At 47.3% G+C, this 235,637-nt stretch overlaps 3 protein-coding genes across 3 annotated transcripts in view; all 3 read left to right on the top strand.

The window, feature by feature from the left end:
• The window catches only part of LOC144148551 (synaptotagmin-15-like), a 414,790-nt gene extending 373,250 nt beyond the window's left edge, over positions 1-41,540 (top strand). The window contains exons 8-10 of the mRNA XM_077680073.1: positions 4,766-4,948; positions 29,033-29,225; positions 35,471-41,540. Of these exons, the coding sequence (XP_077536199.1) occupies positions 4,766-4,948; positions 29,033-29,157 (308 nt within the window). The 3' untranslated portion in view covers positions 29,158-29,225; positions 35,471-41,540. The remainder of the gene's footprint in view (positions 1-4,765; positions 4,949-29,032; positions 29,226-35,470) is intronic.
• Positions 41,541-67,226: 25,686 nt separating this feature from the next.
• On the top strand, positions 67,227-191,401 carry LOC144148487 (uncharacterized). Its single transcript, XM_077680023.1, has 11 exons — positions 67,227-67,480; positions 119,072-119,220; positions 122,789-123,056; positions 131,827-131,961; positions 161,135-161,356; positions 178,683-178,824; positions 182,025-182,207; positions 183,034-183,137; positions 184,900-185,235; positions 185,473-185,734; positions 188,866-191,401. Exons 1-11 carry the CDS (start codon positions 67,379-67,381, stop codon positions 189,135-189,137), a joined length of 2,175 nt encoding a protein of 724 aa, XP_077536149.1. The 5' UTR covers positions 67,227-67,378; the 3' UTR covers positions 189,138-191,401.
• LOC144148499 (uncharacterized) lies at positions 155,341-157,172 on the top strand. The gene is made up of 2 exons (XM_077680029.1): positions 155,341-156,054; positions 156,981-157,172. The coding sequence occupies exons 1-2, from the start codon at positions 155,713-155,715 to the stop codon at positions 157,041-157,043; spliced, it is 405 nt and encodes a 134-aa protein (XP_077536155.1). The 5' UTR covers positions 155,341-155,712; the 3' UTR covers positions 157,044-157,172.
• Positions 191,402-235,637: the final 44,236 nt, after the last annotated feature.

The raw sequence follows: 235,637 nt of genomic DNA on the forward strand, positions 1-235,637 counted from the left end.
TTTGCCACAACTGGAGGAAAGGGTCACACTCGGATCGAAGCAAAGCCCAGCATTGCACTGCTTAGAGCTGTCAAGCGCAAGCACTCTGACTGCTCTACTCGCATCGAAAAGATCTCGAGCCTAAACTTGAAGAAACGTCTTTTTATGCGCCATTAGCAGCTTTTTTTTCTGCATAGTCTCCCCTGTGATAGTATTAGTGGATAGAACTTGAGACCTCGTCGACACACGAGACAGGCGCCTGGGAAAATCTATGACTACGGACACGAACACGGGACGAGCTAACGATATGAAGGTACAGTTACTACCAGAATGATATAGTCGCCTCTATTCTGAGTACACAAAGTTTGCCAAAAATCAGAAAACTAACGCGTCCAAGTGCAGTTCACAACGGCTAAAAAAAAAAAAAAAAAACGTCTTACGTGCGGTGGCGCACTTGAAGCGGAGCCAAAATGTCTTCGATGCGGCGGCTGTTGGTGGCTCGTCACGGCAACACCACGTCGCACAGTCGATGCCGGCGATTATAATGCACGGCCGACGAGAAGGCCGTAGACTTGCCGGCGCCGCAGCCTTGCTCGGGAACACCACGTCGCTCCGTCGACGCCTGCGATTCACTGCGCGACAGTCGACCAGCAGGTAGATGTTGCTAGCTCCGTAATCTGGATGGGATTCCAGGTGCACTCCACGACGGCCTCGGCGGACCACGGCTACCACGTCTTGTGGGTAGCCCTCATAACCGTGTTCTTCCGACTCATCCACTACGTATCCCAGACACCCTCTCCTCTTATTCTTCCTCCCCCTTTTTTTTCCTCGGCCTATTCTGCCGGTTCCCTTGAGGCGACACCTATCCGGCACTTACCTACAAAAGACGACTGTACATGGTCTGCCGTGTCATCATCATCACTTCATCATCGTTGAAGCCTTTTTCAACGCACACACCACCTTTTTCACAATGTCATCTCATCACACCCCTTTTACAGGGTGTCCCAGCTATCATACACCAAGATTTTTAAAAAGAGCAATGGCGTTACTTGAACAAAACCTAGAGCATAATTTTACCGGCACAGTGGAGTAGCGGCCTGTATGTTTTTCGTTAATGAGAATTAGTTTAAATTAGTTATCTAACTCGATAAGTACTGTAATAATCATTAAATATCAATGAGGCACTTGTAGGTACCCGCGGGAGGAATCTAACTGCGGTATTTTCAGCGGCGAATCAATTGCGTACTCATTTATTCTGACTGATAAAAAAACACCGCGAAATATGAAAGATACCATGTGACGGTGCTACCACCCGCATCATCAACCAGCGCCCCCTAAAAAAAGCTGATGGAAACCAACTGCTTTGCCTGTCACACTTCCGAAAAGACAGCGCATCACCTTGATAAGGGCATGCATGGAAGAAGCACCAACAGCAAGTTTCGGGGGGCGCGTGTTGCAGATAACATAGAGTTTCTTACTGTATACACTAGAGAGGAATCTGGCGCTAGCGTCTATGTGGCTCACATCTAGCCCGTCTGTGTCGTCATGGGCCGCCATTATACCGTGCGCTCGCCTTAGTGTCATCATTGGCTTGGATCGAAACGTTCTGGCGGCCGTAAATTCAAATACAGTGCCACTAAAAGGCAACGAAGATTGTGTAATAATATAATTATAAAATAAAGCGCCCTCTTTTAAAGCTCAAGAAATAAAAGTAAAGCGTGTTCTTTTTCCTGAAAGTCTGCCAGAATGGTTACGGCTACTATTCTGCAAACCAAGCTGGTAGTTAACAATAATGTAAACGTTTGGGGGAAACTCATTAAAAACTCTTATTTTGCAAACATTTAAAATAATGAAATTGCTTGAAAAGCTCAGCAACGCATTATGGGGCATACCTATGGAAACATCGCCTTCGCGGTGTTTTCGTTCGTGTTTTCATAACAGACCATCAGCTACAACTTTCGCGGCGGCAGATTACCCGCTCAATCAAGATGTCCGGGTGCTGTTAAAATATGTACTGCTACCGCAAAAAAGAACCGGGAAGCGCACTCTCCTTACCACAAACTAACGTGTTTACGTTATGTACTAAATATACACTGATGTACTAAATATGCAATGATGGTCGCTCGCCGGTACTAGGCCTCCCGCTTGCTTACAGTAAAGCCCAGCTGTCTTAGCATGAACTGATGGAGCGAATTTCGAGTTTCGAAGCGAAGTGACTTTCGGCCATTTAGGCCGGAGCGGCTACCTCGTAGGCATAGCACTGCATAGTGAAGAAAGCAAACCGACGAACACGCTTAAGAATCCGATAGACATGCCAAGCCTGCAGCTCTGGTCTTCCCATAAGGCCATAACCGCCCCACGCCGACATGGATTCCCAGGCGCAGTTTCCTCTCTATTATACTTACTAAGAAACTCTATGGCAGATAAGGCGCAAACTCGGTCGCATTTTCTTCTTTTTTGTCGTCTTTATTTCATTCTGGCTTACTCAGACACAGCCGGTTCGAGGGCACTCCTTTATGATGCGGGCGGGAGCGCCGTCACGTGGTATTTTTCATATTTTGCGAGGTTTCTTTATCCGTCAGAATAAATGAGTATGTAGTTAGTTCGTCGCTGAAAATACCGGAGTTAGATCCCTCTCGTGGGTACCTACAAGTGCCTCATTCACACTTCAATTATTGGGACAGTACTTCTCGAGTTAAATAATTAATTATAATGAATTAATTAACTCTCATTAACGAAAAAATTACTGGGAGCTACTCCACTGTACTTTTTGAAAACATTATGCGCCAGGTTTCCTTCGAGTAACGTCATTGCTCTTTTTAAAAATCGGTGCATGATAGCTGGGACACCCTGTATAGTGTACTATTCTTATTCAAGCTGTTTCTTACCATAGCAGAGTACGCATTTCGAAAGCTCAGCAACACAAACGCCGAGGCTCCTGCTCTACTTTTTAGCACAGACGTAAGGCACTAACGTTTTTTTTTTTCCTAGCTTTGTTTGATATTCCTCAGTCTCATCGACGATCGAGAGGGGGAAGCGGCAAAGAGCATCGCCGCTGCTTCCGTTCGATTGTTATATGACACTGCTGGGCCCCGAAGCGACTGTTACAGCGGAAGATGCGGAACGCAGACAGACCGACGACCATCGGCGAGGCGCCGAATGCCCAGGGACGCAGACCGGGCCGGCTTGCATGCGGCGCCGATCGTATTCCACGAACAAGCTAAGAGCTAAACTACAAGGCCGCTCATTGCGCGCCACGTCTGAAATTGGGCCCGAACGCCGCGGAGAAGCGTGGTCGATTCTGACGCAACGTTTTGGGTATCGAAACATTTGGTACAAAAACTGTTTCAGATATGGCCAGTGATTTTGTGCTTTCGATCACCCAAATGGAGAAATTAAAAAGAGGCTGTTGCACACTACGCGCCTGCCAAATACAAGGGCAGATGCAAATTCAATGCATCTGACCTACGTGGGTTCGCTTCAGCGTCATGCAACCCATTTTTAAGATATACGGATGAAAACTGTTATCGTATTTTACTAAAAATTTAAGCGTAGACCGAACAAAACAAAACATTTTCGATGTTCCCTTGTAATGGCTTCAAAGATGGCATTTTGAATTGATTGATTTGATTGTAGGGTTTAACGCGCCGACGTAACGCCGGCGATGAGGCGCGCCGAAGTGAAGGGTTCCGGATTCATTTTGACCACCTGGGGATCTCTAACGTGCGCCGATATGTCGTGCACACGGGCGTTTTTGCTTTTCGCCTCCATCAGAAAAGCGGCCGCCGCGGCCAGGAATCGAACCCGTGACCCATGTTGAATGTCTTCTAAGATGAAATGTATTCTAAGATGGCATGGCGACTGAAATAAAATCATTCCATGGTTGCGTTAATTAACATTGTGGAATAAAGTGTTTTTACTGAAATTTAAACATTTCACCATGTCCAGGTTACTTCTCAGATTTATCTTCAAATTCTTTGCTTTATTTCGGCGCACTGCATTTCGTTTTATCAGCGCTCATATGTCCTGCTGATTAAGATGAGATACGAGAGACCTACGCCTAGGTGGCGTTGTGTAACCCCTCCCCAGCGGGTGATAGTGAGCGCGCTGCAGATCCTTGAGCTCAGCCGCGTGACTGGAGGGCGGCGGTCGTCGTGCGCAGCAGCCGCTTCAGCGCTGCTTGAGGTACCGGGAGCATCTTACCGGCCCGAAGCCTTCCATGTCAGGTCGCATAGTTGCGCATCAGTTTCATCCACCACAGCACATGGACCCGTAAAACCTATGTGGCACAAATTAGCCATGGTTACTATTATTAGACATTAAACATTGGGCAGAGATTAGAGATGGTTGTTATTAGCTATGGTTAAAATGGTACTACGCGCTGCCAGTACGTCGGTTTCAGCTGAAGTTCAACGCAGCTCGTTAAAAAATCAAGTGCACCCCATTGCCAATTTATTTCCCCCAAAAGGCATCTGATTCCATTCCGATACCATTCCGTGGTCGGAACAGGCCGCAGTGAAATTTGCACTTATTCCAACTCCGGAATGATAACTCCACAATAATGGTTTATGAAAAAATGCTACGCCGACTACATACGACCCACCATGAATGACTAACTGCATGATCCACTCGCAGTGACTAAGGAAATATTCTACAGCAAAACAGTACAATGAACAATATGAAGTTCCCACCTAAGTTTTCACGCGCTTTCTCAGAGGCTGAATGGAAAAAGGGGCGGTGGTGGGCAGGGTGCGACATTCACCACTGTGCTTCCCCTTCGTTACAGATACGCAGGTTAAGGTGACTTTCCTGCTGGAGAACAAGCCTGTCAAGAGCAAGAAGACGTCCGTGTGCAAGCGCAGCGCGGAACCCAAGTTCATGGAGTCGTTTGCATTCCGCCTCACACCGGCGGGGTTAAGTGCGGCCAGCGTCATCCTGAAGCTCACCTGCCTCGCACCTCCTTACAAAGGTCAGCTTTCTCTCTCTCTCTCTCTCTCTCTCTCTCTCTCTCTCTCTCTCTATATATATATATATATATATATATATATATATATATATATATATATATATATATATATATATATATATATATATATATATATATATATATATATATTACGTCCCCACTCTGGGCGCGTGTTTTTCTTTCTTTCTTTCTCACGTAATTAATAAAAAAATAATATTGTAACGTCACTAACGGTAAAAAGAGTCTAACCATTCCCCTATGCCTTCATTGGCGTTGTAGACTGCCGGCGTTTCTTTCTGTATTTCCTAACGAGCCCCTCATTTCCAAACCATATATATATATATATATATATATATATATATATATATATATATATATATATATATATATATATATATATATATATATATATATATATATATATATATATATATACATATATATATATATATATATATATACAGGGTGTCCCAGCTATCATGCACCAAGATTTAAAAAAATAGAAATTGCGTAACTGGAAGAAAACCTAGTGCATAATGTTTGCAGTACTGTGAAGAAGCGGAGAGTAATTTTTTCGTTAATGAGACTTAATTACTTAATTGTAATTAATTATCTAACTCAATAAATACTGTCCTAATCACTAAAGTGTCAATGAGGAACTTGTAGGTAACCACGAGGGGCATCTAACTGCGCTATTTTCAGCGACGAACTAATTGCGTACTCATTTATTTTGACAGATAAAGGAAACCCGCGAAATATGAAAAATACCACGTGACGATGCTTACGCGCGCATTGTAAAGCAGCGTCCCCAAACAAAGCTGATTGAAAGCAACTGCTTCGCGTGTTACCCGCCCGAAGAGACAGCGCATCACCTTGATAATAGCATGCATGGAACGAGCAGCAGTAGCAAGATTCGCGGGACGCGTGTGCAGATAAGGAACAAACTCGGTCGCGATTTCTTCTTTTTTTCTTTTGTGTATTTCATTCTGGCTAACTCAGAGGCAGCCTGTTTGAGGGCGTTGCTTTACGGTGCGCGCGGAGGCGCCGTCACGTGGTATTTTTCATATTTCGCGGGTTTCCTTTATCAGTCAGTATAAATGTGTACGCAATTAGTTCATCGCTGAAAATACCGCAGTTAGGTGCCCCTGGTGGTTACCTTCAAGTGCCTCATTGACACTTTAGTGATTAGGAGAGTATTTCTCGAGTTAGATAATTAATTACAATTAGTTAATTAAGTCTCGTTAAAGAAAAAATACTGTCCGCTTCTTCACAGTACTGCAAACATTATGCACCTGGTTTCTTTCGAGTTACGCCTTTACTCTTTTTTTAAATCTTGGTGCATGATAGCTGGGACACCCTGTATATATATATATACAGTAAAAGCGCGTTAATTCGACTCTCGGTAATTCGGAAAATTGGTTAATTCGGACACGTCATCTGGTCCCTGTAAATATACGCATCACTCTATGAGACAGGGCGCTCGTTATTTCGGACAGATTTGACCGCAAATCGGATAATTCGGCGACTTTCAGGCCGCTGGCGAGGCTCAAAAACGAAAAAATAACAATTCAAAACAAAAGTGAAGCTCAAACGCAGCATCGCCATGGACATCAATTATCGACTTGGCTTGACTTGAGACTGGTTGAACGTCTTTTCTTCGCGTGTAGGTTTGGCGGTGACATCGGTGCCATTTTGTGGCTTTGTTCCCGTTGCTGAGCACCTTGAAGGGCTCAGAAAAATTGTGTCCGCGCGAATTTCTGCTCGACAGCAGACATGCATACGCGATTACTTCGTAAAATAAAGGTACGTAGAAAAAAAACTTGCATTTATTGTGTTTATTTCGACCATTCGATAATACGGACATTCGGTTAATTCGGACATTTTTTCCGGTCCTTAGAAATCCGAATTAACGAGCTTTTACTGTATAAGCAAATGGTTGACTCTTGATTAAACATAAAAACTGTTTGACTGTTTTACTGACGTTTTGACTGGAGACCGGACCAGTCTTCATCGGACCAGTCTTACTCCGATGAAGACTGGTCCTCCAGTCGAAACGTCAGTAAAACAGTTTCTTTTTAATCGCGAGTTTCTTTTTAATCGCGAGTGTAGTCTGAGTGGCGCTGGCTACCACCCTCAAGCGTCAGATACAGTTGTAGTAAATATAAATACCCCAGAATGTGAAGGAGAACACAGTCGCCCAGATAGCCGAATTGGTAAGGCATTCGAGATCTAATCGAAAGGCGTGGGTTCGGTCCCCACTCTGGGCGCGTGTTTTTCTTTCTTTCTTTCTCACGTAATTTATTTAAAAAAATGTAACGTCAATAACGGTAAAAAATAGTCTAATCATTCCCCTATGCCTTCTTTGGCGTTGTAGACTGCCGGCATTTCTCTCTGTATTTCCTGACGAGCCCCTCATTTCCAAACCCGTTTATCATGCGAAAAGCTTAGCGAGGGCCTCGGTTCTGGCAGCCTTGATGCCAAGGTAGCATAAGAGGGTTTCCCGCCAGTTACCCGCTTATGACAGGCTGTAGACGTTCGTGTCACGCCCCGGGGGATGAAAAGAAGGTCCCCTTCTCCCCGTGTAGTCTGAGTGGCGCTGGCTACCACCCTCAAGCGTCAGATACAGTTGTAGTAAATATAAATACCCCAGAATGTGAAGGAGAACACAGTCGCCCAGATAGCCGAATTGGTAAGGCATTCGAGATCTAATCAAAAGGCGTGGGTTCGGTCCCCACTCTGGGCGCGTGTTTTTCTTTCTTTCTTTCTCACGTAATTTAATAAAAAAAATGTAACGTCAATAACGGTAAAAAATAGTCTAATCATTCCCCTATGCCTTCTTTGGCGTTGTAGACTGCCGGAATTTCTCTCTGTATATATATATATTAGCTTTCTCTCTCTCTCTCTCTCTCTCCGTCTTCAAATTTTGGCGCCTTTGTTCAACACTTACCGGAACTTTTGCTGTGTGCGTTCTGCCAAAGTAAATTGGAACGAAGAATACATTTCCAGCATCTCAATATGCGTCGTTGACAGGCAGGAAATTACCAATTAATGAGGAACAGGAGCTTTCAAACTGAGTCCTGAAAGCGCCACACTTCCACTAATTAAAAATCGTCTAATGCATATTCATGAACTGTCGTTTCAGCTTAGCCAGAAAAAAAAAAAGACATTTTAAGAATTAGGATGTCAGTGCTCAAGCCCTGCCAGATTTACAAACAAAATCTTTTTCAACTTACCGACAGGGCAGAAAGAAGATCTCAACTATTTAAAACCCATCTGGGAGGCAGGTTGTGTTCCTTCCTCCTGGAATATCCCGTCGATGGTTCCAGTGCTTTGGCTTCGAAAGGGCCAAACAGAGGCACCTGACTTTCCATACCTTTCTAGGCAGTTCGCGTCTTTTTTTTTTCATTTTTATTACCCTAAAGGCCCTTGCGGGCATTGCATAGGGAGATTTGCACAATGCACACTAAGCAGCAGAAAGTACATTCACTAAAAAGTGTTAAAAAAGTGCACAGAAGATTACAATAAACAGGTAAAACCACATACAAAAACAAGCGGAAGTATTACAACTCTCATTAACAGAACCAATGCCAAACAAAATACACGGGGTAGGTCCGATCAAAAGTAGAACCTAGGCAACAAACGGGAATAGTCTATTTTTTATTGCACACACTGAAACAGTTCAACAATTTCCTCGGTGAATTTTTCGTGGTTAGTAATTGTGGCAATATGCTCTGGGAGGGCATTCTACTCACTAATGTCCAAGGGAATAAAATTGATCACATCTTTCCGCGGGGGGAAACCATGGGGCGATTCGACGCATCTGGGCGGTGCTTGTTACGGTTGATTGATTGATTCTAGGGTTTAACGCGCCGACGCAACGCAGGCGATGAGGCGCGCCGTAGTGGAGGGCTCCGGATTAATTTTGACCACCTGGGGATCTTTAACGTGCGCCGAAATCTCGTACACACGGGCGTTTTTGCTTTTCGCCTCCATCAGAAAAGCGGCCGCCGCGGCCGGGAATCGAACCCGCGACCTCGTGCTCAGCAGCGCAACGCCTTAGCCACTGAGCTACCACGGCGGGTGCTTGTTACGGTTGCGCCGACCATCGCGGTAGCAGACCTGTTAGTCTCCATTCAAACCATCGGTGGTCATCGGATGTCATCGGAGCGGCGGCGGTGGAGCGACTGAGCGGAGCGGCGCAGTTATCGCGTTTATATGTACCGCGCGTTAACGGTGAGGGGAATGAGAGAGAGTAGCGCATGCGCATGTGTTATCCGAGCGCTAACGCGCGCTGACGCACAGCTGGCATGGCGAGGGGAGCGAGCGCTAACGCAAGATGGCGCTGCGGTGAGAGCAGCGTTACCGCGCAGCTGGCGTGGCGAGGAGAATGGGGGAGAGCCGTGCGGACTACGGATGGATGGAGGGACAAAGCGAGTCAAAGAGATGCGTCGCATCTAAAAAGAAAGGCGGTGCAGGTCGGTACGCGGAAATTCAGACTGCACTTTGTTAGGGTGGTCTACACGTGCGGAAATATGTCGGGCTGGTTTTATTCTTGAGGCGGTGGAGTTGTTAGGGTGATGGTAGAGCTGATGAAAAAATGTAACCCTGGAAATTTTGCGTCTGGTTTCCAGCGATTGAAGACCGAGATTCCTTTTTATCAATGTAATGCTTGAATGGGGCGTGTATTGTCCTGATATGAAGCGGGCGCTCTTGTTTTGCAACGGTTCTATTTTTGTGGCCAAGTACAATTGATATGGATTCCAGATTATTCCAGCCTATTGAACCTTTGATCTTATAAAGGAAGTAAATGCGAGCAGTTTGGTGTCTTTATTGGCTTGACGTAAGGAACGACGAATAAAACCAAGTTTCTTGTGTCACCTAAAATTGAATCTACATGAACTTTCCAAGACGTGTTGCTTGTGAGGTGGACTCCCAACTATTTAAACGAATTGACAGGTTCAACAGTCACGCTATTCAGTGTATAAGCAAATGAAACAACTTCTTTGCGTGTGGTGAAGCGCAGAAGTTTAGTTTTTTTTTAACATCAATGTTCATTTTCCAGTCGGAACACCACTTTTCAAATCTACACAAGTCGGTTTGAAGTTTAGGACAACTAGAATGGTTCGATACACGTCGATAAATTACACAATCATCTGCGAATAACTTAAGAGAAGAATTAATGCCAGCGCAGATGTCATTTATGTAAATTAAGAAGAGAGTGGGACCAAGCACAGACCCCTGAGGAACCCCTGATTTGACTAGCTGAAATGAGGAGTGTACATCATCTATAGTAACTGCCTGTTGCCTATTACGAAGATATTCCTTAACCCACCTAATAATATGCGTTCTAGTTTAATATTTTCTATTTTATGAATGAGGAGATTATGGGGGACACGATAGAATGCTTTTCGAAATCGATGAATATGGCATCCGTCTGCTCAAGTTGATGAAGGGAGTCATGAATATCAGTTGTAAGTTCGAAAAGCTGGGTTTCACAAGAGCGCCCGCGCTGAAATCCGTGCTGATTCGGGTATAGAATGTTGTAATTTGTCACGTATTATCCCGTATTAATTTGTCACGTATTATTTGTCACGTATTATCCCCCGCTTTGAAGATTGGTACCACATGCGCTAGTTTCCAATCCTCAGGTATTACACCAGTATCCAGAGACTGCTAGAAGATAAGTGCTAGGATTAGTGCGGAGTACTCTTTTGTCACTTTGAGTAGTTAGTGCTTATGCCATCAGGACCGTGACTTGAATACTACGTTGGCAATCGCTCGATCGCTTTTATAAGTCCTTCGGAGGTAACTAGAATACAAAGCATGCTGTGCGGAAGACTAGTGAATAGGCTTTCAGGAGGTATCGGACTCTCGTCAACAAAAACACTGCAAAAATAAGAGTTGAATGTCTTTGACACCTCTAGACAATGCGAGTGAGATTCGGAGACAAGCCGAGGCATTTCTTTTGAAGGTGGCGGAGAAAGAACTTTCCAAAATTTTTTAGGGTTGGTTTTCATGAAATCTGGTAAGTCGACATTGAAAAATCTGTCTTTGGCCTCTTCGATAGGTTTCTTGCACACTTTTGCATAATCAAGGTAATCGCTCCAGTCCTTGTCTTTTTTGCTGCGCCTGGCCTTGACGTACAAGCGCTTCTTTTTATTCAAACATCGCTTTATATGTCTAGAAAACCAAGGCCTATCAGTAGTTTCAAGAATACATTTTTGGGGGACATATTTTTCCTGTACCGATCTCAGCTTATCTCGGAGCAGCAACCAGGTTTCATGTACCAAACGCGCTTTATATGTTTGCGAGAAAGATGTTAGGAACCGTTCCAAGTCTCCATTAATGTCCGCGAAATTGCTTTTAGCAAAGTCGTACACGAATTTCTTCCGGGGTACCTTCTTTTTTGTACTTGACCTAAACAAACAATGAACAATGCGATGGTCACTGATGCATTCTAGTACATGCACATCAGCTTGATCAGGGTGTGTAGTTAGAAGAAGATCAAGAATGGCATCTGCACGTGTAGGGGAAGTCACCAGCTGGATTAATTGGAAAAACGATAAGAAATCCAAGAAAGCCGTACGTTCGTGCGCTGGCCTTATGCCATCAGTTGATTCATTGATTGTATGGTTTAACGCGCCGACGCAACGCAGGCGATGAGGCGCGCCGTAGTGCAGGGCTGCGGATTAATTTTGACCACCTGGGGATCTTTAACGTGCGCCGAAATCTCGTACACACGGGCATTTTTGCTTTTCGCCTCCATCAGAAAAGCGACCGCCCCGGCCGGGAAGCGAACTTATGCCATCAGTTGATACGTTGGACCAGTTCAAAAATGGAAAATTCAAGTCACCGGCTAAGATGATTGGAGAGTTCCTATGCGTATTCTGAATTCCGACGAGAATTTCGTGTAGTTCGTCGATAAAATCTGCAAATGAGTCAGGCGGCCTGTAACATGCTCAAATAACTATTGTTGCGCTCGGTAGGTAAAGAGCAACCCATAATGTTTCAAGAACGCTGTCCACAGGAATCAGCCGCACAGGAATATGTTTTTTCGTGGCTATCAAAACCCCTCCTCCCCGCCTACCATCACGATCCCTACGAAAAACAGAAAAAGATTTGAAAATTTCCATTTCGCCACTGTCGATCTGTGATGTGAGCCATGTTTCCGTCCCAACAATGACGTCTGCATTGATGAATAAAAGAAAGGGCCCATCTCCCCGCGAGGGGGATTCGAGTAAATGCGTCGCATAGGGGGTGGGTGTATTGCGTTAACGTTTAGTGTTTGGGGAGTTGGTGGTAGTGAATGCGTTGTATCAGCAGCTTCTTGACGTAGTTTGAATGAGTCAAGGATATAAGGCGCGTTCGTAGCCTTTCATTCTGTGTCGGTTTTGTGGCGCAGTGGGAAGAGCACCATGTACCTCGCGTTCCGCCCACAGGTAGTGAATGCGTTGTATCAGCAGCTTCTTGACGTAGTTTGAATGAGTCAAGGATATAAGGCGCGTTCGTAGCCTTCCATTCTGTGTCGGCTTTGTGGCGCAGTGGGTAGAACACCATGTACCTTGCGTTCCGCCCGCAGGGTCGTGGGATCGAAACCAGGCGCCGGTAAGTATTATTTTTTTATATAGTGTAGGGGGAGGGGTGCGGACCTGTTGTTGAGAGCGAGGAGGGTAGCGTGATGCGGGAGAGGAGGAGTGGGGGAGAGGGCGCACCTGGAACGGCTGTTGCGGACGCCGAGGCACGCCGACAACGCCGGGTGACATCGTGAGTTAAAGAAATGCTCTGCATTTAAAAGCAGCTAGTTCATCCTGCTTGTTCATAATGCTGCGAACGTTTGCCAATAACAGTGGAAGATTCGGGTCAGTGTCTTGAGGTTGTTCATTACACCCTCGTCACGAACGTCGGTCTTGCTGTGTGCACTCAACCACCTGCGCAGTAGTTGGTCATAGCGGTATCTACGGTTCTTGAGCAGAAGCTTGACAAAAGATATCTTCATTTTTTCATTTGGTTGACGGTTTGATCGCGCAAGGTCCCGAAGTTGGTATCTCACAAATTGAATCCTCGGTGAAAAGTCTTCTTCAATCCATATTTTCTGGTCCTTTAATTGTTTCAGCTTAAACGCGTTTCCAAGAACTTCACATTTTGTTTTGTAGTTGAGAAACTTCACGATTAGAGGACGGTCGTAACCTTCATTTGGAGCGCCAACACGGTGCACGCGTTCAATATCAGTGATATCTAAGCCGAGATGCTCCTTGCAAAAGTTAGTAATCTTAGATTCCGAGACGCCAGAATTTTCCTTTTCTTCCACAAGATTAAGGTTTTACGTCGCACGCGATTGTTCATGCCGTCTACCACATCGAGTAGGCCGGCTTGGCTGTCCTGCCAACGCGAAAGGGCCGAAATGTCAGTTTTGATTTCATTAACTGGGCCTCCGACGGTTGTTATGGTGTCGCCATTTTTACTCAGTGTAACCAAACTTTCGTCAACCTTTGAAAGACGCTTTTTTAGATCAATGATTCCTGTAGATAAGTCTCTTACTTTAGAGGTAATTTCGTTATGGAAGGCATCACGTGACGTTGCCGCATCCTTCAGGGCACTAATAATCATGTCCAGTTTGTCAGGGCCGGGGTTGGTTTCAACATCACCGCAACATACCAATAGTTGTGCAAGACAAAACAACACGACTACCAAACTGCCACGAGGTCACAACCTAGACAGAAGACAAGCGACATCAGCCTGCGACCTCCCTTCAGGACTACACAATGACTTACGGCCGAAGGAGCCGATCCGCGCCCGATAGGTTTCAAGATCAACCCCCATGTTAACAAAAACAGTACATCAAACAGTGCACAGGTGGGATTTGCGGCGGAAGACCAATAGAACCTTAACAATACGAATGGCACACACTCGCCTACGGAAGGCAAAGGTAGTGTTTAGTGCAGTGTTCTGCGGCCGCAAATCGCAGCGATGTAGAGTGTAGAAGCCAGTAGAGAAGCTCGATTGCGCAATTAGCATTTAGCGCAGTTCACGCGCTTCCAACTCGCTTCACTCGCTTCCAACACTTGGGAATTTATTCCCCGTAACGAAATCTCGCCTCGTGGGCGCCCATGACGCAGAAAGACGCCGTAAACAACGCGTCCAGGCCAGTGATCGCAAGCAGCAGCGACAGCTGCCCACGTCATGTATACTTCAGGGAAACGTTTCTCGATGGCTTCTTGGGAAGCTCGAGTAATGTCTGCGACAGATTGTACTTTCTGTCCGATGTTACAAAGACGCAGTCAGATCACTTCGATACGCTACGGGAAGCATTTATGGACAATCCAGGATAAATAGGACGAAATACAAGAACCGCAAAAGAAAAGACGATGTATGTAATATAAATAAACGTTCTGTTTGGTTATTTATGGATGTCCCTCTCCATTTTATACACAATTAATTTGTCTGTAAATTTTGATGACGCGTTAACATTGCCACCGATCTTAATTTCTTCGTGCCCTCGTGCTGGTACTAAAATTAACACTTCGGCGTTTTAACCGCGTTTCTCAGTGGCCTCAATACTTCGGCGGTGAATCTCACCGTTACATTGAGCAGCGCAACACATGACGATTAACACCATACCGTTAGTAGCAAATCCTTTACATTATCTGGAAAACTTCCCGAGGAATTTTTGCGTAATTTTTTTTTTTGGTGTTATGCCGTTCACTTTCGCTTGATTTGGCCACATGACAACGATGTCCTACGCGAGTATTAAGAAAATGCGGTTGACCGGGGGTTGTGCTGGCTGGTCATTATTATGTAGATGGAAAACAATTGGAATCGTTTTTACGCAACGCCTCAAGCGTTATACAACGACCGCTGCGAAAAAGCGACGGAATTTTTTAGATGGCCTTGGAAGTATCATGCCAGCAGGCCTGCAAGCACCTCAATTTATTTTTACAATCTGTAATATCACCCTCAGAAAGTTTCTCAGAGCTAGCTAAATTTCAAGCGGTCGTTTAAAGGATGTGCAAGAGAAAATGTGAGAATATTGCTATGTGGTTGCGTTGCGAGCTCAGAAAATCCAGCCTTTTCCTTGGAAAGATACACGTGCGGAGGTTTGCGGTAGAAAACTGCCAGCATTTCTTGAGAGCAAAACAGGGTATGGCGACAGACACGCGCCTTGGAGATTTTCATACGTTTAAGCCGAAGCTGCTGCCTCGGGTAAACAACCGGCACCGCGCGAGCAATCTCAGTTAAACTTTACGTTGAAGGCGTCTCATGAAATTGATTTGTTTGTGCCTCGCACCCCCCCCCCCCCCTTATTTTTTTCTTTCGCAGTGGTTTTGAGCTCCAGAATATACCCCGGCAGACGCGCTCAATATGTTCTAATCCACGGCGAGATTGTGACAGATTGGAACGGATATTACACATTCTTTTCGTCTTACGTAACAGTAAGAAAAATATATGAGGTGCTTTGGAAAGCGCCCAGGAAACTTTCAGGGCGTTTACATTCGCCGAGGCAACTTCGCAGAAACAAACATAGCGATATAGAAGAGTTGAATTTATTTTCTTTCCAGTATCCCACCTTGCAGTTATGCATTGGTTGCCGTTTTGTGATAGGTTCATTCCACCACGCACGAATCGGTCGTTAGGATTACGGTTGGGGCTTGCGATTACAGAAAAACTTTCTCGATTCTGTTTTGTTACAAAACCTCTGCCCCGTCAACTTCAGTAGCGGATATTAAAATTGCCAAAGACATTTTGCTGCATTGTGAGATTTAGAGTTTGCATTTCAGGAGGTATGGGCCCGAGAAAAGGCAGGAAAAAATACAGGCCACATTTTACCTCGGCGAAATTGTTATGTAAGCATACAGCGCAGACTGTAGAGTGTTGACAATTTTTCTCGTTTCATTTTTTATGCGTGTTAATGCAAAGACAAAACATGTATATGAACGAGTGCGCAAGAAAACAGCGCTAATGCTGTCAGTATGGCTCCAAGGTTTTTGAGAAAAGCCAATGAACAAAAATATTTTGGTGGCAGTCGAGGATAAAGGGACTCTGTAACACTTCCGATAAACGATTTCACTCTTTCCTTTGGATCTGGAAGCACTGCACAAGCTACAGTAATCGCCAGCGCGGAGCAGCACTGCTTGATTTGCTCGCCGCAGCAGATACGCCTTCCATTTCTGCTTTGCTTTTGTAGCTTTCTTTTAAAGTGAAGCTTTTTACCTCTACCCCAAAGGGTTCTGTTGCGACCGTTGGTGTCAACAGAAAATTCCCGCGAACAAATAAAAGAAGTTACTGCCACCGCCAGGAATCCAACCTGGAACGAATAGAAAACGGAGCGAGAGCCCGTTGTCTTACCCATTGAGCTACGAGCCCATGCAGAGACGGGGAGACAGAAGGTGGTGCCCTCACCGAGCATATCTGCGGGTTTACCTCGTGCGTAATCGCTGAATTCCACGTGATAGCGTCACGCGACCTCTCGCGCCACTGTGCGTAGGCTAGCACGGTACGTATAGCGGCCGTGTGTGGGCCTTGCGCATCCGCTAGGAGTTAGTAAAAATTAAAGGAAGCTCACACCAACGCATGCCATCTCACTTCGCTTCCGTCTCTGCCGACAATCCCGTCGCCTCCGTCGGCGGAGGCAGAAACGCACGAGAAGTGAGATCGTCTAACACCGGGTTCGAGCTTCCTTTGATTTTATAAAAAAAACGTTTTTACTCATGTGCTTCACCAATACAACTCAACCAACCACCATTCATTTATCATGCATTGATTTCACCTTAGAAAATATCTCTCTTTGAAGTAATAAAGGGTGTGGTGAAGTGCTTTAAATTGTCTCTCGTTTCACTCTTTATAGAGCCACGTGTGTGAATTCAAGTGACGTCGCATGGGTAATCGTTGGGGGTGTCATTTACAGCTTCCCTTTTCAACCACCTTCACAGGGTAGATTGGCGCGCATTTTTTTAAAGTGGCTATAGAGTGCGTTTCTTTGCAACTGAAGGAAAGCCGGCCAATAGTTGCTACACCGCTGTAATGACGTAATTCGTTAAGCCTGAAAAGAAAGAAAAATATTTTTTAAAGTTTTTTAGTTGTCTGGTGGGCATTGCGCGCAGTAATTTCCGGCTGAGGTACTTTGCGACCCCTAATCTAAGTACCGAATATGCTGGTTGACTACGTCCTGCAAGCATATAAGATTTCGAAAAGAGTTGAAAAAAAAGGGTTGCAGGGTCCCTTTAAGTCAGTCAGCTCACTTTGAGCAGGCAAAGGGCCTCTTTGCTTATTGCGGCAAAACAATGAAGCATTCCACTTGTGCAACGAAGCTCACTGCTTAAATGGGCCATGAATACAAAACACATCCTTGTTTAGTCTAAACTAGTTACAAGCTGTTGAAAAATCGGTTACCTTTCCTTTTTTGCTTGTCGTACGGCAAAAATCCCGCCCCTTTACTTTTTTTCCAAGCGTTAAATACAATTCCCGCAATTTTAATGCCTACACATTCTAGGGCTACTTCTCACAGGAAATGGTGCGTCCGTCCGTAACGTAACGCGTCGCGCTGATGTCAATAAAGACCCCAGGGCCTTCATATTCGGAGATGTATGCTATGATGATGATTATTGATGATTGCTCATGGTATCTCTTATTAGCGGGGTGATGACACGTCATCACCCCGCTTCATCACCTATAAAAATGAATATAGGTATGTTTTATACTCTTCATTTAATACTAGCGCTGCGCTTATGGCAGGCACAAAAAACTTATTAGGCACAAAATACTTATTTTTTCTGTTACAGGTGGCAGCTGTGCTATACAATATTACCCTCTCTACTTTTCGTCCACCAGCATTCTAATCTTCTTTTCGTGACCTCGATACCCTTGAGTTTGGCTGTCGCAGCCGAATATTTTCCTCGTGTAGATCTGGATGGATACCCTCGCATTCTAACACTATGTGCCGCATAGTTTGTGTTTCTTTTCCGCAGACCACGCCTATCCCATCATTTTGTGTATACTTCCCCACAAAGCTCTTAGTTCGCAAGCAACCTGCTCTAGCTTCAAAAAGCGAAGCACTGCCTTGGAATTACCATAGAAATTTTCCTTTCTGATGTTCAATTTCTCAGCCCTGTACATCTCTAACGACATTTTAGCGTGAATTTTGTCTCTCCATTTATTCGTTTCAATCTGCCTTGCCTCTTTTTTGGTTACCTTGGCTGTTTTCTCCACTCCACTGTTCTTTCCGTATTTCATCGTTAGCCTTCTAGTCTTCCTTAACCACTGCTCGCCCATGCTTTCCAAGTATTGGTACCTAAAAACCTTAGCTGTCCACCTACGTTGATCCATTGCTCTCAACCTCCTCTCAAAACATATTTTACTGTGCACTTCTCGAACTTCAAACGACGCCTAGCCCATATCTCCCTGCAGTGCTTCGTGAGTTGTTTTTCCATGCGCTCCTAAGGCCAAACGGCCAACCGTTCTCTGGTTCACTTTAAAGACTTCTAGAGCGTCTGATTTTAAGCAGAGTACTGCTTTCGCAAATGTGAGACCCGGAACCATTGCTCGGTTCCACATTCCTCTCACTACTTCATATTTGTTATACCCCTACAGACCTCTATGCTCCATTAGCTGGGTTTCGCTTTCCCTTACCCTCAAGTTCCTCCCCGTTAGTTCTTAAGTATTTATCCCGTCCGTTTATTCACACTCCCAAATATTTATATTCCTCCAGTCTGGGTAATTCGCCATGCTGGATTGACACTGCGTCAGTGCTAGTGTCATTGAAAACCATTATTCCCGATTTTTCTTCACTAAAATTTAACCCGAGGTCGGTGGCTTCCTGACCGCTAATATTTATGAGCCGTTGCATATCGGTCCGGTTATCAGCTAAAAGAACAATGCCGTCTGCGTGTAACATTGACGGAATACGATGTTGCACCACTTCGCCTTGCAACATATGCGTTAGGTTGACCCTACTTGATTTCCTTCCAGTTTCTTTTCTAACCCTGCCATGTAAATCATAAACAGCATTGCTCTCAAAGGGCATCCCTGCTTCAGTCCCCGATGGGTGTTGACCTGCTGGGCGCATTTCCGTCCTTCCCATGTAAGGTGCACTCTATTGTCTTTATAGATTGCTATAAGGAACTGTATTAACTCGTCATCTAATCCCTGTAGTTCCAGAATTCTCCACAGCAGTTCTCTGTTTACGTTGTCATATGCCCCTTTAATGTCCAAGAACGTAATCCATAATGGTCTATTCTGCGCTTTCGCAATTTCAATGCACTGTGTTATCACGAAAAAATTATCATCCAATCGCCTGTCTTGTCAAAATCCATTCGGCAGTTCCCCTAGGATTTCATTTTCTTCCATCCATGCTTGAATTTCTGATTTTATCGCCTACAATACGAATCTATACACCACAGACGTTACTGTGAGTAGTCTGTATGAATCAATACTGGCTTTGTTGCGCCTTTATATATTAAATTCATCCTACTTTCTAACCAGTCCTCTGGTATTTGTTTGGTTTGTATCACCTTATCCATTTCCCTCATAAACGATTCCTTAATTTTAGGTCCAAGCAGGTTTATCATCTGCATTGGTGTTCCGCCCGGGCCCACTTCTGTTTGGAGGGAAACCTTTTGCTCTGCTTTTTTTCCAACCAAGGTTTGCTCAAACTTATTTACCTTTCCGCAGTCTTCTGTGGCGCTGATGTTATCGGTGCAGGCTTCCCTACCTCTATTTTCCTAAACCTCTCACTAATCACTTGATGAATATTCGCCAACGCGTGCTCTCCTTCTAAATGTTTCCCCTCCTCCCATTTCCCACTGAAAATATGCTTCACATGCTTCCCACTGAAAATATACCTTCTCTGCAATGCAATGTGTACAACAGGAAGGCCTACTTTATACAGGTTTGGTGTATAGCAATTAAACCCGCTTGGTCTTTGTAAAGCCATGTTTTTCGCGGTACTTTGGTTTATTGGAAAACAGCCTACACTACAAACCTGTCTCCCACCCTAAAATGCGTGCTTCCTGCATTGCATTGGAGTGGTGTATTGACGGCTACAGATAGCAGTGAACGTTTGGGCGCCCTTGCGCGATTAATAAATAAGCTTAGGAAGCGTCTGAAGGTCAGAATGATTACGCCACACTGAGGAAGTGCTCATAGGAGTTTTTAAAGATAATAGTCTTTCTTTGGTTACTTAAACGCAGTAATTTTGGTCTGTCTGTATGTCTGTCTTTCTTGGAAGGATAAATTTATCATAAAAAAAATTCTTATCAATGATACAACGTAACAACCCGAAACCGACAAGTGCAGTGACTGTTGCTTCAAAACTAACAGAGCCCGAAGGCTGCCAGTTACAGAAACCTACAGAAACACACAAACAGTTTCAGGTTGATTGTACACAAAAGATTGACATATAAACAACTTAGACTTGCTTACAACCAAAACATTAACATGCGAGGGAAACAAGGATACAAAAATATTCGCTTCAAGAATGCAACAATATACGGAACAAGGTTGGTGTTAATGTCACAAAGAGTACTGTAGCGCAATAACACCTAATTCTAACACCAAAATTAATAGTAACAACGAAAATACCTAAGGACACAGGTCTGGAAAGCTGGCATGAATAATGACCCTTTTCTCCAAAATCTCAATAAACCGGGTATACCAATGTCGCAGAAACTCTTTCTCACCCAACAGGGCCAACTCGCCTTCGAGAAAGGTCACGAGGTGTTGTGTAAAAAAGGAAAGAAACGGCCACTGCACACTTAGTCTGCGACTCTGCGCAACTGCCCTGCAGCAATTACGCCATAGTACATAATCGTCAACTACTACCGATAGTTTGCCTGGGGGAGTGCAAGGGCACTCTTCTCTCAGATGATACCGTGCAAGCCCCAAACTTGGAGCGGCACGGTGTATGATGCGCCAAAAGCAACGCGCAACAGTGCAGCTTGCAAAATTGTGTGTCGTGGATTCTGGTTGACCGCAGTTGGAACAAGAAGAGTTCTGTGTTACTCTCTAGCGAAATAATCGGTCTTTTGTGGTTAGAATTCGCCCAGCTTTTTGCCACTGGATATTTTTGGCGTCCTCGGGCAGCCTATCTGAAGTCAGACGTAACCAGGGAAAATCTGGTGAATCCATACGCCTTCCCAACCTCGCAGTAACTATTTTTTCACACAGCCTGGCAGACTTTTCATTCACAAAATCGAGATCAGCATCCAGTGCACGAATTTCCTTAGCAAAAGTAATGACGGCCTTGAAGAGTCTCGACGGGATAGCTGCACTGGGGTGTAAATTGCTGGCCATAGTTGGGCAAAGAACCCGTCTAGAAGGGCCGAGAAAGTAGAGGATCAAAGGTCTGCCCGGAGCTTCTACGTCACTGAGAAATGAAGAGACGACTTAAGGGTCAACAACTGGCTCATGACGTCGATGCAAGGAAGACCATAAGCCCCCGAGCGGCGTGGGAGGCGCAGGGCATCTCTCGCTAAATGTTCCGTGCTTCCATCCTAAAAGAAAGAAAAAAATGTCGCGGGACACTTTGTGCGTAACTGGATTTGGAGCCAGCATAATCCTGGAGACTAAAAAGAATTTATAAAAAAATGCATTTAATCAGATACGATTTCTCCGAAAAAGAGAAGTTCAGCCACCCGTCCAAAGTGAATCAGAAACTGCGCAATAGCCTTATATATCCACTGCCAAATCTAAACGTATAAGTCCGGTGTTAATGTTCATACTTGGCAACATTGTTGAACAAGAACAAGACATAACGCAAATATTAGGCAGAAAATCAATACGTGAGTGATATTTGCAGTGTTGCTTTATTAACAAATTTACAGATGCTTGGTTTTTGCGATAGCAAACGAAATACTACGTCAACTGCAGAAAACCGTCGCCTGCTGTTGCTAGAGCTACCTGGCGGCATTTAAAAAAAAATCACGCCATATCCACGGAATGAATGATGATAAGTGGGGCGAAGCTCGAGAGGGGGAGATCATCGGTAACCATAACTCTCCCGTGAAGGTTCGCCCATTACATCATTAAGAAAGACGTAAGACTGTGTGCGTACATTGTACAAATCAACTTTTATTTTCGGAGTCAATGCTCCAAGGCCCAGACCTGGTGAAAGACCCCGCGCCATCGAGGACTACCCCGCACCTCCACCACAATTTGTCACGTAGGATGGGATACAACGGTAAAGAAAGAACTTTTATTTAGGGCGAACTTGTGCCCGAACAAGACGAGAGGAAACGAGCAAAGGTCCTTGCGTCTCGTTCGGTCTCCGAGAACGACTGCCTGCGTTCGTGGCGTGATCTCTTGCGTGATCTCCCCCTCGCAGTGCACGTGCGCTCGCGCCTCCGTTGGCGAACACAGACAAGCTCGCGCTCCCGGTGCCGAGTTTGCGCTGCCGGTTGCAGCCGGTTCTTGCGCGTGCAACGCGGCCCACTTTGCGACATCTCCGAAAGCATGCGTCGGTCACGTACCACGAGACACAAGGGATGGACAGACCCATGGCTTTAGGAGCTTCGCCCCTAAAATCAAACGGCAACACTAATGAAAGGTTCCACTAGATAGGTTCCAAGTTCCGCTTGAAACGCTCGTGGAGTATGGCAACGTAGTTTTATAAACGTTGTAGTAGGGTGCCTCGATTCACGCGCGTCTCCGCCGCACGCAGCGCTGGCATCGAGGCACCCGACTTGGAGCAGTGGAACGCGGTAAATTTAAATTGACTTGAGCAAACCTCTAGCGTGTTATCTTGGGAGGAACGAGGCGGGACAGGAACAGCATGAGAGGTGAGCGGAAAAGAGAAGGTAGGCATTAACTTGCCAGGGGCGCCAGTCGACTATCGTCTTTCGTGGACATTTCCAACGAAAGGAGCATATACGCGGCCATTGTAGATGCAACGCATCTCTTTAACTCGCCTTGTCCCGCGTTGTCGCGGCATAGTCAGCATCCCTCCCCCATTCTCCTCGCCGCGGCAGCTGCCCGCTCCGCCGCTCTCACCGCAGCGCCATCTGTGCGTCAGCGCGGTCAGCGCGCAGCTTGCGCTCGGCTGCGCTCGCTCCCGTCGCCGTGCCAGCTGTGCGTTAGCGCGCAGCTTGCGCTCGGTTAAAAAATTTCCACCATCTTCCCGCGAGGGGAACCATGGGGTAGATGCGACGCATCGGGGGTGAACATGCTGCGTAAATAGGATACACAACAACAGCAATGCACACGCTGACATCGCTAACATAACGGAAACGCAACGGCAACCCCCGATGCGCCGCATCTACCCCATGGTTCCCCTCGCGGGAAGATGGTGTAAATTTTTTTAGATTTCTCTGAAAACGATGGCAAGTGAAACTGCCTCGACCTCGATGGGGGGGCAAGAATCGAGCTCTGAAACAAAAGTGAGGGAATACAGGGCAAATGATTTCTAGCATATCGGCTTCGAGAGGTCGAGATTTTAATGTGATCCATTTAATCCGCTCTGTTCATTTTTATATCAACACCACTAGATGCTGCTCCGCTTCGCCAGCGCTCTCGAATGTGTCCTTAGTACGTCGGCTTCGGATTTATTTTTATATCATGCCCAACACCTCCAGTATATGGGCAACACCATCCGTGAGAAATTCATCGAATGTCGTAAAAAACATGAGTGAAAAAATATCATCCCACGTGAGGTTCTAGAGACGGCGGCTTCCAATCATTACGGCTGTTTTGATGTTGAGTTGTGACGTCGAGTTTATTTTGTCCAACCTAGCTACTTATCTAGTTCGTGTTTTAATGAAACCTATCGCCAGAGGGTACAATATTTACCCCCGCAGTTATTATCCAAATTATTTAGATCTCATCAAAAAGAAAGTTTGTTTTAATCACTCTGAGTTTTTCTTCTATAGACATCCTTGTGATCTTCAGTTTGCTGCTCACTGATGTGCAGAGAAACATCTTAAAAGGGCCCTGGAAGACTTTTTCACCTTTTTCTGAAATCTTAAATGCTTGCAGAACGTAGTCATTCAGCACATCCAGTACTTAGATTACGGGGTCGCAAAGAACCTCAGCCAAGCATTACTGCTCTATGCCCATCAGATAATTTGGAATCTTGCTCAAAAGATTTTTCTCTCTTTCCCGGTCTTTGCGTGCTTCGACCGTTGGAATAACGTCATTACAGCGGTGTAGCGGCTGTTGGTCGGCTTTCCCTCAGTTGCAGCAATCGGAACGCATTCGATATATGTCCCTTGAAATGAAAGCCACATAAGCAAAGCCGAAACGGAAGCATATCTGCTGCGACCAGCAAATCACGCAGTACCGCTCCGTGCTGGCGATAACTATAGCTTTGACAATGCTTCCAGACCCGAAGGAAACAGTGAAAGCCTTTCGAGGAAGTGCTGCATAGTCGCTTTAAGGGTCATTTACCTACGTCATCGCTCGTTTCTGTAGATATTCCACAGGGCCCAAAACAGGCGCGGAATTGCTGCAGAAGACACAAGTTGCTGTTTTGAGGTGGTGTGATGCGATATTGGTGGCTACAGAACGTCACAAAGCACAAACGCCGACGAAGCAGTCTAATATAGTAACCTACACAGCCTAGCGTCTACGGATCGCATTGCATGGCGTAGGACCTAGATTAATTTATCTTAATCCCAATCAGAAGCATGCAGTCGGTCGAGAACATCGTCGACCAACCTGAAACAGTCTAGGTTAATGAATAATGGTTTACATACGGGATACCAAACAAGCATGCCACGTCTGGCATAACGACAGAAAGAATAAATGGGATCCCTCCTTGAAGCACGGGCTAAAGTAGCCAGGCGCGGATATGCGCTGGGAGCGAAACATAAACAAACGGATCCCAAGGCATGGACTGCGGCAAAGTTCGGACTGACCTACTTTTGTCAAAGTAGTCGACTGGACGAGTGGGTGAATAGTGCTCATCACACAGTACGCGCTGTTACGCTCAGAAGTTCTCACTAACTGGCCCAGTCGACTACTCTAATGCAGTTAATTGCCGGTAAACTGCAGGCCCTTTTCCGTGTACTGCCTTTTTTTACAAATTGCAGTCATGCGGCACTTTTAGTGCATCAGTCCCACTCAAGATCCTCAGTGTAGTGACAGGTTTAACGAAGAGTGCGCAGCACACACCACCACTGTTATCCAAGTCAACGTAACGTGGAAACTTCAAGTGGATTTTCTTAGCGTGAATATTGTATCACAATGCACGCACTGCTATGGCGCAGTAACTAAAGCGCTTTGCTACTGTGATCCAATGTCGGAAGTTTTATTCCCTGCTGCTATGACCCTACTTTCAGTGAATGCGAAATAGGAACTTGCAGTGTGCACGAGCCTTCACATTTTGGGGGCATAACGCGCCAAAGCTACACTCGTGTTATATAGGCACGATGTAGTGGTGGGCTCCTGATTAATTTCGCCCACCAGGAGATATTTAACATGCACAGAAACATCGATACACGGGCGTTTTCGTTTTTCGCCACCGGGGCCGGGATCAAACCCGCGTCCTTGGTTTAGTGTGCACGAGACTTAGTTACGCGTTAAAACTCCACGTTGTCTGTACCCTTTCGGAACCTTTCGGAGCCGAAACCTACCAGATGCTTCGACGTCTAAAAACCGAGTGTTTGAAGGGACGCGAACGCGGGGAAAATTGGACAATGGGAAAAAAATTGCGTGAAACTTCGCTGAAGTAACACGCATCAATTGCCTTAGCAACACTCACATCTTACTGTTAGGGTGTAATAACTGAGGTATAGGCGTTTCTTTTTTTCCTGAAATAAGTGTTCAAACATCCCAGTTTTTTTTACTAGCTGAGAAGAGGCTTCATACCGACAAAATCGAAATCTATGTCGGTAGGCTAATGGTGCTGTCGCGCTTGATCATCGCTTCTTTTCTACTTAAAACCATGCGGCAGCCAAAACTCTAAAGTAGTCTTGGTCATCTCAAAGAGGTTGTCATATTCACGGTCTCATGAGGTGCGATGACTCACAGATTATTCTTCATGACAACTGTAGCCAGCAGAGAAAATTAGCATTGCAGTTGATATATAGTCAGTCGTTGAGCGCACACAAACTGTTCTGATAGCAATTTCTTCGGTTTAGAACGACAAGTTCTATTCGTACCGCAAAACTGAATAGTATTATCGTTGGCCAGCTTCATAACAAAGCATTGGAATTACTAACACTAGAATAAATAGGGCGATTTCAGGGCACGAGTTCCATTCTTGGTCCTATCGTACACGAAAAGTCGGCATTTTGCCTAACTTTGCTGCGTTGGCCGCATAAATTGGGCATTTGGCTGCATTGTAGTGAAGAAGCTTCAGTAGGTTTGGTAAGGTGTGCTGCTGGATTTGCGCGAATGTGTGTTGCTACTCTCAGCATTCTGTTTTAGAGTTCCAAATACGATATAATTCTCGATTAAGGCTGTTTTCTCTTTTATCCGCTTTGTCTTTTCTTCAGTATTTTGCGATTATTGAATGTCCTCACAGTCACCCGATTTGACCATTTCACGCCTTTTTACGTATTTGGTAATATACCTGGAAAATGTTCTTACTAATAGTAAAAACCACTTGTATTCAATTCACCATCCGGCTTCTGTTCTTTAAAGTTACCTGTGACGAACGCTTACTCTATAGGATGTTCTGTCCGCCCGTCTGTCTGTCTGTCTGTCTGTCTGTCTGTCTGTCTGTCTGTCTGTCTGTCTGTCTGTCTGTCTGTCTGTCTGTCTGTCTGTCTGTCTGTCTGTCTGTCTGTCTGTCTGTCTGTCTGTCTGTCTGTCTGTCTGTCTGTCTGTCTGTCTGTCTGTCCGCCTGTCGGCCTGTCCGTCCGTTTATCTAACTATCTGAAACGTTGAAAAAAGAACTACGGTGCACCTCAGCTTTCTGTTAAGATGTGAGAATGCAGGAGTAACTTCTTGTTGAGATATGTTGTCGAGCTATGCCGCTGCGTTTACTGTCGCTGTGTTTTGTGCCGCCGAGTTTAGTGTTGCTGAGTGTGTGGCGTCGCAAAATACGCAAGACACCAGTCATGGTGGCTCATTGGCTAAGGAGTTGTGCTACTGAGTCCAAGGCTCGATCTCGGCCACGGTGGCCGCTTTTCAAATGGAAGCGAAATGCGAAAACGCCCATGTGTCGAGATTTCGACGTACGTTAAAGATCTCCAGGTGGTCTAAATTGATATGGAGCCCTCCGCTACGGCGCTCCTCATAGCCCATGTTTCATTACAACCCTACAATTTGAATATACGCAAGGCGACAAACCGGTCATATTTAAAGCTGTTCATCGCCAACCTTTTCCTTCGCTCTCTTTTCTTTGCAGCGTTTCTTCTTCCCTCCGTCACTGTAACCAAGAGCTTCGGCGAGTTGCTATTGTTAGGCCTCACTTAAGTCAGGTTTAACGTTAAGTAACGTCAGCGTTGATCCTCACGGCGGGCCAAACAACGTCAAACTCAGTTTCGGTACCGGTTGACGACCTCATACCTGAAAACGTGACGTTAAGGGCTATCACATATTCGCGTCGTGCTGTCGCATATTAGCGTTCCCATTCTCTCTGGAGCGACAGCAGTTCAGCTGGTTAAATTGAGGCGAAAGACTTGAGTACCTCATTGTGTGAAAAAACGTCATCCTAGTGTGTTTCTGCTACAGAAAATGGTCCCCGCTGTAAGGAGTAAGTAGAAATTTTGTTTGAGTTCCTGTGGATTTGATCCCGCGTCTAAACAGTAGGCTTTCAGTGCATTTTCTCTGCGCAACCTGTGCACATTGCCAGCGGCAGAAAAAACGTTCCGCCAGAGCGTGCCGCGCGAATAATGAATGTGAGGGCACGTGAGTAGAACAGGTGCCACCCAGCCATGCCGAACTCGGATTCTGGCGAAGCTTTGGCGAGAAGTGTGGCCGGCCTGCTGGTTGGTCGGTTGGTTGGTTGGTGCCACTATATCACTGGTGTTTACCCGCTCTTTGGGCTTGCCATGGCCAACACATCTACCGTGTAATATTGAAAGATGGTTATTTCGCGACGAAAGAGGAAGAAACGAAAGCGAAGAAAGATTCCCAAAAACTGCACAAGGTATATACAGTTTTTGCGAATCTTTCTTTGCTTTCGTTTCTTCCTCTTCAACAGGCTTCTTAGTTCGACAGGCTTCTTGCTTCGATTACTAGTCGACAGGCTTCTTTACGGCTATAGCCGTAAAGAAGCCTGTCAAAGTAATATGCGCTGAAAAACAAAGAAACGAAAGCCAAGAAAGAGATGTAAATTAGATGGAGCAGTAAAAATTTCGTTTATATAAGTAGCGCCAGGCTTTCGCATTTAAAGCATGCAAGCAGTCTAATACCCCTGTCACACGGGCACTTTCAATCGCGATTGAGTCGATCCCGATCGAGCTCAATCCGGATCGGGCGCTTCTATACGGCAGTTTCAATCGCGATCGAACGGAAGCGGCTATACACTTGTCCCTGCTCAGTAATGGCACATAAGGTGACAATTTCAACTAACGCTACAAATTGTGTCAAATTGCTTGATCCAAATCAGCGTTCGGTAACATTTACATAGTTACGTGTACCTCCGACTGCGTAAAGTTACCAGACGCTGGTCGTAAGTACATTGTTAGCGCCATCTGGCGTACATGAATGCAACCGGTGCAACTTCTCGATCGCGATTGAAACGTGCCGTGTAGCAGCAGCAGTGCGCCGAGCGCGCTCGAAAACTCTATCGCGATTTACTTCAATCGCGATTGAAAGTGCCCGTGTGACAGGGGTATTAAGTGCCCTTGGAAATTTTCTCTACCTTTTCGTCATCATGCACCTTTTTTTCCTTCAGCCGTGTGACGCATTGCTGCCGATAGGGAAGAGGCTCCAGGCCGGCGCATTCACACGTTTGTATCCAATGCATACCTGCGTTCACTAGTTGCGACATGACGCGTCCCAGCTACTAGGAATGTTAGAGCGGGGGATACGGGCGTTCACAGCCCAAAGGAATTGTTTCGACAGGTACCAGGCTTCTCTTTATTGTAACACTGATAGGCGGAGGCGGGTTTCCCGCTAACTTAATTAACACGAGAGTGATGCTCACGCATTAAAATTGTTCGCTCAGCCGTCCCAGAACACAAACGTGCACCATTCCTACTCGTGCAGACCGCTGCTTGGGCCGCGTGGTCCTGGGCTCCTTCATGTTCGCCCGTGGCCTGGCGCAGCAGCACTGGACCGACGCTCTGGCAGCGGCGCCAAAGCAGATCAACCGCTGGCACCGACTGTCTTGAACCGCACCGAGCCGCACTTCCCGCAGCGGCACCGCCTGGACAGCCCTGGCGCCTGACAACGCTCGCGGGTCGGTACTCCAGCCCGCATCCACCACATATTTCAGTTCAGTTCACCCTGTCCCGCTTGCGCACCACCCAATGTCGAAAAAATCAGTTAATCTCTCTTTCAGAGAAATCAATAATACGGCAGAATGAAAGAAAACGTGCGGGCAGGGGCGGAGCGTGCTACGAGTGGGATAGTTGTTGCATGAGGACAGCTACACGAACACTGTCCACTTTAAGAAAAATGGGCAAGGAAAGCAGAATGGGTAGAGGGCTTTTTTGTATGCTGCAAGCGTTGGTAAGTTTCAGGGAACTACAGATGCCCGCGTGGGCGTGTTTGAAACCGTTACTCACGATGTGCACGATCGTAATACTATTCCTCATTCGGCGTCTGGTGTTCAGTATTGGAACTAATGTTGCGGCGAGGTTGATCGGCCCCACTAACCCTACAATGCACATCAACCCCCTCCTGGCCATGGTACAAGCCACCTCCCCATTCGCCCAGCCGGTCTGGAACCGCCCCTTGGACTCGCGTTCCCGAAGTGTGAATCAGCCGCCACTGCGTCTCATGAATAGCGAGACTGTACAAGCCCTTAGAGACAACGAATGCAGCCGATGGCGCAGCCGCACACGAACCACACTTACCTATAACACTCGAACGGGGTGCTCCCGGCTGCAAGGGCACCACTTATCGATAACGGCCGCGGGTTCGAGATGGCGGCCATATGAGCCCGCGCTGCCATTTCTTAGCCTTTTATATTGTACAGCGGATCCACATTTGTCTGTCGACCCACAGATCTTCTGGCTTAATCCCACTACGGCGGGCAGTCGTGTTAAGGCTGAACATGTGTACCGCGGAAAGTAGTGATACGACTGAGAGTGTCGATACTGTGAAAAGTGTTACGACGGAGCGTCGCAACAAGATGGTGAGCACTACGACTGAGCGCGCATTACGGCCCAATGTATCGAAACGACGGAAGCGAGATTGATTCACTACGGCTGAAGGCTCACTGCAGGGGAGAATCTCAATTTGGTTTAATAGTTCGGCTGGCCAAAATGTGAACAATTCCGGGTCACTTGCGATGCTAAGCTGCAACATGTAATGGCATGACATTTGTTACCCCTAAGCGACGCTGGCAAGGTTTTCCGGCCCTTTCTTCAGCCCACGACATAGCACAAGCGTGGCTTGTCGATTCTTGAGGTGTCGAGAATACACGACCAAATATTATGTCGGATGTCAAGAATGTTGTTTCAGGGAGCGAAACGGAAACTGGTGTCTACAACTCTAAAAAATACTTCGAGAACTGCATTCCGGACCATATGCTTCTGACGAGCATAAGTAAAGTTTTTCCTTAGAGAAAAAAAGCAACATTGACACAACCGCAAGTAACTATGCATAAACATAAAAAATTGGATACCGTCCAATCCAATTGCAAAAGCGACGGGTGTTATTTTGCCGCAATGCTGTAGTGGCAGCCACCGCAGTCGTTGCATGGTCCGGATACGCGATGAAAAGTATATTTATTTGAGACGGTCTGTGCAACAGACATGAAAAGAACTTTGACAAATTCCCTTCAGTGTTATCCGAGAAAAGTTTATGGAACCAGTTCACGTTACTTACTATCTCTTTAAGTTTCATCTTCGTTATTAATACATTACGTTGTGATAGATTTGTAACTCTTGAATTCCACTGCTGGTTTTCGTTTTACAAGGGCAGGGTGGCGGTGACGCCAAGTCCCGGCGTGTCCTTCCGCCGTAATGCGACTCTCATTCGTGATGCGACTTTTCGCTTCCGACTAAGCGCGCGCGACTTTCTGTGGTGCACCTTTAGCCGTACCGCCACATTCAGCTGTAATGCCACCGCCCATAAATTGACACATTTTGTCGCAATTTGACTCTCCGTCGCAATGCACATTAAACCACACTGAAACCTTCAGCCGTAAATCCATGCTCCGCTGTACCACACGATTAGTCCGCATGTGACTGTCCGCCGTATTAATTTAGGACCAGATTTTTCATGTCCATTCCTTAAAACTCACAGCGCCCTCCCTGAGGAGGGAAAGCAAACTAGTAATGTCCAAAGCTTCACGATAGGCCGCTCGGCGGCAAAGGTACATCATAAAGTATTTAGGGTTGAATAAGATGTAGGGAAAAGAATTGCGAATTATTAAGGATATAGTGAGATCGTTAAGCTTAATTAATGTGTAATAAGTAAAATCAAAAGGGCGAAGGTAGGTTAAGGTTCGTTGATATAGAATAACGTGGATCAGCGTGTCTTAAGATAGATTAAGGTGGATCCACACAAATCACGATGAATTAGGAAGAATTACGGCATATTAAAGTATATTTGCTGAATTACGATGGAGTAATGTGGGTTAAGGAGCACTGAGATGAATTTAGGTCCTACTTAGGGAGAATAAAGATTAAACAGTATTAAGAGGGTGTGTGGGGGTTTGATGTGAATAAAGTTGGATTGGGGGGATTGATATTGATAAGGGGTTTAGTATAAATTAGGTTAAATTAAATTTATTTAGTTGAAAATACGATGGATTAAGATATATTTTGGTGGAATGAGGTAGGTGAGGATGGATTAAGGTAGACTGAAACGTATTAGGATAGTTTATATTGAATTACGGTAGGTTAAGGTAGATGAATATGAATTAAGATGTATGAAGATTGTTTGAGATGGAAGATGATGGTTTAAGTGGAGTTAACGTAGGTTATGGTGGATGAATATGGATTACAATCTATGAAGATGTTTTGAGATGGAAGATTATGGTTTAGGTTGAATCAAGGAAGACTGATGTAGATTTTAATAGATTAAGAAGAATTAATGTAGAATAAGGTATATTAAGACGGATTAAGGAAGATGCAAGTGGGCTAAGGTGGATTAAAAATAAATCTAACGTGACTAAAACTTCGTCAGCCAAAACCTAACCTTAACCTTAATTTACCTGAAGCACACCCTTTTCTTAAAAATAACTTAACACCTCACTTAATTTACCCTTACCATATCCCTAAGCCTAACCTTAAGCTGCAGCTAAGCCACCCTTACTCTATCCGTAAACCTCACCTTAAACTGCGACTAACCTACTCGTAACCCCATCCCTAAAAGCTGACGCGGCAACTTTCAAATTTTGCGTAAGGAGTCTCAGCAACGGGTGATGTGCCGCGGCTCTGTACGACAAACCAATACGCGTAATCCACAATCCACCCCCCCCCCCCCCCCACTCTGGGTGCTATCAGGCTTGTTTGCAACAATACATTTGCAACAATACATGCATTCAATTGGGTTAGTGGCACTGAAAAGAGGAAGCGCGCAGTTGTCGTACGCAGAAACTACCTAACGCGCTGCAGTGAGTGAAGTGCGCTTTCCCTTAACGCGGTCGCGGCGCGCTGGGGAGCTACAGGCATGCCGGAAGTTAGGCGGGCTTCACAGCAAAGCAAGCGCGGTGTACTCCCGCAGAGTTGGGAGGTTTGGCGATTTCTCACCAAATTGGCGACTTTTAGAGTCTTGTGGTGGCTGAAAGTTTGTGGCAACTTGGCTACTTTCTGGCTCCTTCGAGCACTGATGATTATTTATTTATTTCCAGGATCTTCTGATGACTTACATTCCTGAAAAAGGGCCTTATTTGGTCGTTCAGTGCTTTTCAGTGGCCAAGATGAAACTAGACGCCACTCAGAACAAGACAATGGGAACGATATGAAAAAGTGGAGAATAGGGTCCAAAGAGTTACTGTCACCTAAAAGACACCAACGTACACTGCTACTGACAGGCACAACGCGAAGTACGTTCAGTCGCTTGTTTGGAATATCCATTAGCTGCCTTAAGAATCGCGTCGAAGACTTCAAGCAACGCCGTCAGTTTGAAGTATGATGTTTAGGCAGTTCACGGGTGCTTGGGATTCTAGGTTTGTGTGTGTGTGTGAGGAGGGGGGGGGGGGGGCGTGTTTGTCAACTTATAATAATCCCGAGAACGTAAGGAGGCAGTGAAAGAGGTGAAAAACAGTGTGCAGCGAACGCAAGCTCTATGATCACTCATACTCTTTGAATACTTTGCGTAAAGTAACATATTTTAGCTTTCTTAGGTTCTTATGAGACAGCAGAAAACAACTTATTTTTCTGATCCGTAGCAAATGAATAATATTGGTTATCCAGTTTCGCTACTCTTTGAACTTGTTATCTTTTTTGTCTACACAGGCCATCAAAACAGGGTTGCTACCTTTCCCTGCAAAAAACACCGGCCCTTCGGGGAAGGGGGGGGGGGGGGATATAGAAGGTTGAATTTGTGTCGAAAAAAGACGCCATGTTTTCTTGACACGCAATGCAATTTATTGCAGCGTTTTTCTAGAGTGAAATCAACATGACGTTTGTACTGAAAGTGACTACTACGTTTTTGGTTGTTGCTCTGCATGTGCTGCACTGAAAAGTAACTACAAAACTTCGTCCATTAAAAGCTTCTCTTTGCATCTGAATCCACCGAATGAAGGTTAAAAATGTATGCGATGCATACAACATAATGTATTTGCTATTCATCTGAGCGTACATGCGCAATACTAGGCAATACTCGCAAGGCCTTGGCACCTGGCCGTGGCGGTGGATATGTAACAGCGAAGGTGTTTAGCAAATCGTAATTTTTTGCGTCCGGAGTTGAAAAAGAAATTGCCGAGCGCGCGCATGTGAGCGCGGGCCTCGCGGCGACCGCCCAACGTCCCCTGCGCACGTTTGTGAAGCCAAGCACAACCACTAAGGGAGATCGGCCAAGATTGCGGCGATCGCCTGGCAGTTTAAAAAACAAAACAAAAAGAAATGCCGAGCGCTCGTGTGTGCGTGCCTTGCGGCGACCTCCCAGCGCCTCCGGCGCACGTTTGTCAAGCCAAGCATACTAATTTAGAGAAATTGGCCAGAATTGGCGAAACAAAACAAACAAAAAAAATCTCCAGCGTTCGCCGTAATCGTGGCAACACTTGCTCGGAACGAGAAAGACAGGTCATAGCGTACGCCCCTCCAAGGTGATGTCCAGTGGTTATCACTTCCAAAAAATGGAAGAAGCTCACACTTATAGCAACAATGATGCAGTAAGAGTCGTTGAGGCAGCGGAAAATGAGCAAATCGGCTGCAATCGTGGGCTTAAACCGTCGTGGTGGTCGTGAAGGTTGCGAACAGCTTCGCTACCTTCAAGTGTTATGCTTTAGTGTGAGCTTCCTTCATTTTTCACTATGTTGTTCCTCCCCTTGGTCCCCCTCCATCTCAGGGAGCGTGCTCGCCAGCGTATTTTCTCTGCTCGCGTGTCTTTGCCGGGAACTTTTCGGCACATATTTATCGTCGTAGTTGCTTAATTGACGCTTATAAACGCAAAAAACAAATGATCGCCGTACGATGGCCAAAAAACCGGCCGATGATGGCCAGTTTTAGGTCCTGACCAGAAATCGGCCCTCTGTCAAAAAAAAAAAAAAAAGCGATCGGGCCGATCAAAAACAGGGCAGGTGGCAACCCTACATCGAAAGGAAATCGCTAGCACCTATTTTATCCAAGTGGCAGTTTTTCTGGCTAATTTTCTATCGTTGAGTTTAAGGAACTGGCAACCCTGCGCTCCCGCGCTTTAACAGACGACACAAAGCCCCTGTGCGCCTGCACCGCTTAGCTTCGATGCGCGGCCGCGCTGCCCCGTGTTTGCACCAAGAGTGAACGACCCTGCACATTACCTGTAAGCGCACAGGCTTCAAACCGGCAGGAGCTGCCAGAAAGATACGCCACGGTCGGTCTCTTTACCTGAGTTTGGCTTGGTTCATGGTAGGGCGGCTTAGGCACCCTACATAAAGGACCCATATTGGAGCTCCAAAATCACGCAGACGCTGCGCGAAAGACTCTCTTAACTTTTCTGTCTGACTCGGGATTAATCGAGGTTCTTTATTTTTGGGATCCGCAGATGTTTTCTCCAAGTGCTGTACATTTTTTGTACCTTCCGAACTGATGTTATTTTCTTCTCCCTCTTATTCATTGTTACTGCGTACTACTTTCCCTTTTCTTTTCTTTTTTCGCCTCACTATGTTCACCCCCATCTGAAGTGGCAAGCCCCGCCGTTTGTGGGGCTAACCTAAAGCTTTCTCTCTCTCTCTCTCTCTCTCTCTCTCTCTAGGCACTTTTTTTCCCTCTTTAACCCTTCACCTTGCCCGAGCAAACCAGTCGTTCTGTGTACACTCTTTGCAAAAAAAAAAGCAAGCCTTGTTGCCAAACGTGAACCACACGACTTTCTTTTCACCCTTTGCAGGCGCTGCCATGTACCGGAAGAGGATCTGCAGAATTGATGCTGCAACAGCGTTGTCATGCAGTGTCACCCAAATCTGCGTGTGACCTGCTTTTGTGTGACGAGATTGTGCTCGTGCAGTCCTTTTCTTTTGTGCTTATGTGCTTTTCTGGTACCGCATCGTTGTGCAGGTGCATTTTAAACTACGCCGAGCAAGTACGTCAGGCAAATCTGTTCAGTGAGACCCTGAATTCCTCGCAAATCTTGGCGACGAAGCGTTCGCAAGTCAGACAACCACATACAATCAGCACAAAAAGCCCTCTAGCCCGCGGCTAATACAAATGTTAGGAGTTATTAAGGTAGCGCAAAAAAAAAAAAAACTTGATGGAGTGTAGCGTAGCTGCTAAGGCTGTAGGTCTGCCTCCCCTATTTATATGCATGGCTGCGAAAAATGTCCGCCATCGCGCATCCCTCTACGCGCTTCAATCTTGTGTAAACAGGGCAGGTTGAGCGAGAACAGATTGCTATTTCATTTCGTCAGGCGGGCGTATATCGCAAGCACGAGGAAACGTTTTATACGCCCTTGACAAGGGGTCCTTAATGCTATTTTCGGTTTAGTACTTTAAGGTAGTTCAACCCATTCGGGTAAAAAAAAATGTTCTTTCCGTGCGTACTGGATGGCAACAGCCCGATAAGAAGCGCTTATGCAGTTGCCTTGTATAGGTTGAATATACCCGAAGGCACAATTCTTGGGGTCTCTTTAATCAACCGAGCTTATTTCGCTTCCTAAGCTCTGCAGACTGGCCGGAGTGTATAAGTTCAGGCTGCGCATTTCGTGAGCAGGCCGTCTGGGTTTTTTGCATTATCGATCGATGCTTTTACGCGTAACATCTATACTACAGATAAACATACTTATTGCATCATCTTCAGACATAAACATTACTGCCATACGCCATCCTTCTTTTCTTGTTTTTGTTAGCGCTTTTTCGAATACTCACAAACGGATACGAGAGTCCCAAATACGCTGGTTTATGCGAGGCTCGAAGTTATTCTCAAACATTCATTTCTACTTACGTATCGGAAAAATCACAAATGACGCCTGTTTGATCGCAGCGCAGAATTGTTCAATCTTTCTTTGGACATTTAAGTACGGCTGGAATCAATACCCTCGGTAGCAAATAGCCACCGGGCCATTAATGCGGGCAACTCCGAAGCGGCGTTCTCTAGCTATGGCTGCACACTTAATAAAGCTTCAGAGTCCATCCATTTTCATGTTGAAATGTGCCGCCAAGTGCGCGGAGCAGGACGACAATGCATTTGGAAGGAAAATACCCCATCCGACGGAAAGCAATTCAGGTGGTGCAAACGGCCACACCACGTGGTAGGCGTCGGAGGCGCAGGAACACCATTGCCGAAAGCGTACACGCAACGAACGCGTAAGTGGAGCCTCCAGTGCTGAGTCTGCATTCGCACAGTATCGCCATAGTGCAAGGCAACGCAAACGATGTGTTAAAGAAAGGCATTGTCAAAACTACGTTATGAAGTCTGCTTAGGCGCCACAAAATCCAGGTCCCCAATCAAGGGTAGTTCAGTGTAATTAATTCATAAAATATTTTGGGCATTTCGACTGGGGCAAAATATGAACAATTTCCCACTTGATGATCTATTGCATGAAACAACTTCGCGTTGGCAATCCCGGTATCTTGGCAATCCCAACTACCTGCGTGAACCCGTTCAACTGAACATCTTTTGGCGCACCCTTCGTAATGTTTTAGTTTATTCCCGGCTTTCTCGCGGCCTTGCGTTGTTAACCTAGCCTGCCAAGCTGTGTGACCCCTAGATATACAGAGTCCTAAGGGGTAGTCTCCTTTTTGTTAAGTGGGGACAAGAAACTCCAAAGCATGATTTGAGTATAGCGGCACATGCTGTTTATATCGTTTATAATGGAACTGGATCAGCCGGTGGCTAAAGTGGTCGGTACCTGTCCCCTCTCCCCTCCTCCTCAACGAATGCGGTTGGTTCGGCCTAGCCCTTTCTCAAAGGTACTTCTTTAACTTTTTTTTTCTGACGCAAGGAGACCCGTCTCAACGCTGCTTTATGGAGGCTTAATTGTCTAATGCATCAGTTGCTTGAAACTCGCCGTCTTTTCAAAATAGGACCGTTGGACAGGTCAATGCTTCTCCTCTCCACAGCTCTCCCGCTATACATTATTTACGGTAAAAGGAAGCCGTACATTAGGAGGGAAGAAGCAAGTCGGGCTGCTGAAATTGAGGCCCCCTCTTATTTCACATTAACGGCTCATTCTTCATGCCAGAATTAACTGTGTTCTGCTTGCTGTGTGCAATTTTGCCCGGGTGCTCTCCGATGACGGCTGGCATTAAACCCTCAGACGCTCGCATGAGCATGTCGCTCAAAGACAACCCTGTGGTTCAGCTTCACCGCAATGCAATTCATTGACCAATTCATGCTGCCAACTATAAAATTTCGGCGAATGACGATGTCGAGCATACGATTTGACTCAAAAGTTCGGTCTACGCTGTGGCATCACGCAATGCAAGCGCGACATTCTTTGTGGCCCAGCTACACAACGCCGATCACACAGGCCGATCACAGCCGATGATCGATCACTGCAAACATCGGAACAATTATGGTGTACGGTCACGCCAAGCATACGACGTAACACAGAAATGTAATCTACCAAGTGATATTTTGCACTGTTGTATTGGTTGCTGAACAGTTTTTCGGTCGAGTACGTTGTGGCGAAACCCAGCCACGGAAGCGTTTAAGGATGTGGTGGGTCGCCAGAATTGTGCCCCGAGGTACGTACACATTTCTCAGCCCGCAAGACTCACCTGCAATGAAATTCTCAAATATTTTGCTCGTATTTCAAAGTGAAAGCTTGGCCAAACGAGGTGTTCGAAGAACCCGCTTACCAAATTCAGTTAAAATTATTGCGAATGCAAGAGTTCCTAATAGCATGAAGAAAGCCGCAAATTTTGCAGAACTTTACCAGTGAGTTTTTTTTGTTAGCTGTTTTGGTTTCATTTCCGACGAAGACGAACGTTTGTCGTAATTCATAGCAGAATTTTTTTTTTTTTCGCAGAAGACAGCTTGAATCAAACGTAGTGGCCATGATTGGTGACTACGAAGCTTGGAACAGTTACGTTGTACGCATGAGCTCAGACACGAGGCTTCGAACAAAACGAAACTTTAAAACTGCGCCAAAATAAGCAGTGCGTGCTATGTAAAGAGTGCGAGAGGACACTGACCAGGTTGAGTCTGTATTTCACAAATAGAAAATTTTTATTGCTTTTTTTAAACAAAATTATACTAAAAGAATACGCAGCAGATCCTAAAAGGCGCACCGCGCCATGCATTTGAATGCAGTAGCACGATCCAGACATACCAAATTCAGAGCAACCTGAGAATTCTGACGCCGAATCGGGACCAAATGTGCCGAAAACATTGTATTATAAGTAATTCAACAGGGTGCACTAACTTTTATGAGCAAGCACAATGGCCCAAAGGCCGACAATATGCTGTAGACTCCATGTGTTTAGTAATACCACTAGTGAGCAGAAGGGACAGCCACTCTGTATTTATAACAGATTGTGGCACGTGGAAACAGCAAGAAGCAGGAGAGAGGAGCGCTGAAATATGGCCCTGCATGATGCCCAGTCTATGGAGGAGAAAGGGCACACTCGCACCGTTGGCTCCATTTATTTACCGGGCATGCTGTTCATAAGTGTGACTTCTTGACTCCGTGGAAAGGCGCTGGTGCTCCGGTCGGTCGACGCCGCTACGATGTCAGTGTGTCTCGAGCACACGGCCGCTTAGTTTCGTGAGCGTGACCGCAATTGAACCTAGGCGAGGACGCCGAGTGAGGCTGGAGAGGTTTGCACCCGCCTGGACAGGACTAGCGTCGGTGCCACGCAACTGCGATTCCCCCTAGTTAGAACACCCTCGAGTACATTCCAAAAACTTTTTAGTAGTAAACGTGGTTCCGGCTCGACAAGCGGCTTAGCGTCGTCTCGCTTCCAATGCACGACTGGCCATTGACACCTGTGGCGGCCAACAGTCAACCGGTATCAAATAAAAATTGGATTTTTTTTATATTCCTCTGCACTATCACATTATTTTTAGTCGTTGAGACCGCTATCATTGAGAGTATACCCACTGTATTAGCAACAACATTTTCGTCAAAGTAGCTACACCCTGGTCCATAAACGAAGTACCGAGTGAGAACAATACAGGCGGTTTCGCTCCTTTTGTTTTCGTGTTTCACTCCTTTGCACCGTATTGTTAAAACAAGTTTGAGTCAGTATGCTATTCCTTTCCACATTGTGTTAGCTTAGGCGAAGGAACGGTGGAAAGGTGGTTTACTGTAAGAAGGTAATCAAGGATAGTAGACAGTTTTGGCCAGCCTTTGTCGTGATAAGTTGGTCATGCCGGGGGGTGGGCGTTCCCGCGCCGACCGACAGGAATAAGCCGTGCCCAAGAAAAGCCATGCAGGAACGCGGGCTCGAAAGCCATGCAGGAAAGCCATACAGGAAAGCCACGCATAAACTCTGTAACGATCGTCAGGCTAGGCCTTTCAATATTTTTTGAAAAAGGTCTTACACATGTCACAGAAATATAGCCTCCCATCGCTCCCGGCTTTTCAAGGAGACGCTGGTTTTTTTATATCGAGGTTATCACTGTGAAGAGCTTGAATTGCGCGGTGCACAAGCACTCTGCTGCCAGAAATACCACATTTCAGTGCAGCTGACCTTGTTGAAACTGGTTATCCAATCACCTACGTTTGATCTCTAATAAGAAAAATGTCGAAGCATCCATTACAACGCGGTGCCTTTCTGGGGCAATGCAGCAGTATGCTGTAAAACATTACATTTCCTCCTTACGCTACCTTTCATGTCACAGCTTTTCGTGGAGGTCACGACTAGCAGCAACGCGGAAAAAAAGATAAATGTAGCCTAAAATAAATCAGCCGGTTAAATCGACAGCGCTTCTGTACGGCTTGACTTCTGCGAGCACAACGCCTTTAAAGGATTCTCTCGATATAACTGCTTCGGTTAGCACTAATAGTTCACGAGCAAATGACTTTGCCTTGTCTATTTTCGCGCATACCTAGTAGCTCTAAGCAATAGCTATTTTATCTGCGTAGTCACTTTGCAACTCTTGTATTGTGCGTATTTGTACCTGTGATTTCCCAGCACAAACGTTGTTACTCACTATTACCAAGAACTGTCGTTCAGTCTGCTTCGGCGTGCTTGTTTTTAGACAACAGGAATGGTGCAAAGAAAATTCAGAAAGTCCAGCTAAAACACTAAGCGCAAGAGCTACCAACCTATCATCGTATCAGATGCCTGCTGTTTGTACAGATGTAACTATAAAATGACATATTTTTCTGAACCTCCCGATCTAAGCGCTGAAGCCACTTCTTGACAGCCAGGAGGCCCAAATAAAGTCATGCTAACTCTTTAAATCAAATAGAAAGTACCCTCTGCTGTAACAGGTATTGGCACATTAGCTTCTGCGTGCGGAGGCTACCGCTGCCGCTATACGTTGCCCTTGAGCTGGTACTATAGTTGCAACGGAATGGTGCTCGGAGCGTGGCAGTGAGTGGCAGTCTTAAGACAACATTCTGAGCATATCAGCTTAGTGAGTTAGCAGTGTTCTCTTGGGCCCCACAAGTTTCCCGAAAGAAGTTGGTTCCCCCCTTTTGCACTAGCTTGCACAATATGGTACACAAGCGTCACGTGCGAAATGTAAATACCAAAACTGTTTAATGTCGGTGCTGTGGCGTTATGCTGTGGAGACTGTTATCACTTGTAATCCAAAACTGGTCGTCAGGTCTGTGAAGCGGAGTTGTCCTAATATATATCTCCTCGCTCTTCGTGGCCGCGACCCTCCCCAAAAAGAAATGAATAAAACGAAAAAAAAATGTCTACCGTGTTTGTGAGCGTTTGTCGCAGATCGACGAGTTTGTGTCTTGTTTCTCCGTCTACCTCGTAAAAGGGCTTGCACCATGTGTCCCAAGAAGTTCCGTTGTGTGCTACCGGAGAAATGTAAATAAATATATGCCTGTGAGGAAAGCGGATGAAGCCCACGGTCTCGTTTACAGCACCAACCGCTTGTGCATGCTTTCACCCAAGCTCAGAGATTCAGCCTGGAAGCAGAAAGCTTGCACGCGCGACACGTCTACGAGGCACGGTTACATGAAGACAAAATGCAAGTTGGGTTTGCGACACGTCCATTTAGGTGCCATGAAGACAAAATGCAGGTTTGGTTCATTAAAAAGACTGTTTTGTCCGGACAACAACAATACCAATTTTGTCGCAAACCTCAACTAAGTAGCAGATATATTAAGGAAAACAGGTGAAGCAGTGGAGACTCTCTAGACACTTTCCAGCCACTTTTCTATGACGTCACAGGATGTTGGTTTCGCGATTGCCGGCCGCCTACCTAAGCCACCGCCAAGAAACATAACTGGACGACTGTACACTGTATAGTAGGGCCTCTGGTTGGGTTGGAAGGTATCAGGTGGATGCTAACGTTCGGTTAACACTGTTAACTGCGTTTTTGTTGCTGGCTCATCTCCTTCCCATAATACGACACTGAGGCGCGAAATTTAAAACTTTTCTACACTTCTTGCGTTTTTCATTTTTAGTCTTTCGTGGTTTTAACGGAGCTGAGTGAGTCACCAAAGGCTGATTCTTCCCAACTGAACAAGGTGTATGTTGTCTTCATGGCCCCTTTAAATTGGTTGACACACCAACACATCGAGTATATGTGCTTCCGGATGTGGGATCTGGAATAGTTTGTCAGAAACAAAATATGAGCGTGCACTAATTCAGCGCGTTCATGCCAGTAGGTAAGGAGAGCATTACGTGTCCTTCGTTGGCGAGCGCCCTGGATGTTGTGAACACGTTGTTTAAATAAGACCGACACTATGGTTTCTTAGCAGCGCCTACGGCGTAGCCGGTGGCGCTACAACATTTGTGCTTTGCAGAGGCAGCGCTACGCAGCGTGGGCACATTTATCATAGCACCCACGCAGCCCCCGAACAGAGGCCCTCTTCACTGGCGGCGTCGTTTACAACCACGCTGCAGAAGCAACGGTCCGAGCAGCGCCACAGCGCCGTCCGGATCTCAGGTCGCTATATTTAGCCGCCAGCGGGCTGAACAGGAAAAGCATCGCCTGCCGCCCCGGTTCTCTGTCGCCCAGCGTCTCTCCTGGCCGCAAAGTGGCCAAGGCGGGCCCCGTCCGTAGGACTGGCTAGCCAGGACCCTGAGCAGCGGCGAATGCATGACACCTCCGTCGCTTCCGAGCTCACGGAAAGTGTCATCGAAAATGCGAACAAGGAGTGTAATTTCGCCCCAGTCCAGCTGCATCACGTGCAGCTATGCGACAATGCCTGGTCGATCTTTGCACCTGCTCCATCGCCCCTATCTATTCCTCGCAATTTGTTTTTGGTGTGCAAAATTAACTAACGTTGATGGGTCCACGTAGAAGTTTACGTGCAAAAGCTAATACTGGGTTATGAGGTATGCGTAGGGTATGGCTACGGTTTGACTTGGGGCTCCTGCAGGGATCGTTTATATGTGCCGAAATCTTGCATACGGGAGAGTTCTTGTCTTTCTCCACCGTCAGGGAATTCATAAATCGACGTCGTGCACAGGGAGTACAATGCCTTTGCTGCTTATCCACCACTCAAGCACCACTTTAATAAATAATTACAAAGGATACGAAGTCAGAGGTGTACAACTGTGTCATCCCCTTCTGGAGCTGCCTTCGCCCAACATTAGGATTGATTTCCACCCCCCCCCCCACCCTTTACATAATCATTCATAAACCAGTCTGTAAATTAACTGAGCATGTTTATATGCTCGTGCATATTATTTGTGTTGCAGCGGAGAATTATAAATACATAAATAATGCGGAGACGCAGGGAAATTACAGCTAAATAAGAATTCCGCTTCTGCTGAAGCACAGGACTGGCAGGTCATTTCATTTAAGGTTGTCAACACTTTTCATTCTGCACTCATTGCCGGCTACATTTCCCCCCTATCCTTAGTAAATGACTCCAGCGGCCGGCCAACTGGTACTAGCATCTATAGCTTAACGCATGAGGTCACGAAGGATTTTATTGCATTGGCGAGAACTTCAACAGCTCTGTGAAAAGAAAAGTTAAACTCTTGAATTATAGGTGACTGCCAATGATGGAGGCCCAACAGCATTGTTTTTTATTACAAAATCAGAAGTAAGGGGTAAAGCTTAGCATCGCGGGATGCTTATATTTGCGTTAATACGGCATATTGCCCAGAATCGTATTTTGAAAAAGACTACGCCGCTGCCCCGTTTTAGAATCGCATGCTTTAGAATAAATAGACTGGAATGCTAACGTCTGGGTGTGATGGACCGAGGAGTGTTCACTGCCGCAAGTACGGTGTGGGCGGCAGGGCTCTCGCTCGATGACAGCTGTGCCCTGCCCCTTCGCTCGCTGCCTGTCGTCCCTGCTGGCTGCCGTCGCTCGTTACTTTCTTCCGGTTCTACACAACGCCTTGACAAAAAAAGTCGGCTACCGGGAGACAAAAATACAAAGTTCAAGAGCAAAAGAAGAACTTCTCGACAGCTCTGCAAAAGAAGGTACCCAGCTTACTGAGGGTTGGCAGACTGTCCGGCTCTGGCAGCGCGGCGTAGCTGCTCCCCGTCGACGCGAGCGTAGAGAAACACGGTGATACAGACTGGGGTGTCGTGTCAACAAGGGAATGGGGAATGTGTGCACGTTGATACTTTAATGAGGTCCAACCACCATGTCGACCATACCGCTTTCACGTAACTTCCCTGGCCTGAGAGCTACGAAAATGGCACGCTTACGTTCAATAAATTGTACGTTCAACGCCAATTCGAAAGTAAGAAACAAGCCATAAGATAATTTAGAGGACAAGTGAGCCACGTTCTCTCCGGAAAGATTTGTTTTCAGATCTGGCTGCCTTTATTTCATCTAACTGGAATTGAAACTGACTGTTGCTGCAAATTCAAAAAGTCAAAACGTGATTTATTTTAGCAAAAAAACATTTTAAAATCCGCAGTAGTCCGCGTAAATATAACGACGTCCCTGGTCAAGCGGTCGGCTTCGCGGTACAGGAGCAAGAAGAGGTGCGCCAATGTCCGCAGACTCCTCTCCGCTTCCCGCCTCGCCCTCGAGCCACTATCTCCTTCCGTTTCCCACTGACGCTACCGTCTATGTGGGAGAGAAGTCAACAGCCTAGATCGAGGGCATAGGAGAAGTAATTAATCTTTTCGGGTGAAATAGGAATTTTAAAGCGTTAGATTGGAAAATAAAATGGAGCGAAATTCGCGCCATCAGTGGGATTCGAACGCCTAATTCTCAATGTTCATTGCTTTTACCTATTGAGTTTCATGGGCCAGCTGTATTTCTCTCTATTTTCAGGTAGGTTTACATGTATACAAGCGTGCCCTGCATTTAGGGTTGTAGACAGAGCCGCTGCGACCACAGGGTGTGAAAGAGCCATTCCTTTTAGCCTGCAGCTATGACTCGACCTTCTACGTCAGGGGCTGATGACCGGCCAGGTACCCGCTTACGTTTGTTACCTGTGTAACCAAGACTGCCGGAATCGAAACCCTCGCGGTACATGTAGCCTTTCATAATGTTCATGAATGAACTTAGGCTGAAAAGCCAACCCCCAGAACGCCGAGAAAGGAAATGTAGGTAGTAATTCTCTGTTTTGGGGGGGACGTTCCGCACAGGGACCGCCCTGTACTCTTAGTTAAGGACGGTCCCCGTCTGAAACGTAGAAGTAAAGTTATAATTTCATTGCACCCCTTTTTATATATATATATATATATATACATAGAAATAATACTTCGGAGAAGGTAGCGGCCTCAGACCTCTGCCGCCGTTTCGACAAGGTGACTCGCCTTTTTCAAGGCGTCCTTGAAAAAGACAAGTCTCCTTGTAGAAACGTTCGCAGAGGTCTGAGGCCGCTACCTTCTCCAAAGTATTATTTCTATCTGGTGACTATCTTCAAAGCCCTCTCGTTCCCTATATATATATATATATATATACGACTGCAACCTTGATATATATATATATATATATATATATATATATATATATATATATATATATATATATATATATCTGTGTGTGTGTGTGTGCGTGTGTGTGCGTGTGTGTGCGTGTGTGCCCGTGCGTGTAGGGAACGAATAGACATGAACCTTGATTGACGACGGTAGTGTGGAAACGGGAGACAAAAACATTGGACACGGTAGCACCCTTATCAGGGCCCATATAAAATACGATGGACCAATGGTAGGACATTGCACATAAAGAGCGCTAGCCCACAATTTTCCCAGAACTTCGCTATCTCGCGCACTCATCGTGTAGTACTCTGCCCACAAAACCACCCTCCGCCGACTGGAACTAAAGGAAGGGCTTTACTAGTGGGCATCGGCCGGGACTCTGGCAGGGAGTTGCCGCTGGGAACTGGCACACCCTTGCAGCACTTGATGCGAATTTTATGGCAGGGTAAAGATATGGCAGGAACTCGCAAACAGGAATTTTCAAAGAGTGCGCAAGCATTCTTTCCAAGCGCTAATATCCACACATACGTGTCCGAACATACCTCTACGCATGTTGTCTTTAGAGGCCACAAGCACTAGGACCCAAGCACTTTTGGTAAATGTCCTATTTATAAACAGACTAAGCAACTTTTTAACACACCAATTGGTGCATGTATGCCTAGAGAGCGTATCGTGCCGCGCGTGTATCACTGAAAAGCCCTAGGACTTCTTATTAAAAACCTCATAGTCGCATGCATACATATGGAGCGTATGGCGTCACGCGTAACGAATGTACGGACCAGTAGGCTTCCGGCGAATTTGCTGAAGCATGTTAACCCTTTTAACGGTCCCCTGGCACCGATGGACACCACGCACGTTCATTGGTATCCGCTCTTCCGGGCCGGCCTCCTCACAACACATGGGACCTAAGTCTATTAGTGTGCCAGCCGAACTTACCTATGTGTGGGTGCAGTGTAGGTTCCATGCTGGCTAGAAGACGATCTTAATGATCCCATCAAAAGAAGAAGGAAAACTAATTGCTTCAAAGCGACACCACACCTCCGAGAATATTTTGGCGCAGAGACGAAGTAGTTCAGCCGGAGATTAAACCAGACCTTCAACCATGAGTGTGAAAGGAGTGTCGCAGCACAAACAGCCTGACAACGTATCTTCCAGGCTTCGAATGTATACTCAAAGATACGCCAAGCAAACTGAGAAAAAGGGGGGCGATAGAGACTTCAGGTATCTTAGGAAGGGGTAAGGCTGGCCAGGAATTGCAGAAAAGTTATAACTGCGGGAAAGAGGGCAGGCGGGAGAGCGTATTCAGTGAAGGCATGCACACTCTGCTCTAGGCTCTAGAAAAAATGGCATCGCCGGCCTGGCGATGGGGAAATGAACACCTGGATGCTAAAAGGCAAGACAGCCAAACTAGGAAAGCAATATTGAAACCTAGCGTGTTGAGCGGTGGGAAGCTTAGCAGTCATGAGCTTCCAAGTAAGACCGGTGAAGTGGAGCTTGCAGGAGCTGACTTGTGTGCAGGGAGAACGGCAGATACTCGTGCCACTAATCCTCTCAGTAGTATTAACATATTAACGTCTGGTGTCACCTTTTTTAGGCTTGCCAAAGCACTTCAAGCACCCACGTATATGGTTCGGAGAACCCCGCCCTAGCTGATGTGTTTGACGGACGTTCGTGTCACAAAGCTCGGGTACGGGTGCCGAGGAAGAAAGTAGTGAAAACACCATTGATATAAGCGTGCCAATGGAAAACTTCCTGCGTCCTATGGGTGGGCAGGACAGTAGTCAAGACGTCCAGCTCGGGCATGCCAAGGCCACCCTCATCCCTCGGCAGCTTTATCGCTCTCCGCTTTAACATTACAGGCTTGCACAGGTGACGGGAATGAAAGGTATAGATAGAATTGTCAAGGTAGACTTCAAATATGACTGGAGTCAAGTGCAACAAGGCAGGGGAATTCAGGGTCAAACAGACAAGAGCGATCGATCCATTTGATGGCAAGGTGATACCTCAGAAGATGCCGGTTACACCAGGTTTCCACCTGTAACTGTGGTGCTGGTGTGATTGATTGATTGTGGGGTTTAACGCGCCAACGCAACGCAGGCGATGAGGCGCGCCGTAGTGGAGGGCTCCGGAATAATTTTGACCACCTGGGGATCTTTATCGTGCGCCGAAATCTCGTACACACGGGCGTTTTTGCTTTTCGCCTCCATCAGAAAAGCGGCCGCCGCGGCCGGGAATCGAACCCGCGACCTCGTGCTCAGCAGCGCAACGCCTTAGCCACTGAGCCACCGCGGCGGGTGCGGTGCTGGTGTCACTGCCCTCAATTGTGCTGCCTCCATTGCACTACACTGCCTCCTCCACTTCACTGCCCTCAACTGTACTGCCTCCAACGCCGCAATAAAGAGGTCTGAAACTCCTGTCTCCGTTCCATAGTTTGCATAAACCGGCATGCTGAGGCACGCTTGAACACAGTGCTTAATGCTATCCCAATTACTTACGTCTACTGGAGATTCATGAAAAGGAGTGATAACTACCGGCCCTCAGCTACAATTCGGGGATAGTTTTGGAAGCTTGCATGCAGGAACCACGGGCCCTTCTCACGTGGAACGCACAGCGGGCTTACTAGGCACAGGACAACACATTTTGACACTGGGATAGAGTGCATGAAATGGGTTAAACAAAGAAAAAGGTAAGGGCGATGAAGGCGACTATACAGACCTCGTCCCGTCCAGGTCACGCCAACCTGAGCGGCCGGAGAACTCACCAGGCATCTACCATGTCGACCATCTTCCCAGCGCAAGAAGCTTCTGCGCCCCAAAGGGACCCCACAACCACCGTTCAGAGCGATCACGAGACGGCAACCTATCCGAGGGAGGAGAATATGCTTCAAGTCGCCATTAGGAACAATCCAGAGGGTCCTAAAATGTGAACGTTAAAAGAGGAAACATTTAGCTTGCTGGTAACCTGAATAGGGAGGTCGCATCGTTAATGCATACGCCCGAATCTAAGCCGTCCACAAGCAGTCTACCACACTTTTCCTTCGAGTACTGCAGGACAGGGCACCATAAGCGAGGAATCGATATAATGGCAGCAACCAAAGAATCCGATGGCCCATAGCCCCAGGAGAAGCGTGTTTACCCTGGAACGTCTGTAGACGAGAAATTTGATGGGTGTTCGTTTCCTGGAGGCACAAAACTTTTAGGTTAAGTTGTTAGCGTAGTCAATCACAGCAGCCCGCCATAACAATACCATAAAAACGAATTACATTGAAAGTAGCACACTAAAAAAAAGACATGTTACGAGAAAATGTGGGCGAGCACGCAGAAAAATATGGGCACAGGAAAAAAACTGAAGAGAAAGAGGCAAAAGTTTATAAACAGTATTGTAAAGAGACGTGCGGAATCTGTATATCCTATCTAATAGATTGGACTGGCAGGAGTGAACTAGCTGTGAGCCGAAAAGTCAGCCATATTCAGGTCCGCCAATGTTAGCGGCCGTTCGCTTCGGGCCATAATCACGCCGAGAGAAAGTATACTCGCTGCCACTGGTATACAACGCGGCACACTCGCCTCTGCTATGTGACTACCGACTGACCCAAGGGCCTTCGTTGATCGACACTTAACTGGTGACGCAACAAGCTTATACGCTGCAATGGCAGCCCGCTACCACCATTTGCGTTTTGTCTTACCGTTGTTGTGCCAACTGGCCCGGCCCAAATTCGTTGCACGGGGCTACGCGCCAAACGCTGGGCCGATTCACGCCTCGTCCAAACCAGACCAAACCGCCTGCGGCCGACAGGTCCAAACTTGCATCGCCGCAGAGTCGCCTCTCCTTTTCCCGTCGCGTTGGCTCGGCCGAATCATGTATCGGGTGAACGACCGGTGGTCGTCATGCCGCTGCATGCTTGGCGACGGCTTCGCGGAGACGGCGACAGCGTCGCCTTCCCTTTCCCCATCATGGCCGCTCGGCTGACACAACCGCTTCGCCTCCATTTGTCGGATTTCAAACTTCGACAAGCAAGAGTCCTGATTGGAGTGATCCAAACTTCTCGGGGCCGCAACGGATTCCCCGGGGTATAAAAACCCGCCCGGAGGCACTTATCGGCGGCACTTTTCGGAGGCTCCAAGGGAAGAGGTGCTGCCGCCTTTGTACGAGCCATGTAACGCTCTTGTTACCCTTGTACATACTGTATATAAATGTTGCTTGAAGTTTTCGTCGGCTCGAGAACTTCATCGCTCTCCTCTCCGCGGCGTCGATAGCGGACGGAGCAAGGCAACGCCACTACACCGGTGACTGCGCTCGGATGGCCAGTCGCAACACCGTGTAGCAGCACAGCAAACTTGCCACCTCCGTCCTTTTCCCTGTTGTTCATGTAGCCATGCTGAAGGCCTCTAGCCGAGTGCGGGTCTCAGTCTCAAAAACACTTACTGTGCTGGAAGCGCAGCCTTTTAAAACTGACTTCTTATTCCAATCCTGCTGCAAGTAGGGCACCGCAAGAACATCGGGCTAGAGGGTCGGGCTGGCACGTTGATCAGTTGCAACAGGCTGTTGTGCCAGAGCGCCCGGCACAAATTCGTTGCACGGGGCGACGCGCCGACAGCGGGGGCGATTCACGCCTCGTCCAAACCAGACCAAACCGCCTGTGGCAGACAGGCCCAAACATGTACCGCCGCAGAGTCACATCTCCCTTTTGCGTCGCGGCGGCTAGGCCGAATTATGCATCGGGTGAACGATCGGCAACCGACAGGCCGCTACTTGCTTGGAGGCGGCTTCGCTGAGACGGCGACGGCGTCGCTTTTCCTTCCCCGTCGGGGCAGCTCGGCTGACGCAACCGCTTCGCCTCCATTCATTGAATTTCAATCTTCGACCAGCGAGAGTCCTGATTGGAGTGACCCCAACTTCTTCCGGGGGTATAAAAACCTGCCCGGAGGCACTTATCGGTGGCATTCTTCGGCGGAACTTTTCAGAGCCACCGAGGGGAAAAGTGCTGTCGCCTTTGTGCGAGCCATGTAACGCTGTTGTTACCCTTGTACATATCGTATATAAATGTTGCTTCAACTTTTCGTCGACTCGAGAACTTCATCGCTCTGCTCTGCGCCTCGTCGATAGCGGACGGAGCAAGGCAGCGTCGCTACCCCGGTGACTGCGCTCGGAGGGCCAGTCGCAACAGTGGTGGCAGCGGTGGGATGGCTGATTCCCAACATCGGTGACAAGCTGGTATGCCAGTCACAATATTAGTGACTGCGGTGAGATGCCGAGTCCCAACAGTGGATGTCAGCTGCGAGATCGACCGGCAACTGCTACTACCTAGTGGGGTAAGCGCTCAACGTTTTCTCTCAGTTCACGAGTCTTCTCGAGCACAGGTTCTGGTAGTTTAGAGAAGGACTGTGTGAAGCACTGTGAAAGCTTTGATTGTTTCAAGCCTAGAGAAAGTGTGCTGAAACCAGAGCTAGTGCCGAGGGTGCAAACCATGCAGCGTAGGGAATTACTTGTGCGTACCTTACTAGTAGCTCGATAGTATAGGAACGGCAAGGGAATTCTAACGTGGCCAAGCAGCAAGAGGCTAGTGCAAAACATGGAGGACCTTAAAGTGCAAGAACTCATTGAAATTTACGAGGAGCTGGGCCTTGACTTAGGCCGTGCGAAACGGAAGCAGGAGATATATGGGTGTGCTTGTGTACTACACAGAGCAAGTAGTTACTGAGTGCGCATCTTTCATCCGCTGCTGTATCAATGTACTTCATCTAACCCCTTGTGGTTCTTTAGGGCAAGTATTGTACCTTTTGTATACTCCAATGCCTGGAGTAGCCAGCTCCTGTTTGGGTTGGAGCTAAACTCTCCAATAAATAATTATTTCTCTCTCTCTCTCTCTCTCTCTCTCTCTCTCTTGAGGTCTTGCGGAAGGAGAGCGTAACGGCTGCGGAAGTGCGGAAGTCAATGAGGCCAGGACTGAAATCAAAAAGCGCCGTGAGCGTGAGGAATCCGAAAAGAAAGAGCGCCGTGAGTGCAAGGAGGCCGAGAAAAGAGAACTCCGTGACCGCGAAGAGGCGGAATGGCAGAAGTGGAGGCAGGAAGCCGACAGGCGGAAACGGAGGGAGGAAGCCAAAAGGCAGAAAGGGAGGATGGAAGCCGAAAGGCAGGAACGGAGAGAGCTAGCCGAAATTGAGCTCGAGTTGATGAGGCTAGAGTTGAGGCTCCGGCGGTGCTCCGCGCCGTCTAGCGTGACTTCTCCAACGGTTCAGGCGAGCGATCCGAGAAGTCGGGACCAACGGCTGTCTTTCGTTGTTGAATGGTCACGGGCCGGAAGACTGAGCGTCCCAGGGCAAACTCGAAGCGACCGTACTCGTAGTCTTGGGCAGAGAAGATAGCCAAGAAAACGAGGAGGGCGCAGCGGCAGAGGAGCCGCTTCGAAATAAAGATTTCAAAACGCTCAAACAGTCCGCGAGTAGTGGTCAGTGCATGACACTCGCGAGTTCGCTAGCGGGGGAGCTCTCGCAGAAATTTGACTCTTCCCCAACGAGCGAGACACGAATAGACGCCGAGCAGCGTAGCCGGAACTACGAGACGACAGAAAACTCTCGTTGTGGCGTAGTCGCGACGCCAGTGGCTGAATCGGGCTGCGTGAAACCCTTCGGGGGAGGAACGCAGCGGACACACCCGGGCGAGAGTGTAAAGTTGGGCTTGTTGGTGATGCATTCTTGTCGGCATTCTTATAGCGCTCGTCCTCGTCCCATCTCTTGTCTCGTCCTGTGTCTGCCTCGCGCTTTGCCTACAAGAATTCACCCGGGCGACACGAACAGTACGTTGGCCCCAGTGTCCGATCAGCTGTTGCGCGAAAACGAGTTCAAGGTCGAAGTGCTGCCGGGAGAGAAATCCAGTGAGTTCGTAGCAAACGACGTTAACTGGGAGAGTACTTCCGTCTCGGAGAGCAAAGGAATACCTAAACGAGATAACGCACTTGCTGAGACGTCCGACAGGGGGCCGTACGAGTCCACTGATCAAGATCATGTGTCGGCTTCGGCTTTAGTGATCTCGGCAGAAGGCACTGTTGGGACTGGGGCTGCTTCCAACCGGAGTGCGCACAGTGCGCGAAATAACGAGGTATTGCGAAAGAGTGTGAACTGTCAGGCTAGCCAGACGAAGCCGTACGAGCCCCCGAAAACAGGTGTTCCTTCGGGTGCGAGCTCTAACTCGGGCGATGTGGTGGCAAAGCTTGTGAGCGGGACACGAAAGACGAGCGACCAACGAAGGCCGAGCGGCGAGCGGACCGGAAGCTATGGCAGTGGCTTAGTGGAGCCACCAACGGCCGAAGCGGGTAACGTCAGGTAACGTCATCCCCATCGGCGGGGAAAATCAGCTGGCCGCGCGTTGCAAGGGAAACTCGGTGTTGTCCCCAGTTCTCGATGGCTTGGTTTTAAATCAAGGTGGGGCACTTTCACACGCATTCCAAGCCCGTGGAGCGAAGGTACTCCGGGTGAAAGTTGAGCTCTCTGCTTTGACCGAAAACGCGATTGGGATGCATGCGTGCTTGCAGCTATGTTGGCCTTGAAGTCAGCTCCGCACGAGATTACGGCCGTCAGCCCTGCGAAGCTTGTATACGACCATAGTAAGAGAGCGCGTTACAAATGACGAGACGAGCCGGGGGCGACAAGCAAGTTCAAACGCTGCGTTCGTTTCCCCGTTCGGAAAAGTTCGCCCCGTCATGTGGAGCTTCGTGGTATCACTTCGTGGTAAGTGGTAAGTGTTACCCCTAGTGTTACCCTTCGTGGTAAGTGTTACCCCTAGGGGTAACACTTACCAGTAGCCTATCGCGGGGGGTGCATATTTCCGAAATCTGCGGGTCGGCTTTTCAAGAATTGTTTTTTAAAAGGAAACTTAAAAATGCCACTTCAAGTGTTCGGCTTTTAGCGTACAATGCGTGTGTGAGGTCCAAGTTAGAATACGCGTCGGTACTATGGGACCCAGATGTTAAGAAATATATTAAATCTTGAACGCGTACAGAGGAAGGCCGTAAGATTTATTTTTGGCAAATACAAAAGGACAGATTCGCCGTCATCGATTATGAAGGAAAATAATATTGCTACACTGGAAACACGCAGGAAAATAAACCGGCTGCATTTACTTCACAAGTTTCTTTCAGGAAAAATTGCTCTAAATGAGACAAATCTTATCCAACCTGCTACGACACGAAAAACAAGGCACACTGCTAAACATGCCCTAACCCCTATTTTTGCGAAGACTAATTCATATAAGTATGGTTTCTTTCCCAGAACGGTGAGTGAATGGAATGAATTGCCACCAAATGTTGTCAATGCCAACAATTTTTTCGCAAGAGTTGGAACGCTTCTTTTGTGATCTGTAGAAACTGCAGTTTTGTCGGTGCTTGCTATTATGTGGTTATTAAGGTGGTATTACATTTTATGCTGTTTGATTTTTCTTCCATCTTTTCTTTGGTTTATTAGGTTATGGTTTGTGCGTTTTGTGTTCTGCTTTTATTACGCGTTATGTTCTCTGTTGACGATGATTCTGTTACCTGTTTTTGTTTTGGCATTATGTCTGCCCATTGTGCTAGCGTAGTCCACTGTGATCCTTTTTGAATTAATACTGAGTATCATTGTTTATGTAATGCCCCTCCTGCCAGGGCCAAAGAATAAATAAATAAATAAATAAATAAATAAATAAATAAATAAATAAATAAATAAATAAATAAATAAATAAATAAATAAACAAACAAGGCGTGTTAAACGCTCTTAGCGGTGAGACAACCGCCTGGGGCTCGCCCAGAGGATTCATGCTGACAGCCTTTCCTGCGATGAGCCTGCGGGCTTCTTTGGGGACGCAGCTTCCTTCTCTGTTGAAGAATCCCCACGCTGGACGCGGCAGCTTCTATGAGTGGGGTGCAGTGTTGTGTCGAGAACGTAGCTTAGCACAAAAGAGTACGTGCGCACGTTTCCGAGAAATACCAGGTGATCTTTAACGCACCCGGAGCATGGGTGCTCACTATAAGCATTACCGTAGCGGCCTCAGCGAACGCGGCGAGGAGCCTTGCATTCCTGTTTCTTGTAACCCCCCATTCAGCAACACTGGCAAGTGTGGACGACCCCTTCGTACTCGCCTTCCCTGGCGCGACGGATGATGCTGAGGATGTTGGGCCTGTGTGTCAGGATGTTCAGAATGTTGGGCCAGGATGTGTGTCCGTTATAATGCAAACCCCGCCGGTTGTCAGACTTCCGGAATCAAACTTCCAAGGGGTTTCTTCCCCGACACTTTGTACGCCGCCACACTTTCCCAGTGCTTGCACAGGGCGACGTTTGCGGCATTCATAGAATTGACCTCCTCTCTGCTGCCGCGGCACGCAAACAGTAAACGACAACATCATTTCCTGCATGCAGTTGGAGTCAGGGGAGAAACGTTTACAGCTGCCTTAGAGGGAGAGAGATAGAGAGAGAGAGATAGAGAGAGGCGATATGTAGACGGTGCAGATTTGCCAGAGCGAACCTTTCGAAGCGCTAACTTCCTACATCTGGTGTAATTATTCTTCGACACGCACACGAAGACAACCACAGGTCGCGGTGGCATGGCACATGCCATGACTAACCCTGGTTACTACCAAAACCGCATGAAGTTCTCCATATTCTGACATCAAAATTGACGAAAAACAAGCGAAGAAAAGAGGGTTTATCTCATGTCAATCCCGCGGCTGAAGGAAGCCCCGACTTCTGCGTATGTAGTTCTCGCTGGCCGCGACTGAGGCGATCAGATATCGGCAAAGGGTGATTGGAGGCTCTTTCAAGAGGAGAGAGGAGGAGGAGGAGGAGGAGGAAAATACTTTTATTGTGTATCCTCAAAGGCCCATAAGGGGGCCCACTCGAGTGGTTCCTCTTTCACTAGTGCCCATATGCAGTACGTGCCGCCTGTGCTCTGTCCAGCAGCTGAAGCTGGGTAGGCAGACAGGGGTTGGACAGCAACCTCTCCCACTGCTCTTGTTGGGTAGTTGACGGGAAGAGAGAGGGGGCTCAGGGCTAAAAAGCCACACCCCGATTATGTGGCGGAGTGCTCCTACTTCTGAGCTAAATTTACATTCAGTGTCGTAGCGATTCGGGTGCTTTAAGTGAAGACGCGTCGGGTGTGGAAAGGAGAAAGATTGTATGAGCCAGCGGGTAGTTGGTTGTTCCCTGTATAGGTCAGGATGGGATGGGGGTAGGGTCTGTCTCTCAAGGGGATCATGCTGGGGTATGTCTCTGGACAAGCGGGTGACTGTCCTTGTGCAGCTCCAAGGCCTAGGGGTAAAGGCGCAGGCTTGTTGGTGGGCGTATTCCTTGACGTCCATGGACGCGTGAGCGGACATCGAAATGAGCTAAATGGAATCGGTCGGGGGAGTGATTTTTTAACGCACGCAGTGCCGCTTGAAGCACCCACTCCGACTGGTAATTCCGGTAGGTTTGTTGGGAATCGGGTACTACCTTCCGAACCTCTGGTTGGCTGAAAGCCAAGGTAATGGCAGCCTCTTCTGCTGTCGTCATGTCTTGGGTCTTGAGTGAGGCACACGCACGGAGGTTGGTTCTGGGTCTAGCCACGATGATGGCGTACGGCTGCCCTCTATGTTAGAGGCGTCTGTGTAGATAATCGTGTGATCCCCGCCGATGGTGGTGTTCAGCGCTTGAGCCCGTGCTTATCGGCGACCCTCGTGGTGTGAGGAATTCATATTTCGAGGTGAACGAAGCATCTTTAGTCCTTTTCCCAAAGAGTCCGGGAATACATCACGCGGAGTGACATCTTGCGCTGCCCAGCCAATCTGGTGAACGATGCGGTGACCCAAGAGGAGCGAGGTAACATCAGAGAATAATGCTGTTGCGGGACATTGTTTTCGGAGAAGAGAGTCGGTGAACGGGAAACCAAGAGTAGAAGAGAGGCAGACTTTATTGGGCAGGGATGCTGCATTTATAGAACATTAGTTTTGGGGAACGTTAGGAGGGAAATTTATACGGGGCCCAGCTTTAGGATAGAAATTTATACGGGGCCCAAAGCGTCGGATCTAAGGTAATTTCGCAATACCGTCAACGCCGTACACGCTCTGTTCTATACTTACGCAGCGCAATTGCAGTGCCTAATTATTCACGCCAGTGCCGTGAGACTTAATCTATATTTCGTGCCTGTTATCGGCCTAGTTGGGTGTTAGATTAGCTATGGTGTTTGATTTCGTTCGTACTAAGGCTGCGTTAGTGAAAACGACATCCACGGCCCATGGTTGCTTGGGAACGTATCGAAAGTCATTAGGATGTTGGATGTCAGAAAGACGCTCTCAAAGCGGTCCACTTGAACTCATGACCCGCATGACATTCAGCTCCACAGACTCGAAGGCGTCTGTGGAGTTTGTGCTCCAACAGCAGAAAAGAGGCCTAAATTCTCTGGTAACCAAGCACGCCTCTGCAAAGCACTAGTTTGCAAACCACGCGTTTGGCCGCGTACTGAAGGTGGAAGAGGAAAACATTCTATTCCTGAAGTCCGGCAAATGACGAGTACCTATGTAATGGACACTTCCTGAGTAGCAACCGTCGCGTCGTGCAATGAGAGTCCGATGGGTCGTCCGCAGTTGTCGGCGCTGCGGAGGGGATCACACGGCATACGAATTGAGGGCGTTTTTGCTGCGCTCTTTGTGGCCGCCATGGTAAATTTTCATGCGAGGATTCATACCTGCGCTGCGCCGGAGGTCCCTTGGTCTTTCACTCCTGTACTCCTGTGTGACAAGCTACGTTCGCACAACCGCTTTGCCCCACCTGATCGAAGTTGGCGCGTCTAGTATCTTGGAATATTCACTGGAGAAGGAAGCCACGCCGAAGACCGAGCAGGCAAGCTCGGGGCAGGAAATGTTTTACACACCTGCCCCTAACGACAAGCTACCAGCATTACCCCCACGGTCGCTTCGCGGCCGGTTGGCGCACCCCCGGAGTGCCTGACACGGCTGTTGCAACTAATCAGGCTGCCAGACCGACACCACAGGCCAAGCCCACGCTGCCCGGTTTGCAGCATGGGTGATTCAGGCGCCTGTTCTTTAAGACCAAGCTTACAGCACATCACTTGCTGCCGAGTCCAAGGCGTGCGCCCGTCATTGGATGCTCTGGACTACAACATGGAAAGAAGGAAGGCGACTACGGTCGGAAGTTTACGGAGGTGGTGAGCGTTAAGCCGAAGCGCGAACTGTGGCAACGGGGGCTGCCGCCGCAGGGTGTAAAGCTTGCCGCTTCACCGGTTGAGGGGTCATCAACAAAGCCTCTTTATTTTAATCTGTCGCCAAATAGTTAGAATATGTCTGCTCCTTCCGAGAGCAGTGTAATAAGGCCATTTTCCATCTGCGCGATGACCCGAAGCGAACGCCAGCCAGCGGTGGCTGAACTGAATCCAACAAAGACCTCTGCCTTACAGCAATGTAGTTCCCCTCCTCTCAGTGCAATTGATTAAATAGGATTGCCAGCTAGAGTTTTCTTACATCTCCTTTGAAATGTGTTTATGCAAATTTCATTCTTTCCATGCCACCTTTTTCTTTTATCGGTCTTTCTCCGTAGACTCGCAACCAGTTTTCTATGTGCCATGTATTTTGCTCTTACTGTGGCTACTATCAGTGTTCCTTGTTTTCGCAGTACCCCGAATCAAGCTTCTGTAATTGACTTAGCAAACGGCCTTAACGTTGACTCTTTGTGCCTCCAGGATACGTACGTCCATCGACTTTCTCACCTCCTCTCGATCGGTGCTAGATCACAGATGCGCTCCTACTGGTACTACGGCTCTTGGGGTTACCGGAGTGTTGCAATTATTTTTATTTCTCCCTTTCGGTGCTAGGTTCTGGAAATCCGAGTTATGCGTGCGGTAGACTTTTTTGGCAGACCTAGATACGGGCGTAGACATTATCTGTCCTACCTACCAAATGAAAGTTACAAGCAAGTTCCATTCTTTCCTCTTCTAACGCACACATTTTAGCGCCCCCCCCCCCTGGGTTGTTGTTAAAGGTTACTTGAACTCTGTTCTCTCCTATGGTATGTTTCCATCTCGTGATAGCTCTACACGTAAAGGGTAGTTGGATTCCTGTAGGGTGCGGAAGCCTCGTGTGCTTATGGAGGGGGTCGGCATAACAGACGCTCGGCCAGTTTTTCGACCCGGTGAGATTGGCATGATCTCGGCGGAACGGGATCTATTTCGTCGTCTTGATTGCTTTGAAGAGGATGGTCTTTGTTAGACTACCTAAACACGAAAATAAATATGTCTGTCTGTCTGTCTGTCTGTCTGTCTGTCTGTCTGTCTGTCTGTCTGTCTGTCTGTCTGGCTGGCTGTCTGTCTAACCACCTGTTGCTTGCCCGGCGCTGAGGAAGGGCGAACTGCGTGAGCTTCTGTCATGTGTGCCATAACGGTCACTCACTCTTTTCACGTCTTCCTAACGCCATTATTTTGCCCAGCAATGTCGCATTTTAAGGAAACTGACGCTAATGTCTCCCTTTTGACGGCGACAGCACATAACCAGGCGGACGCTCACCGCTACGCGCATCAAGTTTTCTAATATCTTGGCTCCAACCAACCAAGTCCGGTGTAACGCGGTAACGCGGAGTGACCCAACCCAATTGGAAAACTGTGTGGAGGTAAAGGGTACGGGAAGAAATGGTGCTGTCTGCTGTCCCGTCCTGTGCACACTTTTCTTTCAATAATAGCTCGCAGTAGCCGGCTCCTACTGTGGTAGGGCTAACATTAATCCAACCAGTTCACTTTATTTATATATATATATATATATATATATATATATAAATCTAGAAAAAGATAAACTCACAAAGCGCGCAGAAATAGTATAAGTAAAGAGTCGGATACACAGCAAGAACAATAACAAACAATGTTTACTTACGTAGCGGCAACGGGACTTGCCTTCATCAGAGTAAAGTTACATGATTTTGCTGTCGCAAACATTTTGAACACATTTCTTATATAGGTTTGCATAAAACTGTGAGAAAGAGCGGAAAATGTTTCGGAAATGGGGAGTGTGCATACAGTCAGGCTACGCCTATGTTACAACATCAACAAACAAACAAGAAAAATAAAAAATAAAAAAAGGGGGGGGGGAGCGAGAGAGAGAAAAAGGGGTCGTGTTAACAATGCAGCGTTCAAGGTTGCACCATGACGGGTCAACGTATGCCGCGCGGGCTGCAAGTTCAGACAATGGGGGAAACTGGACAACCGCGGTTTGAAAAGAAAGGGAAGAGTATACACTAAGGTATTCAGTGACTGCTGAGACTGGTTCGGGGGGAAGCGAAGATGGGTGTGCCCCCCGCTGGTCAAGAGAATAGATAGGGGGCACAAAAGAGCATTTCACAGAAGCTAGCAATTTAACAGGAAATAGGTAGGGTCACAAAAGGTTAAACATGAATAGATCACAAAGAGATCACAAACATGAATAGATCACAAACATTTTGAACACATTTCTTATATAGGTTTGCATAAAACTGTGAGAAAGAGCGGAAAATGTTTCGGAAATGGGGAGTGTGCATACAGTCAGGCTACGCCTATGTTACAACATCAACAAACAAACAAGAAAAATAAAAAATAAAAAAAGGGGGGGGGAGCGAGAGAGAGAAAAAGGGGTCGTGTTAACAATGCAGCGTTCAAGGTTGCACCATGACGGGTCAACGTATGCCGCGCGGGCTGCAAGTTCAGACAATGGGGGAAACTGGACAACTGCGGTTTGAAAAGAAAGGGAAGAGTATACACTAAGGTATTCAGTGACTGCTGAGACTGGTTCGGGGGGAAGCGAAGATGGGTGTGCCCCCCGCTGGTCAAGAGAATAGATAGGGGGCACAAAAGAGCATTTCACAGAAGCTAGCAATTTAACAGGAAATAGGTAGGGTCACAAAAGGTTAAACATGAATAGATCACAAAGAGATCACAAACATGAATAGATCACAAACATTTTGAACACATTTCTTATATAGGTTTGCATAAAACTGTGAGAAAGAGCGGAAAATGTTTCGGAAATGGGGAGTGTGCATACAGTCAGGCTACGCCTATGTTACAACATCAACAAACAAACAAGAAACATAAAAGGGGGGGGGGGAGCGAGAGAGAGAAAAAGGGGTCGTGTTAACAATGCAGCGTTCAAGGTTGCACCATGACGGGTCAACGTATGCCGCGCGGGCTGCAAGTTCAGACAATGGGGGAAACTGGACAACCGCGGTTTGAAAAGAAAGGGAAGAGTATACACTGAGGTATTCAGTGACTGCTGAGACTGGTTCGGGGGGAAGCGAAGATGGGTGTGCCCCCCGCTGGTCAAGAGAATAGATAGGGGGCACAAAAGAGCATTTCACAGAAGCTAGCAATTTAACAGGAAATAGGTAGGGTCACAAAAGGTTAAACATGAATAGATCACAAAGAGATCACAAACATGAATAGATCACAAACATTTTGAACACATTTCTTATATAGGTTTGCATAAAACTGTGAGAAAGAGCGGAAAATGTTTCGGAAATGCGGAGTGTGCATACAGTCAGGCTACGCCTATGTTACAACATCAACAAACAAACAAGAAAAATAAAAAATAAAAAAAGGGGGGGGGGGAGCGAGAGAGAGAAAAAGGGGTCGTGTTAACAATGCAGCGTTCAAGGTTGCACCATGACGGGTCAACGTATGCCGCGCGGGCTGCAAGTTCAGACAATGGGGGAAACTGGACAACTGCGGTTTGAAAAGAAAGGGAAGAGTATACACTAAGGTATTCAGTGACTGCTGAGACTGGTTCGGGGGGAAGCGAAGATGGGTGTGCCCCCCGCTGGTCAAGAGAATAGATAGGGGGCACAAAAGAGCATTTCACAGAAGCTAGCAATTTAACAGGAAATAGGTAGGGTCACAAAAGGTTAAACATGAATAGATCACAAAGAGATCACAAACATGAATAGATCACAAACATTTTGAACACATTTCTTATATAGGTTTGCATAAAACTGTGAGAAAGAGCGGAAAATGTTTCGGAAATGGGGAGTGTGCATACAGTCAGGCTACGCCTATGTTACAACATCAACAAACAAACAAGAAAAATAAAAAATAAAAAAAGGGGGGGGGAGCGAGAGAGAGAAAAAGGGGTCGTGTTAACAATGCAGCGTTCAAGGTTGCACCATGACGGGTCAACGTATGCCGCGCGGGCTGCAAGTTCAGACAATGGGGGAAACTGGACAACCGCGGTTTGAAAAGAAAGGGAAGAGTATACACTGAGGTATTCAGTGACTGCTGAGACTGGTTCGGGGGGAAGCGAAGATGGGTGTGCCCCCCGCTGGTCAAGAGAATAGATAGGGGGCACAAAAGAGCATTTCACAGAAGCTAGCAATTTAACAGGAAATAGGTAGGGTCACAAAAGGTTAAACATGAATAGATCACAAAGAGATCACAAACATGAATAGATCACAAACATTTTGAACACATTTCTTATATAGGTTTGCATAAAACTGTGAGAAAGAGCGGAAAATGTTTCGGAAATGGGGAGTGTGCATACAGTCAGGCTACGCCTATGTTACAACATCAACAAACAAACAAGAAAAATAAAAAATAAAAAAAGGGGGGGGGAGCGAGAGAGAGAAAAAGGGGTCGTGTTAACAATGCAGCGTTCAAGGTTGCACCATGACGGGTCAACGTATGCCGCGCGGGCTGCAAGTTCAGACAATGGGGGAAACTGGACAACCGCGGTTTGAAAAGAAAGGGAAGAGTATACACTGAGGTATTCAGTGACTGCTGAGACTGGTTCGGGGGGAAGCGAAGATGGGTGTGCCCCCCGCTGGTCAAGAGAATAGATAGGGGGCACAAAAGAGCATTTCACAGAAGCTAGCAATTTAACAGGAAATAGGTAGGGTCACAAAAGGTTAAACATGAATAGATCACAAAGAGATCACAAACATGAATAGATCACAAACATTTTGAACACATTTCTTATATAGGTTTGCATAAAACTGTGAGAAAGAGCGGAAAATGTTTCGGAAATGGGGAGTGTGCATACAGTCAGGCTACGCCTATGTTACAACATCAACAAACAAACAAGAAAAATAAAAAATAAAAAAAGGGGGGGGGGAGCGAGAGAGAGAAAAAGGGGTCGTGTTAACAATGCAGCGTTCAAGGTTGCACCATGACGGGTCAACGTATGCCGCGCGGGCTGCAAGTTCAGACAATGGGGGAAACTGGACAACTGCGGTTTGAAAAGAAAGGGAAGAGTATACACTAAGGTATTCAGTGACTGCTGAGACTGGTTCGGGGGGAAGCGAAGATGGGTGTGCCCCCCGCTGGTCAAGAGAATAGATAGGGGGCACAAAAGAGCATTTCACAGAAGCTAGCAATTTAACAGGAAATAGGTAGGGTCACAAAAGGTTAAACATGAATAGATCACAAAGAGATCACAAACATGAATAGATCACAAACATTTTGAACACATTTCTTATATAGGTTTGCATAAAACTGTGAGAAAGAGCGGAAAATGTTTCGGAAATGGGGAGTGTGCATACAGTCAGGCTACGCCTATGTTACAACATCAACAAACAAACAAGAAAAATAAAAAATAAAAAAGGGGGGGGGAGCGAGAGAGAGAAAAAGGGGTCGTGTTAACAATGCAGCGTTCAAGGTTGCACCATGACGGGTCAACGTATGCCGCGCGGGCTGCAAGTTCAGACAATGGGGGAAACTGGACAACTGCGGTTTGAAAAGAAAGGGAAGAGTATACACTAAGGTATTCAGTGACTGCTGAGACTGGTTCGGGGGGAAGCGAAGATGGGTGTGCCCCCCGCTGGTCAAGAGAATAGATAGGGGGCACAAAAGAGCATTTCACAGAAGCTAGCAATTTAACAGGAAATAGGTAGGGTCACAAAAGGTTAAACATGAATAGATCACAAAGAGATCACAAACATGAATAGATCACAAACATTTTGAACACATTTCTTATATAGGTTTGCATAAAACTGTGAGAAAGAGCGGAAAATGTTTCGGAAATGGGGAGTGTGCATACAGTCAGGCTACGCCTATGTTACAACATCAACAAACAAACAAGAAACATAAAAGGGGGGGGGGGAGCGAGAGAGAGAAAAAGGGGTCGTGTTAACAATGCAGCGTTCAAGGTTGCACCATGACGGGTCAACGTATGCCGCGCGGGCTGCAAGTTCAGACAATGGGGGAAACTGGACAACCGCGGTTTGAAAAGAAAGGGAAGAGTATACACTGAGGTATTCAGTGACTGCTGAGACTGGTTCGGGGGGAAGCGAAGATGGGTGTGGGGCATCCATGGGTGTGGGACACCCATCTTCGCTTCCCCCCGAACCAGTCTCAGCAGTCACTGAATACCTCAGTGTATACTCTTCCCTTTCTTTTCAAACCGCGGTTGTCCAGTTTCCCCCATTGTCTGAACTTGCAGCCCGCGCGGCATACGTTGACCCGTCATGGTGCAACCTTGAACGCTGCATTGTTAACACGACCCCTTTTTCTCTCTCTCGCTTCCCCCCCCTTTTATGTTTCTTGTTTGTTTGTTGATGTTGTAACATAGGCGTAGCCTGACTGTATGCACACTCCCATTTCCGAAACATTTTCCGCTCTTTCTCACAGTTTTATGCAAACCTATATGAGAAATGTGTTCAAAATGTTTGTGATCTATTCATGTTTGTGATCTCTTTGTGATCTATTCATGTTTAACCTTTTGTGACCCTACCTATTTCCTGTTAAATTGCTAGCTTCTGTGAAATGCTCTTTTGTGCCCCCTATCTATTCTCTTGACCAGCGGGGGGCACACCCATCTTCGCTTCCCCCCGAACCAGTCTCAGCAGTCACTGAATACCTTAGTGTATACTCTTCCCTTTCTTTTCAAACCGCAGTTGTCCAGTTTCCCCCATTGTCTGAACTTGCAGCCCGCGCGGCATACGTTGACCCGTCATGGTGCAACCTTGAACGCTGCATTGTTAACACGACCCCTTTTTCTCTCTTTCGCTCCCCCCCCCTTTTTTTATTTTTTATTTTTCTTGTTTGTTTGTTGATGTTGTAACATAGGCGTAGCCTGACTGTATGCACACTCCCCATTTCCGAAACATTTTCCGCTCTTTCTCACAGTTTTATGCAAACCTATATAAGAAATGTGTTCAAAATGTTTGCGACAGCAAAATCATGTAACTTTACTCTGATGAAGGCAAGTCCCGTTGCCGCTACGTAAGTAAACATTGTTTGTTATTGTTCTTGCTGTGTATCCGACTCTTTACTTATACTATATATATATATATATATATATATATATATATATATATATATATATATATATATATATATATATATACGTATTAAAATATCCTCTCTTTTCTTGACCATTGACCTAATCCCGCGCAGGGATAAAACTGAAACCTAAAACAGATTTAGATCTGGTTTGAAGCACCTCTACGAGAGAAGAGCAGACTGAAGGTAAAAGTGTATTAGAAGTTTTTATTAATGCATAGCAGCAACTCGTAAAACTAATAAACAGGGATTACGTAAGATATAACTGAACAAAATAATCGGCAAAAAGGCAAAAAAGAAAGCTCGGCTTAGCCAACAAGCATTTCTTTTTCTAAAATATATAGAACTGATGGAAAAATCTGCGTTCGCAACACTGGTCTTGGACGAGACAGCCATACACGCGTGCCATTTTATTTTCTGCCCAGCCACTAGCAGTTTTTCTCAGTTAAGCATGAAAGTTACTTGAGCAAACCTGTGAGATTACTGGCACAAGTCGAACTGAATCATCGTGTGCTACTTCCCATAACCGGGAAGCGTCGGGATAATCTTACCGTAAATATTAGGTGGAATTATTCCGAGTACCACGTAAAACCATTTCCTGTACCTATCAAATGCGACGAGTGGTAATCATTGTCGCATCGAACACGTTCAGGCAATTGAATATTAAAGAGCAGTAGCAGTAGTAGTAGCAAATGTTTATTAGAGCAAAAGGAAAAGTGAAGATTGCGGTGGGGAATTTTTAACGTTTATTCAAATGAAAAAACCCGGGGGTCTCTTGATAATGCCTGAGACCCCCTTGGGGTAATAGAAGCTATGGTGCACGGTGGGTACGATTGGGAAATACAAGGGAAAATTGTGAGTTGGAATATAGAATGCGGGCGATATATGTGTCCCAGCCGGCTTTTGCTAGTTTAAGTGGGTATCATTAATGTGGAGGAGATCATTCAGAAAATTTGGTATTAAGTTAGCGGGAAAGGGGTGAACGGTAATCCCTCTTTAGTTTTGAAATCAGGTGCATGTCCAAAGGATACGTTCACTAGTGCCCGCAATCTCACAGTTGATGCATACTCTTTGATTAGAAGAATCGTGAAAATATTTTCTCTTCTAATACGGTAAAGACTTGTACCAGTCATAAGTTGTATGACGCGGAACTTGTTGGGAGGGAGAGGAAGACAAAGGAATTTCATAGGGACCATTGTTCACCACCTTGACCCTAGAACCATTTTCTCAGCAAACATTTTTTTCCGGGACCATTTCATTTTAATTTTTGCTTTCCGGGAAATAACCGCAGGTGCCCGTGGTGAGATGGAAGCGTCATGGTTATGCTAGCTCGTGAGCACCCAATAAGCAGGTGCGACGGCTCCTCGAAAGAGATTCACCTACGCGAAGACATACTTGGCGAATACGTACTCGCGAGAAAAGAAAAGCCATAATTCCTCGCGAACAAAAAATCATATTATTGCAAGAAAATAACGTTAACTCCATCGTAAAAACAAATGATTTCGGAATATCAACGCAGTATCGTCAAAATATTGGCGACGCGATCGCGTCAAAACGTCGCTCTGCCGTCGTGGGGTGGTCATGCAACTGCATGGAGATTTTAGCGTCTTTCGCAGATAAAATAATCGTCGTCATTCCTTTACTCAGCTACGGAGTCTTCCTGATGCAGCATAGTTTCATTGGTTTTCACGATCAATATGCGTCATTTATTTTACTCTTGTAGTTATGGTGAGTGGTGTATGTGCAATGACTTCCTATTGCTCATGGAAAGCACTTGTCACCGTCATTGATAATGTGTTTAAGTACAAGCATCTGGATATGTGCCCTCCACAGAGCGCATTTTTGTGGCAGTTCTGCTGGGAGCATTGACTTGAGCAAGGCTTTCTGCTGCACAGGCTTAGTAGAAGGCCTGCCTCAAATGTTCTCGCACGAGAACTTTGAGCAAATTTTCACCACCATGGACTTTTTGTTTGACTCGCGTTTGTTGGACCCGCCGAAGTAGTGCTCTATGGATGTGCATGTGTAGGCATGTTCTTCAATGTTCTGAAGCTTCACGATGAAAGCTCAGGTTTCTACGTAACTGTTTTTGTCCAACGCGAGCAGCACAAAGCAAGACGCATTCCTCAGGGTTGTATCATCGGGATTAGCCGCGCAGAGCAAACCCTTACGAAGCAGGCGCGGATGTGGCAGTGCACTCTGTGCTGCTACCCTACACGACCTGTTGACGAGCAGTGGCCGATCGCACGTGGGCGGTGGGGCGCTGGACGGCGTCACCGCGACCCTGCGGCAAGCGCGTGCGCCTGTGGTGCGCCTGCAGCGGCGGAGGGGCCCGAGCACGGCCTCTCCAGCGGCCGGGTCCACCTTGAGCCACCGCCAACGCGTCGTCCCGGACTCTGGGCGGTGGGAGAGATCGCACTAAAAATAAGGTCCCGCGGGGCAACCTCGTCGTTCGCAGCCACCCGGCGGCCCGCTCGCCCTGCCAAGCTAGGCGAAGAAAAGAAACGCTCTTCCGGGCCCTCGGCGAGCAGGGCTCCCCATTTCGAGCGAACCGACTGGACGCCCAAGCAGCGCGCGATGGCGGGGAGTGCGATAACCGTCCGCCTGGCCGGAGGCAGCCCCTGGGGCTTCCGGCTCCAGGGGGGAAGAGGCACCGGACTGCCGCTGACCATCACCAAGGTGAGCTTCTGCCCACGCTGCAACCAGATCGCCGCCCTTCGCGTGCCGCTGCGCAAGCGGTTCGCCAGGGGAACCGCCGGGCTCCCTTTTTGCGCCGATTTGCGACTAGCCGTTTGGGGAAGAACACATAGACGCGAAATCGATAGGCTTCACCAAGCTCCTTCTTGCCAATTAGGGGAAGCCAGTTTTCCGTCCCTGAAAAGGGAAAGAAACGTTAAGTAGCTTCTCGTGAACGTCTAATTCTGCGTGCTATCCACCATCTGTGACTGAAGTACCCAGCCACGCAGTGGCGCCATGAACTGACAAGAAGACGCAAGAGTAAATATCCAGTGTTTTCAACAAAATCTGGTTAGTTGCTTTTGCGTGCTTGTCGCTTTGGTGGATCCCGTTGTAGTTCTTCAAAGCCGTCACACTTTCGGTTCAGTGCCAGAGCACAGCCCTCTTGGCACGCACCGAGCCATGGAAAGTGTCAGATGGCAGTGCTAACGCAACACTTCCGCGTCAACCTTATTTTTCAGCCGTGCTGGTCTGGTTACGATTGGCTTCAAAGTACAAATGAGGTCCCGCGGGGTTCAAAGCACAATGAAATAATTTTGCATGCATCAGATAGAAAAACTTTTTAAGAAATATAAACAGTGTCCGACAATCGATCTTTTAACGTGACGGATACAATTCCGGCAGAACCTACTACTGTGTTGTCCCATAAATTCTTATTGATCAAATAACTTCTCCGTTTATGCTGAATTTCCCAAATGCGCTGATACTCGTGAGAAAGTTACATTACTGGCAAGAGGAAGCATCGATCTTTCTCTCTCGCTACTATGTAGGGCATGTAGCTTGCACCTCCATTTATTTGCATTGTAGTACAACTCAGCACTGATCTGAAGTTTTCCAGACTGCAAAAGCGGAAAGTAAGGTTCGTAGAAGCGATACCCGCAAGTTTTCACGTTGGTGACTGCGGGGATGGCTAATAGAAGGAAAGCAAGGAGAGCATTCTGAAACAGGGACGCTACCTTTCAGTGAGCGTAGTAGCAGCTATAGTAGCCAGCTCACATCATTGTATAGTTTGGTTCACATTATTTCAAAACTTTTTTTAATTAAGAAATCAACAATATGGACTTTTTACCCCTACTTCTACAAGTAGGGGTAAAACCTCTTCCCCCTAACAATAACTTGTGTTGTCCCTTCCTGAATAAACGTCTTATTCCTTCACGCGCTTTACCTTATCTGATCGCAGTTCTAATTTACAACCTTTCGCACTTTTAAAACCAACCAATCGTAATAAAAAATATTACCTGTGGTCATTTAGCCCTACTTATGCACTTTTAGTTTGAAGATTAACTTCGGCATGAAAATTTTGTAAAGCACTGCGGCAAACCCAGAGGGAAAAAAACTTTTCGGAAAAAAATCCATGGACAGATTTATTTATTGAAAGCTCAGTCGCTCACTATGTGAGACAAAGCCAAACGCACGGAAATGTACGATTTTCCCGAAGCCTATCTGGCAAGAATTGTGGTCTTATGAAAATACACTACATGAAGGCCAGGTCCTCAACACCGAATACCAAACCATAACTCTGCTGCTAAATTTCTGAGCTGAATGCTTACTGAATAAAAGGGCGCTTGCTTCACCTTATTCTATAAGTTGTTCGAAGCATAGAAAAGTGCACCGCACCGTCCTTAGAAATCGGATCAGCTTACTTTTTTCGCCTGCGATCGTACTCGCATTTGAAGAATTCAATTTTTTACTCGCACCATACTTTTGTTACTATTGTGTTGCCTTTTACTTAGACTACTTCACTTTTGTTGCATAGGTTTCACTTAATATAAGTTTGTAGATTCGCTTTCTGTAGGCGTGATTTGTGCATAGCCCCCGCACTTCAACTATGGGAGTGAAATTTCCATACTTCTTCGAGGTAAGCGACTAATTGCTTGTTTATTTGGGCACTAAATACAACACTAAAAATAAAAGTATGGCGTGAAGTAAAAATTTAGTTATAAAAAAAAAAGACCGCCGGCATCAAACGACGACTGATGGCCTGAAGTGAAGCAAACATCATTTTCTTTAGTAAATCTTCACTGCCAGAATTTAGCAATACAGTACGGCCTTGCATTCGGTATTGAGGACCTGGCATTCCTGTAGTGTATTTCATGCCCCTCAGCTCTTATATCCGGAAATAGTATATTTGCGCAAGTGTATATTTAACGCGTAGTGAGAGACCGGCGTGTCAGCACAAAAATCTCTGTGCATTTTAGCAGAAATTAAAGTTTCAAATGGGCGTTCCGCAGCGCACTATAAATATTTTCATGCCGAAGTTATGCTGTGAACTGAAATTACAAAAGGTAGCGTGAAGTAACCTAAGGAATTGTTTTGGTTATTAATTTTAAAAAAATTACGAATAACATATTTTAGTATCTGATAGGGTTTATAAATCTTAGGTGGCAAGCACCATGGCTTAGACTAATTTGGCTATACGTACATATATACACACACACACGCACACACTACATACATACATACATACATACATACATACATACATACATACATACATACATACATACATACATACATACATACATACATACATACATACATACATACATACATACATACATACATACATAATGTTTGCGGGTAAGTGTCATCCCTCATCCCATCAACTGCAACAAACTTAGCTTTGACTCCAGAATTTAAAAAAAAAACGTTTCAATCAACAAATATAGTCTCAAATCATGACATCAATAAATAATTCCCTCATTACAATAAACCAAGTTCAAATAGGTCTAAATACATTATTGCGCCTCACAGTTAGTCCTTTTGTATTTTGGCATCACGTTGGAGTCAAGTGACGTTGTAGCTCGCGAAGGATGACGAAGTTGACGTGCCCTGCTTGAGACGTCCATTAGACGAGACCCGACGAAGTTCCGCACGGCTATTTATAGGCTGATTGCGACCGTAAGTAGTAGTACAGTCGTCCACACGTTTAGCTATTGATGATGATGATGAGATTCTTAATTTTGTTATTCAAACAGGACAAAAAGTCTGGCCTGCCAAAACCGTTTAGGACTTAGGTGGAAGAGCCTGGTTCTCATCACGAGCAAAAGACAGTAATAACCACCGACAAAAGGAATATACATGTCAAAGCAAAAGAAAAATAAAGGAACAAATTCGGGCAGTCGAAGTGTACATTAAGATATATGGCAAACACATACACACAAGCGGGGAGATGCCGTCAGTAAATTTAATTTTTATTTTTCAAAAGTTTTTTTTTATTTGGTCCTTGTAGCTGGAACAGCAGATTAAACTTTAGAGTGGAATCTTTAAAAAAATTCTGACGAAAAAACTGTTCAAGAGAATTTGGACGACTTACGTGACCCCCTAAACTTTAGGGAAATGCAGGAGTTGTGACTAAATTACATTACACCAAGGCAGGCGAAGACGATGAGTAGGTAAAGCGTTGCTCAAGCTGGGACACTCGACGAATCAACGTAGTAAGATATGTCATGGCAAACGGACTTATTGATTGAGTAAATTTTATTCAGAACAGAAGTAGGTAAAAAATTGGCCGCGAACCTGCTTGCTTCACTGCAAATGCTTCACTGCGAAAGATGACTGCAGTCTGCCGCCCCTGCCACGCAAATCCGCTCACCGCTCTCCCACCTTACGATATTGACCTCTTTTCTGGCTACCCTCGTGATTAATTGAATGGAGGTATGTTCAATGCGATTCAGTTTTGCCGCCTTCGCACTTCTCGCGAGCCATCTGTTGGGACAGCGCGCATCTTTTCCTTTGTCTTCTGTTTCTTGCTCTACCTGGAACAGCATGAGCGGGAGTCTGCTCTTTTAACGGCGGTCTTGTTTAAGCTTGTCACCTGTCCGTGCGGATCTACAACAGAAAACTATCATATTCGACGAAGTGGAGCGGGGAAAATGCTAGGCAAGAAGTGTTAGGGAGATTAGCGAGGAGCAAGGAGACTAGTTAGGGAGGTCCCGGGAATCGAGCCACTGGGACACCCCAAAGGCCCGAGGTGTACGGGGTTGGCAGCGGCGGGGAACAATAACATGTGCAGACGATTGTAAAGAAACAAAAGTTGTGTTGGCACGCAATGCGGAATACCGACAAGGAAAAAAAAGGCCAGGTAGTAAGTAAACCAGTATAACAGTCAAATGGGTTAATTTTGAAGCGGAAAAAAATAAACCTAACAAAAAATTAGGCGCACGTAGCGTGTAAAAGCCATTCCATCTCGCTTTCCGAGGCCGCCTCATTACGAGATGGGAAGGCAGATGCACACATGAGTTTAGGAGGTTGGCAAAAAACAATAAAAAAAACGAAAAAAGCGGCAACGTAACCTTAAACACAACAGAAAACAAATAAAAGACCGCCGCCGCATAAAACAAAAGAGAAAAAACAGGGGAAAAAACGCTTCGCATGATCAGAGTCTAACCTGGGTACAACGAGCGTCTATCCGATTGCGCTTTTTTCCCTTTATTGCATGGGAGAAAACGCTTGAACATGACAGTACGAGGACCCTACATAGTCAAGCAAACAAGGGAATACACTAAAGTTAGGACAAGCACAAATACATCCAACTTCATGCAAACACACACAAACGTTCAAAAGAGGGAACCAGTCGGGTGGTTGGTCGAAAGAATTCTACACACTATGTACAAACGCCTCAGTACCTAGGAAATATGACTATTCCGGGCGCACAGCCTTTCCTTCGGATTCGTAGCGTGGCGTTGGCTTTGGACTTTGGCTGAGTTGAAGTAGACTTTGGCTTCGGACTTTGGCAGTTTGGACTTTGGACTTTGATTTGACTCAGCTCGCACTGAGAAAGCTTCGACTTTTAACCATCTTTCTCTCAGAAAGAGGCAGACCTGCGAAAAGCGAAGTGAAAGTTAGTGAAGACCACCAGCACCGGTGCTTCCCAAGTCTCGGCATCTTAATTGCGCAGGTGACCGAATTTTTGTGCTTGCTTTCATCTCGCATGAGCTGACGCCTTTTTGAGCAATAATAACACCTTGTTTTATTCAGTTGCTATCATAAACACCAACCCCACGTGCATTATTAACTAAACCAATGCGCACACTCCAGGTTATGTACCACGTACATTTTGCATCAAACGTGGCTGAGGTCTCCTTTGGACATGGAGGAGTTACGCCGGCCGTTTCCGTAGTTTGGGATGATTTTGCTTTTACATAGTTCTTTTTGACGAATTCTTCCAACTTTTTGCCGGAAGGCTGCATCGAGGGATAGAGAGACAGACGGATCACAATTCGCCCGTTTAACTAGCCCCCCCCCCCCCCCCCCCTTTCCCAAAATAAAATACCGTCTTTAAAACGGCCCTCGCTCCTCGTGAAGTCAAACAAACACGATGCCGCATTTCACGCTGCTTCGTCAGGATGCAGCGCTGAAGCGAAATTGAACTCTGGTGCGTACATACGCGCATGCATAGATACACACATACAGGGATGAACACGCATGCGCAGAAACGTTTATGTGACACAAGGAATAATCAGAATAATTGAATATTGCTCCACTTGGACAGGCGCAGGGTTCATTCGTCAAGATGGTCCTTCCACACACACTAAATGCGAGCGTGTATAAGGTGTTTGAAAGAAGAAGAAAAAACACCAGGCATTTAGACAGTTTCTCCCCGCGCGGAACAAAACTTTTTTGGCCAGCAGTGCGTAGAGAACTGCCGTTGAGCACGACAAGGCTGGGGAAGTACCACACGGCAAACTAATCCTAAAATCCACGCATAGGAGAGGAGATACCCGGCGTCTTTAACTGAGCCCTTCAAACGCCCCAGTCGCACGCTTCCCCGCCACTGAGCCGGCCTGCGTTAGCCTGAAAGACGACCGCCCACTCACGTCAGGACTGTTTCGTTCGCCGGATCTTGATCTGGCGCAGTAGAACGAGGCCCGGCGAGAACGTTGGCTCGCATCGCTCGGCTCAGTGTCGCGTTCTGCTCGGAATAGAGTGGCCCTCAGAAGATCCCGGGAAACCTTGTTAGTAGCTGATGGGGTGACGCAATGTTCCCCGTTCGTACGACCGGGCTCCCCTGCTTTGCCCTCGGTAATTACGAACTGTTCTGAAACAATTCCCTGTGCCTTTTTGTCTTTCCTTCTGGTGTGTGTTTGCCTTTTGTGCGTTTTATGATTTCCTCCGTCTGACAGGCCTAAAACCCTTACGTCTCATCCTGAGGAGATTAGCCCGCAACTAATGGTAATATTGTTTCTTGTGCTTCAGGCCAGCCCGCTTTTCAAATTATGTGATTTCAAGGTAAAGCTCTTAATATTATTATTAGTAGTGCCCGAAATGGCAGTTGGAGGAGACGGAAGCTAACCAGAAGTAGTAGTGTTTGCTTTATTTTGTTAAACCGAACAAAAAGTTTACCTTACTGTAACATACCAAAGAAATTCCACGCACAGAGTAAATCTCTTTTATGGAATCATATTGCCCACTTGTCTCAGCATTACTTAGTATCTATAGCTGGATGGCAGCTCATTTTCGCTTAAACTCTAAATGCACGTTAAAAGGCTGCCTGTTCACTCAAACGTACTAGCATGACTTCAGGTTTACTACACATACCTTGCACATGACGTAATCACAGCCCTTTCTTGTGCCCCACTTCCAGCTTTTTTAAACTTCTCAGAGATAAAATCATCAGATAACTGTGCAGCCTTTCGCCGTGCTTGTGGGTCGCAAACATGGAAGCTATGGTGACGTCAGTGCAAGCCATCTATAGATGCATTTCGAATGTGGGTTATCTACACTCAAAGAAGAACTCGTAGAGCGCCTTCACCTTCACCACAAGGCTCCAGTGTGACCAATCGAAGTGGACTAGTTTGCGAATTCGGCGAATGCCATGGCCGAGCATTCAATTTGAGTGAACAAGGGCATCTGTGCTAGGACATTGAGCCCTACAAAACGCCTTGCACGCCTTGTGCGGTGTCCCTGCAGACGCGCACTTTTTTAGTCAGATAATATGTTTTGTCTCCTTCATTCGCCGAATATTCTCCGTAGGCCACTTCGATGTGTCATTCTGGGGCACTGTGGTGAAGACACCCTACTGGGATTTCTCGGACTGTAATGGTAGGCTGCGGAGTAAACACCAAACAAACGCCGCAACCATCAAGAAAGCCCATGCTGTTTAGGTCACCAACTCGCAATTAGTCTGCGAGCCCATGCTGACAGCTTCGACAATATACTTAGGCCTTGCCAGGTCAGGAATGCCATCACAGCCTCACAGATGGGGGGATTGAGAGGTAACTTGATCAGTGGGAATCCCCACTAATTAGTTGCCCAATGCCCTAGACAAGGCCAGGCGGATTGAATTCAGCTTCTTCGGTTTCCATGAGCTCTCAGTATTCACCCGGGGAAACTCCAACAAGACTTTCGTGCCGCTACACATGATCTACTTAGGCTACAGGTTCCTAGTTCCTAGCGGCTTGTGTAAGCACGATGAACCTGTCTGCGTTGCATTAAGCTCAACGTTGCCTATACGACGCAATTTCTATTTAGGCTTCAGCAGAATTCCTATCTCTATATGTGCCCGGCCTGGGCTGTCCACGACGGCTTCAAATACATCCTCTGAGCGTATTGTTATTACGCAATCACAGAAAACACGGCGAAGACTTCCCTTGTCTTGCCCGGGTCCTACCTAATCTGTTTACATGATCTTCTTGGAACGTGGACAGCTTAGGAAATCAATTATCGTGCAAGAATAACGCTGTTAACATTTCTTTAGACGTTGGACACAATAGGACACTATACATACTCCGTGAAATGAGTGTTCAGTGGACATGCGTGTGCGTGCGTTCCATGTATTTGTCGGTGGACTGGCATATCATTCTGTGACTGTATGAATTAACGTTTCATATAATTTTCACTATCTACGCCCACTGCAGGGCAAAGGCCTCTCCCATTATTCTCCAATTACCCCGGCCCTGTGCTAACTGCGACCAGTTTATCCCCTCAAACTTCTTGATCTCATCTGCCCATCTAACTTTCTCCCGCCCCCCTGCAACGCTTGCCTTCGCTAGGAATCCACTCTGTTACCCTTATTGAACAACGGTTCTCTTGCCTTAGCATTACATGCCCTGCCCACGTCCATTTCTTCTTCTTAATTTCTACTAATATGTCCTTAACACGCGTTTGTTCTTTGACCCACTCCGCTCTCTTCTTGTCTCTTAATGTTACACCTATCATATCATCTTCCGTTCCATTGCTCGTTGGGTCGTCCTCAATTTAAGTTAAATCCTCTTAGTCAGCCTCCAAGTTTCTGCCCCGTAGGTGAGTACCGGTAAGATGCAGCTGTCATACACTGTCTTCTTCAGGGTCAATGGTAGGCTGCCATTCATTATCTGAGAATGTCTGCCGTATGCACTCCACCCCATTCTTATTCTTCTGATTATCTCTGCCTCATGGTTGGGATCCGGGGTCACAACTTGGCCTAAGTAGATATATTCGCTTACCACTTCCACTGCCTCGCCACCTGTCTCAAACCGCTGTACTGTTTCGAGGTTATGGATCCTCCCTTTCGTTTTCTGCATATCAATGTTCAGGCCCACGGTTCTACTCTGTTTTTCCAGTACGGAAAACATGATTTGCAATTCGTCCCCCGAGTTACTTAGCAAGGCAACGTCATCAGCAAATCTGAGGTTACTGAGGTATTCTCCGTTAACTCGTACTCCCACGTGTTCCCAATCCAATTTTCTGAATACTTCTTGTAAACATGCTGTGAATAACATCGGAGAGATTGTGTCTCCTTGTCTGACGCCCTTCCTTATAGGCATTTTAATGCTCTCCTTATGAAAAGTGATGGTAACCCGCCGTGGTGGCTCAGTGTCTAAGGCGTTGTGCTGCTGAGCACGAGGTCGCGGGTTCGGTTCCCGGTAGCGGCGGTCGCTTTTCTGATGGAGGTGAAAAGCAAAAAGAAATGGCAGCATCTCCACTCCGTGGATGATGGTGAGGGTGCGGAGTACGCGCACTCCAAATGACATCCAAGTTGCGCCCCGAGTGACATCTGATTTGCGCCCCGACCATCATTCGATTTGATTTGAGTTGTACCTTGATTATTCCCGAAATGAAACTCCAACTCACGGCTCAAATCGAATTTCGCTTGATTTTTTTCTTGATGGTGGCGTGCGCACGGATGGACGCAAAGGGACATTGCGAAGTACTCCGCCCGGTTACAGGCGAGGGAGTAAGCCGTTTGACTCTCAGAAACTAACTCACGGTGGTAGCCCAATGGGTAAGACGACTGGCACTAACTCTGTCTGGTCTACCAGACACAGGCTCGAGTCCTGCCGGTGCCTGTGTGATTTTTTTGCGATTGTAAATGCTATGCACATGGACGCGGACGGACATTGTGCGGTCCTAAGGTGCTCCGCACTTAAAACGCCCGTGTGTACGAGATTTCGGAGCACGTTAAAGATCCCCAGGTGGTCAAAATTAATCCGGAGCCCTCCACTACGGCGTGCCTCATCACCTGCGTTGCGTCGGCGCGTTCAAACCTACAATCAATCAATCAATGGATAATGATGGTAGCCGTGGACCCATTCTAAATATCCTCTAGTATATTTTCCTCTAGTAAATACTAGGTAAATCCTCTAGTATATCCTCTAGGTATATCCTCTAGTATATAATATCCCCTAGTATGATTTTCACTCCCGTCTAGTGTAGCAAGTCGGGAAGCTAGAATTATTTGTGCAGTGGTTTAAGAGAAAGCAAGGCCACATTTTGCTTAATGTACAGCATCGCGCCGCACTGGCTGTGAGGGCTCCGATACCACGAGTCGCTGAATTCCTGGAACGTCTACAAGATGTCCTGAAAACTTTTCTGGCACTCCGATGTTTTCAGTGTTATATGATGTGTTTTAAAACCAATTAGGAAGTATTAACAAGGTAGCCTGGAGTTACAATTAGCCATTGCTTGAATTTTTTATAATAACTGCAGGATTACCGAAAGACCTACTACAATTCCATTTAAAGTTGGTCCGCCAACAACTCCTACGACCTATTGATGTTCGCACGTATGTATGTATGTATGTATGTATGTATGTATGTATGTGTGTATGTATGTATGTATGTATGTATGTATGTATGTATGTATGTATGTATGTATGTATGTATGTATGTATGTATGTATGTAGAGAACGATGAAACTGGTTGATTGATTGTAGGGTTTAACGCGCCGACTCAATGCAGGCGATGAGGTGTGCCGTAGTGGAGGGCTCCGGATAAATTGTGACCACCTGGGGATCTTTAACGTGCGCCGAAATCTCGAACGCACGGGCGTTTTTGCTTTTCGCCTCCATCAGAAAAGCGGCCGCCGCGTCCGGGAATCGAACCCGCGACCTCGCCCTAAGCAGCCCAACGCCTTAGCCACTGAGCCACCGCGGCGGTTAGAACGATGAAACTGACAAAATAGTGGAGAAACGAGAGAGAAAATCTTAGGAAAAGGTAGCTTCCTCAGTGCGTTTCTAACGTTTCGGCAAGACTTGCCTACTTAACTGCGAACAAGCTCAAATCATCCCTGGATCACCTTATATTGGTGTAGGTTCCGTTGTTAAGAAAGGGGGTGAAAGAGAGAGAAGCAGTGTGTGAAAGCAGAATGTGTTTGAGGGTGTGAGGAGTGAGATAGCGAGAGGGAACGGGTCAGTACAGCATGTTGTTGGGCTAGTTGGTACTGCATTTCAAGAGTAGAAAAAACTGCGCCTCAAAGGCAAGACCAGTGCAAAGGGGTGCGCCCGTCCTGCCCCTTTGCTCTGGTCTTCTCTTTGACGCGCAGTTTTTTCTACTTTTGAAAAGGAAACAAGGGTGTATTGTTTTGAGATAAGACTGCTGGCAAGAGGGAAGGCATGCTTCGACGAGTTTCTTTGAAGATCGTGGGGGGCGGGCGGGGGGTATAAGGTGTTTGTTGTGACTTCGCGGGACCTCAAGATGAAACGCCAGAAGTAGGTGGAACGGGGAAAGTCCTTATCACGAAGTATCTATAAGCTGTCGGTTAAAAAACCCTTACAACTGCACTTGCACACATGGGTGTCGGCAGGATTTTGTCTTGAGGGGGGCAAAAACGTCGCGCAGTGGTAGGAGGGGAGGGGTGAGCGTTAAAATAGTCCAAGTAGTAGTAGTGAAGTCTTGCTTGGGAAAGAGAAGGCCGGTTGGCCAGAGGGGGAAATAGGAATAGCGGGGAGGGAGGAATAAGCGTTTCTTGAATCTTCAAGGAACACGTATATAGCTTCCAACGGACGAACTAATGGTCTAGTTTGAGGTACCGAGCTGGGTGTAGACCCCGCTCATACTACTCGTGCAAACCGCTCTCAAGGAAAAACGTGCCTATCGCGGCGAGGATTTGGTGACCATGGTATGCGGGACCATCTGGTGAAAAACCATGGGGTAGTGCGCTCTTGGGAATATAGCGGCGATCTGCAAATGCAGCGCAGTGCCAGATTAAAAGTGGTGTAGGTCCGCGGCGGAGCTCGCTGAACAGTGGGGGCAACGGGGATGTGGTGACTTCCAGGGGGAATCCATTTCGATAAGATGTGTGTGTGTGTGGGGGGGGGGGGTGTGATGGGAGGACATTGGAAAGAGTCTTGTTGATAAATATTTCGGCTGGGCCTGGTTGAGAAGGGACGCTGTTGAGATAGCCAAGCGGGGTGCTTGACGCTAGGTGGCGTCGCATCGCGTGGCGAGCGTGATCTAGTTGCAGGCGAAAGGAGGTGGGTGAGGCAGCAGCAGGGGGTTGGTCATCCAACGGAGGGGTTACGAGGAGGCTCTCCCTAGCCGCGGGGTGCGCGGTATGGTTTCCATGTCCCTGCATCATGTGCTCGGTATCCATGCCAGGCGAGTTTTAGTGCCGTCCTGAGCGAATATGTTGACCCTAGCTTGAATTTGGTGGACAGTAGGATGGTCAAAGAAGGCCTTGTTGAACTCCTCAATTGCAGTTTGGGATTCGGTGAGGATACGAATGCGGGAGGGTAGCGGAGAAGATACGTTGTAGTGAAGGGGGTCTAGTGAATGGAGTATGCCATGCACCTCGGCCTCAGTGGAAGACGTGTAGAGTATGTGCTTTGCTGATTGATTTTAATTGTGGGGATTTAACGCGCCGACACCACACAGGCGACGAGGCGCGCCAGGTATGGGGCTCCGGAGTAATTTTGACCACCTTCGGATCTTTAACCTGCGCCGAAATCTCGAACACACGGGAGTTTTCGCTTTTCGCCCCCATCAGAAAAGCGGCTGCCGCGGCCGGGTATCATATCCGCGGCCTTGGGCTCAGCAGCACAACGCCATACGAATACGAATCAATATACGTGTGCAATTGCGCCACCACCTCAAAGGGTGGGGACATGGTTTTAGCGCTAAATATGGACGAACACCGGTTTTTTTGTGCTCCGTATTTCTGTATCATGCATCATTTACAGCCGGCAGTAGAGTTAAACCACCGTTTTCTTCTGAATTTAGAGGTAGCAAATAAGTTTCCATATTCTTCAAAAGTTCGCAATCAAATTTCATTGTTTGTAGTCTTAAGAAAGGTATCTGCAAATGCTGTCAGAAAAGCTGCACGCACGCCGTAACGTCGCTCTCCTCTTACGAAAGCCAAGGCACACCTCAAAAAATGTTTATCGCTGTTTTGTTTGGACACGCATGTTGTTCACAGGCGCCTGATTATCCATAATGCGCTTTCGATGCTTGTTTTGTGTTTTTTTAATGAATACTGAGCTCTATGCTGTATGCCTGATTATCCTGACGCATGCGCTCCGCGTCTTAGGCGAGAGCTGCTGGGTCTTGCCTGGGTTTCTTGCTTACTACACGACATTTCCAGGCTAACTAGAGGCTAGCAGCTTCTCTGTAAAAGATCAACAAGACTGTCTTCTATAAATAAATCTAGCGCACATTACTTTCGCTGTGAATGTCAAAAACGTTATGTCGCGGTCTGACGCAGATTCGTTCTAAGAGCGCAAATAAGCCATATTTGGTTCAGTTCCTTCATTAGGCGGGTCGATACGGATTTTAATTATTCTCTTCAACGCATATGCATCAATTCAGAATGAATTCCTGCTTATAGAGAGTAGTTCAATACACCTCTGCGGTCTGTGTATGTAACCCAGAGCCAAGTTTCAGGGTACGAGCACAGATTTCTTGTGGCCGACCCTCGTAGTGCACACACACTAGATGATTGATTGATTGATTGATTGATTGATTGATTGATTGATTGATTGATTGATTGATTGATTGATTGATTGATTGATTGATTGATTGATTGATTGATTGATTGATTGATTGATTGATTGATTGATTGATTGATTGATTTCGATGACTAACTGAAATGATTGAGTTATTTAGAAGTTTTACAAAGTGTTGTCAAATACCAATCGGGGGATATGTTCTACTCCGTGGGTACGTAACCCTGTACGAGGCGCTTGCAGGTTTCAGAGCGCACACATTTCTTCTAGTTGATCTCTCAGGTCTTGCGTATTAAAAATAGGCACGTCAACTTAGGGAAAATGGTGGTAGAACGTAGCTGAGCGTGATTTTACCACAAAATCACCATTCAGTGGGCTAATCAGAAGAGGCAGTGACTGTCATCCTATTTCTCAGCAACATCATCCCTCTTCTCCTCTTGATGAATTAAACGGGGAAAACGCCGTGTCACCCGCTTGTCACTAACATGAGGAGAGAATTGAGGAGCTGGTTTTCTGTCAACACCTGCGACGATGACGTACACAAAAGATTCCAGCCGGTGGTAACTTTAACAGCTTCCCAGGGAAAAGCCCTGCTTGTATGGAGTCGTTACAGCATTTATTCGATGCATGAAAACTGGTTTCATTTCCATTTCAACCAGCACAGCGGAGGCTGGAGGAGGGATTTTACTGCGCCTTATCAAAGTTTCCATGCAACCGGACGTACACACCAGCGTACGTCTTCCAACGCAAGACTAGAGGCGGGCGTAAAAGCTGTGTTCTCAACCTCTGTCTAGCATGACTCAGCTATGATCCTTTATGCAAGAATGAGGTGTGGTGCGAGTCAGCAGTCAGTGAGCATCTGTGTCCTAAAAAATTTTTCCCCATTCTGCGTCCTAAAGCGTCTGCGTCCTAAAATGTTTCCCTATTGGGTGTCCTTTCTTGTGGGACCTTGCACGGCTTAAAAGGGCCACGCAGACAAATTACAAGTTTGTTTTATTCGAAATATTTCGTGTTTCATAGTGATCCCAGCGCTTGTCCGGATGCAAACGATACTTTATTCACTGAGAAATTAATCAATTCAATTAAAATTTCCAGCCAAATCATGTATTTTCATGGAGTCTGCAATGATATCACAAGAACAGGATAACAGGAGCCTTATTTACCTCAAGTCAACCTAGATGGCGCCACCATACCGCGGCGGGCCATTTTCTGCCTTAGCTTTGTTTTTGACGCATTTGTACCTGGCTTGTTTTGTTTAGACAGAAAATAATCGCTGCATGAAACATGGGGTTCGCTCGAAAAATGAGGCGTTTTTTGTCGAAATGAGCCACATTCAGAAACAGAAGCTAAGTCGGATAAAACTGCAGTGACAAAAAAAAAAAAAACTCGTCAACTTTCCCTTAAAAAAGGGGTGGCAAGAAAATAGTTGATATAACCCCCCTGAAAACACGTACGCAGACCATAGTTTGTATCTAAAATGAGCCAGATCCTACTGTTTCACAGATCAAAATGAGCCCAATACATCTGCCCAACGGGCGTTTGCTTTTGTTATGACTGTTCAGACTGTTCTTGGGTATTTCGGATGTTTTTTTTTGTTTTTGCTTATCGGAGCTGGCGTATTACAAATTCAGACGGAAATTAGGAGATAATCGAAAGATCTGTCCCTAGATGTCAACGACGAAGTGAACGGAAGAAGTGAACGAAATGAAACTGAGACATGCGTAGCAATGTTTATTTCGTCTCACCGTATACCCTACGAAATAATTCTGGTTATATTTATTTTTTGCTCCCATATTTACCTTTTTAGTACTTAACTAAAAGGCGTGGCAATTCTCCTCCTCCCCCCTCTAAGAGTACGAACCAATTCATTAAGGTGAAGAAGAACATATGAACAGCCCTCTCATGAAGTGTTTTGGAAATTGTAAAGAAATGAAGAGCTTGCTTATTTCGTGAGTGCCTTCAGACGTGCCCAAGAAAATTATCCTAGGGAATAATTCTAAAACAGCTGCTAATGGTGCCGAGAGGACTCACCTGCTCTTCATGTATAGTTCTATTGTTCTTGAAGCCCTGTTGCATATATTTAATGCCTTTCCCACCAAAACTCAAACGCGCCATGCTTGCTAGTCAATTTAAACAAAGTTTCAAAAGAATGCCGCATCAACTTGAGTGTTTTAATTCAAATTGAATCAAATCCAAGCTTATCACCCCACATCTCATATTCACGGCATAATTTTAATTACCTGTGGCCATAAACGTTTCTAGCTGACGTGTAAAATATATCATATAATAGCTTTGGCGGCGTTGCGTTCAGGTCCGGTAACAAACTTCCGCTTGTTTCTCAAATTCGCGGTAGGTGGATCTGGCTCATTTAAAAAAAACGCCTCAAATATGGCCCCGTAAAACTCCGTCGCTTACGCCATTCGGCCAGTGTCGTCTGAGACAAACCCAAAGCGCCGCAGTGCTGCGCAGCTAAAACAAGCATAGTGCACCCAGTACCAACAGCAGTGTGCATCGGTACTTCTATGTTTACGTGTATTTTCGCAACTTTAAATGTTTACCGCACCATTCTTACTGCTATAAAAAAAATGCGCCCTAAATTTAAGCTCAAATAGCTCGTTCGGCAAGCTTATAAGCTTATAATAGGTCGTTCGGCAAGCCCTGCTGAATTTGCGTTGGCTTTTGCCGGCCTCAGCCAGTCGCAGAGCTGGCACATATGACATCATAGGTTCTGTTACGGGAAATGAGCTAATGTGTCACGTGGTCATTCCCTTTTCTCCTAAATATATAGGTTATCTCAGCCAAGTTTACGTTAAAAGTGGTTTCAGTAGGATTTTCACGGGGCAATCTTTCGAATGAACCAAATTTGTGTTTTGTCTGCATGGTCCCTTTAAGGTGAAGAACTTGTTACTTCTGAGAGATGGCGGCTTAAAGGGGCCATAGAGACAAAATACAAGTTGGTTTTATTCGAAAGATTTAGTGTTTTATAGTGCTCTCAGCGCTTGTTCGGCAGCAAACGATGCTTTATTCACGGAGAAATTGAACATTTTAAGCCAAATTTTAATTCTCCCGCTAACTCGCGTGTTTTCTTGACGTCGACGTTGAGGTATGCACAGCCGGGCCTTAAAACTAAAGATAGCCTGCTGACCAGGGCTGATACCATCTCACAGACGGCCGTTTGGTCATGGCCTCCACGGTCAGCTGCTGCCTGCCCTGGTAGCTGATCACGAGGGCCATGGTTTGGTTATCCTGTTTATTCCCCGCTTTAATAGATGGCACTGCGATACCGCTGAAGTGCCAATGTTCGCACTTTGCTTGTGGCCGGACTTCTATACCTGTCGTATTTTGTAGCGAAAGCTACACTACGCTACCTCGGGCAGTCTTCGCGGGGTGACCAGTTTTGACCTTGAGTGCTAGAGGTTAAATCACATCCCCTTCCGCAAGCGCCCGGCACGGAGCAGCAGCCCGATGGCAGGGAGAGATAGGAGGCAGGGGTGAGATAGGTTTATTCTTGGATGAAACCTGTGCGAACTTAAAGATAAAGGAAGTGGAAGGAAAGAACAGCCGCTGGTCTAAAAGCTAAAGTTTAATATCAAGAAGGGTGCGTATAAATACTTAACACAAAACAATAAAAGACACTTTGCATGAGCAAAACCAGTTTACAAAAGCCACGGTGACAAGGCAACTAGATAGATACAGGTCACAGTGAAGGCCCACGCAGATATGCAATCTCTTTGGGATGAAGAAACACGCTTGCTTGGCTGACGCACTTGTCTCCTCTTTCTGCTATGTGGAACGCTTTCATAATTTCGCCGGGCGTTGGTTCACGGGGCCTAAATAAAATGTCATTGGCAGGAAAATTAGGTTTACATCCGCTGCACTTAGTACAGTGAAGTAAGATGGGATAAGGGGGGGGGGTGCTTTGAAGACAATTCATGCTCTCTCAAACGCACGTTGATAAAGCTTGTGTTCCGTTTTTTTAAGTGCGAATGCACTTTATAAGCGACCCCGAACCTTCCGCCGTCCGCATAGCAACAGCTGAGGGTGCGCGCGCTCTTCGTCTTCCTTAGCAACGGGGGGAGATGGGCGCGCGCTGCCTGGCCGCTGACATGGCACATACCCACGTGGGAGATTGGCCAGGAATAAGTGCGAATGCACTTCTTAAGCGAGCCTGAATCGTCCGCCGCCGTAGTCCGCATAGCAACAGCTGCGGGTGCGCGCGCTCCTCGTCTTCCTTAGCAACGGGGGGAGATTTCCGACGCGTGAGGGCGCTCGCATAGCGCCTCCTCTCCCCCCTCGCCTACTCTCCTAAAGCCCCTTTACTACTCTCCAGCTCGCAACACTCTCTCTCGGCGCGCCAGCCAGGCCACTACACTATATAAAAAAAAAACAGCATCCGGCGCCAGGTTTCGATCTGCGGACTTCGCGGCCGCAGCGCGACGCTCTACCGACTAAGCCACGGACGCGACGTTGATATCAGTGTTAGTAACGCGCCTTATATCTTTATCGCATTCAAACTACGTCGTCAGCGGCGTGCGTTGGCGACTCAGCGGCGTTATAGCGGCTTGATAAATGCGTGGTGTACACGTGATACTACAAACCCGCTAGTTCTGCATTCTCTCACGTGACTGCGCCTCCTCTCCCTTCACTCCGGTCGGCGCTTCGCAGCTGCGGTGCGCTGCGGTGCGGTGCGCTCCTCCTCTCGAACATACACGTTAATTCACCAAGATTTCCGCAGAGGGACAAACGAGGCGTGTTAAGCCGAACGTGATCACGAGGGGGTGTTAATGTAACTAACGGGCAAAATGCCACCAAACTTCAACAAACTCCCCCTCATAGCATCACCCCGTGCTTCGCACTTCCTCATACTCCCCTTCGGGGAAATGCGGGGGAATTTTTTTTTGTATTTGTTTAAGTTCGCGCTGGTTTCATCCAAGAATATGTCTTTCCAACTAGCCCAGTTTGCAACCATTCTGCCGAGGGAACGAAGGGACGAGGGAACGGAGACGTGCGCGGGCGCCGTGTCGCCACCTGGCAGAGCGCCCGGTACAGAGCAGCGGCCAGATAGCGGGGAAAGACGGGCGGCAGGGGGGAGATAGGCGAACAGGGAACAGAGACGTGCGCGCAACCCGTGTCGCCACCTGGCGGAGGAAGGCGAAGAAGCCACCGCCACAGCGATAAGCACGCGCCACAACGGAAGGGCAGGAGGCTACGTGCGGCGGAGAGCCGTGTGCGATGGAGGAAGACGAACATCCAGCTGCGGTCGCTCGTAGAGCGGCGAGGCTTAATCAACGTCGTTAGGTGAAAAGAAGATTATGAATAAGCAGTGTGTCCATTGCAAAAATGTCTGTATATCATTGCGAAACCACACCTCGAACACATCTCGGCAATGGGCCTAGCTAGGGCAGTGAAGCTTTCGCTATCAACTAGGGTTAACCAAAGCTAAACAACAGCATTTTTTTATTATGGTTCATACTAACCGTTTGCTAAACGTAAGATATGACTAGACAAACATGGTCATGTCAGTTACCGTGCCGCTTATGTCAGTTAGTCAGTTTTGTGTCAGACAAGGCCAGCGCGCCCGAAGGCTGTGTTAGGCAGTGTCAGCCGGCAAAGTTCCGCACTAACTGCTTCGGTGTTTACGTGCTCGTTCGTAACTTTAATTGTTCAGATCACAAATCTTACTCCTATAAAAAGAATGCGCCCTAAATTTAAGAGCAAATAGCTCGTTCGGCAAGCTGGTAAGTCCTGCCTAGTTTGCGTTTGCTTTTGCCCGCCTCAGCCGATCGCACAGCTGCAGGCATGTGATATATTAAGTTTTGTTGCAGGAAATGAGCTAGTGGGTCGCATGACCATTCCCGTTTTTCCTCATTTTATAGCTTAAGCGATGTTTACGTTAAAAGTGGTGTCAGTATGATTCTGACGAGGTAATCTTTCGAATGAAACAAACATGTGTTTTGTCTGCATGGCCTTTTTAGGTAAAGTGACCATATTTTTCGGACCCCAAAGCGGGGCGGGGGGGGGGGGGGATAAGGAAGAACGTGGCACATAGCTTAAATTACAAATTGCATTTTGTATTATTACGCATGCACCATTCGGGCTTCCTGGTCTTCAAAGTTTTTTCCTGGCCCGTAACTGATACTTCTTGCTTGAATGAAGTGCCCTCAACAGTTCTTCATTTTTGCTGATGTGTCTGTGTTACCGCTCACACATCATGTGCGGATTCACCTTCATTGCCATGAGTGCGGTCAAATGAAGGTGCATCTTCTCTGCAGTCCACATTTTAGTTATCAAGGAAAACTCCCTTACCACTGGTGCGCTTGTGCATGGCAGGCACATGGCGAACTCGACGATTGTCTTGATATTGTTGAAAGGCTCATAGTGCTGAAGCACGTCCACCCGCCGTTCCTCAAACGCAAAAGGGTGTGCTGAATGGCTTGTTTGTACACTGTAACTTCAACAAAACAGCTCGGACGTTGGGACTAAAGAAGAAACACACAGCACAGGCACTGTGTTGTGTGTTTCTTGCTTAGTCCCGTCGTCTGCGCTGCTTTCTTGAAGTTCTTCAAGCGGTTTCGTTTGTCTCTTCCATTCCTCCAGCTTTTTATTCCTGACACAGGGCTTGATACCCCTCTTCATACTTTCGGCCGAACGGGGGACAAAACACCGTCCCACAACCAGTCTGCTGGGACCGCGGGACCACAGTCACAAAAGCGGGACATGCCCCGCCTAAATCGGGACGTCTGGTCCCTTCACTAGGGGACGATGCCGATGGAAGCAGGTATGAAGCCAGCTTCGCGCGCTGGTTGACGTTGAGATTAATCTATACCGGCATACCGCCGAGCCATCGTTCATTGAGGAAGCATAGGCTGCTACAAGTTCCGCTTGAAGGCGCCGAGCAGGTCGCCGTCCTGAGTGATACGGCTAGCGTTGATACTGGCATGGTTGTCCAGCACAAGCGTGTTGCCAGGCCGGCCTATCCACCACGAACGCCTGTTTGGCGCACATAGACGCCAGTGTGGCTTAATTGCATAGAAGTGGTTGTCAGCCACTGTTCAACCTCGCATGGGTAGGTCTGGCGGCCTCTCTTCCAAGAGCGGTTCATCTGTCCATTTACATAGAAAACATCTGCCTGAGAGAGCCGGTGTGACCCCTCTGGGGGTTCCCCATGCAACACAAAAGGCGCAAATCTGATCTATTCAAAGAAAAACGTGCCGCGCTAAACAGTCGACTTCTAAGAAAAGAACAAAGGACAGACACAGGCGCAATCTGCTTTCACCTGCCTAGGAAACCACCGAAAATACAAGCAAATGCCCAGGCGCAATCTGCTTTCACCTGCCTAGGAAACCACCGAAAATACAAGCAAATGCCCACTACCGACGTTTACGTGCAAGATCATGTTCTAGTAGCCTTATTTATTAATTGTCGGTCAGTCTCGTGTGCGAATAATAATGAATTTATTGGTGTAAGTGTTGACAAGGACCTTTCTTAGAGCGTCTTCTCTTCTTCATTGAAGAGAAGGACATCTGGTGCCACCCACATTCTTCAGTTTCTTGGGGCCAGACGTGGGAAACGCCTGTGAAGTATAAGTTAACTCTAAAACACACTTTCTTGGGCTCTGCCCTATAACATGTCTGCCATTCCTAATAGAAATTCAAGTCTTAGAAGTGCAGACACCTTGTACCTGCTGTGACTCTTTCTTTGGCGTTATATCACTCTGGTAGCAGCTGTGGTGGCGCCATTACAGGGGCTTGTGATCCCTAATGTCAACTTGCTCGATTATTGATACAGTCATGACGCATATTAACTACGTTATTTGACTTCCCGTTGATAGTCCCCGTGGATTGTTCGCCAGAGTGGTAGCTGCTGACCGTATCAACATACCATCAAACTAGAAACCTACGGCGAGGTCACCTCTGTCCTTTGGTGCATAATGAAGCCTCGTGAATGCTTTGACATCATAATGAATCTAATGATAGAAATAAAAGGAATTTTTCGTCACCGGAAATTTGCCATCTGAGTTTGATGTGCCTCCTCCCCCCCCCAATCACGCAGCGACAAGACCCCTTTACACCCTCTGTGTTCGGAGAAAGAAAAAAAACAACTTTCTTTGCCACCCGCGCAATGCGTTCGATTTTCCTGATCCCCCCCCTCCTGCCCCGATATCTATATTTCCTCCATGCTGCGCTAATCTCGAAAACATAATTTAAGGATTAAGAAATGCGACGACACCTAAGCATTCCTTGTGGGCTGTTGATGCCAAGGCATGTATGTCCAGCTCAACGACTGAGACGCCTTGCTTTTAACTTGGGATGTCGAAAAGCTTTGTAATTTTGCCGCTTGAGACTCTCTGCTTTGCGATCCACCTTACCTAGCTTTGAATGGCTCCGATCTGTCTACTACGCGTTGCGCCGCTGCTCGTTCATGCCGCCGTGTAATAGGAGAGTTGACAACGATGGTGAATTTTGCTGCTTGTTCTTCCCTTCCCTTCATCTGACCACCTCTAGCTACGGCCTAATTTAAGCTCGTGCTGTGGAACTATATACATATCTTGCCTGGGACGTCACCAGAGCCCTTTCTGGAGAACGGTTCTTATCCTTCTCAGCGCTGCTCGACATAAGAGCGGCTGATAAATTCACAGCCTTAAGCCCGTACTACATGGAGCGATTTCGCCCGCGAATTCGCTGATGCGGCGCCGCTCGTGCGGCAAAACCACCTTTTTTCGCTGCTGCGGCAAAGTGCCAAACATTTGAAGCGGTCGAGCAAACGCCGCTCGTGCGGCGTGTGCGGCGTAGAGGGGCCGGACCTGCGGCCAATAGGAGCACAGCTCGGCACCACTTGCACGCTTGGAAACCAGATGGCGTTGCTTGTATGAGCGCGTCAAAAGCGCGGGCACACCAAAACGTTCGTCTTTTCTGCTGTGTGTGCGTATATTGATAAAGAATTGGCGATTCTTATATAAAACCTTACCGCAAACAAGGCAGAAACAACTTGCCAACAAAGTAAAATAAAACCACCCTTGTTAAAATCACAACAACCTTTGGTGGTGGCAAACTTAATTCAGTCTGCAAACCAGGCGCATCTGAAATGCGAAGATCGCGGCGTTCGCAGGCCCCATGTAGACGACAATTCGAGGCATTGCGAACTTCGCAAGTGCGAATGTTCGTTCCAGCGGATTCGCAGGCGAAATTCGCTCCATGTAGAACGGGCTTTACACCGCGCAAGCAGTGCACCAACACCGCAGCTACAGTCACGTCAGTGCAAGCTATCGCGGCTCCCAAGCAGCCGTTTTTGTGTCCCGACGCCAGACTCCGGTTTTTACAACGAAGGTATATATGAGGTGTTTTTTTTTTCTCGAAATGAGCCAAATCCAGAAACCGAGACTAAGTCGGATAAAATTGCAGTGCCAAGAAAAACTCGGCAACTTTTCCCTAGTAAACAGGTGGCGAGAAAATCGGTGAGATAACGCCTTGCAAACATGTACGCAGATCGTAGTTCGTATCGACAATGAGTTAGATGCTGATGTGCACGGATCAAAAATGAGCCAAGTCCATTCGCCCAATGGGAGTTCGCTTTTGGCGTGACTGTTAGGGCTGTTTCGTGGGCGTTTTCGGGGCCTTTCTGCTTTTCGTAGCTGGCTTATCATGAATTCAGACGGCAGTTAAGAGATCGGCGAAAGATTTTTCCCTAGACGTCGGCGACAAATTGAACAGAAGAAGGGAATGAAATATAACAGATGTGAAACAATCATTTCATCTCGTCTCCCACGTCCCTACAGTTTAAATAACGTTATTAATATTTTTTTATTCCCATATATACTATTTTGGTACTTAAATAATTGTCCGCCGCTTACAAACCCTGAAAAATTCCCACTCTTTGTGTGCACGAGCCACTTCATTAAGTTGAAGAAGAAGATATAACAAGCCTTCTAGTGAAGAGTTTTGGAAATTTCTGGAAAGGCAATGAAGAGTTTGCTTACTTCGTGAGTGTCTTCAGGTGTGGCCAAGGAAATTATCCGACGGAAGAATTCGAAACAAGCTGCTAATGCTGCCAAGAGGACTCGCCTGTTCTTCGTGTATCGCTCTACTGTTCTTGTAGCCCTGTTGCATACGTTTAACGCCTTTTGCGCCTACATTCCATCATACCATTCTTGAAACTCAATTGAAATAAAGTTTTTATAAGAATGCCGCATCAACTTGAATGTTTCAATTCAGCATGAGCCAAATCCGGACTTATCATCCTAATATTGCTTAAATTCATCGCATATTTTTTAAATTACTTGTGGGCATAAAATTCCCCCCGCTGATATGTAAAACATGTCCTATAATAGTTTTGATGGCGTTGCATTTATGTCCGGTAACAAACTTTCGCTTTTTTCTCCAAATCGCTTTAGGTGGATTCGGCTTCTTGGGAAAAACAGACGCCTCAAACAGCCAATTTCCGGCAGCGGTCGATGTCGCTACGTCTACCCGTCGCACCGACACACACACAAAAAAATTCTTTCCAGTTTCTCGCAAATGCTGCGTAGCACTCGATCTAATGTGGGTATCTTGAAAACAATCATACTGAAGCGGGCCTATTCTTATTCTTATTCTTATTATTCTTATTCTTATTCTTATTATTATTATTATTATTATTATTATTATTATTATTATTATTATTATTATTATTATTATTATTATTATTATTATTATTACTCTATTATTAACGCCGAATTTCATTTGCTTGTCGTAATTAGTTTCCAGTGAAGCTGTAAACGTCACAGAATTCCCGTCTGTTGTCAATACATGGCTGCCAACGGAGGAAGTATGGCTATGAAAACGTCTGTAAATCTTGTTTCATCCAAATCGCATGAAAATTAGTGGTTAAGGCGACTCTAACATTACGCCGAGTGTCGTCTACTTTTCATAATTACGCGTCTCACAGCGAAGGTGTATATATTGCGGAATTCCTGCCTGCTGTCAATAGATGGGCTTCTACGGAGTAAGTATGCGTGAACAAGTGTGCGAAGCTGGGCGAGTCGGTAAGGATTCATGATTAGAAACAGCGCAAGAGACAGGACAAGAAACTGACAAGGACGAGCGCCCGTCCTTGTCAGTTTCCTCGTCCTGTCTCTTGCGCTGTTTCTAATCATAAGTATGCATGTTTCCCACAATACATGCGCTTCTACAGTAAGGAAACGGACATGCCCCTGTCTGTTCACTAGAATGGAACTGGTCCTTCCATATTTGATTCAGCTAATTAACAAGAAGGTATGCTCAATCTCAAGTTCCAAACAAACGTGTTTTACTTCGTGAACTCCTTGGACTGCGCCCCGGTCAACGCATATCGTCGCTAGAGCTCCGTGGCTCGTCCTTCTTCACAGAAAGGAGGACTAATGAGTTTTTCCCTCTCAATGGGCCGTTAAGGCTTTCGCCCTAAAGAGACGGACACATGAAAGCCTAAGGGACCGGCGCTTAAGAAGAACTTGTTTCTGGGAGTTGGTGAATCTTGAAGAGGTGGTTTAAGAGTTAAAAAATAGGGACACATGAAAGGCCGCCGGGCAAGGGCCTTTATCGTTTCACGCATTATCAGGGGCTAGCGGGGCTTTCGGAGTAATGCGAAAAGGACAACAGTTACTCCACGCAGCTTTCCGCGCGCTCGGACGTCCTGCTCATTGTTCAGTGTCAGAACCAAGACGCATTACGTTTTTTTTTTCTTTCTCTGCACTTGTGTCGTCCACTAAAAAAAAAAGGGTGAGCAGGCGATCCTCGTGCCCGGCAGAAAAATACCCAACGGACCCAGCTTACTGCTCTTTTATATATCAATAAAGGTTTGTTCTACTGAATATCTCGTGCTTACCGTTTCTGCAGAGTTGTCGTGGCTGACTCGTCCGTTGGGCTCTCCTTTCCCCCTCTCTCCTGCAGTGGCTCTGCGTGCAGTGGCTCTGCGGAACGCATCATGGGACCCATGGGAAGTGTTTTGCGTATTTGTACTTTTTGGTGCAGTGCGCAAAACTTCGAACGCCTCTGGCCATTGGGAATTCTGTGTATATATTGTCGCCCTTCGGAGTGCCGAGACAGTCCGTACTGGGCTAATGTCGAGAACGTTTCTCTGCCCGTCCGAGTTGTCATGTCGTAAGCACGCCAGTGTGCTGCTTCCTTTATCATCGTTGCTCTCTACTCGCCATGCATTAAACAAGTTAGGTTTGGTTCTTGGCTCTGCGTCGTTCGGAACAGAGGCAACTCCCCTGCAAGCCGCTCGCCACCACGCTACCACGACATGACGGCGGTCGCTTTTTATACGCCTTCGCCAATGTAACAGCGCCCAGATTAGGGAGTTTAACTTGACAATGGGCCTTAATGGTCACTGATGGAAGCTGGTCGCCCAATTGGCAAATTTCCTATACCCTGATGAGGTAGCGTATACACAAACGGTCTGAGTACAACATGCTAAAAACTTCAACGCTCGTTTGTATTTTCAGGCCATTGCTGTAATACCACTTTGTTCGTGATTCCCTTTAACTCCGTATACATCCATCACCAAAGGTGTTACGTGCTATCGGTGCGCGGTTTCAGCTATCAGATAGTTCTCCGCGGTCGTGTCGTATAGCACGCCAGTCCCGCGCCTCCCTCCTGGGTTTTGTTTGTCCCGCGCTAACTTCTACTGCGAATACTATATATCAACTAGCCCAGCAGCAAATTTAGTATAACGTTTCGTTTGCGTTGGTTATGGATTCGCTACACCTCATAGCACCCCATTCAAATGCGCAACAAGTGCTTTACAAGCCCCCTTCCCCATCCCGCCCCCATCCCACCGCCCCCTCAAGTAGTGCAGAAATTCAATCAAACTGAGACCACAACCGGACCACAATCGAAATAAATGTCCCCCGATAGTTTATGCCTCCTGTAAAGCATGCTTTTTTATAAGAAGAACACGTATGTTTGAGAAGCTGAACTACCGCATTAAAAGACGGTGTGAGAAGGCCAAATGCAAGCATTTCGCCTGCTTAGGGAAAGAGAAGATCGGAGTCCATATGCAATTCTTTGATGCCAATCAAATACGGTGTTCATCCCTCATTACCACACGCATAGAAGCTCAAACTGCTTATAGTAGAGGCGCCAGCTGAAACGACGGTATGCATCATCTGCGATATGGGTTGACCGCGTGCAGTACATGGCACGTTTCAAGAACGCAAATAGCAGTTATGCGTGCAACATAAATGTTCTCCGAACATAGGCATCGTAGTGCTGCTAATCTATCTGATAATGCTCAAGATGCAGACCGCGAATGACGAGATCGTGAGGATTCCCAATCTCAGGCCGTTTGAAGCAAAACGACCTACTGAGAAATGAAACAGCAGAAAACAGTCGGCAGCTTGATATCACAACGCCATAAAAAAGAACGACACTACTCATATGGCCAACAAGACATGGCGTGTCCTATATCTGAATCTTGCTTCCTTACACGCGAAGATGGCGGCAAAAATGTTTCTGCAATAAAAGAGGGATCTTCGTTCCCATGATAACGCATTAATTTTCGACAGGAAGGGGGTAATGACTCCCATTCCTTTTGTCACCTTTGTCGTTATAGCGTGCCCGCGTGTCGATATTTGGTGCACGTTATAGATCAATAAGTTGTCGACAGAAATGGGTCGAGGAGAATTGAGGTTACTGATGGGCAAGGAGCTGAAGGACCGCCCTCTCATGAATGACTTCTCCTTGTGTTAGGTTATCGGGCCTGTATACAGTGGAATCTCGTTAATACGATTCGGCATATTGCGTTTTTCGGCCTAATACGTTTTTCTTTTCATCCCCGGCCAACGTCCCTTAAGAATAATGCATTTTTGTGTGTTTATTGCGATCACATTTTTGCCGAAAATTGGATAATACAATCGCGAAAGGGGATCTCGACCGCCATTGTTAGTAATTTTACGTCGATTCTTTGGTATACTCGCTCAAACCGCATTCCAACAAGCCACGACCTGTACGTTTCAGAGACACCAAGGGCGCGGAAGCGCCGGTTCTGCGGCAGAAACACTACTGCAATGCATGGCCGTTTCGTGCAAGGCTTACGATAAGTCAGGCGATGCACCCCGCCATGTAGCAAATCGTATCATAATCAAGGTAGGAGGCGCGCAATGCTCGCGGCAGGCGCGACTTCCCTTCCCTACTTCTCCCTAGACTGTGCTTCCTGCGCAGTGATTTGTTTTCTTTTTGCTTTGTTGCTATGTGTGGCCCTGTTTCCAGGCTTATGACAAAGTCAAAGAAATCAAAGACCCAAGTGGAAATTGTACGCCGATTCGAAAAGAACCCGAAGAGGAAGCGCATGGAATTGGCAAGCGAGCCCGCTTTGCCAGTGTCAATGCTCAACACGATTGTTTGTTAGCAAGAGTAACTTCTAAAGAAGCTGCAAGTTTTTGGACCTGGTATAAAACAAGCGCGAGGTGCGAAGCATGAGTAAAAGGAAAACATCCTGCCTATATGGTTCTAGAAAGCTAGGGCGACAGGAGGAAACTTTGACGGATCATTCCTACGCGAAACAGTTTGACAACATGGCCCGCTGCATGGGTATCCAAACTTCCAAGCATCGGGAGGCTGCCTTCACCGATTTACGGCACGACACGGATTGTCGTACAAGGCAATGTCTTCCAAAGCAACAAATACCGGCAGCTTGTATTTGAGCGCTTTAGAATAATTTATTCCTGGACTTTCAAAAGAGAAAAAGCACCACAAATTGAGCAGACTTCCTTGTTGCTTCATAAAAGTGAATTGCTGACGGAGCATGTATATTTTCTTTCTTTTTTTTGCCTATCTGGTTAATACGATTTTCGGATGACACGTTTTATTTTCCGGTTTCCGTGAAAAACGCATCAACGAGATTTCACTGTATAGTGGCCATAGGCCGGTGCCTTCCGGCGACCTCTTCCGCCCTCTTGGCTAGGTGGATTTGTAGGTCCGGCCCGAGGCTACGAAGCGAGGCTTCACACCTGCCCTTGTAAGATGTTGCGGCAACAGTGTCAGGGGGCATGCTCAGATGATGCGGGCCAGGTTGGCATAGACGCCACATGAGGTGCACGCCGGGGTTGGGTAAAGGCTAAGGTGGATGCGAGTCATGGCGGCGGGATTGGGAAAGTCTCCTGTCGGGAGTTGGCGCCAGAAGTGAGATTGTTCTACGGTGAGAGATTTATCCGTCCATGGATATCCGCTAAGATGCTCCCGCGCGAACAGGGCTCGGTGGTAGGGGGATACAAGCTACAACCAAACCCGTCTATAGCGTATTGCAATATGCACCGGGAGTAGTTCGATATATCCAATAGTTCGATATAGCCGAACCCGCCTATAACGAACTTATTGTTACAAGTTCGCAATTCGCAATCCGAGGGAGCCCCCCTCCCCCCCGTTCTCGCCCTCCCCAACTCCACCATCTCCGCATGCAGAAACAAACACATTAAAGTAGCCAGTACCATACCCAAAATAATCCATTTATTGCAAGTAATAAAGCTACTTTCCGCCTGAACTGCCTACTCTGCAAAGAAAGAAACGGTGATTTTTGTTTTCACTTTCGCTTTGGCGGCTTCAACTAGCATAGCATTCTCCACACGAAACATTGTTACACCAGTTCGAGTCCACGTCCTCCAAAATTTAAGACGCATTGGCCGAGCACATCGACTCCCGAAAGCGCTTCATTATAAGCGTCGGACGGCTTTCACTCGAGACATCATCGGGAACATGGGGGAGCTCTTCCCGCAGTTCACCGATGCTGCTGTATTGGTCCGGACTCGCTGACTGCTCGGGTTCCGTCGTGAGTCCCGCGCGTTGGAAACAGATACGGAAAGTGTCTGGTGTCACGTCGTCCGTGTGAGGCGCAATGTCTCAGTCGCAACTCTTGCTTTGTGGTCACGGCCAATCCGCATCCCAATCGCCGCTCCGAGACCGTACATTTCGGCGGCGATTTTCGGCGCGCAGAGTTCGATATATCGGATGTGAACTTCGTTATAAGGAATATGTTTCCCATGTATTTCCGTAACTGAAATATTTTTGTTCGATATATAGCATAATTCGCTCTATCCGGGTTCGTTATAGCCGGGTTTGACTGTAGCGCAGCCCGGGTAGTAAGTTCGGCTAGGTAGTAGCCTCGTTTTTCCTCCAGCCAAGAATACGTAGGGGTCCAGAGGGTCCAGATAAGTTTCACTTGGGATTGCGGGGGGTTCCTGCGAGAAATTGCGGGGGTTCCTGTACCGCTGGGGATATTCTTCGAGCGGCAAAATTTTTTGTACTGGATTTAGAAACTGTAATTGTTGCGGGGCTATACGTTTGAGCGTAAGGACCAGAGCATACGCCGCCTCATTGCCGGTCCCGGGATGGGCCTCAGTACTGTGATAGAACTCGAGCGTGTTTATGTTGGGGCATTTCCGCACTGTGATTGTGGTGAAGGCCTCGTGGTGACTGTACTCCGCTGCACCGAAGTACACGACTACTGGATCGTGTTTGTTCTTCTTGTGGAAGGCGCGGGCTCTTTGTTCCTTCTGATCGATGTGGCGTGGGGTGCATGTTGTTGGTTTGGCTACGATGTGAACGCAGATATTTGAGGGAATTGTTGTCGCGTCCTAGTGTAGGGTGTGGTACCCTATCCTATGTTTGAGAGGATGTGTCTTCCTTGGGGGGAGGGGGTAAGGGGGAGGAGGACGAGCGAGGCATTTGTATTGTCCCATTAGATGGACTTCGAGTAGTTCGCTGGCCTTGCTGTGAAGGCCTAAAGCCTTGTAGTCTGGCAGTGGACGTGTCGGGGGAAGACGAGCGCCGCCTTGTAGGCACGTCTAATGGGGTCGTTGATTTTGTCGGTTTCTGTGGCTGTTAGTATAAGGTAATGGATAGAGCAAACTATTCTACTCACAACGAAGACATGAAAAGGCGGGCCCTGTTTTTCTGTAGCCAGGCCTGAGTGCTTACTGGTGACTCTCTTGAGCAAACTAATAGTTTAGTGCACGTGCTGTCCTGTCGTCTGGAGAAAATTGTGATTGTGTCTTGTGGATTGTATCTGCAGCCCTATGACTTTGAGGCATCTGGAATCTCTATTCCTTCTCTGTGGAGTTTGATGTAGAGTGGAAATTGTTTTTTTTATTGGTTCGGTGGCATGACGAGGATCTTAAACTTGGCGAAGAAGCAAGCTAAGCCACTCTCCTTGCCTTCTCCGTTCCCACTTTTATGTCTCTTTCCATCGTTGCCTCGATGTGGCCATCGACCTCACCGGGGAATCTAGAGAATGATGTCATCTGTGTAGATACTGTGGAAGATGTGTAGTAATTATTTTCAAAATTCCCGAAGAAGACACCCCAAAGAAATAACTCGAAATGTGGTGATCTTCAACCCAGACCTGCCCATCCTATCGCTCAAGCGACAAGGAAACCCCGACGCCGCTCAAATCCTATTAGATGGATACAACACTCCGTTTTGTATTCAGTACGGCTACACCACGTACCGTTGCATGCACTACCGGCACATGACCGAAGTTGCACGCAATGCAGCCCGTCAGGTCACAGACCTGACGACTGCCTGTACCCAACGACCAGGTGTTCCCAAATGCGGCCTCACCAGGCTGTTGAAATCGACCCACAGCGTTGCACTACGGCGCTCCTTATACCCTGAGTGTAGCTTCGGGGCATAACCCCCCTCCCCAAGTCTGAACATTTTGGTTAAAGCCTACAGATAAAAAAATATATTACGTACTACCAGCACTTAGTTAATGTGTGACTCCACCAAAATAACATTCCCAAAATATATCGACTCGTAAACGGGCTTATTTTTGCGTGTCATGCTGTAGCTAAGTTTTCCCAGATATGTTTAGATGAGTTATGCATCTAGATGCGCAAGGGGTATCGAATAATTCAAATTCTTGGCGTGTTACGCACCGAAACTACACCTGGCTCATGAGGCACGCCGTCGAGGAGCGCTCCATGGAGATTGCTTTAGACCGTCAGTGGGTCATTGACGTGCTCAGCAATCTGAGCCCATTGGCTTTTTTGTTGTTGTTGTGGTTGTTTTTTTATTCTCGCCTCCATCCGAAGAACGGCCGTCCCGGCCGGGATCGAACGCGCGTCGTTGGGCACATCTTGTACAACTTCTGGGTATGTATCTAAATGAAAACGAGAATAAATATTGACTGCCCATAACATTTCACTGCAGCGCAGACCGTACTCGTAAATTGCTTTAGTGAATTTCCCTCCACGATATGAAGCAAGGATAAAGCAATAATAAACATGCAAAACCTTTCGAATTCTCATTCACCCGGGAAATACGACCCATGTTTGGGGCCCGGAATGAAGAAAACTGCCCTGCCAAACCGACACCGGAAGTTGTTTCAAGCATTCACCGTTTTCTCATTGCAGTATTATCGGGAGTCAGGACTTTTTTCCTCCGCTATTTTTCGGCAAAGAGGAAACGGCCATATGAACAAAAAATGTATTCCTTGCTTTTAGCAATATTTCCGCTTCCGCAGCACACGCGGCCACGAAGCAGTTCGAGCGCCGTAGGTTCGATTGTCTGCAGATTCTCTGGCAGAGCAGTGGGGTGATCTATCGGTAGGCTCCAAAATCAGAGGAAATTAGAAACAAAAAGGCGAATGACAGCGAATCATTTTGAGCCTATCCTTTAGTTTCTAAATATAGTTGTCTCAGTTTTTTTCTGGGCTTCATTCTACGCCTACCTTGGAGCTAGAAATGACGCGGTTAAAACATGTTTTGCCTTTCCCATAAATAAATGACTTAAAGCGGCGAAAATTCATTTATAATTTAGAGAATAAAACATCATGAATGTCCACCCATAAAATGGTCGACATATCATGGAGATCAAACCAGCAAACGAGGCTGCCCAGCCCCTCTGGTTTGACTAAAAAAATTCGGTCTGCGCTGTGAGATTGCTCAATCCAAGCGTGATGTCGGAACGCAGATTTCGGTTTAGACTCAAAGCGTATGTTTGGCAACGTTGCTGGTAATATTTGATTTCCTGGACACGCCGATTGGTGATTCAAGTGTATTGTGGAAAATCAGACCCGTCGCAATGATGATAACGGCCGAGCCCTAAAAAAAACCGTTTCAGAGTATTCCAACGGCTGAGAAGCAATGGTTTTACTATAGCCCCAAAAAAGGATCATATTCCTTTCCAAGCGCACTTCTGCGAAGCGTTTCGCTTACGTTTGCATCTCACAAAGCGGATCTATACATAAGAACATAAGCTCCATGGTAGGGCTTAAAGACTTTTACCCCTCCCCCCCCCCCCCCCCCATGGATTTAAAAAAAAACAAATGCTGAATTCTTTCTTTAATCGCTGGAAGAAATGTCAGCGAAAAAATAAAAAAGTATACGCACATGCATAGGCACAATAGCCCTTAAACAGGCTTGTATACTTGCAAGAAAACAAGCCGTCATTCCTTTCGGAATCAATTCAGCAGACTCAGCTCCTTGGTTGTTTCTTATCTTCGTTCTTTTTTCAGGGCCCTCACGACAGCATGCTCAAAACAACTTCTAAAAAGTGCTTTGCCGAATTCCCCATGATGGAAAAGTCCCGCGGCTATTTCCTCGAAAAGTAATCATCAGGCCTTATAGCGGGAAGTTCGTGGTGACCTTACAATAGCGGTCAGTCCTATTATTATGTTTAGCAGTTTACAAAAATGCATCGGTTGTACAAACCAGGCGAATAAAATAGACAACAAGAATTAATGCGCATCAGCATCGACTGCGATAAAATAACGTTACCTATCTGCCTTTTGAAAAATATATTTACGTGTGGCTGGACTAGGAAAGGAGGAGGACAGAGCAAGGGTCGTGAAGGTTCCTTTTTGCCTGTATTTTATTTTCGGATAGTAAACATTCCAAAGCTGCCCAACCAAGCGTATACTTTCTAAAAAAATTTTTGAAACAACGTGTTCTTCGAGCGCTGGAAATTTGCACATAAAACGACTCGGACTTTGTGTGCTGAAGCGTTGCGCACCACGTTTTCCTTTTTTTATGATTCGAAGGGCAATACGCAAGTAAATAAATTTATTTCGTTCGAAAATTCTGAGCTTGAAGTTGCGTTCTTAGTTCAGGGCCGTGGTGGCCGTGTTTACAACGGTGGTGTCCTTGTAGGCACTGACCCTGGGGTGCCTCGGGGCGGCCTCCTCATTGCGCGCAATTCTATGAAGTCACGTGGAGGAGTAGGCGCGCCGCGTCGGTTACGCACACACGTGCGCAGTCACGTGAGCCATGTCATCACTGATCTGTTGGTTACATTACAGTTTACATCCTTGGCTCAAAGTTGACTTTTGCTGCAAAGTCGACCTGCTCTTGGTATGCATTCATCGTCTTTGCCAACTTCCTCGAAGAGGCTGCGCCATGTCTATGTTCTGGGCACTCAAGACCCATTTCAAGACGGAGATTTTCCTTTTGCCCCACTGGCAAATTCGTTTGAGTTGACGCCACCCTCTTTGTGGTGACGCATTGTCTGGAAAGAATTAATCATTTAATATCGTTGCGGTGCGATATAATCGGCAAGAAGGGCATTTTTTCCTCCGAAATGCATGACGCGAGGCTGCCGGCACTGGTCTTGAAAATGGACAGGCAAGTTATTTGTAGCAACAAAACCTTTTCTGGGAGGTGAATTAAATGGCTGAGCGCATCGAAGACCCACAGCGTACACCTGCTTATACTTGGATAAGTAAATATAAACGCAGCCTCACTTCCACTCAAAATGAAGCTCGCACTGGACGCACGGTTGAAGTCACCACTCCCGACACCATGAAAAAAAATTCATGGAATTATTATGCAGCACCATCGAATAACAGTGCGCGAGTTTGCTGATACTCTATAAATCTCAGAGTGCCCATAATCCTGTGCGAAGAATTGAAGATGAAGTAGTGGTGTATCAATGCAGGCCTTTTTTGTTTTGTTACCTGTGGGCCAAAAGCGCCCGTGAAAGGACGTTTCTGTGCGCACTGTAGCGATGCTTAAAGGGAAGGTAAAGTGCTTTACAGAAAAATTGAGTTTGAGACAGGATTGTATAGCTTTTCTTGTGCTGATTATGAATATCACATTGCATTTTATCGCAGGAGAATCGAAATGGCGATAATCTTGCAAAACGCGCGCTCCCCGCCTAAAAAGGAGCGCGCTTACTTTTTGACGCCTCTGATCGGTCCGGCCCTTCAGGACGTCAATGGAGGGCACTCTCCGCCCGCGCTGGCTGTCGGAAGCATTGCAAACGATCGGTCGGCAGCGGCGCTTGCATTTTTCCGTGACCTATCTTGCAATTTATTGTTTTCACAAAACTACAACTTTCCGGTTCAAGTATCTTAGTTGTAATTTGCTTTGCACGAAGGAGAACCGCAACGCAGTGACTATCCGCGTCGTCGCTGGCGGGTTTAATTATAACGTGTCTAAACTAAACGATCAGTACAGGAGGTTTTTATTCTAAGAATAGGGCAAACTACTGCCTCAAGTGTTTGTTCATATTATATGACCTCTCCTGCTTGAGACTCAGCGGCGTTCTATACGAACGAAAGTAGCCACGTGTACGAAAATACAGCGTCCATGTGCTTTAGACATATTCAGGAAGTGCTTATGTTCCCTATACATGCATAAACCAATAAATGGAATCTCTATGCTGTCCAGTTCGCTTTGCTGGTTGGCTTCTAGCTGGCGCACCCTCCCCTCTCCCCTCCCCCCATTCTTAGCTTTTTGGAAACAGCACCGCGGTGCCTTTTCGTCCCAGTTGTTCGATCCGTGACGTCCCTAGGTCTGAATAACATTTATTCTTGGACTTTTGTAGCAAACTAACGTGCTTCCGCAGCATTACCGGCTAGTTGGGCGCGCTTTTCATATGTGAATTGCGCAGTCTGGTTTCACAATGCAGCCGCCTCGTTAAATAACCCACAAACCAGATCACGCAGAAGTTGGGTTGTAATTACGTTACTTTTTTGCAGCCGTCGTCAAAGGCTTTTGATAATAAATCGTTGGCCTGGTTCACTATAGCTAGATTTCACCATTTACCGATAGCTGGGCAAACGCAGTATGCACATGTTTTGCTCCCACGTTTCGAAGTCTCGCATGATTTCGGGGTAAGTTTGCTTTGGAGAGTTTCCTATCAACGAATTTCGCTGGAGCACGAAAAAGCTTCTACAGCGACCAGAGCGTGCAGGTTACGCGGGCGTACAGCATAAAACCGCCCTTAAAATAATGCAGCGCACCTGAGGGTAAGGAAGGAAGCTTCCTTAGAAGCTCATGGTGCTCGAGCAGGTATTGCGCCATTTCAATGGTTCACTACTCTATTTTCCCATTTCAGACGAATATTCTATTCTGGCGGCATGCATAGTTGCAAAATAAAAGATGTTGTGTTTTACATTGTGTTTTATTTGAGTTGTGTTTTACTTTGCTTTACATCCACCTATTAGCCGAAGAGATGTTCTAGTAGTGGAGCTTTTTTTAGTCTTGCTAAACGTTGGGTTATTGGACACAGTTCTAAGGCCTGTAGCAAAGAAAACTGATAACGTTGTCTTTTGTTTTCAAAAAATATATATATTGTTAACAGGTGTCTTTTTCTTTCGGGCTAAATTATAGCTGTATTTTTATAGCTGTATAGCTCATAGCTGTATTTTTATAGCTGTATAAATTATAGCTGTATAGCTCGCACCAGATATGAGCATTGATGTAAACCGCTTCCAAATAGAACAAAAATCGTATTAGAGTCTTTTACAGAGCAGTCAACGTAGTGTAGCCCGGTAACCTCTGCTCTCGCCCCTGCACGTGCTAGAACGTCCCGGCATGGCAAGACGACGTTTGTACGTAGTTTTACAGCAAAGCTGTATACATCTGCTTCCCCCCCCTCTCCCCTCAACGGTGTCATCATCATGGGCAAAGACGATCTCCGTGGGCAACAACGCCAAGGTGTCAAGGCCTAAGACGCCGAGGCCATGCGTCAGGCTAATCAGGCATACAGCATAGAGCTCAGAATTCGTTTGATGAAAACACAAAACAAGCAGCGAAACCGCATTATGGATGATAAGGCGCCTGTAAACAGTGGGAAACCCCCCCCCCCCCCACCCCCCACCCTCATGTGTTCCTGGTAAAGATTATGTTTGCAGATTATCCTGGTAAGGATTATCTTTGAAGACTAGGTAGGATCCAGCCTTTGCTGCCTCATTTGATCCACTTCTGCTGCAGAAATGCTGTAACACGCGTTATCGTTGATTCTCATTCGGAACTACGTCAGTCGAGCGCAGCCGCAAAGCAAAGAGGACAAGCTAAGCCTACGAGAGTTGACCGACTAAAACCCATAAACAACCAAACGGCGGCGCCCATGAACCGTCGGAGTGTAAACAAATGTCATGTAATGCGAACTGGCCAATGATCATGCATGCGGCACGGTTAAATAGGAGAGAAGAGTGCCGATACTCTGTACCCTTATCTAGTGACTCTAGCCGTGCGGAACCGCCAAGACGACGAGACGTCGACAAGCCCGCCTAGACGACGAGAAACATTTTATACCCTCCTCCATCATCATTTGTAGTGGTTTACAACACCTTTGGGAGGGCGACCAGTTTTTTTTTTTTTTTTTGTTCGCGCATTGCGGCGCTTCTACTGCAGGTACTGCGAAAATATTTCGTCCCGTGAATACTTGCATACTTGCTGCGTACTTGATATGGGACAACTTTTCGTTCAATTCTAAAACCATTTCACCTTCCCTTTAATAACAATCCGCACGACTTCCAGCCTCGATTCGAGACGGTTCACAGAGTATTAATTGACCATTGCACCCCCGAGTCCAAGCAGTAGCCACAGCAGTGGACAGCGTCAAGTTAAAGGGTCCAGACGACAGCAGTGTTCATTTTTTTGGCTGGAACCGCCAAAATAAAAAAGTCTAGGGGACCTAAGCAATCCCTATGATGTAGTGAATGTGAAGGGGTTAGTGTTGAATTGTGGAAAGAATACATCGGTTTGGTGCACTCCCCCATGTTTTGCGTGCGTCGCCATCTTTTGTGTGCGTCGCCCTTTTGCATCACGAAGCCCCCCATTCGTGATGGAAAATCCAGACACAGCACCTGTAAGCCGAAGTTCTTCACACGTCCCGCACACTCGGAAATTTTCAACAGTCCCGGCGTCCTTTCGCTTTCAGTGCGAAAGAAGGAATGACTCAGAATTTAAATGAAAGGTATGCTCCTCGCGAGTGCACACTATGCAACGTCTCCCCATTACGACGAGAGAAGAGAAGCAAAATTCGGACTAGAGAACGCCAGCTTTTATTTATATTGTGTGGATGCATGTGGCGCACCCGCCACTCCGAGGTATTGGAGGGAAACTAGGGGCTCATGAGCAGATTTGAACGACCGCCGAGATAGGGTGCTGAGTTTCCACTCGCAAACACTAAACTTTTACGAAACCCGATCCATAGACAGCTTCGCTCTAATAAGTGCAGTTGGGCCCCACTTGTGATGCCGATCACTTACAATTGGTGGATCACTCCAGTTGACCAGGGATGATGTTAAAGATGGAGAAGGAGTGAAGAGAAGATGGGGAAGGGAAGTGGCGAGAAAAGACAACTTGGGGAACAAAGAATGGATTCGGGTGAAGAAACGTGTGAGCGGTTGGAAGTGTATGGAAAAGAGTCCTTCGTCCTGCAGTGGACGTAAATCAATCAATCAATCAATCAATCAATCAATCAATCAATCAATCAATCAATCAATCAATCAATCAATCAATCAATCGTTTGCTAGTGTACCCAGGAACAGTCTTTGTGCTGCACGTGTGAAGGCCGTTGTGCTGGCACACGGATGAAAAAACAGGCGATGCAAGGTGAGCACATCACACAGAAGAAATAAAGGAAATAGCATTGGTTACAGTGAACGAAGATTACACACTTTAATACGCACACATACATATACACACTTTGACACACTCACACACACACACATACACACACACACGCGCGCGCACGCACGCACACATGATCCACACACATATACAATGTGTATTGTATATCAATAAGGCATCACACGCGAACTGTTATTATTGCACGTGGACACATACTGGCAACATAAATTACAGAAGGAATAATGTAAGCCGTACAAAAACAGTGATCTAAGGTGGTTTCCACTTTAAATAAACAGCATAAAAGTAGTATACATGAAAGGATACGAGGAGGAGGAGGAGGAGGAATAAATTTTATTTAGGCGAGTTAGGGGCTTATGTTTGGCCACCCGCCTGCGGGGGGGGGGGGGGGTTCCTCTAGAAAAAAACTGCGGTTGATTCTTCTGTTACAGGAATCCGTAAAACACGAAAATGAAATGTGCAGCGAAATCTGCACTTGAGCACGATTTGCGGGTCGGCGGCTGTCTTGTGGGTGTGCTTGGCGAGCGACGTACTGCTGGTGCAACGTTACTAGCTAGTAACGTTGTGCTGGTGGGACACTTGGGCAAAGGTGCACTGGCGTCATTTCCGTGACGGATATGACGTCAGTGAAATCTCGGGGTATCGTGGCATAAAACACTTTTGTGTTAAAATGCAAAACCCGAAAACGAACAACCCTAACTATAACGTACTTTTTAGTACTAAAGGTTGCTTCCACGCCAGAAGACCCTGTGTGCAGGGGTGCACCCTTTACAGGCCGCTTGCTCCGTTTCCGGTTTCCGATGCGGCGCGTCAAAATATCTGGCAGGTCGGATGCACGCGAAAGAGGGTGGCACGGTCGGTCCTCCGGCAGCCAAACCAGTTCTCGGCGCGAATACGCGCGCGGGAACGCCTCCTTTGCGACCCATGTCTTCGACCCTTTAGTTGGGCGTACCAACCGGCCCAACTGCGAACTTTCCCGCCGTTCATTTTCTTGCGCTGCAGGGATTAAATGAAGAAGTACGGAAACAACAGTGGAAACTGAATTTAGGAACATTTATTACATCTCTTGTTTTGTAACAACGCTAAAGATAAAATATACCTTAAAACTGCTTATACATAGGGGAATCTATTTATCAACAATGTACACGAATGCACACGAATGTACACAACATGATGTGCACTACTGTACACCGCGACCAACGCTCCAAACGACCCAATGGTGAACCTCTCAAAGGTTTTAGCTAAACATAATTAAGGGAAGCTTGCACTCACGCGGAAGACTTGAATGGCGAAGCTGTTGTAGGTAAGGATTGCCGGACACATATTTAAGCTTTAGTATTATTGTTGATTTGCATAGATGCGGTGCTAATAATCGTCATCGATGCGGTCGACGACTTATTCGCAGCGAACGGTGAATGCAAAGTCATCCTAAGCATTGTAGACTTCCACCAGCTCTTCGTCATCGACTCTAGGCAGCAGTGGCGGGTTCTGCAAGTCGTCTGGGAAGGAGTGGCACCTCGTATCCATGTCTCCAGTTATCCATAGTGGCTTCATAGAATGCGGCGGCCGCGGATACCTTTCCCAAGCAGGGTGCCTTTCATCTTTAGCATTAGCGCCGGGAGTTTTTCTTTTTACATGCGCGGTAGCGCTTGACAACAGTGCTGGAGTTTTTTTTTTTTTTTTTTGCTAAAGCCACTGCGCGAGCCAGGGACTCGGAGGTCGCCGTGAGGCATGCGCTCACGAGCGCTAGGCCTCTTCTCGCTCCTTGGGGCTTTTGCCAGTTTTTCTTTTTTTTTTTTTTTTTGCCCAAGCCACTGCGAGTGCCGGGGACGCCCAAAAGTCGCCGCGAGCCACGCGCTCACGAGCGCTCGACATTTCCTTTGTATTTTTTTCCTTCAACGGTGAAATTACGACTTGTACTATGGGTCCGCTGTTGAAATCTGGCTTCCGCTAAAGCACTTCCAAATCTGAAATCCCGTGCTACCATTGCATACAGGCAGAGTTCAGACCTCAGGCTAAGAAAACTGGCGAATTGACCCTCGTCATTTGCTGAATTTTCTCTGGTCGTCGCATCACACTTTCAAGTCTCCTGAGAGTTTGGCTCCCCACAATGCGTCGAAATGACCAATAATCGCGATCAAAAGGCCGAAGGAGGAGAACGACAAAGCACAGCTTATGATTTGACTTAAACTTTTTATTTTTCGCTACTACCCCTCGCACTGCTTGCATTGAGCAGTGTCAGGCTGCAGACCCCCTTTTTAATATCATTTAAAAAAATGGCCATTACACTCTTCATTGCAAAAAAGTCATTCGCCTGGCGCCGGCGTGACAAAATGGTGGTCCAAAAACGAGAATAAATCTTAAGAAAACAATACAGGGTCAATTTGGGTCGAGAATGGCAACCATGGACGTCCAGAATGTTTAACACGTATCACCTACACCTACATCATTGGCCCTACCAAACTAAAGGTGCACCTAGTGACTGTGCTGTGGCCTTCGGAGTGTGTTAGCGGCATGTATTGGGGCCTAGCGGAGTAATTCATCCGTGCTAATTACCGATGCAGCAAAACACGTTCATGATATCGCCGTATGTGTAGGCATTACCAGGACGAGGGGCACGAAAACGAGAAAGAATAAAAAAGTAACGCAAAGGGGAAAGAGTTATAACGATGGCAATGAGAGGACACAATCCCAGCACTGGAGGCCCACAGGAGTAATTAGAGCGTGGAAACTGAAGAACTAGCAAAGCGCGCTCACCCTAATGGCGTGCATGTCTGGCTAACGAGGGCGAGTGGTCTTCACTCTTAATAACAGAGAGAAGGAAACGACGCAGTGAGGAAAAGGGATCATGACGATGGTAATGAGAGGACACGATTTCACCACTGGACACGCTTCTGCTGTCAGTGCTGAAGGCTTGGGCGACTTGGTGCATAATTACAAAGAGGGGAACACCGCAACACAGACGAAACACATGAAGAAAGTGACAACAACGAGCGCTGACTTACAACTGAAATTTATTTTTCGGCATGTCACATACATACGCTGACAGTCAAAAAATACAAGAAAGCAGACAGTCTGCTGTCGCTGCTGTGTCTACTTTGATGCACTCTGAGGTGTCTACCTCAGCCGAAGCTGTGAAACATGGTTTGCATGTACGCAGAAGTACGCATCAGGAGAAGATGCAAGGGAACTTAAGAATGCCGCATAAAAAGCAAAGAGGCAGGCGCTTGCTGCAGCTGAAACCACCGTCAACGAACACTACCGCAACCGTTACGACGCGAAAATTACATACAAGCCATATGGCCATCTTTTGGCAATGACACTGTCGCACAGAAGGTGATAAAGCAACGACGTACCTATGCCTGTAGACAGGGGATTGCATAGCTGGACATCGAATGAATATTTTCTCATTCCCACGTATAAGCCGTCTTCGTTGTCTCCCAAATTTTTGCCAAATCGTACGCTGAGCCACTTTGATCGCAATTATAGGTAATTCACGTGCATTGTGGTAAAGCAAACACAGAGGGTTATTTTCTTTCTTTATGAGTGGATACGCCGTTTGGATGCATTTTGGGTAAGTAGGAGTGTCTTGAAGTGTATGTACCATTTCAATAATTATAGCAAGAAGCTAGGAGATAAAAATTTTGTTGTCATCTTTTTTTCCCGCTTGTATATGAGGGTCGCCAAGAATGCATAATTTCATCTTTGACCTGCAAGATAAATCACACCTTTCATTTCTTTTTCGGCTTTTGTACACAAACAACAGTTGTTTTGTTTGTTTCGAACTTAGCAATCACAGCTTGCCCTTGTTACTTTTATTAAGCTCCAATTTTTTTCGGAATTTAGAACAGCACGTCAGAAGTCGTGAGAGAGAAAACCGTGCTGTGGTGCCACCCAGCAGAAGGCGTTGAAAATATTGCGGCGTTATAAAGCGTGGCAAAGCCGCCGGCTAGCTTGGTCGCCTTGTCGGACGCACAGCAATATTACATTTTTACCACCAAAATATTGGCCGCGCTTCTGGCCGCATCGCTGCAAATGTTGTTGAAAGTTCTGCCACATATCTCCTGTCTCATCTGCCCACCTCTCCCGCTGTTCCTCTCCTGTCTCGGCCCACCCATCGGAGGTTTGCAGAGTTCAATTTCGACGCATTCGCACTGCTGGCGGTCCATCTGTTGACTGTTGCGACTTGGCGCTCGGGCCACGAGCGCGAGGCTCGGGCGCCAGCCTTGTTCTTATAGTGTGGTTAAAACATTGTTTTATAGGTGTTCTTTTTTGATTTGCTAACGCTAAAATCGAGCAAGCAGCTGCTTTAACTAAAATAACCCTGCAGTTATGCATTGACGTAATTCTCACTCAATAATTCTTTCAATTTTGACCGGATAGCTGAATCGAGGGAGGGACAGACAGACAGACAGACAGACAGACAGACAGGCAGGCAGGCAGGCAGGCAGGCAGGCAGGCAGGCAGGCAGGCAGGCAGGCAGACAGACAGACCCGAATTTTCACGTTTGAGTAGCCCAGGAAAGACCATTTGTCTTTAAAAAGTGGTGGCTGTTCCCCTCCGCCGCAATCACCAAAATGGCCAACAGCTGCTCCCAAGGGTGGAAAACTGGACGAATTATGCGGCCTGACAAATGATTTTACTCCAGAATAGGATCTAAATGTCACATCAACCGACGCGTAATGTCAAGCTTTTATTTCGTAGTGTCACAGCACAGACATTTCCCGAGTAAAATCGTGTGCTACACTTGATCGCTGTACGACTCTGCCCCTTTGATATCAATGATTGGTTCCCTGGATGCGCTGTTGTGAAGCTAACCCACGGATGTTTTAAGTGTGCCGGAGGTCGCAAATATTGGTGCAAGTAAGGTAAGGGACTCAAAATGAACGTTACCCTTCCCAGAGTCTTTAAACTGCACTTGGGCACCAATGCGAAACGCATAACTGAAACTGAAACTGAAATAATGGTGGCCACTCGTCGCATCGAGATCGCCTTCTTGGGGATGTCGGCAGCTAAGCGCCAGTCGCGTTGACTTAGTGAGTTGATGTCGAAAAAACACGCGTTAAATAAAAGTTGCCACTTCGGTTTTTCTCAGGTTTTCAGGCCGACTGCTTCTGCAGGGAGTGCTATATTTTCTTCTTTAATGGTAACCTGCCGATACAGACTAATTTTTACGGTCCAGCGTAAACTTCAGGTTTAGTGTAAACATCATCAAAAGTAGATGAGGTAGAGAAGGTGTACAACAGTAAGCCTAGATACGATCCCCCTTCCCTTCAGAAAAAAAACAACGAAAGCAGAAAACGGAGAGGCAGCACCGAGTAACGCGTTCTCTCTGGGACCCCCGTTGCTGCCACCCGCAGCAGCTAGCTGCACGGGAGCAACCAGGGGAGCGGGCAACAAACGTCTCATCAGCTGGCCTCAGCGCGCTTTCTACTTCGGGCCACTCGTACCGAGACACCGACGGAGGGGTCGTAGCCGCCAGCTGCCAAGTAGGACGCCTTTCGTCTCACACTGCCGTCGGCCACGCAGGCAAGAAGAAACAATGAGAACCGCAGCGAGGCATCATCTGGAAAAATAGGGTGTCTTTAGCCGCTCCCCGAGAGAGACAAGGGCGTCCGTTCACAAAGCGCCGAGTCGGCGGTTCTTTCGAGAGCACCACTGCTTGTGGCGCAGCTACGGGTGTCGTGCCAGGTCGGTGTCGCCCCGCGGAATGCGGGAAGAACTTATTCTCGAAGTTTGGAAACCCGCCGGCCTTGGCCAGCTACGCGTCGAGCGCCACGACTCCAGCAGCCACTTCTTCCTCCTCCCGGCAACGACCACGCTGCCGCTCTTCCGTCCGGGACGTCCGCGCCAAAATGATGTCATCTCGCTGACGCCCTCGTATGATTTAAGAAACGTGGGTGGTCTCACCGCTGCCTTCGCTTTCCAGGCCGCCGTATTTTGCATGACAGACCTTTCGACATTGCGCGACTCTGGTTAAAGAGATCCGGGGCGAGGTGCTTCATATATCATCCTTGCAATTTTTTAAAACGGAGCTGAATTTGAAACGTTGCCTCGTATAAAGATACCAGCTCAAGTTACAACTCTCTGAGTGAAGTTCATAGCCATCCCGCCGTGCTGCCTTCGACGTTAAAGCCCGGCTTACATTTCCCGTTTCAGCAGGTGTTTTTTAGGTGTAGCCGAAAAACAAAACCACCCGTGCGTGTGAGATTCGACCGCACTGCACACGGAGCCAAGTTGTCTGAATTAATCGGTACCCTCCCACTAAGGCGCACTTCATAGTCCAGGCACACAACGTCGGGGCGTAAAGGTCTAATTTTAGAGTCATGTATAACAAGACAAACTGGCTTCGGTGTAGAGAAACTAGAATTGAAGGGCCCTGAAGAGAGACTCATTGATTAACTGAGGTTTCAAACTCATTCCTTCACGCCACGAGAAAAAGCTGCGGCATCGCCAACAGAAGGCGTTACTCTGGGACTCCCTTCCAACCAGCATGTATGCCATGGTGATTTTTCGTATTTGCTGTGGTTCAATTGCGCTGTTCTTTACAGTGCCGACCAGAGAGTTTCATTGCGTGGACTATAACAGATCGGAATATAATATAATAGAATAGAATAGAATAGAATAGAATAGAATAGAATAGAATAGAATAGTTATTTCGCATCCCAGGGGGCATGATGCTGGAGGCCTGCGGAAAAAGCTGAGGGAAAACAGCTTGACGGAACCGCGGGCCCCCTCGTGGGCAGGTGTACAGGGCATTGAAAACATGTGCAAGCCACTCTTATACTATAACATGCACTCACAGCTTGACGGAGCTGCAGGCCTTCACGTTGGCAGGTGTACAGAGCACGGGAAACATGTGCAAGCCACTCTCACACTATTACATGCGCTCATCAACGCTACAGCAAGATCTCGAAAAATAACACAAAAATAGGACGCGGGCTTTACAAAAGGGATTACAAGTAGCAGGTGTTGTATATATTGTAAACGCTATCACAAGCATCCGAAAGGACCCAGGTAACAATTGATTTACGTAGCCTGTGCAGAAAAGTGATTGCTCAATTGTTTTATTTACACAATTCTAGTCTTGGTTCCTTAAAAAAAGAACAAATGAAAGAAATAGAACAGGGAGGAGAAACAACGTGACACGTGCAAACGGTAATTTTGGACTTAAGAAAAACGAATGTTCATTTTAAGAACTGGATCTCTGATTTGACTGGTAATTTTTTTAATGGACATATTAAAGTCGATCATATTACACAGTTTATTTAGGACTATAATGGTTTGATACGACAACACTTGTTTTCCATAATTGGTTCTGGCGCTGCGAGTAAGCCGATTTGAACGTCGGGTTTACTAGCTGTGCCTTATTTTTATGGATAATTTGCAGCAGTTTACAGTAATAAATCTGGTCCGCTCGAAGCATGCAGTATTGGCCGAATAGGGGAGCAGTTCGCCGGTCACTGATGTAACCTTTGTAATTAACGTAGGTCCTTATCATTTTTTTCTGCCAGGTAAATAATTTTTTTGTAATTTCGACCAGTTCTAGTTCCTTTTGCAAGTGCACCATAGCATTACTTGGAGTAAAAAAGGGTGTTATACAGCTGTATATTTAACTACAGTGGAATTACGTGCGCGATTCGGGACATTTCAACAGTTCGAGCCAGTTCAGTGCTCAATTGTGCAATGTGAGTGTAGCAAGTTAAATTTTCGTTGAACCATGCTCCTAGAAATTTCTGATCCCTTGTCCTGTCGATTGTGGTCCCTTTAAATGTTACTGTTGGTTCTGTTATCATGAATGAAATCTTTAGGTGGTGACATTACGCGCGAAAATGGGACTGGGCATCGAGATCCCAATTCTCTCCTATGAAGATCGACGATGCCATTTCGCCTTATAACGAACTACTTATCTTCTTAGTGAACGGTAGTGTCGTTACGTAAGTTCTCCTTACACCGCAGGCTGAAAATAAATGGCACAAAATTATCAATTTATCATCTGTAACGCAACGCGCCCGAAAATGGCGTTCATGATGCTTCAAAGTATGGCGATGGTTTGAGACAAACTTGAGCAATGGGGAATACATTTTGGGGCAGTGCGTTTAGGGTCTTTTTAATGAGATTCTGAGCTTGCAAGTAAGCGAATGATGTGTCTACAAAGCATTCAATCAATTAGAATGTCTATTTTTGTGCATATATCAAATGCGGATACACATGGCGATGTAGAAGGCTGACGAAAAAGTGATGCTATTTGTGCAACCACGTGTTCTGGTTCGCATCTGACACTTCGAATATTGTAGGTGCGTCCTTCTGCCCACAGTTTACGTGAGGAAGTATACAGTTTCAAGATGCGCGTCAAGTCGAGAGAGTGAAGCGAAGAAAGTTTTATTACCACGTGGATTTATGAAGATTCGTCGCAACATCAAAACACATTTTATACAAAGCCACATTTTGTGACTTGTTCAACTACGTGCGTCAGTGCTTTTGTTTTGTGGGGAGATGAGTTTAATTTATGAAAATGTCAGTCGCCTGCAGGAAATTTTCCCGCAAGAACCTAATAAAATTATGGTTCTTTACCGGTTTTTAAAGCCGATTAAGCAGCTTTATGATCCCGAGTTGTGAATGTTTCTTATTGAAAGACGCAACCTCTATAATATATAGCTCTTTCAATTGATTTTTCGGACTATTCGCTCTCTCTATTCCACTGTCCCACCCTGCCGTTCCTCTCTAAGGAAGTTCTGTGATTTAGCTTCACCACAGTGCACTTTAGTGACTAATTCATGTATTCAACGCTGAAATTTTTGTCAATTATGATGTTGAGCAAATGATTTGAATCACAAGTGCGGTCTGCACTGTCGCATCACGCAATGCAAACATGACGCTCGGCAGTGCGCAGTGCCACAGCGTAGATATCCATATTTCAGTGTAATGGTATGCCCGTTGCCCGTTGTTGTCAGTTGCAGAATTTTCTTAGGTGGCAGCATGGATTGCGCCATCTAGTGCAGTGCGATGAAGCTGAACCAGGGTATCGCTTTGGAGTGTAGAAACGCGGTCCCAGTGTATGCCCCCGGGTAAAGAAATTTGGCGTCATTTACAGGAACAACAACGGCAGGCATCATAACTCGCCATTTTGTGCATTCCACGTTCACCACGATGCACATGGGTTAAGAAAAGGGCAAACAAAATGTGGCTTGGGTAACGCGAAACAAATAACGAGTTTTAAACACTATAAATAATGCAATTTCACAAAAAATTAAGTGAAATATTATCAAGGCTCTAAGGTTGACATTTTAAACATTAATGGCACGAACTATTGCTGGAAGCAACTTTAAGAATAATAAGTGTTCACTTGGATGGTTGTTTGTCTTTTTTTTCCTCGAAGCAATGAGGCATTTTGGCACGACCGCGGAAACCACTCCAAAACGCGTAACACCTCAGCTGTCATGAACAAGGTATTGCCTGGTGTCTGTCTCCTTTTTCTGTTCTTGTTAATAATGATGACGACCAGTTCGACGGAAGTTGGGAGAAACAGTGGTACAAGGAAAAGTTTGTGGAGATTAAAAAGGAAGAGACTGTCAAGTGGTTTGACGAGGGGGGGGGGGGGGGGGGGGTGTGCAACTATAGATTAAGACGGAGACTGAGTAGGGCTTTGGCTACTTTTATGATATTTGGTTCTATGAGGTAATCAAGAAAGCGAAGTTGAAAGTGGGCTGTGAAGCTAAATCTTATCAAAGTACTTCGAAGCCAGTCCCATTTCCAGACCACATTCCACCGCGAGCCACCAAAAAACAAGCGGTCTCAAGCTGGGTTTGAAGTTTAAGTAAGTGGTCGGCATCTCCAAGCACAATGACAGGGTCCTTTTTATAAGCTGGAGAACAGGGGGGTAACTAATTACTTTAAGCATGCTAGCAGCTGAGTTCTAGCCTATACGCAGCATAGCATTAAGTAAAGAAGGATAAGTAAAAGCTTCATAGTGCTCGCATGCCAGAGAAGGCTGTGCATAACGTAGAAGAAGTGACAACTGGGTTAGTTGGTAATGCATCTGGGACATCTTGAAGGTAGAGCACTTAAACACGGACACTAGGAAAAGAGACGACAAACCACAGCGCTGTGATTTGTCGTCTCTTTTCCTAGTGTCCGTATTTAAGTGCGCTACCTTTGAGATGTCCCAAATGTGCATAATGGCCTACCTATAACTGGCTTTTTTTTCTTTATACCACTTTACAACCCAACAAGGCTGCCACTTGAAGGAAAAGCTAACTAAACAAGTAGTATTTTATGCCTAATTCGACAACAAACGTCTACTCCCTGCCATCAGGCCAAAGTAGCCTGCATACTTCACAATTAGTTCACAACGAGAACGATAGCTAGCGATAAAACACCAGGTACGCTTTAAAACAACACCACATAAATCACAAACAACACCACATAAATCACAAAGCCTATATCCGTACAAACGCAACTATTCTCATCCACTTACAAATGCCAACGTCCCATGTACAAAGCCGGTTGCCTTCATATCGTCCTGCAGCAGCATTGCGTGACAAAAAGTCCGAAACAAGAAAATAGATTACAGTATTTTTTTTATTTCATTGCACCAAGCGCCTCAGATTCGTTTTTCAAAAGTTCAACTTTCGATACGCCGCTTAATTTAATTCCATTCCTCGTGGATCAGGGTCAAAGTAGCTAGTTGAGAACGGATCTTAAACACCATTCCGCTTGAACGGTATTCCACTTCTACTGCTTCGCGAAGACACTGTGGGCGCTTTAAAAAAAATACAGCTGGTTTGCTTCAGCGAACCCTTCCTGCTTATCCTAAATTTATTCGCGGAAATCCGCTCGATTTCGCACAAGGTAGCCAGAGATCTGAGCGCAGTCCGCTTGCAGATTAGGGCAAGCGGATAAAGACGAGCTTAATGTATGCGTACAGGAACAGGGAGCATCGTTGTATCTCAGAATTTCTAATTATCGCGCCTATTGGTTACAAATCAGTGGACGGAGGTGAAGCAACGGTAGTGACACGCCGCAGGTTCCCAGGCTATTTTTATGCCTTACATTTTCTGCTGCTAACTCGGTATCACCAAATCTTTTGCGTGTTATTCATTTTACCAAAATCTCATTTCGGGGTCAGAGTTATTCTTTCTCTAGCTAAACAGCAAATTTGAACTGAGACACTGCCGAAAAGTGCAGCCTTCATTCACGTTTTGCAGCATCAGCTCCGCTATGAGGGTGTGCCTTCCTGAGCATGACGCCGTAACTGAAAACTCCGGAGCGCTTTTCGTTGAAGCTGTGCCTTAAAAGCAAAAAAAGAAATGTTCATGGACCTGGGCTCCAACCAATGGCCGCATATGTCGTTGTCACACCGACACGCATGTGCACTTAACCACTCGGCCATGGTAGGGCGCAGCTATGCGCTTAGCAATGGCAGGGAAGGCGACATATAATACTGGAGATGAAAACAGGGTCAGCTTACGAATTACCGTGCTAATGACTGGTCCACACTTCATAAGGCCTTGAGAGCGCGATGGAAGCGCAGCTTATACAATGTCCTTCTCGCTGAAACAAATCGTCATTTTATCCCGCCGAAATAAGCAGCATACATGTCTCTCGTCATACAGACACTAAATAATTTGTCATTTTCGCACAGCGTGCTTCGTACTTAAATTTTTTTCGTAAACAGACACAGCTGTCGCTCCCGACTCGCATCACGTCTTGTGATCGCAATTGGGTTTTCAATGCGTGAGCATCGATCAATGATTGCCTGAATCATTCGGTGAGACCTTCCTAACCAAAAATGGAAGCCTGAATTTGTCGTCTGAAATCCCGTTGGCTGTGAATGAGGGTATGCGTCGCCATGACGTCCCGTTTATTGCTAGTGCTGGCATGACGGTCTGGTGTCCCCAATGGGTATGCGATGGCCCGACGTTAGGCCTAACTTTACGCTCTGAGCTTTGGCCTCATCACAACGGTTCTCCGTGACAGGCCCTCGTAAAGTATTGCGATGGTTGGAATAGGTTGCCAGGGCGACGCGCCAGCTGTCACCGTGCTTGAATTACCGCGAAATGTTCTGCCGTTCTCTATAGGGGTTTCGTTTGAATTTTTGCCGCTATTCCTTTGCTGATAACGTGTTACGATTGCAACGATGGCCCCAGGTCACCAAGTCTCACAATACGACCTTCATTTTCGCTGGATTCTGTGACAAGGCAGCTGATCTAATCTATACTTAAAAATACCAGACACTTAAACACTCCTAATGATGTAGTCATTGCGAAATTGTTAGTGTCCAATTGCAGAACCCGCATATTTTCTCCCGCTGTGAAAATGAATCCATCAAGATTCGAAACAGCGTCAGATGCGCGACACGTGGCCACTTTCCAAGTCGCAGTGTAGGCTGGCCGCGGGCTTCGCCCAGTTTTAAATTGCTGCTTGGTTTTTTTGGTCTTATGACGTCGATGCTGTCACAGACAAAATCACACAAGAGTCCATTAACAGCTTCGATTTAAAACGAGAAAGGGAGTGCAGGTCTGGAATTAATTGATGGTAATCAACTAAACCGTTAACGACACCGTATGGGTTTGAGCTGGCTGATACTTCGTAATCGACCAACGTTATAGGCACAAAAAAGACACGAAGGAGAGGGCAGACAAGCGCATATTAGCCCGTCCTGGTAGGCGACGTCCTTCGTCTTTTTCTTGCGCTTAACGCTGGCTGATTATCGTTAACAACACCTCATTCAAAGCTATCAACTCCTTATGAACAATTCCCAACGCTTCCTTTATTGCCACACCTACGCTTTCAGCCATTTCAGTGGGCACGGAAATTTCGCGCGTCGGTTTATGATGAAGGAAAAAGATTTACAGCGTGACGTGATAGCGCACTTTAGCGACAATGTATGCAAGTTTGCAGCGCGCTAGCATAGTTTCGGTTGTAAATAGCGGAAGATGGAATGGCAGTGTTACACCATTAGAACTCTACATCGTTTCAACTTTTCCGAATGAGCATTTGAACTCCCATTTCCTGCAGGCAATCCCGAACAAAGCGGCGGAAGCGACACAGCGATATCCCGCGGGAAATCTATTCACCACATTTCGTCGCCGTAAAAACATTTCTCGAAAATTCACACTGAGAGAAGTTGTGTGCATCGTTACAGTTTAGTCTGCTTGAAATTGATTATTTGATGTCTGGAAAAATCAGTGCCCCTTTATTAAGAGAAAGATGGTTAAAACGCGAAGATTCCTTCCATGCAACCTGAGTCAAATCCCTTCATTTTTCCGAAATCTGAGCACACGTCATTCGAAACCAATATTTTCCGTGCAGTTATTGAGGATGATTATCGCCTATAAGACCGCAGCCTTTATTTCATAAAGATTATTAGAGGAGCAGCGTAGGCATCGGTAACCGCGGCGCGCTACCAGAAGGGTTTTGCCCGAGTAACCGTTGATTCTCATAGTAGATTTCACAATCTCTGCTCTGCCTTGAATGCCATGCTGCGTCTCTGTTTCTTGCGAAGTGCTTGCAAGATGAACGCCCCCTTTTCATACCCCGTGTTCCCCCATTTACGCAGACTCGACGCAAGAGCAAGGCGTACCAGGTACTACTCGAAGGCGACCAGCTCATCAGCATCAACGGCCAGCCATGCGAATTCCTCAGCCATGACGAGGCGATGGCCATCGTTGAGTCTGGCTGCCCCGAGCTGGTCATTCAAGTGCGCAGGTGAGTCATTAGCGACTACAGTAGCAACATGGCGGAGGGAACAAAACAGTACGCTTCATGAGCACAGCGGTTTAGCATAAATCCAGGTTCTGGCGCAACGTGTCTCCCGTGATGACGACATTCAATGTTACCAGGTAGACCAGCCACCCCAACTTGCCGAGTGAAGAACTGATTTAGGAACGGCCTTTTCACCTCGCTTAAACGTGTTGCCTCGTTTTGTTTTGTTTAACGTCTACACCTTGAAAGTGGAGTGGGAAGGGAACTTAATGGAACAAAAAAACGTTATTCGCTACTGAACTAACGGCACGAAGTTTTTTGCGGTTTGAGTGGCGCGTACGAGAGACAATGGAATGATAAAAATCTTAAGGATTCGAGCTGGCCTCTTTCCCTCGTTCCAGTGTTCCTTGCATTCGTCCTCCCAACTGCACAAGAACTTAGCGCAGGTAATCTGGCTCGAAGCACCAACTAAGCCCTTTTGTGGCGTTGTTAGTCGTTGCGAAGGTAATTTTATAAATGCTAATTGTTATATTAGGGAACAGCTTTCACAAAAATGGGTCTTGAGACTACTTGAACGGTCTAGCTTTTCAGTACTTTCGTTTTATTGCCGGGTAACGACATTCTTTGAGGAATTAAGGAATTTAGTAGGTCAGCAATCCCGCACGATATCACAAGCAAGGGGCTTTTTTTATGAATCGAGCAATACCAAAATTCAATAACTGACGTTCCGTTGTGTCTGCTCGAAATCAACAAGCATGATCAAAGCACCAAGATGGCCTTTTCTCCCGCTTTCTTCAATTCAATCTATAACCACCACTGTCCGCCCCTAGCCCTGCTGCTATTGTGCACTGTACCGATTTTGAAGGTAAAAATGTGTGCGATAACTATTACTCACCAAATCTAACTGACCAGACAACCTTTTTTAACACGAAAGTTTTTTATTCCCGGATACACGAATATTTTGCTGACGTCATATCCGTCACGGAAGTGACGCCAGTACAACGAAGCAAGCGGCCTGTAAAGGGTGCACCCCTGCACACAGGGTCTTCTGGCGTGGAAGCAACCTTTAGTCCTTAAAAGTACGTGATACTTAGGGTTTTTCGTTTTCAGGTTTTATATTTTAACACGAAAGTGTTTTATGGCGCGACACCCCAAGATTTCACTGACGTCATATCCGTCATGGAAATGATGCCAGTACACCTTTGCCGAAGCGACCCGTCAGCAGGACATCACTCGCCAAGCACACACTCAAGACAGGCGCCGACAAGCAAATCATACTCAGCTGCAGATTTCTCTGCGCATTTCACTTTTGTATTTTTTTTACTGATTCCTATGACACAGGAATCAACCACAGTTTTTTTTTTCATTTTACTTTTCTACTATAGAATACGTATTGCATGCCCATCCTTATAGCACGCCATTTTTCGGATGGAACTAGCGCGAATCTGGTTCAGACTTATTGTGTCTGCATAATGACACAAGAAAGCGTAAACGTGGGGGACTGAATTATGAGTATACTTTTGTTTTGCCTCAAAGGATAACCCAACCAAGCACATCTTGGGCTTTGAAGACCACCGCTCTGCCCGTCGAGAAAAGAGGATACATTAAAATGGGGCAAGTCCTGGGCAAGGATCCGGGCAGCGCAGTGTGCAAGATTTTGTTTTACACTTACTATCGGCGACCAGGAAGACCGGCTTTTTTTCTGAAACGACTCACATCCTCCTCAAATGGGCAGATCACTTTAATTTCCTGGCGCCCGACTTACATTACGGATTCCGCAAAAAATTATAATAGTAATTGACAGTCGAGTCCTAACGTTGCGCAATGTAGCATATCGTGCAGTGCTTGTTTTATAATGTCCCTCCGTGGATGATATTTCAGCGCTAATAAATGTTAGACTTTGGATGTTGGGCGTTGGTCACAGGGATTGGAACGTCCGGTACGCTACGGAGAGGAAAACCTGCGGCAGTTCTTCGGGGCGTGGTTTCAAATGTAACCGAATTCCTCCGTATATTTATTTTACTAGATAGGTGAAAGTCTGCAAGTTATAATCCGTATATACCTCAGAATTGTGAACGAAGTCTATAGACAGAACTAGGATAGACTACAAGGTAAGCAGTTTCGGCTGAGAATATGCGATGCATGTTCTTAAATTACTTTTGGTGTGCGTGTGGCGATGTGCCACAGTCGGAAGCGATGTCGCCCGCCGCGTTTGATTTGGCACGAACTTTACACGTGAAATCCGTGTATGGACGTTTACGCATGTGGGTCCTTTTCCTCGTGTTTGGGGATCGGATGGTGGGGTGAAATAGGGAGACGCAAGCCTCAGAGCGGAAAGGCCTTCGCGTGAGGGGTTCGCGATGCCTCAGGTGCGGCGCCTCCGCCAGGCCCGCTTGCCCTGGAAGGGGGTATGCGGGTCACCATTCACGCTCGGACGCCGCTGCGCTCGAGTGTAAGTGACGGGCAAAAGAGCGTTCACTCAGGTGTATGGCACGTAAAAATGCTACCATTACTACGTCAGGAGGACCTGCAATGCAGTGCTGTACAATAAAAAAGAAAATACATGCTTGGGCTCTTCCGTATCCACCTCCGTCAAACGTGATGAAATTCGGCAAGCGGTTACAGAAATGTAGAAGCTAAGTATGCTGTGCTATCAATGCGTGTTGATGAATTTGCTTGCGTTCGACGCGCGTGGTCGAACAGTTAAAATTGGCCCCTCTCTGCGAGAACTGTGCACGAGGGTGCATTTGACAGCATGGATCAACTTCACATTTTTGTCTGCCGTTTGTTTGTATGCATTTTTCTCAAAATTTTAAACATTAATCACCGGGTTTCTTGCTCAAAGGCCGAGCATCGAGGAACCTGGCAAAACAATTTCAAAAAAGTGATATTTCGCGTGGAGCAAGGAGTCGACTTGGGTATGAACTCTGTAAAAACACTGGGTAATAATGTAAGTAGTTTTTGGGTGATTCGCTGTCAAAAGTTACTGCCCGTAAATTCAGAGCTGCTGGACTCATTGGCTGTAGAACCTGGTAGGGCAACGAGCTAAGCCTGAAGCTGCATACAAAGCAAGCTTTCCCGTTAAATATTTGCTGTACGAAAGAACTTCGTTTTGCACTAAATAACTCCAGAGTAATTTTTTTCTGAAAGAATAGCGGTGAGCCGGAAAGCTGCACCTAAATGCTCTAAAAGCTTGCACGGGTCTCATTAACTTCAGCGAACCTGAATAAACCCTAACTGGTGTTCTAGGAAGTAAACCTGACGAATAAAAATGCCTAACATACGCTCTGGTAAGGCATGGATATCTTCCATGCCAGGTAGATAACCAAGCATGGTTATCTACCCCACGCAATGGGAAACGTCCCGCTTTCATTACTCATTGTCACAGCCAAGAGTGCATTTGTTCCTGTCAAAATGTGTGCAGGGTCTCATTACAGTCCTACATTCCTCGTCTATTCCCAATGATTGATCGTTCCGGGAGCACAGTTAAGACCACTTGTTGTTAATCTAGCTTTGCTTCAAGCAGAACCTTATGTCGGGCTCTCCGCTCCGCCTTTTTCTTTGTTTACAGAGGATCCGAGCACAACAAAGAGAACGAGAATCAGCCGAAAGATAACCCGCACCCAAAAATCGAAACGCAAGCCGCCGCCAATGCTGCAGCGCCAGTATGGACAGCGCCGACCGGAAGCTCGTTTTTTCCGAAGACCTCTCCGACCGGAAGTAGCACCTTGTCCAAGGGCCTGCTGACCAGTACCAGCGCTCTTCCGAGGGCCGGCCTGACTCTCCTGGGGCCGCTGAGTGACCTGGGCAACATCCCGAGGCCCTTCGTCCCTTTCCAGGTGAAAAGAAAACGCTCGCCGTGTGGCGTTGGTTCTTCCTTCATGCCAAGGCGTGGCAATGCGCGTACTAAGCCTGACTGTATGCAGGGAGGGCGAAACGTGTTGCCTAAAGTACACCTTCCCCAAAAGAGTGGAAATGGCGTATAAATACTCCGTCCACCTTGCTTGATAACAACTCTAGATTTGAGAACATGCCTGGCCCAGCCGATCAAGCAAATGTCGCATACCATCCATAATTTATATGTATGTTAAGACGCCCCTGAAAGCAACGGACAGAGACCAAACTTGCAAAATTATACACCGAACGCCTCAGGATATAAAAAAAACATCAGCAGTCCCGAATAGTTCTAGCGTATACTTCTGTTACGAAAGAAAGGTGATGTGCAGAGCAAAGAGATTATCCACGCATCAGTCTCGTGTCTGTCGTAAATGCGTTGTTTAGTAACAGTAGCAGGCAGTAGCAGCCAGAAAAAGTGACACTGACACCCCAGATTTCTAGCAACATGAAGGCCTGGCTAATTGCAAATACATTTATTCGCAACTTGCAAGCGGTACAACCGAGCTATCCACAACGACACTCTCGCTGGTTTTACGAAACTGCTGTACGCGTCGCTGGTGGATAAATAACAAGTGTTTTACTGACCATAAACCGAAGCGGTTCTAGAAGCATTGCAAGATTATGGGGTCGAGGATACTTGCATGGAGTGTATTTAGCATACTAAGAGGAATGTATGCGCACGATAATCCTTCGCAAACAGATGGAAAATTTTTCTGCAGGCCACCTAAAGGCCCTACTTAGAACGCTAGATTTTCAGAAACTAAACTGTTGAGAAGCTAAGCGCACTTGAGTTACTGTCACCCCAACGCAACTGAATGACCATTAATCACGATCAAAGCGCCAAAGTTGACCGATGATGAGACGCATCATAGGATTTGATTCGAAAAATGTGGCTATGCTGTGACATTGCGCAACACTTGATGTCACAGCGCTGATTACTTTACTCTTTTTTTAGTCAATTTGTACATCAGTCCCCGTTACTCGTCGAATTTTTTCCTTAAGACGCAACTATTTGTCATTCAGGTGAAATCAATGTTTTTGCGTGTAGGGATGCGAAAAATAGAGCTGTTTGGCACAATGTCATGCTCGTAATATTCTATGCTAAAGTGCAGCGATATAAAGCGAGAAATTGAAAAAAATGAAGGAGGCTCACACTAACGCGTAAGACGTAGCAAAGCTGCACGCAACGTTCCCGACCATCACGAGGGTGTAAGTCCGCGATTGCAGCCGATTTGCTTCTGCTTCACTTCGGCAACGACCTTTACTCCATCATTGTTGCTATAAGTGTGAGCTTCCTTCGTTTCTTTGGAAGTGAGAATCATTGGACATCACCTTGAAGGGGCGTACTCATGAGTTGTCTTTCTCGTTCCGAGCAAGTGTTGCCACGATTACGGCGAACGCTGGAGTCTTTCTCCTTCCGAGAAAGTGTTGCCCGACTACGGCGAATGCTAGAGCTTTCTTGCCAATCTTCCCCATCTGCTTCAGTGGGTATGCTTGGCTTGACAAACGTGCGCCGGGGACGTTGGGCCGTCTCAAGTGAGGCACGAGGTCGCGGGTTCGATTCCCGGCCGCGGCGGCCGCTTTTCTGATGGAGGCGAAAAGCAAAAACGCCCGTGTGTACGAGATTTCGGCGCACGTTAAAGATCCCCAGGTGGTCTAAATTAATCCGGAGCCCTCCACTACGGCGCGCCTCATCGCCTGCGTTGCGTCGGTGCGTTAAACCCCACAATCAATCAATCAATCAATCGTCTCAAGTGAGGCACGCGCTCACGTGCGCTCGGCATTTGGTATTTTTAACTGCGGTATTTTGGTATTTTTAACTGCGGACAAGCAAACTAACTATTTGCTAAACAGGTTCGCTGTTAAAAAAAATAAACAATTGGACGATCGGCTGTTCACTACAAACTTCCTACCATCAAGTTCCCAGAAGGCGACAAAAGCCGTTTGCTTAACGACACACGTTTACACGAACGTTTTTAGTGCCCTATAATGGTCTATAAATGAGCGCGTTTGCGCTCCTACCTCCATTTCTAAGACCGGAGCTGTTCTGCAAGCCGCAAGTTTGCCGTTGCATGACAAAATACCAAGAAAATGCCGAGCACTCATGAGCGCGTGCCTCGCGGCGACCGTCGAGTCCCCGGCTCACGCAGTGGCTTTAGCAAAAAAAAAAAAAATCTCCAGCGGTGTCGTCAAGCGCTACCTCGCATGTAAACAAAAACTCCAGCGCTAATGCTAACGTTGAAAAACTACCCTGCTTGGGAGAGGTCACCGTGGCCACCGCATTCTCTAGAAGCCATTATGGATAATTGGAGACATGGCCACGAGTGTGCCACTCCTTCCCAAGACGACTCGCAGATCCCGCCACCGCTGCCTCGAGTCAATGACGCAAAGCTGTCGGAAGTCTGCAATGCTGAGGATGACGTTGCATCCACCACTCGCCGCGAAGAAGATGACGACCTCTTCGACGAATATGACGACGATTACTAGCACCGCAACTATGCAAATAAACAATGATACTGAAACTTAACTATGTGTCCAGCAATGCTCCCCTGGAGCAGCTTCGCCATTCAAGTCTTGCGTGGGAGTGCAATATTCCCTGGATTTTCTTTGCCTGCCCTCGCTTTTATCATTTTAACCTACCATTGACTCAGTGCTGGGTAGCAAACCGGGTTCTACACCGTTATCTTCAGAGCCTTTCCGTTCATTTTTAACCTTCCTCCTCGAATATGCGCAACATACCATGGCAATCCACCACAAACTTTTAGCGCCGGTTTTTATGTGCCCCCCCCCCCCTTTTTTTTTGTCGCTTTCTCGTATTACCTTCTTGAAAACCGAATTCAGATCGTGTGTGCAAATGCAGAGCGCATGGTGGAGCAAAATTTGTAACTTCCGTTCTAACACAAGAGTCCATTCGCGCCGCTTTGCGAGCATAAACGGTATGTCTGAAGCATTGAGTTCATTGGAAGCCCTGTGCAAATGCGCCTACTCTAAACCGAATCGCACAAATTTCGGCATCTAATAAAATTCTATAAGCATGAAAAATTCCATCAGGTTGGACAGGTCTTTTCCAACAGTGTTTCAGCGCAAACTGCCTTTCCTAGCGGTGTTTCAGCACTAAACGGCTGCGTGCTAACAAACTGCGACGTTCTTTTCTGAACATGCTCTTGCATAGCAATGTCGGTGCAGGGGAGGCGCGGGGTAGTACATTATGTCCCGCAAGCCGACTTTATTTTGAACGAAACGAATAGGCGGTCCCTCAGAGCGCGCATACTCATCACGAGAGTGATCCAATGCAGACTCGGTCTTCCTTGAGCAATTCTCGACAATACAACATTTCTTGGCAGATCGCTTTTACCACGCGGTGCACATTCACAGCAAACCCGAACACCGCCAACTTCCTCGCACCCTGCTGCCGTCCTCACTTTACATAATGGTGGTAGGGCGTACACGTGCCATACAGGTGCACATCTGAAACTATCACGGGAAACAAGAATATGGAAGGGGTAACCGAGGAACGAGGAAGTTTGAAAGCACAGCAGGAACAAGGCCAACTATTAGACAGGAGAAAAGAAGGCAGGTGTAAAGAAACCGACGTAAAGACGACACTCGTCAAATATAATCCAACGTAACCACCTCTGCGACGGCTAATTTCCATACAAATTGATTCAAAAGCCTAATCTTCCGCTCCGAAGAGCATATCTTCGGTAGCTGAACTGTAATCTCGGCAGAAGTAAAACCCGAGTTTTTGAATTCTCTTGCTTATTGATTTTTAGTCAAAATAAAGAAAACGAAAAAGGAGAATTGGTGCAGCTTCCCTGTTCGCATTTTTTTTCTTCGTAGGATGAAAACGTAAGCTTCAGTGACAGGTGGGTAATGAGCATTCAAAGAAATGTAACTTGGAAGTTGTTAAGAAAAGCTGATATTTGGGTGGAACTGCACAGGCACCGTTTCTAACAGCATTCACTGTGTTTTTTTTTTTTAATAATGTCAGTTGGTAGTGTAGTTGTTAGCCCTTCTTCATTCTCTTGTAACGTGGTTATGCCGCGCTACGTAAATCAGGTCTGGAAATTTTTTCTCCAAGGGTGAGCTGACCAGTAATCAAAACATACATCTAATGGTTAAAATGCACAAGCACCACCATCAATGAGAAGAAATTGCAGATAATGAAATGTGTACTTTTTCTATATCCTGCATCTCGTACAGATTTGGATAACGTACACTAAAACAATGCGTGTATTTTATTTGGCACTGTCATGAAAGTTTAAAAAAAATACTGGCACTCGCCGCGGTGGCTCAATGGCTAAGGCGTTGTGCTGCTGAGCCCAAGGACGCGGGTTCGTTTCCCGGCCGCGGCGGCCGGTTTTCTGGTGGAGACGAAAAAAGCGAAAACTACCGTGTGTTCGAGATTTAGGCGCACATTAAAGATACCCAGGTGGTCAGAATTATCCCGGAGTCCTCCAGTACGGCGCGCTTCATTGCCTGTGCTGCGTCGGTGCGTTAAACCTCACAATCAATCAATCAATCAATCAATCAATCAATCAATCAATCAATCAATCAATCAATCAATCAATCAATCAATCAATCAATCAATCAAAAATACTGGCTGAAAAATGAGGAGTACCACTCTCTAAGGACGCTCACAATTGCGTTAAACAACCAAACAATGAAATGATATTTTGTACGGAATAACATGCACTTCGAAAGCACTTCAAGCCCACGCCGTTTCTGGAAATAAATGTCTACAATCAATACGTTCCTTTGGTGCTTACGTATAAGGCGGAAACTTGAGGTTTTGCGAAGAACCGCAAAAAAATACTGGGATCAGCCCAGACATCTATTGCAAGAACGATCACAGGTGTCACGGTCGGTGTATGAAGCCAGGAACGTGAATTAGAGAGCAACTAAAAGACATTCGAACTGAATTTCGAGAAGTAAACGAACAGCAGGAAGACATGCGAGCGCATATGTGACGCGGAAAGCGGATAACAAACAGGTTTGTGCATGACTGCTATTAGTAATCGGAACGAAGTAAAGGCAGGCCGAAAACTAGGCGGGATAATAAGAATCTTGGGAGACAAACATGGGTGGCACAGTACAAGGTTCGCTGGAAATGTCACAGTAGCGGTTCGTGGCGGTTGTTTATAGGTAAGGCGAAGAACAAAAATGCTTGCAGGATCAAGATCTGCGTCGCACCTTGGAGAAAGCCTAGCGATATAAACTAATCGGTAGCGTTGTCCCGCAGCACTCGAATTTGTATATTCGAAGATTATTCGTAAAAGAGTGCGAGTGTCCTTAGTCTAGCAATGGACAACTGACGGATGGGGATGAGGATAAACAAAAGAAGCAGGAAGAGCAAGCTCTAATATTATTACACTTCGAGTTGATTTATCATCGCAATCAACGCAGCTGTAGAAGGTATTTTCAAGTTTGCGTAACATCACTGTATAATGCGGTGTAAGAATGATTTTCTGCGGTGGCACTGTACCACAAAAAGTTTCAAATAAACGATTCCCTCGCACCATGATTGGTAACGTAAACGTAAAGCTTCGTCAGCCATTTCTGATGCTCGTTGTAGAGGAGGCGTCTCGATGGCTAGGTTCCCCTCCTTACGACGAATTGCGTTAAGCATACCAGCACACCTCAGCACGAACGTGTAAACGCCATCTACCGCCGAACGAGCAGCGAGTGTGATCATTTACGTCATCGAACGCGCGCCCTCATTCTCAGCAGCAAAAGGGTTTTAGCCACTGCGGCGGGTAAGAGTGCACAATGCTATACCGTATTGAAGACCGGTGAGCTGAAGGGATTTACTCATATGTTAATTTGTGAACATTTTCTGCCTCCAGCATCAGGCATAGGGATGCGTCAGTGCCACCGGTACGTCGCAACCCGCGCTAACACTTGTCCTCACATTTGTTTTCGCTTTCTATAATACCGACTGAGCTAAACCAAGATGGCGTTGTGTGGCGAAACGCTTTTCAGAAGTTGAGTAAGAAGTTCGCCAACAGGGTTATCTCACTCGACCAATTTTCTTACTTTGTGTGCAATTCTCCGGTCAACAAAAATATTTGCAGTTGACCTCATGGAAAGCGCTGAGTACTTTTTAAAGTGAGCGTGTGGATTGAAACCTGTAAGGCGCCCCATCCTGCTGGATAGTAGATGCAGGTTTTTGCCGTTTGAATTCGACGCTCGTAGGCTCAAGCCTGTTTCTTTTAATATTAAGTAAGTTGTTGAGGTTAGAAGAATCGACTTAACTAAAGAAAGTCCTATTAAAATTATGTAGTGCCTAAAGGCACTACATAATTTTAATATGATGTCTGATGTGAACCTGATGTCTGAGTAACTCGAACCCTTCCTTTTGCTGTATCAATTCAACAAACTACGCAAAAGTCCCTGTATATGCATACGGCGTAGGAATCGGTAGTGGCCGATACGGCATGCTCGTAGATGCGCTCTGAAAAGGGGCTACGACACGCTAGCGCGAGCACACGCTCACATTCGCGACATACGTGCGGTGGATGAGTGGGCGTTATGTTTATACCTGATATAAAGCCTCTACCATCGCAAAATAATTATTATCGTCATGGTTGGGTGTAGGCGTTCCCTTTTACCCCTCTACTTCTCCCATGGACCGTGCTTCCCGCGCGGTGATTTGTTCTCTTTTTGCCTTGTTTCTATGCGCGGCCGTGTTTCCAGGCTTGTGACGACGTCAAAGAAATGCAAGGCGCAAGTGGAAATTGTACGCCGATTCGAAGAGAACCCGAAGAGGAAGTGCGTGTAATTGGCAAGCGAGCTCTCTTTGCCAGTGTGAACGCTCAACACCATTGTCGGTCAGCAAGAGTAACTTCTAAAGAAGCTGCGTGTTTTTGGACGTGTTGTAAAACAAACGCGAAGTGCGAAGCATGAGTAAAAGGGAAACATCCTGCTTACATGGTTCAAGGAAGTTAGAGCGCCACGAGGGAACTTCGGCGGGTCATCCCTACGCGAAACAGCTGACAACGTCGCGCTCTCCTTGGGTATTGAAAACTTTCAAGCATCCGGAGGCTGCCTTCACCAATTTACGTCACGACATGGATTGTCGTACAAGGCAGTGCCTTACAAAGAACAAATACCGGCAGCTCCTTTTTGGACATTTTAGAAGAGTTTACTCCTGCACATTTAAAAGAAGAAAGGGCAGCACAAATTGAGCAGTATCAATTTTGCCCCCTAAAAGTGAGTCGGTGATGGAGCATGCATATTGTTCCTTTCTTTTGAACCTATTTGGATAATACGATTTTCGGATAATACGTTTTATTTCCTGGTTCTCGTGAAAAACCTATAAACGAGATTTCACTTTGTATGTTTCTTTTTCTTTGCGTACACCCGAAAGCTAAGAGTTTCGCTGCAAAGCTCGTAAACACCCCACCCCCCACTATTTTTTATTATTATTGTAAGCCCCAGGAATCGATCTGTAGATCTATGCGTCATGTAACAGAGTTTCCTCCCATGGAACGGCATTTTCATAACACTTCCGGGAAGGGTAAGTGTCGTCCTGCACTATCGTATTCATCGAGGATTACTTGCCTTTTTTTTTTAACAGGCAGGCTTTTCGTCACAAGACATACGCGCAGTTTGCCAAAATGCGCTTATACTGCTTGAGTGACACTCGTTTTGCCTTGCGCGGTACCGGGCATGCTTCTCGTCGCTGCTTGGAAAACAGTACGAACGTTTTATTGAACAATGCGAACCAGTGAATTTCAAATTCGCGGACTGCAGTCCACAGCTTCTAAACTGGCTTTTCAAATAAGTACACGAAAATGAAGCTGCCCAATCACCGTCTGGAAAGCACGCGAAGAGAATAAGAAAGCTGGCCATCCTGTACACCCAAATAGCGAGGAGAGGCAAACACCGCTACGGCGTATCCAGCTCACAGCGCCGAACAAACGAAAATTCGTTTACGTTTGTGGACGGCACTTCGCTACCGACGCTCGATGAGAAAATCAGAATGTTCTATCTGGCTGCATATTCTTGTAGCGCAATGCGATCGCCACGCTGCAATCGGTGCAAGCGGCGCTTCACGCGATGGTTGGGCTTCGGCGTTTCTGCAGCGAGCACCCGGCAAAATTAACTACAGGAGAACTTCGTTGCGCGCACAACAGATTCTGCTGCCATACCGGCCATTCTTAAGCGCCTAGAGCTTTTGGTGCTTTAGTCTATTAAGCGGCGGGAGTGCTCCTCAAGGCACGAAAACTTTAAACCGGTAGTTGTTCGCTGACGTATGCATGCCCAGGCCTGTCACCATTCTGCGCCAGTGCGGCACTACCAAGAGCTCGGGAGAGAAGTACAGGGAAAAGCGCAAAACATGCTAACTTTTAAATGCAATAACTGCGCTTAGATTGACTACATTGTTGAATTCGCAAGGGAGCATTGATCAAATCTTGCGATGCAGGGCCTCATGAGCTCCCCATCGTCGGCAGAGGTGGCTTAGTGAAGCCTTTAGCAGTATCAATACGTCTAGTCACCTCAACTATTGCACTTAGAAATTACTTCCAGCCTTCTATACATCAGGAATACCATGCCGTTAACCAAGATCTTCTAATATATATTTCGAAGAATACAGTCACATGAAACCTCTTGGAGTTGCATGTCCTCCCTCCTCGGCGTGTTGCTGCGGTATTCGTCGTGGAAGGTTTGGGGCGTTCACTGAAGCTGAGTACCGTTCATGTGGCGCAGGACAAGAGTCCCGGCAGCATGCGTGAGGTGAAGAGCTCCGTGGAGCACGTCAAGGACCCCTCCACGGGCATCACCAAGGAGATCCGCACCACGGTCGAGAAGGAGTCACAGGAGACGCCCTCATCGCTCTACCGGGTAAGCAATCGCTGAGCCGTTTTGAGCACGCACCGTCGTGCGTGCGACAGCTGTTCCGCCAGACGAAATCAAGAGAGATTTCTGGAGCACGAACTCCTTCTCTCGAGTTTCTACGCAATTTCATATTAGAAGGTATTACCATTCAACATGATAGGAGGTGACGCCTGGCGCTATTTAATCTTCCAGAGTCTCAATCCTGGATGCGAAATATATTTTTTTTTACTTGGGCACAATCCTCGTCTTGAAAATGACATATTTTTCGGGAGGCCGAGACAAGGAGCAATCGCCGTCCTGTCAGGTTGTGTGAGCACCCAAACCCTTAGTGCCTAACAACTCACCAGACAAATGTGTCAAGGGTGAATCATGTAGTGGGAGCAAAATGAACGGAAGGCCAAATTCCCCAAAGAGTCAGCGTTGACAAACGCGGAAAATTTCCAACTGCTCAAAAGCGGGGCTGCGGGAAACACTCTTGAGGTTATAAATGTTTCGAGAAAAAACTGCACGGTAAAAAAACCTTCTTGCCTAGATTTGATTTCTTGTGCCGGTAGCAGGTGGCTAAGACATAGAGCGTAAATCGGCTTCAGCCAAACGGCAGTTTCCCAGCTTGGTTTTCCATTTCAGACCCAATCCCCTACGTGCACTTACCCCGCATACTACGTGCGTAACGCGTGCGCCGACTGAAAAAAATTTGCTTGTACTTGATTCTGCATATTGTGCCCCCACCAAACTGTTTTACCTACAATAGGAATAAAAGAGCTAGGCAAGCGACAGCCGACGTTGGAGTGAGAACGACTAGCCTTCAATTCAGAGTGCCGTTTATAGGAACCAGCTAACAGCATTATTCATGTGCCCAAGAGCTTCCAAGTGACCCTCTGCGGATAAAACTGACCAGCGATGAGTGTAAGCAAAAATCGTGAACAGAATAGCGTTGTTTAAACAAACAAGACCACCGAATGAAGCTTTGTAGTTCGCCGCAGATGGTGCCCAAGAAATACGTCAGCCAGTCAAATTTCATCTGCAGCACGCACGCGCCCCGAATGACCTCCAATTCAGGCGTAGGTCGATGACAGGGTGCCAAAGCTATCGTATACTCCGCCAGACATATTCTATCAATTGGAAACCATGAAGGCAATTTTACACCTGCCTAACATTCAACCATTCCCCTCCCCCCAGACAAGAATTCTTTGCTAGAAATTAAACATCTAGGAAATTCAGGTGGCGAAGGGTAGAAATTGTGAATACCCTTTTGTGACTAGAAATTGTGACTACACGGCATTTGAAAAGGACGTAAAAAGAGAGAAACCTATTTCCTAAGACGAGCGAGCCCCCTTGTGTTTTTTTTTTTTGCCTTTTTTTCGGCAGAGTGCCCGCACTGAGAGTCACGTGACGGCACGTGCGCCACCGCGACTCTTTCTGGGTCAGCAGACACAGTTCTGGGAAGCAAGAGCAACGCAAATGTTTCGTAGACAGAAACACGTCGCGCATCTTTTTCTCCGCATTCTTTTTACAGCGGAGCTGCTATGCCGTAGCTTCCAGGAGATCGATGCGTGCGTAGATCACAAAACCTCGTAACTTCGATACAGCTAAAGATAGTTACGGTGTATCTTCTCCGCTCACCACCTATGCATCGTCGGGGCGCGCTTTGCAGCTGCGCCGCACTCCCTTCGCGTACGATCGGTGTGTCATCAGTAGATGACACTAAAGCCAAGTATAGAACTGGAAAGAGCTCATCTGTGCTTCTTTGGGTGGTAACGTCACACAGCATCTAGCTCTGCTGATCATCCACCTTTACAGAGTGGAATGGTTGTGATTTTCAAAGACGATTGTCTTTTTTGGGCTACTTAAACACAGAAATTTTGGTCTGTCTTTATGTCTGTCTGTCTGTCTCACTGTCTTGAAAGGATAAATTTATTATAAAAAAATCCTGGTATCAATGATACAACTTAACAACCAGAAACAATTAAACAAGTGCAGCGCCGGTTGTTACAAAACTAATAGAGCGCGAAGGCTGCAAGTAACAGACACTTACAGAAACATATAAACAGCTTCAAGTTGATTGTAGACAAAAGATAAACATACAAACAATTTAGAGTTGCTTACAACCAAAAGATTAACATGCGAGGTAAACAATGATACAAAAACATTCGCTTCAAAAATGCAACAATATACAGAACAGGTTTGGTTTTATGTCCCAACGGGTACTGTACCGCAATAACACACAATTCTAACACCAAAATCACTTGTTACAACGACAATCCCTAAGGACGCAGATCTGGAAAACTGGCATGAATAATAACCCTTTTGTTCGAAACCTCAATAAACCGGGTAGACCAATGTCGCAGAAACTCTTCCTCACCCAAAAAGGCTAACTCGCCTTCCAAAAAGGTCACGAGATGTTGTCGGAAAAAGGAAAGCAAGGGCCACTGCATACGTAGCCTGCGATTCTGTGCTACAGCCCTGCAGCGATTACGCCATAGTATATAATCGCCAATTACTACGAATAGTTTGCCAAGGGGAGTGCCAGGGCACTGTTCTCTCAGTTGATACCGTGCAAGCCCCAAACTTGGAGCGGCACGGTGTATGATGCGCCAAAAGCAACGCGCAACAGTGCAGCTTGAGAACGTGTGAGCCGTGGATTCTGGTTGACCGCAGTTGGAACAGGAAGAGTTCTGTGTTACTCCTCAGCGAAATAATCTGTCTTTCGTGGGAAGAATTCGCCACGCTTTTTGCCACTGGATGTTTTTGGCGTCCTCTGGCAGCCTACCTGAAGTCAGCCGTAACCAGGGGAAATCTGGTGGATCCACACGTCTGCCCGATCTCGCAGTAACTATTTTTTCACACCGCCTGGCAGGTTGTTCATTCACAAAATCGAGATCAGCATCCAGTGCACGAATTTCCTTAGCTAAAGTAATGACGGCCTTGAAGAGTCTTGACGGGATAGCTGAACTGGGGTGCAGGTTTCTGGCCAAAGTTGGACAAAGAACCCGTCTAGAAGGACTGAGAAAGTATAGGATCAAAGGCCTGCCCGGAGCTTCTACGTCACTGAGAAGGGAAGAGACGCCTCTAAGGGCCAACAACTGGCTCATGAGGTCGATGCAAGGGAGACTATAACCCCCAGAGCGTCGTGGGAGGCGCAGGGCATCCCTCGCTAAACGCTCCGTGTTTCCATCCCAAAAGAAAGAAAAAATGTCGCGGGACACTTTGTGTGTAACAGGATTGGGAGGCAGCATAATCCAGGAGACAAAAAAGAATTTAGCAAGAAAAACGCATTTAATCAGATACGATTTCTCCGAAAAAGAGAGGTTGAAAGACCTAGCCCTGGCAACATTCTTTTGAATATCATCAACTAACTCGGGCCACATGTCTGAAGAAACACCTTCTTCGGTAAATTTGACGCCGAGAATCTTCAAGTCTCGAACTATTTTTAAGTTATGGATGGGGGCGAGTGTAGCGTTTCCCAGAGGGAGGGCAGCACTTTTTGTGACATTTAATTCGGCACCTGAAAGTCGAGCATAAGACTCGAAGTCCCCTAAAACAGCCGTGAGGCTATCAGTGTCCCGGATAAAAAAAGTCACGTCATCTGCGTACGCAGACACTTTAACCGAGCCTTGTCCGGGCAGGGGAAGACCCCTAATTTTGGGATTATCAACGAGTTTTCTGATGAAGTGGTCTAGACATAAGACAAAAACAAGCGGCGACAAGGGGCGTCCTTGTCTGACACCTCTATGAATTGCAATTTCGCCCTGGATCACACCATTAATGACCAGGTCAATGGATAAATTATCATACAATTCTCGGAGAAGCTGAACAAATTCAGGGGGAAACCCATATGCCTGAAATACGGCAAGCAGGTATGAATGATTGACCCTATCAAATGCCTGTTTTTGGGCTAAAGAGACACACAGGCCACCAATACCAGTTTGGCGCGTATAGGCTAGTATGTCTTGGGTTAGGCTAAGTGCCGAAAAAATATTTCTGTATGGGACCGAGCCAACCTGTTGGAGTGAGAGGAGGTCCGGCCAAAGAGCTTTAGTTCTGGACACCAAAAGGGAAGTTAAAATCTTGTAGTCCGAATTCAAAACGGTTATTGGTCTGTAAGAACTCGGTAGAGAGGGGTCTTTTCCTTCTTTCAAAAGTAAGATTAGACGGCCTCTCTTAAACGAGTTTGGAAGCCGCTGATCTGCTAGGATTGCATTTATAAGTTGCACTGAGGAAAAGCCTAATTCTGGCCAGCAACGCTTGTAAAATTCCGTTGGCAAACCATCCGGACCAGGCGCCGATCCGGTTTTCATTTCTCTTAAAATGTCGTAGAGCTCGGAACAGGTTACGTCCTTCAGTATTCGGGAGTGTATGCTTTGTGGAACCTGAGGTAGGGAATTTGAAGCAGAACATAGTTGTGCTACCATGTGCCTTTCATCTACCTCGAGCGAATCTCCTGCAAAGACCTCAGAAAAGAAAGATACCATGATTTTATAGCTCATGTGTCTGTGGAGATGGTTGTTATCCGGACAGCGCACACAGCCGTCCGGCCAAAGAGAAACAGAAGCTGCGCAATAATCTTATATACCCAAAGCCAAATCTAAACGTCTAAGTCCGGTGTCAATGTTCATACTTGTCAACATTATTCAACAAGAACAAAACATTACGCAAGTATAAGGCAGAAAATCAATACATAAGTGATGTTTGCAGTGTTCCTTTATTTAAACATCCATGGATGCTTGGCTTTAGCGATAGCAAATGAAATACTACATCAACTGCAGAAAAAAATTCACTCTGTTGCCTGCTGTTGTCTGCGCTACAATAGCTCCTGGTGGCATTTAAGAAATCATACGGCAACAGTAACAAAACGTTTCACTAGATAGGTTCCATGTCCCGCTTGGAAAGCTCGTGGAGTAGGGCAACGTAGTTCTATAAACGTTGGAGTAGGGTGCCTCGATTCACGCGCGCCTCCGCCGTGCGGCAGCGCTGGCATCGAGGCATCCAACCTGGAGCAGTGGAACGCGGTAAATTTAAATTGACTTTGGCAAACCTCTAGCGTGTTATCTTGGGAGGAACGAGGCGGGAGAGGAACAGCATGGGAGGTGAGCGGGAAAGAGAAGGGAGGCATTCACTCGGCAGGGGCGCCAGTCGACTATCGTCTTTCGCCGACATTTGCAATGAAAGGAGCAGATATGCGGCCATGTTTTTTTCGAACAGTCCAAAATTCCCGTCTTCGTTCGAAAAATTAGTCCAACTATTTCCTCTGTGTCCTCTCCATACGTTCCCAGACTATCCGAATTCATTTCGCATACGTTCAAGGAGTCTATTATTCCCAATAATAATAAGCTACAAAAACAGCCATGTGGTTCACCTTCACCGCAAGGCACTCAGTTAAAAATTCTGCAGCCAAGAATAAAATTTCGGCGAATTACGATATCAAGGAATACGATTCGACTCCAAAGTTCGAACTGCGCCCTGGCACCACTCAGTGCAAGCAGGACATCGTGCATTGCGCAGAGCCAGAGCGTAAATCGCATTTTTGAGTCAAATAGCATGCACGTCTCTGTCATTCGCAGAATTTGCTTTGTTGGCGGCATGAATTGGTCATTTGAATGCATTGTGTGCAAGCTGAACAACGGGGCTGCTTTACAGGGTAGATGCTCGAGTTACGACCAGGGAGTTAAAAAAAATTCAGTGACCTCCCACTCTGTTAAAAAGGTTGACCAGCGAAGCCGGGGTGCGTAATATTAAAGCTGTATTAGCAGCTATCTGTCATATAATTTTTTCCCGAATACTTCTGTTAAAACAACAGGTACAAAAGTTTTCTCTAACAATACTCCCTCCATAGATGATCATGTATTCAGAGCATACACTAATTCTGTAACATTTATAACTTCACTGTGAAATCACGGTGACAAGTAAATAAAACTCGTGGGACAGGTACAGCCGTCTTAGCTACTAATTTTCATATCATTTGTCTCAAGATATTTTCTATAACACAAGAGTTAGTACCATATTCTGTAATCATACTCCCTCCGTATTTGGACATGCTTCACTGTGCAACACATAATGTGGGAAAGCCAACTTACAAAAACCAAGCCTGCACCAATTTTTTTAAAGTTAGCTTCACCTCTAAACACAAATAGATTCTTAGGAAGACATTTTTAGGGGCAATATGAGCAGTCATATCAAAATATGACGGCCCTAAGACCTTCTTTTCATTTTTTGTGGGTTTTTTTTTTTTCTATACTGGGAACGCGGCTGAGAAACCTGCTCCAGAGAGCGTGACACGATGCCAGCAGAGACTGCCTCCAGGGCCAGCCCTAGAACTGCTCCGCTGTTGTGTACCGGTAACACCAAGTTGTCTGGGCGGAACTAGCTACTACCACCCTCAAGCACCGGATAGACTTACATTCATGTAAATGCACTACAACGTGGCCATAAACACAGACGGCCGTTTAACTGAATTGTGAAGCATCGAACGCGTAACCGAAATGTAAGTTCGGGTCCCAACCAGGAGGCGCATGCTTTTCAAAGCGTATGTTTAAATGGCTAGGGTTCCGAGCACTTTTCCTGTGCAAAGCAAGAACATCTTGCAGCAAAGCCAACTTTATCACGAGTCAACACCCCAGTCAACGCCCAGCAGGTCAACACCCATCGGGGACTGAAACAGGGATGCCCTTTGAGCCCAATACTGTTTATGCTTTACATGGCAGGGTTAGAAAAGAAACTGGAAGAAAGTCAAGTAGGGTTCAGCCTAACCCATATGCTGCAAGGCGTAGTGATATAACAGCGTGTTTCGGCAGTGTTATACGCAGACGACATTGTTCTTTTAGCTGATAACCAGACCGATATGCAACGGCTAATAAATATTGGCGGCCAGGAAGCCACCGACCTCGGGTTAAATTTTAGCGCAGAAAAATCGGGAGTAATGGTTTTCAATCATGCTACCACTGACGCAGTGTCTATCCAGGAAGGCGAATTACCCAGAGTGAAGGAATATAAATATTTGGGAGTGTGGATAAATGAAGGGGATAACTACTTAAGAACTCCCGAGGAGCAACTTAAGGGTAAGGGAAAGCGAAACGCAGCTATAATGAAGCATAGAGCTCTGTGGGGGTATAACAAATATGAAGTAGTGAGATGAATGTGGAAAGGAGTAATGGTTCAGGGTCTCACATTTGCGAATGTTGTACTCTGCTCAAAATCAGACGTTCTATCAGGCCTTGAAGTGAACCAGAGAACGGTAGGCCGTTTGGCCTTAGGCTCGCATGGAAAAACAACCAAAGAACCAGTACAGGGAGATATGGGCTGGGCGTCGTTTGAAGTTCGAGAAGCACAGAGTAAAATACATTTTGAGATGAGGTTGAGAGCAATGGATCAACGAAGGTGGGCAGCTAAGGTTTTTAGGTACCTATACGTAAAAAGTGTGGACACGCAGTGGTTAAGGAAGACTAGAAGGCTAACGATGAAATACGGAAAGAACAGTGGAGAATCCAAAACAACCAAGGTAACCAAAAAAGAGGCAAGGCAAATCGAAACGAATAAATTGAGAGAAAAAATGGAAGCTAAAACGTCGTTAGAGATGTACAGGGCTGAGAAATTGAACATCAGAAAGGAAAATTTCTACGAACATTTCCAGGGCAGTTCTTTGCTTTTTGAGGCTATCGCAGGTTGATTGCGAACTAAGAGCTTTGTGGGGAAGTATTCACAAAATGATGGGGTATGCGTGGTCTGCGGAAAAGAAACAGAAACTATGCGGCACATAGTGTTAGAATGCGAGGGTATCCATCCAAATCTACACGAGGGAAATATTCGGCTTCCAGAAGCCCTAGGATTTAAGGGTAACTAAGACGACTCTATTATTACGCCGAGTTACATTTACCTTTCGTAATCAGATTTCCCACAATGCACTCAAATGACCAACCTATTCCGGTAGCAAAGTATATTCGGCGAATGAAAGCTCCGTGCATACCACTTGACCCAAAAATGCACCTGCGCTGTGGCACAGTGCAATGCACAATGTCGTGCTCGCATTGCATGATACCACAGCGCAGACCAAACTTTTCGGTCGGGCCCTATGATAGACGTCGTAATTCGCCGCTATTTCGCTATTGGTTGCAAGAATTAGCCAGTCGAGTGCACTAGGGCGAAGCTGAATCACGAAAAGAATTTTCGCCGGGTGTAAATGCATTGCAAGGGCCTCGACTGTGGCGGTCTTGGTGCCACAGGTAGCATTCGAAGGTTTCCGCCAGTCGACTGCTCTTGGCAGGTCTTATTCGGTGGAGTGTAAACCGGAGGGGTTGAGAGGAAGGTCGCCTTCACTTCGAGTTCCTGTTGTGGGCAAGATTGCAACCCCTCAGTGTAAAATGGCCTTATGGGCACGTCACTACACCAGAAAGTGGAGTACAGTACAGCCGCACAGATTTTAAGAAATCAGTTGGTAGATAATCGGACCCGTAATTCGAAGGTTGTGGGCTCGACTCCAGCCACTTCTTTTCACAGTAGTTTAAAACTACTGTATTCATTGGGAAACAGAGCCAAACTGTTTCCTCCGTGCCGTCCTTGGCGTTATAGACCGCTAGCTTTAATTTGTGTATTCATTCAACGAGTTCCTCATTCCCAGCAATAATAAGCTACGTGCACACCGAGGGCCTAGGTGTTAGCACTCGTGGGGCCACAGGTAGTATTAAAGGGTTGCCCCTTAGCTGACTGTCCCTGACAAGATAATCTTGAGTCAGGACCCGGGGCTAAAAAGTCCCCTTAACCTCCTCGAGCTGTCAGAGTGGCTCAGTATGCACTTACGTTTCCGTGAATGCACCACAAAGTGGCGGGGAACACACCGGCTCCGGTATCCGAATCCGTAAAGATTTTAAACGGGAACATTAAATCTGTGGACTCGGGTCTCTCCCGGGGAACATGTTTTACTTTCTTTCAAACTTTTTAAAACCACACGAAAAACTGAGAAGCTACCGTGTTTGACAATCAGAATTCCGAATGTCAGGAGATAATTATATATACCTCTTTCTTCATTTCGTTCCCCGTACTTGTATTTTCCTTGTTTGCCGTTATTACTTAACAGTGCTGTAATTTGCGGATAGCCCTGTTACATGTCAAGCACTTTTCTGTGTACGCGTTTTCCATTGTTTCAACGGAGGCCTGCAGTTTGCTTATCACGCACATTAGGAAAGGTGTGCCATTTTAGCGTAAATTTACAGTATAAACTCGCGGCATTGAGAACTTTGCGTCAAATGCTAACCACGGACGAAATCGCTATTTACGGTTTGAAAAGTCTCCTCGCACGTTTTCTATGGTAGCGTGAGATTCAAGGGCCAGTTCACTCGCGAAATTTCAGGATTTAGTAATGACCCACGCTCACCATTTTAATTGACCAACCGTCACGCGCGCCGTGTCGTAAGCTATACACCGTGACACATGACGCCACCAGTGGTGCCACAACAGCTCGTGGCAAGAACCGGCTACATTTTTAGCGTGGTTACAAAACTTCATGAACCTGCCACATTAGCATTTCTTAGACTACGCCAGTATAGCGGGCGTTCAGGGTTAAAGGGGCCATGAAGAGAAAATACAACTTCGTTTAATTTGAAAGAACTTGGATTCAGTATCTCACTCAGCTTCGTTCCAGCCACAAAAGATGTTTTTACCGAAAAAAATGCAAGAAGTATTTAAAAACTTTCAAATTTTGCGCCACAGTGACGTGTTATGGACAAGAGTGACGTCATACGGGCCAACAATAAAACATAATTTTCAGTGCGTTAACTGGGCGTTAGCATTCAAGTGATGCGGTCAAATGGAACTAGAGGCCCCATTACAGACGTCCAGTCATGTGTCGTCGCGACAGGTCAGTTAGGCGGTCGCCAATCGCACAAACAAGGTTCCGTGACGTCATGGAAAAGTTGCGGGAAATTGGCTAGGGGGCCGCGACTGCTTATTTGTTCGAAGATTGCGATGATATTGGTATCATTGTTATCGGGACTAAGCAGTCTTTCTAATAAACCCAACTTGTATTTTGTCTTCATGGCTCCTTTAAGTCTAAGCCGGATCTGACGCCCTTTGCAAGTCTGCACTCTTCCCGTAGTCCTATCTCGGTAGAACAATTGCAGCACGATATATCATGCCGTTTGCTGATACGTTGAAAGTATCGGCAAACGGCGTGATTTTTTAATGAAGTGGAGTGGTATGGGCAAAATCTGCACGGGCGGATGCGCGCTGACGTTGAAAATCAGTTCGCGTTCGCGTAATTGAAAAGGGAAAAAATATTCCCGCATTACGCCAAGTACGCATGAACGCGAACGAAAAGCACTCGGGACCGCCGTATTCGGCGTTTTTAATGCTTTTGTTGAACGTAAGCGCCCATGAAGTTACAGGAGCGCCGACCTGTGTCTCACCATTTCTACGACCAATTGTGGCTCGGCGCTGCTGCTCCGAGACGGAAAAGGCAGAGCTCCCGAGCAGGCGTGCTCTGAGCTTGAAAGGCAATGATATCCTGTTTATTTCTCTTGCTCACTTTTAGCGACTGTGAACGCGAAAAGATAAAGTACCCGGTAAATACGTTTTGTATATTTAAGCTCAATGTATTCTGACGGGACCATTCAAAGTGATGTGAAACACTAACAATACATCACGAATGTTTTCTCACCATGCAACGCTACCCCCTTTTTCCTATTCCCCGAACATCGCTTCTGACCCCCGCATTTCCCCGTGACGTCACATTCCGCCTTTTGCTATAACACCGCGACAATACAAATGGCCTTGAAGTTGACATCTGAAATTATGGTCTGTACAAAAGTACAAGAAAGACATACATGCTCATTTTTTTTTGTGGCTTTCTTCATACCGTTGTCGGCGCTGCGAAGTTCAAAACAGTGCACCGACCATCAGGTGTGACGAGAAGGCGGGCCGCCTCTTCGGCGTGCTGTTCACGGACGTGCCATTCAGATTTGGGTGCAGCATGTGGCGAGGTCCTCTGGTTTTGTAATGACGTATACTCAAATTGATTATTTTGTGACACTTGGAGTTTCTGCCAACCATTCTACCCAGAGAGCTGCCGGTGCTAAATGTATACCTGTATTGTCTGGGACTATCAGATAGACTGAAAGTTTTTAACTTTTTCACGTTTTTCGTATTGTGTAGAGCTGAATTTTGACCTAATATTGTGTGACTTCTCTTACATGTGTGTATGCCAAACCATCTGAGAAGGGTTTCACAGAGGTCCGGAAAGGTGCAAAAATTACAGCAACAAAAAAAACGAATGACTGCAACCTCGCCGACCTCGCACAGGGCTTAGGGCGAATGCCCTAAGCGCCACGAGCGTTACGACAGGTAGTTTCACGAGCAAGGGAGTCAAGGGCGTTGAAGTTCACGCTGATAGCTCAGCACCTCGTTTGTGGCCAAACTGCAGCGTCTGTTCCCCGCTCCCGGCGGTTTCGGAAAGGAATGAAAGAAAAGCGCTTTCTTGTGCACACAGAGAGATGCCGAGCGCTGTCATGTGCTCGAGCGCAAGTTGGCATGTCAGCAAAAACCCGGCCCGCGATCCGCAAGCCAAGTACCAGTACACACTACAAGTCTTGGAGGGTGCCAAGACAACCGGTGACATGACGCAAGGAACGGTGACAGCGCTAAGTTATTATTTGTGCTTGCACAGAAACCTCGCTGGTATGGAGAGCCCGTTAATCTAGCGGCCAGAACGCGAAGTGGCTCTAGTAGAGCTAGCTTAGCGAGGCTTTTTCATGGCACGGAAAGCTACAAATAGCTAAGGATTCACCACTAAACGCAGGGCGGTTTTGCCACACACATACAGGCTGAGAGAAGTGACGTTTCTGTTGGTGCGCATGCACCACACTGCAATTCCCGTCTCTAGCAGGTTCATTTCTTTATGTTTACGAACATGTTTTTTAGGAACGAAAACAACCAACCACAAGAAGTTGCCCAACATGAATTCTGGCCATAGAACTGTCTAGGCCATTCAACGCAAGGATTTTCTCCGGGCTTGATTCTGTATTTGACAGCTGCGTCCAACTTTGCAAAGGTTGGTTCATATGATGAGATAGCATCAGACAGCATTTACTAATGCTGGAAGCATTCTCTGGCCGGCCCTCAACGCTTTTTGCTCGCCCTCTCGAAATTCCTTGATCCTGCTCTGTACATGAAACTTAAATGCTGTTAGCTATAAAAGGGATCAGAATGAGTAAGAAATAGCTAGAACATGGCGGAGTTTGTCATATATAGCTAACTGTTTGAGGTAGGGAAGTGCAGAATGGGCGTGCGGCAAGTGTAAACCAGGATTTTAGCTCCCTCCGCATGGATAACAGCCATACGTAAACATGACAACGAAACATTTCTTGGGTATGAAGCTCCTATATGCCACAATATCGGCGAGAGAACCGCTTGTTTGTGTTCTTAATGTCTCATAAACAACGTCTGGCTTTTGTTTAAATATCTTTCTGGAAACTGCAGCTTCTTTTTGTCGCCCTGCTGATGCGTGCGCAATTCTGTCATTGCGATACAAAGTACACCTCGATGGTAACACTTCGTTGATTGCAGGTGCTGAATTTGCAACAAAAAAAATTTTTGAAAATTTATTTCACACTTTTAATACTTTACTATAGTCACTTGCCCTGTTATAAATATGAAAACTTCCGAAACCTCCCATCGGAATTTCAATTTCTGGTTTAAAGCAACTAAGCGGCACATAGGCTCTCAAACCTACTGTAATAAAGAACTAAGGCTTCAATTGCGCTGTGTACTATTCTTTCAGTTCAAAGTGGGTGAAGTGTTCAAGTATGCGTGTGGTACAGGATGTGAGGCATGGCTAGGCAAGCTTCATCACAGCTGTAACTTAAATGCAGATACGCAAGACGCCATAAAAACTGTTTCACATATAGACAGAAAATATAGGGGGCAAAAACGTGTTTCAAGTAAAGATATTCTTAAATTACATTTTAGATGCTCCAAATTTCACCATGCTTACATCATTCGAGCCGATGCACTAAACTGTAAATTGAGTCATCGACTAGCAAATTTATTGGCCGTGCTCTTTGAATTAACTTCGTATCAGACCATTCTCCAATAAAAACGACAGCTTCAAGCATATGACACATACACTACACCTTGGTGTCGGAACGAAACGAAAAACGGAACCGAAAAACGAAAAAAAAACAATATTTTTGGCCGGAACAACTGAATTGGAACGTTCTACAGGGTGATAAAAATTAAGTCGACAGGTTTTTTTTTTTTAAATTAGGCGCTTATATTTACGTGAAGACCACCTCTACAGTGATGCTATGCGCCCAGGGGAACACAGAATTATGGGGTAATTATTGATGTCGGCAGCTTTGATTAATTATCTTTTTAGTGGCTGCTGTAAGCAGGCATGTTTGTATTGAAAAGTTAGACGCAATCGTCTTTCTACAAAGTTTGAATTGGCAGAATTCTTCTACCGCATCCGTACTCCGAGATATCGAACTGCGAAGTTTAATTTCCGTTCGCATGATTACGCATGCCAGACCGTTACCACCGACTGGCCCAGAGCTCCTCCCTTTTGTGACGTGGCTGCTGTGTACCGTGTTTAGTTTGGCAACGGGGTGGAGCCATAGGCAAAAGTGATAACTGGCCCCTTTTGAGTCTTGGCTGGCGTTATCGCAATCTGCAGTGCTCTGAACCGCTATGGCAACGCCGAACAAAAGGGAGGAGCTTTTCGCCGGTCCTCACTGCCTAGCATGCGTAATCGTGCGAACGGCAATTAAACTTCGCAGTTCTGTATCTCGGAGTACAAATGTGCTGGAAGAATTCTGCCAAATGAAACTGTGTAGAAACACGATTGCGTCTAACTTTCTAATACAAACATGCCTGCTTACTGCAGCCGCTAAAAAGTTCATTAATCAATTTTCGTTAATTAAGCCACCGACATTATTAGTTACCCCATAATTCTGCATCCCCCTGGGCGCATAGCCTCACTGTAGAGGTGTTCTTCACCCAAATATAAGCGCCCAATTTTAAATAAACCTGTCGACTTAATTTTGATCACCCCGTATATTGTTTTGTTCAGGAACGAAACTGGAAAAAATTCGTTTCGGTTTTCGGTTTGAGTGGAAAGTCCAGGTATTCCAGAATTTATTTCAACTGCCATGCAGCGGGGACTGAGGTTGCCGTCGATTCGCTGGCATAAAAGCGCTAATATTTATTTATTTATTTATTTATTTATTTATTTTTTATTTATTTATTTATTTATTTATTTATTTATTTATTTATTTATTTATTTATTTATTTATTTATTTTGTTTGTTTGTTTGTTTGTTTGTTTGTTTGTTTGTTTGTTTGTTTGTTTGTTTGTTTGTTTGTTTGTTTGTTTGTTTGTTTGTTTGTTTGTTTGTTTGCCTACATTTGCCCTACGACATTGTGATAGGGAGTTGCTACACATGAAGGAACTCGAATATTTTGAAACACGACATAATAATATAATAAGAGAAGAAAACAATGTTTGGCGTGATTACATCAGCATACACAATTAGCAGCGAAAACAGCAGATTACAGCGGCACACTCAATGGAAACAGCTCCAAGTCATTTTGTGCGTGTAGAAAATTGCTGCCAGAACCCTGCGGAACGCATTTCATAAGGGGAAGAAAGTGTAGGACAGGGAATTCCTATCTTTAACAGGCTTTAGAAAAAGACGCTTGGAATGCGGATGGGCGTCATGAATATTCATCAATTTTTTGCTGTCATCTCTTGGGGGGGGGGGGGGGGGGGGACTGAAGATACTGATGTTGATTCGTTGCTACGTGCTCTCAAACAATCTGTTAGATTAAACACAGGGAAAAGGTGCCTGGAGTTTAAGTGTGTCTAATGAGACAGAGCGTTTTATACACGTCACAACTATACACGTATACGCGTATACAACTATACGCGTATACAACTATTGTATCACAACTACACACGTTAGTAACAAAGCGCACAGCAGGGTTTTGAATTACCTCAAATTTATTCGGGTCTCAAGTCAAGCCAGCATACTCAAGATTTCAGCTTACGCACGCAGCGCGCTGGTTTTCTGAAGGCTTAGTGTTCCCTCCCAACAACTGTATACTTCACCGCAATGGGACGCACCAAAACAAATCGCGCTCGAAGAGTTGTCAACGGCAGCGCCTTAGTAGAACCAGCCAGGCTGAAGACCATGAAAATGTGCGTTGAGGGGGTGAGGACTGCCGGCATGTAGTTTCTGGGGGCCAGGGTCGAAACCTGGAGCGTCATTTGCAGCTGCGCCATCAAGAGGAGTGCTTAGATGTTCTCTTATTTTTTGTGTGTGCAGTTGAGATATTTAGCGGACATTTTACAAAAAAATTAATAAGCATGACTTAATTTGTTTTAACCAAATTTAAATTTCCCAATGATTGAACATAATTTTATAAATCTCGGTTTTTCTTGCGTGCAAACACGAAGCGTTATGAACCGTTACGAACCTTTATTTTTTTCGGTTCCGGAGGTGAACCAAAACGGAACTTTTATTCATGGAACGAAAACCATTTCGCTCGGACCCCTGCCTTTCACCCTGTTCGTGTTATGGCCCGCCAAGCTGCCAGAACGCCACGGGGATATATAAAAATCAATGGCTTTACGTTAAAAGCGAAACCAAGCACTGCGACAAGGCAAATAATTTTCGCTGCCAAATAACGAAAAAAAAAGATACGATGAAGTGGGTGCACAACTACGCACCTCATTTTATATTACGTCTATATTATACATTACATTTTACATTTGATGTTACGCGTAGCTTTTGTTGGCACCTTATACGTACCCCTGTTGCAGCACTAACTTATTCGCTTTGATACATGGTCTGTTAAACAAAAAGACACGAGGAAGAGAGATGGATTATCGATGTAGTCTGTGTGTCACTGCTCGTTCAGCTGTGATGTTATGTTCTTTGTTTTCAAGCCCCCCCCCCTATGTAATGCCCATCATGGGCCCTTAGGGTACTAAAATAAATAAATAAATATTAACCAGGGTAGGATTAGCGAAACCTATTTAAATAAAGCACTGCTGCATTCGTTGCCAGTATAATAAAAAATATGTAGCGAGATAACTTGCACAACCACAGAATGCTAGAAAATACCATTTACTTAGTTCTAGAAAAAGCATTTCGCCCTCAGCCTTAAGAGCGTTAAGGCTGAGTGCAAGGACCAACGGTGCGTTGCTTATGTGAGGATGCAGTGCATTTCCGTGGGTAAAGTAGGGGCTAGAAAATTGTAACAGCGCACACAACTCCAAAATTTCCAAAGCGTTTTCTTTCCCGGTCGCTGGCAGCATCTTAGAAGCGCCCATAAGCTTTCGTTGAAAAAAAAAACGTGGAAAATATCCGACTGCAACTCTTGCGATGTACAGTCTTTGTCGAAATTGCCCATGCCATGCAGAAAGTGCATAGGCCGCCAAAAATTCAATGTTCAAGCTTACGTCTCGAGTGAGGCTGAAACGTTTCATCCCGGAAAGCTAGACAAAACATCTTTCTTGCTTACTGTCGCAAAATAATTTGGTCACAGGTTAAGCTTATTCTTTAAATTTTTTGTGTTCCAGAATCCATTGGCTTGGTGTATAAAATTTTGACGAAGACTGTATGTTGAATCTTACGTATAAACCCGACGCTGTTATTGTACACGGCAAATTTAAAATCAACCATGTAGAAAAAGTCATCGATGGTGCGACTCCCTGCTCAACGAACCTCACCTGCACAGGGCTAGCCTATTGGCACAAGCCAAGTAACTTGACTATGATCGGCTACCCATTACGCACATCCACATATATGGAGGTTAACGGTGGAACTTATCATGTTGTGTCTGTCTTGAATACTGGTAGGAGCACTTTGGCAACGATTTCGCTTTCGCAGCGAAGAGAAGCAGACGATAACTGAGTTTGGTTTATCAACGCTAAGATACGGCATCCGAAAGGGCAATAAACGCTTCTCTTTTCAGGCCGCGCAGAGAGCAGACATGGCGGCCAGTAGACTAATAAATATGTCGCCGCTGTAGTTAGACTGTAGAAACGACACAGCGGCTGGTGAAGCCAACGAAACACAATTAACAGCTTTATACGATCCTCAAACGCACCTTTCTTAACAGAGACAATTAGGAGAATAAAGGCAGCGTGAAAATTTTCGGTGAGTCAAACTGAAGTGTACGGCATCTTAACATACATCCCTATGCTCCTTGTGTTCACTGCAGGACGAAGGCCTCTCCCAAACTTCTCCAGCCGTTCCTCCCTTACGATGCCTTAGTCCATCAGCCCTCTGGATTTTCTTATTTCATGTACCCCTTCAGTTCACTATCATTCCTTACTTTCAGTCCTGCCTCTCGTAGCCACTGTGTTATACTGCTTGTCTACCGGTCGTCACTTCTCCGCATTCCACACCCATCGCAAGTCTACTTCTCTTAATTTGAGCCACGATGAATTCGCCCGAGTTTGTGCTCTGATATGCCCGTTTCCTTCCCCTAAGCGTTACTCCTATCACCCTTTTTCCGTTGCTCCTTAGGCTGACCTAAATGATCCTTGAAGGTGTTTAGTAAGGCGCTAAGTTTCTGCCCAATAAATATTCGCTGGCAGTATGAGTTCGTTTTATGTAGACCCTTATCCTTTCGGTGATAGAGGGAACCTAGTACTGCTCATCATCTGGGTGTGTTTGCAGAATGCCCCCAGCACATAAAAACTATATTCCCTATTTATTTATTTTTTTGTATGTGATCAGCCATGACAACTTTTCCAAGACAGCAATCTTCATCTGCTTCTATAACTATGCCATTATCTAGGCTAAAGGCGATTATTTCTGCATGGCGATTTAACATTACTGTCGCTTACTTTATATTTATCGCTAATTCTGCTATCAAACTTTCTGAGCGCAGAACCTGAGATATTTATCACAGTAGTTCTTTTAATTTGCTGGACAAGACAATGTCTTCTGATGACTCAAGGGACTCAAGCATTCTCCATTCCCTCTCATCCCTAACATTTCTGCCATTCAATCCCCCTATCCTCCAGACAGGCTATAAACAAGTTTTGAGAGATAGTGCCTTCTTGTCGCGTTCCCTTCCTGATATGGGACTTTTCACTCTTCTTGTGAAGCATTATAGTGCCCGTGCATCCCTAAAGTCCCCGAAGAAAGATAGAATGTGCGCACTCAGAGACGAAAGTGATAGATTCCGCACAACATGGACGCGATATTAAAGGAAGCGGAAAGATTTTATGACGAGTTGTACGCTAGCAAAGGAATAGCTTGGTTTGCGAGGTTCCAATACTAACTAAAGACGAAGCGGAGAGGCGTTAATACGAAGAAGAGGGAAAGTGCAGGAGACAACACAATAACCGTGCACTGGTGGTGCAATGTCTCCTCCACCTCAAAGGTGGAGGAGACATTGTACGAGAAAAGCTTGCACAATTATTCTCGGAATGATTCAGAACTCATCTAGCCTGGAAAAATACCAACATAACTCCAATTCAGAAGAAGGGGGATCTCAAAGAGCTTTGAATTAGAGAACGACCCGCCTATTCTTTGTTGAATGCAAGTTGTTTCAAAGGTAGTAATTAACCGCCTAAATGACGTCTTATATTCCCACCAATCGGAGGACCGGCTGGATTTAGGGAAGGCTACTCAACATTCCATCTCATTTATGTCGCCTATCAGGTAATAGATAACTCTGCGGTGTATAATAAACCCCTTCACATAAAATTCTTAGGCTGAGAAAAAGCGTTTAATTCAGTAGACTTCGCTGCAGTACGGGAAGCATGGAAGGACGAGGGGACAAGGGTCGTGTGCATAAAGCATACAATAGATGGTAATCAAAATAGCTGTTTATATACAGATTCTAATATACATATTTCGTATGCCATTCAACAGAAGATACTCATATTCCATCTGAAGGTAGCATGCCGGATGCATGCACCTTCTGTGCTCCTTAATGCTACCGTAGGGACACGCAGCGGCGCCATCTATGAAAAATGGACTGTCGTATCTATGATGCAACAGCCTGGCCTGTTATATACACCTCGTCAGTTCCTTTTCATTTTCTTCTTGCTCGGAAGAGGACGCTCCGTTTGAAAGAACAACTCTTAGATTAAAATGCCTTTTTTAACAACGTGAACATCTTTTCAGGTAAAGAAACGCGTTCAGTATTACTTTCGGTGCATAGAGCAGCGCTGCGCTGCTTCATATACACCACATTTCTTCGTTGAGAAACATCCGCTGGAGCAAACTCATTAATAACTCAGTGTTAGTTACAACTTCTACGGAGGGAATTCTGAGATGTGGGATCAAGCATCAATAAAACCAAGTGGAGGTGCCATTCTGCACTGCAAGTGTGTAATCGCCAGGGGTAAATTACCAGATAGGCTGCGCACAGTCTACGGCGAAACACGATAGCATGTGCTTAACTTTTATAATATGCATGTGGGCAAACATTTTTGCGTAAATTTTATTTTTTATGACATTTTCGGGTAATATGAGCAGGTGTATTGCTATGTTCAGTTCGTACCGATGACAACCCAACTGTACTCCTGTGTGAACAAAGTTCGTTGAATTTGTTTATGACGAAAAACAGTTCACATGTCAGACTACACTGCAGCAATCCCGAACAACTGGCAACATGGCTCCGGAGTGCTGTCGAAATAAAAACGGACTACGTGCCATGGAATCGCGGCAGTAATGGTTTGTGTCTTGTTGAGTCTTGTTGAGAGTTTTTGTGTCTTGTTGAGCGCACGTGCGTGTCTCGCTGTGATTAAAGTTTGTTGTTACTCGTGACCAGAAATCCTAGACTATCGAACAATATTTATGAGTTGTCCAACAGACAACTTAAACGATTCGGCGACCCTGGTATAACTTTATATGCAAAAAATAAAGATTCCATCTACAGAAAGCTTAAAAGATCTGGGGACCCCAGAATAGCTTTACATGCGAAGAACGAGGGTTCCGAAAGTTCTTATATGCAGCTTGCCCTAATCGCGGTCCCTGTGCGACAGTATAAACGTGGAAGCACGCCCTGCGGAGTTGTTTTCATGTCGGCCCTATCAAATACCAAGCAAGTTCTGGCATTCGTATGCACACCGTCATGTCACGTTTCTACGAGGCCCTTGTGAGGCCTCTCCGAAGCATGTGAGGCTCCTCAGTGTGAGTCGAAGCACTTGCTGGCAATTGCACGAACTCTGTTGGTCTACACTAAGTTAACGCTTGGTTAACGCTTGGTGGTACCTATTTTTTCGGCAAACGAGCGCACAGCCACTGTACGTGTCCGCTTCTTATAGCACACAGCTTCTGCATTCACGATATATGTCGCTTTGTGAGAATGACGCCATATTAAGTCTCGCTTCCTGCATTAGTATTTGTGCCATTAGAAATAGTTTCAGACTTAACACATGAGCTTAAAGACCACCTTGTGTGCTTACAACGTGCTGATCAAGAAAAAGTGCAAAAGATAAATTACCATTTGATAACATTTGCCAGAGCACTTCAGTAAGTGAGACCATTCAAGTAGAGCCTTTAAAACTTCAATGGATCTGCTTTACCACAGTGTACCCGAAGGAACAACCACAGCTTCCAACAGGGCATATCCGCTGAATGGTGAAGGATCTTCTCTGTGACACTGAGTCTCGTTGTTTGTCCAATTGATGACTCCGGTGCATTGTAGACCCGCGGTAGTTACAAGCATCACACCACCTTTACGCACCTTCATACACCCACTATATCGCTTTCCTCCGTTAAGACATCATGTTTTTACTGCCTCTGAAAGCACCGTCGTGCTCACAGATGAGATGCGTGTCCGGTTCCTCATGCCGAATCCAACCTAGCTTTCTGCTGAGCCTCCTATACCTTCGTCTTTATATCTTTATTCTGAGTAACGAAACATCGCACACGTTAGTGTAGTTATGTGTTGTTTCAATTAAACTACTGACTCTTTCGCACATAAAAGCTGCAATGAGGCGAAAGTGTACGGTGTGATCTACCGGTCCTCACGAGATGATACAGCAGCGGATCAGGCAAGTGAGCTTGAGACCACCATTCTTTTCCGGAAAATTGAGCATCCTTTCATGCGACCTGGTATGTGGTCTGGTGCTTTAGTTTGTTTGTTTGTTTGTCTCCCTCAGAGGTTTACACTTCTAGGCTGCGCCGCTAATCTATGACTGCCCCGCACTTAAACGTCAGCTGCACCAAACTTTCGGAACGAGCACTTGAGATTTTCCAGTGTTCACGCGTTCATGCATCGCACACTAGTGACGCATCCTCGAGACCTATGGTCCCGTCACGACGAACAGCGCCCCAGGTATTTCACCTGTAAAAAGCTCGAAAACAATTACAAATCAATGCTTCAGAGAATCGTAACAGAAAAGTTACAAAATCAGAAGCGCGAATTTGTGAACTTCCTGGCAATTCATGTCTTAATGCCAAGTGTTTCTCCGAGTTTTTGTTACGCGTTCAGATATCTGACTTTCAGGGAAAGTTTTGTATAATCCGAATGAGTTAAACGGCAAGTGTAAATATTTATGCTACTACCTAAGTGCACATAGAAAAGTCCTTTCTGTTTTATTTAGAATCACCTTACTGCCCTCGTAGTTGCATTCAAACTACACTGCTCAACGGTGAATTTTTGTTTCCTGTTCAGCCCCTTCCTTCGTTAGTAATGAGATAACTGCAGACAAAAATGATTTCCGCATGGCGTGTAGCTCAACTTTCTCAAGCAGGAAACCCCTGCTCTTGAGATATTGCCACCAAAAGCTCGTGTCCCCGTACATTCCTCCCTGTTTTAACGGATGCGTCTACTACCATTCCTTTATGGTCATTAGTAACTCGTCTGTAAGCATTTTCTTTTAATCTTCAGTTGTTCACAAAAAAAACTTATCCATGAAATATCTTTGGAGGGGGTAGAAATAGACTGCTTTTCAGCATTTCATTAGAAAAAGAGGACGAGGACGAAGAAGTACGCAGGAAGTTCGCTAGACTTAAACTAAAATTTTAACTTCCACTCGCTACTTCAAATTAGGCTTGAATTCGCTAGATTTAAACTGAAACCGGAGTAGAAATCAGAGTGTTGTACTAATCAGGTATGTTTACGGCTGCTCCTTTTGGCCCGGGGAGACGCAAATTGACCCTTGGTGTGACTTTCCAGCATAATACACGTATTTTGCGCCTCATTGCAATAAAGTCCAGAACCCTTCTTTCCCGTAAACCGGGCAAAACTTCGTTATTTAACGCTTTATTAGGTAAGAGTGTCTGTACTGCCGCATTTCAGTATTTTAGATGTCACTGCTACAGCTCTATTTGCTCCTAACAACACTTCAACACTTGAAACTGGTTTTTACGGAACACAAAAATTGTGCTTCGGGTGCTTTTTAGTGAGATTTTTGCCTCTCCACCATCCATGGTAGAACTTAACCCGTTCCAAATGGCAACAAATTAACATTTTCGTTTTGTATAGAGCCAGTATACTCCTTACTGGGTCCAAGGATTGGGTTAAACGTTACTCAGGGCGCCAATAAGAAGGTTTTAGTATGCTCTGTTTCCAAGCTAGGTGGGGAGAATGCAGTTGTAACTCCGCTGTTTCCCGTTCTGTGCGATGGTAGAGCTAACAGACCACTGCCCTGGTAATATCAAAACCCCGTGATTTTTGACGCTGAGAACAATTGGTGCTGAGAGTATCCTTACCTTCCGAATACCTGAATTCGAAACAGCGAAATCCCGACCTGCAGTGTATTAATAACCAAGAATGCCGCCGTCGCAGTTATACTTCACTCAGCGGCGCCTTATGTGCGCTCACGTGCATCGACCCCTCGCGAAGGGCCTGGCTGCTCACCAGCACCATAAATCTGCAAACGTCCGCTCAGCCCTGTTCCGGAAGGCGCCGTCGGTGTCATCACTGTCGGTGCAAGGAACAGGCAAACTTTTCGGAGAATTTCTTTTACCCCTGGCGTATCTACATGAGCATTGACTCCCAAGTTCGACACAGGGCCTAAAACTGACGCAACCCGCGAATGACTAAGAGCGCCATTAACGCGCGCCTTGGGCGTAGCGACACACCGGCGGGATTCCTCTGGAAGCGGCAGCAGCGACCCTGCGCATGACCGTGCTCCTCGGGACACGCAGTCGAGCTGCGATTTTGGCACTGGCGCAGCGCATATTTTTGTATTGTTTTAGATCAAGCCAACTGCGTAATGACTCGAGCAGCGGGTTGAACCCGGTCTCCAGTTACTCGGCCGCGGGCAACATCTTTTGGGACGAAGCAGCGCTAAGTTTAGCGCAGCCGACGCATCAGCGCGCGGAGAACCTCCTCTCCTCTGTAAACGGCGCCCTCGCGCTCCTGCCGCCGTCTGCGGAGGGCAGACAAACAGAGCGACATTCCAGCTGCTTTTAAAACGGCGCGTCTGCAAAGCTGCGAGTCGAAAAGAAAAAGGGATGCATTTTGGTAGCGTTTAATTCATTTGATAATTTCGTATTTGAAGGTGAGAGATTGACCACGGGCGGCAAGAGCTCGAGGAGTCGGGACAGACCCTTCTTTTTCTTGTGCCGCCGGAAGAGAACGTCCCTCCCCTCTCCTGCTGCACGGTCGATGCGCTTGGCTTTCGGAACACGTCACACCGGCGAAACTCCGCCTTCCACGAAGCCCCGTTTCCCTTCCCCTCTCCCTGGAACTACAATTGAGCCAGCCCAGGCGGCGCTTTATAGACCTACTCTGCACTTCGGCCAGATCACGAGCCCAGCACTCGAGGAGCAGACGAGAGCCACGCCGAACCATGGACGAGAGCACGAAGGTCCCGCTGACGCCCGGGGCGGTCATCAACGTACCCTTGGGAGCACGGCTGGAGATGCAGCTCAAGCTGCCCACCGAGACCAGCGGCATCATGGTTCCCGCCGGAGTCTGCGAGGCCGACGAGGGCCAGACCGTGCTTAAGAAGAGCACCCAGTCGCGCACCGAGACTCAGCAGTCCAAGCGCGTTGCGACGCACGGCGACCAGACGGTCAGCGAGGCCAGCCAGGCTGTGCGCAAGGTCATGTCCGACACCCGGTCCATGGTACACCAGTCCTCCACCGAGTCCAACGACAGCACGAGAATCGTGAAGACCACTGCGCAGCAGGTGAGCCTCACACACCACTCAAACAAAACCAGAAGGTGCACGCGCATTTTGGCTCAAATGTAGTCCCGTCAACGTGCTTGCCGGAACTCTGCGCCGGCTATCACGTTGGCGGCTATTGCGCGATTCGGCTGCATCATCTGTATTCATTCGCGAAAATTGCAGCAAACGTTTATGGTAGCATGCGTGCGCTAGCACCCCCGCGATTATCCACAATGGTACCACTTTTCTATACCATACACTGTTACCCATACGTTAAAACAGAAACATTATCAGGGTCTAGCGTTTCAATCCTAAGAATTGGGTAGTTTTCACTGCAGCGCATAGCTGCCGCTAATTTCGGAGGCATAGCTGCCTGGCGCCAAAGGTGGAGTGAGACAGCTCTACTGCATTGTTATTTTGCCATTGTAATATAAATCCAAGCCGAGCTAATGTATTTTCATGCAGTGAGAGAGAGAGATAACTTTACTTAACAGAAAGCGCTCCTTGTCCTGGGCTCCATGTGTGGAGCTGATGGCTACCTCTGCCGGTTCAGGTAACTGTAGCAGGCATTTACCAATTGAGATGACAGGCTGGTCGACACCAGGCAGTTAGCGTATGAAGTTGAGGCTTACACTAAGAACCTATCTCAGTATTTATTTTCTCTTTTATGTGCTAGTGAAGTCAGCTTGACAAATTACCACTTTCTGGCGAGAACTTGTAGCATATTAGCATAAACACGACACTTTTTTACTTAGAGGCATTGGCTACAGTAAGAAAGCCTACCACTTCTAAAGCTGGCAAGTGTCCTTTTGTTCGGTAAACGGGAAAGATAATTACCGCTTCATGTCTTCAGGTATTGCTCTGTAACAGAAGAGTCATTGTTTACATTTGGAAGTGCGATTATTTCTGTGCATTCATTCATTATTATTGCTTTTTTTTCCCCGCAGCAAATGAAGTACTCGAAGCAGACGTTTTCATCGACCAGCAGCTTCGAGTCGAGTCAGCACTGATCCAAAGAAAAGAAGCCCATGCGCTTCGACGGTGACGACTTCGCGGATCTTTCTCATTCACTGTATGCTGACACAGAGCCTATTTACTAAGGAAGTATCACATCGCTCAATAAATGACATTTATGTAAATGCGTGTGTTGCCTTATACTTCTCGCAAAGTGTCATGTAGGAAGAGGGCTCAAAGCAGAGAGGAATGAAGCTAAGAAGTCTACGTGCGGCAATATTACAGCGGTCCTGCAACGGGGCTAATATACGCTCCCTGTCTTCCCTTCCTGCCTCGGAGAACTGCGAAAGCTGCAGTTATCTCCGGTACAGAACGGCACTCGATATTTACTCGCCGCGGCAGATACCTTTTTTAGCCTCAGCTTCACTTTTGTTGCAGTTTTCTTTAAAGTGGATATCGAATGCTGTTATTGCCGCTGTTGAGCACGGCAGTCGAGGCAATATTGCTCATGCGACGCCATGTAAGAGCAAAAGAATGCCGGGATTTTGTAGAACGTGGGAGAGAGAGAAATGAATCTTTTGAACGAGTTTCCAAGTTATCTGATGTGCGTAGAGGAGTAAGATATTTTTCGGCATTTTCTGCCGACCTAATCTAAACACTGGACGTGATTAAGAGTCTTGTCAAAAATGCGTTTCAGTTGTTGAAAGAAATTGTTAAAAAATGGTTGCAGGGTCATTTACTTATAATATGGAGCGGCACGCACTCTTTGTTTCAACTCAAGTTTCCACCTCTTGAATGACGTGTTAAATCCAATTTTCTGTTTACTAGTGGTGCCCACCTGCGTGCCTCTTTTAGCGTTGATTTTGGTGTACACTTGTAGTCCTCTCGCTAACAGTCACTTAGCCATACCGGAGGCAGCCCCTAAGTCATCAATCAGATATTCTCACAATTGCTTTTTATGTGCATTGAAGAAATGAGTGCCGGTTTCTTATAAATGTACAAAAGCTTCAATACTAAATGAAACTATGAGGTCTCAAGCAATAAAGCTGCAAACTCGAAGTGTGGTTTTTCATTAGTGATATAATTGTTTGATTATGAGGTTTAACGCACCGACGTCGATAGACGATGAGCCACGCCGTAATAGAGGGCTCCGGGTTAATTTTGGCCACTAGGGGGTCTTCAACGTGCGCTGAAATCTCGAACACATGGGCGTTTTTGCTTTTCACCTCCATCAGAAAAGCGGCCTCGACGGCCGGGAATCGAACCCGCGTCCTTGGGCTCAGCAGCACAACGCCTTAGCCAGTGAGCCACCGCGGCGGGTCACTAACGATATAAGCCGTGCCGCAGCGCATTTGTTAGCTTTTTCACCAATGCTGAGGCTGGTATACCATCCGCCCTTCAATCCCTCAATTACCATTAAGGTTTGTAGTAATTTTATATGCCAAATAGTACAGACATAAAAATTAGTATTACGACAGCGAATATTGGCAAACGTGAGACGCACATTTTTCCAAAAGGGAAAGATCAAATTTCAATACGCTGCATGTTTTATATCTTGCGCACTGCGTACGCACCTTTGGGGTGTCTAATATTCGTTGCTTTTATAAACCGCAGATCCATTATTCCTTCCTCTGCTACTATGGTATCCATATACTAACCAATTAGTCACATCTACTCCTATATAAAAAATGCTTACATCATTTTAGGTCATTTTCTGACAAGACGACGACATTCTTTTGTGCCAAATGGTGCCTTAGTTGTGCCAAATGTTTAAACGCAGGATCAAAATTAATGTTTACAAGCCGCCGCAGGTATTATTATGTTTCATTGTTTTAGTTTCTTTACTTTAGCAGACTCACAAATAGCGAAGCACGCACAGCTTCGAAGGGACAGACAACGTCCTGCTCGAATAGACAGTCTGCGAATAGCGACGAGCCCCGAAATCTATCCTAAAATCTTAGAAACCACCAAGGTCCTGCTGCTGTAATGTGCGCTTTAGAGTACCTCAGACATCCCGTTCGACCAAAAGCCTAATACGCGCCACGACATAACGCAATTCAAAGCATCACCTTTCCATTATGTAACAGCACACCGCAGGCACCATTTATGTGGCAAATTGTACGCTGGGCCTCGTCATTGGTCTACTTCACTTCGTTTGATCAGAATTATTGGTCACTCAGGTGTGTTGAGGTTCAACAGGCCGACGGCGATTGCTAACAGAGTACGATGGCGGTAAGAATTTATGCGCCAACTTCGTCATAGATCCTGCACTTAATGTCTATATTATATGGTGATTTCTTAGAAGGAGCCTGAACAGGCACTGATTAAAAATGGACCCGAGCTTGCCCTTAATCGTTCGCCCCATAAAACACTCGGAGGGCTACGACATCGCCAGTCCAAAGCTGTACCCCATGATCGGTCCATGTATAAAATCCGTCACTTACATATGTTATGCCAGCAATTTTTTATTGCCCTGTTCCTTTAAAGCTGCAGTCATAACGCCTCATTGTCGCGACAGATGGAAACTGCTACACGAAGAGATTTTTCAAGGAAGCGATTTTCAAACGAAGCGAGTTGATCAAACAGCTATTGCCGTTTGTGCGCCAAATTACTCCAATCCAAAGTGAGGTGGTGAAGGTCCGTAGGTATGATCTGTTGGTAATAAGGGCAGTACGGGGGCGGGGGCCGATTAAGGCGGTATCATTATTCTGCTGCGGAACGCGTTGTGGCACTGTTATCAATGCTTTAGTTGACTAATACCTCCGTTGGAATTTAATTATTGTCAGCCCAGCGTAAAAGATCCTATTGGAGTTTCGTCTAGCAGGGTCGTCTTGCGTAGAGCGCGCCGAGTATTTAGTTCCAATCGCGGCAGCAGAAGAGGAGGGAGGTAGTGAAGTGCTCTCTCTAACAGCGTCATGTGCTTCTTGGTTCCCCAACTCTGAGACCGTGTGCCCTGAGTTCCACGGTAGGCGCATAGTTTGGAAATTTTGAGAAAGCGGCTCTAGGGAGTAAGTACGTGGTGGTGTTAGTTGTATGGTGGTCTAAATATGGCCTCCGGGGCTCTGGGATAATGTTCTTGAAATACGTTAATGCTGGTGTCGTTTGAGGTGCATTTGTCGAGTTTGCCCATTTCGAGTCGTAAGCCGCCCAGGAAGCCGAGTTGGTAAAGCATCGGACGCTATTTCGATTCAGCTTGTTGTCGAGCCTTGTCGTCGAGCCTTCCTGGGAGGCTTATTTTCTGGTGCATAACCCCATCTGCAGTACATCCCTAGGATGGTGATGACGCATCCGGCAACGTGGCGGGGTCGAGTAGTCTCTTGTCCCAGACCAGAAATTCCAAGCCTTGGCTTGTGAGTTCGCATCGCGCGGTGTTCTGGGTGACGCTTGCTTTGATTAACGCAGCCAACGGTGGTAGGGCAACATAATATTAAGATATGGTTGTACGTCTGTGTCAAAGTAGGTCTCTTATTGTGCGGCAAACCACTCCATGTAGGATGTCGAAATAGTTCAGGTAAATGGCGGCAAGGTTTCACAGCATATGCGACCAAGGGACGCTTCTCTTGTCAGCTATATGGGACGTTCCGCCGATCGGTCAACTCTTGGATCATTCCCTGTAAAGGGTGTACCACCACATGCATATCCTTGTAACTGTGAAGTTGTCTGTTTCGTTGCCTTTTTTATTTTTATTTTTTTACAATAAGAAGTATGTTTTTCATGTGAAAAAAAAAACCAACGAAGCTGACAACTTCCCCGCAACAACAATCTTCATGCGGGGGTGCACCCTTTACAGGAAAGAACCCAAGAATTGCGATATTTCCACTGGAAGTTCTCACATGTTCATTGACTAAATAAATGCGTGAAGCAGACTATCCGCAATTTTTGCCAATTTAGTTTCATATCCCTGCTATACCGTGTTCTGTTCTCCTCTTCTATTTTTTTTTCTCTTTTTCCTGCCTTTCGAATAATTCACCTTCTGCGCACTTTCGAGACCACACTAGCTGAAACATCCCCCACACCTCCTCCGTTGCCTCCCGCCATCCGCGAAGGGGCGACTAACTGGGCGGCAACAGCTTTGCGCGTAAATGGGCCATGAGGGGCCCGTGTCATGGTTGGCGGCCACTGAGTGCGCTTTTCTTTGCTTACGCAGTGTGTGACGGAGACGAAGAAGGAGACCTCGCAGCTGCCGTCGGGTGGGTCGCTGCTTTCCACGACAACGGTGACGAACCGCTCGACCAGTAGCAGCAGTAGCATGACCAAGAAGGCCCCGCCACCCACAGCCCCCAAGCCCAAGCTCAAGCTCAACACAGACCTCGCCTCCGATGTGTCTCGCTTCGGGTTCCCGCCTGACAGGCCCTGCTCCAGCGCAAGCGTGAGTGGGCGGACGGAGACTGCGGGGCACTCGCGGTGCCTGAGATTCACTCGGAAGTAGGGTTAAGCAAATTGGCGTGAAAATAGAGAAGAAAAAGTGCTCGCGTCATGTGTTAATCTTCTCGTTAAGCCACAAATTTTGCGGCGGGCATAGTCATACGCACATCACCGGCCCGCAACTATTGTCATTTGCTGACACAGCTACCTTATTATATAGCACCAAGCAAAAAAGCTAGCCCAGCTTTATAGAACCATAATAAAATCCCATAACTTGCGTTCGTCAAATATTTCGCCAAAGTAGAGTCAGCAAAACTCCGCCTTCAAGCAGCCAACGGAGTAGGGATGAACAGAAACAGGACGCGAGCTATGGTTTGTTAAGTCATGAATGCAACGATCTTTCAGCAAACCCTCAATCACCAACATCGCCAACTGTCAACTTAATTAGCCCGTTTAAACGCTTCCTATAGGGTATTTAAGCCTAGTAAAAGGTTTCTTCGTATCCTTACTCAACAAGCTTCATGCAGGTGCTACTGCGCAGACGTAGGGCACGGCGTGGAAACTTGAACACGCTTGTTGAATAACAGGTTGAGACGCTCACCGCTCACGGCACGACTTGGTGGAACGAGCCTTCGATCCGCCCAGTAGAAAACAAAACGAAGTCAAGAGCTAGCTGGTACCTGCGTGTATATTGCTGGGGTTTTCCTCGTGGTGCGCAGACTAATTCTCATCTAGACCGTTTGAGTGTAACACTACACATGCACGGCAACGTTTTTATATTTAGGTGTCTGGTTTGTCTGGAGAACGCGAACAGCTTACTGGTCACAGAGGCCCGAGCACTTTCCTTCTGTCTAGAAAATATGTCATTGCTGGTAGAACGCCACCACGTATGTTAAAAGCTTCATAAATCCAGAGGCAAATGTAACAGTTTTTACTTCGTTCACAAACCAACTTTGCATCCTGGTTAATGAAAAGGTGCATTTAAATATCTGTATTGGCGTGCGCTCTCACAAACATTCTTCCCTGCAAAGTAATCCATCCATAGAATGCTTACTCGCTCATTACGGGTGACATAATCAACTGAGCAAGCAGAAGGCATGGCATTTTTTTTTAGAACCTCCACAATGAAGATATTTTTTTTTTCATTCTAGCCAATGCGCAGTGAAAGTGTTGCAACGAAAGAAGTAGTTTTACCACAGAGTCCAAATCAGAGCGATTGGAAAAGTTCAGGAACAAAAGCTGCCACCTCGTGGTTATCTGACCTTCAGACATCCCCCTATTGATTCTCTGTCTGGTTCTGACTGCCCTGTTAAAACAATTTCATATCAATAATTTTACTCTTCGCGCAACCGTAGACAGCTAACACGTGTTTCGTGGCTAGCGAAAACTACGCCGTTACCCGCCGCGGTGGCTCAGTGGCTAAGGCGTTGCGCTGCTGAGCACAAGGTCGCGGGTTCGATTCCCGGCCGCGGCGGTCGCTTTTCTGATGGAGGCGAAAAGCAAAAACGCCCGTGTGTACGAGATTTCGGCGCACCTTAAAGATCCCCAGGTGGTCCAAATTAATCCGGAGCCCTCCACTACGGCGCGCCTCATCGCCTGCGTTGCGTCGGCGCGTTAAACCCTACAATCAATCAATCAATCGAAAACTACGCCGTTCACGCGATGTTGCCACAGTCGCTCAGACATTGGCCAGTGAAACGTGACGGTAGAACTACACCCCCCTCTCTAGTGCAAAATTAAAGATTGACGCATTAGTTTCGGCTAGTGAAACACAGAGAAAAACCGAATGTTATTTGCTGCAAAATATTTACGTGCCCAAAGTGCTTGTGAGATCACACTACTGCCGCTCACCTTTCGGAATAATCGAAGCTGCAGGATATATCATTGAAGGCTGCACTATATAGCAGATAGACAACTATATTTAATGCATAACAAAACACACTATGGCAAAGCACAGTACAATGACGGGGACCTTATCCACTGCGAAGAACCAAGCTTACTGTTGTTACTGTCTTTACCACACAGTTTCATACGGTGTTGCTCATAGAAGTGCTCTTCCAGGTCATGCCATGCAGCATGTTGCATTTTGTTGCCCTGGACATTGTAGCAATAATCACAATGAAGAGGAAGTTGCAGGGGTGGACAAAAAAGAAGAGAAGGAAGACGAGGAACTCATCGGAAGCTATGTTCGTTGTAGCAAGGAATTGAGTCTAACGTAAATAGACATTTTCTTTCTTTTGCTGTGGCATTGGACTCCTTTCTTCAACACAGCTTGCAAAGAAGGAAAGGCTACTTAAACGCAAAAAAAAAACCGTTAAGCAAACTCCGACAGTAGTGCAAAATGTCCAGAGAAGAAAAAAATGATAATTGTTGACGGCAGTGCAAGGTAGGTTCCTGAGCCCGGTTCGTCAGCGCAAACAGCCCACGTGTGTTTCACACCGGCAATACTCTAGCGTGGTTCTGGCGCTCTAACAATACGTTTGGTTGCTGGCGCTTAGATTCATGATTCAATCTTCACGTCATTAGCAGGCACGAGAATCGCGATGAAATATTGAGAGCCAGCCAATGCAGACAAAGAGAAGAGAAAGCTATTCGAAGTTTTGAAGGCTGACCTCCTTCAACACTTCACTTGGGTTCCTCTTAACTTGTCTATCATCACATTATCAGGAATAGGAAATGCACACTTTCGGTTTCAGCGTACAGACGCCTGACTGGCTTTGTTCCCGGAAACGCTGTGAAAAATCCGGGAGTTTTTTTCAATACTTGCTATCCCTCTAAGACTCAGCCGAGGCAGGGCAGTTGCAGATGACTGCGTTGAGCGACACTTCCCATAAGCGTTATTAACTATGACTTCCGGCCAGAAGCTGGCACACATTGCACTGCCTTCGAGGTCATCAAACGAAGCGTGCGCACCGATTTTATGAGTATGGTGAAACTGCAGCCTTTCAGTGTTAAAATGAAAACTTTTTTTTTCTGTAACGGACAAACCCCTAGCCAAAGGTATGCTACATCAAGCACCTGCTATGAGCCAGAATGGCTGATACCCACTCACAGAGTGTTTTTACTGCAATTTAAACCCGGCTTCATTGGCCCGTACCACAGCGCCCGGGGCAGACAAAAATTTTCAGCTTGTCAAATGATATAAAAGTAATTTATTAGAAATTCCTCCCGTATGCTTCCCCGTGCCGGCAAGGAAAATCCAACACTTCTTTGCTGATGTAATTTCTTGGCGTGAAATGACCTTAGCGGTACCCATCCCATCTGCAATATTACTTTTACCTGAGTGCATTTATAGCATAAACATTTTCATCGCAGACGCCAAAAAATAATTTGCTACTTGCGAAGAGTAGCCAACGGACCCACTGTCTCAAAAGGACGATTGTCCCCGCTCCGCTACGATTCCTTTTGCTTTGTAAGTACGAGTCCGGGCTTCTATATGCAAATGTTATAAGCTGGTCAGACTTTCAGGAGGTGGAACGTTAAGGAGATTGCGCAGACAAGCGGGCATATTCAAGAAAGAGCCCTACATTTCGGACTGACTGTCCAGGGACACGCCTACGCAAGCTTCTAAAATTAAAAGGAGTGTGAACCTCTGGTGTAACCGTATAACCCACAACCATAGTGTAACCTAAATTATTTATAGTGTACGGCGCCCAACATATGTATAGTGCATAGCATGTAAAGTTACGCAGTGGAGCAAGGAAGAACCCGTTAAAGTTTAGTTCAGAATAACACAGCTCTATGACAAAGACGTAGCCCAAAATTAGTGAGCTTCGCAAATGGGGAAATGTTACGAGCAGCAAACATCCGCCAAAAGCCATGCTAACAAGCAGTCTCGGTGCGCTTTTCCGAAGCACAAATAGAGCGGAGGGAACTGCGCTCGCCTGTGCGACAGAGAACAGTTTATATGTCCGCTCAGCCACTAGCGGGGGCTCCCCAAAAACAATAGCCTGTCAGCGAGTCGGTCGTCCGGACTTGGGGCAGCCGTGTACCACACGACGGCTGCCCCACTGGCGTTTATTTCGGGCCGAGTTTACTGGTGCCTCGCTCCCTCCTCTTCTGTTCGCCGTATTCTGGAGCTCGGCATCGCTGGGGGCCGGCGACGGAGCGCAGCGCCGCCCCTGAGAAAGCGCGACCGCCAGGCACATCGCCCCAACTCCCGGCTCTTCTGGACCGCAGCCACCCGCCCAACTCCCCCCCTCTCTCTCTCTCTCTCTCTTTCTGCTCTTCGAGGGCAACTAGAAGGAAAGGAAGCGAGGACCTTTCACTGCCCCTCCCCATGCACTTCCCGCTTTCTTCGAGCTCCTTGGATCCACCTTGAGCCTTTGGGCCCCGAAAAACGCAAGCAGGAAACACACAAGCGACCGAGCAGAACGTTCCCCGCGGCTCGTCTCCCCATGCCGGTCGTCTCGATGAGCTGCGATGAAAGAGAAGGCGACAGCTAGCGCTGGCCACGCCGTAAGAACGCTGCAAAAGCCCGAAGGCCGAACGGGTCCCTCAGCTAGCCAGCCGCGCCGCTGCAAGTAAGGTGAGCTCGGCTGCAATTATATGTACACAAGAGCTCGCTGTCGCCAGTCAGGATGTAGCGGGACACGCACACCTTCCCCTTGGCTTTCCGTTCGCGAGTTGAAAACTTCGCTATGCTATAAGAAGCCCAAGTGAACTGGCGTGAGTCACCGTGAAGCAAGCGTCAGGTGCTGCCTACAGGTGGCTTTGACTTTGGGGGGCTGCCGCATAAAATGACGCATTGCGTATCAGCCCCAATACAAGGCTGTTCGTTGAACTTTTCTGGCATCGTTTTCATCTGTCTGAGGTGACCGTTTACTGCTCTTGAAATATTTGTGACGCAATTAAGTTCAGTTCCTTTTTTTTATTTCTATATTTCTATTTATACTTATCGTTCACCTCTTCAGGCTACTTAAGGAGATCGAGCACAAACCACCTCGGTTTTACGTACATCCATCCTTGCCACACCTGATAGGATCTGAGCAAAAGGGAAGGAGCATAACTATTCTGCTGTCTCCCTCCCCATTGTCGTTAGACGGATCCCCTCTTTCTCATCACCTCCTACGATGCAGCATTCTGACATCACTTTGCCTAGGCAGCAACGCTATGCACAGCCTTATGGACCGCTTTCAATTAGCCGAACCCCCCTGACTTTTAGCTTTTTTCTTTTTTTTATGACGTCTTCATTTCTGCTTTGTACAGGTTATAAACCTTGCGACAGAAATGGGGGAATTTATGGTGGAGGGGGAGGGGGACCGCTGTCCACGTCTTCGAGGTGGGGTGGTCCCGACGTCGGCTCTGTAAGGAAACGGCCGGGTCCTCTCTCGTCCTAAAAATATTGAAGAAAAGCCGTATTTAGCCTAAATTCGATACTCTAAGTATAGTACGTGCTTACCTGGCCCGATACAGAACTTAATCAACCAAAACATAACCAGTTCCCCGTACTCGCCACTTGAAAAAAAAAATCATTTTGAGCTTTTATCTAACGAGCCTACAGCTGAGCTACAAATCCCGCTGTACTAGAGAGCTATGGATTCACATTTACTACTTGTGATTCTTCGACGTGTGTCGCAGTCTAGCAAACAAGAGCGATGTTCTTTCTCACCTCCGTGTGAGTAGTTCAGATGGAGCCGGGGAATTAAAGACACGGTTGCGCTTAGCAGAGAGAGGCAGAATAAACACTACTTCAAACTCAATGCCTTAGCCCCTGAGCCGTCGTTGTGGCTGCAGTCTTCAATCGTCTCGACATAGTTGGGGATCAAATTTCAATTTCAAGTGGGTACAGTTACGGTTGCGTAAGAAAGACATAAATATTTATCTTCCTACCCCCGAACACTGTTTGAACAGACCTCAAGCATGCTGGTTGAAAGAAGGCGTACTACAAGTTTGTTGGCAAACAAACCAGTTGCACAAAGTTTTAAAATAAAAAAAGTAAATATATTCTACAAAACATAATCAGCAAGTATAAGAAAGTGTACACGTGCAAACAAAACTATTGCTTGTATTTTAGGTTTGATTGACTGAAAACATGTTGTTCCTCGTAAAGAAATGTTGATACTTGTTGGAAACTTTTTTTCTGAACTTCGTCACTTAAGTGCCTGCACGTTATCGGCTACAAACTCTTGATTTTCAGCTACTTAGCAAAGCACAATCCAGAACCGAATGCGCACATACAGTCTTATGATGAAGCAGACCTGTGGGTCTGCTTCATCACTACTTCGACTGACCACTAATTGCGACCAAGAATGGAAGTAGGGCAATCACGAGCACACGATTTGACTGAAAAAAGAACTCCGATGACACCTAAGCATCCACAACTTATGAGTTGTGGATGCGAAAGCATGGAAGGGACCCTGCAACGCATTTTTCGGCTTTTTGTATATCCTAAATGCTTGCAGAACGTTGTCAACAAACACACTTAGTGCTTAGAATAAGGGGTCGTAAAGTACCTCTGCCAAAAATCCCTTCTCTATACCCATCAGATAGCTTAGAACTTAGAAGCTCTCTCTAGAGATTTTCCTCTCTTTCTCAGTCTTGGCGTTCGTCGACCACTGGAATTACGTCATTGCAGTGGTGTAGCGGCTATTGGCCGGCTTTCTTTCAGTTGTAGCAACACACGAATTCAATACACACTTCAAGAAAATGCCCCAAAAGCAAAACAGAAATGGAAGGCACAGCTGCTGCGACGAGCAAATCAACCGGTGCCACTCCGTGCTGGCGATAACTATAGCTTTCGCAGTGCTATCAGACGCAAAGGAAAGAGTGAAACCGTTTATCGGCAGTGTTACAGAGTCCCTTTAATATCCACTTGAACGCCGGCGAGTTCTCCTTCGAGTGGATATATGTTGACGTCGTAGCCATTCGGAATCGGTGAATCGGTCGTGAGCTTCTGGCGGCAGCTGTCAACGTCGCTAGCCAATCCACCCGAGTAGGTATGTTGCTAAGCCTATTATCAGGCCTAAAATGTGGTTATCCTAGCGTTAGCCCAACGACGTGCCAAGCAACGCCAAAATCACTCGACGTCCTGCTGCGTGTACCGGTTGTCCACGTCTTCCACTTCGAAGGCCGACGCGTTCGCTATAGGCTCGTGCACCTGTAAACACCGTGAAACCGCGTTGGCGTCAGTGATGCTTGTTCTACTCTTATTTTTAAATCTCTGAGTTCTCTTCCTATGCAGTCCCACATTTTTACTATTTGCGTTTCCACACAATTACCACGCTTTTGATTTCTTTGCCCCATCGGCCAATTTTTGTAGACATCCCGACGCTACAGACGCCACGCTGCGGCTTTTCTGCTCAGTGGGCCATTTAACACGGTCGCATTAAAACTGCATTTTCGCTGCGACGTTACGCAACGCAAACATGACGTTTTTTGCATTGCGTGATGTAACAGCGCAAGTCGCGTTTCTTAGTCAAATCGTGTCTCTAATACTCATTTCTCAAACCAGCTCTCTTTGACGCAGCAGTCGGTCATTCAGCTGCGTCGTGGCTAAAGAGACCCACAGAATTTTTTTAGGTTCTCAAAAGTAGGAATTGTTTTCCTATTTATTTTGGTAGCTAGCGAGCATAACTTACATTTTACCGTGTCTTCGGAATCGGTCGCAATGATGTCACCGGAGCTGACTCCTCTCTCAAACCTCTCTCTCACAGTTGTTTTATTTTGCCGGTGGGTCACATATAAGTCAGTTGTTTTTACCTACGAAGAAACGAATGAAATTGTATAAAAAATAAATGCAAAACCTTTGGGGTATAGCATTTTTTAGCCTTCGATTCTTGGTAAAATTATAAATATCGCCTAATTAACGCGTAAATTTACAGAAACGCTTTTACACTCATGCATCTGCCACGCCGCAGTCAACACGAATAACCGCAACTGCGGTTGATTCACCAAATACGGAGAACAAAGAGGCTCACCACAACGTTAACTCCAAAAAGACAGATGTCTATGCTTCTGTGGCTTAAAATGTAGGCCCGAAAGCATGCGGTTGGGGATGTTGCTTAGTCTGAGTTTAAATACAACAATTTTAGTGTTTCGAAGTGTATATTCAGCGAGCGTCGTGGCATGACCGGTGCTTGGCCGCGAGACGCCATCGTTTGACAGACAGAGGTTGCGGCGATGACAAGGTCGCGGGAGACCTGAAGAGTAATATGCGAATTCGTCTTATTGAAACGCTATTTACGCGGTGTAATTCCTACTAAGAACACATTTTAATTAATTTCTGTTCTTTTTTTATTACTTGCATTGCTTTTTGAAAACATCGGTTAAAGGTGCCCTGAAACACTTTCTTTAATTTTTTTTCAAAATTTCGAGTTCTTTCAGACCGTACTCAACAAGCGCATCCAGTATTTTGATTAGGTGGCCACAAACTACCGCAGAAAATTTTAGTGCTCTAAGCTCATCGGATAACTTGGAAACGCGCTAAAAGTTTTGTCTTTCTCGGCCTCGGCATTGTTCGCGCGCTTTATTGACGCCAAGTCTGCCTTTCAGTTGAAGATGTAAAGGCAATTGATGGAACGCTACAAAAGCAATGCAGAGACTTGAAGACGTATCTGCTGTGACGAGCAAATCACGCAGGGCCATTCTGTGCTGGCGGTAACGCTTTCACAATGCTTCCAGGCACAAAAAAAAAAAAAAAGAAACAGGGAAAACGTTTATGGGCACTGTTCCAGGGTCCCTGCAAATTTGGGCCTATTTTGTAGTTACGTGACTTAGGGCCGTATTTTGAGTCCCTCCTCTACTACACTTGCCCCCTGGGATTACACGAATGTCTTCTAAGTTTTCTTGCAGACATCAAGTTTTTGAAGCTCATTTCATGCAGTGCGTGACCTTGGATCCTTCTTTAGTTCCCACGGGGGAGCCCGCTCACGTAGCAGGCTCTTCGGCTTTTGCCGCAGTCACGTTTCCATAATTCCCTTCATCAGCCATTATGAACATCTTCATGTTTTAATCTACGGGCCCTCTACGCCCATATATACAGTATTTTAGGATATATCGCACAAATATCATACATATTTTATGATCAAACCTGACAATTGAAAGGCCACGTAACATAGTTTTGCCGCTCTTTGGTCTTAGGTGCCCTTGCGCGAATAAACACATACATACATACATACATACATACATACATACATACATACATACATACATACATACATACATACATACATACATACATACATACATACATAAATACATACATACATACATACATACATACATACATACATGCATACATACATACATACATAGATACATACATACATGCATGCATGCATGCATACATACATACATACATACATACATACATACATACATACATACATACATACATACATACATACATACATACATACATACATACATACATACATACATACATACATACATACATACATACATACATACATACGTACGTACGTACGTACGTACATACATACACACACACACACACACACACACACTCTCGGTTGAGCGAAGGATTCCGCAATGCTCATGCATGGGGAAATCGATTTGGAAGATCTCCTCCCCTGGAGGCTCGAGTGGGAGTGGAACACAGAATACCACGTGCAGTGTTAGAGCCGGCACCAGCTCCGGTGGGAGAGGTGTTTTTGTGTGATCGAGTCAGAACCAGGCATGGCTGGCGACCATGCCTTCCGGGCACCATGCGAGCACGGACGAGGGCAGAACAAACTTCACTATGCAGGCGAGAGCTGTAAATGAAATCAGGTATCCTTCCTTCGCCGTAGTGCCATTTTCAGCGACATCACCGGCACAGCTCCAAGTGCTCACTGCGCCTTATTCTAGCACCAGATCAGGCACTCGCTCCTGGCTGTTACGTTGTCGTTTCCAGTTTGAAGGTGATGACGCCCTTTCGCGGACGCTTGATGATCATGGCTGATAACCACAGCTACTCCGGCTAGAGCCCACGAAAAATCGCTCAATGAACCTAGTAACGCTTTCGCGTTAAACCCAGCCTGCGCTGTGCACTGCGCAATGCGAGCATCGTGTACTTTTCTTTTTCCCATCGGTCAACACCACAACGTATTTGCCATTTTAGTCGCATATACAGGGTGTTTCAGGAAAAACTAAAGTAATTTTTAAAAATAGGCTTTCGGAGGTAAAATCGTTTTTGTCGCGGGAAGGGATCAGGAGCCGTGGCGGACGGAATAAAACGAGTTGCAATTGTTATTTAGGGTAAAAATTAACTAGTACGAGCGAATTATCTTTTTATTTATTGCAGCTTTGCGCGTGATTGTAACGTGGAAATTGCCGAGGATCATCAGCCAACCGGATATCCAGCGTTAGATTTGCGGTAATGTAACTGCCCGCAGACCTATGCGCTGAGCACTTCAGTCCTGCGGACGCGCGCATCTGTAGCTCAGCGGCTGCAAAGCGCCGCGAAGCCATGCCCTCGCGTTAACGTCACGCAGAACTGCACACGCCGCACGTACGCAGCGCTTTATCACAGCCAGGCTAGAGCAGAGGCGCGCGTCAACACGGGGACATGGTTTTTCAGCTCAGTTTATTTATTTAGACAAACCATGTCTCGGCAGGAGAGGCAAAAGGCAGATTAACTCTGCCTGACGGCGGTCATCAACCCCGTAAATTGTAACATTGCAGCATTGCACAGCAACGGTAAGAAGCAAAACATGACCACTAGCTATACAAAGGTAATGCAGAAAAAACAAGATTATAAATTTTTCAAAAATAATATAGTAGCAATTACAATAGGCGCACAACACAAATAATTACAAACTACACAGAGTAACGCTACACAATTCCAAACTTAATTGCAATAAAATGCAGGAAAAGCCAAAATTGTACATTTATCAAAAGTAATATAGCAGCAAGCACAACAGGCGCACAACTCAAATTATAACAAACTACACAGAGTAGCGCCATACAAACTACACGTAGTAGCGCTACAGAATTCCAGAAATTAATAAATGTTAATTTTTTTTCTTTAGAGCGAGCCAAGACGTGGTGTGTTGCAGTAATTCCACAACAGCTGGGTGCTTATTTAGGTATGTGGGAATTTGGTGGTATAATTTTTGCATACCATAGATTGTCCGGATCATTGGCGTCCTAAAACAACTCGGCCGAAGATCGTAATGCACATTTACTGGTAGATTTTGTTCTAAAAATAATCAGCGCTTTGCAGCCGCTGAGCTCCAGATATGGGCGTCCGCAGTACTGAGGTGCTCAGCTTATATGTCTTCAGGCAATTACATTTTCGCAAATCTAACGCTGGATATCAGGTTGACTGATGACCCTCTACAATTTCCACATTACAACCACACGCCTAACTGCAATAAATAAAAAGACAATTAGCAAGTACCAGTTAATTGTTACCCTGAATAGCGATTGCAACTCGGTTTATTGCGCCTGTCATGGCCCCTGATCACCTAGCGCAAGAAAAACAGTTTTACTTTCGGAAGCTTATTTTAAAAAAACAGGCTTTCGGAATTACTTTCTGGGAAGACTTTAAATTACTTAAAGTCTTCCCTGAAACACCGTGTATATGGCATCAAATAGTTCAAAAGACACAGTGTGCATTGTTGACCACCCCGTAATTGTCCATGCCGACGTTGTGTCGGAAAGTGTATCCACGGTAGTGTACTTTCGTGAATTTCACTTATCTGAGGATTTTTTTTACTCCGTCACGGATAATTCGTGCTTCCCTAGCCAAGTGAGAGGGTGAGGTTATTGAAGAATTGCATTTTCGCGCGACCTTCAAAGTGGTTTCCCCTGTTCAGGAAACATTTGGCGAACAGCCGCCGAGGTGGAGCCGCCAAGGCGCCCACTCAAAAAGAGTTGGATAAGGGTTGGGCTACTGATTGACAGCAGGTGAGGATGTCTCACTGGCTCCATGTTGGTCAAGCACGAAATACGAATCAAGGCGGAAGGCACGGTGAAACGACTTTGTTCGTTTTGCACGACACGGCGTGCTTTCTGTTACTGTCGTACAGGCTCGCGATTGATTCGTCAAGAGTTGAGCGGATACATCACTTACATTGCCTTCAGGTGCGTCGAAAATTGCTGCACATTTTTAGCAGTTACCATTAGAATTCAGAACCAGTGACACCGAAGTGCTCTACTTCGTATTTGAGGCCGAGCGCTATATCTGGGCTGCAATGAACTGCTCCAAATTATGCCGGGTATGTCGTTGGCTGTTGTCACTTGCACAGCGCCTGTTATTGTGCCTTGCTTAATTGAGTTAGCGTGGTCGAAAAGCTACACAAGACAGAGCTTTTGAAGCGACCGTGCCCCCGTGGCAAATTCTACGGGCGGCAGGCGCCTGAACTTGACACTTCAGAAACCGCGTGCACAAGCGGCAGCCGCCTATTGTCAGTCGCACCCGAAAACACCCGACAGTAGTTCTACCGTGGAGCATCATTGTTCTTCGCTGGTCGATTGTGTCCACCCGTTTGGTTTCGATTCAGTCGAGCTTCGGCTACTCGCTCGAGATCAACCAGTTAAATTCGCCATACAACGCAACCTATGACGTAGTAGGCTCCTCCGGTATAATTTTCACCGTCTCGACATTTTTTGACGCACACTAAACCTTGTACGAACGGCACATTCGTTTTTAACGGCGTTAAATACTGCCGTTCAGCTGTAATGGAAGTGTGGGCTTCGCGCGTACCATCGGAACGCCGCTGCGCCACTACGGCGGGGTTTAATTCCTGAACAAAATCGCCACGAAAAGGCTTATACTCTTTGGAAGTCTGCTTACTATCTCACATCTACATTTTATCTTCATGTAAGCTTATGAGGAAGCGTGGAGAAGCGGGAGGAAGAGATAAAATCGCAAAAATACAGAAATAAGGTATTAAAAGGCCGCCGATTACTCAGATAACTTTAAAACGTTGCACAGAGATGTACAAAAGCAATGAAAAAGGAAACAGACAGAGAGAGAGAGAGAGAGAGAGAGAGAGAGAGAGAGAGAGAGAGAGAGAGAGAGAGAGAGAGAGAGAGAGAGAGAGAGAGAGAGAGAGAGAGAGAGAGAGAGAGAGAGAGCTTTAATATTACCTGGACAGGTGAGCCCTGTTAGCGGCGGTGCTGCGCCAGATAGGGATGAGTACAGTGAAGTGGGCGAATGTGGGGGATTGTGGAGATTACAATAGGTGAGAAAACAAAAAATAAAATATAAAAAACGGCACTCAATAAAATGCTAGAAACGAAACTCTAAAGCGGAAGATGAATAAAACAGTACACTAAACGGCGCCCAGGAAGTAGAGAACGCCAAACGAACCAAAAGAAAATATATGTACATGACAACGCAGACGGGTATGGATGTAGCCACGCGCACAGTTCAATAATTACAGAATTTTTTCTTGCGCAAAGTCCCGCAGATAATGTGGCAAAATTTTTGTCCCTAACGAAGAATCATCACTGTTGGCCCACGGTCCCAAAAATGGACACACTTGAAGCCTACCTCCACGTCGCACACGAGACAGGGAGCTAGCTGCTGTTGCTCGCGCAGCAGCAAACCTCCGGCAGATAGATGCACGCAGCTTCATTTTTTTCGAGAGGAGAGTAATTCCCTTATCTCTCTAACCGGGTGGACTGAGCAAATGTCGAAGTGGCAGCAGCCTCACAGCAGATATCCTCCTCAGCATGCCACCGACCCTCATTACGAATTTTGCTTTCTACGCGGCCTAAACAATAGTCCTGGAGCAGTGCTGCATCGTCTGCGTCTCGACGTGACCAGGGGCGTCAAGATCAGAATAGGGTGAAAAAGAAAAGAAAAAAGTGACACATGTTAGTACGGGAACGCGATTTCTGAAGAAAGAAAACTGGCTCCGCACTCTTAGTAAAAATTTTCGTCTGTCTGCTTTGCTACATTGCAACTGATTAAACAACCGCCGATTCCAAGCCGGTAAATTTCACGAATTATCCACTGCACTGTGACATTACCCAATGCAAGCATGACATTTTGCACTACGGGACGCCAGAACGCAGACCCCATTTTTCGGCTCAATTCATATGCCGGCCTTATTTTTCGCCGTTATTTTCATTGGACTAAGCGATTGGCCACTAGGTGCAGTGTGGTGAAACAGACCAACCAAATTTTTCTAAAGTGTATAATTTTTTTTAGTGCGGCAACCATAGCGACGCAAACGTTCCCTTCGGCGCGGAGGTGTTTCTGAGACAGATTTTAGTGTACAGTTGTCGCATCACTTTCGCTCTCAGTCAGCAACTCAGTAACGCGTGAGGAAATGCCTCGGTGGGATTACCTGTCGTTCACAATAACCCAAGGCAAAATTTATTTATTTATTTATTTATTTATTTATTTATTTATTTATTTATTTATTTATTTATTTATTTATTTATTTATTTATTTATTTATTTATTTATTTATTTATTTATTTATTTATTTATTTATTTATTTATTTATTTATTTATTTATTTATTTATTTATTTATTTATTTATTTATTTATTACGTGTTGACTGACTGAAACGGCGGTGTTAATTAGCCGTTGTATGAAGCGTTGTCCAATACACCTCTGCACTGCCTACTCTTCCTCAACGCACCTGAATGACTAATCCCTAGAATTTTCTCTGAGTATTCTGCCAATGACAAGGCCCGATAGTAGTGTGCGCTCAGGCATTACTGAATGAGAGCATGACCTTTCGCGTTGCCCAACGCCACGGGACAAATAGAATTGTTCAGTCGAATCGCGTGACTGGCCTTGTCCTACGCCGAATTCGCGCTGTTGGTCGCGTCGGTGGGTCACTCGAATCCGTTGGGGCGAGGCAGACCGAGGGTACTGCCTCCGCACGTGCATACACTGCAGCTGCTCATTTTAAAGCGATCACGGCTCTCTAATAAACCTTCGCCCTGCTATGCGGAAAGCAAATCGTCTACTACCACGTGAACCGTATTCTGCAAAGCAATTTCCTAGATTTCATACGCTTTGTATCGAAAGTATATTGTTAATAGCACAACACTTCATTATACATAACAATTCACGTTCATGATTATATCAGTTTTCTTTTATTATTCAGTCACTACATGCTGAGCATCCAGGGCCGTGGGGTTCCCAGCTTTCTTCCTTTTTTTTTTTTTCGTGGATTCAAGATAGCTTGAAATTGCCGCTATTTCTTAGCTTATGAGGAAGCAGTAGTAATAAACAAAAAATTTATTGGCGTAAGTTTGGCGGTAGGGATGGGAGATCAGCCTCCTTATGCGAGGAGGCTGCGAACCTGCACTGCTTCCGGAGCTCGTTACGAGAACTTGCTGTTGCTCCGGCGATAATTTGGTCAGCGCGGTCTCCCATTGCTCAAAGGTGGAGATTGGTGGAGGGCGGGGGATGTGCGAGCAAGAGAAGATGAAAACTAGATTTTATTTCAGTAATATCTACATTGATTAAGTGGTACTTATTTCCCATTAGGTTTATATACACCGTTTAGCTAGCGCTGTATTAAATATCATCTTCAGTGATCCCAAGCAAGTTTGCAAATAAAGCGCATTTCTAGCGTAAATTGTTAATTGACTAACGCATTATGAAAAGATATTGTACTATATGAAAGGTATTCCAAAATTACGCCAAATGTCTATTTGTATTCGATGCAGTGTCACCACTGTTCAGTACGTAACCTTCACAATTATGCGAATAATCAAATTTTTAAATGAGAGTCGCCAAGCTGAGAAATTCATACAGCATGTCGAAATGAACGTTTAAAAAGTATAGCACGGCTGTTCTTAAATCATTGCTTTTTTTTAATATATATGAATACGGTTAAGATCCCTGTATGTTTTCTACACTCTAAGACAATCCTGTGGCTGAGTTTCGTCACAGTGCACTCAATTGACCGATACAATCACACAACAATAAAATTTCTGCGAATGACGATGCCGAGCACACGATTTGACTCAGCGGTAGGGCGTGCGCTGCAGCATCACGCAATGCAAGCCTGACGCATTTCGCAGTGTCACACAGCAGGTCACATTTTTGAACCAAATTGTATGCACGTTGCTGTCATTCGCCGATGAGTTGGTCACTCCAGTGTATTGTGATGAAGTTGTATTACAAGCTTTTTATAGAGTGTACACTCTAGGCTTAGTAAGCATCTCATACCCCTCATCCAACACCTTATTTGCTCAGGAAATTTCGGCTATTATCCATGAAAATAATAATAATTAGTAAGATCACATGCTAATTTCTATTTCTCAGCGATGATTGATGCTGTATTACATTCTTAAGCATTTGTATCTATCTGCTTCACCGCAACGCTTATAAATTGCTGATCATTGCGAAAGCCAATAACCAGTCTTAGCATACATTTTGGCTCGAACATACAAGCATGATGTTTTGCATTCCGTGAGGTCACAGCGAAGATAAATATTTGCGACCAATCTTATGTCTCGTATCGCCATTCACGAAGTATGCTCCATTCTCGGCGCAGTAATTAATCACTCAGGTGCACGGTGAGAAAGCAGACCTTGGGAAGTATCTTGGAGTGAACCCTGTTTTTTCAGTGAGGTTTCGGCTCCCTTTTGCGTTCAGACATTAGGCCGACTTCTTTCTGATGTACTGCTTTTTTGTTTCTGCTTGACAGATTATCGTCCTAAAATCAAGGTTTGAATTATAAACATAGGTTCTGACACTGCTGCTCTCTGTAAGTACACCTCAGCGCAAGGTGTGCAAGGAAGAATGGCCTCATGAGACATTCCACCTTTAGGTGTACCTGAAGTGTGCACTAGCAGGTCCAAATAAAACGGTAATTGTTATTGCAAAAGCCTTCAAGCCTGCCTACAAAGCCTGGCATATCTTTCTGGGTACAAACAGGAGCGAGCGAGCTATTCCATACGGCCTTTGTCCGCGAGAAGAAAGGCTGTGGTCGAATGGCTTTCTGAAATTTGTGTATTTATCAAACAGCGCGACATTCGGCCTTTCTGTATGAATTTTACATTTCTATACCTCCGCAGGTACGGAAAGATAAAATATACGCTTTTTAAAACACCCGCTGGTCGGCTACGCCTTAATTCACATGGATGACCAGTTGTTACGATCAAGCGGGCAGAGGAGGTGAATGACGAGATCCAGTATACGATTTTGCCCAAAAAACGTTGTCTGCTCGTCTCAATGCAGGCATTGCGAGATCTCCCTTTGAGTCAAACCGTACGTCGGGTATCGTCATTCGCCATTTTGGGGCTACATGGCAAAATAGCCTTACAGAAATTTATCAAAGTTACTTTACCTCTCGCGCCATGTTACACTGCATGCGACACGCACGCAACCGAAGAAGGTACAAGTGTGCGCCACCGTGCTGAGTCCCAAGCGCTGTGTTGAGATTTGTGCGCGGGTACACGCAGGAAACCAGCGGCCAGCCGGCGGCCGGCGGCTCGCAGGACAGCCCGCTGCTCAGTCCCACGGGCCTGGTGTTGCTGCCAAAGTTCTACGAACCGCCAAGCCAGGACACCATGATGGACGTGCACCCGCTCAGCTTCCATAGGAGTAAGTAGGGCCTACAGGCCTACAAGGGCCCCTCGCTGCGGCGTACTTACGCACACCGCTGTGCGTATGCACACCAGGGGAAAAAAAGGGGAAGTGGGGGGAGAGGCAACGCAATGGGTACCTGTGATGCAAGACGCCAATGAAAAGGGGAGATCGACACTTTTTCCGGCTCGCTATAGTTCTTTTCTTCATTGACAAGATATATACCTAGCAATAGTCTTGCTTAAGAAGCTAGTACTAGTTTATGACACTAAAAATTGTAAAACTAAAGCCAACTATTTTGCCGTTTGAAAGCAGCACTGCACAGAATTTTTCGTCACCCAACCCCAGGATCCCATGATAGTAGCTACGGCACGACGCAGAACACTTGAAAAGAAAGACGACGAATCATTGCTAGCTTTCAACTGATTTTTTTTTTAATTTATTGCATTTGTATCATAAGGTTGAGGAGACATATTCAACGTTGTGACTTCTGGCGTTATACGTCGATTTTTACTTGATCTTAAGGCATATAAGTGGTCAACTTTTGCAATCAGTTTCAGTAGCAAGTCAGCGCTCCATTTGCCTGAGTTTTTCTTCGCCTTGTAGTAGGTACAGGGGGGATTAAAAGAAATACGAACAACGGAGCACACAGCCTCCGACGCATGCTGCACCGTCTGGCTGCAATGTCAGTAAACTGCGTGCATGCGTAGATCTTTCAGAGCGTTTGAGAGTGGGCAACTGTTAGGGGAAATGCTTGATAAAGAAGCGACGCCGGTCATTTATTTTGAGGCGCCTTTTAGATGCGACTGCATCTCATTCACTCGCCTTGTCCCTCCATACGGCGTTGTCCGCACCCCTCCCCTACACTATGAAAAAAAACAATAGTTAGCGGCGCCCGGTTTCGATCCCACGACCCTGTGGGCGGAACGCGAGGTACATGGTGCTCTTCCCACTGCGCCACAAAACCGAGACAGAACCAAATGCTACGAACGCGCCTTATATCCTTGACTCATTCAAACTACGTCAAGAAGCTACTGATACAATGCATGATGGGGCAATGATTAACACTTGCAATAAAAGAAAAGAAGCTCCCACTTATAGCAACACTGATTGAGTAAAGGTCGTTGCGACAGCGAAGCCCCAAGCACACCACTTAGAGAGATTGACCAAGATTGGCCAATAAAACATAATAATAATCATAAAACATAATAATCATACGCGTTCCCGACACGTTTCACGCAATTTCAGAATCAATCCAACGGAAACACCAAGTGAACCCCACGATGCGTCGCATCTACACAGGGTTCCCCTCGCGGAGAGTTGGGCGCAATTTTTTTTCTTTTTTATGCACTGTCGCCACCGAGCATCTTGTTACCTACTGCATGCGGGAGCCAAGCGCGCAGCAGGCTGATTGCACCTAGCATGATGCCCTTCAACGATCGTACGGCTCAGTGGCGACGCAGCGTGAAAAGGTGCCTCAAAATAAACGACCGACGTCGCTTCTTGATCAAGCATTTCCCATAAATGTAGGCCACACTCTCAAACGCTCTCGAAAAAGTGTGCATGCGCGCAGTTTACTGACTTTGCAGCCAGATGGTGCTGCATGCGTCGGAGGCTGTGCGCTCCCTTGTTCGCATTTTTAATCCCCCCTGTACTTACTATAACGTGCCACCTCGCCCAATTTCACACTTTTTTGAGTACACATAATATACGAAAAAGTGCAAGGGGTACCGAAAAACGTCGATGTGGCTCCGCTTTGTATCAAGAAGGCTGCCTTTCTCAGCGATTCTCCACAAGGTCTGGGATTCACGTGATACCCGCCGCGGTGGCTCAGTGGCAAAGGCGTTGGGCTGCTGAGCACGAGGTCACGGGTTCGATTCCCGGCCGCGGCGGCCACTTTTCTGATGGAGCCGAAAAGGAAAAACGCTCGTGTGTACGAGATTTCGGCGCAGGTTTAAGATCCCCAGGTAGTGAAAATTAATCCGGAGCCCTCCACTACGGCGCACCTCATCGCCTGCGTTGCGTCAGCGCGTTAAACCCTCACAATCAAAATCATCAATTCACGTGACGTATTTCAATGTTTTCCTTTAAAAATATTCCGCGTCTATGCTTCGCCACGATGCACCTGAATTTTCAAGCGCTTCGTTGAAGTGAATGCGTACCAGTAATAAGGATGAAAAACTGAAGATTAGGCTCAAAACCGTTATTAGGGGCGAAGCCGCTTAGGGGCTCGGGATGTCGACGTCTCCTGTCGTCGTCGTCTCATGTCGTCGTAGTATCATGTAGTCATGGCACTAAAGCACCGGGACACTCGTTTTCCAACGCCTCGCGATAGAACGTAACGCGTACCAAAAGAACACACCGGGGCACTCGTTCTTCAACGGGGGCCCGCGCTAGAACGTTTCATGTCCATGGGGGAAAAGGCGTATACTAAAACAACACACCGGGACACTCGTTTTCCAACGCCTCAGGCTAGAACGCTTCGTGCTTCAAGGACTTACAACAAAGCTGTATACCTCTACTCCCAACGGTTTCATCTCCGTGGGCAAAAACGCCAAGGCGCCAAGAATACACCTATATATGCACAGCATGCTTCGCCCCTCCCCGGTTTCACGTTAGTGGAGATGGTCCGGGATTTTTACTCTTTACAACGGCGGCCATTTTCGTAAACCGGGTAACAACGGCGCATTTTCGCAGAATGGAGCACCTAAAGCTTTCACCTTAAACGTTGCAACCCGACATATCTGCTTGCCTCGATGGTTGACAATCATCATCATCATCATCATCTTACTCAGGTCCACTGAAGGACGAAGGCTTCTCCCATTGACCTCCAACTGCTTCTGTCTTGTGCTGCTCGAGTCCACAGTTTACCCCCGAATTTATTTTTTGCACTGTGACATCGCCGCGACACCAAATGTCATTTCCCATTGTCTAATGTTACAGGGCACGCCGTTATTTTCAGTTACTTCGCATGCTCAGCTTTTTCACTGACCTACTTTGATTTTGTTTCGTTTTTGTTTTTGTCGCAATGTTTTGTCATTGTAATAAAGGAACGAGTAGCAGCAGCAACAGCAGTAGCACCAACGGTCTGAAAAAAAAAAAGCCGCATCTGGTGCTGATGCGGGGGTGGTGCGGGTGCCGTACAGGGCGGGAGACAGCTAGTTTTTGTGGACTCGCGGATGCGTGACACTCTTTCGTCCTTCTCTTCCCTGGTGCAGAAAAGACCTTTTCTTCGTCAAGCTTCTACGAGGAGCCGAACTGCATATATCCCACAGTTGAAGAACAGGTGGAGCTAGCGCGGAAAATCGCAGACTCGTTGTCGGCCGACACCAACAGGAAATCCCGCGGGGCTAACATGTTCTTCAAGCGTGTCAAACGCTCCCACAAATGGGTCCACGAAGGTATGTCTCCCCGCGGCGCCAGGCCTCGTGTGGCTGGAGCCATGCACGTTACATCCCACTTTCAAGAGAATCGTTCTCGCCAATTCCTGCACGCGTGAAATTCAACCCTAACGTCGAAAAGAACCTGGCTCTCCTTTCACTCATATCTTTTTTTTTTTTTTAGCCCTGTTTGATTCCGAAATCGATTATACGAGCGGTAGTTTTCCGGATATATACAGAGCGTAGCATTGAAAGAAATTTTGTGAAGACCTAAAATAAAAACAGCGTGAATAATAAGTTCATAAAATCCTTAAAAACATTACATCTATCACAGGTCAACTTCTCGGACCTATGTCCAAAAATTTTTGTTTGGCTTGGGTGGGTGAAGTAAAAAAAATGATATCGTTTCTTTAACATCCCGACAGCTCTATTAAGACCAAGTGCAAGTGCAGGGAAGAAAAGGGCCGGGAATACTCCTTGCGGCAAGAAACGCAGAAAAATACACGCGAGATATTAAGTATATTCCTAAAATACCCGCGCTGTATGGTACCATTGTCGCGCGCAGACCGTAACCAAAATGTTTTTGTTTGTTTGTTTTTAAGCCGGGCATTTCTGCTGGTCGCACTTGGCGCTAAGTCGTGTGTTTATAGCATGGCTAATTAGACCATACCGTATAATAGCGAAACAATTTCTTTCAACCGGTTTTTTTTTTCTTTACCATGGGCATTTCGCAGGCGTCATATAGAGATACACAAATGGACATTGGTATGCCCCATTAGGCGTTTGCAATCATCTCACTGCTCTTTGATGTTTTTTTTTGTGTGTGTGTGTGTGTGTTCTTAAACAGCTCCCGATTACTCCGACTCCGAGGCGACTCTGTCCGGCACAGAAACGTCCCGGGAGGAACTTGCCACGCCTGACCCAGCGACTGTGCCTTACAAGATTAGCAAGGTCAGTCGAAAGCGATTTCAGGCAGCCACATAAAACAAAATCGGAGAGACTGCTGCGTTTGACCTTATTGTTCTTATTTCCAGCACACGCCCGCTATTGACCTCAAAGCACTAGTTGACTCGGTGGGTGTGAAATCAGCCGTAGTCGGAGGCGGCTTAACCGAGAGACGGCAGACAGAACGGCCGACGGCACGAAGAGAATAACAGTGAAGTACCTTAGTTTAAGCGAAAATCAGACAAATTTGTGTCAGGATGAAAATGGAACACAGGGCACACGGAATCTGAGATGATCACTCATCCCCTACACCACTGCGGCTCCATGGCTCTTGCTGACTAAAGGTGAACCTAGTTAATGCATGCGTTGTGGCCTTTCTACTTAGAAACGTGTATTAGAGACATGTACTCAGGCCTACATGAGTAATTCAAGCATGCTACTTAAAGAAGTAGCGGTCAGGCCAGCAGAAAGGTACGGTCCCGCTAAACGTCCTCTTTGATGGGTAACACGAACGCGGGTATGCGCCATCCTGATGTTGGTGGCGCCATCATGCGGCATCCGCTGTAACCTGCGATTCTACGGCCCTGCCCCAAACAGATGAAGCACGAGCAGTGCGAACGCATGGGGCTGTGTGATGGCCTGACGTTACGCTAATGTTAAGCTGCCGGTGTTCTCAACTTGATGCACCCTGGGTTCGGCGTTGCTTGGCACGTCGTAAGGTTCAACGTTACGGCTACCTAGCGTTAAGCCTTCATAACGACATAGCGATGGCCCTTGGACAAGACACTCAGTCGTAGTAACGCAGAGAATAAAAAGACTCGAAGGAAAATGATGGACTCCACGGAACGGTTCACATGAACCATTGGGTGGGATCATGAAACATAAGCAAACATTAAGCACAGTAAAGACTGACAGAAAGCAGCACCTTTCGTCTAGGTGGTCAGAAAGCGTGCTCTTTGAGCTATTCCGCAGACCAGGACTTGTGCCCCTCCATGCAGCCCCGAATGCCCTTGGTTAGATCAAATACTCTACCATAACTGGATACTGCAAAATACCAAATTCTCTTACCGAACACGAATCGAATACCAGAAACGTTTAATCATATTCGGGCTCAGAAATATAGTGTCGTAATCGGACAATAGTGTCGGCGGTCAATCCCAGAGGACGGATATGCACATCATCGTGGGCCGGGTTAAGATGAAGATTTGGCGCGTGACACGATCTAGGACAGGACATGGCGGACAGCGCGGGACTGGGTGTGCGCAGCGGTACCTGCTGAGGATCGGACCTTGGGGAACGAGACTTTCAGTAAACGTGTCGTTTTCTGGGGACTCGGTGTCATTCCTAGGAACCGCGGCCGGGTATTAGGACTCCGGTACCACAATACCAACACCTATACTAGAGACGCAGTACTGCACTCGTGTCTTGTTTGCAATACTGCATTTTTTTTTTCACTATTTAAGCGCTAAAAGTACAAAATGTCACCTGGCGCTTTTCAGTCCCTAGTAGAAAATAACAGCAACAACCAGATAGACGTTTCTTAATTGCAACCCGCATTTTTTAATCATCATCTAATGTTAAAAAAAAATTGTTGCTAACAACATTCAAAGCACAGCAACCGCCTTCATGCACTGCGTTCCCACATTCTCTCGACGTGTTCCATGATGAAATAAGTGACTGGTTATCGAACGTCTCACGAGAAGACTACACATCTTTGCCATTGCTGTTTTTATTTTATTGCAACTTGCGCCAAGCCCGTTGTGCGCAGGGTCCCCCGAAGCTGAAGCTGATCCTGGACCCGAGGCACCTACAAGACGCCAACACCCTGCGCTCGACGGGCATCAGCATAGTGGAGCACAACGCCATCAGCCCAGAGGTGTGCCTGGACTTGGTGAAAGACCTGAACTCTCCCTGCGGCAAGGGAGCCGCCATGTTCGCTAAGCGCAAAAAGAAGTCCGAAGACTGGGTGGTGGACGTGGAGCGCGTCAAGGCCCAGCTGGGAGACCGCTGGCCCGAGCCGCACCAGCCCGTGGCGCCCATCCGCACGCCCATCAAGACGCCCGTCGACCGCTTCAAGGAGTCGCTCGTCAACCCAAGACTCAGGGTGGGTGTCAACAACGTTCTAGTTTAGGCTAAACAGTACGCCTGCTTCTGTCGAGGGATCAACTTGCCATGGCATAGTGTTCAATTCCGTCGTGGAGAGAAGTGGAATGTCGTTTCCAGAAGGCAAGAGAGAAATTGAAGTGGGCACAGAGTGTGCAATTGAATTAATGGCAAATAGTCATTTTGTGAAAATTGCGGCATCCCAGTAATGGACAACCCGTACACGTACGTGGCGCAGCTGGTGAAGAGCCCGTGGGAGGCGGCGCTCGAGTCCCCCATCGGCAGCTGCGAGAAGGCGTTCGCCGTGGTGCGTCCCGAGGAGGTGGTGGAGAGCGTGATCCGTGCCGCCGAAGCCAAGGGCGTGCCCGAGCCCGCCTCGTACCAGAACGGGCTGTCCTCGGGGCACGAGCCGTCGTACGAGCCCAGGCAGCCAGCCCCCTACAACCCCACTGACCCGTGCTTGGCCAGGGCTCCGAGGGGCTGGCGGAGCACCGCCACGCGTGAGTCGACACTTTCCACTAAAGAGGGGAAGAAGAGCGACGCCATTCCTTTCAAGCAGGCGCTTTTAACATATGAGGGGCCCTCGATTGGGGTATCTCACGATGTGGTGTCGCCAAGGTGCGTCACCTGTCTAGCACATTTGGTCACTGTGCACTCGGGGTATGGCGCACACTGCTGGCTATACAGGGTGGACCAACTATCATGCATCAAGATTTTAAATAACTGCGAAGGCGTTACGGGAAGAAATACTAGTGCATAATGTTTCCAGTACAGTGGAGCAGCACCCAGTAATTTTTTCGTTAGGGAGGTTGAATTAGGTAATTGTAATTATCTAACTCGAGAAGTACTGCCCCAATTATTAAAGTGTCAATGAGGCACTAGCAGGTACCCACAGGGACATCTAACTGCGATATTTTCAGCGACGTGCAAATTGCGTACTCATTTTCTCTGACTGATAAGGAACCCACTGAAGTGTGAAAAATACCACGTGATGGCGATCCCACCCGCATCATAAAGCACTTCCCTCGAACAAGCTCCCTCTGAGTTAGCCAGAATAAAATTAAGGAAAGAAAGAACGAAGAAATCGCGACCGAGTTTGTGCTTTATCTGCCACGTGTGCCCCTCTAAACTTGCTCTTGCTTCTCCTTCCACGCCATTATCAAGGTGATGCTCTGTCTCTTTGGGCGTGTGACAGGCAAAGCAGCTGCTTTCAATCAGCTCATTTGAGGGGGCTGCTTTGTGATGCGGGTGGGGTGCCGTCACGTGATATTTTTCATATTTCCAGGGTTTCTTTATCAATCAGAAAAAATGAGTACGCAATTTGTACGGCGCTGGAAATACCGCAGTTAGATGTCCCTTGTGGGTACCTACAAGTGCCTCGTTGACACTTTAACAATTGGGGTAGTACTTATCGAGTCAAATAATTGATACAATTACCTAATTAAATCTCATTAACGAAAAAAATGATTGGCGGCTACTCCGCTCTACCGGATACCTTATGCACTAGCTGTTATTTGCTCTTTATCAAAACCTTGGTGCATGTAGTTGGGACACCCTGTATATGCTGACGACCAAATGGAACATTTTTTTTTTTTTCAATTCTTAACTCAAAAGCAAGAAGGAAGCCGGCAACCGAGATAACCATACAGAGGGTGGACTTTGAAGTAAGTGTGCTTAACTTTCAGATTTGTGACCCGCCGCGGTGGTTCAGTGGCTAAGGCGTTGCGCTGCTGAGCACGAGGTCGTGGGTTCGATTCCCGGCCGCGGCGGCCGCTTTTCTGATGGAGGCGAAAAGCAAAAACGCCCGTGTGTACGAGATTTCGGCGCACGATAAAGATCCCCAGGTGGTCAAAATTAATCCGGAGCCCTCCACTACGGCGCGCCTCATCGCCTGCGTTGCGTCGGCGCGTTAAACCCCACAATCAATCAATCAACTTTCAGATTTGTGGCTGCACTGAATAGTTGCACTAAACTCTTATTGCACTGTGCAGCGATAATCTGAGAGGCGTTATTTACCTAGCCCCCTTCGTGCATGCTTTACAAGGTATTGCAGTGTTGGTTAAGGCTATCTAAAATTCCCCGGTTTACATTCAAGTTTTACGTTTACTGCCTGCTCTGTATTTCTTTAGGCCGAAATTACAAAGCGCTTCTTTATGGTTGTTGTTTATTTACGGCTACGAGAGTAACTCAGGCGCAATTTTTGTTGGTAGGAGCAGACGCACATTACTTGCAATAGAGTACGTAATAGTTCTCAAAGGAACAAATACCTACAGTGTAAAAAAATATATTAACTACAGGTTTTCGGTGGCGTGCTCATATGTGGCACAAACGGAAACATTCATCACCAATTTTTCGTAAATCGAGAAAGCTGAACCTAATTTGAAAAATGTATCCCCAAATGTCTTCCCTGGAACTCACCCGATATCGAATCCAAGAGCACGAGGAGCACCAGAGGGACATCATCCCCTTGTTGCACCTGTTGGGGATGCGCTGTTACAAAATTTCTGTGAATTTTTTCACGTCATACAAAGGACAGGGCTTGGCGAACACAAGTGTGCAGTCGAATCACTTCCTGAAATTTAGACTCGTTATCGGTCAGTCAAACAGCGTACTACGTACACTCGTCTTAAGGCTGCATTATCGTGTCGGTGTTGCCCCAGGCCGCTTAGGTGACTTATCAGTTCATCTGGTCCCTAGCAAAGAAATCGCTCACTCCACTTGGCTCCGTCGTCTCGCCTCCGGAAATATTGACAAATTTCTTCGCAAGCATCCGCGGTGGCGCAAAAGGCAGCCTCACCTTTTGGTGCTGCCCGTGTGTTTCGCTTCAGTACGGGACGAAATCTATGGGCCAATTCCCCCTTCGACAACGAAAGGAATGTTCTTGTTACACTAATTTTGAAAAAAATTGGTTGCATGTCCTCTACAATATGTAATTAAAATTTGTAGTAAACTGTTATGGAGTTGGGTGTGGCTAACGTGAAAGGTGTAAGTCAACCAATTAACTCGACAACGTACAAGTAAAACGTGAAAGTCTAGCATACTGTTTTTAGCCCGCCTGCGACGCCCATATACGACGACAATGATCTATTTTATCGTCGGGTACTTTAATGGTCATGGACAACGAACATGGAAATCTTCAGAATCGCTCGTGTACTAGCTTCACTGTAAAAAAAGGTAATTTTCGGAAAATCTACGTCAGAAAGCCGGCATCTGTGCGGCTGCCACGGCCGTTTTGTAAAAACTGTGTAATGAAAAAACACACTGTCTAGAATTATACGAGTTCGCAAGTTGCGAAGTTCCGTCTGCCGGCTTGCGAGTGTGTTGTCGCAGCCGACGCCACCGAATCACGCGAACAAGGTGTTGAAAAGTAAACAACCCTTCTCGGCACACTTTACTCGAAAAAAAAAACCGAAAGCTTGAAATTTGGTCGAAAACACCCAACATGGCTCACGCCATCAAGTGATCACAAAATGCGCGACTCCATTCGGTGCCCCTTCAAATGTGGCCCCCATTGTTGCGTCATTTTGGAGCAGGAGTGGCTCGCGACACGCCGCGCTTTTAAAGCGTCGCCTTGTTCTGTAGCGCATGCGGAATCGGAGTTCATTTGCCATGCGCACCCTTTCCCGCGCAGAGCTCGCGCCCGAGCCCAGCAGCGGCTCCTGGCCCAGCGTGGGCAGCAGCGCTGCCCCGTCGGCGAGCGTGAGTCCGTGCCCGCCACTGCAATCCTGGGGGAGCGCCCAGGCGAGCGGCCTGAGCCCTGTGCCCGCCTTCGGGTCCCCGGCCCCGGGCACCATCAGCTTGTCCCAGTTCCAGAACTTCAACAGCCTGCCCAGGTCGTGGTCCCCGAGGTCCACCGGCGAGGGCACGTTCCGGCCCGTCAAGCCGGCCTTCTACGCCCGCTGAACCGGGCCCCTAGTCCGGGCCCCACAGGCCTAGCTTCGCCCGCGCCAAAGTCAGGATGCCATTTGTCGGTTCAACAGGAACTGCAACCACCCCACTCATAACCGTCCTCACAAATCATGACAATCACAGTGAAGATTCCGCTACTGGCCTGGGGATGCCTGGCAGCGCATGTACGTGTAGCGCCACGGTGGGAAAATAAGCCGCGTTGTGCGTATTTACAGAAACCCTCTGAGAGATGCCCTCAACACCTCCTTAATAAGACATCGTACGCGAGCATGAGCGGCCACGCATTGACCAGCTTTTTGGGGGCTTGTATACCGGCCGCGTCGAACGGAACTGTGCCTTACTGCGTGGGGCGGCCAAGTTACCCTGGTGGCTGTCATTTTCAGCAACAACTCCTTCTCCTGCACCCTAATGCTCAGCGGCCACAACGTACAGTGAGTTTAGGTTGGATCTCGGGCAGATCCAACCTAAAGAACGGGTTGCTTGCGGATAAGAGGTCGGCAAGTGATGCGCACTGTTAAGGCCGCATACGCCGCTCTGTAGCATACCTTGCGCCTCCTTACTTCACGCCATCCCTCAAACGTTCTTGCTTCTTCGGCAAAAGACACTCTGACTTTAAGACCTTTCAAAGTTCCCTGTCTCCCAGCTTTCGCCATATTACATAATCTGGCAGGAATGCTTTCAAGAGTGACGATGCTGTGTGTGTGTGCGTGTGTATGTGTGCAGGCTAGACGACCTAAAACTCCCAGTGAATGGCTGAAAGGCTTGAGGCGTAGCTGCCCAGCGAACAAATTGTAGCGCGCGAGAGAGAGAGAAATAATTATTCACTGGAGAGTTTAGCTCCAACCGATAGGGGAGCTGGCTACTCCAAACTGTGTTAACAGATAAGCCCTCTGATCGATTTCCATCTGCACTCTTTTGAACGGGAACTCGAACGTGCCTCATCTTGCAGGTACACAGTAAAAAATGTATACAGCGGAGATACCTTGAATGAGGGAGACTGAGGGCACAACACTGCCCTTGGCGTGTGCTGAGTGCAATAACTACATCGACACTGACTTCAGCAAACCTTAATACGCTCGCGTAGAAAGAGATGGAAATACCGACCCTTTATTGAGTTGAGAAAAACATCTCTTTGTAAGCATGTTAAGCTCCAGCACAACTGTTCGCGTGTTTTTTTTTTTTCCAGCACACACAGAATCAGCTGTCGTACAAATGAAAAAGTCCGTTACAATGTGTCTATAATTGACGATTTAAACAACGCTGGCACCGGGCATAAACAACACCAAACTAGGCCCACACGACTCGGTCAACGAGGAGCATCCTTCCAGGTACTGGGGTGCTATTACAGAACCGTTCAGTTTGGTGCTCTCACCAGTACAACGCGGCTGTGTTATGTACCCTTGCGACCTCGTGATGTACGCCTCTCAAGCGCAGCGCGCGCATCTGCATGAGCATACATACCAAAGTGTTCTGAGAATGCAGCGCTGTTGCCAATATTGTTCTAAAGCACTCGCTGCTCTCGATTATTCGCAGTTGCGCGGAGGTTGAACTGCGTTAGCCTTAAGGTCTCACTCCTTTTGTGCCTCTTAGAGGAGTTTTTATCTCATATTTCCCACCTCCTATGGCTGCAAAGTCCGTTAGTGCTATCCTGTTTTGCAATTTCAATGCGAACCGATCAGACTGGAAACACATCACGCAGACAGCTCTTTATAGCCAACGGGTGAGCTTTGAAGATTCTGAACTGAAAGGCTTCTTCTGACGCCTTGATTCGCCGTGATTTGAATCAAGGCCCCACGGGAGCCATTTGCGCAGGAGTGATTGGCTGCGTCTCTACGCGCCTGATGATCTACCTACACGGTTCAGATAAGGCCTCTGGCGGTTAAAATGTTCGCTGACCTAAATTATTGGCGATTTCTGCGTTCATTTCAGCCATGAAACGCAGTTCCATTTGCTAGACGTAAAGGATAAATCAATGGCCAGCCGCAGCTCTGAACCGCAAGAGATGGTTCTTCGCATTACTCGTCGCTATCGGATGTGCTTTTTAGTATGTGAACTGAATTCCTGTCGTCAGTGCTGGGGACAAAAACTCGTAAGACGCACTGTGACATGAGCTACAGCTACAAACGCGCTTCCTCTGGAGTCCCAAAGAAAAAGAATCCCATAGATTCCAGATTGTGTGTGTGTGCGAACTTCCTCTTTGTCGATGTTTGTTCTTTGTTTTTCGACAAATGGCGGAATAAAACGTTTCTGCTCCTGTCCATTCGCTTCCCCGGGCTCTTTATTGCACCATCCGGACACTTTTCAGGAGCTGTGAATCGGCCACCCGTGATTGCACGATCCCGCGTCGACTTGAAGCAGTGCGCCTATCCGCGTTTCCGAGGGGCAAAACACGGGTATCTCTTTCAGGACAGCATAGCAAGTTAGACCGACACCATGAAGCCAGTCCACCATTCCTCCGCATGCAGAACGCTGACCGGGTTCAAAATCTGGTAAATGATGATACGTTACCAAGAACAACGCCCGCCTGCTTTTACGGGTGCAGCGCTCGAAGTTTTCGCCCACGGACACGAAAATTCCACGGTACCCTAGCCATATACAGCTTTTCTGTAAAAAATTTCGGTTTGTTGCTGGAGCCACTCAAGAGTTGGTGTAGCGTCCCTCAATTAAAGTCACCCGCCTAGTGTTCACCTCCGATGCATGTTGGTTTCCCCAGCGTTACTGCTCTGTAGACGTCGTTCCTTGGAATCTTATCGCCACTAAATAACCTATATTTTTACTTGAAACACAATGAGTTCCAGCTGCAAGCCCGCAAACCTATTTCAATATTCAAGTTGATTTGGCCGGCGTCAGCCGATAGTTCAAATCGACCTGCAGCGTCACAAGTTCAGTGAACCCCGCCGCGTTAGCGCAGTGGCTAAGGCGTTGTGCCGCTCTGCACGAGTAGGCGGGTTCGGTTTCCGGCCGCGGTGGCTGTTTTTTCGATGAAAGCTAAAAGTGAAAAACGCTCGCGTGTCGAGATTTCGGCGCGCGTCAAAGATCCCCAGGTGGTTGAAATTAATCCACAGCTTTCCGCTACGGCGCGCCTCGTAGCCCAGGTGTATAATATAGCTTCGGCGAGTAAAACCCCAATTCGAAAAAGGTGAGTTCCTAACGGCGCTACTGAGTCGCCATCCTTGCTTCTGTTTTCCTCGTTACATCAATGGTTTTATTAAGTTCGCTTTAAAATTCGTCGGAGCGTTACTTTGACGAGGCAATACTTCGACTAAACTGAAGTTTTATGTTGTCTCCATCAGTGCCGGATTAGGAAACTTTTGGGCCCGGGGCTACTGCGTCCTTGGGGCCCTAATGATGATTATGATGATGATGATGATGATGACGATGATGATGATAATTTCGCTTTAATATGCGAAACTTTTCGAAGCCGACCTTATGCTCTGATCAGGGATAAGTTATACATAATCTTACGCTTTCCGGAAACTAAATTCTTTGCTTGATGTCTAGTATTATATAACGGATTTTATCAGGCATAGAAGTTAGTATGGGTTGATTGCCGGTTCATCACAGATTCACAATTAATCGAAGCGCCGTGTCGGCCTGCACACGCCATGGTACAGAAGAGTATACGAGAAGCATATTTTATTAAGCCTGTAAGGTTTTAGTTTTATTGTAAAGTTCTTCACCTGCATACGTTAGGGCGCTCAAAGTCCGCGCAGGCAGCTGTCACTCATATACATCTGCCAAACAGTTAGCCGCCACGGCTTAAGGGCCAAAATCCTGACGGTTACCCACGCAGGCGCGAAAGCACGCGGCGGTTAGAACACGCGCCGCCTTTGAAGGAGGTTGTAGGGGGGGGGGGGGGGTCTCAGATGTGTCGCGCAACGCAACCTTCCAATCGCAGATCGATTAGCACAAAGACGATAAGCAGAAAAATGTCGCTTTTTGGGCTGGGGGGCGGTCCGCTTCGTGCGTGGGTTTGCGGAAGGCCGTCGAACTTTCAGCGGCGATAAACTCCTGTTGAGCAGCTGTGATGATCTTGCTAGTCGGCAAGCGGTTCACATTAACGGGTCCCCTTCGGGTTGGAGAGTGACAGATGAGCACGAGAGATGGCATCAGACAACAGTTTAATAGGGATATAATGTCTCTGCTCACCCCCGCGCTGGTGATCCCGTCGGTGCAGCGCAACAGTTCCAACAGTCAGCAGTTCGTTGTCGATCGGTCGGATCGTTGTTCGGTTGTAACTTGCAGTGGAAACACGGTAAAGCTTCTCGTCTAGATTTGGGGTCAACGACGGAGGCGAGTATGGGTGAACCTCTTGTTTTCGAGTCCTCAACACGTCTGCTGCGTCCACTGTTTTTCCCGCGCTCCTTCGGGAGTTCCTCTCCTGCCGCCGCCCCCAAGCGGGACCAGATCTGCGGGCCACCCTTTGGTCCGCGCCGTCCGCCGGCTCATTCCAAAGCGAAAAGCGCCCACGGGGACAAACAGCTTACCGTCCCCGAGTGGCGGCGGAGGTCTGTTTCCAAGACGGCATCGAAGGGCCGCACGCAGGATGCGTTTTTAAGTGGACACAGCTTTCTTCATCCCGAAAGGAAACAGACGTGGTTGTTGCTTTGTTTGACGTCCACGCCTGAGCTCTTCACATCGCCTAGGCCTGCTGATTCCCCAGCTCGAAGGGAGCCACTGGGGTCGCGCTAGCCCGGCGGCTTCTGCGTCCACACGGAGTGGCGCCTAGAGAATTACGCTACTAATGGAGTCAGTGGACATGTAGCTTCTGCAACGCTTGTTGCTCAGACAGCCTGCAGAGGCTACAGGCCAGAGGCGCGGGCTGAAGCCGAACGACCCCGCCAGTGGCCTCACAACCTTTGAACATTTAATAACCATATATACGCTGACCATTCAGAGAGAAATATCGAGTCGATATCAATCACGCTGATGCTATTCAACTTATCCACTAGCTTTATTGAACGGGTCGTCATCGCAATGAACTTCCTTGGCATGGGCTATACATTGAAATTTCTGGCAGAAACCGTGTATGAGCCCGTAGGGCAGTGCTTAAGTTGCCAATAATTACATATAACGCCCCCCATTCTTAAACAATTTACAATGTTCTTCAGACATTATTTCATTATTCGCATGCCTGACCATTTCTTATACCGATACTGGCGCGTGCCAAAACGTCTGCGTACTTAGACGTCCGTGTATCGAGAAGACTACCGAAACGACCTGTGCCGAAAAAGACTGGAGCCGAGTTCGGGGCCTTTTTTATGTGGCTTCTTAGGCCCGATCAAGCTGTGTACCCACGACGTTTGGTCCATGACGTCTTTTCATAAATCTCGGGAAAACAAGGAAGAGGAGTAGGAATAACTAAATTAAATTGAAATGGACTTGAAGGTTGTCAACCATAACTTGAGGGGCCCCCCACTCCTCCACACGTGTCACGAGTTAGTCAGCTTCGGTGTGAAGGTGAGGTTGAAGCTCCTACCTTCAACTTTCCATGCGGGCAGCGAGCACACTGAAGATATTTTTTTTTTCATATAATCGAGCGGGGCCCCTGACAGCTTGGGGCCCGGGGCTGCAGCCCCCGTAGCCCCCACCTTAATCCGGCCCTGGTCTCCATGATCCCTTCAATGAGTTGAACAAAAAAGGCATGCTGGCGACGGATTGGGTACTAAAATATTAATAAGCTGGATGCGCAGTTCTGAGCAGTTCGATTGCGGAACTCTTGAATCACTTCTGTAGGTAAGCGACGCTCGAGTCCCGCAGCTCGGGGGGGGGGGGGGGGGGGGGGGAGAAGAACCCTGATTTACCCCGAGTTGAGGAAGCGGCGCTGGTTACCATCCCAAAAACTAGAATACACCCATACACAAAATACACCAGAAAATGGAGATGTATACACCCTCCCCACTATCTGAATTTTTATAGCAGCGAACGCTTTACTCGAACATCGTGAGCTCGGATCTCACACCGGGAGCGTATTTTGCTCCGTTTTCTTCCTTATCTAACACGTCTAGACGCTCGGTAAGGGGTGGAGGAGGAGTGTAAAATGTCTGAGATTTAGCACATGTAAACCTAGTTATCACGAACGAAAGGTCTGTTTGGCTCTGTTTTTGCAAAGACTATGCACACAGTGTTTCCCGAAAGTTAGGGCTTATTGTAAATCTAATGGTGTGTGTTTTTTTAGATTTCTGAAATGCCAACGAAGATGGTCTTATGGTCCGTGAAGTGACTTTGCGTGAGATTTCTAATCCTGCCGCCTAGTTATATCTACTGGAAGATTGGATTCAGCCTGTCGCTTGCGCTATAGCGCACGCAGAAGTGGCCCAGCCGGTGCGCCATTCTTGGCGAGACTGAGCGACCCAGCGCCAGCAGAGCAGCCGTTAAACCCTCTCTTAGCCACGTGGTAACGAAGTGGCGAGGCTACGAGCGAGCCCATCTTCCGCACGCTCATCAGCGGCTCACGTGGGGTGACGTGACGAATGACCTTGCGAGATGACGTGCGGAGCTTTCACTCTAAAAAGAACGTCTCCTTCACACCAAGTTGTCAAGGCGGAAAAAAAAATTCACCATCTTCCCGTAGGAGAACCCTGAGTAGTATGCGAAGCAGCCATGGGGTCGACTCAAGTTCCCATTAGTTTTCAGTTCGTTCGCGGTGTTGCGGGAGGAGAATGAGGGGAGCGGAGCGCGTGCGCGCGCGTCATTTATACCGCGGAGCTACAGTGGCACCCCCAGCGGAGTATGCAGCGGCTACCGTCGCGTCTCTAACCCTAAGCTGCTTCGAATTATCACGCGCGTAGCCGCAGGTGTTGCCATTCGTTGCGCAATCCTGGAGAGGAGAGGAGCTTCGGAGAGGAGAGGAGGAATGCCTCGCATACTACTCAGGGTTCCCCTACGCGAAGATGACGACGGTGGTTGAACGCGAAGCTATCTCGTGATGGATTGTTTGGTTGGCCAATCCCTAGGGGCATCTTGCCACAATCATCATCAGCGGTGCCTGGCCAGGCATGCGCAGTGGGGGTGTGGTACTCAGGGTTCCCCTACGGGAAGATGACGACGGTGGTTGAATGCGAAGCTATCTCGTGATGGATTCTTTGGTTGACCAATCCCTAGGGGCATCTGCCACAATCATCATCAGCGGTGCCTGGCCAGGCATGCGCAGTGGGGGTGCGGACGGCGGACAACGACGAGGGAGGGAGGGACACAGCCCCGAGTATCAGATGCTTTGCATCTAAAAAGCTTTAAACGTGCTATCAACCATTTTGCAGCCCTACTGTGTGGATGGGAATACAGTAGAGATGCAAAACTATTGATAGCACTATCGATACGATCCAGTGTAGACTCACAATCCCGCTAGCTATTGTGAAAATGTCACGATAGTCAAATAGATAGTATACTATTAATAGGCTATAGCATACAGCAAAAAAACTCGCGGTACAACGCCATTGACAGGTTACTAAGGTCAGGCTACTATAGTTTTATCAATTGTTGATTGTCACGAAAAGCTACATAACATCATTGATATTTAAGCATACGAAGTAATCAATATTTATCTTGATAAGCTGCAAAGAACATCGAAGGACCTCCCGTGTAGTCATGTCTCACTAAACGCTAAAGCCAAAAACAACCGCATAATTTCTGAGTAATGTTGTTAGAATCATTCAACAGCTGAAGAAATTACAAAAATGGTGTGCACAGACGATGTCGCTAATATATGGTCTACAATTTTTCGCTGGTGATTCTCCATCAGTGTTGTTCATACATATCCAAAATTTATTTAGTTGCCTTTCGGCTACTTTCAAGCAGTTGGTACACGGATTTAACAAACGGAGTAAGAATGAGGTCAATGAAATCAATCATTTTCCCCCTCCAAAGTCAACTATTTTTATTTTTTATTTAAGGAATAGTGCAGACGGTTTTTCACCATCCTAGCAGGAGAGGGTTACATAAGGTTCTTAACACAGAGGTCAAAACTAGAAGAAGTCGGAGCATGCACGCAGTCGGAAGACAGTGAATTCCAGTCTTCAATGGTTCGTACAAAAAAGGAGTACTTGAACGTGTTATTTTTAGGAGCATATAGTCTAACAGTTTTTGAATGATTTAACCTTGCTGAGCGCTGGGGAGGTGGCAGTATATAACATTCTTTATTCAAACCGGATTCATTGTTGTATAGTTTATAAAAGAAGGTTAACCTTGCAATTCTTCGCCTACATTCGAGTGGTTCCAGCCCACATTTATTTAACATTTCAGAAACGGAGGAGAGGCGCCTAAAATCTGAAAAAATAAACCGTGCGCTTAGCCGCTGAATTCTTTCCACTTTATCTATGTCTTTCTTTAAGTATGGGTCCCACACAAGGGATGCGTATTCCAGCACTGGCCGAAGTAGGGTTTTATAGGCTGCAAGTTTCCCTTTCCAATCGCATGATCCCAACTTCTTTCTTAAGAAGCATAGCTTCTTGTATGCCTTGGCGCAAACGTTGTCGATGTGAGCGTCCCAGCTAAGTTTTGTGTTAATAGTCAATCCCAAATATTTTCCGCTTTTCACAAATTCAATACTTCGGTCGCGGACATGGTATTTATATTCAAGAGGGGTTTTCTTGTGTGTTACTGTAAGAGCGCAAGTTTTGGAGTAGTTGATAACCATCTGCCACCTCTCACACCAGTCAGCAATTTTACACAAGCTTTCGTTAAGCAATCCCCGGAAGAGGTATGCATCCCCGGAAGAGGTAAGCCGCTAATGCCAGCACAGGTCACTGACTTCATCCCTGAAGACAGCTTACAAGCTTCAAAAACCACTATGCATGTCACACTTTCGATGAAACACTTTGCTAGAAAGAAAGAAAAAATACTGTTCATAAGCTCATGCATATCAGGATCGCGTAGAAGAAAAAAATGATTGCACCAAGCTACCAGACCATCAAGTCCCCTGTCTAGCCTAAGTGCCCAATCTATTCAGTCGACGTGACCATGTCTGAGGCCTCCCGTATTTTTTTCTTTATTACTCTTTGGCGCAAAGGTTAATGCGAAATAGAAAAAAAAGGGCAACGCGGCTACGCAACGGCCCGAAGTTAGAATAAATGAATGAATTTATTACCACGAACTTTGAAAGGAACGTCCACCAGCAGGCGTAACTTGTAACACCTAGGGGTGGACACCGGACGCCTGCTGGTGTGTGTGTGGAGAAGGAGGGGGGGGGGCAGGGGAAGGGGATGACAGGCAGACAACGGAGTGAGAGGGTATTAAAATAGGGTATTGAAATAAATAAAGAAGAAAAAGAAAAGAAACACACACACGAGAGGAGTTATAGAAAAAAAATGGCTCCAATCCACGCTGTGAAAGTGGTCGGAAAGCAAAGCTTTAAACCACACCCACAACAATAGCCCATGCAACGTCACTTGAATTTACACATGTGGCTCTAACAAGAGCGAAACCAGAGATTCTGCCAGCCGTTACCTGGAATTCGCGGGGGCAGCGTCCCGAACGCAGCAGCAGCGTCGGCCACGGCCGGGCTAGAGCGGCGGACGCCGCCGCTGTAGCCCGGCCGTGAGTCGGGAGAAAGAAAACAGAGAGCAGCGTCTCTCGAAGGGTCAGACTGCGGAACCTAGTCATCCTAATGTGCTAGCTTGGGGCCAGACCACCGCGCGACCACAAGCGCAGACACCAAAACAATTCGGCATGTGAGCTTAGTGATTCCCATTTATACCGACTTAAAGAAACAGTAAGGCAGTCACTGACCAAGTCAAAAAAGTAAAAAGACGTTTCGGAACCCGTACGGGTTCCTTGTTCACAATGAGGCAAAAAATTACGCCCACCTCCCCTTGCGGGAACCCTGGTGTGATGCGACGCTGAGGGGAGTTCAAGCGCAAGCGGAGAGCAACCGTCGACCGAAAGGCCGCCGGAGAGCGCTACACCGGTTATATGCGCAGCGCGCCCGAAGTAGAGAAGACCGCGGAGAGAGAGAGTACTGCACATGCGCAGCACCGCACGCAGCGCCGCCCACCGGCGGAGTGAGAGCGCGCTGGGCCGCACACCCGCACATGTTGAGAGAGAGTGTTCTGCCGGCGCCAGTGCGTCTGCTGCGGCTATGACGCAACACAATCCAACACAATTCACTTTAATCCAATCCAATCCAAATCCAATCCAATCCAATACAATACAATACAATACAATACAAGCCAAGCCAAGCCAAGCCAAGCCAAGCCAATCCAATCGAATCCAATGCCCTTCGCGAGAGAGTGTTCGCTATCGGAGAGGAGAGGGGGTGAGCGGAGGAGAGTGCGGACGCCGACGACGACAACGACGGACGCTCGCAGGAAGGACAGGGCCGCCGACAAGAGATGCTCTCAGCGTCGCATCTAAAAATGGACCAGTTTCGAATTTAAAGGTGCAGTTTGTGACGCAATGACCGCATATATCTCAATGGTAACGTCCCTTCATTTCGATTCATCGGGTCGGAGTGCGTTTGTATGAACGATGATTCAAGTAAAAGACGTGAGGTTACGTTTCGTTCTTTGCACAGAATCGCAGCGTTGTCCCAGTCAATATCATGCTGGTGCTTGTGCGCATGCTCGGCAATCGCATTAGAGGTCACCTTTTGGTTTTTCACGTCGCGTTCGTGCTCTTTCAATCTTCTGGGGAACTTTCCTGTTTCACCGATGTAAACATGGTTGCAATCGGCGCAGGGGATGCGATAGACAACACCGGGGAAAAGATTATCGGGCAGCGGGTCCTTGACTTTCACCAGCTCATTCCGAAGCTTGCTGGCCGGCACGTGTCCAATGCGTAGGTCATAATCCGCAAAAATACGGGCCAAAGCTTCGCTTATACCACGTACATACGGGATGCCGGCAGTGGCGGTGAAGACCTTACGATTGGCAGCCTTAGGTTGTAGTATTTGTTTCTCAATTCTTTTTACAAAATGTTGTGGGTAGCCGTTGCCAGAAAGTTCCGGGCGTACTATTTTAAGTTCTGCTTGCAGGTTCTTCCCGTCTTTGCAGATTCTCCTTGCACGCGTCACTAGCGATGAAACGACGGCTCTTTTGTGGGCGACCGGGTGGTTCGATTGGAAGTCCAGGCACTTCCCGGTGTGTGTTGGCTTGTGGTACACACTGATGGAGAGCTCACCGTTCTTGCGTTCCACCGAGGCTTCGAGGAATGGCAGACGATCATCTTCTTCGTACTCGACTGTGAACTGAAGTCTCGGCTCGACGGCATTAAGAGCTTGTAAAAACCGGGATGAGTCTTCTTTCCGCAAGATGCAAAAACAATCGTCCACGTAGCAATAGAATACCTTCGGTTTTGGTGTAAAACTTGAGAGGACTTGTTCTTCCAGAGCTTCCATGACAATATTTGTGGTCGTTACTGAGATGGAGGCACCCATGGCTCTTCCGTGCGTCTGCGAGTAGAACTCAGAGCAGTACGTGCAATACGTGTTGCTGAGGCAGAACCGAACTAGTGTACACAGGTCGGGGACGTCAAATGGCGTGGGGTCGGCAAGAGTGGCATCCTTACTCAGAAGCCCTTCGCACGTAGCGACGGCCAAGTTGACCGGGACACTGGTGAACAATGATTTGACGTCAAAGGACACCATCACATCTTCAGCCTCGAGTTGTACGTCGCGTACTTTTTCCACAAAGTCGCAAGAATTAGCCACATACGTGGCTGTCTGGCCAGCCAAAGGGCTTAACACGCTGTGCAAGTACTTCGAGAGGTTATAAAGAGGAGACCTGCTGAAATCTACGATGGGTCGAAGAGGAACGCCTGTTTTGTGGACTTTTGGAAGATTATAAATAGCAGGAGCGGAGCCATTTGTGCACAGTAGGCGGTAGTACAGACCCTTCTTGTCCGGGGGCACAAACCGGAAGATATCCGCCAGCAGTTCTTGCAGCTTCTTTTGTAGTACTCCCGTAGGGTCGCGCTGCAGACGGGCATACGTTTCCTTGTCCTCTAGCAGGTCTCTCATCTTTCCGTCGTAGTCTTCCTTGTCAAGCAGCACAGTTGCATTTCCCTCATCGGCCGGTAGAACGACAATATTATCCTTGCACCGAAGGCTCTTGATGGCTTGTTTTTCAACATTGGAGGGTCTGGCGCCTTTCCGCCACTTGGAGATTACGCCAATGGCCCGGGAACGTGCTTCATCCCATTTGGAAGGTGGTAACCGGTTGACCGCTTGCTCCACACAGCATATTACTTTCCTTTTGTCCGAATCCCGGTCAGTATTGAAATTCATTCCACGGGAAAGAACGGACGCCTCTGCAGCTGTGGGATGGTAAGAGGACAGGTTGATCACATTTCGCTCGCCTCTGTCGGTTGTGACTGGTCGCAGGGCTTGAAGTTTCTTTTCTTGAGACGAAGCGCATTGGCGTGCCCTCAAGTTGGCGTTGAAGTTGGCGTGCAGATGGACGTCAGGGAAATTACCTTGAATGGTGCGTTCCAGCTGCCGCCGCGCAAAGAAGGCATCAGTCTCTAAGCGCCTGATTTTCTGGCGGCATTCTTGGGCCCGTGCTTTTACGAGCTTGTGCTCGGCTTATCGTACGATCTGGTGTCCCCACGACGTTCGCACCGGTGTCTGCAGTCGAAGAGACTTGGGCACCAGGTTCTCTTATACCAACTTAAACTAGTTAGTTCAGTAAGTTTGAGAATTGCGAGAAAGCTGAGGGAACTTTTATAGTCGCTATTTATCAGAACCAGTTGCTACTTTCGCCTTTTTTTAATACCTCTTAAAACACAACCGAATTGGTATTCACCAATTTAGAAAACGGAGTCCCATTCGTGGCAAGCAGTGCGCAAAGGGTAGCGCTTCTGTAGCGTCAGGTGTCTGTATGTGGTTTGTAAATTTTGTTTTCCCGCCCTACAAAGAAATCCTTAACGTATGTTTGCCGTACGACCACTTAATTCCGTCGGGTGCGGATTACCCTGGAGGTGCTGTCGAACAAGATAATTAAGCCGTGTGAAAGCAGCGCACAATGGACGCGAAGCTGCACCAAAACAGGCCCAAAACAACCGTCGCTAAAGCAGACGACAAAGCCGTACCGCCGACGCCGGCGAGCAGGCACTTCCGCGCGGGAACGCTGGGTAAATTCGCTGCGCCATCTACAGTGTGCTCCGTGAGTGAAACCCTACCCCCCCCCCCCCCCCCCCCCATCGAACCTCCCTTCCGCCGCGTTGGGAGTTTGTTGTCCCGCACGCCACGAAATAACTGTTGGCTGGCAGAGCTAGAAAGTTTTGCTTTAAAAAGTCCTCAGTTCTTCCATTCCAGTCCCAAATATATGGGCCGGGAAGCGGAGTGCGGGGAGGGTGTCCCGAAGCGTCCAGGTAGGAGCCCAGGGCGTTGTGGACTCCGTCGCGTTCCCTGGTACAGCCCGGCAGCCACCACAGCTCGTCCAGCGGCCGAACGCCCCGCATCGCGGCCAGCATGCTCCTTGCCGCAAACTCCGGGCACTCGAAGAGCAGGTGCGGCAGGGACTGTACGGACGCTCGGCAGTGCCGGCAGACGGGGTTATAAGCCAACCCCAGGCGGTATTTCCGCGCGGCCATCCACACGGCCCTAACACGGAGGCACAGGACGGCCGAGCGCTGCTGTCGGGGCAGCCATGCGGCCCACATGGGATGGTGGACCCCTCCAGCGGCCAGCCGCGGGTCCGGGTGCTGGGTGCACTCGTGCCTCTGGGTGAGCTGCAGGCGGGCGTCACCCGCCGCCGCTTGGGCATGTGCCTGGGCAGGTGCCTGGGCAGGTGGTCGTGGTCTAGGGGGCAGCACATGGGCCTCGGCGGCCAGTTCGTCCGCCCCCTCGTTTCCCTCGAGCCCGATATGTCCGGGCACCCACTGTAGCCGCAGCCGGGCGCCCCTGTCGGCCAGGCGCGCCGCCTTCTCGCGCACGCCCGTACCAAAAGTCAGCGCGGGTCGCCCTCCCGGATGCGCAGCAGGGCCACCCGGGAGTCGCGCGGAAGGCGCAGAGCTCGGAGGATGGCTCCAGCTCCAACAGCAGGTCGAGGCCTAGGCTGACGCCAACCAGCTCGGCCATGGCTGAGGGCGCGGCGTAGTGCATCCATGCTTGCCGGGTGACGTTAGATTTAACGTTGTGCTGTCAAGTGTAACGTCGTCGACGGTACTGCATCCCGGCGTACAATGCCTATTACGTTGCTTGGCATGCTGTATGGCTCAGCTTGAAGGTTACCTAATGTTAGGCCTAACCATAGGACGTTAGTCCTAACGTCATGCTTTGAGGTCTAAACCAATACGTGCTAAAACAAATACTCAAATACTCAACATACTTCAAGTTGCGTGCCCCGGTTGACGTTGTGAGACCTCAAAGGCCTGACCTCCGGCGCCCCAGCACACATTCTACAGTGGCTGCTTTAAACTACGGTACATATCCGGCGAAATATCTAGCAGGGCGGACGTGCGCGGTAGCAGCCGATCCGAGCGTCTTCCGGCAGCCAAACCGGTTCCCAAAGCTGGAGACTCGTGCGCAGAAGCGCTCATGTGTTTCTCCTTTAACGCAATTGGTACTTGAAGGAGATCACTATGTAGCACGTAAGTATTATTGATAAAAAAAGACAGGCACATCATGCACACTAGTGAACCGACACATCATGCACGCTAGTGAACCGACCGCTAGCTGAACGAATGAGCGCGCATGATTGCAAGGAAGAATTTCTTCTCATTAACAAGCAAAGCACATCTAACTGGACTGTGGCAGCCTTCCGGGGCGAATGTTTCCAGCAAACTGCTGTGCTCACCGCCCCTCACCCCAGATAGAAATGTTTCTAGTCAGTAAGGCTGTACGAGAAGCGCGAGTCTGCTACTCGCGGTGCTTGTGACACAGCAACCATGCATGTATTTTGCCGCCCAGCCTTTGGCGGCAATAACGGTATAACCATGTAGTTCAATGGTTGCTATTAGAAACGGGCGCGCAGGTACTCCGCCTGAAAAGCATCACGGAGAGAAAAGCAACCACTCCTGAAGTGTAGCATTCGGGAAGGTGTCCCGAAACCTGGCTCCGTCGCCTCCGTCATGTGTGGTAGCGTGGTGGTCGAGCGGCAAAAGCTACTGCCTTGGTGATGACTGCAAGAAGTCGAAGGCAAGCTTAACTGGTTTTCTGCATGGCGAGAGATGATCACCGATGATACAGAAACATCACCCCTCCGGGCGAGCTTACAGCAGGACTCGAACAGAGCGACACCGGGATCCGATGCTGTTAAAAGATTGCGTTCTGCGCTCGGAGGAACTGCGTATTTATCCCCGCAGCGCTAACCATCAAACAGCTATCCTAGTGTTTTGCACGCAGCACGAAAATAGAACAGACATACGGCGCTCGTTGAGTCTGAGAGTCTGAGAGAGGGGGAGAGGAGATCTGGGCGCGCGGCGTCCGCTGGCAGTTGCATGTCTCTGCATGAATAGTTTGTTTTTGTATCTTGTAGCTGCAATGGCTCAGTCACCGCCAGCGATATTCCCGTGGGGCGGAAGTTCTGCTGCATGTTGTAGGTTCTCCGAGGAATGGTTCTCCGAGGAATGCAGGCTCTGCCGCAAAGCACAAGAGCACTACCAAAAACTTGCAGAACGCGCGAACATGGTAGCGGCGTGCTGTATCTTAACAGAAGGCTAAGATTCCCGCGCTAACCACTATTGTGCCAGAGCGGCCGGCCCAAATGCGTTGCACGGGGCGACGCGCCGACAGCGGGGCCAATCCACGCCTCGTCCAGACCAGACCAAACCGCCCGCGATGGACAAGCTGAAACACGCACCGCCGCAGAGGCGCCTCCCCTCCTACGTCCTGGCGGCTCGGCCAGATCCTGCATCGGGTGAACGACCCACACGGGCTTGTCGCTACTCGCCTGGAGGCGAGGTCACGGAGACGGCGTGGGCGTCGCCCTCCCTTTCCCCATCGTGGCGGCGCGGCTGATTCACCGCTTCGCTACCATTCGTCGGATTTCAAATTTCAGCCAGCGAGAGCCCTGATTGGAGCGATTCAAACTTCACGGGGCTCCAACGACTTTCCGGGGGTATAAAAACCCGCCCGGATCGAGTATTGTCGGCATTCTCCGGCGGCATTCTTCGGCAGCACTTTTCGGAGGCACCGAGTGTAGAGGTGCTGTCGCCTTTGAGCGAGCCATGTAACGTTTGCTTAGCCTTGTACATACTGTATATAAATGTTACTTCAACTTTTCGTCGGCTCGAGCACTTCACCGCTCTGCTCTACGTCGCGTCGATAGGGGACGGAGCAAGGCAACGCCGCTACACCGGTGGCTGAGCCCAGTCCCAACAGCGGAGACAGCGTCGGGATGACTGATTCCCAACATCGGTGACGAGCTGGATGCGAGTGACAACCTTGGAGCAGCGCTGGGAAGGTCATTCCCAACACCACCTCGTGTCTAGCACGAACTTGTAATCGCGAATACATTAGACTGTAAAGCGTCAAAACCTTTAGCTTTTGCGCTCTACTTGGTATTTATGTTCGAGTGCAGTTCAATGCCGCTGCGTACATGGTTGTTCTTATTGTTAATATTCTTAATTTAGAAAGGGTGACTCAAGGTGTAGTCAGGGGTGGGGAAGGCGGTAAAGGAGGTGAGGTCTTCTGCATCCTCCCCTTGGTATATGCGAAAGTTCACAGGGACATGACAGCCTCTTTTGGGTGCACACGGCACACAGGAGGCGACACCCACTCCTAGAGGGTCTTGATGTTCGGCGGAAGATGGGCTCTTCTCTCCGCCGCGAGCCCCGAACACTCCCGGCAACAAGTGGTGCATTGCAGGCCTTCTTTTTTTTAATTGAATTGAATTTTATTTACAAAGCGTGAACATTAAACGTGAATGGGTACAGAGGTACGTGACATGAGGTCTCCGTGTAGTTCTCGGGGGGTTCCCTCAGGTGCCTTGAGCGGCGGGGAACGTATTCCCGCCACTTTGCGAGCACGCCATCCGTAAGGGCAGCCACGGCTCATTTGTATACCAGGACTTGAGCCCCTCCCCCGCCCTGGGGAAGTCCTCCTGGTAATGGTCTTTGGTCATGTGTTGCGGCGCGGAACTTCGCCATGCTTCTTGCTTGGCAGTGGCTCTGCCGTCCGCAGGGTCAGGGTCGTGGGCGTGCTAGGGGAACCGAGTGCGATGGGTCAGAGCGGATACTTGCTTCGTCGCTCGCGTGCGTGGGCGCCCTCGAGTGACACTAGCCGCACCGCCGAAGTGGTTGCACATCCATCGGATAATATGAAGCTGCTGCCACCCCGTCCCCTTCAGCTGTCAGACCCACTCGTCGGCTCCGCCCCGTTCGTGCAGAGGCACCCACAGGATACGGATCCAACGGGAAGCAGCGCGCACGATGCGCCGGCCGCCGAGCCTGATGTCCGTGGTCTTCCTGGTCAGCTCCACACAACCTAGAACAATGTACTAGGTATTTTCTGAAAAGGCGCGCACTCCTGCAGCTGTGAGCCCCCGTTCAATGGCGTCCAGTCCACACGGCACTGCCGCAGCGGCCGTCTTGACGTAGGTCGACTCAACAGTCCAGATCGTGATATCAAACGCGTATGCTATGCGCTTCAAGTGATTGTCTCGAGCTCAACAGCGATGTCGCACATCACAAGATTGAGGAGCACAGCGGACAGGGTCACCTTCTGTGGCGTCCCGACTACGCTGGTGAAGGTCTGCGGTTGGTGGTTGTCGGTGATGATTTGAATGTCCGGTACTTGAGCAATCCCCTCACAAAATTGGTGATGCGCAGGCCAGCTCTACACTCGCGAAGTACTTCCACGATCCGGGCGTAGTTGACCGTGTCGAAGGCCTTCTTCAGTTCTATGGCGGCAAAGATGGCTGGAATTTTGGTCGAGCCACGCCCGCGCCCCACCGTGCGGTGGAGCATTTAAAGGCTATCGCAAGAACAGAGCCGGGGTCTAAACCCGGTCTACGATGATCGCAAGTGCCCCGTGTGGTGCTCTACTATGTAGGTCAACCGTGCCAACACCATGCGCTCTAAGAGCTCACGTAGTGTGGACGTCAGCGAAATGGTGGTTCAACGCTGTCAGGTCTCTTCCCGGGTTTTGGGATTGGGCATACAATAGAATGGCGCCTGTCTTCGAGTAGTTCTCCGGATTTCCGCTATGCTATGCTATGAGGTTTTGAAGGTGGGGTAGATGGAGGGAAAGGGCCCGAAACTGTCCGGCGTGGGGCGCCGACAGCTTATCAGGACCGCCGGATTGCCGCACAATGTTCAACTCGTCCAGGAGCTGTGTACGGCCTTCCTAGTCTAAGTTCCGCAGCATTTGCCACGTTATACCGTACTTGCCTGGGGCGCTGCGGACGTTTGCCGACTGACGCCACATACAGCTCTTGTAGCGTGAACAGGACGTCCTGCCCTATAGTTCGTGAGACATTGGCTCTGGCTCGTATACGCTATGATTCGGTGGTGTCGGTAGTTGAGGGAAGAAGGTTTCGGCCGCCTCTTTCTCCAACTCATCAACCGTCAAGCACGCGGCTAGCCTGAAACTTTTAGTGGTGTTTGAAGCCTTTGTTTTACCGACCATGGCGCGGTGCCCCATTCGATGGGTGCCGGTTTTCTCGCAGAAAGACAATGTTCGATCCAGCGAGGCATCGCTAGGCGCTTTGCATAGCGTCTTGCCCGGACCGTCTTATTAAGCACACGAACGAGGTCTTAATATTTCTTACCGTTGGTGATGATGATGGAGCGCATGTGCAGCTGCTGGTGGGTCTCTCACAGGTCTACAAGGTCCGGCGCGGGCCAGTCTTCGTCCACTTCGGTCTTTCGAGTGGCGGTCTCGACCACCCGGCGCAGCTTCTTCGTGATGGGAAGGTTTCGCTCGCACTTGCCTACGACCCCTCGAAAGTCATCCCAGTCGACAGCACGCGCTATGCGCCTCCGCTTGTTTCTATCTCTATGAACGCACGACTCAGGTCGTAATGCATCAGAAGACCAACATACCCAGAAGGCATCCCCAAGCCCGACAACAGGCTCAACGACGACTCCAGATGAGCAAACGCTCTGGGGAAATTGACATCTACACTGACGCCAGTATCCGCGACGGACGCATCGGTGTAGCATGAAGATCTCCAGAGGCACCACACCTGGAGGTGCGTCAGTGCTCTAGATGAACACCTGTTGACCCCGTGAAGCGGAGCTACGAGGCGTACTGGCCGTACTGAACCATTTAACGTACTCTGCGAATACACCTCAAATGGCACGCATATTGACCGATTCCCATGACGTCATGCAAGAACTCCGGAAACCATATTCAGACCACCCTATAGCCAACATCATTACGCTCTCCCTTCAACATCTTTCGCGAAATGGTGTTACAATACGCGTGGCGTGGGCACCAGGTCACACGGATTTCCGATCGGGGAACCAAGCAGCACACGATGCTGCCAGGGAGAGCGCTTCATTACCTCCCTCCCCTTCTGCCGTCGCGCCTTGCATGAACCCACGCCTGGAACTGGATGCTAGGCGTGTTCAACACAATATTACCCTATTGCGTCAAACTCCTAAAGGGTATCTGCCACAGAGCCTTCAAATACCCAGGGTTGCCGAGATATTCATTAATAAAAGCATCGCCAACAGTGCCTACACGCCCTCTGTTACGAGGAAATGGTACCATCCGAATGGGCACCCACCCCCGCATTGCCCTTATTGTCAAAAAAGCGTATCATCTCACCTTCACCATTTCACGGGGGTGTGCAGCCATTTCGCGCTCCAAAGACAGGAATTGTTCTGTCACGTCCCTCCAGACACGGACACTCTACACCCTCCAAATCACAACATCGATTTTCTGCAAGCACTAGGCAGTTATAGTATACAGAGTGGCCTTGCGAGATTAGTGTAGCCTGGGGGTGACTACCCATCCTGAGAAGAGCCTTATTAACATCATGGACGCAAAATGAGTGCTCAAAAAAGGGACATTCAATTGTGCGACGAAGACATTTTGCTGCCCCCCATCCCTTCACTTCCCATTCCCCCATGCACGGCATCCGGGCCTCCTTTTTCCTCCAATAAAGTTTGAACCAATCAATATCCAGTCCAGTGTATATCCGCTGATCCAGATCGGGTAGTAGTCGGAGCCCATGGAATAAAAGTATTGACGTGTGCTGACGACTTTGCCTGTTTCTGTCAGGATAATCCAAGTGCCGATAAAGTTGTTTTATTGTACTAATAGCTGACGTTGGCAAAGTACGCATACAGTACTCATATTTAACACTTCAGAAACAGCGCAGAGGCGAGGATGGAAGAACTGACAAACTAGAGCGCTTACTGGGAACGATTTATTGCAAGACACTAAATACACGTACGGAAAAAATTACGCCCACCTCCCCTCGCGGGAACCCTGGTGTGATGCGACGCTCAGGGGGGTTCAAGCGCAAGCAGAGAGCCACCGTCGACCGAAAGGCCGCTGGAGAGCGGCACACCGGTTGTTATATGCGCAGCGCGCCCGAAGGACAGGAGACCGCGGAGAGAGAGAGTGCCGCGGCTATGACGCAACACAATCCACTTTAATTCAATCCAATCCAAATCCAAGCCAAGCCAATCGAATCCAATCCAATGCCCCTCGCGAGAGAGTGTTCGCTATCGGAGAGGAGAGGGGGAGAGTGGCTGCGGACAACAACGGACGCACGCGGACAACAACGGACGCACGCAGGAAGGACAGGGCCGCCGACAAGAGATGCTCTGAGCGTCGCATCTAAAAACACACGACGCAAGCATGCGTAGGACAAGATATCACTCCAGATATACAGTGGAAACGCACATCAATGATAAAACCAACCAAACGGATAGTGTCACGCCTGCTGTCCAGTACAGGCAGATTCAAATGCATGGCTATGGGATCACTCGTTCTAAAAGTATACAATTGATGGCGTGCTTAGGCATTGTTCACCCCTAATGCATGTTCACCCCAGAAAAACATACGACGCATGCTTGCGTTGTGTGTTTTTCCGTGTATTGAATGTTTTGAAATAAAACGTTCCCCAGTTGTTCGCCAGCGCTCTAGTTTTTAACTTCTTTTGTCTTCGTCTCTGCGCTGTTTTTGAAGTGTTGTTTTATTGAAAGAGAATTCTGGTTGGTCTCTGGTGCACAGAGCAACTTCTTTAGAGTGCTGGCCTTTGGTTTAGCTCATGCCAATCACGTCGGGTATGGTCCCAGCACCATGTCTTGGCATCTCACTAGCCTGATCCCACAGGCACAGCGCAGTGAAGCTTGTCTTCGTTATTATCAGGCTCTCGTGCTGCGCAATTCCTGTCAATATTTGTTAGGGCCCAGGAACGGAATAACGCGTGTTCTTGGGAATGAAATTCACGTATATAATGTAAATTCTTCTCTGCACTAGCATACAGTAGTTCGACGGGGTCTTTAGATTTGTCTGAGGCATAAGCATTTAGAACTGTCTGCGCTGACAGGTGGGCTTAAAGGGAAGCTGAAGCGCTTTCCAAAAAATTTGAGTTAGATTAACAGTTATATAGTTTCTTGCGCGCTGATTCCGAATATCACATTAAAATTTATCGTACATGAGTCCAAGTGGCATTTATCTTGCAAAAAGCGCGGCCCCGTTTGAAAGACGCGCGCTTTTCGTCTTTTGACGCCCCTGATTGGTTGCGCCCGTCATGACGTCAAAGGAGGACACCCTTCGGCCGCGCGGGTTGTCGGAAGCATTGCGAACGATCGCACGGTTGCCTCTCCGGCAATTTAGCTTGCAGTTTAATTTTCGCACATGACTGGAAGTTTGTTTTATAATTTCCCGTGCTGTTGGTTCAATTATCTTGGAGCTTAAATTTGCTTTACACGACATAGAACCCCAAAGCAGTGACTGTGACGTCGACTAGTGGGTTCCATCAAATATTTTTGAATAAGGCATCCAGCATAGGGAGATTTTATGCCTTATGTTAATATTAGGTACTGCCTTAACTGTTTCTTATTATACACAAAACCATTTATGCCGAAGGTTAATGGGCGTTTTATAAACAATCTACCAACGAAAAGCACGTACGTGCACTGCGCGAAAAAATAACGTTCATGCGCTGTAAACATATATGCGAGACACATCTTGCCGGTACACGCATAAACCAACAAGCAGACTCTGCTTCCGCATTTCCTTTGTTCGTTGTCGCCCACCCCAGCCCCCTTGCTCATCCCCGTACACAGACCCACACGCGCGCGCCATTTCGGCAGCGGCGCTACGGCGCCTCCGCGATTGCTAGCTGCACTTCGATAAGTGGCGTCTTACTGCTTCACATGCATTTATTCTGAAAACACTGCAGCATACTAGTTCCTGCTCAGCATTATTGGCTGCAGTAGGGCTTGATTTTCGCTTGTGCGTTGGGCATTCTGCTGAAATATTACGGCCAACTCGTTATAATTAACAGACCAGTCGGACAAGGCAGTTACGTTGTAGTTCCGTTACTTAAGGTAACAATCACCAAACGTGTGTGATAATGAATCGTTGGCCTGTTTCAGCATTTCTAGATTTAAGCATTTACCGCGCTAGTCGGACAGAGGCCGTATATTTACTCTTCGCTCCTAATTTTTTTAGTATCATCATTATATATATATCACCGACTATCATTGGAGCACACTTGAGGTTCAGTGACAACAAGTGCTTGCCAGGTTATAATATGCATGCCACACGGAATCTTGGGCAAAAAATTAGGCCCCCGCAGTCAACACAAATTATGGCACGGTGGTGGTTCGGAGTGGTTTTTTTTTTAATTCCAGACAAACATCACCTTATCGTGACATGTATATTTGCGAAATAAGTAATCTGGTTGTCTTGGTTCTTTTACTTTGTAGGAATACTGTTTACCTCTTAGCCGGGAGAGAACTTCTATCAGGATTGGCCCCTTGTTTTAGTTTAGCCAAAAAATTGTTTTTTTGAACACTGTCCTGAGCCCATAGGGAAAGAAAACCGACGCGTTTAACGAAACAAGTATTTCCTGAACAAATGTGACTTGGTTTCTGGAATGGAGCGAAACATCCCCGGCCAAAGTACAGCAGTATTCCCCGTCCTTCCTAAATCTCGAATCTAATGTGAACATTCACGACCGTCGCATAAAAAAAAACCGCATTGGAGCGGTTTACAAAGTATTTAACGTAGTGTAGTATATTCTCTGTCATCAAGCACAGCCACCTCGGCTGTCGCTTTCGTATGTTATCAAGCATCCCGGCGTGGCATTATTCTGCTTAGGAATACGGCATGATAACGTATGCCTCGTTTGGCGTTCGTGCATACTTTTTGAACACGAAAATTGTACAAATGAGTGCTATCAACCACAACAACAAGTATCATTCACAAGGAAACACGGCGAAAAGAGCATGGCCGAGGCGGCCGATCCGGCCGGAAGTCCAGGTATGACGTTTTTCAGCCGGTTTTCGCCCGCGCTCTTCGGTCTTCCGGAATCGCGCGGCGAGATGGGGGCGGGGCATCGGGCCACTTTTGTTTGCTCATTGCGCCGCTTCTATTGCATGTATTGCGAAAATATTTCGTACACATGAACTATTCAATGTGTACTTGCTGCTAGTCGACTTTTCTTTTAATTCTAAAACCGCTTCACCTTCCCTTTAACACGTCTTTCTGCATGTTATCCGCAACTCACCCTGTTATGTGCTTCTTGCAGGTGAAACTCATCGATGTTTTACCTTGTCTTGCGTCTTCGCTGTGCGCGACCTTGTTTGTTGTTGTGACGGAGCAGTGATCAGGCCTGTACAGGGTCAGTTTCCCGTTTGAATGGGGATCCCCGCAGAGTTGAGAGGAAAATACACACAGACACGAACGGGTACGTATTAACAGATAACAATTAAGTGTAATTAATAAGGGTTTAAACGGTGGCGGCTCCCTCACCAGGCCCAAGGGCGGGGTAGCGTCGGTGCTCGTCCAGCTCCTTGACCATCCGTGGAGGCGAGATCCTTCGCTCTCGCGCCGACGTGCACGGGAGGCTTACGGTCGCCGCTGGACCGGGGGATCGAGCTCTCGAGCCGGGGAACGCGTACTGCGCTGGGCTGAGGAGGTGGGACCCCTTGCTCTATTGCGGAGGTGCACGGGAGACGCACGAACGCCGCAGGGCCGGGGATCCCGGAGTGCAGCTGCGGGCCCGCTGATCCGTGTTGGTGTGGTGAAAGATGCAGGGTGCGGCGTCCCTCCTGTTGTGCCAGAGCGCCCGGCCAAAATTCGTTGCACGGGGCGACGCGCCGACGGCGGGGCCGATTCACGCCTCGTCCAAACCAGACTAAACTGCCCGCGGTGGACAAGCTGAAACATGCACCGCCGCAGAGTCGCCTCATCCAATTAAGGACGGAAAGTTGGGCTAGTTTGTTAGACGATAATGAGTACATTTTACTAGCGTAAAAGACGGACCACACGAGTAACAAAAACACAGAACGAACGCTAGACCTCGCCTCATCCGTCGCGGCGGCTCGGCCGAATCATGCTTCAGGTGAACGACCGGCAACCAACATGTCGCTACTCGCCTGAAGGCGAGGTCGCGGAGACGGCGTGGTCGTTGCCCTCCCTTTCCCTATCGTGGCGGCTCGGCTGACGCAACCGCTTCACTTCCATTCGTCGGATTTCAAACTTCGGCCAGCGAGAGTCCTGATTGGAGCGATTCAAACTTCTCGGGGCCACAACGGAATTCCGGGGGTATAAAAACCCGCCCGGAGGCACTTATCGTCGGCATTGTCCGGCGGCATTATTCGGCACCAGTCTCTTTGGAGGCACCGAGTGGAGAGGTGCTGTCGCCTTTGTGCGAGTCATGTAACGTTTTCTTACCCTTGTACATACGGCACATAAACGTTACTTCAACTTTTCGGCGGCTCGAGAACTTCATTGCTCCGCTCTGCGCCGTGTCGATAGCGGACGGAGCAAGGCAACGCCGCTACACCGGTGGCTGCGCTCGGGTGGCCAGTCGCAACAGTGGTGGCTGCGGTGAGCGGGCCCAGTCCCAACAGCGGAGACAGCGTCGGGATGGCTGATTCCCAACCTCGGTGAATCAGCTGGGGTGCGAGTCACAACCTTGGTGACTGCGGTGGGAAGGTCATTCCCAACACTCCCCGTCTCGTTCTCGGGCCGGAATGCAGGAGCGCGCTATCGGGTAACTCCTGCGGCGGCTTCCTGCGGCGAGATCGCTTCACCCGTACCTGCGAAGGACGGGCACTGTACGCACGCGGAATGGTATAGTAACGTGGCGGCAGATGACACGAACAATGTGGTGATGAAGCGGTATGTTTACATGAATCGAAGAACTATTTACATGTAGGCATAACTGAGTCCGGGATGGTGGTGGTGGTGATGGCCCGAAAAATGGCGCATACCCACTTATGGGGATTGTCCAAGACGAGTTGTTTTCATACAATCAATCATGCGAGGCAAAATAATGGAGCAGAAGAAAGAATTTGGTCTAGGGTAATGAGAGAGAGAGAAAAAAACAAAAAACAACAGAGAGAAGAGTAGGAAAACTATAGTAAAAGTCAGCCTAATCGGAATGTTTTAACACTGCAGACGAGCAGTCTACGAAATGGAGGAGTGGATGGCGTTGCACACGTCCCTATGGCATCGGCCCAGCCTAGTCCCCCCAAACGACAAAAACACCGGTACAGTCAAAGGTAGTCCAAGACGTAGCAGGGGAATCTCCAGCCGCCTTCTCCGATGGTTAGAAAATCGGCGGCAAAAAAGAAAGAAATGCTCTTCGGATTCAATTTCTTGGCAAAAGTGGCACAATGGGGAGGTTATCAGATTTGCCCAATATAAATACCGATTAAGTGGCGGCACACCACAACGAAAACAAGTCAGCAATACTTCGCACAAGCGAGTTTGGCATGAACTTCTCTTCCAGCGGTACCTGAGGGTTTGAAGTTCAGGAGAAGTGTTCAGACCATGATCGGAGGCATCTTGATTGAACAGGTATTGGCGATAACGCGCCAACAACACGCAAGAAAACGGGGGAAGAACCTCGACGATCGGTAAAGCCAAAGCTGTTTTAGCTAATACGTCAGCGGTTTCATTGAGGGTTAACCCACAGTGGCCGGGCAGCCAAACAAGCCGAATCTGCCGCACGTGAGTGGGGACGCAGGAATAAAAAGTTTTGAGAATAGGATGTAAAGTTTTCGAGGAGAGAGCCATGCACACGGACAAGGAGTCGGTGAGTAACATCACAGAAGAATTCGCCGGATCAAGTTTCAGGATTGCAAGGAGTAGAGCAAGAAATTCTGCATAAAAAATGGGGATAAAATCTGGTAATCGCAATGAAAAAGACCAGTTTAATGTCGGAGAGAAAATGCCCACCCCAACCTTTTCGTCTTTTTTCGAAGCGTCAGTTGCAATGACCAAGTGGGATGGGTATTCGGACTGGTGAGCCAGGAGAATGTTATTGTGTTAGGCGGGAGAAGCTTTGCATTTTGGGGGAAAATATTATCAAACGAAATTCTTACTACTGTGGATGGTAACTGCAAGGCGGGAACTAAAAGGAGGGTGGTGTTTAATGGAGTAAGCAACGAATTGGAAAAAATGCCCTGTGGGCGCCGGAGACAAGACCAATAGGAACCAAAAAACGACATTGCATGCTGGAGGAAAACAGCATGTGGTTTGGCCAGCGGGGACTCAAAGAACTTTGCGAATGCATTGACTGTTAGGTATTTGAACCTGGAGTTCAGCGTTAGGACTCCGGCTTCTAAGTACAACACCCTAATCGGGACGTAAGCGGGCAGGCCTAAGCAGCAGCGCAATGCTTGACGTTCAAGCTTCACCAAAGGCGAGAGCTTATAGGTCGCAGAGCCAGAGAACAAAACGCACCCAAATTCTAAGACTGGGCGAACATACATGCGGTAAATCATCGAGAGTGTATGCTGCGCCCCGCCACCCGAGCTTCTTCCTTGTCGTCATTTTGTGGTGGGCCATGGCGGTGCGGGGATTGTCCTGTCCCGTGACAACACCCCCCCCCCCCCTCCCCCCGGTCGATGACGGCCGTCCCGGTCGACGCCGAATGAATATGGCAAGACCAGAAGAGACGTGATCAACCGTGAACTGCCAAGACGACAACGCCGTTCCTCTGCCCCGTTTTCCGGCGTGTCTCCAGTGGGTTCGGACGTTCCCTCATTGCATCGGCGGGCACAGTTGTTCCGGGGCCAATGTTCATCAAGCTCACCATCATCCGCGGCGGCAAGGACTTCACTGTATATATATATTCCCATCTCGTCTCATCGTCGCACTGAAATTTAAGATACCCTTCAAAGAGCCACTGACACTGTGAAACTATATGCCTCATCAATTGGCCTTCGCTGTTCCCCTCAAAAATCTGACCTAATCATTGTACGGAATAGTCCCCCTGCATCCAATAAAGAATCAGTTCAAATTACCCTCGATGGTCAGCTTATACATCCCAGACGAAGGTCTAGGATATCACTCAAGATACTTGGTGTTCCTATCCAGGCCAATACACGGAACGATCAGACAGTATCCAAGCTCACCACAGTATTCTCTCAAGTCACCCACATGCTCCGTCGCATCTCCAATCGACATCGCGGCATGAAGGAGGAAGACCTTCTCCGCCTTATCCACACATCCCTGATATCACGGGTCATCTAGGTATACATTGCCCCCTACCTAACTCTCAGCAAAAGCGAAATGGAAGCCATTGAAATGGAAGGCATTTTCCCCCTCCTCACCCGCAGCTTACTAAAACAGAAATAATAAGGCTTCAAACAAACACCTTTCCTCACTCAACTTGGCTACATCGTATGTACCCCACCCAGTACCCTGCCACATGTAAATTCTGCCCAAACCCATGTACCCTCATACACATCACCTTGGGGTGCGCCCAGAGACAGACCGACAAATATATTTATTTGGGATGGCTCGAGGCCATAGGGTTGAAGGAGGAGGTTAATAATGGCCGGCCATGGCTGCCTCACAAAGTGCCACAACGCGGCCAGCGTGTCTTGGTGCCGATCACGTGGCCTGATCCAGTCCTCATAGAGGACCCAGGCCGGACGATATTTTGCGCGAAGCCGATCTAGTGCACCGCGAGTACCCAACGAGATGGCGGATTGTTGGGGTCACATCTGTTTTGCAGGCGAAGCATCGCACTGGTCTAGGAAACGCAGCAGCAGAACCACGTTAGGGAGGTTTCCATCGTGGGATGTAGGTTGGTGCGGGTAATTCCGCCATCAAGCAACCATGTGGTCTGTATAAGCGCGCCCCGACTGCGCCCGGTTGAGGAACACCTGAGCACCTCGGGGTAGACCAGGGGGTGTGGGGTCGTCGCATGGGGGAATAGAAGAAGAAGAAGAAGAAGAAGAAGAAGAAGAAGAAGAAGAAGAAGAAGAATGTTTATTTTCGCCTTGTAGATACAGACAGGGGGAACTGCAGAAAAAAGCTGTCTAAAGCAGCTTGACGAAGCCGCAGCTCCCTTAATTAGCAGCAGTTGGGCAGCGCAACAAAAGAAACACAGTTGCATCAGGATACATTTGTAAAAGGGGCCCAAATTGCCTCATTGAAAAAAGATACAGATACAAAAGATACAAAAAGATACAAAGAACTTTTACATAGTTACATCTGGAGTATAATTACGTCACGTGTGCAGTACCACAAAGAGCAATGAACAATGTCACATTTTCGCATATATACTACGTAATTCACGAAATGAGCATGTAGATAAATTGAAACTCTCAACAACGTATTTATTTAAAAGGGATGGAAGTGTGTGTCGTACAAGTGCCTTTCCGGAGTTTGTTCGTGCCGTAGGCACTATCCATTGTTCTCTTTGCCTAGTGGGGTATAACCAGTTTTTTTGACGTAGGTCAGCAAGATTTCGGATGTAATTAATGTTCCTAGATGTTTCTACTTTAAATTGAGCGCTGAGACGATATTCGTATAGGTTCCAAATTTTGATCACGCGAGCCTGGAGGAAAAGAGCAGAACTTGGTGATATATAGGGGACGTTATAAACATGGCGCAATAACGTTTTTTGTAAAAGGAAAAGGCGATTCAGACAAGAACTTGTAGTTGTGCCCCACACTAAATGGCAGTAATTAAGATGGGAATAAAAAAGAGTATTGTAAAGCAACAATTTCGTGGATTTTGGAAGAAGGTATCTAACACGTCCAACAACACCGGTAATCTGAGCTAGTTTTGCTATTACATTGTTCCCGTGATTTTCCCAGGTCATAGAGACAGAAAAGACGACACCAAGGCACTTAAAGCTATCAACAATTTCTATGGGTCGTGAATTCAGAGTAATAACATCATGAACAGGAAGTTGTTTGTTTTTAGGTCGAAATATCACGGCTTTGGTTTTGGTTTCGTTTACACGCATATAATTTGCCTGAGACCATCTCTCCAACAATTTCATTGTGTTATTGCATGTGTGAGTTAGTTCATTGAGGTTTTGACCTGAAAAAAAGATGCTGGTGTCATCAGCATAGATGACAAATTTTGCGGAGGAACTGATACTTATTATACCGTTAATATACATATTAAACAATAGAGGGCCGAGTATGCTCCCTTGTGGAACGCCCGATACTAGTGGTCTGACGTTTGAAAACGCATTTTCTATGGAAACTACCTGTTGTCTGCTAGAAAGATATGATTTGATAAGCAGTGCGGCATGCCCACGTATACCATAGCATTCAAGTTTCATCAAGAGTAAGTCGTGATTTATCAGGTCGAATGCTTTAGAATAGTCTATGAAAACACCTATAACGATATTCTTACTTTCGAATTGCGTAAGAATATGCTCTTTTTGCTCGAGGAGAGCTAGTTCAGTCGATTTGTTTTTACAGAAAGCAAACTGATTGGGGATAAGTAGGTTATGCTTGGTAATAAATTTCGACAGTCGGGAGTGCAAGATTTTTTCAAATGGTTTAGAAAAAATGGCAAGAATTGACACAGGCCAATAGTTTCCTAAATCATTACGGTCACCTTTCTTATAAAGAACGGACACTTTTGCTGTTTGCAGTTTCACTGGAAAAACTGCTGCACTTATGGAGGAATTAAATATATGTACAAGTACAGGTGCTATAATGTCCACTACATACTTTACAGGACGAATCTGAATATCATCTATATCACAACTGGTGCTATTACTCAAATTCACGACGACCGAGATAACTTCTTCGGCGGAAACTGGTTCTAAAAATACCGAATGAATGCTTTGGGATTGGAGGTATTGGTTTGCGTCATTATTCGAGCCGCTTGACGTCATAGTCGTAAAAAATGTGTTGAAGGCATTCGCAAGGTCCATTCCAGATAACACTGTCTCATTTACTTTGAGGTTTCGAGGAGAAGTATTAAGCTGATTACGGCTCAGTAACGCGTTCAACTTCGCCCAGACTCGACCCTTTTTGGCATCAAAAATATTAGAGTAAAATTCAGCCCGTGCAGACCGCAGCTTTGCAGTTAGTTTATTTCGATACTTTTTGAAGTTTTTTAAATCTTCACTTGTTCGGGTTTTCAGGAACGTCCTGTACATCTTATCTTTTGTTTTCATTTGTTGTCTGAGTTCTCGTGTTATCCAAGGTTTACGTATTTTCCGCATTTTTTTGCATGTTTTAGTGGGAAAATGTGAACTGTATACTTGTTTAAAAACATCTATAAATTGATTGTACGCATCGTTCGGATTGTTGAGCCACATAATATCGCTCCAATCTACCTGTGCCACAGCATTCCTGAAAGCTTCAAGTGCAGTATCCGTTATATGTTGGTACTTAATAATTTCACGTCTATTAGTTTCCTCCCCATTCCTATATATGCAAAGAAACACCGGAAGGTGGTCACTCACCGAACACGATACCACACCTGCCTCGAATTTCGACACCAACGAGTTGGTAATAAAGAGATCTAAAATGGATTGACTGGCTTATGTGACCCTTGTCACATAGTAGTTGATAATTCCTGCCTCCGTCGATAACGTCGACGGCGGCACTCTACATCTGGATCAGTAGGCAGCGTAATTGGTCTTACAGGCAGCATGAACTGGGAGCGGTGTAATGAAGCCTCGCTCGCAAGTCCATGAGCCTTCTCGCTTCCTGGGTGTCCTTGATGTCCAGGAATCCAGCGTACCGTTACCAGTACTTCAGAGTCAGCCCTGAGTTCATTGCATGTCGGCTTGATAGCGTGGGCGGTGCATTTTGCCTCGGTGGACCAATGAGGCACTTCAGTGCCTCAGTGCAGTCAGTCAAAACTTGCACTCGGTCTTAACGCCATTCTGGGTGATCAGTGACAACCTGGCGTGCAAGGTGAATATACCTTCCTTTATAGCAAATAGCTCAAGTTTCGTAGACGCGCCGCTACCGCTCTGGGCTTCACTCCATACCTTTTCGGCCCTATTTGTACAGCACCGAATCCTACTCCACTGGACGACATTCCATGCCGGGAAGCTGTGGATATCACATTTAAGGTGGGCGCGGTTACAGTTTTTGTGCCTAACAAGAGATAGACCTTGCACAGCGGCGTTTAGGCTTAGCGACCAGGGCCGAACGTTACGCTACAGCTACGGCGGCCGCGCTCACATCCACCGGGTGCCTGCGTGGCTCTACGCGGCCCCGGAGCTAGATTTCTTGCGCTTCGCAGTTATCATCACTACACTCCGAGGCATTTCGGTCCGCCCAAATTGTCCAACTCTACCGTGCCGAGGAAGATGACTAGCGCACCATCCTCCGCAAAAAGCAGCAGCCAACGAACCAGTTCACACTATACTACTCCACCCACAAGACGGTTTCGTCCTAGCCCCCCATCGACCCGCGGAGCTCATGATGGCGATTGAAAGCGCAGTGAACCTTCTGCAGTCGGAAGCAAAGACGATCTACGTCGACGTGCCTCGCCACCAGAACATTGCTGTGATCAAGTCCCTTCGTGACTCTGCCACTGAAAAGATCGTACGAGTCACCTGAATCTACATCGGCGGCAAGATTCGCAGGGTTTGTATTTATGCCACCGCACCAGAAGACTCATGCCGAGGCATCGTTCACGGAATCGAGGCCGGTACATCACCCTAAGAGCTCATGCAGAACCTCTGCGCTCCGAATACGGACGTTCAGAGCGCCCGAATGATGGGGAGGTCGGAAACGGCACTCCTGACGTTCAGGGGCACGTACGTTCCCCGTTTCGTCCTCTACCACCGCGCAAAATACGACTGCAAGCCACAAAAACCGAAAGCCCAATTCTGCTTTACCTGCTGTAGCTTCGGCCATCGAGCGGACATTTACCTACAAGCCGGCGTCATCAAGTGTAAGGCCTGCGGCAGCCTGCTAGACACACCAAATCAAGAACGCGCGTGCAAGCTCTATTGCGCCAACTGCCAGGGGGAACATCCAGCGGACGACCCCACATGTCCAGCCCGCGAACAAGCTGACTCCGAGGCATCCAAGGCTGCGTATCTCAAGAGAGCCCAGGCTCGAAATACGAGAAAAAGCCCGAAACGTCCCGACAAGTCGCTGCTGAGGATGAGCCCTTTAACAAACACGACAAGTCCAGAAGCCAGGGCAAGTCCAGGAGCGAGGGAGCCGGCATGTCACTGCGGAAACAGCACACAAGCAGAATGCCAGCTGTGGCAAGCCATGACAAGAGTGGCAGCCGCGCCTGCACTAACGGTAACCGGAGAGCACGAAGCCTCAGCATGCGAAGAAAGCGCCGCTCGGTGAGTCGGTCAGCCTTGCCTCCCATCAACCCCTCAATGCACAAAAACACACCCAATACACGCAAATACACCACACCCACATGGCAGTCTGACGCGTACAAACGAGCGCTCCTCTGCCCAAAGCCAAGCATTGCTGAGTCATTGAGACGCATATGCCCGACGACACACCCATAGCTTCGCCCACTGAGTCGCAAACCGCAGATACAAACATAATGGACACTAGCGAGGTCCCCCCAATCCAGAATAGCGAAGAGGAGTCTCCCCCGCCGAACCTCTTCGACACAAAAGCGCGAACTGGACAATCCCCCCAGCAAACGACAGTGCGCTCTTGTAGTTAATAACCATGACATCGACTTCTCGGAGCTCAAGACCCAAATCAGTGTGATCACCGCTAAGCTAGAGGCCGCCACGAAAGCGGCAGAGGAGTTGGAGAAGAAAACAGAGGCCCGTTTTATCGAGATTGAGCAGAAAGCCGAACAGTCAACCTCTCAACTAGCCCTAATGATGAAAAAAAAAAATAGATGACTCGCTGAAAGCCATACAGCAATCTCAACAGGACATCCAGAGACGCTTAGATGGCCTGGAGTCAACACTCTCCTCGGCACACCGTTTTACGTCACCCCGATCGCATCCCTGCGCCTCAGAGGCCAACCAGCGCCAACGCACTCTACACAGCAACAATGGGGACAACTAGACCACAAGCGACCTCGAACATTTCCCCTCCACAACCATGTAGTAACCCAGCCGATGACATTCTGGTTTCGCAATGAAACTGTAGAGGACTTCGAACCAAAAGAGGACTGCTTCTCCAACACCTGCAAAGTGTTTCACGCAAGCCCGACGTAATTCTCGTACAGGAAACAATAGAGAGTTTTAGAAGTCCGTCCGTTCCGTTCGTTACGTTGTTACCGGGTTTACCGGGACCGGTCTGCGCCTACGCGCGCGGAAGGGTGAGGAGGAAGGGCGAGGAGGCGCGGACATGGCGAAGGCAGGCCGGCGGAACTCATCCCCCTACCGTGACGAATGCCCAAGTGCCCAGACGGGTCCCGGTCAACACGCTAGCTACGTACGCGATGGAACGGACGGACTGCTAAAACTCTCTAATGACATCGGCACATGTCACTGGGTACCAAACATTTGATACCGCGGACATACGGGACAACACACTCAAGATAGCCACACTAGTAAACAAATCACTAACGGCCACCGAGGAGCACGCGCACACCGACGATAGCCTGCACACCTTAACCATTGAAATCATACCGCAGCCTACGATAAAACAGAGTAAGCTGCAGACCATATTCATAACAAACCTGTACAGTCCGCCACGGGCGTATGGAGCAAACTTTAATCAAATATTCGAGAATATTCCAAATAAGCGCGTTGCGCACCTTATCGGGGGTGACTTTAACGCTCCGCATGTGGCACGGGGGTACAGCCGCATCACTGAGAAGGGACGTAAACTCAACGCGCTTGTCAACAAACACGGGTACACGCTACTCAATCATATCAATCAACATACCAGAGAAGGAAACTCAGCCGAGAAAGACACCACCCCTGACCGTATACCCTAGCTGTTCAAAGGACAGTACACATGCCAATGGAGCAACTCCCACGAGTCACTTACAAGGGACCACGATATTATCGAGACTCATGTCCAAGTAGCCAACCTCAAGCGCCGGAGAAAGCAAGTAAAGATTACAAACTGGCACAGCTTTCGTTCACAGCAAGCGGAGCAATCACCAGCCAGTTTGGACGACTAGATAAATGAATTAAACAAGATGCTCGTAAAATATACCACCCTAGTACAAACAACAGAAGAGCACCCGGACATCGATCCTCATCTCTTTCATCTCTGGGAAGCCCGGAGGGGACTCGTGAAGAGATGTAAGAATAATAATCACAACCGCAAGCTCAAAGCCAGAATAGCTAAACTATATTTGCAGCGCAGCAATACGCTGAATCTCTCACACGAAACTGGGCCTCACTGTGGGAACGTCTCAGTGGGAGATTCGGAATGTGCAGCACTTGGGCTCTCCTACGGGCTCTCATACAACCTAATGAGACGAAGGCGGATCAAACCAACGGCGTCCTCCGTCCCCTTGCATCGGACTCCCACCCTCCCCCTCTCAAACGAAAAGCAGAAACCGATCAACCTTCCCAAACTGCGGCCTCTGCCCCCACCACGCTGGAACTACGTGCCGAATATCAAGAGCTTTTTCTATCATTTCAAAACAAAACGACTGAGCAAATAACTGCGCTCCAACAATCAATGCATGACCTTCACACAGAGGTACTTGAATGGATGCGCACCATCACCCAACAGCCACTGATCACAGCCCCTCCCTTACTAGCGCCCATCGACGCCCCCCTTCCTATTGATGCTGACGCCGACCAAGAACTCTAAATGCACTGTTTTCTGGCAATGGAACTGCCGTGGATACCGAAACAAGCGGTACACTCTGCAGGCGCTCCTCACCACATTGCCCAAAACCCCTGATATTATAGCTTTACAAGAGACTGGACCCAATGTAAAACTACTTAATTACACACCCTACCTTAACCCTAACTTTCCTCAAGTGGCCACGCTAATTCAACGCAACTATAGCGTTGAGCAGCACACTCTCCGTTCGGACATCCCCCACATTTTCACCGTTATACTGCCGAAGAAACTCGGACAGACCAGGCTCCACGTTCTCAATATATACAGTTCTCCGAAGCAAACAAAACATGCCTTCCGCGACCTCTTCCACTCTGCTCTCACAATCGCCAACCGTCATCCACTGGTCATCCTAGGTGATTTTAACGCCCCTCACATCGCCTGGGGTTATCATCGCACCACCAAGAAGGGTCGCCTCCTCTGGGACACTATTCAAGCCCTCCACATTACAGCACACAATGAGCCCGATCTAGCCACCCGAATTGGTACCAGCGTCCAACGCGACACGGCACCCGACCTTACACTCTCCCACTGCCTCGGTCCGGCCGCTTGGAAACCTACTCCACATACACTGGGAAGTGATCATTATATTACCGAGCTAAGCACCTCGCTACAGCTATCCCCCCATGAACATCCCACCCACACTACGATCACAGATTGGGACGCCTTCCGATTAGAAAGCCAACACATGCCACCCCCACAAGGGAGCACAGAGGAGGACTTAGAGGAGTGGGTCTCTAACATTCTGCGTACAAAACAAGAGCACGATCGCCCAATCGACCCGAACATTCCTGCGGAGTATGTAGACTCCAAAATGCTTCACCTTTGGGAAGCATATTCCAGTCTCGAGCGACGGTGGAAGCGTCACAAACACCGCCATCGCCTCCGCCGAAAGTTAAATTTACTTCGGCAGGAAATCACGAAACATGCAACCTATCTGGCCAGAACCAGCTGGATCCAACTATGCGACGATATGAGGGGCAAGCTTTCCATGCGTCGCACATGGGCATTACTCCGTCATCTCCTCGATCCCACAAAATCCCGAACGCATCAACACACGCGTATAACCCAGCTTCTCCATGGTTTAAACCTGTCCCAAGAGGCCATCCTTCGACAGCTCCACACTACATACATCCCGAAGCCATTTCCTTCTGACTCCACCCCCCTTTTCTACACCGGCACCCCTAATTCGGAGCTAGATGCTGAAATAACGCGAGAGGAGGTAGAGGCAGCATTACGCGCCCTTCGACGGCAAACGGCTCCCGGCCCGGACAAAATCTCGAATAAAATTCTTCGCCATCTGGATGACACATCTATAGACCACCTCACCCAATTCTTCAATGCACACTGGAACGCTGGTACACTACCTCGTAGTTGGAAACACTCCGATATCACTTTGATTCCCAAGCCAGCCAAACCTCTCGCACTGCCCAATCTACGACCCATCTCGCTCACCTCCTGCCTCGGAAAACTTTTCGAACACGTCATTTATAATCGGCTATCCGCACACCTTGAAGAACATTCCCTCTTTCCCCCCAACCTCATAGGCTTCCGCCCCGGACTGTCCACACAGGACGCCCTTCTGCAAATCCACCATGATATTCTACAACACCCCCCCACCAGAGACTATGCAGCGATCCTCGCCTTAGATCTCCATAAGGCATTTGATCAGGTAGGGCACTCCGCCATTCTTAGCTCCATCAACACACTGCACCTAGGCGATCGAACATACACCTACATACGCAATTTCCTCACTGATCGCACCGCCACTCTCCGACTGGGCACCGTCAAATCAAACATTTTCGACATGCCCAACAGAGGCACCCCCCAAGGGGCCGTTCTTTCGCCTCTACTATTCAATCTCTCCATGCTCCCTCTCGCGAATGCTCTAGAAAATATACCGTCCCTCCACTCGACAATATACGCGGACGACATTACACTTTGGGTCACGCAAGGCAGCGACGCCCACATAGAGGCCACACTCTCAGCAGGGGCTGCCACAGTCTCCCGTCTTGCTGCACAAGCAGGCTTGACTTGCTCGGCGTCTAAATCAGCACTTTTACTCCTTCCTCCACCTAGAATTAGACCCACTCCCCTGACCACCATCCAGGTAATGCTGGACGGACAACCAATCCCCCGGGTCTCCCAGCTTCGCCTTCTCGGCATGCATCTTCAAGCCAACAGGAGCAGCACAGACACCATACATCTTTTGCGCACTCACACCATCCAGACTATTGGTCTCATTAAACGTATCACGTCTAGGAAACATGGGCTAACGGAATTAGAACGGCTGCGAATTGTGCAGTGCTTCCTGGTGAGCCGTTTCTGCTATCACCTCCCGTACGCACAGCTCACCCCATCTCAACGTACCTCCCTCGATGCCTTACTTCGGAGAGCCTATCGCTCCGTGCTGCTACTACCCCCCCACGCACCCACCCAACGACTCCTCGCGCTTGGTATACATAATACCACAGACGAACTAATCGAAGCCCATCGCCTGGCCCAGCTTACGCGCCTTTCCCAGACCCCGGCTGGTCGGCAGATCCTCGATCGAATTCATGCCAACCCCCCGCTTATACTAGATCCTCCAGCGCACATCCCCCGGCTTCTCCGCGGGCGTCTCCTAATTAAGCCGATCCCGCGAAATATGCATCCAGCTTACCACCGCGGACGCCGTCTAGCCCGAGCCCAAGCACACCTCTCCCGCTACCCTTCCTCTGAGCATACTCTCTACGTAGACGCAGCGGCCTACCCCACCCATCCTGCCTTCGCACTCGCTGTAGTAGGCGCTTCTCCAACAATCCCTCAGGCTTCAGCTACAGTCGCCACCACCTCCTCGGTAACTGCGGAAGAGGCAGCCATTGCCCTTGCCCTAACTCAATTACCTACCCCCCAGATCATTTTATCTGACTCCCAAACTGCCATACGAAATTACACAAAGGGCGTCATTTCCACAGCTGCCCTCAAAATTCTTCTTCAGAATCCCCCTACCCACCCCGTGATGCTGCTGTGGACTCCGGCCCACACCGGCGTAGGTTGTAATGAGACGGCACACCAACACGCCCGAGCTTTGATATCCCGGGCTCCCGTTTCTTTTACGCCTACACACGGCATCCCCGAAATGTCCCACGCGTACCTACTTACGTACAGGGACATAACTCAACATTACCGCCTCCTCCGCAGGAACCTACCTCCCCCGCACCCTTCACTTACTCCGCCGGCAGCGCACATGTGGCGGCTCTTACAAACCCACACTTTCCCACACCGCACTCTCCTTGTGCACACTCACCCACACCAATTCACCTCCCCTCACTGCCCCTCATGTGGCGCGCTGGACACTCTCTTCCACTCGCTCTGTGAGTGTCCGCGCGACCCCTTCCCCCCTTTCCCCTCCCCTTCTCACTGGGAGCAGGCTCTGGGGAGCTCTGACCTCGCAACGCAAGAAGCCGTCACGGACAGAGCCCTGGACGTCGCGGGGGCCCTTTGGGCTTCCGCCACCCCCCTACCCTGAACCCAGTGTAAAATAAAGTGGCACTACTACTACTACTACTTGCATCAGCAGGGCGTGCAGCCCGATGTGCTGCTTCAACAGCTCGCTGCCAAATACCTGCCGAAGACCGCGTTACAGTGATACCTGCTGCCAAATACCTGCCGCGTTACAGTGACTACACTGTACTCCAGCCGGATGACCAAGAAATAGAAGCCGACATCACGGTAGCTGAAGTCCAAGCAGCGTTACAGCAGCTAAGGCGCAGCACTGCTCCGGGCCCGGACAAAATCACTTACAAATTACTCCGCAACCTAACGGACAAGGACTGCGAAACACTTACGGAGCATATCAGCAGCGCATGGCAGACAGGGCGACTCTCCCACAAGCCTGGAAAACGGCGAAGGTAGTCCTCATCCCACAGCCGGGGGAGAAGCTCAGCTTAGTTAATCTCCAACCAATATCCCTCACGTCTTGCCTCGGCAAACTGATGGAGAAGATAGTCCTAGACCGGCTCCAGAGACATCTAGAATGCACGAAAGCCAAGTTCCATCACACACTAATTGGTTATCGAAAATTCATATCTACACGTACGAGACTGTCTCCTGCAGCTCAAAGAGGGCATCCTGGATGACCCTAGCTCAGCGCAGATGCGGTCAATACTGGCATTAGACGTATGTAAAGCTTTTGATAATGTCACACATGACTTTATCCTTCAGAATCTAGAAAGCACGAATTGTGACCAGAAAATCTACAATTACATTAGAGATTTCCTTCGAGTAGAGATTTCCTTCCAGACCGCAGCATAACGCTCACCCTCGGACCTTATGAATTGAGCATCCAACCCCCTATAGGGGGTTATAACAGAGGCACATCACAGGGCTCCATCTTGTCTCCAACGCTTTTCAACCTTGCCATGAAGGATCTGCCCAAAATGCTCGCCCGCATACCTGGCGTTAAACATGCCATTTATGCGGACGACATCACAATATGGACCAAGGTAGGATTCCCGGCTGAAATTGAACAGGCGCTACAAGAAGCTGCTGATGCAACCGCAAGATACAAGAACCGGGGCGGCCTCTCTTGCTCACCCGAGAAATCCGAATTCTTGGTGGTCGCGAAGCACACGGCGCATCAGAAACAAGAACTGCACATCACCATAGAAGCCAGACCAATTCCCCAACGCTCTCACATCAGGGTTCTCGGTTTCACAATCCAGAGTAATTTAATTCCAAAGCACTATGACCATACGGAAGCTGCTAGATCAAGGGACACAGGTGATTCATATGCTACGCCGCATAGCCAGTCGGCACAGGGGAATGCGAGAGGCCGACCTTGTGCGACTCAGCGCAGCGCTCATCGACTTTCGTATATTGTATCACCTCCCATATCAAAATCCCACGAAGACGGAACTCGAACGCATAAATGTAGTTCGAAGGAAGGCCTTAAAGCAAGCACTGGGAGTTCCGCAATATACATCGAGTCACCAACACACTGGAGGAGCTCCTAAATGCGCAGCGTCGAGGACAATTCCACCGACTCTGTACCACCAACCAAGGCAGGGCCATCCTGCGTGATCTCTGCTATTCTGCGGATCCACCACTATCCGCATCGCAGGAAGAAAGACGCCTCTCCCTTGAACACTGAGCACGCATCATCATCGCTCCCCTGCCAAAGAACATGGACCCCGACCGGCATGCTGAACGGCGCCACATAAGGACCAACGTCATCTCGAAAACGCTGCAGCACCTCGGCCCGATCAAGCACGGTCACTACGTTGACGCACATCCTGGGGAAGATGAGGGACCCAAGCAACCACTGGACGTCCGTCGGCCATCCATCGTACGTCCATTCCGACTCTAACGGACATCCGTACGACGTCCGTTTCAGGGACGATGGACGTATACCACGTACGTCAGTGGGACGTCCGGATTTAACACTTCCGTACGTCCAGTCGGACTTCCGAAACTGGATGTATTTTGGATGTTTAGTAAAAATTTCCAGAATCGCATAACGAGAAGACTATGTTCTTACACCGAATACTACACCACAAGGCCAACGCACTAGAGGGCAGACGGGCATACATGAACACAGTGAACTTGCTTCACATGTTTCGGTAGCGGTTCTCAATTCTTATATATCCTTCCCCAAAGAGATAATCGTTGGAGTCGGTGAGGTGCTTTAATAAAGTAAAAACTTCGGCTTAATTTTAGAAATATGCAGATGAAACTTGCAATATACAAGTCAGGGTGTTGTACAAAATCTTTTTAACTGAAAAGAAAACTAGCTGTTTCGATTTCGCTTTTATATTGAATTTAAGCCATGATTTTTATGCTCCCCAGTAACTTTGTACGTCCACTAGCGGATGTCAGTCGTACTTGTACATCCGGTTCTGGATGTCCACGGTGCGTCCGAAAATGTACATCCAAACATGGACGTACAGTGGCCGTCCAAACATGGAATTGGATGTTCGGCTGTACTTCGGACGTCCCACGGACGTCCGTGGTTGCTTGGGGAGGCATCACGGTTGTCGTCGGCCCCTAAACTACGAACTCGTCACGATCGAACCAGACGTACATGCTATCGACGACCCAGAAACTCGATCTATTGCATGAGCCATCTACGCCGCTACCACCCATGTAGTTCGTCCGCAAACACCCATCATATACCGTCACCGATTCGCAAGCCGCCTGCAGACAATTGATCAGAAATGACCTGCACCACCACACAGCCCGCCTCATATCAGAGACGCGCTCGACGACAAAACGCACACGTTCCAGTCCTGGGCACGAGGGTTTGGCAGGAAATGAGCGGGCACATACGCTCGCCCGAGCAACTATCGGGCACCTGACCAGCTCTGCCATGCAGAGCCGTCTTTCAGCCCGCGCGAATACCTCGAGTCTTTTCGCGCGCAGCGCCCTCCCCACATCGTACACTCACAAGGCTGCAGTCCGTCCTCCTCCGACAGATACAGACTAACACATTACCCACTGAACGTCTCACACATCGCTTTCGAAATTTACCCGGCACCCCTACTTGCTCGTTCTGCGAAGGTTACCTACACATATTCCACACAGTATGGGCCTGATCGACATCCAAACTTGACCCGCATCCCAAATCCAACTCTGGCATCCTGGGAGGCAAGTCTGGCTGACCCCAGCGCTGCGACACAGCTCCTGCTGACGTCCAGAGCGGAGGAAGCCATGGCCACAGCTTCCCAAGACGGTGCTAGGGTAACGGTGCCCTGGACGAAGGGTGCTTAGGAAAATAAAGTTTGCTTCCTTCCTTCTTTCAATTAGTTTCGTAATATCGGGGTCGGCGTCCAGCGAAATAAGTCGAATGCTCTGGTGGTCATCGAGGCACACAGCGGTCACTGCCGCTGTACAGGACTCGACCACCAAGACGCGTCCACAGAAATCTCAAGTGTTGTACTGCTCTGAGAAATAGCACCGACGACAACCGGCAAGGTCCGCTGCGACGTGTGCCTCAGACGCCGTTTTAGAGGGCGCAGGTTGTTGCGATGTAACAAGTACCCTCCCATGGCGGAATGTGGCCATCAGCGGTCAGTAATCGGTTCCCCTGCGGTGTGAGTTCGTGGCGATCGCTGACTCCTCGAGACCGTGCAATTAAGCACTGTTTCTTCGAGAATAGGAAGCGCCAAGCATAGCGCTACAGCTCAGTGACCTTCGTGTGTCTCGGAAGCCCCGTGATGAGGGCTGCCCTGCACAGCGTCTCGAGCTGTTCCGTCTCAGCTTCGTGAGACGGAAGCACTGAGCCCCGTATATTAGCAGGCTTTGCTCATCAGGATGGCTTGAACTAGTCAGCGGGCGACGGTTCAGATTAAAGGGACCCTGCAACACTATTTGAGCAGTGTAAGTAAACCTGCGCGTGACGTTTACATTACACTGCCAGGAATACCTGAGCCAAATATTACACGTGCACGTGAAGCGGTGAGCGCGCAAATCGCTGTGAAAGACGCGGAAAAACCAACCGCGCTCTCTTCAGTTCTCCTCATTATGCACCCCTGGCATGGCCTAAGCGACGTCACATAGGCCATGGCTGCCCGATCGGCTGGCACTGGTCAACTTCGCGGCTAAATTCTTCCATTTCCGCCGTCGTCATCGCTGTGTACGAACCTCGCCTATGCCTAAACCTATAGGCACAGTTTTGCCGTTTCTTTTGTGTTTTGAGTGCGCCCTACCAGCCCGAGCGCACGCTTGCGAGCAGGCACCCATGCCTGCTATTTTTGTGGCACCAGGCCGGAAATAGGCGCCTCCACGTTGCGGAGAAAATGAGAAAACTCCCCGGCATCAGATATATCGAAGGCCGCCGAAGAGAACGCCGCGAGCCGACCCCCTCTCCGGGAGAGAGCGCGCAGCTTTCGTCGCGTTGTCCGCGGTCGAGTTGATAGGGACCGATTATGCGCGATTTGTCATCGCGCGTAGTTTCGGTGATAGTGAACGGATTTTCATAATTCTTGCGGTAGGAGATTGCTGAGACAATAGACTTTACCCCAAAATACATTCCTAGCAGTCGATGGTAACTGTTGCAGGGTCCCTTTAAGCTTAGCAGAGGAGTCCATTTGCACCTTCAACTGTCGAAGCCATTCTGAAGCTTCTCCAGACTCGTGGACTGGAACGCCCAGCACTCTGATCCACCGTTCTGGGGCACGTTGAAGTGTTTTACCCGACATGGTGAGAGCAGCTAGGGCTTGCTCCTCTGGCCTACCCATAATGATGCTAAAGTTGGTTTTGTTCAAGGAAACCTCCATTCCGGTAGTGGGGAGGAGACTGGTGAACGTGTCAAGAGCTTGTTGCAGACTACGCACAGCGCTTTCTGTCGAGGAATGATCTGCAGCTTCGGTCCATATGGTGACATCATCGGCATATGCCATGACGTGGACGCCCGGGACAGCTGCAACACCTCACACAAGCTTAGATATGGCCCCCTGCGGAACTCCAGAACGGTTGTCAAATTCGTGGTGTCCAGAGGGGATCTCAAAAGTTTGGTTTGCCAAAATCTCCGGACAAAATTGTTCAATCGCTTGCCCGGGTAGGGAACACTTGTTTCCCTACACCTCGCCTGCACATGTTTTCGCGAGCTGGGAGCCGCCATTCTGGGTAGCCGGCACGTCACGTAAGTCGTGACCTCCTCGTGACCCCACGCGACGCGCCGAACCGGCTCGCCGCGAACGTGCGCGCGGGGGGAGGACCAGTTTGTCGCCTTCCTTCGCGCCACCCTCTCCCCGTCCAGAGGAAGACCTCCTCTCCCCCCCTCACGAGCTGACCTGCGGGACGCACCCGCATTCCGCCGGGAGTCGGCTGGGCGATTTGGTCGGAATTGGTTGGCTCGGCAGTGCCTACTCTCATACCTACTCCGAATGCCCCGATGACGGTGAACCCAGTTGGCTCCACAGGACTCTGCTGAGAGATTCTGCCCTGATCAGTCGCAAGGGTTGCCTCCCCTGCTCCCACGGTTGTGATGACGGATATCAAGGTCCGAGTCCCGCGGCTTGAGCGAGCGAACGGAGCCACTGTCTCCCCGCAAAGCGATAGTCGTGTTGTCTGGTATATGCCCTGTATCTGCCAGGCAATAATGCCTTACTTTGGATTGCCGGAGCCTGTCAACCGCATGTCAGTACCCGAACCCGTGCGTGAGTCTTCGGATTCCGCAGGGCTAGTGTAAGGCACGTAGCACTTTCTCTGGCGAAGCTAGCCGGGGTCCTCTGCTATCCCGTACATTAGCCCACAGCGTCCGCCAGCGCCTCAAGAACAGCTGCGTGAGTAACTGTGTCATAGGCTTAGTGGAGATCCAACGCAACCATGACGTGATTTGTTCTCTCGTGCGTACACAACCCAGCCCTTCCACCTTTGCCCACTTCCCTTCCCCTCCATAAGCTGTGGGAGAACCTAACGACCAGCGCCAGCTTAGATGCACAGCAACTCCTGGAGTCCAGTGCCGAGACAGCACCACTCCCACATCACCAGGCTCACAATAAAGTTCCCCCCCCCTCCTCCCCTTCAATTACTGTGACCTCGACCGGGACAATCGCCTTTGACGAGGGGGAAATGTTACGGGAAACAGAAAAAGGACACTGGCACACAGCTCCAGGGGATCCACGTGTGTACGTGGCACGGGATCAGCTCGAGCTGTCATGGCTGCTTGTACATAGTTCATCCATGTAAATACATTGCTGCTCCATCGTCGAATATTCGTCTCATCTTTACCTTGTTGTCACGTAACAGTATGAACGTAGCACGGGTGGCGACGTCCAACCGTCACATAGTGGTTATGTATGAAGCGTACCCCTTGATACGTTTTTTGTTGGTTTGTTTCTCCGCTGATTACATGTTCAATGGGTCTTACAAGAACTGAATTTCCATGCTTTTCCCAGAATCACTTCGTCCGCGGACTGCCTGGGACCGATCCGGCCCTCGATTTTCCCATGTATTCCTATGGGACTTCTGGTCAGAGGGCAGTCCTGAGACTGGCAAATCGAGAAAGCTCTATATCGACCTGCTCATTCCAAATGGCAAGGGCAAAATATGCCCAGGCCGCTCTTGCAGATTCATAAAATTGCTTTCTACTACAACAAAAGCTCTTTTTCGAGCTTCACCTAAAACGTTGCCCATTAATGGCTGCACAAAATGAATATTTTTGTCTTTCATAAATTGACTTGTGATGCACCTGAAACAATGGACCCCTCCCGGGGTACGTCACACGGCGGCCGTGACCTCACAGCTAGCACATGTGCTCGGTGCGGCTGGGCGAGTGGTTGGCAAAACATTTGCTCTGGCGCGCAGTGCATATGCAGTGAGGCTGCTTTAGACGCGCAAAAAAGAGTTTTTGTTCATCTGTTGGCTTTTCTGGTGCCGGTGGGTGTTGTGCTGTCGGCTACGCAAATCGTTCCAAGCAACAACAGCGGCATCAGACTCTTCCGCATCCCCAAAAAGTTATCATTGGCTGACATTGTGGATGTGTGCAGTGCACCAAAAAAGCTGGCAGCAAAAGCAGTGCCATGGTCTGCTCTTACTTATAGCAACATTTCCCATTTTCGAACTTCTGCTGTGCGTGAAAGCACAGTCACACTGTCTACATTTGCAGACCACGCCAATTTGTATCATATAGAGGGTTAATCCTCTGCATTCAGGCAGCACTAGTAGAAATAATGCCGGAGGGAATTTTCGTGCTCCGAAACATTGTCACGATTTCACGAAATAGAGCACATACAGCATTAAAAAGACGAATGTCTAACCTGCTTAGGCGACACACGATAAATGTTTCGACCAGCGATCCGCGATAGCCGCCTACCACCAAATCAATCATCACAAGTTTGCTCGTATGGGGAGCAGAAGTCCAAGTGAAAAGCGTGCTTGTAAGTGGGATAAATGTATAGCTTGATAAATTATATTACTCCTTGAGGCTGCGGCAAAACAGCGATGCTTGCCGCGCCTGCATTTAGCGTCGCGCCTTCACTGCGAGATATGCGCCGCTCACGCGTTTGTGTTGCTGCACACTGAACTCGAAAAATCAGTTTTCTCTAGGCGAATGGACTCGGTGAATGTTTTCTCTCTTCGCGGTCTCCCGGCACTGGCCTATGCAGTGGGAAGGGGGGTGGTCTAGATAAGGCCAGTAACTTTGACTATCATTAAATAACGACTACCGATAATCTTTTTACTGTGTCCCTGTCACACACTACACACTAACCATATGTGACTGCTATGTGCACTCTGAGAACCATTTCGCGATTTCGCTGGGGAAAAAGTAGCTAAACAACGGGTAACTTATGTGGAGCACGACATCCTGATATTTCTTATTGGAATATATTTTGGCTTTGGCTTTTTATAGTTTGTTTTGTTTATTTTACTTTTTACTTTCATGCTTTCCTTTCTCCCCTCGGCATGAAATCGGGCGTGCGCCACAGGCGTGCGCACGCCACAGCGTGCGCCACAGGGGACCAA

This window comes from Haemaphysalis longicornis, unplaced genomic scaffold (genome assembly GCF_048455015.1).
Source record: "Haemaphysalis longicornis isolate Haplotype H1 unplaced genomic scaffold, Haemaphysalis longicornis Haplotype H1 scaffold_1, whole genome shotgun sequence".
In the NCBI taxonomy this organism is placed as follows: domain Eukaryota; kingdom Metazoa; phylum Arthropoda; class Arachnida; order Ixodida; family Ixodidae; genus Haemaphysalis; species Haemaphysalis longicornis.

Excerpts from the sequence above, each read along its gene's own strand:
- LOC144148487 (XM_077680023.1), top strand. The coding sequence starts at position 67,379 with ATGGCGGGGAGTGCGATAACCGTCCGCCTGGCCGGAGGCAGCCCCTGG. Across the intron at positions 183,138-184,899 it reads TGCCTTACAAGATTAGCAAG|GGTCCCCCGAAGCTGAAGCT; the intron begins GTCAGTCGAAAG and ends CGTTGTGCGCAG. Across the intron at positions 185,236-185,472 it reads TCGTCAACCCAAGACTCAGG|CTGGTGAAGAGCCCGTGGGA; the intron begins GTGGGTGTCAAC and ends TACGTGGCGCAG.
- LOC144148499 (XM_077680029.1), top strand. The coding sequence starts at position 155,713 with ATGGACGAGAGCACGAAGGTCCCGCTGACGCCCGGGGCGGTCATCAAC. Across the intron at positions 156,055-156,980 it reads TGAAGACCACTGCGCAGCAG|CAAATGAAGTACTCGAAGCA; the intron begins GTGAGCCTCACA and ends TTTTCCCCGCAG.